The sequence below is a fragment of the Nesoenas mayeri genome (assembly GCF_963082525.1).
Source record: "Nesoenas mayeri genome assembly, chromosome: 1".
NCBI lineage: Eukaryota > Metazoa > Chordata > Aves > Columbiformes > Columbidae > Nesoenas > Nesoenas mayeri.
In genome coordinates, this window is record NC_137541.1 from 194,277,142 (window position 1) to 194,560,262 (window position 283,121).

The 283,121-nt window shown below is 41.1% G+C and overlaps 5 protein-coding genes across 7 annotated transcripts; 3 read left to right on the forward strand and 2 right to left on the reverse strand.

Annotated features, from left to right (window-relative positions):
• Window positions 1-513: 513 nt before the first annotated feature.
• On the forward strand, window positions 514-77,748 carry XPO4 (exportin 4; the record flags this gene model as incomplete). Its single annotated transcript, XM_080349065.1, has 23 exons — window positions 514-591; window positions 23,626-23,731; window positions 27,141-27,282; window positions 27,544-27,682; window positions 38,951-39,067; window positions 39,860-40,026; window positions 48,915-49,020; window positions 51,402-51,559; window positions 51,840-52,014; window positions 56,616-56,792; window positions 58,948-59,090; window positions 59,206-59,351; window positions 60,692-60,869; window positions 62,557-62,716; window positions 64,373-64,542; window positions 65,438-65,612; window positions 66,351-66,644; window positions 68,035-68,215; window positions 69,749-69,867; window positions 70,715-70,845; window positions 71,610-71,727; window positions 72,934-73,026; window positions 77,551-77,748. The coding sequence occupies 23 exons, from the start codon at window positions 514-516 to the stop codon at window positions 77,746-77,748; spliced, it is 3,471 nt and encodes a 1,156-aa protein (XP_080205191.1).
• Window positions 77,749-89,309: 11,561 nt separating this feature from the next.
• On the forward strand, window positions 89,310-100,412 carry EEF1AKMT1 (EEF1A lysine methyltransferase 1). The gene is made up of 5 exons (XM_080345696.1): window positions 89,310-89,340; window positions 96,243-96,399; window positions 97,299-97,381; window positions 97,954-98,234; window positions 99,608-100,412. The coding sequence occupies exons 2-5, from the start codon at window positions 96,247-96,249 to the stop codon at window positions 99,733-99,735; spliced, it is 645 nt and encodes a 214-aa protein (XP_080201822.1). The 5' UTR covers window positions 89,310-89,340; window positions 96,243-96,246; the 3' UTR covers window positions 99,736-100,412.
• Window positions 100,413-107,263: 6,851 nt separating this feature from the next.
• IL17D (interleukin 17D) lies at window positions 107,264-119,241 on the reverse strand (the record flags this gene model as incomplete). The annotated part of the gene is made up of 3 exons (XM_080363308.1): window positions 107,264-107,579; window positions 118,802-119,100; window positions 119,227-119,241. 3 exons carry the CDS (start codon window positions 119,239-119,241, stop codon window positions 107,264-107,266), a joined length of 630 nt encoding a protein of 209 aa, XP_080219434.1.
• Window positions 119,242-132,147: 12,906 nt separating this feature from the next.
• IFT88 (intraflagellar transport 88) lies at window positions 132,148-180,602 on the reverse strand. Of its 3 annotated transcripts, none has more exons than XM_080363331.1 (26): window positions 180,507-180,602; window positions 179,382-179,475; window positions 178,305-178,367; window positions 177,143-177,199; window positions 175,399-175,452; window positions 172,996-173,059; window positions 172,850-172,919; window positions 171,743-171,833; window positions 169,454-169,558; window positions 168,178-168,284; window positions 167,418-167,528; window positions 167,087-167,318; window positions 165,703-165,773; window positions 165,147-165,233; window positions 162,466-162,565; window positions 158,015-158,101; window positions 157,146-157,332; window positions 156,449-156,557; window positions 154,951-155,101; window positions 153,700-153,815; window positions 150,780-150,832; window positions 147,959-148,024; window positions 146,099-146,205; window positions 141,565-141,625; window positions 133,029-133,124; window positions 132,148-132,342 (listed from the first exon to the last, which is right to left on the reverse strand). In XM_080363331.1, the coding sequence occupies exons 2-26, from the start codon at window positions 179,469-179,471 to the stop codon at window positions 132,221-132,223; spliced, it is 2,457 nt and encodes an 818-aa protein (XP_080219457.1). In that variant the 5' UTR covers window positions 179,472-179,475; window positions 180,507-180,602; the 3' UTR covers window positions 132,148-132,220. The 3 variants fall into 3 exon arrangements, with proteins under 3 accessions (XP_080219457.1, XP_080219455.1, XP_080219456.1); XM_080363329.1 differs by lacking the exon at window positions 180,507-180,602 and adding an exon at window positions 179,853-179,951 and having other exon boundaries at window positions 179,382-179,573; XM_080363330.1 differs by lacking the exons at window positions 175,399-175,452; window positions 180,507-180,602 and adding an exon at window positions 179,853-179,951 and having other exon boundaries at window positions 179,382-179,573.
• Window positions 180,603-189,337: 8,735 nt separating this feature from the next.
• On the forward strand, window positions 189,338-242,970 carry CRYL1 (crystallin lambda 1; the record flags this gene model as incomplete). The annotated part of the gene is made up of 8 exons (XM_080359582.1): window positions 189,338-189,520; window positions 192,848-192,955; window positions 202,901-203,027; window positions 214,889-215,050; window positions 219,145-219,339; window positions 228,159-228,264; window positions 240,726-240,832; window positions 242,857-242,970. The coding sequence occupies exons 1-8, from the start codon at window positions 189,489-189,491 to the stop codon at window positions 242,968-242,970; spliced, it is 951 nt and encodes a 316-aa protein (XP_080215708.1). The 5' UTR covers window positions 189,338-189,488.
• Window positions 242,971-283,121: the final 40,151 nt, after the last annotated feature.

The following is a 283,121-nucleotide window of genomic DNA, read 5'->3' on the forward strand; positions in this document are numbered from 1 at the left end:
CCCACTAAAAATCTGCAAGCACCGCTAAGCACACGGAACCGAAGGCAAGTGATGCCCGAGGTCACCGGTGCGCACCGGGAAGCGTGGCCGAACCGGGCAGCACCCAAACACAGCTCATGCTCCGGCCTCACCCGACGCCACCACCCCAGCCAGCTCCCCATGGCCGGCCCGGGAGGCCTCTCCGCATTCGTCCACCCACACCCGGCCCCGGCAGGTGCGGCGGCCTCGAGGCGGCGCCGGGCCCCGCCCCGGGGCTCCGCAGGTCCCGCCGCGTCGCCGTGCCCGCCCCGGAGGCGGGCGGGCAGCGGGAGGGGAGGGGGCAGGGGGCGGGGGGCGGCGCGCAGGGCGGAGGTGTCTCGGCGGGCCCCTGGCTGGCGGCCGGCGGTCACGCTGCGGCGGCGCCGCCGCTTCGCCTCCGCGCCGGGGCCGAGCCGGGTCGCGCCGCGCCCGGGATTGGCTGCGCGGCCGCCTCGTCCCAGAATGCAGCGCATGGCGCGTCATTGAAGAGAGACCATGATGGCGGCGGCCGCGGCGGCGGGGGGGGCCCCCGAGGTGATCGCCCAGCTGGAGAACGCGGCCAAAGTGCTGATGGTGAGGCGGGCAGCGCCGCGCCCGGAGCGGCGCCTCGCGGCGGGAACCCCACGCCGGCCCCTTCCCCTCTCCCGCCGCCCGCGGAGGCTCCCGCCGCCCTCGCCCCTCAGGCGCGGGGCTCGGGGTGCAGCCCGCCGGGGCGCGGCGCCTCCGCCACCCCCTCCCCGCCTCCTCCCGCTCCCCGGCCGGTCTCCTTCTTCGCGGGCGGCCGCCGCCGCGCCGGCTCGTCCCTGTCACCCCGCAGCCGGGGCTGGCCCCGCCGCGCACGCCGCGCCGGTCCTCCATGTGCCGCCCGCTCTCCGCCGCCCCGGGCGGGCTGCCCCGAGCTTCGCGCCCCAACGGGATGTCCCGTCCTATCCCCCCAGGTTCCCAGCCCCCGCGCCGCCATGGTTCGCCGGGGAAACCCGCGCCGAAGTTGCAAGTGAGCAACTCTCCCTCCCGGCGGCGGGGCCGGGCCCGGGGCCCCTCCCGCGGCGGCGGGGCCGGGGCGGGCGGAGGTCGCGCCCCCTCCCCGGCCCGGCGCGGAACCCGGGGCACGGCCGGCAGCGTGGGGGCGACTCAGAGGTGCCGTGAGCGGCGGGCTGAGCGCCGCGGCTTCCAGAGTGTTCCTTCCAGTGGCCGAGCACGGGGCAGCCGGCGGCTCCCGGTGCTGCCGCGCTGAAGCGAAGCGATTAGCGGTGGCCTAAATCGTTTTGTTGTCTGTTACCTGTTCGTGCTGACCGTGAGCATCTTGTGTGCCATCTTCCATGGCTGCGTGGAAAAGGAAGTCCACACGGCAAAGATCAGAACTGCACTGGGGCTGAATACCTGCAGCGACTGTTGGTGTTGAAACATCGTAGTCGTGCATCCTTGTAAAAGTTTTTCATTCCTTTGAACGAAAAGCTTCACGTTGGCCTGTGCCGTTTACAGGTCTTACTTGCAGATCTTCTACAAATGGCTGGCTTAAAGTCTTACCCACAAAATTTATCTTACCAAAATGTGATTCCAACAGAAATAAAGTTTGTAAGTTGTTGATACTGGAGAGATTTCAGAAGAGTCAAACAAATAACAGGAAAGTTTGCCTCATATTGATAACTGATCAACAGCCTGAATCGTTGTGAGTTTACTGCTTAGCTGAAGCAGCCTGACTGTAAAGCGACAGGCAATTAGCTTTACTTGCAGGTATCCTCATCAAAATACTTGTGTGTGAAATCAAAGCCTGAAAAACATTGACTATGTTTCCAAACAGGAATGTAAAGTCAGATAGATTAGCAACACGCACTAATCCTTTTAGAAGATAAATTGGAAGTATGTGAACGGTGATGCATTTTAAGCTTTGAGTTCCTTTTAATTCATTCATGCCCTTGCGAAATAGAACTGTGTTGATTATTGAATATTCTTTCAGTGTCTGTGCATCTCAGTTTTAAAAATAACCCAGTTGCTGTAATTACCAGAAGTGTTTGACTGCGTAGGGGAAATATGTAATAAGTGTTAGTATGAGACAGAACACATGTGTGGAAGGAAGCCAGCGGTTAGGTAGTTTTCAGTATCAAACTGATAGCACACAGTGCAGCATCTCCAAAGTTTTGCATGTGTGCTAGAAAACTTAATGTTACTTTTGTTGGCATAGTTTCCCTAGCCTAGCCCTGCTGCCATCATGAGGGAAATGCAACTTAATGTGGAGTTTAAGTAAATAAAAAAGTTAATATAGTGAAAAGATGCAAGCCTTTTATGGTAATGTTTGTACTTCTGTGAAGAATAGGTAGTAAACTTGCTGGTAAAACTAAGCACGTGGTTGTTAGGATCTCTGTTGAATTTCTAGGTTCTTCTCTCCTTCTGGCCTCTGACAGTGTGAGAGCTGACTACTTGTGGTTATTACCATTTTCTTGTTCTTTTTTTCTTTTCCACAGCTGCTCTTGGAATTCCCATAGACAAAGCTGAACTGACAAGAACTAGTTAGATGGCACTTCCTGAGGAAGCTGCATAAAACAGAGATCTTTACTAAAGCTATTCGTGACACTGAGGACCCAGAAACAGGCTTTGTGCTGGTTTGGCTGTAGAAGAGCTGTGAGAACTGCTTAGGGTTAGTGCTCTGTGTCTTTTCTCAAAACTTATGAGGTTTTTGGCATGACAAAGGAGAGCAGACCGCAGCTCACTGTGTACGCTACTTTACAAAGGTGGATGTGAGACCCCCGAGACTGAAAGGGTTATGCGCTCTGCTCCTCTTCTTTCTCACTAGCAACTGTGGAAAAACAAACTGAATTGTGTGACATGACTGCACCTGCACAGTGATGATCTTAATTTAGCTTAGCCAGAGGACTGCACCGTTTGGTAGAATCTGCTAAAACATCTACTTGGCTGTGAGGGCAAGAAGTAACTGTAAGTGGCAGGAGGTGTGAACTGATCAAGCAAACTGGTGGGGTCACTTAGAAAGGTATTTATGTACAAATCTGAGGACTTGCGAGAGTTTGGTGAACCTGGTGCTGGTAATGGAGGTCATGAGGTTGGCATCTTGCAGTGGAGCGATGGGGAAGGGCAGAGCTGTGAATGGTCTGACAACAGATGGCAGCAAGTTGCAGCTGCGCAGGGAGCACTGGAGGGATTCAGCGAGATTTTCTTGCAGCAGCTGAGACGGTAGCAATCTGCACAAAGTACAGTTGGCCAGGGAGGCATCAAAGGTGCTGCAACTTATCTGAGGATGGAGCTGGGAGTGGTGGTGGTTTCTGTGGTACTTGGTCTTGATTTCAAACTGAAATGCTGAGCCTTAGGGGAGAATAATGGACTAGAGGAATCCAGGCATGCTAATAAAAAAACCTGACTGTGTTTAATTAACTTGCCCTGAGGGTAAGTATAGATTACCATGAGCTCTCTCAATCTTTGGTAAGTATTTTCGTAGGTGTTATTTTTTATTGCTCTGGATTAGTTGAGTTTTAGTTGTTTATATGTCAAATAAGAGATATGTTAGTTCTGATCTCATAAATTGCTGATCTTTATGGACTGGGTAAGCCATGGTACGCAGTGGGTGAAAACTGGAAAGATTCCTTCTCTTCTTTCACCAGGCTCCTCTGCAGCTGTATAGAAATCATTTTCCTTTGTTACCACTAACATCTTTCAACAGATTCTAGTTAGCCCATATTGAAAAGGCTTAGTTTTGAAAATGATTGAAATTTGGTGTAAATTGAAGAGTTGTTATACAAAATGACACCTGAGTTGTCATTAGCTGCCAAATACAGCTTTGAATGCTGGTCCCCTGGCAGTTTTCTTTGGTGTCTGTAAGAGTGTTTGCTATATTAAAAGTATGCGCTTTTTGGGTACTTAATGCCTTTCGAACAAATCTAATACAGTTAACTTGAAGTAAGATCCCTGTAGCGCCTTGTAACTTCAAATGTAAAATTCTGTGCAATCAGACAGTTCCCAAAGTTGATTTACACCTTTGGCCTGGTGAAGACCATACACTAGCATCTGTATGAACTGCTCTTCCCTTTCCAACTGGCATGGCATCCTCTAACTAAATGTATGTGGTTCCTATCTATAATATATATAATGTATTAGAAGGAAGCATGCATAAGACTGTTTAGTTATTGCAGGTTAAAACTGTTGAGCACATGATATTCTGTGACACTTAAATCTAAATTCACAGGTTCTCCCTGTTCACCTCCAAAAAGGGATGCTCTGCTCCTACCTGCAGCTCCACTTTTTCCCTTGTGACCCGGTGATGAACATATTAATATTGCTGAGATGACACAGGAATTAAACAAGGGAATGGATTTCTGTCAAGTCAGCAAGATGGATTGGCTATCTGTGCAGCCGTTTAAGTTGCAGAGCTAGCACAGGGTGGCTGCGATTAGATTGTTGGACGTGTGCTGGTCTGGTCTGCCCCGTTAGCAGTGGTGAGCTGTCAGCTTGGCTCAAGTGTATCATATACCTTCACTGTACAATTTACTTGCTAACTCAGACTGTGTTGTTATTAGAAATGCCAGACTGTTCTCAGAGAACAGTGCACAGTGAAATGACAGGAGGTTGTAAGTTTCAGAATGAGAAATTCCAGCTGGAGTAAAGGCAAAAAAGAAAGCATTGTGTGTGGTTGGTGAAGGCAGTGGAAGAGGCTACCTGGAGAGGCTATGGGATCTCTCATCTTTGGAGGTTCTTAAAACTTGACTGAACAAGGCCCTGAATGACATGATCTAACTTTGAAATGAGTTCTCATTTGGGCAGGGATTGAGTGCAGTGAGGTCCAGAGGTCCCTGTCACCCTAAGGTCTTCTAAACAGAATGGGTCTGGGTAGCATCAACAGTTGAACAGTTGAACAAAGGCTTTTGTGGAAGAATTCCCTTATTTAGAAGTTTGTAAATGTTCTTTTTTCATTGTGGTCTGTTTTGGGGGTGGAGGGGTTTTTACACATTACAATCATCTTGGTGTACTACTTATTTTGTGGCTTATCCTGCCATTCTGAGAGAGATTTCAGGCTAAAGGATAGTTTAACACTGGTCATACAAAATTCTCTTTCAGATATCGAAATAAGGTTATAGAATAAGAGCGTAAGGGAGCATGGTAGTATTCTTAAAATCCAATAACAAATCGTTTATATTGCCTACCCCAACAATTTGTATGGTTGGCTTTTATTTTACCTGCCTTTCTTGAATTTCAGGACCATGAAAACCCTCTCTCCAGGGGGAGGTTCAGTTTCTCATTGCAGGGCGGCTTTTCAGACTGTGAAGCATGACTAATAGTAAGGGTGAAAGGAAGAGATGGACTGACTCTGATTTGGTTATGGCAGGTTACCTGCTGGAAGAAATCAGACAAATGAATCATTCTGGTGCTGAGAAGATTTGTTGAAGTCCTCTAAGTCATCACCCAGCAAATCAAGCTGGATGTCTGTTATATTGTGGCTGGATCAGAGCAAACATCTGCCCAGCTGAGTTCTGTTTTCAGTGGTGGTCTCTAGTTACTGCTTTAGTGAAAGGGTCTAAAAAATAAGGATAATCCTTTCACTAACGTACACTTTACCTTGTTTGAATTAGTAATTTCCTGAGCTCAGGGTAGCATCGTTGTGTTTGATTGCTGATCAACTTTTCTTCCATGAATGTGTCCAGTTGTTTCCAGAATGCCTTTATATTTTAATTTTCTTTCATTTTTATATTATACTTCTCTGATAGTAATGAGTTTCACGGGTGTTTTTGGAAAAGAATTCAATATTATTTGAGAGAAGCCTGCTGTTTGATCATATAATTTGAGAATGAATGAAGAGAAATACCATTGTTCTGACTTTTCTTCTATGGTATCCCTTGTGATTTTTAGGGCTCTCTATCATATTGCATCCTCCAGTCATCTCTTGGCTAAGCTGAAGGGTCTTGTCAGTTTTTCATGTGGGAGGTTCCTCATACATCTAATCATCCCTGTACTCCTCTGTAGCTTTTTAGCTTTATGATACTGTATTTGAGATGGACTGACCAGAACTGCATTCTTTTGTGATGTGGGTACATGAGGATTTTAGGTGGTTGTAAATTCTTTGTATTCGTCTCTATTCTTTCCATAATAGTACTTAACACTCTGCTTTTCTTTATTACTTCAGAAGACCAAAGTGATGTTTTCAGAGGACTATGCCCAAGCACTCCAAATGTTTTTCTGGTGCAGTGCTATGTTACTTAGAGTCTGTAATGTGTATGTAGAGTTTTTATTCCTTTTGCTTGAGAACTGGTGTGGTTGGTGCATTTTACAGGCACACGGTTCACATTACAACTTGGGAGATAAGTACGTGCGGTGCACAGAACGTCAATGAAACTTACCTGGGCGCTGAGAACAAACGTGCATGGAGCATACCTGAAGCACATAGTACTGAGGATGAGGAGCTGGAAATAGGAATGTGATGCTTAGTACAGATTCTGGTATCTTTGAAAAGGGAACATAGCATGTGATTGAATGAAAATCTAGATAAATGAGATTCTTCATGCTTAGGATTTATTTCCCCTGATTGTTTCACAGAGGGAGTATTCATCTTTGAATCAAGATGATGTTTCACACTCATTGACATGTCACCGTTGCATTGGCACATTTCTATATTTTGTTCTGAGTTGTTGATGAAAATACTTTGTGTCTGCTCCTAGATTATTCTGCTGGGGAGCTTCATTAGTCCATAACTCCATCTGGATAATTATTCTTCAGGCACTACCTACTGCTGTCTTCCCTTTAACCTGCTTCCTAAGAGTCTTATCGTTGTTATGCTAATCTGTGTTCATTAGTTAGTTAACAGCTTTCCATATGGAAGGACAGAAGAAATCCTCTTGATTGTTGAGCTGATGCTGTCACAAGCAGTTAAGTAATATATTCCTTTTAATAAAATTCATTTCTAGGTGTGAAAAAGTCTGTCTGCATTAGGTATGCATCAGATCTCCACTTCTGTGTCCTGGTGATGTAGGGGTAGAATTCTGGTTTTTGTGGATCATGTCCTTTTCAGTTTTACCAGGGCAAAATGTGTTCTTCGTATCCATCTCCTTTCCTGCTCTCCAGGTTTCCTTGGCTTCCCCAGCGCAAAAGAAATGTAGAACCGATGCCTGTGTTGGTGCAGTGACCTCGTAAAGGGAATGCGGTAACATCTGGAGCAATTTTGATGCATGGTGGGGTGTATGAGTAGCATGAAACCACTTGTGTGCTGGGAAACACACAGCATAGAAGGGAGTGTGGTAGATCTGAGCTGTAGGAGATATTGATGTGAACTTCAGTTCTTTTTGATCCCTTTAAAGTCTGTCTAAAACCTCCTGATGAATAGGGAGTAGTTGTTTGAATAGGGGTTTGAGAAACGGAGGAGAGATATATTTTTAAAAGTCCTTCTTCTTTCCCTTCCCTGCCTCCCAAAAAAGGAAAACCCCAGACTTGCCTGTTTCTGGGACTTAAGGACAAGTGGCAGCTGTACAGTGCTGCCTTTGGCTCTACCAAAACACAGGGTGGTAGCACACCCACCTGCCTGGCTGTGTGCTGAACTGCATTGGGAAGTGGCTGTAAGAGGGGGAGTTTTTTAAAACTCTGTCAATTTTTACTATGTTGCATTTTAAACGATTTTGCTACCTTGACTGAGATGAAAAAGATTGCCTGTGCTCCTAAAGAGAACTTTGGTCAAATTATGCTGTTAAACCGCTTTGGATAATTTTATCTTCAGATCAAGACTGATTTTTTAGAAATGGAAAATACACTTAAAGTTATTTGGATTCATATGGGAGCAAGTGAATGAAGTTTTATTGCTCTTGCTACTCTAAAATCAGATAAGTTGGATTACTGGTGCCTATCAAATTCAAAATTTACAGAACTATAAAAGTGGGTATGAAGAATGACTAAAGAGATGCCATGGTTTGTGCTGAAATTATGAATTTCAGTATTTATCCTCATGCAGTCCAGCTGTGTTATGTGCAGCTGTGCAAAATGGTAGAGGCACAGCTGCAGTAGTGTTGAAACTAAGCCTTATGCCAGGGTCTCTTGAAGGCTGTGTATAGTTATTTCGTGTCTGTGAAATCAGTAAAGTGCATAAAGGTATTTTGCCGTGGAATTTTACTGTTTATGATGGTGGTCTCTGGGATTTCGAAAGGCTTGGCCGGGGTGACGAACATTGGCAGTCCCAGGCTTGTAAGCGTGATGCAAACATAAGCTGTGTTTTCGCAGAAGCCTAAGCCAGCCTAACAGTGAGTGCCTGAGGAAAACTATTACTTGTCTTTTTGCTGGATTATCTGCTAGTTTAGTGAGCCAGACTGGCTTATGGAAGGACCTACTAGTTGATGAAGCTGGCGTGAGATAATGTTAATATTGTGTCTCTAGAAGTCAAGAGGAGTTAGTGTGGTTGGAAGGAGAGGAGGAAGGTCTCTATCTCTGCATTGCCTCTCCAGGAACCACAGCTGTGGAGTTCTGCAGCCCCTGTTAACTTAGACTAGGATCCCGTTGTGACAAAGGAAAAGAATAATACCAGCATCCTTCACTAATATGTTTCGAAATCGGCTCATGGGAAGAGCTGCAGAAAAGTTACATGATATTTGTCTTTTTGAGTACTGAAGTATTCAGTTTTCCTGGTAAGAGTGGACTGTAATGGTTAGAGTGGTGGTGTTTGGGGGGTTTGCTGCAGTATGCCATTGAGGCTGTACTGGAGTGGGTGGTATATTCCTTGACTTTTTATTTCCAGTTTTTCAGCAATGGGTAACTCGATAGCTTTTAAGACACCAACAGGTGGTTGAACCACTTTCAATCCATTCTTCAGGCTGCTTTGGAAGGACCTTGAATTTGGCTCTTTTCACATTACTAGTAAATATCCTGGCTGTTGACGTCTTTGCTCCAACAATAGGTGAAGGAAGGCAGAGGCAGTTCATAGAATTCACAAACCGGTTTGCAGCATCATTACCACAGAGTCTGAAAATCTCATAGCTGGGTGTACTCCAGGGCACTGTGCCACAGGGTGTCTGTGGCTCTGGAACTGAAGTGTTCCTACAGAGGTCAATTGGATGGTAACCAATACTGAGTTATACGATCCTTTATTATTATAAAACAATATTCCAGCTATTGGTAATTGTGGTATTAGTGGTGATATGCAAACACTATCAAGGTTAGTAACAGAAACAATGGCACAAACGCAAACCACAGTGGCTCGTTCATGCACTCCTTGATGAGTTACTCCAGAAGTGCCACCTTTCTGTCACATGGCAGCAGAAGTCATATCTCCATGCAGGGCTGGGGACAGAGGAGGATTCCCACCCTGGTGAGGTAGGGGCACGTGTCATCAATCTGGGGGGTCCTCTCTGGGCCAGGATCTACATGTGTAGCTTCTCTGTCTTGGGCACGCAGCTAAGGCAGGGTCTTCTTTTTGCTGATTTTGTCTGGCTCTGCAGAGAGGTGGTCTTCAAGGTTTTGGAGTGAACTTCCCCAAACTTGATCTGCCACAGCTTTGGCTTGTATCGGTGGCATCTTTTGGGCCCTTCAGTCAGTTCCTCCTTTGTCTTGCGGTGACTTTACCTGGGCATGGTTGGCGCTGGTGGACCCTGCCTGCCTGCTGTGGGTTTCACCTTACAGCTCAGTTGGTTTCCTCTTAGGTTACATCTCTTGTCATAAAGCTATATTTTAGGCATTTGTCACTGGTAGATTTCATGAGGACTCCTCCACAGCACCTATATGTAAATATATGTATACAATAACTGGAGATGCCCAATTGGGACACTGGATCTGTATCTCTGTTGCAACGGGACTGTAGCCCTAAGGCGAAAAAGAATATGTTCCGCCTTGCAGCTACAGATGCTGGTTTGATATTAGGTGCCTTAAAGCTGAGTTTGTGTGGCTTTAAAGCGGTGATTGAAAAGCATTGCTTTGAAACTTCACCAGTCTTGTGTGCAAACAGAGCTTTGGGTGTTTTCTGCACTGACCATAGTTGTTTTTTTCCGTTAAGCTTAGTTAGTTTTTTTCATTTAGCTGAGCTGTATCATCTCTTTGGTCACTGACTTCTCCTATTTGCTTTGCTACTAATGTTGCCATTCTTTGTGTTTTCTATCAACCATGCTTTTTGGTATCTTCCCAGATGGCTGCAGTCTTGCATCTTTATTGAGAACACATGCAAATAGGTTTACAAAACATGCACACTCCTCTCTGGTGAAGAAAACCATGAATAGCACTTTCCTTACCTGTCAACAACAACAAAAGCCCAACTCCGAACAAGTTTCTTCCTGAGTTAACTAGGGGGCTCAGCTGAAAAACCTTTTTTTTTGGTGAGGTTGGTTTAAGTGGGATTGAGAACAGATGCTGTGTAGCTTCGGGATAATGAATTGTTTAGCAGGGAATATATGAATATTAAATTCTAATATCCAGAGAAAGGGCAATATTGTTTCTGGAGCTGTTCTCCTGTTCATGTTACAATAACATCCCCTCTAACAGCACTAAGAATAAAATACGTAATTATGAACACATTTCTTCACAATTATTTTTCGGTGAGTATGTGGAGCCCTGTTACTGTTCAGAGTTTGAGACTTAGCTAATCTATGCAGGTTCTTAGAGTGAAGTCGGGCACTTTACTTAAAGGGAGTCTTAAAAATTGCCTCTTCTAAACAAAACTCCAAATTACGGGTATGTGGAATAAAAAGAAAAATTCTTAATGAGAGAGATGCTTTTAGGAGAGGATCTCTCAAAATATGTGTTGTGTGTCTGCTCATTTGTATACTGGAGGATGAATACAGAGATTTGACTTCGGTAATGCGGTTCAGGCTGTATCTGCAAGAGCGGAACAGATTAGTGAAACAAGGTAAATGGCACCCTACCTTCTCAAGTATGTATGATTTTAGATATATTTTTGCCATTTCCCACTGCTGGGCAAAATGTTGGGCAAAGGAGCTTTTTCTAGGTGTTCGGTGAAAGTCCAGAATTTTTCCTGGTTTTGAGTGAAAGAACTTATTAACTTCACAAAATATTTTCAGTTTCGCGGCTCATCTTGGCTTCTTTATCCTGCAGGCTGGCTTAGGTGCTGAGCTTCCTCCTCTCGCCTCTATCCCGTTGCTCTTTTTCTACTAAATCTTGATTTCATGTTCCCTGTAGTTACATTTTTGTTTACTTACATGATTCACTTATTGTGTTTCATGTGTATTTTACTTGTATCTGTCTGTAAGTTTCCATTAATGTGCTAACAGGTAAAAGCTCTTCATAAAGGTGGGTGTTTTAGGCCATGCCATTTTGAAAGTACACTCAACCAAAGGAGGTTTCCATGTCAAATGTAGTTAAACTTTCAAAACTTAAAAAAAAAAAAAAAAAAAAAAAAAAAAAAAAAAATCCTTATCTCACTTTTAATCAGCTCCTTCCAAATAACTATGCTGGGACTAAATTGTTTGGAAATTTTAGCAAGATTGATGGAGGAGGAAGTTCTAAAACCTGAAATTTGGCAGGGAAGCTGGCTACCCTGTGTGCCTGCCTTTCTTCATTAGCTTGGTGGGAGCAAACACTTTTGTGATAGGAGGCAAAGCCTAAAACTCAGAAACCAAAATGCACTGTTATCTCAGTTTAAATCTTTCACGGAGTGATGACTGTTGACTTCTGTGTTGGGGGGTGTTTCTGGGAGGGGAATGGGAGGTGATCCTGTTGCCCCTGTGATGTCCTACTCTATCTGCACATGCTTACTGTTGAAGGCTACCTGCAAGTAAAAGTAATGCTACCTCTGTAACAGTGGGTGGCTATAGCTTTAGTTGCAGCAAGTTTATTTTGAAATTGGACAACAGAAAAGAATAGATACTACAAGATACTTCTTCACATTGGGGTAATATTAAAGTTTCTCTTGCAGCAGGAGAGCAGTTGCTGACAATATTTGATGTACAGTGAGCCTGATAAATAGGTTATATATGAGCTACATCTGAAGTTGTGAGCTTTGGAACATGTGTACGGCCATTACCAGCATTATGTGATCTGCTGTCTAGTAAGAAAGGAGTCACAGTGGTTCTTCTTAACTTAAAACTTTGTCTGGAAATTCACTGTCACAGTCCTGGCTAATAGGTACAGAAACTGACAGTACTGAGATCAGCTGCTTGAATCTTGTGATTGAGTTGTGCTTTCAGGGGCTGTGTGAATGGGCTAAGGTCCTGTCTCTTGCTGGAGAACAAGGATCTTTCATGGGGACAGTCTGCCCGGCAGTGCAGGCTGCAGTGCGAGTTGATGCTGAGACTCCTCTCCTTCCCACCCTCTAGAATAACAGACTCAGGACCTGAACTTAAGACCCATTTATCTTCCATGCTGCCTTGCATGGGAAAGAAAGAAGCACCTGTAATTGACAGGAGCTGAAGGAGAAGTTTGGTCCGTTTCCACCAACCCTTTTCCTTGCTGCCAGGTGAGGAGGCCGAGTTCAGTCCAGCTCCAGGAGCGTGGTCAGAGGGAGAACACGGGAGAGCACGACTCGAGGCGAGTGCAGTTGTAGTGAGGCCATTTCATGACTTTTTATATTCCTTTAGTAACATATTTTTAGGGTTCTTGTGCTACTGTGGTAGTGATGTTTCATTCCTGCTGCAGTCAGAGCAACATGATTTATTTCTTAACATTAAATGGCTTAGAAAGTTTTAGAACAAGGAGGTTTTCCATAACTGTTCTTTGTAGTTATGATGTTTTTCTTATCTTTGTCCTTTGCCCTGTATTGAGTTGCACTTTTTCTCTCTTGACTGGGCTCTTTCTCTGGTCTTCACGGGTTGACTTCTTGTTGCTTTATAGGGTCTTACTGACTTCAAGGGACTGTGTGTGGATTTGCCTGTTGCCATCAGCCGAGCATTTTACAGAAATCGCTTTGCTAGACGGAACTGCCTGTCGGACCTTGCTTGTGTTTTGAAACGTTACAACAGTGAATGTCGAGATTAGGAAATAAATAACGTTATTTAAAGGTCTGAACTGTAACCTTGTGCCAGCATTCATCTTCTGGCTGCCCACAGCCAGATTACTGTAAGCTAAATGTCCATTACAGGACATTTCTCAGATTTATCTGTTGTCAGTGTGCTTCACCTGATGTCCTAACTGCAGTTATGGAGGAAACAGTTACAAATAGGTATAAAGTGCACACATAATTTTCTCAAGTGTTTTGTCTTCATTTCTGTGTTATGCTGTATCCTGGTTTTCATTGCCTAAACTTGGAGAGGTGAAAGACTGTTAAAGTTTACACCAAATTTTTGTGAAACCAATTTGGAACATATTATTGACCCAGAGATTATAAAGCAAGCATTAAGATTTAAAAAGAAAACCAGATCTTGACTGTGGTGTCTGTAAGGTCTGTGACAATTGCGTGTGCTGCTATTGCGCTCCCTTTACATGAGGCTCTGTAAGTTGGGTCCAACACTGACAGGTTTAAACTTTTAACTCTTGGGATGTGCAGAGTTTTCCATGCAGAATTTGGTCTTTTTTCTGAATTCTGCTGGAGCAATCATCTATAGGGTGGATGGAGTCTGGGCTGATCCTGTTCCCCTAGTGCTTCTGGAAGGCTGGCATGAGTCAATGTACTTGTTAGTTTAGTTGAATTTGTGGATTTTGTTGTTGAGCAATGTGCACAGTTGTCAGAAAAGAGAAAGTCCTGAATGAATCCTGTAAGGAGACTGATAACTGTCAGAGCTGATAGTGAACGAACAGCTCACATAAATACACAGACCAGCTACAGACATCTGTTTGTCAGTGTCCTACCACAGCTACTTGAGGGCTGTGCCTTCAACATTGTTCTTTTCTCTTCTTCCTCAAAGATTCCACACCACCCTCTTCCCTTTTGCCTGTCAAGTCCTACCCGCTCTTCTTCAAGCAGCAGGTCACAGGTACTTGTTTTGATGCTGAGAAGCAGATGCGGGCAGTGGAAGCCGTGTCCTCATACAGTGAGGATAGTTCATCTGCAGACTGGTTACCATGAGTCATGTATCTGAAGTGTATTGTGCAGGTAAATGAATGGTAATTTCAGTGCAGAACCTGTAGTTGACCGTCTTTGAGGGTCAAGTTGTTAGCAGAGGGGTAAAATCTTGGTAGGGTTTTTTTTTGCTTATTTTGGAGAGGAACTCTTATCTCAGAAGAGAGTTTGATATTGATGGTAATGATTTACTTTGGCTCTCTAGTCAATTAATGTGTATATATATTATGTTATATGAGACCATGTCAAAACTGAGAATACATCTTATCACAAACCACGATATACCTCCTGTTTTATTTGCAAAAACTTAATAAAGTACTTCAGCTCCAAAATACAAAGCAAAAACTCATACAAAGACAAAAAAAATAATCTTTCTTTCCTATTGTTAAGCTTCTTCATGAAAGCAAGACGTGAGTAGGTGTGTAGGAGGTAATTCCTCCAGCAGTCATGCATATGTTCCAAATATATGCTGAAAAATACTGGGCACTCAGGGGTTTAAATAATTCAAATTATAATAACTTTAAGAGAAAGACTTTTTTTTTTTTTTAATCAAATGAAGTACTTGTTCAGAAAGTCTTAAATTTCCACCATGCCGCCTCTTTTACAAGTCTGATCAGAAGCCATTTACTGCATCTTTCCTACCTATTCAAAAATAATCTTGGGTGTCTTTTAAGTTGGGAGATGAGTTACTGCTGTCATTTAAATGGTTATCCCAAAAAGCAAGTGCGAAGGAAGCAGTTGGAACACAGCTCAAGTTGTTTATTGTGCTAGCTGGGTTTTCTGCAGTAACTCAGCTCTCACTCAAGGCTGTGTTGGTCCTGCAATGACAGATCTGAACCGGGCAGCAGAAGCTGCTCCTGGTACCGTCTGGTGCCCGAGGCAGGAATGTCTGATCCCTCGTGGAGCCGTTGCCGAACGCCGTGGGGCTGAGCATCCTTGTGTAGCCTCTGCTGCTGGCCGGTGGCATCTGCTACACGAGCGGGTCAGACACCCCTGTGCCAGGTATCGGTGTCTGACAGGGACTGGGGTGAGCAGCCGAGACCAAAAGTGTGGCTGGTCATCTGGTTCTCTGTGCCTGTCTCTGTGTTTGATCTCTCTGATTAGCCATTAATAAGGCAAGTGATGCTCACTGAATGTGCTGTGGTATGCTGTAGGAAGAAGCTTATTTAAAACACTTGAAGTGTTACTGATAAAACCAGGGTGGAAGCTTCTTATGGCTTTGGCTCCACTGAAGTCATGGTCATACATTCTTGGGGCCTGTTGCTTTATGTGACTTTGCTGGAGTTAAACTTGGAATCTGCTTATTTTGAGATTCTGAATCTTTTATGTGACTTTGCTGGAGTTAAACTTGGAATCTGCTTATTTTGAGATTCTGAATCTTTTGTTACTCACCTGTAGAGCAGAACTGTGCTGGGGAGTAATTATCTTAATGTAATTTTTGTTATTTAAGAAATAGAAGTCTGTTTTTTAGGAGGGGTTGCGCATCCTGGTAGAAGAGCACAGCAAGTTCAGATTTCATGACTTTTGATTATGTAGGTATGTTGTAGCTATAACAATTGCTTACACAGAGTAATATATTTAGCTGTCCTGAATGCAGTAGTTGCACTAGTTAAAAATTATTGCTTGCCATTGTGTTTTGGTTTTGTTTTGTTGTTTTAAATCCCTTTCTCCATCTATTTTTGCCCATACTCCTCATCTGGGTTATCACCGTCACGTGGTGTTCCCCTGCACATGCTTCTCGAGTTCCCTCCTGATCTCTCCTTTGCATATGCCTCACTGTTGCCTGCCTCCCTGCCTGCTGGGAGATGCTGGGAGCCATCTGGGCTGCTTTTGTTCCTCGCTTCTCCGAGCGTGTCTCGCCTGATGGTGGCTGTCAGCAAGGTCCAGACCCAGCAGTGCCATTGCCGTCTGTGGTGGCTTTTGCTTATCCTTGTATATTCATAGAGATCCAGTTTCTTATTCTCGTGTCTGTTGGGCGTCCAGGCTCTCTGCAGCACAGAGTCTAAACACCATTCTGAAGAAAGCTAATGTGTTTAATCGGGTTTTTTGTAAGCCGGTAATGGCCCACAGACTGGAGTTCAGATCAGTTTTATTTTATCTCTTGACTATAGGGAAGGCCAGATTCCCCTACATATTTGGGGAAGCTCAGTTTGAGAGTTTGTGGTGAATTTTACGAAGGTTCTATCCTTGTTGAATTTGTACTTCACTTGGAGACATAAACATTGCCTTTGGCAAGAAAGCTCCTTCTTGGCTCTAGTAGTAGCAGGTACAAGCAATGTGAACTTTTTTTTAAACCCAAGAAAGTTCTCTTAGTAGGTATGTTTGCCTTTCCATAATCCTACTAGTGTTTAGGCTGTACTGTTCATAGGGGACCATTTTTGTAGGTGGGAACACTGTGGGTGTCAGCTTAAAACACTCTGCTGAACTATCTCTGTGTTCTCTTAAGCAGCAAAATCTGAAGGAGTGCGTGACTGTTCTTTGTGACATGCTAATTTGAAGATTTCCCCCAGTGTAATCACAGAAAAATGCTGAATTTGGTCGTATTCAGTGCTGTCTTGCTGTAGCAAAAGTCTGAAAAATCAGAATGCGTCCCTAGCAAACTTTTCTGTCTTCAAGGAATGAATGCTGTTCCTCCTGTCCTTTATTATACACTATCACGGACAGGACTTTTCTTAGCAAAAGTATGATGCAGAGATAATGGTGCAAACTTGGTAACTAAATAAGACTTCAAATGTGGATGTGGTGTTACTGCTTCAGACTGTTATTGGAAAATAGACAGTGACTTCAACTTTAGTCTTATTGCAAAAGCATCTGATATTTGCAGCCTATTTGCCACCTTTCTCATGTCTTTGTTACCTTTGTTGCTGGGCACTCTCCATCCTGATAAGTCATAATTATGTATGCATCTAACTACTTCTATTTAAAACACCCTCCTGCAGCCCCCTTATTTTTATTACATGTACCTTCACTAGATGTTTCTTAGTCATGTGTGTATTTTCCAAATGACAGCTGGTCTAACCCTTCCTCATATCTACTTCTTTCCTGTTCTGAGTGTCACTATGAATTAATATTTTAAATTATTTGTAGTATCTGTTTGTGATAATCAGTTTCTGCCTATGGTAACGTATGTCAAAGTTTTAGCCTTTTTAATTGTTCCCACTTGTGCTGTCCTTTCTTGTAGCATCAGTGAATAATGGGATGTCATTTAAATAGATGGTGTGCCATCAAGGGAGGAGCAGACACCAGAGTTAGAGATGAGAAATTTGTGTTATATGAGGAAGAAATAAAGTTGGGTTATTTTGGAAAGGAAAAAAGTGGCAATATATAAACTTATTGAATTAAAGAGTGCTTCTGTATCAGGTGCTGCTCTTTATTTTCCCATGATACAGAACAATGGTCGCAGGCAGTAAGAATGGGAAAGCTGGTTAAAAACCTACCAGTGCTCTTGTGGCTGTTGAGGAACTTGGGCTGTTTGGAGGGTTTAATATTGTTAATTTGTTGTGTTTGTGATTTCCGCATTTTTTCAGGTCAATGGATTGCTTGTACTAAGATTGCCAGAGGTAAATAGTTAAGACCAACGTTGGCGCACCTCTGGTTTTGTTGGTAGGGAGGGGGTCGATGCAGCTTCTTGCAACATTCTCCTAGTGGTAAGAAGGGGGAGAAGGAGGATTTAAAGTGAGTGCGCTGACCTTGGACTCAGTGAGGAGCAACTTTTATTTCTGATGGAAAGTCTTGTCTTTATGAGGTTCTCCATGGGAAAGAAAATCTTGTATGGAAGTTATGTTTGGATTTTTGTAAAGAGTCTGGTCAAAGAAGGCAAAATGTGATTTGGGATTAATTTTATAAGATAGTTCTGTCCTCCCAAAATAATTGTCTCGTTGCAGTAATACCCATGAAAGCTGAGATAGATTATTTTCTGAGAATGGGCTGATTTTATTGTGGTGTTTGTTTTGATGTACAAAAGGTGAAAAAACAAATGTAGGGTGATTTGTGTGTCTGTGAAAGGAAACCATTAAGAATCTGATCAAGGATATAAGAGCCTAATCCTTCTCTCTTCCTGCCATTGGAGTTCGCTGCCCAACTTTTGAAACATTTGCCTGCATCTGAGATGGAGACTGAGGGATTCACTCTTGGTAGAACTGATCTCTATGTACAGGAGGAGCTATTCCCTGTGCATTTAGTCTTCATAAAGAAAGCTGGAGCATGCTTACACCACACCAGAAAAATGTGTTTGTACGTATGGCTTGGACAGCTTTTCTGCTTGGCTGATCTGTGCCAACACATTCCTTCAAACTGCATCAGTCTGCTTGTATCCCAAGTATAAGAGAGATGCTGACTGCTGAGGACTCAGTCCTGCATTTACAATAATACAGAGAACCTCCATCTCTTTTTTCTTCTTTTTTTCCCCATTCTTCTTTTTGACTGTGGGTTGTAAAGGAGTTTTTTACACTTGATTTCACAGGCTATTTTCTCCTAAAGTTTACAGTTTCTGCTCTTTTCAAAAACATTATTTTTTTCCCACTGGCTGATTTACTGTCAGTGGCTTGAGGAGAATCATCACAATTGTCTGTGTTCTTCCAAGAAGAAGAGTGAGAAGGGAAGCGAAGACCTTGACTTTCCCATGTTCTTTCCTTGAACAGACAAAAACACAGTAAAGGTTTTTCACAACTACACAGAGAAAGTATGGGATTTTTGTAAGCACATGCAGGATTTAGATCTTCTAAGATGCTTATTTGCTTTGTTACAATTTTGTCATCAAATACATTACCTTAATTTTTCTCTTATTTTTTTTGTTTTGTTCAGACTAGTGATAGCAGGACATAATGAAGTAGAACAAACTATGGTTTGTTTTGTTTGTTTGTTTTATGAACTGCTTAAAATGAAAGGGAGGAAGGAGTTACATTACTTTCTTATTAGTTGTCCAGGCTTTCAGTTAAGTTTAGTGGTCCTGAAAGTTTTAGTGCTAGTCTGCCTGAGTGTTTCTAGTCTTTTGTCAGTTTCTCTTTCCCTTGCATGAATAATCGCCATTTGAGTCAGTCGTAGAATCATAGAATGGTTTGGGTTGGAAGGGACCTTCAAAGCTCATCCAGTCCAACCCCCTGCCATGAGCAGGGACATCTTCAACTAGATCAGGTTGCTCAGAGCCCCGTCCAGCCTGGCCTGGAATGTCTCCAGGGATGGGACATGCCTCTCTGGGAAATGTTCCAGTGTTTTGCCAATAGTCCTCATGGATCTGGTTGGTAGGTGCTGCTGTTGCTGTTCCTGTTCTATATCTAGACAGCCTGGGTAGCTGAAAATGATGTAATTTTATTTATAATTTGTGTTATCTAGGAACTCTGTTTTTACAGGGCAGTATCTTGCTGTGCTAAAACCAGATCTTTGTCCTGTAGAACTTTTTATAGGTTTCTCGTAAGACAAAGGAGAAAGCAGGTGGGTGTTGGCAGTACCGTCAGGCAGTGCAGAAAGGAAGGCAGTGTAGCTGGAAATCGTTTCAGCATGCCAAGAGAATCTGACCATTATCACACTGATTTTTAATTCCCTGTAATCTGGGTGACACAGAAGAGTTTGAAGTAGACAATTAGAACGAAAACAGTGGACGTGTGGGTACTTTGGGAGGTTCTTCCAAGTGCAATGGGCACCTAGGGTACATTTCTAACCCTGATGTGCCAAGGGGATGCTGCACGCTGTCTTCAAGGACCTCGGGCTCCCCTAAGCCAGTGTTCTTGTAATTTGAAATTTGTGCACAGAATATGTGTATGCTGGGCTTTCCTCTGAAGCCTTAAATTAGCTGCACTTCAAAATATAGTACTTTCTCTGTAGGGATAACTGCTGTTTGCGTGCAGGAAAGACAGCAGGCTGTGAGCTTTAAGCTCCCTCTGGTGGCTCTATAGCACAGTTGAAAGCTTATTTGTTGCACAGGTCTGTTCTGGACAGTTTTGAGAGTTGAAATGCATAAAAATTATTGTGATTTTAAAAATCCATAGAGAAATATGATGTGCCATATGCCTTTCCAAGGTGTCAAAGGTCTTGCATAATCAGAGTTCAGAAAAGCAGAAGAGTTAAAATAATGTAAAGACAGAGGTCTCTTTTCTGGTTAATGTAAGCACAAGGGGGTATTTCCCTTTAAACCTTAAGTTTCTCTTCTCTTTTAGTGGTGCCATGATTTATGTCCCTGGAAGTGCCCTTAAGTGTTACAAAACAATGTCCTGTAGAGATCATACCAGTTTTTAAACTCAAATATGCTTTGCTAATGCAAAATAGGTTCAAAATCAGGTAGTCTTGATTTGCTCTTCTTGCTCTAAGAATGCGAATATAAATGACCCCAGACTTGCAAGATGTTATGCTTTGTCACTCATACCCAAGGGATTGTTCCTGACGTGGCTGCAGTTAGTGATGCTTCCCGAGACTGCGGAGCTGGGAGCTGCAAGGTCAGCGCTGCGGGAAGGGCAGTGTCACTCCACTCCTTTTCTCCCTGTCCTTGGGCTGGCTCTGGCACTTGTCTGACTTCTTGGTATTTACTGAAGTAACAAAAGAGTGTTTATTACCTTTTTTTTTTTTTTGTGGGCTAGTTGATAGAAGGGCTAAAGCAAGGAGATGACAAGGCCATGCAGGTGAGAGTAAGAAAGGAGTGGGGCCTCTCTTTTTGGTAGCAGAGTTACTAAAATAAGTCACTTGACTCAAGAAATTTTATTCTTAGTTCTCACAAAACTTCATGGACCAAAGCTGTGTGTCACTTGAGACTTGAGAGTATTCCGGTGGCATTGCACAGTACCAGAGGCTGTAGATTAAATGTGCCTTGAATGGTGACTGGTGCTGACAAAAGCAGCGTGTCACCAGCCGTTACATCCTGTGCTGTGCTGGCATAAGCTCCTGTGCAGGCTTGTGGTGAACCAGGTTGGGGGACTGGTCCAGAAGTAAAATACCCTGCCTTAGGTGGGATGCCTTTTGGTGATCACTTCCTCAGTCTGGTTCTCTGTGCATTGGCACAAATGTTTGCCCATGCAGTGGGGGGAAAAAAAAGTGGAGACAGCTTTTTTGTCCTGGTTTATTTGCAATAGGACTGACTGAAGTGTATGTTGGGCTGTGGCTGTATAGGTCATTCCTGTGTTTTTGATAACCTGCTCCAAATATTCTTCTGACATTCAATACAGCTGGCTCTGTTGCAGTTAGAGCCCACACAGAGAACTACCACCCTTGAGACTGCAGAAAGCAGGTTGGCTGGTAACAGTCAAAGAGTTTTTATCACAGAAGTGTCATGTGCCCCAGTTCAGTGAGGCAGCTTCTTTACAGGTTTAAATTTGCTTAAAAAGTTATTAGAAGTTTGTGGTTTTGCATCGGGAGTTCACTGAAGCTCAGTGTCCTGGAAGGGTTTGGGTGATTAGGAGCCTAGAACACTTTTCTTGTGAGGAGAGACTGAGAGAGCTGGGTCTGTTCAGCCTGGAGAAGAGAAGCCTGAGAGGGGATCTCATCAGTGTTTATAAATATCTCAAAGGTGGGTGTCAAGAGGATGGACCAGACTCTCTTCAGTGGTGCCCAGTGATAGGAAGAGGAGCAACGGGCACAGACTGAAGCACAGGAGGTTCCATCTGAATGTGAGGAAAAACTTCTTTGAGGGTGTCAGAGCACTGTCACAGGCTGCCCCAGAGAGGTGGTGGAGTCTCCTTTTCTGGAGACACTGAAGACCTGCCTGGACACATTCCTGTGTGATCTGCTCTGGTGAACCTGCTTTAGCAGGTGGGTTGGACTAGATGTTCTCCAGAGGTCCCTTCCAACCCCATCCATTCTGTGATCCTGTGGGTACCACCACGGAGCTTATTTCTTTGTCAGTTGTTCAGCAGCATGTAATGCCCCAAATGTGCAGAAGCGTTGCTGTGCGTAGGTCTGCATGCAGCCTGCCGGTCCGAGCGCGTGGAAGATGGGCTCACGCTGCCACCTCTGTGTGTGCACAGCCCAGCGTGATCCGCCGCCAGCCCGCAACTGGGCAGGGACAAACCCTCCTTTGTCCCCAGAGCTGGTAGGTTGAGCTGTCCTGTATATGCTCAAATCGCTATCCAGGGAGGGTCTGCCAAGAACTGGCTGTAGCAGAGCAGGTTTGTGAAAGAACAGAGCATTTATTCTGCATCCACGAGGCTTTTTTGCAGCCTTCCTCATCCACTTCTGTTGCTCCCTTCCCAAGGCATTTATGATATCTGCACTGGAAAAGTTGTGAGTGTCAGAAATTTGCTGTGTAAGGAGGAGCAGAGCTGTTTGTTAGGACCCCTTTGATCTGAGGATCAGCAGTCTGCTTTCCCATGCTTCCATTAGTCAGATTATTGAAGAAATGATTGAGGAGCAGCAGCTTTAATCTGTGGTGTTATTAGCTCGTATTTGAATCTTCTGTTGTCTGTGTTTTGTCAAGGGTGAAAGAATTAAATCAGATTTGTTATGTTTTATTTAGTGGAAAATATTTCTCCTAACTTAAAAACCTTGGTCTTCGTGCTAAGGTCTTTGTGCTTTTATTCCTAAAGCAGCAGGTATAAATGAAAACCAAAAGATATGTGGCACATACATTCTCCTTGGATTACCAGGGACAGGAGTTGAATTGGGAAGTTCAATTGCAGTTCAGTAACCTCCTCTATCACCTCGACCAGCTCTGCAGTTTGTAGTCAATCTTTCTACGCGTGCACGTTGCTTTCTCAAAAGCACATCAGTTCAGCTTACGCTGCCTTGTGGTATCAATCCCCTCTAAGAGTATTTCATAATGTGGGCTTGTCCAGATAAATCCCAAATAGCAGAAATTGGAGAATATTAATGGCAAAAGCAGAGATCAGCATGGTGTTGTGAAAGCTGATGTTTTCTGCAGGGTTGTTTTTACCTTGTGGGGCAGCAGGGGTGATCCTGGGGTTGCTCGGTGAGGTGGGGCTGCAATACAGGCGGCAGCTCTTGTCTCTGCTCTGTCAACAATATCACATCTTGCAGTGATCCAGGTTACTGCTTAGTTTTGTGCTTTACCTGTAGGTGATTTTCAGGTAGAAGCCACCACGGAGCTGCCTTTGGGCAGCAGTGGAGCAGTGGGTGCTACCTGGCAGGGTGCCCTTGCTGTAGGGGATGGGTCTGCAAGAGGATGGGTGTAGGCAGCTGGGGGAACCACTGTAGCCATCCCCAAACAAGCTGACCCCTCTCCCAAATTGAAGCACTCACTCAGGCTTTAAGAGATCAACTTCAATGTCAAACACTAGAGGGTAGTATGTTACTACCAATGTTCTGTTTTAGAAGTTATCCATAGTCATGATTTGTACTCCCATGAATTTGTTACACAAATCAGTATTTTTAAACAAAAGTAGAACTAAAGGAAAAATAGTACTTTGTTTCTGTGGCGGTGAGCATGGCATGCAATGATATTTTTGGTTTGAGTAGAAAAAGGATTGGATTGAATGTAGATCTGGCTTTTATCTTTCTTCAGAAACGTCATTAGGAAGACAGTACTTTGAATTATTCACTCTGCCTGATGTCTCAGTTGTGTGACAAAACATAAATACACAGCAGTATATAGGAAGAGACCGTGACTGAGAAAGAACAGGCAGTTTTACCAAGAGATACTTGGTTTTGATGTTTAACAAGGCAAATATTTATAAGTTCATGACATTGTTCGTAAGTATTTACAATTGGGGTGAGGTTTTAATACTCAAATAGCTTTTTTTTTTCTCTTTCAGGCACCACCTTCCATGGTCAATAATGAACAACGCCAACATGCCGAGCACATATTCTTATCATTTAGAAAATCAAAATCACCATTTGCTGTTTGCAAACACATTTTGGGTAAGCTTTAATAAGTGAAGCATATACCTGTTTTTATAACTGGAACTGTGGCGTTCTTCTGCAGCTGGGAATACAAACATCACTTTTGATATTTTTTGTTGGAGCATGAAGCCTATTGCTGCCCTTTGGTTTCGTTTCTGGTATCTTTAAAGCCTGCAATGTGTATCCTCATATAGTAAAATTCCTAAACTGATTTAATAGATCCAAGTTTGCTCTGCTACATGATTATTGTAATACTGTATAATCTGTGGAGCTTGTAGAACTGCCTGTAGTGTGATCGCTTGGCTTCATGCTTCCCATTGAGTCAACCCATGATGCAGTTTTATATATCTCACCTTTTATCAGAAGTTTATTGTTTTTTAACAGAAATGCTCTAAATGTGGTTGCGTTCTAAGCCTTTAAAAAGAAATCTGTTTTTACAGGTGCAATAGACACTTATTAGAGTTTGGCAGCTAAATAATGTGAAAATGGCAGGAGCAGTAAGCGTGTCAGGTCCCGCTCAGCACTGCTGTACCCACCAGGTGTGGGTGCTGGGGGACCAAGGGGCAGTTTCAGTGAAAGCTGACTCTGAAACCTGCTGAGGAAAACCTGTACCTTTGTGGAAAAGAGCACAGGCCAAAACAACAAAAAGCAACTTGTCTTTCAAAGAATTTGCCAGAATGAACAGAGAAATATTAGAGTTATGTTTAAAATATTATTTTCTTGATTGCACAGTAAGTTTTTAAAGTTATTTCTAAATTTACTGCAATTCATGAACGTTGTGATGTTGATGTTGCAGGCCTAGGACTGTGTTATTAAATTACACTGTGATATATAGACCAGGTTGTGGTTCGTTTCCTACACCCAATCCCCAACCAAAATTTTTTCTACAAATGAGTTTCTTCTAGATTTAGTATATTATGTTAGTACTTCATCTGGTCCTGAAGACTGTAAACATACTTTTTGCCTTATGGGTTTGCAAAATTGATACTTTCTATTTTCACATTGATTTTTAGATAATTCTAAGTGGGCTAAAGAACATCCTTAAGTAACTTTTGGTCTCTCATAAGTGATACATTTGTCACTGCTCAGAAGTAAATAACACAAACTTATAAGTAGTTGGTAGTGCTGTAGTGCTAAGGGATACATCACTGCATCTTGTTTTCAAAGAAAGGAATACAATTTAGCATTGATAATGAAATACCACTGCAGACCTTTTTTTTTCCTGAACTGTGGCTGGTTGAAAGGAATATGATCTTGTTTTTAACACCTCTTGGATGTCTAGAAATATTGCATCCTTAAACTGCTCGTGTGCTATCCCCATTGAGAAAGCAGCATGTTTCCACGTGGGGCAGGATTTTCTGGGCAGCGGCAGTTATGATGCTGAGACCTGGAACCAAGAGACTTGCCCTGAAACTTTGTGCTTTGTGAGTAATTGTTTGTGCAGTCTGGGCACAAAGAACAGCTGGTCAACACTTGGGAGGTGAGAAGAGAGAGGCAATGATTATGAAATTGGGAACTGGGCAGAGAAACAAGCTGTTTGTGATGGATAAAAGAGTTAAAGTGCACTAAAGGGATATGTGCAGGTAAGGAAGGGTAGGAGCTCGAGGATCAGAGTAGATGGGTTTAAAAAGAGACAGGGAACAAAAGTGGTCAGGACAGGAATTGGAATGGAGGTGGAGATGACAAGGATGTGGATGGTGTTTGTGGAGAGCAGAGCATACGGACAATGCAGGGAGAGCCATGGAGAGGATGAGCGTAAGTACAATGCGGCTTCTTTAGGAACCTGATGCTGAACCCAGGAAGCATGAGGCCCAACGTTCTTCTGCTGTGAGCTTATAGCCCTTAAATGTACTGGCACAAGTCGTCCTGTGTTTCTTTAGTAACTTCATGTGGAGGATAGTGGCGCTCTGACTAGTTATAAGCTTACACCGAGCGCTGGCCGTGTGTGCTGTTAATGATTGCGGTTGTGCATCTGCAGTACTTGACGCAAAGGAGAAATTCCATCCTCTTTTCTTTTTCTTTTTAATAACATTCTCTTTTTGTGTAAGCTTTGTGCAGTTTGAAAAGCCAAAGACACAGAAAATGCCACAATTAAAATTCCCATACAGGAATGATCTGTGCATGTTAGACATAAACATTCATCTTTTAATTAAGTGCTTACTTAGTTTTTCAAATTAAGCCATGCAGATTTAAAGGTGCTTTATTTTGATTTAAGCATGTTTACCTGTGTAGAGTTTAGATTTGGAGCCTGATGAAATTACCTAAAAACATTTTAGCAAATTGGCCGATATGTTTAATACAGAACTTGCATGTGAAGGAAACATATATTCTGAATTTTTGTGTATATAATCAGGGGAAGAAAGTTTATTTTGTGGTCATTTAAAGCCTGTCATCCCTTGACTGAGGCTTTCTTGAATAAACCCAGTTTTTCTAGTTCTGGCAGGCTGCCCACCGTACCTCAAACCCTGCTTCTTGCTCAGGAATTTTATTGCACCATTTAGTAATTTTATGCTTTTGCCACCCTGTGGCTGCACCTTTTCTGAATGCTCTTTCTGTGTTTCCTACAGAGCTTCGAATGTTTTCAGACTCGCTACTGAGATACTACCTGCTATTTCTAAGTTATTTTTTTTTAATAGCAAAAGAACAAAAAAAAAAAATCTCTGTATCTTTCTGTCATCACATAAATTAAATTCAAATTCCAGTTTTTTTCCATAATTATATTTTTTTAGTAATGCAAACTGTCACCTTTTTCCATAACATCTTTTTCTAGTTTCTTTAGTGCATTTATATAGAAAGCGGTCAGATATTCAGATAATAAGGGCTAGCAATTCCTACACTTTGTTAGAAAGCTGTATTTTGATTATCTCAAATAAATGCAGAAGTTTGAAAATAACGTAGAAAATGTTAAACACACAAAACTTTTGCTGTAGTAATTAAACACAAGTTTTATCTTTATGTGTTACTGGACTTGCTTCTCATTGCCATCCATAAAATACACGTAATTTTATGCCCTGTCGGTTGCAAAGTCAAGCACACGAATGACAGAAGAATCTTCGGTTCTGTCATGCCTGACAGTTTCATCGTATCTTATTGTATTCTGATAAATCTGTCTTTTTTTACTTCATTTTGTTCCACAGTTGCGTTAGCGTTCTTGTTCTTGATTCTTGGCCAGTCTCCTCACACAGCCAACTTTTCTTCCTGAGTCTCTGACTCAAATAACATTGGACAATTTGATAATCGGGTTATTGGTTTCCTCTGTGTTTTGAGGTATAAATTCTTTATCTGATTTCATAACAAAAAAAAAAATCCATTTAATAATAAGTTAACTAATAATAAATTCCATCAACTTTTTTTTTGTTAGAAATATATACAAGCTAAACACATCTATGTCTTCTGATACTCAAATTGCCTTTCTTTTTCCCCACAGAAACTAGTAAAGTGGACTATGTCCTTTTTCAAGCTGCCACAGCGATAATGGAAGCAGTTGTAAGAGAATGGATTCTCTTGGAAAAAACTAGCATTGAGTCACTGCGAACATTCCTTCTAACCTATGTCTTACAAAGGCCTAAGTAAGTATAGAAGAAACACCTCTGAACATGTGGCAATCTGTATAAAGTCCGGGTTACCCCTTTGTTTCCATGGATAGCAGTGGAAGACCATTTCAGCGATAATTTGTCTGCCATTCTTAACACCTAGTTGACTTCTGTGGAGTTGTCAGCTTTCTCTTAGGAATTCACACAAAACGTTTGAAAAATAAATGAGTTTAAAATTTTCTTGAGCACTGATGTTCAACATTATTTGCAAACGTATTTCTGCAATGTTGTTTACAGCCTTCAAAAGTACGTTCGGGAGCAGATTCTCTTAGCAGTAGCGGTGATAGTGAAACGGGGATCATTAGACAAATCGATCGACTGCAAAAGCATTTTTCATGAAGTCAGCCAGCTGATCAGCAGTGGTAACCCCACTGTGGTAAGTATTTTATTTTCTTCTCCAAATTTAAGCAATCTGTATCAGCAGCATGAGCTACATACTTAGTGACTATAAAATCTTGTCTACTTCTTTTATCTAAAAATAAAAATCAATAATAAAGTTGATAGCTATTCAAGCCATCAGTTACTGATGCATTGCATTGCTAATGCAATGGTTTGGGGTTTTGTCTGCTTTTCTAATTAAATAGCGTGATCCAGAATGGATTTTCTGGCAGGTCCTGCACACGCTCCGCTCCCCTCGTGTCTGTGCTCAGCTGTCGGAACCAGCCCCGCCACCGGCACAGGCCTCTGCTGTTCTCGGGGGGACGGGTAGGGGGAGAGAAAGGGGCGCGAGGAAGTGAAACGTGGAATGGAAATACAAAACTTACTCTAAATTTAATGTCACACTACTAGGGGTAAGTGTTACCTTCCATACGGAGCTCAAAGTGGAAACAAGGTGTCCAATATCTATCTGTGCATTTAGTCAAATTCCGTTTGCTATGCCAGGAGATAAGTTTAGAATAGGTCATAATAGAGGCATGTAACTAGAGATTAAAGAGAGGTGATTTTTCTCCTACCAAATGCAAATCGAAGATTATGTAGATTCCATGCTGAAATTTTTAACCAAAGCTTTTCTTGAACAAAAGAAACCTTGAGGGAATGGACTCCTAACATTGCCGAGCATTTAGAGCAGCAGTTGTAGTGGATGTGAGCGGCAAATGTTTAACTCTGAAAATTCGATCAAAGTGTACTAGAAGTAATGCCACTCATGTCATGGTCCTAAAAATAGTGTGTCACCTCTGAGCACAAGTGATATCCCTCCAGGGTATGGAAATTTCAGTTACACTTCGAAACTTTAATTTCACTCTTATTTAGCTTACGGAGAACATTTCAGCCATTTTTGGTTGTGCATAATTGGGGTAGGAACGGGTATTTTTTTAGGAGAATAATGTTAAGTTTATGCTTTTTTTTCCAGGGAACATAGCCTTGTTATTAAAACAGAATTAAAACAGATTTCAATGTTTTTTTGCATGCTGGTGTGCATGCTTATGTAGTTCGTACGATCTTTCTATAAAGACGCAAAAGTGAAGTGACTAGAAACCTGGGTGTTGGCAGGGAAGTCCCCTCTGAACTAACTTTTACAACTGCAGAGGCTGCACTGTGCATTCTGTACGTGCACGCTGCCCCGAGCACAGCGCACAGCGAGCTGGGGCCGCCAGCTGCGAGGCTGTCACCCTGGGCTGCGGCACAGGAGCTCTGCCGGGGAAGGGGCAGCGTTTCGCTCTTTCACTCGCTGCCACCGTACAGAGACCAAGTTTGGCTCAGCTTTTTGTTTCCCTTTATCCACCCCTCTTCACAAGTATTACTTTCTCCATAGTTTTTCCAGAGTATTTGTGTTCAGGTTTTAAATGGCATATTTACAACCTCTTTAGTATATAAAGATATTTTCTATTCCAGTATGCTAATACAATATACTAGCAAAAAATGACACAGAGTGCTGATGGAACATCTTTTCTGTAAGACACAGTATATGTTCATTAGTCTTTGGCAAGCTTGTTTTAGACACATGCTGCCATGTACTTATGAAGTTTTAAATTATGAAATATTTCTCATCCATAGTAATGTTCTTGTAATCTTCTGAGACTTTGCTGCGAGAGAAACTCTGGTACTGGCACAGCTTCATGTGACCCAGGACTTGGCATGTGAAATAATAAGCAGTAATAAAATTGTTTGTTAGCGCAGTACCAGCCTCAGCTGAGCTCTCGGTGGGTTCAGGGCACGCCTCTTGCCTAAATATGTAGTAAGTTTGAGAGGCTGTGTGAAATTATTCACACAATGAGTTATCCACTTCTCAAATATGAGTGGATGTTTTTATTGGTGCCCCTGTAGCATTCAGCCATGCCAATCAGGCTGCCCCACTGCCCGGCAGGGTCTCAGCTGTGGGTGCTCAGGGTACGGTGTGGAGCCAAGGGGTGGCACTGCCATCCAGACCCAACATCCCCTGCCAGGACAGTGTCACAGAGGTGTCTGCACTTCACTGGACAGGTGTTTACATTAGTTATTTATAAAAACATGCCTCCACCCAAGTCAGGGCAATGGGCAATGGGAGATCAGCAGATGTTTTCCAGCACTCTGTGCCTCCCTGGCTTCTTCCACATTTTTTATCAAGTCTTTCCTGTGATGTACTGTGCACTCTTGACTCCAGCGTTGTACTCCCAAGTTTCAGGAGTCCGTCACACCTTTGTGACTCCCAGTTCTCTATTGAGTCCCTTGGTTCCTTTCCATGTCCCTCCCAGACTTCTGCTTTATGTTCTCTTCCCATCTACTGCCCACGTGCTTGTGTTCTCCTACCTGAGGTTCACTCCAGCGGCTGCAGAAGAAACATGTGGCATCAGCAGCAAGTCACTTCTTATTTAAAAATGCTTAAAGCTTTCAACATGACTCTAAGCCATTGGGAATGGGTTTCTATGTGTGTTAGGCTGAGTCAGGCCCATGGGGTAACAGGGAAAGAGTGGATGGAAAACTCTTACAAAAGGAGAATGTATTTTGTCACCACAGTAGGGAAAAGACACTTTTTGGCCCGTTCAGAAAGGGAATGTAAAGAACTGGAGGCTGTATATGATTGAAAGGGCTAGCTTAAGCTGCAGGTTTAGCTGGATAATTTACATAACAGTTTGTAATTGAAAGTAATTTTTTAAAAAGCAAAGTGGTCTCTGTCCTGCTTGGCGTTTGCTTTCTCCTCTCTGCTGGCTCTGAAGCTTCTTGGCCCTCCTTTATCTTACAAGAAGAAAGTAGGTGCTGAATGTTTTCCATTCCCTGCAACCCTACACCCAGTTCCTGTCAAACATCTGTACTGGTTTTGTGTTTGTTACACTAATGATCCATAAAATCTTTGAGACTTTTCAGTTACGTGTTGTGTTAGATAGGTGTAACGAGGAGAACAGTGAATGTAGATAGTACTAAGTCATTTGCATGTGTCCTTTTGCAGGATTTGGTATGCTTGATATCTTGAGTATTAGTTAAAAATACTTCTTGGATATTAGCTTAAAATATCTTTAGAAATGGATTCATTTTGAGGATGGAACTTGAAAGTATGTTGAGTAATGTGCCAAACTGACATGGGAGCGAGACTGGTGGATGAACTGTTGAGAATGAAAAAGCAGAAAGGAGTTTGAAAGGAAGAGAAGGAGAGGAATCATGATGAGAGGAAGAAAACAGAGGTTCTGGTTTTGTTTTTCCTGGCTCCTCCTGTAACATCAATACAAGCCATCTTCCTGCTCATGAAGGAGAGTCTGTGATCTCCCTCCAATAGCAATTTCAGGATCTCTTTTTAAAATCTTTATCTCTGGGGTACAGAGCTTCTGGCAGCAGACACAGTGTCACGGGCCAATCTTAAAACGCTAAATACATGGTTTCTATCACTCATTTCAAGATTTTGGAGAAATGTGTGGGCCAAGTTCTTCTCAGCTATAAATGGCTTGAATTTCTTGGCCTTTTCTTTTTTGTTTAGAATACTCGGCTTTTCATAGCTGAAGGATTTTGCATGTCCTTCATCCCTGCCAGAAGGACAGGAATCCTGGCAGCTAAGGTGACTGATTCCCAGGAGGAGGAACCAATCTGATGGACTTTGTTTAAAACTGGACTGGGATATGGGTCGCACCTAGATTTCTTCCAGAATATGAGTAGGCAGATGCAGAGGGGTCCATCTGCTGTAGTTTTTTAAGAACTACAACACATACAGGGGAATGTATTCTAATATACCATATATATACACCATACTTGAAGCCCAAATTTTCCTGTATGACTTGTCAAGACTTACTGAAAGGGCTCTGGGATCCTAACAGTTCCTTCCCTCTTGAAAATCTGTTGGTCTGTTCCCCAATGTTGATGGTTGGACTAGAGAGGAGAATTCAGATGCTTCAGGTTACTCAAAAATTGCTCAGGGATGTGCCGTGGGTGGATCCATATGAACAGTGGGAAGTTTTAATAAGCATAACTCTAGGCATTCATCTTCATTGAAATTAATCTATCAGTAATAATGGCTGCATAGATAAGTAGCTACATTTATTTAGCCTGTATGGTTTTTATTTCTATCCTTTAAGATGAATTTTACTTCTGCATCCCTGTCCAGCTTTTTCTCTCTCATGTGGTAGAGTAAGAGTTGGAGAGGCTGTCATGGCTTTCTATTTTGACAAAAACATGTATTATTTTCACCCCTCTACCCTCAGCTGTATCTCCTGGTCTAATAAAATTATTACCTTGTCCCATGAACCTTACTGCCCTTGAGACAAGCTGAGTATAAAAACCAGATGGTAAACCAGGATATTTAAGCTGTTTCCTTTATTTTGACAAGTGCTTTATAAACGCTTCAGTTAATGCGTTAAAGATTGGTTTGGGAATTTTAGGGATCCAGAAACTACTCCAAATATGAGGTTAAAACTTGGTAATAGAAATGTAAGAGAACTTTAGAACATAAGTATTTTTAGTAGTTGCATTTAGCCAGGGTGCCTTTTAGAGTTTTCCAATTTCTCTTTTGAATAAGAGCCTACTTTACCAGGGATGCAGTTGATCAAAACCACAACTTAGCTGCTTAATAACGTTCATATTAGAAATTGATAGCTCCCAGTTTCCTCATTTATAATAGAGCTACAGTTTCAAAGACTGAGCTGGGAAGTTAGAAGAGACGATCCAGAAGAGAGATGTGTGTCCCATTTTCTATGTACAGCATCCCGGATTCTTCCTTAATTCTGCTGTCTTGTGAGGTGTGCAGACATGCACACCTGTACACATCAGGGACTCACTGGGAAGAAAGAAATTATGCCTTTTTATGTGTTATAGGTATATTTCTTTTATTACTCTGGTAACACACAAATGAACAGGCTTGAGGGGAAAAGCCTCTTTAAGAAGTGCAGTGGCCATAGCTGCTCATTCTTTAGTGTGTCTTCCTCTCAGAGGTACCGCCCTTCTGAGTAGATAGAATCGGTAATAAACTGGATCTATGTGAGAGTTTACTTGAAAACAATGAGCCTTTTCCCATTTTAACCCTTTCTTTTGGCAGATAAGCTGTGGAGCACAGCCATGGAACGCAGCTCAGTTGGTGTATCTGGCAGGATGGTGGGCAAGAACAACCAGGAGAAGTGGGATAGGGGTCCCCTTGCCCACCAAAGAGCACTCGCCAGGGTGATGTACATTTAGAGCTGGGTGATAACTGATGTTGAGCTGCATGGCTAGTCTTACTATTCATTATTTTGAACTTAATTGAAAGTCTTGGATTTGTTCATGCAATTACTGTAGGAGTGCAGATTCAACTGGTACTTTTCAGACCTAGAGAAAGGATATGTTACCTCTAGATAAATGGTTTTCAGACCTTTTTTTTCTTGAGGTTACTTTTTCTCCTCCTCTTGATTTCTGCTTCACAACTTTCCCTGTCCCCAGAGGAAATAAAAAAAAATAAAAGCATGTTTTGCACCCCAAGCTCCAGCAAACTCTGCCTGGACCTTTTCCACTATTAGTAGACGCTGCTACTTCCCTTCTCCCTTTGGCCAAAGCCTGCATGCTTCACATGCCACAAGATCATCTTCCTGTGGCCCCCCGTGATTCACAGAGGAATTGGTTTTCTCTTTCTCCAGTTGATTTCCCTTGCTTGGTTTGCCTGCTTCTCCCCAAGGAAGGGATCAGGGTCTCCGCGTCGTGCCGCTGTAGCTGCGGTGTGTTAACCTGGTGCTGCTCGTCCGTCTTTGCCCGGTGGCAGAGCGGGAATGGGAGGAAAGGGGTGCGCTGCCAAGCCAGCCCCTTACTGCTGACAGCACAAAACTGCAGCTGTGAGTCCTATTCCTATCATCCTGTCCCTGCTCTACAGCTTTTTTCCATCAGTTGGCTCATTTGGGAAGGATCAAGTGGATAAAATCCAGTGGGTTCTTCCTGCTGCTTGCTTATGTTTCTTCAGAATATATTCTGGTTTTCTTTGGTTGGAAACTACTACTGCAGCTCCTGGGCTCCCTTCCCGCTCCCCCTCCATTGCAATACTCACAAATTGAAAAGCTGGAGTGGTCCCAGTTACTCTGTGTACAGAATGGTATTTCTTTTGGTCCTGCGGCCATCCTGTTAACCTTTCCATTTGGAGTTGCAGCTTACGTTCTGGGGATTTAGATACTCTGAAAATGTAGTAAATACAGCTGTGCTTATTCAAGGAAGAAGTATATTACTGCCTCTAGAAAGGAAGTCTTGCATTAAACAATTTCTTCAGTAAAATTGCTTTTGACACATTCTCACTGGGGAATTTTATCACCTATGAACAGCACAGCGAATTCTGCCTCTGATAGATTTACCCTTTGATTCTTCCTGCTCTTGTGCAAACTAAAATTAGGTAGTTTAGGGATATTATGCTTCTTGTGGTTTCCCGTTGGTTTCAGTAGCAGAGTTGATGTTACATGAATGGAAGCAGAAAGTCATCTAAATGAATACTGAGGCTGGCAGTGATTTAATGTGACAGGGTGGATGTTATTACTTGCCCTGTTTGGGTGAAACCTTTGTTCCTTTAGGTATACTCATATGATTCTGTTTTCTGTAGGTATAAATGATACTTGCAGAAGGTGGGGGGTGGTGCTTGGTGGTTTAGGTTTTGTAAAATGAATGATTTAATCAAGCCTCTGACAACCTGGCTGTATCTCTGCTCTGAATTTCAGAAAGAAGGAAACACTTTTGGTGTTGTAGGTCATTCTGCTTTGTCTGTTGGCTTTTCTGCCTTGGAGCTGGTGAACCACATGTCCATTTTTTCCTAAGCTGTATTTGAACTCTTCTGCCTTTCAGATGCTTTGTAACCCAACTACCCTCAAATGAAACTGTTCACTTATTCCATGGGCAGCCCAGGCACAAGTGTGAAATCCCCTCAAACATTATGGCTTTAACTTTTGTTGTAGGGGACATTCCATTTGGAGGAATAAGTTGCATTTACCTTCTGCGTCTGAGTTTTGTGAATGATATATAAATGTTTACTGTTGAAATGTTGCATGGTCTTTCTGTACTGTCTGTGTTTTATTAGAGTGATTTAAAAAGAAAACCACTAAACCGATGTTAGTACCGGGTGTCTGATTGCCAAGTTAATCTCTTATCACAAGTCCCATTGATCTTCTGTTTGAGCAGCTGAGACTCTATTTTATGTATAGCCATCTTTCATAAAGTTTATTCCTGGTAATAAAGCTAACTGGGGTAAATGCCAAGCTATTCTCAGAGGCAGTCTGCTCTCAACAAGAGAAGTATTTGATTTTGTTAGATGGGGTTATTGTTTGGGTATGTACTTGTGGCAGAACTAGTGAAATTGCTAGCGAGTGAGTCAAACTAGGTTCAGAGGTTTACTCTTACTGGTATGAAGTTAATAGCATTACTGCGTAATAGACACTCAGAGCTGACTTTTAATATGATGCCCAGAACCACATGCATTTTCTACTTATTACTGTATGGTATTATTAAATTGGATTCTTAATCTCTTCTGTGGCATGGTAAAAACTTTTAAAAGAAACACACTACAAAACAAACAAAACTTACACCCTCAAACTTTACCTGTATTAAGTGCTTTCAATTTTTTTTATGTATAAGAGGAAGTAATTTCATTTTGCAGAGCACAACCGTATTGGTTTAAATGAAATTATCTTGTTTTCCAGATTTTTGAAATCTTTGTTCTAATAGCCTGCATTTGTATTGAGGATACATAAAGTGTCTTCATACCAAACATACTTGTAAATTACGAAAGTGTATTTCAAAATATTAGTAGTTAACCTTCAGTAGAGTTACTTTGCATAAAGTAAAATTTTACGTTTATCCAAGTTTACTTAAGCTTTATTCCAGAGTTTCTGACATACTGTTTTTTCAAGAGGTGGCAGGGCACATGTTATTTTATGTTAATTAATTTGTTAATATTCATATGAAAATGGCTTTCTTAGTGCTATGCTCAATAGTCTATATAAATTCCTATAGTCTTATGGCAGTTTTGTGAAGCAGTGGTGGTTTTGTATACAGGTCTACGCAAAGGCTTGAGATTGCAAGGACAAGTTACAGGTCTCGATCTGTTCCTCTGCTCCTGTCTGCGAGCCAGACTCTGGGGGCTGGCACTTGCCTTCTAGGAAACCCGTCTCAAGCAATCTCCTCTCAGCCTGTTGCAGGGAATTCGTTGTTCTCATGCTTTGTTGACCTGGATACACTGGTGCACTTACCCCTCGTGGATGCAGGGGTAAGCGCAGATGAGTGATGGGAGGGCATGGATGCGCACCCTTCTGATGGTGAGGGAATGGGGCAGGATTTGCACCCCAGATATCCAAATACCACAATGAGGGAGCTGGGGGGATGCTGGGAATCCGGTGGGAGGGAGGAGAGTAGAGGGCTGTGCCCCAGTGTTTGCTGTGAGCAGGGTTGCTGGAGGGAATACAGTAAATCTCAAGTAAATTCCTTTCATGCTCAAAGCAGGTACTGATGTCAGAACTACCTCACATAGCTCGTACTGAAATCAAGGGGCCGGCCGCTGCTCACACTGCCTTATCAGGCTCTTAGCAGATTCACTCGGCCTAGCTGCATCCATTGTTCTTTACATCTTTGAAGAGATTTCTTTATAATTAATCATTTAATCCTCCTTTTAAATTTCTGCTTGAAATCAGGAGAAAAGCGCACACACACAAAAAAGCACACGCTTCTGTCATGCAATAGCACATTACTATCCAAACAGAAGGGATAAATTATTATATACCACATAAACAAACTGGAGAAAATGGAAGGAGAAAGTGTCTCTTATTTCAGCTAATATTAACTGTTTGTAACCACAGTGGGAACAAACATTATTTTCCTACTGCTCCTTACCTGTCATTCAAACTTACTGATTTGTTTTCCAGTAATTGGCAACCAGCTGCAAATGATGGTGGACTTCATTGCTGCCCTGCTTGTCCCATGTTGGGCTGGATGGTGGTGTGGTCTGAAGATCTTTGCACGATAAGGCAGAAGCAGTGTAGGTTTAGCCAGGCTATTGTACTGTCGTAGTCATCAATGACGTATGGTGATCATGGGATGTTATAGAGCATCAAACTGTAGGGATTTGTAATTGTAACTGCTGATGTCTTTACATTGTGGCTTCTCCAAGCTGAAAAGTATCCATGTGTCAGTAATTCAGGCATAGAAGCCTGAATTTTGAAGTCTTTAGAGAGCCTTGTGAGAGACCTCTGCATCTCCTGGCACATGATGAAACTGGCCAGTGTTCTGTGGCTACTTTGCGTTATTCCTCTATAAACATGTATGTTTGTCTGAAGCATTGTTCTAGAGTCAAGCTTGGGGGTGAGTGTGCAGAGGAGGGTGTTTGGTTTTGGTTGGATTTGGTGGTGTTTTGTTTTGTTTTTTTGTCTCCAGATTCTTTACATATAGAACTTCTAATGTTGGATTAAAAACTTAGTGTTAGCCTACACTATTGCTTTTTAATATTGGATCAAGTCTGGACTTTCTCTAAATAAAAAATTCTGCTTACACAGAAATTAAAAACAGAAATGTCTGAGCCAATTTGAGATATTTCTAAGTCTAGTATAGAACTGTCAAACTGTTTTTTGTTGAAATAGTTTAAAATGTAATGCCGGTTTTCACCAGCTAAATGTTGCTTTTATCATGTGTGATGTGTGACAGTGGTGACTGTAGATGAAAAATAGTCCACTTGAAGTAAACAGTTATTTCTTTAAAATGGGAAAACTTTGATTTAGCCAACTGATCAGCAATATTCAAGCCCACTGTACAACTTTATTGTACAGTGTAAGAGAAAACCCATCTGTTATCGCAAAGCCACTATGTTTGATCTATCTGGGACTTACTTAGCAAGTAAGAATGTTAATTTAGTGTATAGTGGCGAAGATAACTAGTTGTCTGGAGGGTCAAGGTACTGACTTCAGAGGCATTTCTGAACAAAGATGTTGCAGTTGGTGGGTGGATGGCACTGGTCTCAGCTGTTGTATGAGCTTGCATAAATAGTATCATCTCCACTTTAATCTTTCGGGTGTTCAGAGGTAGTGTGCATATTTCTGTTTAACCCCTGGACACTTGCTGGCATGCATGACCCTTTAACAATTCCTATCCCTCTGTCCATCCCTGGCACCTTGGCTCCAAACAGTCTGGGAGGATAGCCAGTAATTTTGAAGGTTTTCGTTAAGAGCGTCTCTTTAACAAAAAGTGTTTTCGTCTCATCGGTATACAGTTTCTATTGTGCTGGTTGCAGCAGCGTGTGGCACGCTTCTGAAGTACTCCTTGCATCTCCATCATACAATAATTACTCCCCTTTGTGTGTAATGATCAGTTAAAAAATATATTAAAACTGGTGATGATGGTTACTGGACTTTGGCATCAGGAAAAAAAGCGCTTTTTTATTTCAAAAAACAGCAACAAAGGCTGGAGCAGTGTGTTCCATAAAGGAAGGTTGGTTTTGAAGTGGTGTTTTAGGATAAGCATTTGATTTACCTTACCTTCAATTCTGAGAATCAAAGAGATACTTAAAGCTTCAGTCTTCATGGATCTCTTCTTTAAAAATTAACATCCCTTTTTATCACCAATTTTTATATTGCTTCAGAGACGTCATTCTAATAGTGTAGTTGAAAGGTAATTTCTGAGGCTAGTGGATGTTGTCCTTTGAAAGGAATTATCTGAAAGCTTTAAAGCATCAGAGCTTTCTGTGTATTTCTCTCTTCTTTTTTTTTTCACGGGGGTAGAGGGAAAAGATGTAGTAGATGGTGTATTGCAGGTGTTGTTTTTCATCAGCTTTTATTGCTTTCAGTGGTATAAATTTAATCACAATCTGATACCAAGCCGGTAAGTGTAGCAAATGCAAAGAAGGGCCAAAACAAACTTCAGAGTGATCTGAACTATTCGATCAATAGCAATAAGTGGAAACTAAATCTTCCCTGAAATTAATACTTGTAAAGCCTGGTGTACAGGGAGAGGAAGTAAACAGCAAGGCTGGGACATGGATTGCAATAAGTGGGTTTCCATTTTGTAGTGATGATCATACAGCTTCTAGCTTACATGTTGCTCAAATACTTGAATTTCTTTTGTGAGGATGGAGCCTGGATGATTCCAGAGGTGGCTCGCCCAAGGATCTATCCTCCTGAAAGTTCGAGTTGTTCTAGTTTGTGTTAGAAGAAACTGAAGTAACAGTCATAGAAAGATGCCAGTAAAATAATTTAAGGACAATGGAGGTGGTATTGTGTTATTAGACATCTTTTAGTTATGTTATTCCCCCTTATTTTTTTTATAGCAAACTTTGGCCTGTTCCATTTTAACGGCGTTGTTGAGCGAGTTCTCAAGTTCAAGTAAAACCAGCAACATTGGACTAAGCATGGAGTTCCATGGTAACTGTAAACGTATATTTCAGGTAAACTAGTTCTGTATCAATATATGCTACCTGTCTTTTCTAAAATTTAAATATTGAAAGCAGAAGTACTTCCTTGTTCCAGGTGCATTCATTTACAGTATGTATCTAACAGCATTTAATAGCACAAATATTATATTATGAATGCAGATACTGGATATTTCAAGAAAGTTGATAATGTATTTTAAAAAAACCAACCTCATATCAAAAAGGTGCAATCCCTTTTGCCCATTTTATGAATGCGGAGCTACAGATCTTTATGCAGTTGGACTCTTTAATTCCTTGGCTACCAATTGCAAACAAAACTAATACTCTGTGGAACAATGATAGTCTTAAATATAGCTTTGGTTTAAAGCCAAGGAGAGCTATGTATTTAAAAATATTATTGCAGATGGTGTAGTCTGGTTGTCTCAGATGTATTGTTTGGCCAGGCAGAAATGTTTTTGTGAAGGCATTGCTTTAAACTGACTGTTGTGGAACAACTTACCAACTTTTTTTTCATGCCAAAGACCAACCCTCTGCTCCACCAGTTGTTAAAAAACATATTAAGTTTTTCTTTTAATGACTAGCATTTATAAGAAGATTTTTGTTCTTATTCTTTACAAACACAATCTATTAATTTTGGCGAAAGTGTGTGGAGGTTCTGACTGACAGCTTCAGAATATTTTCTATATTTTAATGAAAAGTAGGGTGAAACCAGAAAATTATTTTCTCTTTGGAAAAGTATTTCTTTTTAATCAACATTTTAATTAATGACTGAGAGACTCTAATGTATTGTGTTCATCCTGACTATAGGAGGACAATCTGCGGCAGATCTTCATGCTCACAGTAGAGGTACTTCAGGAATTCAGCAGACGGGAAAACCTCAGTGCTCAGATGTCTTCAGTGTTTCAGCGTTATCTTGCACTAGCCAATCAGGTCTTAAGCTGGAACTTCCTTCCTCCAAATTATATCCTTTTAATGTCAGGCCCTTTATTTCAGCTGACATGGGTCATTTCCCCCAGGTGATAAGTCTTTGTGAGGAGAAAAAATTGTAAAACATACAAGCCTTATATTTAGCCCCTGATTGATGTTTTTTTTTCATTAAAGTTTTAAAGTATTTTATATAAAAGGCAAAACTAGTTCAGCAGACCAGCCCCCAGTTACAGGTTGGTGATCTCTCTGTTTGGTGCAGGGGAGAGGAAAAATGTAATGGTGCAATCATGGAATGGTTTGGGTTGGAAGGGACCTTAAAGATCATCTAGTTCCAACCCCCCTGCCATAGGTAGGAACACCTGTCATGAGGCCAGGTTGCTCAAAGCCCTGTTCAACCTGGCCTTGAACACTTCCAGTGATGGAGCATCCACAGCTTCTCTGGGCAGCCTGTTCTAGTGCCTCACCACCCTCATGGGGAAGAATTTCTTCACTGTGTCTAATCTAAATCTACACTATTTCAGTTTAAAGACTTCAACCCATGCTGCTTTAGTGCAGAACCAAATGGTGAAGAAGTCTAAGCTCTGTTGAATTTTTATGCAGAGGTCTGATCTGTTCTACTTTTACCTTCAGAGAAGAGGAGAGGGCAGGTAAATGCCCCATCATCTAGGAATGTGCCTGCTCAACTGACTCCCCATAAAAGAGCATGGTCATATACTATAACGTGTAATAGGTTCTCCTGGGTCTGAAGAAAAAGTATTTGCTAGCTGAGAGCAGAAATGACATCTACTTTTTTGGCAATACACAGGTACCATTGCTTCCATTTTGACGTCTTTGTGATGTGTGCTGATAATGGAAGTCCAGAGAAAGACAGAGATGGAAAGTGGAGGAGGAAATAAGAATCAGAAAGAGTCTGAGTGAGGGAGAGAAGAAAAAAAGATAAAAATATGCTCAGCCCAAAAAATGGGCTAGAAGAATTTTGTAGAAATAATCACATTCTGTATTTAATAGAGGGTTAAGGCACTAGTTGCAGTAGTACTTTTACTAGCTAGACTGGCTTTAAGATGCTCGGCAAACTTTCCAAGAGCCAAATTTTTAGACTTAAAAACCCCTTTTTTTTCTTTTAAACTTATATAAGCTTTTTTCTTAAAACCTTTTGAAATTGCTACTAAGTTATACATACTGCAAGAATCTGGATGTTGCCCTCAAATCCATTGTAAATTATTCTGTTTGCTTTCCAGAAGGCGATATCTGTTGTCTTTGATTCTGTTCCTTATGCAGTGGGCAGCAAAAGTGAAATTTATTTGAAACTGGATATACACATCTGCAAAGCAGAATGCCAGTTATACTGTCTTTATATAAGGTGCCATGGATTAAAAGTAAATATCTCACTCCTGTTAATCACTGAAATGATTTGGTAGGAGTCCAGAGAGGATTTAGTGCATGTACGTACAGGACTGAGACTGGTGTTAAATTATTCCATCTTATAAAAGTTTTAGTAGTGGACTTGGGATTTGTGAGAAATCAAATAATCTGTGAACACTTTTTTTTTTCCTCAGCTGTAATCTTAACTAGAGAGGAAATGCTCTTGTGGTGTGATGGGTAGAGGTAGTTCCTTCCGAATTTCAGTCTTGCTCTCTGCAAACCTCTGACGTAGTCCCAAATACTTAGGTTGTTACGGCTTGAAAGTGAAGGCTCTAGTTCTTCATGAGCACTTTATCCTAGGCTAAGGTTTGCAGTGGCAGAGTTGGATATATACAAGCAAGATGTGAAGTCTTGGGAGTTCCAGCTTTTGTTTGTAACTGTATAGTAAGTGGTTTAGTCTATAGATGCTAGTAAATAAGTGTTAACTGAAATAGCTACGCAAGCCATACTGCTGCTTAAGGTTATGGGTGGTTTCTGCTATTTGGCCTACTTGAGGTACTACAGCTCTTAAACAAATTCTGGCCCTTCTGGAGATCAGATGCACATTTAGTCTGAACCACCACAAGCGCTCTTACGTGACTATTTCAAATCTTTTCATGACTTCTGCTCCACTTGATACCATCTTTTTGTTTTCTACTGCTGGACATTTATTTTTGCTATAAGAATTATAGCACCAGCTTGGGTCTCTCCCCTCTATAATATTAATAGCAACCAGTTTCCACAGAAGCTGGAATGGCTTTAATCATCCTTATTGAAGTATTGGGGTTTACAGCACCACGTTGATTATATCGTGGCATAAATATCTTCCCTCAGAAGACTGGTTTTAAAGTAACTGTTGATTGCTGGCCCATGAACAGTGGAACTTAACTTGGCTACAGTTTCTAAATAGGTAGCACATTACATGAGAACATAAGAATTGCTGTGTTGATTGATCAGTTGGTGTCCTTTTGGTATCCTCTTTCTAAACCTTGACAGTACATATGCTAAAACAATGGGCATAAATTTAATACTTGAAGCATGGAGTAAAACGATCCATTGTATCCACAGATGTGTGTTTTTTTCCTTTAGTTGGTATTTCCCCTGGCAAGATAGTATTGTTTCTCAGTATTCCCTACAGCATAACAGTAGCTGCAGTATTTGTATATAATGTTTAGCAAGATTCTTCTATCTCCAAAAAAAGGCAGTGGCATAAATGTGCATTAACTCCACAGAGACCATCACCAAGAGGCACACTATTTAAATCACTAAGTTGCAAGAATTACATCAAAACATATAACTTCTCAAGAGTCCTAGTGCTGTTACAGGATATCAGTATATGTTGCATTGTTAAATGAACAGTGCTGGCACCCAGTATAACAGAAGAGTTGTATTAAGTCTCTGCCTATTGCTAGCAAGAAGAGCTGGCATGAAAGATACATTCTGGAATAGTGGTTTCATCGGAGCAACAAAAGAAGAGAGGCTGGGACATATGCACTTTTGGGTTTGAACTCAGTTTTTTAATGTCTTGGGATGTGGTGCCTGCAGTAGGAAGGGCTTCCTTTCAGTCATGTGCAGTTTCTTCCATTTCATTTTCTAACACACAGGCCATGATCTATTGTTATTTTTATCTGTTGCCTCAAGGTATTAGTTCATCTGGTGTTTGCGGATGCTTCAGAGGTTTTTGGCAGAACTGTTGGAAATGACAATAACATAGGATACCTATGGCAGTCTGTTTTGGCATGTTGACTTCTGTTGACTTCTGTAGTTTCTTTTTTCAGTGCTGTTACAGCACTATTAAATATTGTTTACTTGGATGGAACTAGGTTTAACTGAACCTTTTCTTATATTAATGTTTTCACTAATTAAGAAGATGTGGGTGATCAGTATTAAGAGGTACAGTTCTCTCCTTTACAAGAGTGCGGGCAGGGATCTCACTCCTAGTACAGTGTCAGTGTCCAAAGTCTCCAGTTAAGGAGCTGAATGTTGTTGGGCTTTACTGCAGCTTGATATGGACATATATTACATCCTGTGGAGTCAGGATGTAATTATAATTTATATTCTTTTACTTCCAGAGATGTTTCTCACTTCTTCTTGACTTTGGGGTTTATCTGTTCTTGGCAGCCACATTCTAATGGACTTTGAATGAATGTCCTCAGATGCAAAAGTTCTTAAACAGAACACAATATTTTTGTCCAGCTGTCTCCCATCTGCAAAAAGGTGTCTATTATCTGTCATTACGAGCTGTCATTGAACTATTTATCCCTTATTCATTAGTATATAGAGTATCGTATGAGAATAAAGAGGAACTTGAGCTTTAGCTCTTGTTTTGGATTTGGTGCCTCTGCTTGCTTCGAGGCAAGCTGGCAAATGTTCAAGTGAATGTAGCATAGGGAATTGGATTTAAAATACAGGTTACGTAAACCTAACGGGATGCACTCCACGAATGTGCATTGTTGATGTTCCATTGAAATAATGGTATGATGGCAACTCGATGAACTGACTGAAGATTTTGTCTGATCTGAAAACTTTTCTTTTAGGTATGTGTGTTCCTTGGCCACACAGTTAGAGGAACAAGCTCTTCGTATCTGTTTTGAAAATGTCTTTTAAACCTCAAGCCAGAAGGAGACACGTTTCTGGGAGATCCTGTGAACCATATAGGTCAGCAGACTTTCAAGATCTGAACTTGGTCCAGCCCAGATTGGTAGCATCTGTTCTGTGTAGTGGAAGTGCATGAAAAACACACAGAATGCTCCAGAAAACTTGAGGTTTGTTTTGAGGAATGATTTGAGTTGGAGTTGCTGCTGAATAAGCATCCTGCCCTAGCACCTCCCGTAAGCATAATACTGAGCAGGGAATCACCTGGCTGAAAAGTTATAGTTAGTAGGCTGAGGTCCCCAGTTCAGTTTGTTCGCAGCTACAGGAATGATTGAAACTGTACCGAGGAGCAACAACACAGGTTTCCTTCAGCAGCAAGGCTGCTCTCCTTAGGCCCTGTGTTTGTTAGCAGCCTGGGATTATCCTGAATTTACTACAGCAATCTGACCTTATCTGAAAGATGAAGGGTTGAGGTACTATCTTGACAATTTTTAGGATATAAAGAAAAATTCACTGTAACTAAAATAGCTGTATTTAAGAGAGAGCTGCGTTTTACTTGTCACTCTTAGGTGAAAACTAACCTGACTTGGAAATCCCTTATGTTTAGAAATTACTTCTAGGGTGCTGTGTGTTTTCTTGACAATCCTTTCTAGCAACTCTGTTCTTAAAAAGTTGAGCAAAACTCAGATTGACAGAATGAAGATTGATAGAACACCTGAATTTGGTCATAATTGCACTAAAGATATTTGTATTGATATTGAACTTTTTAACAATTAGTGTTTCATCATTCAGGTTTTCCTGAGTGATTTCTGAAATCAGTTTGCAATGTAAGGGCACCTCAAAAGCATTAATATCAGAAGAGGAAAAAAGCCTAGTAGTGACCCTTTTTATGAAGAACTGATGAAATATGTAGGTTTTTTCCTCTTCTGCTCTCTTGCCCCAATGGCTTTTAGTTTCCAGTTTTGCAGTGCTTTGTCATCAGCTTCCCAGATGGCAGCCAGTGTGTAGTGGAAAGGAGGGACTCTTGGGCTGCATCTGCATGGTGGTCTCTTCTGCATAGGTGCTTTAAGTGTAAGTTGGGCTTAAAGCTATTAGCTTGGTGCTTTTAGCTGTAGAACCATGGCAGCCAAATGTAGCAGGAGCTGCAGAACCTACTTGAGTGGTCAACATGAGGCTTGGCACTGGCCTGGCTGCACTGCCGGCGCCTCCGGAACAGGACAGGTTTAAAATTAGGTTGGGTCTTCCTACACTTCCTGTGCCTTTTGCTGCAATCTGAGTCCAGTGTCTCCAACACAAAATAGTTGTTTCATTCTTGTGACAGTTAAGAATACTTGTGTTTCATAATTAAATATTTAAGCTACGTACCTTCTCCTGAAAGCTGGGTATGTTTGCTCAGAGTGTAGGTTATAGAAAGGCTTGTGGAGCATTTCTCCATAGGGGGCAGCAAGCCTCTGCATCAGTTCCAGACAGTTGCTCCTAGATTCATGGCATGTGCTAGGCTGATTTGCTAGCAAGCCACAGGAGGTCTTAAAAATGCAAAAAAAAATCAGTATGTTAGCATTATAACACTGGACGGCAGATTTACAAGCAGTTACTTTTCTAATGCAGTTTGTTGTTAGTAAAATATAAGTCTAAGACTGACACAAAGCTCTCTAGAAATGTTCCAAACAGCAAAGGTAGAGTGGTTAAAATAACTTTTGAGGAAGATATTTGAGCCTCAGCATTCTAGGAGTTTTCCCACCATTTCAGAGTTGTTCTTCGTTCCTGTAGACAAATTTGTGAATGAGGGGCCTGGCAGAAGAAATCTCAGCTTTGATTTTTGAGTTCCTAGTTTACTGCTTTGTGGAAGAGCAAACCTTGCCTTGTAAGAAAAAGACTGTGGGATCTATTCTCAGACACTGGACTTTGTGGGAAGTCCTAAAGTGAAATGTTATAATCCCTTGTGGCTGCCTTAGGATATGAAATATTTTGATACTTATCTTGACCCATCAGTCCCTTCCTGGAACAGAGGCAAAGAGTGGGAGAAAAACTAGACATTTATTTATCTTTTATTTTGTTGGTTTAATATATTCCTCCAAGAAGCATATCTCTCTCTCTCTCTCTATATATATATATATGTATATATATATATTTATTTTTTTTTTTTTTACAAATAACAATTTTAAAATTCCAAATTTATAATTTAAAAAAGATTACTCTTATTTCTCCAGCTCATGAAACAAAACGAAGCATAGAGCTACATATGTAAATTTAGGCAGAGATAAAAGAAAATCTGTCTTAAACATTATGGTATTTTCCTCTTCCTCACCAGGCACTGATTGGTGAATGTATGATCCTTGTCATACATGGAGGCATCTAGTTATATTCTTATGCTTCTCAGCAGAGTTTGGTACATGTTATTGAATAATGTGTTCTGCTTCAAGCAGAAGTTTCTGGTCTGTGTAGGAATCAGTTTCCCAAGTCTTGTGAGCTGGATGAAGTGTTGCTCTGCTTCTGGTAGCTGTTTCCTACCTTGGATTTCTGTGTCATTCAAAGTGAACTGTAATGAGAGTTACTCATTCTTCAGTAAAATTGGAAACAAACAAAAACAAACCCTCCGGGATGTCACAGTGGATGGATCTATGCTTATCAAAGCTCTACATTGTGCTAGTTCAGTTTTGTTCCCCCATAAGTATTGATGAATAAATTAATTTTGATGATGAAGACTGCATTTGTCCTATGTGCACCCATGTCCTAGATAATTTAGTGCCAATTTTTTTTCAGATCTGGCATAACTGGGCTGCTGCTAATAAGGCTGAACCACAGCACAGAATAAGTTGAGGTATTTCATGGCAGCAAGCATCCCCACAGCCAACTTCCACTGAATTTTGCATACATGTAGTATGTGATGGAAAACCGGTGTAGGATCTCCATGATAGGTGCAGGCATAATTTGTATTGTCCAGCTAACAGATATTTTACCCACAAATCTGCTATAGTCAGATGTGTCATCAGTCCATTAGTGTGAGAAAGAGTACTAAAAATAACAGGATAGGGCTGCTAAATACTGAGGCTTGTTAAAATAGTGACAGCAAACTAGCCCTTCTTTCATTCCATGTGAAAAGTGTTATGGAGCTGGTCCCATCTGTAGACTCCACCTAGTGAACAGCAAATGGATTTTCAGAGATTGATAATGTATCTACGATCATCTTTCATACATATTTCCAAGCCAATTGTTTATTGGACAGTTGCAGCAAAGGACACTCTTGTCAATGACAATTTTTACATACCATTTTTTCTAAAACATTCCAAATGAAAAGGAAAAAAAATATAGTTTAATTTGCCAGATAAAGTTAGTTTTTATTTGTAATATTACTCCTGATAAAGTGTTCTTGCATGTGATAATTCCATGCCTGTATTTTTTTTTTTTTTTAATCTAGGAGAACTGAAGGATTTTTGATCATTTAAATGACAACTGTATTTCAGATGGAAGTAAAACGGACAATTCTGTGATTTTTAGTTTTTCCCCATCTGAAATAAAGCACATCTAGTATGGTTCAGCACACATGGATAATTTTGAAAATGGTGAAACTGGTTTTGTTTTGCACTAATGTGAAAATCCCTGGTTGTTCTTATGCATGATAATGTGCTGACACCAGTTCTGGACACATACCACCAGTGAAGGTCCACATGGTACTGTGCTCTGGAAAATGTAGCTTTTTTGGAACGCGGTTCTGCACAGCGGTGTTAGGAATTTCTGGTTTGGGCAGAACTCAGAAGGCAAGTGTAAATAAACTAAAATTGTGTGTTCTGCCTTGTGCCACAATCGTTCTTATTAAGCTAGATATTTGCTTTAGATATTGTTCTCTTAAACAAAACCCATCAGAAGTTAAGGAATCTGCTTTCAAATGATACCATTGTGAAATTTATTTTCTTTAGACATACAAATACTTTGTGACACATGTTTTTTATATGTTTTTTATATGATGACTTACAGTACAACAGTTAATGCAGTTCATTACAAATAAGTCAATTACATGCAGCTGAGCATGCTGTTCCTTATTCTGGTGGTTGGGTTAGAAAGGGATCAAAGAGGATACAAAGGGTTTAAAAGAGACAAATGAAAATGCAAGTGGCTGAGTTAACACAGTTTTACTACTACTACTTGGATTGGGGGGTGTCGTAGAAAGAAGCACATTCAAAAATGTTTGATAAACACTCTTCTGCATGATCAGACTGAAGAAGAATGTAACCTGCCTCTTTAAATGTTTTTGCTCATGTGTCTGTTCTTTCTGTACTAGAGCATTTGCCAAATTTTGTAAATTAAGTTACACCAAAACAAGTGGTAAGAATTGAGCGCAGCAATATCCTGGCTTCATGGTGTGCGCGTTCTTCATGTGCGTCTCTTACGCATGTGTTTAATGTGACGATGCTTTGTGGTGTCTTATGCTTTTGTTCTTCATAGTGCGATTAAAAAATGTAGATTAATGCAGGGATAACATATCTGCATTCTGTGATGCATATCTGGCTATTTAGAAAAATAGGATATAGATTTCAATGAGCTATCTTTAGCTATCGTAAGGCCTTTTTAAAAGCTGCCAGGAAAATTTTTTAGGAAATGATTTCCCATTTTGCATAAATTTTAACACCTGTTAATTGCGGTTGCTTTTTTCCCTTCTCGCTGTGTCACATTAGACACCCTGGTTATCAAAGTGATCGTATCACTATGGTATGTCTCATAATTATGATCAAACTGTTATCTAACATTCCTGGAGCATTCTTTTTTTCAATACTTAATACCTTTTATTCCTTGGCCTCATGCATGAATTATGCTGTGTATGTGAAGAGGCTTAAAGTTTGTTTCCATTACATTCTTTCTGAATGGATCCTGTTGTATCTAGGATTTTTTTAAAGCCAAGTAGGAATGTTATTGTTGACCTTGACACCAGATAACTGGGCAGACATTATATAGCTATGTTTGAATCCTCACAAAATGTGATGCTAAAGCCAACAGAATCCTGGCGCGAGACCCTCCTGGACAGCAGAGTTATGGAGCTTTTCTTTACAGTAAGTTTCTTTCTTCAACTTTCGTAGTCCAGACCACAGGGAAAGCAGCTCCTTCCTGTTCTAAAACTGTGTTGTTGGACTCTTCCTTTGCATCAGGTAGGACTGACTGTTACCTTCAGCTAGCTTATCAAAGCAAACAGAAATATTTTTCCTAGGTTCCTGAATATGTATTTTGCCTATAAATTGCCTCAAATTGATGACCATTAACAAAAGAAGAAAGGTGTATAGTTATCTAAACTTTTATGCATTTAATACTGTTGGACCATGTATTCATCAAATGAAACCGAATGTGGTGAGCAGTAGTAGAATGTCTTTCGGATACGGTGTGATGGCTTTTGAAAAAGATCAAATGAACAGTGTGTGTTTGCTGATCTTAAAGCATTTGCTCAACAGAACAGCTGAAAATAAGTAACGTAATTGCAGTTTTCTAGCCAGTTTCAGCCTAGAGAATCCTGCATTTCTTTTCTCAGCAGAAGGTAAATCCAAACAAGTTAAAATATATGAAGTTAGGAGGGATGGGAAAGAGGTAGAATTGGGTTAGGAGAATAAAATATTCAATTTCTGTAGCTTAAAAACCTCATTATATTAAGTGGATAAAATTAGTATTGTTTTCTTTCTGCCACTGTTGGAGGGAGAAGTCTTTGCTCAGCTAGAAGTTACTGCAGCAACAACATATATTGGCTTGTAAATTTGTTTACTATGCTTATCTTATGTTGCATCTCTTGGGACCTGAAAATTCAGCATTATCAGGCTATTTTCATTTTTGCAAAGCAAAGAGATAATGTGCTCAAAACTTGGATAAAGTCTCTACTAGACCAAGTAAATGTAACTGCAGTGCTGCTTGAGAGTTACCTGATACGTGCTTGGATACATGTCTTTCCTTTATAGGATTTTTTGATACATTAGATTTTTTTTTTTTTTACTGCCAGTTTGTCTGTTCCAGCAGTTTTGAAAAGGTGAAAAAAAATCACTGCCAGAACTCTTAGCAGCTACACACAATCTGAACAGCTGTCTAGACTATCCAGACAGTTGCTACTGTCAGCTGTGAACCTCTACATGCAAATAACTTTTTGGCTTACATATTAACCCTTCCTCGTTTTATAGCATGAAGTTCTCAGAGTCAGATATCTGTTTCTTTAGTTGGTTTATAATTCTTCTTCATTATAAGAATAATGTTTTGAATAACATGCAGAATTATCTTAATACATTTGCATTTTATTTAATAGTAACCAAAACCTGCCTGTGTTGGATTATTTTTGAGTGAGAGCTTGCCAGGGCAGCATACTGTCAGTTTTGGTTTTAGATGCCCGATTTGCAATGGTTGAGGCTTGTAGTATTATTTTACTATTTGAAGTAATGTAAGTGAACGGTAGCAATTTATTTTCATTTATCCGATGTGAGAAATTTTAAGAACCTTGCAGAAGTTGGCAGGACTGCCATGTTAATCTCAGCCTAGTGTGGGACGTCTATTAGGAGGGCCATTTCTGTTGAGGGGTTTGTTTCTTCTGCTAGTTTGATCTTTCAGAGATTAACTGTGCAGCTAATCCAACTAGTTACGAGTTGGGTGAAATTGCACCTGTAACGCCACAGAGAAACGGTCGGTGTTTTGACTGTGTAATAACTTTATAATATTGCTGAAATCATTTAACTAAGTTTGCTTCTGGATGAAAAAGCTACCCTGTATTTATTTATTTGGCAAATATTATGTGAAAAAATAGGAGGCATTAGCATAAGAAAATTCTTTATATCCATACTTGATAAATAAGTATGTGAGAATATGATTCCTGAAATAGTAAGATTTGACTCTAGAAAGTCTCACCAGCAGAAGTAATGACATAGCAGTTCACAGAAATGCAGGAAGATTATTGTTGGCCTTGTATAATGTAAGGTGTTGCCAAGGAAGTGATGCATTCCTTTTTGTATATGCCTTCAGTGTTTACCTCTGCTAAAGAAGCTTCTATATAATCTTGATTGAACTTGTTGACTAACTTTAGCAAGACTCCATAGCCTAGGCATAGTTAGCATAATAGAGATGACTGTCATTATTGCTGTTTTTAGAAGGAGCAGTATGTCTGACTGGCTGGCATCTGTTTCTCTCTTTAAGACATAACGTTCAGTAGACAGTTCAATTTCAACATGTAGGTGAGACTTAACTAAATGTTAGTTTCAGTGAGTTAATTCCAGGCTTGCGACTTCTTGAGCTGAGACACGATCTTGACATTTGCTGTGGTTTAGAGAGTTGTAGAAACCCTTGCGTTTCAGACTGAATGGAAGTTATAGTAAGCTTTTTTTGGTGTGTGCTCTTTTGGATTGAGAGCCATGTGACTGTTGTAAGAACATCCTATTTTCCTTGTATTATTAACTATCTCACGTCCTGAAAGGTACATCGAAAAATCAGAGAAGATACAGATATGGCCCAAGATTCATTACAGTGTCTGGCACAGCTGGCGTCTTTGCACGGGCCAGTCTTTCCTGACGAAGGTTCACAAGTTGATTACCTGGCACACTTCATTGAGGGATTACTGAATACGATCAATGGGTATGTATGCCTGCTCTCTAAATTTAGATGGCATCTTTTAATCTTTCGTTTGGAGTGCAGCGTGTCTGTGTGGAGACCTGGTATGGCTTGCTTATTTCTGGGTATAATTTGTGCTTACTGTTGGATTACTGAAATTAAGAAAAGACAGTTTAAAGTAGTTGCTTCTTCAGTAATATGAAATAGATCTATTGATTGAAAATGTATCAACAAAATCAATAAATCAATTCACTTTTACAGTTTTTCTTAATGGCAAAAAACTAACTGCTATTTCTATCTATAGAATTGAAATAGAAGACTCTGAAGCAGTGGGAATTTCCAGTATTATCAGCAACCTGATAACTGTATTTCCTCGCAATATTTTAACTGCCATTCCAAATGAACTTTTCTCTTCATTTGTTAACTGCCTTGCGCACCTCACGTGTTCTTTTGGAAGAAGTGCTGCCTTGGAAGAAGTGGTAAGTATCCACTTTCAAATAGCAGATAGTCTATTTTTGTTTCTATTTGTGATAAGCATAAGTGATGTGAGATTTTGGCTGTTTTAGTAGTAACTGTTGTGAATTCAGTGGTTTTCTTCTAGATATTTGTGAAATCCCATCTGAGAGGATTTTCTTTTTGTTTCAAGCAGCGTAATGAACATAATTACACCATGTGTATCTTTCAGATTTGTTTTGTTTTAAAGCACCTGTTTCATATTTGCATTTTAAAAAGAACAAATTAATTTTAAAATACTAAAGTCTTTAAATATTGCTGACTTGCTCTTGTAGGACTGCTCTGAAAACTGTTGTAGGTAACGAACGAACTACAGTCCTGAAAGCTTAATGATTATATGAACATATGCACTCACTGAAAATTAATTGCTGTCAGGAGTTCTGAGTCAGGAACTTCTGTTTCAAGTGAATGTCTCTGTTAAGGTCTGGTGTTAACCCCATGCTTCTAAGCTGTTCAAATCATCCCTTCGTTGCTGACACAATTCAAATGGTAATTCTATATACAAATCTAGCACACAAATTCAGTGGATTTTCTTGTGTTTGTTTACTTTTTTCAAATTTTGGTTGTAACATTAAAGAGCAATTGGGATAGTCAGTAAATCTTCTGCTTCTAAATGAAGGACACCTAGTTTAAGGAAAGATGACCATAAGAATTAAGGCAAATAACGTTGCACTTGAGCTATGTATGTGCAGTAGCTATTGGTTTAAAATGATACTATCAAGATATTAGCCAGTATTTCCCCATTATCATTAAAAAGTATGAGATTTTGCCAGTCTTGTTATCTTGACTGGGCTTAATTACCTGAGTTGGAAAATAATTATCAAAGTATTTAGCTAAAAAGTTGATGGATGTGTTTCTTTGAGATCACAAGTATGTTTAATGAGCGTTCATTGCAGAGGATTAGATCATGGCTTTGCAATGTTAAAATGTATTACATTCGGCCCCGTGCTCACTTAAACTTTCAAGTGTGTTCATGTCTTAATCGAGAAATTGATGATTAAATATAGAATCTAAAATACAGCTGCTTTCCAAACCCTATTGGTCAAAACTTGTCCTGCTTTTTAGGTTATTTAGTAGAACATTGAACAGATGTTCTGGTGCTCACCATGACATTTAGGGGAATGCTCCTGAAGCCTTTATAGAAAAGATTCAGCAAAACCATAGATACTTATCATTTAAATTAAAGGGACTAAAGGGATGTTTTTTCCTTGATTAGCTTCTTCTTACTTGAGATCTAGAATATATAACCGTGTTTAATGAAAGCAGTGCTCAACATAACACCATTCAAAACACTTCATCTCTCAGCAAAAGCTTATGGGAGCTTGTACCGCTGTCTGGTACAAAGAAGTTTTTTTGGAAATGACTGGCTAAGTTATGCCTATTAAGCTGTGGCTGCCTATACTTGTATAGTCCCATAGTTTTTGGTGAAGAAAGTCTTTTCAGTATTAAACTTAAATGTTCTCAGATTCAGCAACATCAGAAAGAGTGCAAGATTTTTTTTCTGTTAGGAATTTTCTCACTGTCCTTGTAACTTTAAATCATTCTGTGGAAAGAGAAACATCACACTTTCACCACTTCCATTCTGTCACAGCTCTTACAGATATCTCAACTTCACACTGTTTCCCCAGTTTCCAGAATCATACAGGATTCTGTGGTGGTGGGCATTCAGAAAAAATCTCTTACACCTTGCAAGTGTGTGAGCAGTGAGGCGTGCTGCTGAGACTTCACCTATGGCTGGCAATCCAGATGCCATAAACACACAGTGTGCTGTGCCTGTAGAAATACTACTTTGCATCCCTGAAAACGATCTTTTGGCTTAGCAATGTCCCAGCCATGGATAATGCCTTCCCCAAGCTGCTTGCTTAGACTGGTTGTAGTGACGCCTTCGGGGAGCTCATGTGCTGTCTGTCATTAAGAGGTTTTGATAGAAGAAATACTGTTTGCATTAGACTCGGTGGAGTCCTGAGATAATATTCCTGCATTTCAGAAATCTGAAGTGCAGGAGAACACAGGCAGGCATATTCCATAAGCTTTGCTGGTCGGAAAAGCTGTTTTCCCCCTATTTCTGCCAATTCATATGCCGGCAGAATGACTCATGAACATTGCACAAGGGATCTACTTAGCTGAAGACCTGCTATGGAAACTGTCAAAATCGGGAGGTTCTGAACCATAATACGCAAACCACTTCAAAGCAGCTAATAACGATTTTCAACCAAGGATGGCAATCCCACAATCTAAACATCATGTTCAAACCTGCTTGTTGGGGTTGGGGAGATTGGCTGAAAGAAGTTGGGGCATTTTCCTGAATGGCTGCACTGGTGGAGGGCAGCAAGCTTCAGCAATGCTGGGGGTTAGTTCACGGTGCAAGTTGGACCACTGGTCTCTTCCTTTAATAGCACTGGCTGGGAGAGAAGGTGCTTGTCCAACACTTCTGCAGAAGTAGAAATCAAGTAGTCCATCTGAATTAGTGAAGAGTATGAACAAGGTGTTGGATGAAGAGTCACATAGAAATATATCAATTATATCAAAGTGAATCTTAATGCACTGTTCCTGTTTCATGATATTTTTAAAAAATATGTGATGGGAGAGATGACTGAATTTAGTCCTCTCTGCTGTGCTTCCAGCTCTTACCCGCTTGTTGCTGCTTGCCAGGGTTTCAAAGTGTTCTGTCTTCAGAGGCTCAGCAGACTGTGAAGGAAGAAGTACCAATTTTCTTTTTGTTTCCCATACTAGAGAAATTCAGCATTTTTTCTTTGACTTCACTGGTTGTATTTTGCCTCCCCTGAAGATGTGAGTGCTGAACCGGGCTCTGCTGTTGCTTCTGCTGAAGCCACCAGAACGATTCAGCTCCCCAGTCTGCAGCATGTCACTTTACATGTGTGACATCTTGGGTAGCCCAGCTGTAGCGAATCTGAAATAAGGATTGGGGATTTTTATTAAGGTTCTTTTGTAACCTAATTTGTTCAGGACAAACTCTTTCTACTATTTGGTCACATACTTTATGAGGTACTTATTAATCCTAGCTTCTTTATGAGAATATCATGAAGCATTAAAAACTTTTTTTTTTTCATGGCATTAACTTCTCTATTAGCTCCTCAAATAAATGAATTTGATAGATTTGAGTTCATAAGAACACATCTGTTTATTGGTTTATGCTCTGGATTCCTATCAAAATATTTCAGGATTGAATGACTGTCTATGAATTTGCATGTCCTTTAGCCAAGTTTTAAAAAGACCTTGCGGTGTCCATCCTAGATTTGTGGCTTATGTTAGTGTTGAATACAATTTTCCCTCTCTCCTTGTCATCTTCAGCTTTTGTTTTCACACTTGCATCAGTGTGTCCCATATTTTAGCTTCTGTAAATATGACCACTTTGCAGTTATAAAATGATTCTGTGATGCTATCTTGAAATGCTTCCAATGTGATATCAGTTTTCCCTGTTCATCAGTCATCCAGCCAGTGTTTTCTTTTCCTTGGCTGTTCATCCAGCCGTGTTTGTAACTTCACTGAAAGTCAGGAATTTTTCTGTCTGGAACGTGATTAAGGTCTTAATATCCCTTTATTTCATTAAGGAATCATTTTACTAAGATCTGCTATCTCAAAGTAACTTTTGTGATCAATCCTCTTGGTTAAAACTTGAGAAGGCTTCTTAGAAGAAAGAAATGTCCTGCTTTAGGAGCATGTTTATCCTTCCAGTCACAAAATCATTTGAAGTTCGATATGTTTACTAAAGTTCAATTTTTGCATCAAATCAAAAAGGTGATAGGTGCATTACAATACTTTTAAAAAGAAAGGTCCTCTTTGCTATCTGTGTTCTTTAGTTTGCCTGTAACCCCAGACTTTGTATTTTTTCAGGTCTGTTATTTCCTTTTGCAATGTTAAATGCTGTGTAGAAACACACATGAATAACCAAAACCAGGAAGCATCAGTTAAAATGCACTAAGCAATTGGACGTGCAAGCTTATTCTGTGGAATTCTCCTCAGTTTTTATTTGTTCATAGAATGAGAAGTTGCGTATCATCAGAACTGGCTGCCTGTAATAGGGTTTCTTGAACACGTGCAATCTTACAGTAGTTTCCTCTGGAAGACAGAGTCATCATACTTTCTCTCTTTATTTCAGAAATTGTGGAATACATATAAATCTAATGCATATGTTCTATATTTGTCCTTTTAAAAATAAAAGGCTCAATTCCTTGTGTTACTAATAAGACCTGAGATGCTTGGCACCTTTGCAGTAAAAGCTCAGCAGCTCCTGTATTTAGGTAATTATGCATTAAAGCCTTGATGTAACACTTGTTTTAGTTTTGAACATCACATGAAGAGAAATAACTCAATGCTTTGACTGGTTTTTAAAGCAAACATGAAAGCTGCATTTACGCTTTGGATGCATTGCTTCAGTTCATTCTGGTATTTTCTTGGCTATCCGTACATGGGGTTTGTGACTGATGCTTTTGTTTGTTTTCTTCAACATTAGAAGAACATCTGTTAAATAATAATGAATATAAGTATGCTCTTCTGATTTAGTTTAGGATTAAGATTTTTGTTGTGTTTCTTTTATCTCTTTCAGCTTGACAAAGATGACATGGTATATATGGAAGCATATGATAAGTTGCTGGAATCTTGGCTTACTTTGGTACAAGATGACAAACATTTCCATAAGGGTTTCTTTACCCAACATGCTGTTCAGGTCTTTAATTCCTACATTCAGTGCCATCTAGCTGCTCCTGATGGTACAAGGAATTTGGTAAGCCTTCATTCTGGTAGCTCTTGATGATGATATATAGTAACTAGCCCATGTGTTTTAGGGTGTACTATTTCAGGTAGCTCAAGGGAGCTAGTGTAGAATTACTATTTGTGATTTTGGAAGTGAAAAACTTTCTGAATTTGTTACTTGGATGTCATTTTTCCAGTCTGTTTCTCTTACTCTGAAGAGGAAATAAAATAATACAAAGTTGGAAATCACTTTATTGAAGTAGAAAAAAAAAAAAAGGAAAGGTGTTGCTCAGATCAATGTGCATTTTACTGTTCTTCCCACAGTTGCAGTGACTAAACTTTTATCCATCTTCTCTGATCTAAGGTCCTAGTTAAAATCCCCAATTAAACTGCAAGCCTTTTATATGGTTGCCTCTCATACATTACGTTCAAAATACACTCTCAAAGTACAATTGACATGCATAAATACCTAAAAAATGTAGAATGACTATGCTCAGACTAGAAGAAACTTGCAATAGTATGTGGTATAAAATGATACATGAATTCCCAATTGAATTTTTGAGGTGGCTGTTGTAGAGAAAACCTAAAAGTGCCTCAGATATCTCTTGAACTATTGAGAAAGAAAGCAGTTTAGTCTCTTGCCCGGCAGTGTTGATCTTACTAAAATAGATTCTTATACAGAAAGTCAGATGTAGATGTTGGATGAATTAATTATTACATAGATCCAATTCAATAAATGTATAAAATCTCTATTTAATTTGATGCTGTGCAAAGGTCTCAAAGATACTGCATTATAAAAAGTACCATATAAAACTTAATTCTGCTATCTCAATATGTAACAGATGGTAATAACAGTGCCCAAACAGTGCGAAATATTTCACCAGAGGACTTCGAATTCGTGTCAAGCGGTCTTGACATAACTTGTATACAGAGGTTAATTCATGTCATTCTGTGAGATAAGTCGTTTATCCCATGGGTAACCTTTTAAAAGCCACAGCTGGCATTTTAGAATGCTGCTTGTTCAATATCAAAGCAGTAGCAGGAACTTTCAGTCTCCGCTTTGAGAGCAGAGGCTCACTCCTCAGTAAGCAGCTGCAACTTTGAAGTTGCCAAAAAAGAATGATTTGCTGGGTTACTTAAAGAAAAGATGGGTTAAAAGCACTTTGGATAAGGAATTGTGTGAGGATTCAGTTTTCCAGAGCCTTTATAGAAACAAAGTAGACTGATAGCTTCCTCTGTCACTTGCATTTTACTTTGTTAAGAGATTTTTTTAAAAAACATTTTAACATTGATACTTAGTTTCTACATATGGTTCATCTCTTCAAGGAATAATGTCTGACTACTATTTTAGTTTTATAATGCAGCCAATTGAGAAAGCTTTGAGAAATCAAGCATGGCAACTTCTGCATCAACAGAAAATAAAACTGAGATGATGACAATAATGACTTATATATTAGTGTTCTGTTTTCGTGTGGTTATAACATTGACTTTTTAAAGCTTTTTCCCCATGAACAATGGGTTATGGAAAATCGTTAATGAAAGAGATTATTTTCATTTTACCATGGAAAATACTACTTGTTCTGTGATTTATGTAAGCTGTCAGACAACTGAGAATAGCTTTGACTAATGAATAGGGAAAGCATGGAAGTTCCAGTGTTTAAAATGGTTCTTGGTCTGCTACGTGATTTGCAATGCAAATGTACTTCAGCAATTTTCTGACCACTGGGTTTGCAGCCAGTCTGTGAGCCAGTAATTAGTATCTTGTATTGCACTTCTAGCAGTGGGTGCTCGACAGAGCAGATTTATACCCCCTGTGGTATAAGAAGTTGGTTTGCTATTGTCCAGCCTGTGCTTATCCTACTAATAACAATTATCAGTTTTCATAACTCTTATCCTTGTCCTCTTATCCTTATCCTCTTATCCAGTGAATATTTTTACTTGTTAAATCTACAATTAACTGAATGTGGCATTTTGCTAATGAGTGTGTGAAAGGTTGATTTCTAAACGATACGAAGCCGTGTTTACTCCTGTTTAACTCTTGTGCCTAATTTAGTGTAAGTCTGTTGTTCATTCATGCAAAACAACTTGACAGCAGAAACCAAAATCATGTAGAAAATTATGGTGATGACAATTTAACAAGCATAACCATAACTGATTGCTTCTAATTTTGTTGAAATATAACCAAGACTGCCAATGGTGTGGCCTCTCGGGAAGAAGAAGAAATAAGTGAACTGCAGGAAGATGACAGAGACCAGTTCTGTGACCAGTTGGCCAGCGTAGGCATGCTGGGGAGAATTGCTGCAGAACACTGTATACCTCTTCTTACAAGGTATAAAAACCCCAGTCATTAATGCAAGTCAATAAAGCCATTCAAATATGAAAAGCCTGACTTTGCCAAGACAATTTAAAAACGGTGAAGTTATTTTATTATTATTTGTCCACAGTTTATTAGAAGACCGAGTGACGAGGCTCCATGGGCAGTTGCAAAGACACCAGCAGCAGTTACTCGCCTCACCGGCATCAGGCACAATTGACAATAAAGTGCTTGATGATTTGTATGAGGATATTCATTGGCTTATTTTAGTCACAGGTTAGTGAACAGTTTTAAATGGTGTTTATTGTGTTATTCTTATTGCAGCTGGTACACCTCAGGGAAAAAAAAAAAAATAATCCCTGTATATCAACTACTCTTAATTGACTATAAATTGTATCCTTTATGATGCTTTCATCTTACATACACTATTCGCAAAGTCTTTGTTTTACTTCATCTGCCTTGAGTAACATGAACATTATCTTTAAAAGACTGATGAAACCTTTACATGAGGTTTGTCCTTTGGAAATTCCTGCAACTGATTTTGTTAGAGATTTTTTGAGATGTGTTAGCAGTCAACCTATTCAAGAAATCAGTCTGTTCATGGTATCAGTTGTATTGTCTGGGGGCACATGACTTTATAAGGGAATCAACATGAGATCAGGATAATGGTATTACTCAGAATCAAATAAGTTCCACAGTCTCTCAGTGCTGATGAGATCCATGTTCTGCCATTTTGTTACGTCTCGGGGAACTTGAATTTTGAACCTTTTTGGTTTTGATTTTTAGATAGAACTGTTTTGCATCTGTTTGCAAAACATAATAACAACTAAGACAGTGTCTGTACTTTGTTAGGAGAAATGTATACTTTATGAAATATTTTGTGGGATCTTCTTGAACATCTGAATGTTTTAGTCACTCTCAGATGTTGACATGAATGTGTTTATAATATTTTTGTATCACTGTGGGATGGAGTTTGTATAAGTAGTGCACAGATGGCTGTGAGATCAGACACTGAAGACTGTGACTAAAGCTGGGATTAATATTAATTATCTGGACACCAGAGTATGGTATCAAAACCCATGCTTCACCTGATCTGCAGTTGCTATGCAAGGAAAACTGTATTATAGCACATGTGCTTGGTGTCTGAAAGCCTCTGACAGACGTGAAATGTTAGCAGAGCAGAAGTCCCAAATGAGATGGACTTGGTGGAGAAGCTGTAAAACCAAGGCCTTTTAGTCACATAACAGAAGGAGAAAAAACTGACAAAATGATTGGTTGGTTGGTTTTCCCCTCAATAGTTCAACTGACTGTAGTACTTCTATATGAAGCAAAGCTTATATCTTATTTTATTTTATTTTATTATTTCATTTTATTTAATTTCATTTTATTTCATATTTTTAAATTTGGTGGTTTCTTTTTCAGACTTAGTTTCTTGTCACTTTGGCTTTAAAGATTCTAAAGTTAACTTACATGTATTTAAACAGGCTATACAGGGTTTGTATAAACGTTTGATTCTGGTGTGGTGTCTGCAGTTAAGCCAATCGATTCTCTGATCAAAAAGCCATAAGTTAATATAGGGTAGAAAGTTGTGATCACTCTTTCTTTTTTAATGTAAGGCTACCTCTTGGCTAATGATACTCAGGGAGAGACTCCGCTAATACCTCCAGAAGTAATGGAATACTCCATTAAACATTCAGCTGACGTTGACATCAATACAACACTTCGGATTCTGGGATCTCCAGGAGAAAAGGCCTCTTCCATCCCAGGGTACAACAGAACTGATTCTGTAATTAGGTAAGGATGCATCTCGTGCTACTAAGTGTGTTACATACTTTGTCAGGGAAAAAAAAAGTGAGAACGTGAGTGGACTTCTGTGAATCTGAAAAGTAAATAAGCAATTTGTAAATACTGAACACTGGAAAATCTCTCTCCTAACTAGTATTAAAATAAGGGCAAGTAATTTATAAGAATGGTTTTATAACAGACATATTAAGACAATGCTATAAAAGAGAGATTAAGAAAGGATGAAGTGTTGTGGGTTTGGGGTTTGTTGTTTGGTTCTTTTTTTAGCTTAAAGAAAGGCAGGATAAATACAGATGGTATTTCAAGCCAAGGTGATCCAGGGGAGGACTGAGAAGAAAAATGAGACTAAGGCATCAAAACAGATAAAACTGAGCCAAGATGGGAAGGCTGAAATTAGTAGATTGATGATCTAATAGTCTTAACAGGGGACATGAGCAAAAGTCTTAGAGATAAACAAATGGTATTGTATCTCTACTGAAAACCCATCTTTGATCTTCTTATTACAGAAAGTGCTTAAAATTACTTCAGTTGTAAAATACCAGTATATCAAATTATTTAGATAATATCCTATGCGCTCTATCATTCATTCAGCTCATGTACAGTTTAAGCAAGCGCCTTCCAGAGCATCAATGAGCTTGTCTACTTGGCACATGAGTTACTGCCCCAGCCTGGCAGTAGCAGCTCAATTGATTCTTGGTGCAGGAGGAATTGTTGTCACTTGTGTGCATCTGTCACTCACTATTAGACTATACAAGAAGCAGGAGAGGGGATCTCTGTTCTCATTTTGCAAGAAGGCTGATGCCCACAATACCTCCTCAATTTGAATCCTCATGCTTCAGAAGGTTGAATTGCACTTTTAATTGACATGGAAGATTCTTCACCCAAGATTAGTTGTTCCATACTTACCGTTTTCTTCTTCTGGAAGAGGCTAGAAAAAATGGTTCTTCATTAGCAAAGATGTGCCGGATACTATTGGCAGCTTCAGGCAGTGGCCAACAAACAGGATTTCTTCATGCAGTGTCCCAGTGGTGACAGGAAAAAAATCTAAATAAGGCACGCTGGCAATAGCTCTGAAATGTCTTCAAGAACTAGACTGTCAACTCCTAAATTCCTTGTGCACTATCACGTTCTTACCAAATTGGATTGATATACCACAAACCTAATATTTAATGTAGTGTTATGGACTGATGGTATTAATGGGATCACCTGGTTAGCTGCTGTTTCACGCTGTTTCTCTGCAGTAATGCAAATGAAATAACTGGTCCTTTCTGTATTTGTTGTTTGATGTGCATCACACTGCAAAAGCTGCACCATTAAGCCCCACTTGGTCACCAAGCTTGATGGTGCAAGGAAGGAAGAATCCATTTGTCCTCATTCCCTCAATGTCAGAATGCTTGTGAGGATTCTTTATTGCAGTGATTTTGATGACAGAGATAATCACCTTATCTTTTCATGCATATTCTGACTTTTTAAAATATATTTGCCAGTCTATCCTGTCTCTGTCTCTTTGCATTTAAAGAAACAAGAAATTCAGGTGCTTTTTACTTCCTTAGAGTTGAACTACTCTGTGTTATCCTGTTCTTTCTGTCATATTTCCTGAAAAATTAAAGTGTGTGGTAATTGCATTGCTTCTCCAAAAACCCATTTTCAGTGTCCTCATTGTGTTCTAAATCTGCAGGTTGTTGTCTGCTATTTTAAGAGTGTCAGAAGTAGAATCTAGAGCAATAAGGGCAAATCTCACACACCTCCTGAGCCCCCAGATGGGCAAAGATATTGTATGGTTCCTCAAGCGCTGGGCAAAGACTTACCTCCTAGTAGATGAAAAGCTGTATGATCAGGTAAGGATATAAATTTTATGAATTATTTGGTCTGTTTTAGCAGTAATATTATCCTGTGGATGCAGAAATCAGTGTAGCTATTTTAAAGTGCAATGATAAAGGATTTTTAGGGGTTATGATTTATTTTTTAATTTGTTCAAAAGTTGTTGGTTTTTGCAACTTTTTATTTAGAAATATAAGTTGTTAGGGGACTTTTCTTGCACATTTTGGTGTAAATGTGATCGATGGTTTTTTTTGTGCTTATTGCCAAAGCAGAATAGCATAGTGCACTCTGAGGCTGCGCGTAGTGGGTGAAACTCACTGACTTCAGCAATTTTATAAGCTACTTCTCACCATCCATCAGATCTTACAGCCCATCTCTAATACAGTGGTTGCCCTAGATGGATGATGTAGTGAGTAACCTAGTCATGATTCTGAATTAGATATTTAACACCATCACAAAGTAGTATGCATTAGCTAATGTCACGCTACTTTCTCTCCTCTCCCAGTTCTCATATGTTCTCATTGTATATATCATGATTTCAACAGTGCATTTTTTGTAAACAGCAACTTCTTATTGTGTTTGAACAGCACTAATCATGATTAGACCTCAGTCCTGATTTTGCTTCTAGAACTAACTGTAATCCAGCCAGCTCACAGAGGCCACTCATCCTGAGGAGGTCTGTTGGCTCTAACTTTTGAGAAGGAAGCCTCCTCCTTCCCTTTATTTCCACTACTGAAGCAACTAAGAATACTAACGTTTCAGGAGACCCCTCCTTAACGAAAATAGGTATACCATAGACTTGTAAATATTTGGAATCATATTCAGCTCGTAGTTACAACAAAGCTAAGAATTTGTAAAGGTACTAGTTGGGGAAGAACTGGAGGACATACAAGGAGGAGATCCACATGAAAAAACATGTGAAAAACCAAAATAGAGTATATAGGAAATGCACACATTTAGTTTGTGTTGACATGTGAAAGTGATTGAAACCTCTGTTTAAAGCTCATGCCCAGTCACGTATATATCATGGGTTCCAAAGTTAGAAGTGTTAGTGGTGTGCTGGCAGGAAGTCCCCTGCACAATTATTACAAAATCCTTGGATTTCACTCTTGAGAATTTTTTTTTTAAAGATAGGAGAACAGACAATTTTGAGGAAGCATATTTTATTGTGCCAGGACCAGAATGTGACATCTTTCCTAGAAGATATATAGATTGAACCATTTGCAGAAAGCAGATGCAGAAAAATTGCGATGAAAATAAGTTTTTACAGGTTCAATCTAGACCAACAGCTGGGCTTTATTTCTAGTAACTTATATCACTGAATTTTGAGGAATTTCATTGGAAATTCACAGAAACACTTATGGGAGATGATTTTGGGGTCTTTCTTTTAGTTTTGGAGCTTTCAAATTTTAATTGGTGTTAAAAGCTAGACATACTCAAACCTGATTTCATAATGAGGTCTAAACTTTTGGTTTAGGTATTGTGCTTAAAGTTGCAAGATAAATTTGGCAAAGATTTTTCTATTCCAGGTATTCTCTGCCTTTGATGTAACATTTGTGTATTTTAAGTAGGGAAGAAGTGACACGCTGAAAGGAATTTGCTGACAATGATTACCATACACTTTGGGGTTCTGGCTTCTGTAAAACTCACTCATTTTAATGCTTTTCTTATAGATAAGTCTGCCATTTAGTACAGCATTTGGTGCTGATACAGAGGGTTCCCAGTGGATTGTGGGTTACCTTTTAGAAAAAGTGATCAGTAACCTGGCAGTGTGGAGTTCAGAGCAGGACCTTGCAAATGATACTGTACAACTGCTAGTAACATTAGTGGAAAGGAGAGAGCGGTAAGTTGCTATACCTCTGGAAGTCAAAACATTTCTTTTGCTTCCTTTAAATTTTTTTGGCCAAGGTAATCCAGATATAGGGCACTTCATGTCTCTGTAAGTCAAATTACTTTAACATACTGTAAATGGGAAAAAAAATGTCTGACAAAGTGATGAATGAGACCTATATTTGACAAAACAACCTAATTTTTATTATTGTTTAGAAGTGCACTCTCCTTCCCCTACCTTTGTGCCCCACTCTTAAACAGTGAGAAAGGAAAACTCTCCTGGTCTCCACTCTTATTGCAAGGATTTTTCATTGTTGTTTATTTTTGTTGAACACGTTCTTCCGGATAAAGAGTTCAGATACTGGCTGAGCCAGTATAAAATGTGTTTCGTAAACACTTCTTTTAAATCCAGGATTTGGTGGATTCAGACAAATTTAAAAGTTACCTTTAGTATTACGAACTGTGAAGCAGGAAATTCTTAAATGTTTTACTTTTGTGAATTGACACACTATCATATATGCAGTCATGAATTCAGTCTGCTGAGAGACTTCTGAAGTTCGAGGAGTTAAACGCTTGAGGAGTGGAATAAACTGCTTATTTTATCATGACATAATGAGACTAAGCTTTTAATCCATGCAATATGTCCATTAACTCTGTATGTATGTGTGTAGAACTAAAGCACTTCCCTGCTTTTCTCCCGTATGGACTGAGCTATTTTCAAAGTATAAACTTTAGAAAACTTAGAGGTGGGGCATTAAAAAGGTGAAAATCAAAAGGCAATTTAGCCTTAGAATAAAGGAATTAAAATAATAGCTTAAAAAAAATCTTCTGACAACTGCTAGCAACCTGCTGTGCTCTGTTCAACAGTTTTGCGAAGTCTTTAATTAAACTGTTTTTCCCTCTTCTAGGGCAAATTTAGTTATTCAGTGTGAAAACTGGTGGAATTTAGCTAAACAATTTGCAAGGCGAAGCCCTCCTCTTCACTATTTGTCCAGTTCTGTGCAGAGAACACTAATGAAAGCTTTAGTTTTAGGAGGTTTTGCTCATATGGATACAGAAACAAAGCAACAATACTGGACAGAGGTAAGCTATCTTGATACTTCTATTACCTTCATTTAGCAAGTAGTACAAACAAGTTAGTTTAGGGAATTTTATGGTGACATGAAATCAACCCCTACACAATCTTTTGGTTTTGAACGTCTAATGTTGATAATTTTTTAAATTATTCTCTCTTTGAAAGTCAGTAGTTGTATGGCACCTATAAGCTGCCAAAAATTATATCTAAAACACCACAACCTAAACTCAACCAACCAATAACTACCTGGAGGATTAGTGAAAGAGTTAGTATAGCAGTATGCTTGACAGAGGCTAGTACAAAAGGTTAAGAATTTCCCTTGAAACTGTGTCATTTCTTTCTTTTATTTTAATTTGGTAGTGTTACAAATTATTTAATTATTCACTTAATGACAGTCAGTAAAAAGCTAATGTGGGACATAATGAAGAGCCTTGACCAGCTTTTTATGCCCTGGCTCCATTAAAATTAAGATATTTAATACCAGAAAGGTTGGTGCCAGAAAGTAGCTGAAATGTGATCAAGAAGCACCGCATGAGTTTGTAAAGCATTGGACTTCTGAAAGAAAGTTGGTTTTATTAAAAAAGCTATGAAAATAGCGATTGAAGGTAATACTAGAATGCACTGGAAGTGACTGATTCTTGTACTGCCGTGCCAAAAGCAACCCATGAGCTCGCTAAATTATTTAAACCTCACATCTTGTGTAGTAATATGCTTATCTTAATGTGACTTTTCTAAAAAATTTTAAGGTTCTTCAGCCACTTCAGCAGCGATTCTTGAATGTGATAAACCAGGAAAACTTTCAACAGATCTGTCAGGAGGAGGAAGTGAAACAGGAAATCACGGCTACATTAGAAGCACTCTGTGGCATTGCTGAGGCTACCCAGATCGATAACGTAGCAATTCTCTTCAATTTCCTAATGGACTTCCTTAATAATTGCATTGGATTGATGGAAGTATACAAAAACACACCAGAGACTGTTAATCTCATAATAGAAGTCTTTGTTGAAGTTGCACATAAACAAATTTGCTATCTTGGAGAGGTAAATACAGCCAGAGGGGGAAGAAGAGGAAGAGTATGTGTGTGTGTGTGTGTGCGCATGTACATGTATATACAGGGATATTCCTTAAATAAGTGTAGTGATTTTTAGATTCTATAAAGGAAGAAGTGCTATATGGTCACATCTGTTAAAGGAGTTCCTTTATTTAAAAACATACACTTGCAAAGATTAAAAGCAGGACATCTAGACTATTCTTACACCAATAAACTTAACTACAATTCATCGCTGATCTAGCTCTATGCATGGGTAGCAAAAGAGTGCAAACCACGTTAAGTGGCTGGAGAGCAGTCAGACAGAAAGGGACCTGGGGGTACTAATTGACAGGAAGCTCAACATGAGCCATCAGTGTGCCCAGGTGGCCAAGAAGGCCAATGGTATCCTGTCCTGTATCAAAAACAGCGTGGTCAGCAGGACAAGGGAAGTGATCCTTCCCCTGTACTCTGCATTGGTGAGGCCACACCTGGAGTACTGTGTTCAGTTCTGGGCCCCTCAGTTCAGGAAAGACATTGAAGTGCTGGAGCGGGTCCAGAGAAGAGCCACACGAGTGGTGAAGGGACTTGAGCACAAGACCTATGGGGAGAGGCTGAGGGAGCTGGGGTTGTTTAGTCTGGAGAAGAGGAGGCTTAGAGGTGACCTCATCACTCTCTATAACTACCTGAAGGGAAGTTATAGCCAGGTGGGGATTGGTCTCTTCTCCCAGGCAGTCAGCAATAGGACAAGGAGGCATGGGCTTAAACTCTGCCAGGGGAAATTTAGGCTGGATATTAGAAAGAAAGTCTTTACAGAGAGAGTGGTCAGGCATTGGAACGGCCTGCCCAGGGAGGTGGTGGACTCACCGTCCCTGGAGGTTTTTAAAGTGAGATTGGACATGGCACTTAGTGCCATGATCTAGTAAACAGACTAGAGTTGGACCAAGGGTTGGACTCGATGATCTCTGAGGTCTTTTCCAACCCAGTCGATTCTGTGATTCTGTGAAGTACTTTTTGGAACCATTTCCAGCTTCTCTGAAGGGTAGGCTGGGTTTGCACAGTGTGTTATGGCTGCAAATGTCGATAGCTGAGGCAAGTCCCCAGGGCATTTTCTTGGTAATCTAGTTTGTGTGGTTAGTGAAATGTGTCAGCCTGTCTCAAGCCACTCTTTTCTTTTTTTGCTAAGACTGTTTTAATCAGTACCACATCAATATCTGGCTGTAATTGTTCTTATTGTTTAAGGTGGCTATGTCCTTGATGATTTTGTGTTCAGTTGTTACAGAAAGTGGTTATATAACTGAAATTAAAATCTTGAGGTATCATCAACCAAGTAACACTATCTTAGAGCAAAGTGTCACTTTCAGCATACAGAAGTTTTCTTATTATCTAACATTGTCTTATAGGCCAAAGCCATGAACTTGTACGAGGCCTGCCTCACTCTGCTTCAGGTGTATTCCAAGAATAATCTAGGCCGACAACGGATAGATGTTACAGCAGAAGAAGACCAGTACCAGGATCTCCTTCTTATTATGGAGCTTCTCACTAATCTTCTATCAAAAGAATTCATAGATTTCAGTGATACAGGTAAGAAGAAATTGGTAACTGCTGAGCCATAACTTGTGCTCTAAACTGTAAAAACCATTGTGGGGCATGTGTTCAATACAGGTAAAATGAAAACTGAAGTTTAGGCTTTGATTAGATCAGAAAATAGAAATTGCTATTTAATGTGCCAGTAGCAAAGGAAGGACTTTTCACAGTATTCTAGCATCTGAAATATTGCTCTCGTAAAATAAATAGGGTGTGTATGAAACATATTGAAATATGAATGTTGGAAGACTGAACATGTAGTAGCAGCAGTTTTATAACAAAAAACCCACAGGGAAGTCAGAATAGTAAATTTAACTGCAAGAGGGAAAGTGGATTATCTTCTTAGTACAAGATGCAACTTTTGTGAAATGCTGAGCTCACTAAAATTCCACCAGGTTTGAGGGTTTTCTGTATTCCTCATTCATAGAACATGCTTTATGGTGTGTGGCTGTGGTAAAGGTTCTGTTTTGTATCCCAGCCTGTTACTTTCTTCTGTATATTTGCCACTTCAAATTGCAGTAGTCCTGAATATGATCTGCCATTTCTAGCTTGGCTGTGCCACACTGCTTTTGAATAAGTTGAAAGGCACTTGCATGATTCATGTTTTGCCATGTCCTGTACAGCTGGCACAGAAAACGCTCAGTAACAAACTGAATCTGCCTATGTTTTTGTTCATGGCTTTTCTCAGGTACCTCTTGAAAGAGAGAATTTGTACTCCAAAATTCAGTGCCTCAGTTTATTTTTTTGTCATTCATGCACAACACTAATACAGAATCAGATTTAGATTTTGTCCATTGAATGGACAACTCAATGCCATATTCTGTTTGAGGTCAGGTATTGGAAGTTAGTTGCATGGAAAACAGTGTAAAATACTTCCATGAAACTGAGGAATCTGAGCACAAATGTAATGGCCAGAGATCAAATGTATTGCAAGCTGTGTGGATACTGTCGCTGACTCAATACAGGAATTAGGAAAGTAAAGTTGTGAGTTGATGGGAAATGTAAGTCTTACTGGAACTGGAGAAAACTTGGCAACTTCTAAACTACAGAATTTTCTGCATTAACTCTCCTTTTTTTTTAATTCTCCTTAATTTAAAAATTTAATTCTCCTTAATTTAAAAATATATGAAAATATATCTAAACAGATATATAAAATATTAAAATGCAGTATTAAAATGCACTAATATTTTGTTTACTATCTGTTTATGTGTGCAGGCATGAAGCAGCTATCACTAGAAACAAATGCAATGTTCTGTAATGGAAGGGAGCCCTCAGAGTGTCTGAAGTGTTCTGGTTTAGCGTGCCATCTGGTACACGTGATTGTGAAATGCTTCATCCTAATGAATATAAATATAGAGTGATGTGGCAGCCTCCACTTACTAAGTTTCTATTTTAATGCAGTGCCTCGTGTTTTGGGGGAAAGGGGAATAGCCCTATTTTTAAAAATGTCTTTATTGTAAAGAAATTGGACTCTTGCTTCAAAATGTTTAATCCTCCTTTTATACAAAACATTTTCTGTCTTTTCTACAGATGAAGTATTCAGAGGACATGAGCCTGGACAAGCTACAAATAGATCTGTATCAGCAGCAGATGTTGTCTTGTATGGGGTTAATCTAGTTCTACCTCTGATGTCCCAGGATCTGCTGAAAGTAAGTATATTTTTTGCACATAGTTGCTTGAATACAAAAGCTTTATAGTAATGAAATCCAAGAATTCATTCCTATATGCATTCCATAACTTGAGTTTTCTGGGTTTTTTAAAATGCAAATAACTGTTCTATAGTTCTTGATACTGTTTGAAAAGAAATATTATAAGCTAAGAAAGTATGTAATTGAAGGGCCTAAACAAAACTTTTTTTCTTCTGATAGTGTCAGAAATGTGATAGGAAGCATAAGTAGTGACATTATTAAAAATCTAGGAGCAAGTAGTAACTATTTAACAATTTTCACAATACAGCTGCGTTTCATATCAGAGCAGCTTGTCAGCAGAACATGAAGCAATGAAAGGGCTGTGTTGCATTAAGTTGCACTGTGTTAGTGTTCTACTTCGAATCGGGAGAACACTTCCAAAGTGTATCTTGGTTGTCCTCTCTTAACGTGCTTTGTCACCTGGTATCGCTCGCTGAGCATGAGACCCACATCCATTTCAGATGGTACATCCAAGGATGTACCCTAGGAGCCCTCTGTGTTCCAAGTGCTCATGAGGCCTTTACCCCACCGGACTACACTTGCTTATGTCAGAAGTAGAACTCCTTGAGTTTGTATAGAAGAGATACAAGACTCCCACCATCAACTGTTTGGCTTTAGCAATCTTTTTTTCTTGTACCACGGTGTTTGCCAATGAAGTTGTAGCCATCCTAAAGACGCTGAAGTTGTCTACTAAAAATTGTCTTCTTCAGTGGAAAGTGTCAGTCCTGTCTCTTTGTGCAAATGGAAATTATGTCAGGACAGAGTTATGTGATTAATTCTAAAATTGCCATTTTTTTTCTTTTGACAGTTTCCATCCCTGTGTAATCAATATTACAAATTAATCACTTTCATCTGTGAGATATTCCCTGAGAAAATTCCACAACTTCCAGAGGACCTCTTTAAGAGCTTAATGTACTCACTGGAGTTAGGAATGTCATCGTATCCTTTATAGAGCTTGGGACTGTTTAAAAATCGGAGTTGCTTTTATAAGCATGTGTTCAAAGTCTGATGTTTTTTCTTCACTTTTTTCCCTTTTCTATCGATCTCTGTATCTATAATGATATATCAGTAATGGACTCTTCCTCTCTGCTCTCTGGTGATGGAGAGTTTCACTGTAGTGTCTGCGATTCAAGTATTAGCTGAATTTCCTCTGACTCGTGTTGCTTGAACACAGCCTTTAAGTGGTTTAGTGTGTAAGTTTTTTCTGGCAGCCATTCCTGCCTCCTCCATTACTTCACTTGAGAGTGTGTAACTTCATAGGCCTTCAGCTGGTTTCCCCAAGCCATTCCTGAATTAGTTTCTCAGCTGGTAACACAAACCACCGCTGCTGTTCTACTGGGCCGGTTCCAGAGCATTTCCTGTCAGAGTGCCAATGGGCTCTCCCGCTCCGAGCAGGAGCACCGTTCTCACTAATCTGCGGCACGTGTCAGAAACAGATGAGCTTGACCATAAGGGACTCTTTCTGAAAATGTTATGTCAGAGAGGGTTATGTTACCTTAGAGCATGTAGTTAATAAAAGGAGGCGACGAAGTTGGAATTCTTCTTTTCCTCCGCTTTGCTATTTTAATTTAATTTTTATAAACAGATTTATAACAAAATCTTGGAAAATGCAAGCATTTAAAATACTCTCTAGTGACACCACTGGGAAGTTTTACCACAATTTAATTGAAATCTGACTTTGATTCTTTAATGCCTGTTATCAGAATGAGTTCAGAGGTTTGTCAGCTCTGCCTGGAGGCTGTAACACCGTTAGCAGAACAGTGTGCAAAAGCACAAGAAACAGATTCAACCCTTTTTCTAGCAACAAGGCACTTTCTTAAGGTAAGGCATCAACGTTTTGTGTTACTTTGGGTTTTTGCATACAGGTAGCGTCAAGAGGCCAGCAATCATATCTGACTGGGTTAATCAGGATCACACATACCTGTTCCCTAAAACCCTGCTAGTTTAGGAAGAAAGATAGCATGAAGGACTGGAGACATTGGACTAGAGTACAAAGGAGAATGGAGGCATAGATGGAAGAAATTACTTGTTGCGTATTAACAAAAGACCTGAGCCTCTCAGAACGTAATTTATATTTATCCATGCTCTGCACCCAAGCTCTAGAATGAACCTGATTGACAATTTTATGTTCACTGTAAAAGCTGTGAAATAGAACGCTTCCAGAGTTGTGTGAACCGGAGGCTGGGTAGAATACTGAAACAAGAGGCAGAAAAAAGGTCATTGTTGGAAACTAGAAAGAAAATGCTGTCATTTACTCAATGTATCAAATGAATTATGCCTCTTTGTAATCCAGTATCATATTTAGTACTTCCCTTTTAGGACCATCCTCTCTGTCTCATCAAATTTTGGAGTGGCCTGGTACCAACCAGGTTCCTGCTAACTGGGAACAAAGTAATTGGGGAACTTGTGTGCTTGTCTTCTGATTTTGTAAAGACTTTGGTTTTCCTTAAGACATCTTTTCCTAACAAACTGACATTGAAACTTCTGGGAATTGCTCATTAAAAGCATGTATCAGCCAAGCTGAGAGAATGAGAAACACCTTAAATAATTTTGTCTTGACATTTTTTTCTAAGTTAACATAGCTTTCTGCCTTTTCTCTAAGTTTCCACTTTAAATTATAATAAAATTATTTTAAATCTGTTCCCTATTTCGCTTTCTGTAAGCTGTAAGAGTCCAGAACTTGAGGGGAAAAGTCCCCTGTTTTATTCTGGAAGATCAAAGACTTTTTTTGTTATTTCTCTGGCATATCTGTAGCTTTTGGAGAAAAATACAAGAGATGACATTTCTCTCTGAAGAATACACATAAATCAACAACAGGTTTCAGTACTTTGAGATGTGAATTCGTGCTGCTAAGCCAAGACTCTCCTTCTAAAAGAACTTGGCTTTCCAAAACAAGCAACAAACTTGGATCTTTGTAAATAGATGTTCATTATTATTATTATCAGAAGTGAAGATGAGATTCAGCAGCAAATGTTTGTAAAGTAGAAAGTTTACACTTCTGTAACTACTTCTGTTTTGTGATTTCAGATGGTCTTTGATATGCTGGTACTTCAGAAGCACAACACAGAAATGACAACTGCAGCAGGTGAAGCATTCTACACATTAGTGTGTTTGCATCAGGTATGGCATTTGGACACTTACACCCTGAAAAACAGTCATTTGTGAAAGGAGAGTGGTTAGTTACTGTGCATCTGGCAAATCACAGACTCGTTCAGGTTGGAAGGGACCCTCAGGAGGTCTGTAGTCCAGCCTCTTGCTCAAAGTGAAGTCAACACTGAATTCAGCTCAGATTGCTCAGGACTTTTTCCAACTGTCTTGAAAAATTGCAAGATGGATATTCCAAAGCCTCTCTGAGCAGCCTGTTGAATGCTTTATTATCCTTATAATTCATGTGCTTTCAGCACCTGCCAGTCTTCAAATTCATCAATATCCTTCTTGTATTAAGGAATTCAAGACTGGACACAAGTACTCCACATCTAATCTAACAAGTGCTGTGTAAAGGCATACAATAAATACAGCCCAGTATGCTGCCAGAGTTCACAGTCTTAGTCTGCTGCCCACCAGGACTTTCAGCTCCTTTATTCAGCAGAACTGCTGCTCCCCAGACTGACCAGGTGTCTCTGAATGTCAGTCCTGCCCCTGAATGCACTGGTTGCACTCCCCGGTTTGGTTTCATCCACAGATTTGAGGAAAGTGCATTTCCTCTCCTCCTGCAGTCACTGCCTGAAGTATTTAATGGGACAAGGGCCAGATGAGAGCTCTCAGTGCCACTCGTAACCAGCTTGCAGGTGGAATATGAGCCATTAACCATAATGCTTTAGAGCAGGGGTGTCAAACTCATTTTCCCTGGGGGCCACATCAGCCTTGCGGTTGCTTTCAAGGTGCTGAATGCAATTTTAGGACTGTATAAATGTGGGCTAATGATACAGGTGGGTTTTCACCCATGTAGTATTTCACCCATCTAGACAGTAAAAAACAGCTTGGTTATAAGGATGCTGTGTAAGACTGCTAAAGACTTTCTAACATCAGGCATCACTGCTCTCCCCTCATTTCATCACAGAAGACAGTCAGGTTAGTAAAGCATGAGTTACCCTTGATAAATCCCCAGTGGCTGTTCTCCATCCCTTTTTCTTTCAAGTGCCCAGAGAGTTTCCATGAGTACTTCATGATTTTCTTAGCCGTTCAAAGATGACAGAGGGCAGGCTTGTAATGACATGAACCAAGTTTCTGAACCCTTCAATGGATTCTGTCAAGTCTCATGAGCTTGTAGGCATCAAGATCTCTCAGGAGATCATAGAATCATAGAATAGTTTGGGTTGGAAAGGACCTTCAAAAGTCATCTAGTTCAACCCCCCTGCAATAAGCAGGGACATCTTCAACTAGATCAGGTTGCTCACAGCCCTGTCCAGCCTGGCCTTGAATGTTTTCAGGGAGATCCCTGTGTTGATCTTCTTTATTACTCATAGTTCTTCTCCTCCTTGAACTCAGTCTCTAGTCATAAAGATCTGGGAAAGCCTGTCAGTGAAGATCAAGGCAAAGAAACCACTGAGTATTTCAGCTGTATCTTTTGTCTGTTATCACTAATTCACCTGCTCCATACAGCAGCAGGACGCACATTTTCCCTGCTTCTTCTTTTACTGTTAATGTACTGGTAGAAGCTGCTCTTGTTGTCCTTGATGTCCCTTGCCAAATTCAGCTTTAGCTGGACCTTGCTTTTCTGTCATTGCTGTTGTCCAGACAGTGTTCCTGGTTTCCTCCTTTGTAGCTGTCCCTGCTTCTGTCTCCTGCACGTGTCCTCCTTGCACTGGAGTTCTGTCATGAACTGCCAGCTTAGCTGGGTCAGTGCCCTGATGTGTTCCTATTGTTCTCCTCAGTATCTGGACAGGCCATTCTTGTGCTTTGAAGAGGCTGTCCTTAAAGACCTGTCAGCTCTCCTAAGCTCGTTTTGTCTTCAGAGCTCTCTCCCACAGGATCCTCCGCACCAGTCTCCTGAATAAGCTGAAATCTGCTCTTGTGATGTCCAGGGTCTGTACTCAGCTGCCCTTTTTCCTCACTCTTCTGAGTATCCTGAACTCCACTATTTCATGATCACTGTAATCAAGGCTGCCATTAATTGCTACATCCCTGACAACCTCTTCCTAGTTGTGAGTAGCAGATATGAAGTCTCCCCTGTGTGGCCCATCTGGCATGTAAAGCAAATGTCAGGAAGATAATTCTGTAAAACTGATCTGGAGACTTCCTCAAGTTGCTTAAGATAGCTTCAGTCCACTACTTACTCCATTTTGGTGATTTGTAACAACCTCCCACCACGATGCCATCTTTGCCACCTCCCCTGATCATGACTCATAAGCCCTCAACTAGATTGTTGCCTAGTCCATAGAAAAGCATCTTTAATTTGAGGTGCCCTTTCACATAAATGGCAATTCTCTGCCCTCTTCTTCCCTAAAGAGCTCTGACTCTGCGCAGGGAGCTCCAGCTCCTCCTGTTTCCAAAGCTGAATGCACTTCTGCACAGACATTTGAGGTTTCAATCTCTTTCATCCTTCCTTCATGAGCACTCTTAAGCCCATCATACTTAGTTGTGTTCTTGCTCTTCTCTTGCTCTCTATCTCCTCACTCATCTACAAGCTGTTAACACCATCCCCCAACATGCCCTTCCTGCAGTTTGGCAAGCATTTGGCAAAGATGGACCCAAGCCACTTCATCATATGGATCCTCTCTCTTGTTAGCATCACTCATCCCTCAAAGACTCATGATCATGTAAGACAAAAAGACTCTGTGACACCAGCCAGAGGCGGCAACTTCATGTTATGTCTACCACCACCCAAGTCCTTCACCAGCAGAACTGAGGGGTCTGCCATTCTGGCTCCTGTGTCCCTCATCCTTGCTCCCAGAGCTCAGAAGCCACTCTGCACTTGCTCCAAGTGCACCTTGACAGTGTCATTGGTGGCTGTGTGCCTGAGCAAGTGGTGACAGAGTGAGGGCTGAGGATGACCCTCAGCAATCTGTCTGTAATAACAGCCCAGATCCTGACCTCCAGTAGAGCTTTTAGGTCCCCATCTCATCCATTGTTGCACAAGTGTCCATAGTCTCTGCAAAGTCATAGAATCATAGAATTATTTCAGTTGGCAGAGACCCTCGGGGTCATCAAGTCCAACCATAACCTAACTCTATCACTAAACCATGTCCCTAAGAACCTCATCTGAACACCTTTTAAACACCTCCAGGGATGATGACTTCATCACTTCCCTGGGCAGCCTGTTCCAATGCCTGACAACCCTTTCCGAGAATTTTTTCCTAATATCCAATCTAAACCTCTCCTGGCACAACTTGAGGCCATTTCCTCGTGTCCCATCATTTGCTACTTGGGAGAAGAGACCAACACCCTCCATGCTACAACCTCTTTTCAGGTAGCTGTAGACAGCAATAAGGTCTTCCCTCAGCCTCCTTTTCTCCAGGCTGAACAGCCCCAGTTCCCTCAGCCGCTCCTCATCACACTTGTGCTCCAGACCCCTCACCAGATCCGTTGCCCTTCTCTGAACTCTCTCCAGCACCTCAATGTCTTTTCTGTAGTGAGGGGCCCAAAACTGAACACAGGATTCGAGGTGCAGCCTCACCAGTGCTGAGTACAGGAGAACAGTGTGGTCCTGCTGGCCACACTATTCCTGATACAAGCCAGGATGCTGTTGGCCTTTTTGGCCACCTGGGCACACCGTGGGCTCATGTTCATCCAGCTGTCAATCAGCAGCCCCAGATCCTTTTCCACCAGGCACTTTCCAGCCACTCTTCCCCGAGCCTGTAGCGCTGCCTGGGGTTGTTGTGACCCAAGTGCAGGACCCAGCACTTGGCCTTGTTGAACCTCATACAATTGGCCTCAGCCCAGCGATCCAGCCAGTCCAGGTCCCTCTGTATGGCCTTCCTACTCTCCAGCAGATCAACAGTCCCAGTGGCGCAATCGCTTCTCTAGTGCTGCTGGCCACATTATTCCTGATACAAGCCAGGACGCTGTTGGCCTTTTTGGCCACCCAAGGAGCTGTGCTGCTGTGTACCATTTAGCTGGGTGTTCCCCATAGTGACTGAGCCTGTTACAGTCAGTTTGCTGCTTTTTTCAAAACTCAATGATCCTTTTGGTGTCATGTTTGACGTTTCTTTCTCTTCTGTTTCTGTCTAAGTAAGCAGGAGAGTAAGTGGGAAACCCTTAGAAAGGAATCTAAGCTCTCTGTCCCATGGAGAACCTGTGGGAGGAGACAGTTGGCACAGTATGCTGAACATGGGGCAGGTGTGGAGAAAGAGAAGTGTGGTTTGCAGGAGTAAACCTATGCTAAGGAAGAGCCAGATAACACTTTGAAGGGTGTGCCTTAAACTTTTCTTCTTGCTCTTCCCTGCAGAGCACTGACGTAGCTCTAAGCACTTCTGTAGCCTTACTAAAAACCTGGTCTGATGGACAGGCTTTATCTGGTTTAGAGGTAAAGGCTGCAGGGCCACAGTCATGTCTGGTACCCTGTCAGTGAAACTGGCTGACAGGTGAAGTACTGACAGTTCTCTGTCACAGCCCTGATTCTGGATTTTGTCCTGATGAGAGAAGTTGTATATATTGTATTTTTTAAAATTTATTAAGTTAGTAATATTCTTGTTTATTTAACAGGCTGAATATTCAGAGCTAGTTGAAACATTGCTATCAACTCAACAAGACCCAGTAATTTACCAGCGGTTAGCAGATGCCTTCAACAAGCTTACTGCAAGCAGCACTCCTCCTACACTGGACCGTAAGCAGAAGATGGCCTTCTTAAAGAGTTTAGAAGAATTTATGGCAAATGTTGGTGGACTTCTCTGTGTAAAATAAGCAACAAAACTCTATGCCTAATTTAGACCCTTTCTGCAAAATGCACTGAGAAATGCTGAATGCTGACTAAATCTTGTACCTGTCTCTGGGTTCTTTGCAGCCATCTCAGATTCTAGAGAGCCTGGAAGTTCGAACATAACACAACGGAATAGGAGAGGTCAACTTTGAATCAGCTTCTGCTATTACATGTTAGCTGCAATCTGTCATACTTGTATGTGGGAGAGAATGAACAGAAAATTTGAATTTAATTTTTTTCCATATATGTGCAAACAGATATGGGCACAATGAAAAATAATTTTAGTGCCTTTCCCCCCCGCACTGGTTTAAGATATGAGTGGCCAGATAAGCCTACAGATTTCTACCCAAAATCATGTTAGAGCGTGATGCAGATACATACAAAGCTCTAAACAGTTTAGCTGATTTTAAGCTTTATTTTTCCTCTCTTAAAGTTCGAGTTTGTGTTCCAATGGGGAAGAAAAACCAAATGGTATTTTAACTTGTGTTTAGTTCTGGTTTTCTACATCAACCTGGCATTGCAGATTCAATGCAATGCAGGTTTTTACTTTATGTTCTGCTGCCTAAAGTTCAGAAGAAAAAAAGTGTATATTTTTGTTTACCTAAAATGAACTTTAGGAGCTGTAGCCATTTCATTGCCTTAATTTAAAAGGAAAAAAAAAAAAAGCTCATATACTTTTAGGTAAGAAATTTAAGGCAAGATTTGACTCTGCAGAGTTGGTTTAGGATGTTGGCATTAAGCTGCTGTGTACCTGTTGCAGCCCTTCATGTTGATGTGTCATTTTGGAATGAGTGTCTAATGCAAGGTTCATGTGTAGTTTTACTTTCAGTATCTGCTTTGATTCATACCTGGATTGCATGCAACTGCATTGTGTTTCTACACTGAACTGTTTGCTTAAGCAATAACAACTCAAAAGGTGTATATTACTGGCAAACTTTTAAAAGTTGGGGCATTAGCTATAACAATTATGCTAGAACAGGGGCATCAAACCCTTTTACTTTTCTGACTCCAGTTGTGAAAGGTAATTGGGATGTGCAGTGCTGTGGAGGAATTTGGGTTTGCTGAATCAAGCTCCACTTCTGCAGAGCCCTCCCAGCTGCTCCGCTCTTGCTCAGTTTTTTATATCAGCACTTTAGCTATTAGGACAGCAGAATATAGTGCCCTGAGTATAGCGGACGAACAAGGGAGAGCAGCACACGAATACAAAAGCAAGACTTGCTTTGTCTTTAGTCGTGAGCCAGAGAAAACTGAAGCGAACACAAATGCTGCATGTCTAGTAAAATTGATTTTTGTGGAAATACATGGAGGCAGAAGTAAGCCCTTTTGCTTAAGGCCTCTGCTAGATTATGCTGTTGAATATTTCCCATGTGTTTTGAAAATCTATATAAAATCTACAGTATACACCGTTACATGGCTACGTATAGCATCATGTTTGCAACTCTGTGCCGTTCTTCAGCTATTCATCTCAAAATGAGTCACTATAGGCAGAATTTTACACAATTGTGTAATACTGTGCTGTAAGTGACCTAAGGCTTTTTTATTTTTTTTGTTAAATCCATACCTGTCTCAAGCATGGATCCACAAGGCCAAAAATGCTATCTCTTCATTATACTTTTCTCTTTTAATTTATGTGGAAACTGGGCTAGGACAGATTTAAATGTTAAAAAGTGACCGTGAAACGTGTTAGATAATGTACCTTCCCAGCTAGTATTTTATTTCTAAGATAATTTGCATAGTATTTTAGAACAGGGGTATTGCTCTCAGTTTTTTTCTTGAAACTGCAACACTTTTCTTTAAAAGATTTCTTGGCTGTGCACTTGCACAGAGATAATGATCCTGATCTCTCTGTTTTTAAACTATTCTGATGGCTGATTTTTAAAAAAAAATTGTCTGGGTTTTGCTATGCTTTTGAAACTGCTGCTGGAGTCTCTGAGTTCATACGTTGGATAGGGCAGCAGTTCTGAAACCTCATTTCTTCAGATGAAGGGCATTAAAGCCTGGGAACATAAGCAGCAGTCGGAGCTGCCAGTTTGTCATTATGCGCTCGATGTCAAAAATCTAGGCCAAAGTCTTGAAAGCAATCATAGCAAATACCTTCAATTTTTTTGGATCTGACTGAATAACTGATATTCTCAGTCATAATTTCTTTTATAACTAGCTCTGTCACTATCTGTCACTATCTGGCTCGCTATTTAAAAATATTTATTAACTTTAAAATTTTGAAATCCTCTTGCATGTCGTGATTGATGAGTGGGAGCACAAACTGAGTTAGTATTCAGGACAAAGTAATGTGTGTACCCGTTACTTTTATAATCGGGCCCATTGTGTTGTAACAAGCAGAGACACACAGCATCTTTGGCTCTTAAGACTTGCTGAAGTATGAACACTTACTTTCAAAGACTAGTTTTGAAAGTTGCTTAAAACTTTACCCTTCGTTTAAAATTAATAGTATTTGTTAAAGGGAAACTGTCCTACTAAGGGTTTTTTTTGTAATTTTCCTGCTTGATGTTATTCTAGACAACATTCTTCCCTTCTTGTTTCTTTTTTTTTTCCCATTCTCATATTGAACAAGCTTTTTTCCATGCCATTTTCTTTCTTTTAGAGCAAATGCCAAGATGTCTCTGCTTAGTGACATCCATGAAATTGTTGCAAAAGGTTCTGGCAATAAGTTTTATTAATTCATACTCCTGCTGGCTAGGTGGCTGCTTCTACCTAAACTATTTGGTTTCTATATCCCTTTAAAAAAAAATAAATAAATATCCTTCAGTGATCTTCTACACATCCAGTTGCTGTAAATCTAGATGCAAAAGCTTATTCAATCCATAGGAAAGAATCACAGACCATTTTTAGTGAAAATTAAGAGTTGAGTCCTTATAAGTGTCCTGAAATGTTCATGACATCACTGCATTGGTTTTTCCATTCACTGTGCAAAGTGAATAATGGCTCTAAAAAAGCACCTGTTTATTGACGGGGAAAAAAAGGCAACTCAGACTGAATTATAAACGCTGCATGATATAATTGTCACAAATATATTTCTCTAGACTTTTTTTGCTAAAGCAGATTATTGCTTCAGTGTTTTCTTTCTGAGACTAGAAATCAAGTAGCTTCTTTCCCATTTTGCCAGCTCCTTCCCCATTGTAGCAGCTGGCTCTAATGCTGGCATAATTTTCTGTTGTTCAGCCTATAATTGTTGATGGCGGTCATGAAAATTCAAGACCTTCTTGGAAGCACAGATACACATGGACAGGGAGAAGTTGCCTACTTCCACTTTCACGTGCATTTCTGCCTTAATTATCTTCACTGAATTACTGTCAGAATCTGCTACTTATTGCCCAGAGGTTTGTGTTTCACTGTTTAGTGATAAAGGGCTCACCGTTTTCCTCAGGAACGAGAAACTTGTTTTCTCAGCGTGTCCAAATCCTACTAGTTGAAAGAGAGGGGTTGCAATCAGTCATCTCTTTGATAGTGCATAGCACTCATTGAAGCCCCAGTGTTTACTTGGGTAAATCCCTTTATATCTAAGCCATGTAGTTCTAGAAAATAAGCTTGCTCAGAGCAGTCAGTTGTCCATTTGAAGTCTAATTCTTCAAAAAGGTAAAGCAAATCCTAATCTGTGATCTGTAAAACTATCCAAAAATATAAATTGCAGCATTTCTCTTGTAAAACACTTCAAGTAATTTCAGTTTGGGTTAAATAGTTACATAAGAATGGGTGTGTTTTTTATGGAAGTAGCTTGATGAATATAAGCGCAGGAGTAGGAGCCAGGCTCTAATTTTTGTATCAGTTTTTCCACTGGATCCTCTGTGGCCATTGGCAAGTTGCTAGAACTGTGTTGTTAAAATAGCAGTTATACCTACCTACCTCACAGGAATGTTGTGAGGATTAGCTTATGCCTATAAAATGCATTGAAGATCTGAGATGCTATGTAAATATTAAATATTCTAATTTTAGTTTTGTGAGGTGTAAGTTTTACCATAATGAAAACAGAAGATTTTCGTAATTATAAAGCCCAGTAGAGGCAGCAGTGGTACAGTATTCCCCAAGACTGGTCTACTGCAGAACAGCAATCCTTGGTGTAAATTGTAGTTATTTCAATTACAGCCAATTGAAATGGTGGCTTCTTAAACAAGATTCCCCACCAGTGTGCCTCAGTTCTGGTCTAAATGGTGAGAGGACAGTTGCTTCAGGCTTTGTTGCCTCTACTTGTGACAAGTGCCACTTATGGTGGTAGGGGGTTTGGTTTGGGGTTTTTTACACTTTTCTGCAAGGAGTAAACACCGCTTATTTCTCCCATATCTGCTCTAGTCACTCAGTATAACCAAAGCCTAAGGATATCCATAAAGAGCCACCTCACCTCCCCACCCCCCGTAAATTTGCTTTTAATATGAGCAGATTGTGCCCTCTTTGCAGTAAATGAGATTAATGCTTTCCAGCACTGATCATGAAGCAAATCATGAGGTGTGATTTGCTCTAGAGCCTTAAGCTCTCAGCTGTCTTAAAAAACCCTTTTTTCAACATGAGATTTCTTGGGGCCCTAGCAACTGAGAAATAAGATATCCCTGGCTTTCCCTCCTCAGTAAATTAGAGTAGATTCTGCTTTTCTATTTCTTCCTTTTCCCTATCCTGCTTTTCCTGTCTTTTTAAGCCATTCTTGTAAAAGATTTGGAAGACCCTTCCAACCTCAAGGGAAAGATACTACTCATGTAATTTTTTCCAATCTATTGCAGCTTGATACTTGAAATGGATAAAAACCTTTCTAATAGCATTCCCCAGCACATTTCAGGCTCCCATTGAACCATTCTAGAGTTTATAATTAGGAAAAAAAGGTTATCCTCTTTTATGTGTTCCCTTTGTGCAAAATAAGGAACCTCCATGCAGTGAACATGCAGCTTTAAGGCAATAAATGCTAATACTGCTGTTGGTCAAGTGTGTAAATATTTTAAATGTATAATTCAGTACCATGTTGAGTTTATATATTAAAAATGCAGGGATTGAAGTGCTAGTTGATTTCAAGTATTGTTTTATCTGTACAGTTGAAGAAATGAAGTTGCATAGAACTATTTCACAATTTGTTGCAATAAGACTTGGGAAATGGTTGTGTGATCAAGCCTTATCACAACTGAATTTTCAATTTTGAAATGAACACTTTCTGTATTTTTAAGATCCATAAGCAGGAGGAGGATAAAATTGTTTTCCACTAAAGACTTATTTTGTTTTGGCCATGTGTGATTTGTGTGCATTCTTGTTTAATATTTTTCTAAAGTCTCGCCTGTGTTGAATCTCTGAAATAGCATTTGTTAGACCTCCTTATGGTAGAAACAAAAATAGGAATGTTACAAAACCTCAGGCTACACGTTGTGCTCTTTGGCTACAGTGAATGTGCAGTCATTCAGTTAAAGCTGATTGGGTAACTTTAATTTATATCAGCACTTAAGGCATGAGTTTGTCCATCAACAGGAAAAAAAAATTATTAGGTTGGGACCAGAGTATCTTCCACTGGACTAGAATTACCCGAAGTGACATTTTAGGTTGCTATTATTGGAAGGAGTACTAATTTCTGGGCCTTGAAATTTTTTTTGTAGACTTAATCTAAACAGCTTCTGATGCTATCTGGCATGGAAATGTTCTCCAGGCTTGTAATCTATTCCCACGTAAGCGACATCCAACAGCATGTCACTTCATGTATATCAGAAAAGTTCAGTTAAAGGCAGCAGTTTCTAATATGCTATAACACAATTACATTTGGGTAAACTACAGCTATTTTCTATTGCTCCCGTCTTATTTTCATGCACTCACATCTTTGGGAAAATAAAAAAGGAATAAAAAAAAAAAGCTTCACAAATCATCAAAGTTAAAACTACGCAACAACTATGGTGGTCACAACTTGCTATACATCTTGGCTGTATGTATCACTAGAATTTTACTGGTTTCAGAAGTAAAATTATTGCAATTATATATTTATATTGGCCTGGTTTAGTTCAGTGAGTGTTTTGGTGAGTGACAGAAACATTTAAGGTAATTTTCAGCACATCCCTGAAAGCAGCTGGCAAGATTAACAGCAACAGCATATCCAAGAGCCTTTCATATAGAAAATTGAACTATTCTGCTTTACCTTAAATATGAGGTCTGGAATAAACTTGAATGATTTGGCGACAAAGCCGTTATTCACACTTGTTTGTGTAAGTGTATGCAGAACCCATGGATCTTTACTTTTATGAAACTTATTCTTGCTTCAGTCCCGAGTGGTGGAGTTGGTGGTGGTTTTTCTTCTTCGTTGATTTGCCATGTATTACAAGTAGAAAAGTAGGAAAGCCCAACCTTCCCAAGTGGAATTTGTCTGGCATGTCAGCCATGGAGGAGGTCATACATGAACTGGAAGAGGTGAGGAGGAGGAGAAGAAAGTAAGAAGTTTGCAACCTTATGTGCAGAAAAAAAAAGAAATTGAGCTAATGCACATGAAGAAATCCATAACAAAGGTGTTATCCCATAACTTGGTAACCCATGTCATTCTGACAAGGATTAGTACAAGCCTGCCATTTCATCAACACATTTTTTGGGGAAAATATGATAAAGTGCTATTTGGGAATTGCATGTTGGTGTGAGTTTTGTTATTTAAATAATAAAATCTTCTTTATTTTGGGAAACATTCCAAACAAATTTACGTCTCTGAAGAGAATACTGAAGTTACCCACTGTGACTGACACATAGTTCATTACTAATTTTTCTCCCGTCTATATTTGAATCTCATGGAAGAACTATTTTCACCTTCACATCTATCAGATGGTATCAGATTTGATTTTTCTGACACTGTGTTGCCTTTGCAAGTGCGAGTACAGCAGAGCTTTGGGTGTGATTTCTTCTCTTCTCCTTCCCACTGTCTGGCTACTGTTCTTGGCTGCGAAGGCGTGTATGTTTGATTTGCTTTAAACTTATTGTTTTCAGTGATGCAGTTTGGGTTTGTGTTATATTCAAACCACTTCCAGTCTCTGGTGTTTACTGAATGGAAGTCATTGCTAGACTTCGACACAAGTATTGCTTTGAAAGCCTCATTTGTAACTTGGTTTAATAAGTTTTCACGACATTTGCTTTAATTTTAGAACTGCACTGATACTTCTAATGGTCTTTTGTTCATTCAAATGATGATTGTAACTCAGAAAAACAAAAAACAAAAAACAAAACCAAACCGCACCACCACAGGTGGAGTCTTTAGGAAGATCCCTGATGTCCTCACACAGATCAACACCGCTTTGGGGAAGGCTTAACGTTCTTCTGCCACTTTAAGGAGAGACTGTTCTTCTGAAGTACTTTTTGCCTGCTTTTAGGCTGTTATGCACTTTCATGATTTCTTAACAAGCTACTGTTAAAAATGTACTGTAACGTGGATGTTGATAAGCGCACATGTATTTAAACAATTCACTCAGCCTCAGGAAAGCTGGAAAAATCAGATACCTGTTTTGTATCTTGGTTAAAATGCTTGTTACCTACATCCCTTAAGATGGCCAGATAATGTCTAGATCCTGTAACTATTTAAGACATGAGTATAGTCTGTAAAAGGACAGTGCCATTTTACTCTAGGGACTGAGAAAATGGTGTCTATCTCTTATTTTTCTTAGCAGTATATATAGTCTGAATTGGAGTTCCAAAAGTAAAAAACAATGATAAACCCCATTTATTGTTCAGGAAACAAACAAACAAACAAAACAAAACACCAAAAAAAACCAAACCCGTTTGCTTTCTTTCACTAGCTTATTTCTATTTTCTTCTTCCTCCTTAAAAAGTGTGTGTGAAATAAGTGCAGAGGTGTGTGTAGGAAAAACTGTAAAATCTGCTGCTGTACATAACGTTTGCTACTTGACTGCGTTTTCTGTTTCACTTTAATTTTACTGGTTTTGCTAAATATATTTTATATATTTTCCTTCCTGCTTCTTGTGATGGCAGAGTGATTACGTCTTTGAGGGGAAAAGGCAAAAAAAAACTGTGAGAAGGCTCTGGCCAGAAAACTCCATGAAGTTTGCATGTTAGCATGGATATCTGGGCATTTTTTGAGAAAACGGGCAATATGGCATAGGAAAATCAATGGGGATATTAAAATGTATGAAGGTATAGGTACTGGTAATTCTGGTTTAGGATTTTTTTGTTGTTGTGTTTTGTTGTTTTTTCAGTTTTTTAATTACTTCTCAAATAAAAAACTTTTAAAACAGCAATACCACTAGATGGTATTGACTAATAGTCACTTAAGAAGAGCATTTTTCAATCTAATCTGTAGCCCTTGTTGTGGTCCCTGAATCACTTCCAAGGGATCCACAAAGCCTGGCCAAATACAAACAAGTTGTGGTCATGTATCACCATAATGCTTCTAAGAAGATTTGCATCTCCAACAGAGAGCTGGGAGTCCATAAGCTGTTTGAGGTTGAAAACTTCCTACTGTACTTGAATGCAGAGTGACTGCAAGCTTGTAAAAGGCTGATGCTCTGTCCTACTGCGTGACCCAAGGTCTCGGGAAGCTGTGGTGTGCCTGGCTCATGGGGCTCTAACACACATTTAACCTGCATCTGTAGGAGAACAGCTCGGTATTGAAAGAAAAAGTACAGTAAAGCCTTTCTTAGAAGGATGAGATGTTGCAGGTTGCTCTGCAAGTAGAGTATTTCCACCTCTATTGTTTTCTGTCTTCAGAAGAAGGATTATGTTGACTTTAACTAGAAGCAATCCTGTATGGTTGTAAAGCATCATGTGCTTGGCTGCTTTCCAAATGAAAGGTGCAATTGGTTTGCCAGCCCTAACAATGTTGAGATTTTGTGGGGAAAGAAAGCTGTTAAGAAATTTTTTACACTTAGTGGCAACAGCAGAGATTCTACAATTGGGATTTAACAATCTATTTTCATATTAGTTAAGGTTGTACTTTTTCATATGGCAATGGTTTGTGCTTCAGCAAGAGGACTCAAATAGGCTTTTCATTACAATAGCCTTATGAGTAACAGGATGCTATTACTTACCAGGATAGAACTGTGTTTTTAAAAACTCAGTTTCATGTTCTGTTCCTGATCTGGTCCAACACAGAGTACTAGTAAATGTGTTAGCAAAGTAGCAGTGGTCTATATCATCAGGTTCAAGTTTCAGAGATGTCGGTCTCACTGCTGTGTGACATGGGTCTGTTGGTGAAAAGAAACAGGGGAGATAGCTTAACTAGAAGCACCTTTCTAAAAACAAAACAAACCCAAAACAAAACACCTAAGTACTAAGACATTTCTTGCAGGGAACACTTTAAAGGTGTTCCCATATTTGTGGTTTATTTGTCCTCACATCCTCAAGAAGTTGTATTGCAAGATGTAACCTGTTTTCCTTCCTACAGGGTCACTCCAGCTCCTCCTGAGCTTTCCTTCTAGAACCATCCTGCAATGCGGATTGAAGCAAAGTCTTGAGCTGTGTGTTTGCTGCCAAGTAGGATCTGATATCAAAACCTAGATAATATCACCCTGCCCATCCCCCCAAGCATATGCACAGCCATGTGCCATTAGATGATCTGTGCAACCCTTCTGGTGAGGAGGAATTGCTCATCACGGGTGGACTGTTGCTCCAGAAAATATGGACTGAGAGTATTTGTCAGCCCAGTCTCCTCTGTCCTTTCATTACCAACCCTGTGCGGAACACTTTTCACATAAAATGCTTTACAAACATGTATGAAATAAGAAAATTAATCAAGTACCACTTTTTTGTAGAATCTAAACCAGATTTCGTACTGTACTTACTAATGCAGGTGTCGGATAACTGTCACTTTGCAGCAATGCAAGGAAAAGGGGTTTTTGGTTTGTTTTGAATTGCAGCAGTGGTGCTAGCATCAATGGATATGGGTGCAGTCCACGTAGGACAGTCTTCTGTGCTAGGATGAAGACCTTTATTGACCAGACCTTGCAAAGAAGCCAGAGGAGGTAATGCACTGAATGCTTGATCCAGGCTACTGGGAATTCATTTAAAACCTAAGGAAAGGCCCACAGTTCTCTGCTGTCCTGCAAAACTTTCTTTATAAATGGGAGAGTCAGGTGAAAAGTATGCGCATCTGAAGGAAAAAGCAGCCTACCCCTGTGACCTGCTCTGGCAAGAAAGTTTAGGTTTCTGCTGCCTACATAAGTTATGCTGCAACACTATTTAATCAGAATTTAGTGGGTTTGTCTTCTAAATTAGCTGATTTTACAGTAACAGAAGGAAATAATTCTGTTCTGCCCAGGTGCTGAGCATAGACTTTCCATTCAGACACAATGAGGTCTTGCAGCAGACAGAGATTCTCAACAGGTTGTACATAGAGCAGCAGTTTCATACTCATTGCTGATAGGAACATCTAGCACTGGAGACTGACGAGTCTGCTGTTGTGTTCATTACAAACGATCTCATAGGCCACCTTCTGTGAGTTGGTTTATAAGAAAGTCACTGAACAAATGAAAGACAATGTAATGAAAATTATTTTTACAAATTATCAGAGTAAGATCAGATTTTATAAAGGAATGAAAAAAACACAAAACACAGCTGTGAGGAAGTTCTTAAGATTTTGTTTTGGGGTAATATGAGATGACAAGAAGTAGCAGATGAGCGCATTGTGCCTGCTCAACGTGAGGAACATGGAGTTTGCCTACAGGGAAAGATGCAGTGAATTAACTGAAACAAGGAACGAACTGACAACTTCTTATCTTTTGAAACTCTAGGAAGTGGCTCAACTTCTGTCTGTATGCAAGAAAAGGAGCTTGTTCAAACTTGAAGATGTTCAATGCAAACAGAGACTGGAGAGCCAGACCAGGAAAATCAGCGTGGAGAGCCAGGCTGCTATTGAAGGCAAAAGCTTGTGGCTATTGAACACTTGCCATCTAACGCGAGATATATCTGTGATTTCTGAGTCTACGTTACTACGTTGACTGGCTACACTTGAGGTGTTTCCTGTCTATCGCTAATGTACCTGTGGAAATGGCTGCTTCAGACAGGCGTTCCCCGGCCTGGCCCCGCAGAGCCGCTGGCAGGATGGACCCGCGGCCGCGCTGAGGCAGCTCGGGCGGTGCCTCCCTGCACAGGCCCATGTTTTCACGAAGCTCCCTGTGAAGCTGGGAAGCTCTCTGCAGATCGCTGTCAAGCCGCCAGACCCGCGCAGTGCTGGAGGGCGCAGCGAAGCGGCAGCTCCCCGCCGGCCGCCCCGCGCCCCGCCAGCTTCCTCAGGCGGCTGCGCCTCGGGCAGGCGCCTCCAGGCCTGGGCGGGCACTGGCGGGCACAGGCGGGCACTGGCGGGCAGGGCCGCGAGGGGCAGGGCGGGGACAGCGGGGCGGCCGCTCCGCAGCCCGGCGCACACACACGCGCACGGGCCCCCTCAGCGCGGGCGCCCCGTCAGTGCGTGAGGGACGGGGGAGGAGCAGCGCCTGGTCCCGCCCCGCCCGCGGCCGTTCCAGCCAATGGGAGCGCAGCCACTGGGACCACCGCTCCGCCCGAAGTCCCCGGCAGGGGGCGCGCGCCCCTTGGCTGGCACCGCTGCGCGCGGCGCAGGGGGGGCGGGGCGGGGCGGGGCGGGGGAGGCCCGCGTGCGCGGAGGGATCTGTTTGCCGGTGAGTGAAACGAGCAGGCGGGTTCGCTCTGGGGTTGAGATTTTGGGACGCCGCGTGTCCGTCCGCTCGGCTTTCCTCCCGTGAGGGCGGGGGCGCGGGGCCGGGGACCCCGCAGCGGAGCTGCGCGCGAGTGGCGTTTGCGGGCCGAGGGCCCCTTCTGTCCGCGGGGCGGCCTTTGGCGCCCCGGGCCTTGGGTCAGGCGCAGGGGGTGGCGGCGCTGCCGGCTCGGCAGGGGCTGCTGAGGCGGGGCCGGGGGGTGACCCCGCAGCGCTGGGGCGGCGCGGGGCGGAACCGCCAGCCGGCCGGTGCTTCCCGCTCCCGGCGCTGGAGCGCGGCCCGGGGTCTGCGGTGCGGAGCGCGGTGCGCAGGCCGGAGACCCCGGCGGGAGGGGTTGCGCACAGTGCGGGCTGGGAGCGATTGAGCACAGGGGGGAACAGGAAAAGAGGCGTTCTTGCTCAGAGACTGCCGGTGCTCAGCTGTTCCCATGCAGGAGGGTAGCGGCGGCTCTGAGCCCAGCCAACTCCCTCTCTCTGTACTTATTGAAAAATAGGAGAATTCGGTTCGGAAGATAACACTTTTCTTCTCCTACAAGTAGCCACGTGGTCTCCAGACTTTATTTTTCGTAATCCAAAGCAGTTTCTACGTATTTAGTAATCTGCTGAGAGTTTTTCTTCCACAAACATTTTTGTGTCACTTCGAAGCTCTATCAGGTTTCGTCACTGATGGGGATTCTGCAGCTCAGCAACACCCTGTGTCAGGAAACAGCTCCTTTGGGGCTTTTTCAAACCAGTTTCTTGCAGCGCACACTTGCTGCCTTCTAGTCGTTGCCTTGGAAAGCAGCAGCTGATTTCTGCCTGCGCTGTCCATGCCACTCCTCATTACAGGCTCTGTTACACCCCTTCACAGTTAGTTCCTCCTCCTACTCTTTCCCCTGCAAAAGCTATTATTCTCATCTTTGGATGTCTCACTACTCTTCTTGAAACTTTTCTAGTTTCAATATTTTCTCTGCTTTTTGTTGAGATGATGGGACCAGAACTCCTGTTTAGGTTTGTTCTGTATGTGCTGGTATCTTGCAGCTCTTTGGCAGATCCTTTTAAAATTCCCTGTAAATTCTATTTAATCATGTTCTCATTAGACTTTGAGACTATGATATATGATTCTCCAAAAACATCCTATCGGTGCTTGGTGGTAGCCAAAAAAACACATCAAATGTAGAATTTTCTAGGGAAATAAATAGACTGTAACAGAAAAAAACCACATACAATGACAGCATAAATCAGTATAAATGTGTGATCACCCCTATCTTAGATTTTATGTACAGTTCTAGTCTCCTTATCTCGAAAAAAGGGCATATTAGAAGCATGTAACAAGGATGAACAAATGTATAGAGAGACTTTTGTCAGTGGAGTGGATGAAGACCTTTCAGCCTGGAAAAAAGCCACCTTGGGGAGTGAGGGAAGGGGGGTGACATACAGGTGTCTGAGAAATGATGTTTTGAAAGAACAAATTTCCTTGTCTTCTGACACATGAAATATTTGCATCACGTGAGGCTGAGTTCACAGCAAGAAGTAGGTATTTGTAAAATTTCTTAGTAGCTGACATTATGGATTACAAAACTTCATGTGAATTTAAGTGATACTGGACAAGTGTCTCTAAGAGAACTGCGTTCATAGAATAAATCACTTCGGCTGCAGAAATAGCTCCCTTAGTGGAAAAAGGTTAAAGTTGGGAAGAGTATAGAGTGGGCAGGTATCGCATATACTTGCTTTATCTCACTCCTCTGAGACAGCTGCTTTTGGCCACCTTCAAGATAGAAGAATGACCAGTGTCAACCCTTTGTCTGAACTAGTTCACAGCTTCCTCTTGAACCATTTGCTGTGGCTGTTAACAAAAAGTTCTCCAGGTTTAATCCTGAAACAGAGCCGTTCCCAGATCCATGGCAGGTGAGCTGCTTCTGGCCCACAAACCCTGCCCTGTCCCCCTTCCCCTGCTCCACAAAACCATTAGTACATAAGAAAATGACTTCATGTGCGTGTGCAGATTTGTCAGTTCTGCTTTTCTGACATTCCCTGGCTTGGCCATCCTGTTTCATGGCACCCGGGCCGCAAAAACTTGAACCTTTGAGTTTTTGCAGTTGAGTGCGGGGGAACAAGCTGGCTGCCTGGGTCTGAGGATGACCTCTCAGATGTTTGAGAAGTTTTGATTTGTATTAGAAGACTCTTAAGAAACAGATGTAGGTATGGCATAGTATTTCTCTGTTTCTTCTGGCTAGGCCACACAAGCTAGCAGGAGGATTTTTTTTTCCTAAATTATTTTAGACTTTTGCATTTTATATCCTTTGTCTTGTCAGTCATTCCTGGGAAAGTGCATTGGGTAATACTCCCAGTATCTTGTCAAATAATTGACAATCAACTCCTTGTGGCATTTAAAGACCTGAAAAAATGTTTCTAGTAGGAAAGATCCTTTTCCTGTCTGGACTTTTACTGTGGTTGGGACAGACCCCTACAGCACCTGTGTGTGGGTGTTAGTTTGGCCACCCCTCTGCTGTCTGTCTGGGGATGGGGGATTTGGATCCCTGTACACATTAAGGAGCAGGAGCTTGAGCAGAACGCTGTACCTGCTGGTTTTAAGGTAGTAGGGCATGTGTCCAGCCTTTTCATAACTTTTCAGTCCCTCCAGTCAGGTGGTTGCAGCCCCTTCCAGGTGATTTTCATTATGGTGGCACGACATTGTCCAGCTTTGCTTGATACGTGTTGCAAACACCATATGTGATGAGCTGTTTGTCTCAAATACTGACTGGGAAAGATACAACTATATTTAACTCCATTTCATGCTATCTGTCTTTAGATCCAAGTTACGATAGAATAAAATATTTTCTGAAATTGCACCTGCGCTTCTTGTATTCTTGGAGAAAGATCTAAGGGGTTAACATCATCCTCTTCCTTCCCCTCTTGCAGTGATGAACAGGGTGGCCATCCTGTTATATTCCTATTCTATGGCCTTTCAGTTGTCTTCCCTTTCCCCCTTCAGCTAAGGGACATCTGTTATTAATACAATAAGATTACATCTTTAGGGTACCATAAAAGAACGAGTGTTGGAAACTGGCAGAGCAGCAACGTGTCCTCCTGCCTGTACACTTGCAGTTGGTGTTTCTAAGTGCTGTGGGCATTGGGAAGCCTGACTTACAGAGATGAGTTAGGTCTCTCTTTGGCAGAGACATGGTAGCCAGTCACCTCTGCTGCAAAGTATTGGTAAAAGCTCTGGAGAAGCTGTTGCATGCTTTACAATGAGGGTATTTTTGACATGGCTTTGTAAATGTGGGTCCTACCTCCTGCCTGCCTTACCCCACAGGAGTGGAGCTTCCTCCCAAGTAGTGCTGTGGATATAGAAGGATCTGACCTCTGGAGCAGACTACGTGTTCTGTCTTTATGGGGTGAGCCATGGTGCAGGGGCACACAGGCACTTTCCTCAGCTGACCTGGTGACTGCAGTTTTGCAGACATCTCTGGATAGGGGCACACAGTTACATTTGGGCATAGAAGCTGCACCCTGTCTCTAAGAGTACTGGATTCCAGATTATCATAACTGCATAATTACGGATGGACCAAATGTATTGGGGGACAGAAAGACTGTAGGAATTTTTGAGTTAATTTTTCCATAATATTCCTTCTAACTTGTCGTTTGTTCTCCATTTTAGGACTGAGCTATATGTTCATACATGACAGGTGGAAACTACTTATAAATTGATATTCTTGTGTAGACAAGGCCCCAGAGTATCTTGTGCTACTCTTTTCACTTGATATTATCTCTTTTATTTTTTGTTTTCTTTGGACTACAGAGCTTTCACTCTGTATTGATGAAATTTACCTGAACAGTTCATCAGCTAATGATTAAGCCTGACAGTGTTCCAGAAGAGACTGGACAACACCCTCAGGCACACAGTGTGAACTGTGGGGTTGTCATGTGCAGGGACAGGAGTTGGACTGAATGAACCGTGTGAGTCCCTTCCAACTCAGGACATTCTGTGAGTCTGTAAAGTGATTGAGCTGTGCACGGGGAAGAGGACTAAGGATTCTGCAGGTGCCTCTTCATCCTGCCTGCTCCACTGTGTGGGCTGTAGGCCATATGATGTAGTTGGAGTCATCTTGCTTTGCCTGTTCTGTGGGGAGATTTGGCACTTCAGAGGTCAGTAGCGTCCAAAGTTGCCATTTTACCCTATGAAAACAACCCTGCCTGTTCATGTTCCACTGTATCTGTGGGACCTCACCCCCTTTTTTTGTCCTGCTTTCCTTTAGGTGAACATTGACTTCACCATGACTCCTGTTTTTCGAAACTCTGTTTAAGTGTCCTTGAGGTATTCTTGGAGTTCTGAGGTCTTTATTGTTTTGCTTTTTAATTAGGTGCAAATGCGACATTTCAGCTAAGACTTAATAGTAAAGACTTGTCATTTTGCTAGTTTGAAACCTTGTATTCCTCTTAGTGCAAGGAACTACTGAGGGCAATATGGTTGTATCAGCGCTGTATGTGTTCTGAGCACTCTGAATCCCAGAGCATTCCTAAAATGCAGCCCCGTTCCCCCCAGGTGGCTCCCGTGGAGGGTCTGCATGGGGACCGAGAAGTGGCAGCTCCTGGGGGACCCTGGGCCTGGGCCACGCGTGGGTGGGCCAGCTGGTGCCTCAGGGCCGTGCGGGTTAGTGAGAGTTTCAAGGCACCACAGGTTCCTTTGCTTCCTCCCACCCCAGCCAAAAACTTTCAGGGTTGCTTCTGGACTTGCGAGCGGTGAACTTTCTGGAAGAGGTACAGAGGAGCTTTCAAATGGTAGAACTTTCTGCTCCCTTGAAGCCAAAGGAACTTTAAACTCTTGTTCACACAAACTCACTTTAATAGTTTTCTGATGCATTTTTTTGAGCATGAAAATGTCTTCTTCATATTTACCTTAGTCAGTATATGTAGACAACAGATGTGTGTTCAGAAAAATATCTTGGATTCTTAATAGATGTACATAATATTTCTACCATATGTTCAGCGTTACTCCTCCTTGCAACCTGATAGTTAATTGCTGCTTGGATCCTAAAGCTTCAATTTACAAACCGAAAGGAAGGCTCTAAAAAAATCAACTAAAATAGTATTTATAGGAAAAATATGTCTGTGGCTGTATTTTCATTTACTGAAACAATGGGTGATTGCTTAATCAGCAATTTTATCCGTGAAGGTTTCATTTCATGGATATGGATTTAGTCCTTGCAAATGCCTATATGGGCTCACTGAACAGAGTCAAAATTTCAACTTTTGACTTAAGAACTAAAAGTTTGCATCTGTTTCAGTTTGTGTCAAAACATAGATGTATCCTTGCCTAGGGGATGATAGCAAACCAGATTACTACATGTATGATGCACTTAATAAAAAAGAAAGTTGTGAGATGAGGAGTGATTTCAAACTGCTAACATCTGTCCTAATGAAAAAAGTTCTTGGATAGGGCTTAAAATGGATTGTAGCATTTCATGTTGTTAGAGGATTGTTGCTAGAAACCTAGAAACTGAATGATCTGTGTGAACTTGCAGTCATTCTCATAGTAAATACTTTAAATTTAAATACACAATTTAATAATATAAATAACCTTAAAGCATATAAGTTTTATGCAAAAAAAAAAGCTAGGGACAAAATTAGCTGTTTGATTTTTACAGGTAGCTTGACTCCAGGATTCAGTGAGGCTGATGAACAGGTGGGTCTTCAGGCTCTGAAGGGTTCCCTAGTTGTAATGCAGGGAATGGGGAGAAGAAGAACCGTGAGCAGCTGTACCTGAAATTATAGTGAACTTTGGAAGTTGCACGCAGCTCAGATGGCACGTGGCTCTGCTGGTGTCTGCTGCACAGAGGCGAGCGTGTGCCCGTTTCCAGGTTCTGTTAAAGTTGCTGCTCGTGTACTAGTGCTTACATCAGACACGGAGAAAATGGGTTTCTTGAGAGAACAATCTTTTTGCAGTTTTCTCCAGTACTTGTGACACTCTGGGTTCCTGTTTCTGTCCCCCATCCCAGAAGGTGGCACTTCCCCTGGGGCAGATGCTGCTGGGGTGAGCAGGTCTGAGGACCCCTGCAGCATCACCCACTTCCAGAGTTTTCTGAAAACGGCTGTACTTTTCCAGTAGTACAGACTGTGTTTTTTTGATATGAGAGTTATGTTAATGCTCTTATGCACAAAATATACAGATTTTTGGTCAAGTAGTGTTATCTTAGAAAAACGTCTTGAGCTTCTTGCCTGGTTTTGTGTGTAGGTTTCTGGCATTTAATCTTTTTATGGAGTGGAAGTTAAAGCCAGATAATGCTAATCCTAGAATACTAGTTCACTTCATTCTGAGTCAGAATTGTGTGACTTTTGAACATGGGAGGGAATGACCAGTAGCTATCATTATTTCTAGGAGGAAATGGAAAAATTTCTATAGGATTTGCCAAATCAAAATTTGCCAAATCAAAGTGGTGTGTGTTTGTTGGTTTTGGTTTTGGTTTTGTGTGTGTGTGTTTTGTTTGTTTGATTGATTGATTGTAGTGTTTTGCTTTCGTTTTCTGCAAGGTGGTAGAAAAAAAGGTGTATGGATTTGTGAAATCAAGAACTGCAACAACTGACAACTTCCCTGTAGGAATACAAACCAAATCTCTGTTGCATAGAAAGTGATAAGTGTTGCTGCTGTTCCTGAATTCTCCCTGGAGACGTGTTATTTCCAATCTGCCTCTCACTGGTTTAAGAGCTCCTAAATAGAGGGAATATGTTTTCTCTTCTAAGGAGATTTTCCTAGAGACTAATTCTGCAGTGTTGGTGGGGGTTGCTTTACCTCAGCAGAATATGTCATTATTAAAAGTGTTCACCGTTGAAAAGGGTTAATTTTTTTCCCCTCTGGTTGACATATAGAAAAATGGATGATGATGATGACGATGACATTCCCCAGCTTTCATCCCACGCCTTGGCTGCCCTCCAGGAGTTCTATTTGGAACAGCAGCAGAGAGAGGGCATGAAGACCTCCCAAGGGTTTAATCAATATTCCATTGGCTCAATAGAGGAAGACTGGGTAAGAAACTATAAACTTCAGTGAATGAAGTGCTGTCAGTTGTTACTGACTTTCTTTTGTGGATGGATAATGAAATGAAATTAAAAAGGGGAACATTCAAGATGTTCCTAGAGTAGTAACATCAAACTATTCATGGACAATAATACTGTAGGGATATTTGCTTTAATATTAAATCTGGGTATAGTTGTCTGTTCTACATGTGTAAGGGGTATAAACTGAAATTACATGGAGAGGGAATTAAGTGGCCAACAGAAGCATCTGTCCCTTCTGGAAATTGGAACTCCAGCTTGGCATGTGAAGGTAGTAAAGATTCTTCCCTGAGTTTGAGACAAACACAGTGCAACAAGATCAAGTGATCTTTCCTTTCACATCATATTTCTTTCTGTGTTTTATTTTTTTGGTTTTATGGATGGCTGCTTTGATGCTTTTTTCCTTCTGACAGACTGATTTTTGATTTGACTGTTTGTTTACTCTTCCTTTTTCTAATCTCTTCTGATTTAGTATCTTCCCCCTTTATTTCCTTCTGTCCCATCGCTTTTCAAGTTCCTTTTTGCTCCTCTGCTAAAGTAACCCAATTTCAAAGCACTTACGTATTCTGCATCTGCACAATGGGATTGAACTAACTTCATTTTTGATTTTGCATTACTTGGTTTTCTTGATACTGCAGTAAATGCTTTGGAAACACACGGTGTAACCTACCTGCTGCGTGGTGGTGCTGGGTTGCAAAAGTAAAAAGACTGTCAAGAAAATAGTCAGATTTGTAGCTTTAGAGTTTGTGAACAGAGAAGTTGCTGTGGAATTTGGTTTTCTTTAAGCATGCCTCACCACACCTCACTGTATGTAGCACAGTCAGAAGACGTGATATTGTTTTTAAAATAATTGTGCGCTGTCTTTCCCAGCAACTGAGCCAGTTTTGGTACAGCGATGACACTGCCTCATGCCTGGCTAAGGAAGCAGTTGTGGCAGCTGGAAAAGGTGGCAGGTAGGTTTTAATAATTAAGTTGTAGATTTAACATCTTTTCTGTAAATATTTCGTTTCTACTATGTAGACAGGGCATGCAGTTTAATTCATTACTCGTTATACTTTGTTCCATTGAGATATTGCAGAAACACTTTGCTGTTATCTAATAGTTCATACTGATCTTAGCATTTAGCATTTCATTGAATGTTGTAGGCTCTGTCTTATAAAAGTTTACTATGAACCTTTTTATTTTTTGAGAAGCGTAAATAGCTCCAGAGCATATTAAAGACTTGTAATTCTTTTCTCTGTTTTCATACAAGGTTTCTGTAGAACAGATGGAAAAACTTGGTTTTCTTCCTATTTCTGTAAGAAGTAATGTTTAAGTTTTCGAGTATATTTCCTTGCTGTTCTGACATAAGATTTTCTTTGTAGTTAAGCTTAAGGTCTTCATGCAGCATGGAGGTTGAATAGGTAATGGCTTTAATACTTAAAACTCTGGTATTAAGCTAGTTATTTCTTAGAATGGAGGAAGAATAGTTTACATTTTTGTTTGCCTTTTAAGTTAATATTCTAAGTTATTATCTCTTTTTCAGGATAGCATGTATTAGTGCACCAAGTGTGTACCAGAAACTGAAAGAACAGGATGGTAAAGATTTTTCAGTGTGTATACTGGAGTATGACAGAAGGTTTTCTGTATATGGAGAAGAATTTATCTTCTATGACTACAACCACCCTTTGAACCTGCCCGAAAATCTCCTGCCACACAGTTTTGACATTGTAATAGCAGATCCACCCTATCTGTCGGAGGAATGTCTTCAAAAAACTGCAGAGACCATCAAGTACTTAACAAAAGGAAAGATTCTGCTTTGCACAGGTATAGTTAATAAAAATATTAGGTCGCCATTAAACATCTTTTTCTCTCTCTCAAAAGACAAACCTACTCAAGTGAGAAAAATACTAGCTCAGTAACACTCATCATTAATTCAAGGGGGAATACGTATCCTAAGCTTTTTATTGGAATACTGTAGTTCCACCTTTATTTTGAACTGAAGGCATGTGTTTCTTAATAGTTGAAGTCAGAACCCTTTAGATGTGGCATTATGAATGCTACAAAATTATTGAAGAAGGTCATCCTGCAGAGTTCCAGAAACATTTTTTCCTGTAAAAGGGCCACTCTCTATTATTGCAGTCATTGAAAACTGGATGTGACAGACATTGTTAATGTCTTGTTGAATAACCTTAGAATTTTGCTGAGTAAAGCGGGATGATTTTAGCTAAGTCTTGAAAACAAGAACAAAGTTAACTTTTCTCTTTTTCATATTGCCTGTCCTTACTGGCAAACAGAGAAATTGTAATGTGAATGAATGGATGAGGGAATTCTGCCACTGTGATTCAACTTAGGAAATCTTAGGCACTGAAATGCAGCAGGAAGAATTAAAAACCAGTGATAAAAGCAGTGAAACTGGAAAATTACCAACTGTACTTGCAGTTCCTTCTTCATGAAGATGCACTTGCTGGTTGAAGAAGCAATGAGTATCTGCCTTAGTCATAGTGCTCCTTAAACTGTAATCTTATTACAAGATATCCAAAGACATCCAGGAAACTTTTGCAAACAAACAGTTGACAAAACCCTTCTCTACCTACCATTCGAGGGAATCCAGGCATGCATGCAAAATAAACTGAAATTAAAATAATAGATAGATATAGAAAGTCTGCTTCTTTGTTTAATTACACATGGCAGTCATTCACAGGGATGGTTTTCAGAGCTTTTCTTCCCTAAAATGGATAGGTGGCCCTTCAGCTTACAAAGTTTGGAAATACTGCTCAAAGAAGTGATTTCTCAAGTGCGTAGCTGTAAATACCGCACTATGGTTTATTTAAGTGGAAGAGTATATGTAGTTTGTTTGCATTTCCCATGGCTCCCTACCATGTCATTTCTTTGGCATGTAGCAAGAAGATTGAGTTCAAGTGTCTGTTTTCTCTAAAAGGGGCACTGATCTTACCCTCTCCCTGTTTTTATGAAACTTCTCTGACATTCTTTTTCTTGGGGCATCTTCAGTTCTTTCAGATTTGTTTTAATTTCCCAATAGATTCAGTTGTTAAGGAAGGCTGACAGTGTAGCTACTTTAAGCCTTGCTTCTTTAAAAAAAGCAGGCTCTACATAGATGCGTTTGGGAGGGGCTACTGAAAAAGCCCAAACATTCTGTGACTGTTTTTCTTATTGAATGCTAATTACTTTTGCTGCAGGTGCAATCATGGAGGAACAGGCAGCAAAGCATCTTGGTGTGAAGATATGCAAGTTTATTCCAAAACACTCGCGAAATTTAGCCAATGAATTTCGATGTTACGTGAACTATGCGTCTGGACTGGACTGATTCTCCTTAGAAGATCTATAACTTTTTCAGTCAAGCTCTTTTCTGTTTTTTTTATCAGTGACTTCGTATTTCTCAGTGCTGAAATACTCAGCTCCAAGTACCTTTTTCTGGGCTAGCTTTGATCAACATGGTGCGATAGCCTCTCCCTTTTAAATGCCTAATCATTTGCAATTACTGTGGTTTGTATCTTACCTACCGGGTAAATGGGGACCAAACAACACAGGTGCTGGATAATGGGAAATTCTCTGTTAGAGTTTCATTCTAGCTGGTAGTTTTTACCATTCAAGGACTCTTCAGTGACCGCTCTGAAGTGATTTTAGCTGATTGGCTTATAACAACACATAGGTGCTTGCTTCACAGACATCAGAACCGTCATTGCGTCAGAAGTGATGACGTGGTAGCTATGGAATGGTTGTCAAGAGCATGAATAGTGGTCTCCTTTCAGTCCTGAGAGACGTTTGTTCTGAACATGTCATGTGTTTTCAGCAGACTGCTGTTTTTATTAAAGGTAACCAGAAAACAGGTCTCCTTCTGGGGAGGCCTCTCCAGTTGCTTTTAATCAGAATCAGAACTACCTACCAGTTGCCAAGTAAGATAAGACCCACTGTTGTTGCCAGACTGGTGTTTTTAAAAACTTGTGGTTATTATTTCACCTTTTCTCTAAAATCTTGTCACAAACCCAGACTTTCTGTTTGTAAAGATGAGATCTATTTCGTCATTGTTTACCACCATATAAACTTGTGTATGTATGTATGCTGTACTAGAGAAAAAGTAATTTGTTACGTCTCTTTGCACAAGTATGGTGCATTTATTTTGCAATGTTTATTTGTTAGAGCAACAATAAGTCACGAGCTTTTAAAATCCCACACAGCTAGGCTATTCTATTTACTAGTTAAGCTAATCTCCAGAGGTGGTATAAACCTGATGTTTCCTTGAAAGAAGCACAATAAGGATTTCCCCATTAGCGAGAACTTTACCTTCACGCAAATCCTATATATTAGTGAGGCCAAATCACCTGAAATACAAAGTAATTACTGAATAAAAATGCAACACATCAGCCAGCCCTTGCCTTAGTGCCTCAGACTGTTCATGGGTTCCTCCCTTTGAGTTACTCTTACTCTTGGTTATGGGATACTTGTGTGGTAATGTGACCCATACATGTTGGTCCCTTAAATCTTGATTCATAATGGATCTGATTAAATATAGTGCTTGCTCTTTAACAGATTTTAATATCAAGCTAGAGCTGACTTACAGGTATGTCTATTTTGTGATTACAAGAACAGTCCTTTTTTCCAGTTGCCCAGTTTTATCCTTACCTCCTGTTCCACTGACAGCAGCAGAGCAGTAGAATAGAAGTGTCTTAGGAATCATTGAACTTTACAAGGCCACTGAGGCATAACATAATGTATTGATAAACTCCTACCGTTTCTAATAGATGAATGTTAAATTTTATATACCAAGCTTGGGCTATATTTCAATCAATTTCAATCAAAACAGATGATACATTAGAAAAACTTTTGCTTTGGGGTAGTAGAGATTTTTGTTACTGGGAATTTTTAAAGCTGGTTTTGACCAACCTTTGGCTACACTACTAATGTATTTTTGGGTAAAAGCTCGTTCATAAATTCCAAGGTACTAATCAGTTTCATCAGCTATAAGTACTATACAAAACATAAGTACTTGTATTTATATGCCATATTTATATATTGAGATTTTGTAAAAGGCTAACAGAAATGCTGTGTCTGCAAAATGAAGTATTAAATTTATTTTGCAGTGGGGATAAACCTAATCAAGCTTGTGAGACAAGGCTTTTCATGAGGTAGAGATAATACTCATGTTTATGTGCATTTCTGCTGTTTTGATGCACATCTTGCCATCTGGTAAACACATGAGCTGAAATAATGCCGATGAACTACAATCCTCTCTCAGTGCTCAGAGACTGTGCTTCCTGAGCTGGACACGATGCTGCCTCAGAAATACACACCCAAGCCACTGTTGCTCTCTTCCCCACTTTCCCAGAGATGTGTTCGCTTCCTAAGCCTTTTTACCTGCCTGACATTTTGTATCTGCTGCTTTCTCCTCTGTCTCCCCCCATATCGCGTTCCTGAGTTTCACGGTACCAGTTTTCCCTTCCGCACACCGTGGTTTCTATCAGAGCAGTAACAGGTATTGTGAGAACGAGCACAGCACAGGGGAAGAGCTCATGGGGAGGCTGAGGCTCTCCCGACAGCCTCTGTGAGCCAGCAGCTGCTTCAGTTTTGCCTTTCAAACCAGAAGCCGTCACTGCTGCGGAGCCCAATAAAGCCAGAATCTCCCTGAAAATGGGTGCCCGCAGGTGACACAGAGCTGGGGCTGGCTGTGTTCCCAGAGGCTGCGCCATTACTTTCACATGGTCAGTTTCAAAATAAAGCAAACCAGAATGTTAGATGCACAGGTATCTTCACAGTTGTAAACTGCTTTGTTACCCTAATGTCTTGCACACCAAGCACATGGAGACGATGAAGTGTCTCCTGAAACTTTATTTTTAACTACATGGAGGCTTCATGTGGGATGGGTATGATTGCCAGAAGGGATGATATTCATCCCCCTGCCACCCACCTAAACTAAAACATGCTGTTCAAATACAAGCTTCACCTATGTTGCTGCTTTGCTGAAAATTCCTTCAGATGTCTGCTTGTTTTTGCTTGAATGTGTGCAGTTGGGCTCTCTATGTCAGAAGTCAAAGAAAACTTTGCTAACTTCATCAGAGACCTTTCTTAAAAAAAAGAGGACACCATTCATTTGTACTAAGAAATGCAGTTCACCAAGAAAATAACTGCTACTTCTTGCATGTAGGTCAGACAGCTTTGAAAAGGGGCACTGTGAAGATGCTCAGTTATGAAAATGAGGGTAAATTGTTGTAGATGCACTCAACAGAGCAGCCTGTTGTCCACTGGCTTCACTCTTAAAAGCCAGGGGAGCACAGGCAGCTGCCCAAGCAGAGCCTGACTAGTGGCATTCACAGCCGTCTTTAATGGTAGGAGAGAAACTATTTTTGTCATACTTATTTCTGAGGAAGGAGCTGTGTTTCTGAGAAAGCTGAGAGTCACAAAAATTTGTAGTGAATTCGTACTTTGTGCCATTGCAGTAGCTTTAAGAAATATTATGTGACAGCATTTTTTTTTTTTTTCTGTAATAGGATTATGAAAAAACCCTCAGTGTTGAGTAGCAATTGGCTTTATTGTGGGTGTGTCATGGATTAACTTTCTATTGAACAGACTGTGGTGAGGTGTTACCAGCATGTTGCTTTTCCAGAGGCATTTCAGACTGCAGAGGTGTGTGCACTACAGCCTCTTGGCTGCAGTGACAGGCGCTGTGCAGCAGCAGGACACCGCAGTGCCTGCTCGCAGTATGAATGGGACACTTGGCAGAGGAAACACGGGCTCTTGTGCACAGCCTGACGGCTGTAGGTGGAAGGGAATATACCACAGCTGTCAGCATCTCCTCCCCCAGGATGAGAAATCGAACATTTCTAGACATGCTGTTGCATGAAGTCCAAGGTACTGCTGCCGTTAAAATCTAATCTGTACTTTTCATTAAAAATGGTGTTGCTCTCCGCTCATGTTGCACAGCCCACCCCTTGCTCTACCACACAACTGCCCTCACCCCTCTGCCCGCACCCCTCTGCACCGGAGCAAGAGGGACCATCTTTGGCGGTTGTGTTTGTCGCTCCCCCAGTGTCGGCGCAGCCCCCGTGCTGGGCAGCAATGTGGGAAGCTGGGCAGCAGGATTTGGGTTGCAGAAGCCCCTTGCCAGCCGGTGTCAGTGGTGCTGCTGCTCTGGGTCTCCTCATGTTCTGCAGCCTCCATACATGAGAGTGCAGCGAAAACTGGTGGCAGCTCACGCCACTACCCAGCAAAAAACGTAGGATTTATTAGATCTCCCTCGTGCCCTAGTCCAGGTAGTTATGGCTGTTCCCTAATCCCAGCAAGATTAATGGGTGTTTATAGTTTCAGAGCATATAAGAGCCTTTTTCCCTTGCTGCTCTCATGTTCCCCCATGCGAGTTCACGTTTAGTCATGGCTGCAGACCTGCACCTTCATGGAATGACTGGCTAGTAAATGAAAACTAGTATCTCAGTCTCTTCTCAATCTTCCTGCATGATGTGAATTTTCCAACCTATCTTAAGTGATACTACAGAGAAGAAAATAATCTCTTTACCAGGATATTTTTCTGTGTTTTGTGGCTCCTAATGTATTCCAGGGACAACCTCATTGAAGGAAAAGATTTTCCTGGCACAACAAAAATTTTCTCAAATCAGCTGCAGCTGCCAGATAGCTTCAGCTCGGAATTGTTTGCATTTATTGAGCCTGGACTTGGTTCAAGGAGGCATTTCATGTCTGCCTTGTGTCAACAGTTTGTGAGCCTTGAAGCAACTCCAATGAACCCCCCCTCCCCTCATGCAAATTAAAGGCAAGGCTGCAGCAGCTGCAACCAGAAAGTTAGAAGCTGGAAAATGTCACACCACAGTTGAAGTGAAACTGATATAAATCCATGATGTAATGACCTCTTAAAAAAATCCAAACAAATGCAAACTAGACTTAATACTCAACCTTTTCCACATGAGTAACGTGCAGAGGATATTTTGAACGTTAACAAATGTTTGTGTAGCTAATAGTTCTTGATGTTAAGCATTAACAAACAGTTGTTCACTAACAAATTACTATCAAACAGTTGCTCACACTAAAGCATAAATGCAGCTTTTAAGAGACGCCTGACCGATGATTTGGATCAGGAAGCAAATTGGCTGAGCTAAAAAGTCTGTCACATAAGAGGGTGAGGATTAAAAAAGGAAAATGGGCTTCTGAGTTTAGATACCATGAGGTTGCCTGTAACCACAGGAAGCTTTCTGCACTTGTTCCAGAATGACAAGGAGGCCACCAACATACATAATCTATTGATCCACCGGAGTTTTGCAGTTCTTCATCACTTTCAGTCATCCAATGTATATAAAACTAAGGCATCTGTTGGCGAAAATGACTGCGTTCCATTTACCTGATCTTCGCCTGTGACTCCCAGGAATTGCCAGAACATGCTCTAGTTACTTGAAAACCTCAAACTGACTCCATAATTCATGCCTGCAGGGCAAGAGAGTTGCAACAAAAAGTGAGATATTTTGCTCCACATCATGCAAATAAATTCATGTGCTCTAGTAACTTGTTGCAGTAATTTGTTGCAGACAAATTTGTAGAATAAAAGTGTGTTGGCAGACAGACAAGTTTTGCTGGAGGGCAGTGATTAACCAGCGCTTTAGCTGGTAGGTCTTCTGGGTTTTACTAAATATTAAGGGCTGTGCAGTTTGGGAATTTTTGTTGTTGGGGCTTTTTACTGCCTTTCACCGTGGAGACTTTGCTTTCCATGCTGCAGAGTCTGAAGGTCCAACTTGACCCTGTCTGGTGTGGGGGGGTGTGTGCAGAAAAGAACCACAATTTAGTAGTGAAACCATAAGAGGTTAGATTGCTGCAGCATTATTCTAACGCAGTGTTTCTCCAGTTTTGTGGTCATGCTTCCCTTTAGCCCTTCTGTCTTTGATTAACTATTTCCCTCTTCTCAGAGGGTGTGAAGTTCTTCCACATTAGGAGGAAGGAAAAGTGGATGTAATTGCTGCAACTTACTTACAGTCTCCAGGGAACAGGTAACTGTTTAATTGCTGGCAGCATCTATGCAATTAGCTGTTCTCTGAGCAGTATAAACACTTAATGACCTTTGAAGCCTCCTCTGAGAATCCCCTTGAGATAGAAGCATCACAATTTGAGGAAACACAGATCTGAAGACAAGTAGAATGGTGGAAAAGCATCTGCACAAGAAACACTCCTGTAAACTTAAATCTGACATTGTGATAGGAATTGTTTATTGGTCTCTGGCATTCTTAAGGTTGTTTTAGGCTTTTTAAGAAACTATACAGATTGCACTATAAAAATAGTTATACTAGACTGAGTCATAAGGAGCACAGTCAATAATTATGCACCAAGACAAAGACTTGTCATATGATTTTCATTCTCCATTGACCTTGTTCATTCTGTTTAGCTCAGTCTTTGCATTCTTCATCCAATGACGCTCCAAAGGAGCGTGTCTGTGTAGTGTAGGGACTTTCTCCACTATGAAGTAAGCCCGATTTTGAGATTCTTGATGTAGCAAATACATTGCTGCATATGGCATTTATTTTTTGTAACGATATTGCAGTCATGATCCTTCTGCTATAAACGGCATTCTCTGCTGTGCGTTCAGCGATTTATCAGCTTTGGTGATTGAGGCCCTCTGATGTTTGTGCAAGGTATACCTGGTTATTCCCCATTATCATTCACTCAGCTGAGTCAACTTTCAGTCCCATTTTCTTGAAATGCAAGTTCTTGTGTGTCTAGGGTTTGTTGTGAGGGCTTGCCATCAAGTTCCTGCAAGCTGCAAAGATGGAAGACTGCACTTTTGCAGGTGATTGTTACATAGGGAAAAATGAGTGACACTAATTGTATAGTTGGATATAACACTAGTTAGCTTTAACACGTTTGGATTGGCTGAGACTCACCTCAATGAGCTCTATAGCACCTAGAAGTTAAGACCTACCCTGCTTACTCATCTGCAGTGTACCTGAGATGAACCCTACCCTTCATACTTTTTTTTTTTAAATGAGGAATCTCCTCTACTAACTTGGAAAATATTTTTGTCCTTTCAACTGTACAGAATACAGCTTTGTCACAAGGAACAGTTCAGCAGTTCATGATGAAGGAAATCTAATACAGAATTATTGGAACTCAAAATGTGTTTTTTTTTCAAATTGATATTTTCTGTGCAATTAGACTTAGTCCATATCAGAAAAGCTCAATGCAGTTTTACAATATTCTAGCATGCTGCTTCTCAACACTTTGGTACCCTCAGCAATTTGGCAAGCTTAAAAATAGCAAACTCATAGAAAATTGTTTAATGAAAATCAAACTGAGCAAACGTTTCCTTGCTGTGGTGTATAAATAGCCAAAGATGTAACAGCCAAGCACGCTGCTTGGAGTTGAGATATGCAATATAAAGAAAGGGTCTCCCAGCCTAAGAAAATATCCTTGTAACTAAGTGCTGATTTGGCACATGTACAGCAGCTATGCGATTTTATATGAGTATTTAAAAGTAGAGTATAAGAGACTCCATAAAAATATCTACAACCAGTAGTCTGCTATAGTAATAGCTAACTAGCGTGTCTTAGAATTGCATCATCTTCTAAAATTTACTGTGAATAAGCAAGGATAAAATGTTCTGCTCTAAGAAAAAAAAAAAGATACGCTGGAATTTGCAACAAATACTTACGTGAACTAAAGAAGTTCTTAATATGAATTGTCATCTCTAATGATATGAGAGACTGGACAAAACTTTCCATCTCATAACTGAAATAACTGTAAGTACAGAAAGAGGGTAAGTCAATGTGTTTGCCGCTGTGGTGCAGTTTCCGGAGGCGGTGAAATGATGACGTGAGACCAATACTGTAACACAACTCTTTATATATTCTTCATTCTGATGACGGCTTGTTCTGACTTACCAGCAACTTCATTTCTTGCTTATCTATGCTGGAATTTACACTTTCCGCCTCTTTTTCTTGCTCGGGCACACAAGTGCAGCCCACTGGGATAGTGACGTAATCTTCCGTGTAGACGTAGCGGCCGCCAGCGCAGGAGGAGGTGCGGCGCAGGATGACGGCGGGCATGTACACCGGCGTGCTGCGGAAGTGGAAGTTCTCCTCGCCAAAAATCCCCATGAGGCAGCCTTTGCACAGGCAGTATGCTTCAGGAATGTACTTCGGGTATCTTGTGGGATCATATGAAATTCTACAGGGAAGTAAATAATAAAGATGTGTTAATATATCTAAAAATACAAATATTCATCTGGAAAATATTATTATAATGTGATTTGACCGTAAACATTTATAAAATGTAGGCCCACTGATGAATGGGGTGGGTGCCCTGGTGGCAGAAGATACAGAGAAGGCAGAATTACTGAATGCCTTCTTTGTCTCTGTCTACTCTGCCGGAGGCTGTCCTGGGGAGCCCTGTACCCCTGAGACCCCAGATGAAGCCAGGTCAATGGAGGAGTTTGCTTTAGTCAATGAGGACTGGGTTAGGGAGCAATTAAATAGTCTGGACATCCATAAATCCATGGGTCCAGATGGGATGCATCCGCAGGTGCTGAGGGAGCTGGCTGAGGTCATTGCTGGACCGCTCTCCATCATCTTTGCCAAGTCTTGGGAAACGGGAGAGGTGCCTGAGGATTGGAGGAAAGCAAATGTCACTCCAGTCTTCAAAAAGGGCAAGAAGGAGGACCCGGGTAATTATAGACTGGTCAGCCTCACCTCTGTCCCTGGGAAAGTAATGGAACAGCTTATCCTTGGTGCCATCTCAAGGCATATCAAGGATAAGAGGGTTATTAGGGGCAGTCAGCATGGCTTTACCAAGGGTAAGTCATGCTTGACCAACCTCATAGCCTTTTATGAGAATGTAACAAGGTGGATGGATGATGGCAGAGCGGTGGATGTGGTCTACCTTGACTTCAGTAAAGCCTTTGACACAGTCTGCCACAGCATCCTCACAGCTAAGTTGAGGAGGTGTGGTCTAGACAATAGAGTAGTGAGGTGGGTTGCAAACCAGCTTAAGGAGAGAAGCCAGAGAGTGGTAGTCAATGGTGCGGAGTCTAGTTGGAGACCAGTATCTAGTGGAGTGCCTCAGGGGTCAGTACTGGGGCCAGTATTATTCAATATATTCATTAACGATTTAGATGAGGGAATAGAGTGTACTATCAGCAAGTTTGCTGATGACACTAAGCTGGGAGGAGTGGCTGACACGCCAGAAGGCTGTGCTGCCATCCAGAGACCTGGACAGGCTGGAGAGTTGGGCGGGGAATAACCTGATGAAATTTAACAAGGGAAAAGTGTAGAGTCCTGTGTCTGGGAAGGAACAACCCCAGGTTCCAGTATAGGTTGGGAAATTACATATTAGAGAGCAGTGTAGGGGAAAGGGACCTGGGGGTCCTGGTGGACAGCAGGATGACCATGAGCCAGCACTGTGCCCTTGTGGCCAGGAAGGCCAATGGCATCCTGGGGTGTATTACAAGGGGGGTGGTTAGTAGATCGAGAAAGGTTCTCCTTCCCCTCTACTCTGCCCTGGTGAGACCACATCTGGAATATTGTGTCCAGTTCTGGGCCCCTCAGTTCAAGAAGGACAGGGAACTGCTGGAGAGGGTCCAGCGTAGGGCAACAAAGATGATTAAGGGAGTGGAGCATCTCCCTTATGAGGAAAGGCTGAGGGAGCTGGGTCTCTTTAGTTTGGAGAAGAGGAGACTGAGGGGTGACCTTATTAATGTTTATAAATATATAAAGGGTGAGTGTCACGAGGATGGAGCCAGGCTCTTCTCGGTGGCAAACAATGATAGGACAAGGGGCAATGGGATCAAGCTGGACCACAAGAAGTTCCACTTAAATTTGAGAAGAAGCTTCTTCTCAGTGAGGGTGACAGACACTGGAACAGGCTGCCCAGGGGGGTTGTGGAGTCTGCTTCTCTGGAGACATTCAAAACCTGCCTGGACATGTTCCTGTGCGACCTCACCTAGGCGTTCCTGCTCCAGCAGGGGGATTGGACTGGATGATCTTTTGAGGTCCCTTCCAATCCCAAACATACTGTGATACTGTGATACTGTTTGTTTTCTTTGCCAGTAAAAATAGCTGTAGCTGTTGCTGTCTGGCTTCTTATTTGTAAAGAAAAAACATGAAGAGCTTATAGAACTGATCAGGTCCTACAGTACAAGCTGGAGTATGAAGTGACTGGCTTTCTGAAATGTGAGATTCAGGGGTTTAAGCAGAGTAAATTTTGCTTTTTGAACTGAATGGATAAACAGAGCATTTAAAAGGACACTTGAGTGTTTCCAAACTTTTGATCTGCCTTAAGTTCTTAAAAAAATTGGTATAAATCCTTATTAACATTATTATTGTTAAAGTTATGTCATGATGTTTTAAAAATTTATATTTTAAATAGAATTAATCGTTTATCTGCAATCGTTAATCTGCAATCGTTTTTGCTCCCTAGTATACTTGGGGTTATAAAGGTACCTTCCTCTTGAAAGCAAAACTCTGTTTTGCTTTCTGTAGTTCACCTCCACTGTTTCTTCCCGTAACAAGAGCAGCGTAACATTTCCATTGCCCACACTGAGATAAACTGCAAACAATGTTTTTTCCTGCCTTCTCCTGCTACATTTTGAAGTAAAGGGATGATGATCTGCTTATTAGTCTTCTAGTCTGCCTCATTATTATCTTGCAGTTTATTGTTTGAGCCTTTCTTTTTACTTCTTAATGCCCTGCTTCTGGAAATTCCCGATGAGCAGGAACTGGAAAGCTTGTAACCCAAGTACAGCTTGGACCAACAAAGCCCAAGTTCCAGCGTTCCTCTCTGGCTGCTGGAGGCAGAAACAAAGATGTGATACTGTGGTCTCAAGTCACACAGATCCTGGCTGGCCTATTGCCATTGTTTTTAGCAAAGAGAGTAAAAGCTGATAAAGTCTGGTTTTTGAAATAAAAGACTAATTACACAGCGGAGTACATGTACAGGAGTGTGTAGCCACATTGCTTATTGTGCTGGTGATGTACAGGGTGTTTCAAAAAGATGGACCCAATTTCAAATGGGTAGTGAATTCAAATTGGGTCCATCGTTTTGGAACACCCTGCATTTGTTGCTTAGTTCTTTATGCGCTTTTCCTGCTGATATAGGAAGCAATTGCTAGACAGGGCTGTAACTTGTACATTAATGCAACTGCTTGTCATTATTCTAGAAAAGGTGTTTGCACCTCCAGAAAACGAGGATTTTAAACTATGTTTAACCTCCCATGCCAGCTGTCCTCTTGGTACCTGTAAGGTTACCCCAGACCACGTCCTGCTCTCGCACTGTCACAGAACCAGCCCCGCTCCAGCAGCGGTTGCCCTGCACAGCTGCAACGAGACGACTTCTCAGTCGGGCTGGAGAAGCATTGAGCCCAGCAGCACCGCCCGCCTCTCGGTGCCCCTTGCACAGAGCCCAGCCCCGCTCTGACCCCCAGAATGTTATCAGAGGCACTTCCCCACCTGTCAGCTAACAGAAAATCCTCTTCTGCCCTTTGTCCCTGCTCCTTCTCTCACACAGCAGACAGTCACACCTACACATGGTGCACAGCAGAAGTATCCCACAGGCTGCTGCTGGCACATCAGTGTGAGGATACACAGGTTCCGATCTATTTGCCCGAGCTTGCTCAGCCTGTTCTTAAAAACCTCCAGAGGAGCTCCCCAGCCTGCCGAGAGGCCCTGTATTTCACCACCTCTTCACTTGCTAAGTTTTCCTAACAATGAAGTGCAGCATTTTTTTCTTGCAAACTAAATCCATCATTTCTCAATGTTTGGTCAGGAAATCACAGCAACTGAGGCTAAAAAACTGAGTAACAGCGGAGGACTTAGTATGAGAATGTTCAAGCCTCTAATGTTTACTGTGAAGTGCTGCAAAACCAGTAAAAATTCTTGCACTGAGTTTTAAACCATCCTCTACTTGGGATCAGGATGGGACCATCACACAGTGATGCAATCACATAAGAAAAATAAATAAATACCCGTCATCAATATAATTATTTATGGAGTGATACAAACTGGATATACAATGCCTCCCTTGCCACAGCAGTTTTCAAAGTAACAAATTTTGAAAAATATAATGGACTTAAAGTGTGGACTAAATTGTGTTTCCCAGAACTCCGCCAGAGTTTTCACCACGTCCCTGGATATCAAAGCATTAGCCTTTCGTCTTTCGATGTGGTCTCTGAGATGAGTAGAGGTGGAAGCTCTCATTCCAGCTGTGGAAGAGGCAGTGTCAGTCTGCCTCGAGCTGTGATTATGGAGTTAACTTCTAGTCAACACAAGCTGCACTTGCCAACACAGGCAGCCCAGCTCTCCCCCTCACCTATGCCCCTGGGTTGGTGCTGATGTTCTTCTGGTCACAGGATGGACCAGTGAATTCATCCAACTGAAAAGTAACCTCATCAAAAGCTGAATTTTGGTCCTTCAGCTGTTTTGCCACTTACACACAGAACCCTAGACAAACAAGCCAGAGTGAACAAACGTCAGGGAGGCAGAAGGGACCTGTCCTTACAGAAGTAACACCAGTTTATTATATGAAAACAAATCTGGAATCACAGCTTTAGCCAAACACAAATTTGAGTATCCTGTCACCACAAGGACTTTTGGTTTTTGCAATGGCCATATAATCTGGATTTGTTGTCTGTTTAAGGAATCTGTTTTCCTCACAGAAAAATCTAACCATTTCTCTCACAGGCAGACATGTGTGATGTTACAGATAGTTTCTGCAAAGCTTCTCTGTCCCATTTATACTTGCTTACTTTCCCCAGGAAATACCTTCATGTTACAGGATCTCACACCAATGTGAAATAAAATGTCTGGTAGCCAGCAGAAGGGAAGAAAGTGGAATACAGACTTTTCTCCCATGATACATTTCCATTTCAAACTCAAGTGTGAATAATTTCAGTGGTGGATTGTTAAACACACCATATGTCAAGTCACTGGTATTTCCTCCACTGTATTATCTCTAGCACCTGGGTTACGATGTTACTGGAAAGCATTAACATGCTTCTGAATGCAAACACCAGAATTTTCACTACTAACAAGAGAACACTGTCACTGGAATCGTGAACTACAACAAGCTTTCCCTCCGGATTCCCATGTGGCAAAAAACAAGTATAAATGAGGGGCTTTTTAGAAGCATGGCGTGGTTTTCTACATCCTACAGAAAACTCTCCTGTATTGCTAAGTTTGCTGTAGATACCTCCACTCCATCATGTGATGGATAGAATCAGAGAAGATACAAACCCAAAGACAGATCCAAAATATGGATGTGGTTTTGCATCCAGACCAGAACTTTAAGGCTGAAGACCCTAAGTAATGCCTCCTGAAATTAAACACCCAACTCAAATATCATTAAACTTTGGAGTCATATCCAAGGTTCTGCATCTTCATCTCACCTCTGTTAAGAAGGCCACATAACTAAAGCCTCATTTTCATGTTTCAAGGGAACCCAGCCTGATCTGTGTCTGAAACACTAACAAACACCAGTAACCTAGCTGGATAAATGCAGTTGTGTGACCTGCTTTCTCTGTTTTCATGTACTGAACATCATCACCCTGTGCATGTAATGACAACAGACTCAGCTGCTGTAGTTTGATGCATGCCCATTTCTCTAAGCACTACAGGTCATGTTATTACAACTTCTCCTAGAGCAGGGCAAACGTGTTTTAACTTAACAAAACACATACTCCAAGTTCCCCCCGACTCTTTCCTGTAAGTAATGAAAGAGGCACCTAACAGAAGCGTCTGGGAAGGGTAGTGGAGAACCAGAGAAGTGCAACTTTCCACTGGCACCCAAGTGTCCCCTGCACCCCTGTGACATTTGCTGTGGCCACTGCTGCAAACTAGACAGCCCAGGCGTTTCGAGGAGGGCTGCCCTTGTCCTGTGACCGCGGGACACTGGTACGTCAGGCTAACTCTGCCCAGCCAGCCAGCGCTCCTGGTCTACAAATGGCAGGAGCAGTGAGTGATGCTGGGCTGCGGTGTTTTGATCTGCTGGAACAAGACGCAGGTTTGTACTGAGCTGGAACTGCTCATGAGGTGTGACTGGTTCTAAGCTGCTTTTCTTTACGACCCTATGAGCGCTTTGAGAGCTCACAGTGAAAAACAAACTTCCTGCCGTTTATGTACTAAGGTTGGATACTCAAGAGAAAAGTTTCTGTGAGAAGTAAAACTCTTGCAAAGACTTCCTCTGGCTTGTCCTGTACTGCTACTTTTGTATGTAGTATTTTAAACAATATTATCACTTCATAGTTTCCAAGCTTCTAAACCCAGTGGGTCAGATGCTGTGCTGGGGCAGGCAGATTGAGCTGACTCTTCAGAAAATCACTGTCAGCACTAGGCTAACAGCTGGATGCTATCAGAAGACTAATAAGCAGATCATCATCCCTTTACTTCGCACTCTGAAATACTTACGGGATTAAGAGCTAACAACATTTTTTTTCCCCTCTTGGCAAGGCATTTATTTCTCTATGGCAGATGTTCTTTTGTTCACATTATGCTTGGTTTGTTTTATATACAGGTAGTAAGTACAGTGCTTTCATAAAACAGCCTAGTGCTAACAGCGGTTTTCTGAAGAGTTGTACAAACATGTACTCAAAAAGGATGGCAGTTCTGCGTCCCCGTGTATTCTTTCCCTCTGCTGCATCTTCGGGATACGCTCACTGTGCCACATGATAATGATAAATCCTGGAAAATGTTTTTGATAAGGTACTTGAAAATCATTTGACTATTATTTAAAGGAAAGCCCCTCTTGTATGACTGTCTTTAAAAGCACTGCAGACAGGCTTGGCTTTTACCAGTAAAGACAGACTTGCCTGTAGTACTTTTATTAAGATTTTATGTAGATGAGCACTAAACCAAGGATGCTTATAAACTGAAACTGGTTTTTGAAAAGCAGGAAAAACAAGCTGGGTAATGTCTGAGAAAGGGACTGGCTAACATGGGATTTCATGTTCAGATGAACGCTGGTAATAAAAGTTAAATATCTCTCCTACTAAATGTTGATTCCTAGCAACTCTACAGGAAAAGAGTCTACGAAGGAATTCTATTAATAAAAAGATGCTGAGAAATGTTGCAGATTATTTCTCCATACTGTACAGCAGTAAATAATCTCCCACCAAAATCATTAACTCTATGCAGACTGTATGATGTTCTGGGGGTGTTGATTGACAGCTGGATGAACATGAGCCAGCAGTGTGCCCAGGTGGCCAAAAAGGCCAACAGCATCCTGGCTTGTACCAGGAATAGTGTGGCCAGCAGGACCAGGGCAGTGACTGTGTTACTGTACTTGGCACTGGTGAGGCTGCACCTCGAATCCTGTGTTCAGTTTTGGGTCCTTCAGCACAGGAAAGACATTGAGGTGCTGGAGAGAGTTCAGAGAAGGGCAACGAAGCTGGTGAGGGGTCTGGAGCACAAGTCTGATGAGAAGCAGCTGAGGGAACCAGGGCTGTTCAGCCTGGAGAAAAGGAGGCTGAGGGGAGACCTTATCACTGTCTACAACTACCTGGAAGGAGGTTGTAGCATGGAGGGTGTTGGTCTCTTCTCCCAAGTAGCAAGTGATAGGACACGAGGAAATGGCCTCAAGTTGTGCCAGGGGAGGTTTAGATTGGATACTGGAAAATATTTCTTCACGGAAAGGGTTGTCAGGCATTGGAGCAGGCTGCCCAGGGAAGTGGTGGAGTCACCATCCCTGGAGGTGTTTAAAAGGTGTTTAGATGAGATTCTTAGAGACATGGTTTAGTGATAGAGTTAGGTTACGATTGGACTCGATGACCCTGAGGGTCTCTGCCAACTGAAATGATTCTATGATTCTATTCCAGCCACACTGTGCTGTCGCCAGGGGTCCCTGGGTGGTAAGACAACCCCTAGCACTAATTCTTGTGATGCAACTGTGAGCCATAGCGATGGCCGAGGACCACAGTGACGGTACCTCCTTGTAAGGGCAGGCTTTCTGGCTTTCATTGGCTGTCCATGTAATGCTACTAAAAATGACAAGCAACTCCTGGATCGATGTCACAAGCTGGCACACAGTTGGCCTGATGACTTCACAGCCTGATGACTTCAGAGCTGAGCTTCTGATGGCTCTGTATTTTTTAAACCTGGATAATTCTCAGATCAACTTCCTGAAGTACTGAGCAAATCCAGTACGCTCAAGATTTCACTCAACTGACTCCAGGGAATTTTGCTGTCTCTTTATAGCTCTGTGGCGTGAAGAGCAATTTGGGTGATTAAGCCCTGTGCTCTGAGTTATATACTGATCTCCTGTGGCCATCACGATGGAGTTTCAGTAGCAGGCAGATGACCTAACATTTTTTCCTCTAACTTCTGCCTCCAATACCAACTGCTGGTTGCTTCCAGCATCAGGATTGTGCCGCAGATGGATCTGTGGTGCAATCCACGTGTAACTCCTGTATCTCTAGGTTATAGCAAGCCAAAAATGTTTTAAGTCTTGATTTTTGCATAACCAAACTGACGACCAAGTAATAGAAAATAAATAGTAAGCACAGAACAAAAACGAGGAAAGAAACCACACAAAGATCACCCGTACTTTGAGCAAATCAAACCTAATTCTTCCACACTAAATAGAATTACAAACTTGGATGTACATGATGCAGTAGAGTGAGTGTTATACACACATCCCTAAGTAATACATGTGTTTCTTTCTCACAAATGCTGATATGCAAAAATTTCAGTTGACTTGAACTGAACTGTCGTGTGAGCAGAAGAATTACAAGAAGTGTTAAACAGCTGGGAACAGGTGCCTAGGGAGATGTGCAGGGGAAGGTAAGTAGAGCCAGACTTAATATCATTATTATTAATGCCCTGGAACAGGGAGTATAAACAGCATGTTAATGAAATCTGCAGATGGTAACAACGGGAACTGCTGCAACACCAATGAAGACAGCAAAACAGCACGAGATATCTCAGACATTAAATGCAGGTCCAAAAGAAAAAAGACCCTTTGTGTACAAAGAAGAAGTCAATTGCACTGTCACTCTTTAAGGGCAGAAAATAAGTTGGAGCACAGGATGTCTGTGAGACACACTGAAACAGGGCAGGAATTTTGATGCAAGTTCTAAATAGTCAAACTTGTGCTTTGAGGGGTGTCCCATCAGGGTGGACAAGAGGGAGCTGCCTACAGTGAATTAATTTCTGTGCATTCGCTACTAGAACAATGCTGACGATTCAGGATGCAGTTCAGGAGACAGCAACAAATGAGTGAAAGGGAGCAATTTATGAGAAAACATTAAAATGCAAGTAGGTTTGTCAAGAAAGTTCCGTACTACAGAAGAGAGCTGTGTGTACTTTTTCAGTTTAACACCCCAGCCACAGAGAAGAAATTGTTGGGATCATACCACTGAAATTGGTTAACCATTGACAAGATGTAATGTGCTGTTACTTGCAATCTTTAATGGAGAGACATATGTCCTTTTTAAAGATATGCAGTAGCTTTACTGGGATTTGGGAGCTTGCTTCCAGAGTAACCAGGTGGACATCAGAGATCAGACCAGTCTTCACAATGCTTTTATCTGGCTTCAAAATCTGTGAAGCAGCAGATTGTAATAGCAAATACACACTACTGTTCATAATGTGCATTTTTACATTTTCCACTTTCATTACACATCTTGCAATGTCTGTTGCTGTCTCACTGCACACTAATGATACAGTAAAAATGGGATTGAGAAAAAAGCTGTAAATGAGATCTGTCGACTAGACAGCGTACTCAGGTCTCTGTACCCTAGAGAAACCAAGTTTCCCCTAAATACAATTTTAGATTTTGCTTTTGATGGTGTAATACTTTTTTGCACTATCTTTTAAAATTTCTAGCTTGGAGATGTCATCAAGTTGCTTCTATGTGAATGGTTAGCGGTCTGTTTGAAAACATTTTCATGAAAAGTATAGTGGGTTTATGGTTTCTTAATAAACTTTTTGTAAGACAGGCTCCAAAGAGCAGCTGGTTCTCTGTTAAGAAGCCTATATAGAGCTCCAACTGAAAATAAATACCTGCCCAACAAGATGTGAGCATGGCAGTCAGTGTTTTCAGACCAGAACAATTTTCTGATAGCACTATTACGTGGCAAAACCCACATTAAAAATACCCGAGCCTAATGGTAGGTGTTCCATTCATCATACTTGGTTTTTCTGCACGCTTAGGTAACTTAAAAAAAATCCTCAGTCTGCTTACAGAAAATGTATTACTAAAAATACTAATTCTAAAAATACTTTGTTTATGAAAGGCTTATTGAGCAAATAAACCATTTTTCTCTCAGTAGGATTACTTTTTAAACTAAGAGCGAGCAAAAAAACATGCCACAAAATGAATGTTTATTGGAGATCACTAACAAGGAGATATTTAAGTTTGCCAAATACACAGTAACTGCATCAAGGTATATACGAAGGATAGTGTCCAGAAAGTAAGAGGAAAGTCAGTTCCTTTTAAGTTTGTGCATGTTTTAGCTTCCTGTTGTCTGCAGTGTCTTAATAGAAAGCTGAGAACAGATAACCCAACTCTGTTCAGTCTCATTCAGACAAAACTACCAGAAGTCTTGATGGTGAGAATGTGATCACATGCTGGTTTTAGTGTTCTAGATCTGTGATTTCCAAGCTTTTCCAGAGCTCCCTGCAGAAGTGCAGACGCTTGTTTTGTGTATCAACCAGCCTAACAACAGATTTACTTTACCTAGTTACTTTTATGCCCCGTTAAAACCAGTCTGTCAGCCCGTGTTCTGCCCCAGGGGAGGCAGGTTTGCAAAGCATCAATTGAAAACGCAGATCTGGGAAGCGGCAGCACTCGTTGCTTGCCTACGCTCCTACAGCAGCTTGCCAGCCAGCCGTGAGGAGTGTTGGCAGCGGGTACGTGAAGGCACAGCTCTGTCGGTGTGCACCCAGAACACACGCTGTACTCTGATATATTTTAGAAACCGGCACAGTGTCTGGAATCACATCTCAGGAAAAACATCTGAGCTCCCTTGGGTCAGATACAAAGTCAGGAGAGACTTTCTTGGTGATGTTGATTTGCTGAGGGCCTTCTGAGTGAAGTTCACATGCAACAATTTGCAGAAGTGACTTTTTGAGTTGGGGTCTGTGCCCCGGGCGGGGAGGGTTGTGAGCTCCATCTCACAGCTTTGCTCCGCCGCATTCATTTTTCATGCCTCCTTCTGCTCATTAGACGCACTCCTCACACGAGCTGTTTTTACGTATCTACCTTACATCTGCCAGCCTATCCGCCTGCTCTCACACCTCTCCGCCGGCTGCTGCCCGGGTCCCTCAGGAGCGGCGCCTCCCGCACCGCTCGGGGCACCGCGGGAAAGGCGCGAAACCGCGGGCGGGTACCGCACAGCGGAACCGGCCCCTCATCCCGCCGGGACCTCGGCACCGCTTCCCGTTCCCCCCGCGCCCCGGAGTCACCTGTAAGCCCACGGCGAGGCGCTCCGCAGGTTGACGGGGAGCCGGAACCTCTTGTCGGCGGCCGGCCGAGCCCCCGCCGGGCAGCTGGCGTTGTGCTGCCGGCTCGGCGGCTCGGGCTGCAGGGTGTGGTGGAAGGCGCTGAGCATGCCGGCCGCCAGCCGCCCGTACAGCTGCTCCAGCAGCTCCTCGGGCCGCTCGCCGCAGGTTCGGGTCCGCGCCGGCCGCTTGGGCGCCTTGACGGCCTCCGGGCGGAGCGGGAGCAGCGCCGCGCACAGCAGCGCCGCCAGCGCCGCCCGCACCTGCAACGACGCTGCCGTCAGCGGGGCTGGGACCGGGCGCGCCCCCCCAACCCCGGAGCCCCCCGCCTGGGGATCGAGGTGCTCCCCCCGGGCAGCCCTGTCCGTCCCCGGCCCGCAGCCCCTTACCCTGCCTCGCTGCATGGCGGTCGGGCTGCTCGAGGAAGCCGAGGGGAGCGGCGGGGTGCGGAGCCGCGCCGTGCCACTGGCTCTCTCGGCGGAGGAGCTGTTGGAAAAGTGCCCCGCTCCTCACTGCATCTCCCCTGGCCTCGCATGCCAGGAACATTTTAGGCGCTCACAGAGCAGGCGAGCGCTCAGCGGCGGGATCCGGCCGGTCCCGCAGTCGTACACGGACCCGCCACCCTGCCCCGCCGCCCACGGGGACAGCCCCACAGCACGGGCGGGCTCGGGCAGCCACCAGCCGCCCTCCTGCCCCGGGGACCGGTCGCAGCAATCCCGCGGGTCGCCCCGCACGGTTGTCCCTGCAGCTCGGGGGGGAGCCACGGCCCCTCACGGGCTGCGCGGACCCCATCCCCTCCTCTGCTCTGTGAGGAGCCGGGCGCTCCCTTCCACAGCATCCGTGCCATGGAGATGAGCTGCGCTCTCCTCCAGCCTGCTGGACCTCTGAGCCCTGAGCTGGACCCACCAGGTCAGGGCATGAGATTGAGCCTGAGCCAGGATGGCTTGGGCCCAGTGGGAGCCCAGGTGTCAAGGCTCATTAGAAAAAATGTGGAGTTTTATGGCTGAAAATAGCAAAACTCTGGCCATATAACTGCAGCCGAGGAGGGGATTTCTGCAGTCCAGACCCTTTCAGTCACTTTGGAGCAACTGGCACTATTCCTTGTAGGGATTTGGGATCTCCAACATGCCCAGCTCCAGGTAGCACCTCTGGTTTGCTTCTCCAGAAACAGCCTGGCTGTGTAGATCCTCCAGCAGACACTGAGGTGGTTGAGGTCCCACAGGAGGACCAGGGCTGGCAAACACGAGGCTGCATGGAGCTGTCTGTAGACCTCATCCACTTGTTCCTCCTGCTGAGGTGTGCTACAGCAGACACCCACTACAGTGTCACTCTCCTCTGGCTAAAAAGCCTGCTTCAGAAGGTGAGAAACTTGCATCATACGTTGTCTAAATGAGACTGAGGTGAGTTACCTCTAATGACTTCTCCATCCATTCTGTGCTGGTTTACCGGTACTTTTAACAGACACATAATACAATGTAGTCAGGGTCTCTGGCACAACTCACAAAAATAAGCATCTGTAGTACTCCAGGTCATGAAAGACGAGGTCCGCTGAAATGGTTTCCCTAAAACCAGCCTTTTAGGATTTATCACTTGAATCAAATATTTGCACCACAGACATAAAAAACAGCAGCCTCACAGTCCAGACTGGAATTGAAACAGAATGACCTGGCATTCCTAATGTGATGAAGTGACTTGATTTCATGGTTTCTGAAAAGTGATTGAGTCAAAGTGTGATTTTTAGTGTTGTTGGTACCTTATCTGTCACAGATCAGTTTCACTCATGAGCAGTATCTTAATCTTGAACTGTGTGGGATTTAAATCATGTTTTTACTCTGAGGAAGGACTTAGTTTCAAGTCGAATTCAAAACTCTCCTTTGCAGTTGTTTCAAATTGAATTCAAAACTCTCTTTTGCAGTTTTATTCTCAGGTGACAGATGGGAGCAAGGCAGCTGTCCATTTAGCCCAGTCCAGCCTAACCCCGAGCTCTATGCTCATGTGTTGTGTCACTTCAACACCTTTGAGTGATATGTGTGGCAACATGACTAATATTTATCATGACAGATCTTTTTATATTACTCTTCCTGTATCACACTTTCTGAGTAGTGTGAGGATGTCACACTTTGCTTTGCAAAACGTGACTTTCAGGCACTACCTTGATATACATTGACATTTCTTGGAGAGGTCTGCCTCAAAAAATCAGAGCAGAAGGAGAGCAAACAGCAGCACAAACATTAAATTGCCAGTGAGTTTAAGGCTTTGAGTCTTTTCTAGGCAATATCCCAATTGTGTACATTAGTTTGATTGTATTGCCTGGTTAGCAATCTCACTGATTCAAATAATAAGAATAACAGAAGGGCAGCAAATGGTATTCCACTACATGGGAATTGAAATAGCACTATGCTGGCTCTCATGGCATAGTTTACCCCAGAGACATCTGAATCATTAGAAAATCACTTACTTTGGCAAAACTTAGGTTCTACTGTGACTTTGAGAAGTTACTAAGATATTACTAACGTACCAGTATCATTGTTACTGATTTTGATTTATAATTTTCTGAGAATTTGAGGGGCTATAACATACCTATATAATGAAGTATTGGGAAAAAATCTTTAGTAATATAAAGTCTTTCCTGGATTTGATGCAATGTGTGATAACATTTCAATCAATAAATTCAGAATAGCAGCCATAAGCACATTTATATGAATCTATAGGGAATTCCATGGCTCATGGCTATTTTGTAAAAGTGAGATATCTTCCTTTGATGGCCTCAGGTGAAAATTCACAGTGACTGAGCACAGAACAACCTGCCTGTGCCCTTGACAACAACTGACTCGGTGGTGAAACCTGTATGGAGCCCAGTGGCTGTGTCCTGCCTCATCCCGCTGGCCAAGGGACATGACTCTTGGCTCTTTGTAATGGCACCGAGCAGCCAGATTGGAAAACATGAGCTGCTTGTTTTCATACAGCAATGTGGTTCACTCACAGCCATTTCCTGACACCAGCCACCCCATCCTGACAGCCCAAGAAGGGACTCAGAGTGGGGAGTCCCCTCCTACAACATGCACAGGGGACACAGTGTTGTTTTTAATGCCATTTTATGGCAGGTATTGGCCATTTCTGACAGTGTCATGGCCCACATGCTCTTATCTTGGCCTGTGGCTGGCTGGCAGGTCCAGCCACCCCTTACAGCATTCCCAGCAATACACTACAACAGGAAGCTCTTGCCCACTGTGTACATAGAATCATAGAATGTTCTGAGTTGGAAGGGACCCACAAGGCTCATCGAGCCCAACTCCTGTCCCTGTATATGACAACCCCACAGTTCACACCGTATCTCTGAGGGTGTTGTCCAGTCTCTTCTTCAGCACTGTCAGTCTTGGGCCTGTGACACCTCCCTGGGGAGCCTGTTCCAGTGCTCCACCACCCTCTGGGGGAAGAACCTTTTCCTAATGTCCAACCTAAACCTCCCCTGGGACATCTTCCTGACATTCCCTTGGGTCTGTCTTTGGTCACTAAGAGAAGAGTTCAGTGTCTGCCCCTCCTCCTCTCCTTGTGAGGAAGCTGTAGATCACAATGAGGTCTCCTCTCAGTCTCCTCTTCTCCAGGCTGAACAAACGAAGTGACTTTAGCTGCTCCTCATACGGCTTCCTCTCCAAACCCTTCACCAACTTCGTGTCCCTCTTCTGAACACTCTCCAGTAGCTTTATATCCCTTTCATCCTGTGTCACCCAGCACTGCACACAGTGCTCCAGGTGAGGCTGCACCAGTGCAGAGCAGAGCGGGACAATCCCCTCCCTGCCTGGCTGGCAGTGCTGTGCTGGGTGCACCCAGGACACGGGTGGCCTCTTGGCTGCCAGGACACTGTGATGTCACACCTGCATGTATTTCATACTGTTTCCAACTGTGATCAGACAGTTGTGATGTTTTGAAACCATCATACCGACATGATGTCAGAGCACCCTCTGATTGGCTCCCCACTTCTATTATGTCAGGAAATGTTCCTGTCAAATATACAGATTTATAGAGAAAGTTTTCTGTACATATATATAGAATCATAGATAAGTTTTGGTTGGAAAAGACCTTTAAGGTCATTGAGTCCAACCATTAACCTAACACTGTTAAGTCCACCTCTAAACCATGTCTCAAGAACCTCATCTACCTGTCTTTTAAATATCTCCAGATGTTTGAACACCTCCAGGTGAATCAATCACTTCCAGCCTGTTACAATATCCAATCTAAACCTCCCTGGTGCAACCTGAGGCCATTTCCTCTCGACCTATTGCTTGTTACTTGGGAGAAGAGACCAACACCCTCCGTGCTACACCTTCCTTTCACGTAGTTGTAGACAGCGATAAGGTCTCCCCTCAGCCTCCTTTTCTCCAGGTTGAACAGCCCTGGTTCCCTCAGCTGCTCCTCATCAGACTTGTGCTCCAGACCCCTCACCAGCTTCGCTGCCCTTCTCTGAACTTGCTCTAGCACCTCATTTTCCCCTGGTGCAAACTGAGGCCATTTGCTCTTGTCATATCACTTGCTACTTGGGAAAAGAGATGGACAAGTTTCCCCAAAAAGACCACACAAACAGGAACCAGCCGATAGGCTTATAAATCAGAAAATTTTATTTTGAGAGAAGTTTCACACAGAGAGGATGGGTGATGCAGGGTTCCCCTTGTCCGCGGGTGTGGGAGATTGCAGCTGCCTGTGACTGTGCTGCAGGGCAGACTGCAGCAGTAAAAGGCAGGGTAATATCAACAACCAGAGCAGCCACCCTGCAACACCATGGGGAGCCTCTACTTCTGCCCAGGGCTCCCACAGCCTCAGGCCAAGGCTGCCAGTCCCACATCTCCCAGGCAGACAGGAGACACCCACCACCAGCCCCATGATGACATGGGCCACTGCCACCCTGCTGCCCACCATAGTGTGGCACCATTGGGGTTGGTGCCAGAAGTTGGTGTCATTTTTGATTCCTTATCTTTATGTCAGTGTCCTTGCAGAAAGTAACAAATCTATCTGTCTGACTGGCTGAGGACGGGAGTGTGCCATGGTCTGGTCATGTCCTTGTCTGAGCCTTCAGTTCTAAAAGACAAAAGAGGAAGAGCCACCATCTGTTGTGCTGGGGGCAGCCCCTGCCTGGGCCCAGGCCTCCCCTCCCTGCCCTCTCGCCTCAGCCCTCTCTCATCCGCCTGCCTCCAGCCTGGACCCCCTCACCATGCAGCTCTTCTTATACCTGTCTTGGGGGCCATGTCACCAATCCTCTGTGACATGGCCACCACCAGTGTTCTGCTTGCTGTGACACAGCCACTGCATCACCAGGGGTTCCAGGGCTCATGGACAGCCCAGCTCTTGGGGGCCCAGGGAAGAAGGGCCGTTGTTCTTCTGCCTTGTTCAAACACAGTGGGATGGACAAACCCCATAACTCAGGCCCATGGGGGGAGCAGCCAAGGCAGAGCTGTTTTCCCCATGGATCAGATATTTATCTGTTAGGAACTGAACACTCTCTGCACAGAATAATTCAAGTGCTTAAAGCTGGGTCTATAGTGCATTTCAGATACCTTAGAGTATCTATCCCAGTCCGCAGGGGCCACTTCAGGGACGCCCCATAGATCGTATGTCATACATGGCAGCTTCATGTGAATGTCCTGGCCAGTCTGAGATATGGCTCTACATAAATATGTTTGGGCATTTTCAATGCATTCCAACATATAGAGTTCTAAATTTGTAAACGATGCATTGCTGACAGATACCATGAGAGACCTGAGTCTGTGCTCGGGTGATTGTGATCATCTGAACTGTTTCAGAACTCTGTCAGAGTGGAGGAACCCACCCCTAGGAATGCTTCTTTTCTTCTCTGCTTTACCACTAGAAATGACCCTTTATTTTGCTAAATAGAGCATTTTATCTCACATGTTATAATTATATGAATGGATGTTGAATAGTTTATTGTAGAATTCCTATCTTTTAGTAAATCCTGAAAACATAATGACCGCAGAAATACATGTTACAGCACTAAAGCGACAACATAGCTCCATGTGGTATCTCATAGTAAGGAAATACTAATTTATGTTAAAACACAACTGATTCCAGCCCCTAACACACTGTTGTCCATACAAGCACCAAGATGCATGTAGGCAGTCAACCAAGCAGTCTGGCACTGACACCTGTATCCAGGGAGTCTGCCCAGGATGGCTTGCAGTGACATGGAGGACAAGGAGTACCAGTTTACGGGCCTATTCCCTGGACTTACTGAGTTCTTTTTAGGAGGGTGCCGTTTTTGGATGCCCCTCATTGTACATCAGGAACTGACAGTGATTAATCTCTTGATCCTGACCCACTTCTGTGAGTCATCAGGAGTTAGTCAATGCCTCTGTTTCAGATCTGGTTGTCCTGAGGTGCTAGGATCTCGATGTCCACAGGTAGATGTGTGCTAGGATCTTGATGACCTGCTGCTGTGGATGTCAGCAGCTAATGCTGTTCTTATAGCCCTCCTCCTGCATGTATTTTGCACCCATGTGTTCACGTTTCCTTACCATTCACACCAATAAAAACATTTTTATTACAATATTCTACATCCTTAGAAGATTCCTGGACTTCTGTTCTCTGGTACATTGTAGGCACTTCTGTACTTGCTGGCAAAAGATGACAGCTATTTTTTATTATTTGAAAGTGTTCTTATCAACCAAACCCAAGCTTCTGGTGTTCCCCTTTAGTGTTTTAACAATATATTATTGTAAATTTTCCACTTTCCTGGCCCAAAATTACAAATGAAGATAACACTTCACCTCCTTCTATGCAATCATTTCATATATGAATTGTAATATGATCCAATCTTCATGTTGTTTTTAACTGGATTCTGGTGAGCTTCATGGTGTGCCTTACCATTTCTTATCCTCCCTTATTCACATTACATTATCCCTTTTTAGCAAAAACAAGCAGGAAAAGTTTGAGAAAAAGGCGAAGAGAAACTTGCTGCTGATAGGACAGACAGAAGAAAGTCCACCGAGTAATGGAAAAAGTCTTTATTTCACTTTTACATAAGATTTTAACTGCTCCTTGTGGGGGTTGTCGTGCAGCATTTATACCTGGGAGTGGCAGCTGCCTCTTCCTGAGATTATCGCTATAGTGATCAATGCCAGATAGTTAATAGGAAGCTCAGTTCCACAAACCCCTGCTCTGAGAAAGTCAGGATGTTCAAAAGAAAACTGAGCTGTGCAAGAATAAGGCAGACAATTTTAGTGAGTTCATATTCATAAGAAAAAGCATTTTCTGCACAATTCCATCAGGGAGCATGGTTCATGCGATGTTAAACACTGACATGTACAAAAAACACACAAGGTTTCTATCTTCAGTCTTACATTGCTACGAACAGCTGGAGAAAAAAGATGTCATAGGAGGAGAAGAAAAATCCTATTCAAGAATTTTATCATCAGATGATTAGGATAATTTGGAAAGTTGCTTCAGAACTATTAGAACGATCATGAAAACCTGCCAGAAAGTATAAGAATGTAGCCCTTCCCAGACACATCAAATCAGCAACGAGCAACTTCATCAGGAGTTTCTCTTGGTTGGGATCATTGTCTTCCACAGCAGCTGGTTCCATATACTATGGTTGACACATAAATTAAGCACATTATTGTAACAAGCATTATTAATGATGCTGTAGCAATGTGCTTGTCACAGCAATGATACAATCGCCCTAAACTGACATTTTCCAAAAGCTCATCCCCATCCTGCTGCAGCAGGATGTACATTAACGAGATCCCATCTCTACCTGAAATAATGATCTGAAAAACATTTTGAAAAATCATCATGTAGACCTTCAAGTTGAACAACTCATATTGTTGTATACAACAAACATTCAGCTGGCATCACCAGCAGGTATAAATCTTCATACAGAGAAATAAGTTACTCCCCAAAGATGTTCTTCTCCTTTACATTCTCTTTGCAGATACCTGTCACCCAGACTGCTGATTCTGTTCCTGTTCCTTCTTCACTGCATTTGTAACCATTATCACACCACTTTGCAGCTTCCATGGCCTAACATCTTCTACAGCAGGACCTCAGTGTATTTTACAGTTGTTAGGCGAGTTAGCTTTGCAAAACTGAATTCTTGCAAAGTGGAGAATCCTTAATGGCCTTCATTCTGAGGAGCAAACAGGTTAAAAATAGCCCTTCTATTGAAAAGCTGAGAAACTGTGCCTTTGAAATCAGGAACAATCAAAGCTTAGCAAATGAGATCAATTTCTTATGGTCTCATACTACTCTTGCAAAGGAACCAAGAAGAGAAACAGCTTTTCATCATAAGACTCGCACAACTGTTAAAAGTAATAAGTTAGGCAATCTGTAGTGAAGGATGTTCAGGGCAAAACATTACATATGTGAATAAGAATACATTGATATTGTGGAGTTAGGCTTGTTTAGGGAAAAAAAAACCAACAAACAATTATTACCTGGATAGTATTTTAATTTGGCTGTTTATACTGCCAAGATGCTCATCACCAAGGTAACCAACTAGTGTCCACAGCCTTTACTCTAAGAGCTATTCTCAAATGATTTTTTCCTCCGGCCACTTTTGAAGCAGTAATAGATATAGGAGACTCTCGAGACAATCAAGGAGGAAAATTCAGAGGATAGAACTGCTGTGATTAATTCCTGCCTTTATCCCTTTATCCAAGGAAACTGAATTTCTGTATGTTTTGTAAACTGTCAGTGATTCATAGGGTCATTACCAGAGTGCCTACTGTACAAAGAGACATTTTTCATACCTGTAAAGAGAAAGGTAACTTGTATCTAACTGAATCCAGCACATCCTGAATACAACTTAAAGAGTATCTCACGCCCAAGAAGTACACTGAGAATTGTTTAATATTGTGACCAATGCCTTTCTCGTGATAATACAAGCTAAAATAGCGCATGAGTCAGTTCTTCCAGAGGATTAACATTTTCCTAGGCTTAGTACTGCTGCCTTCCAATGATTAAAAACGTAAATAAACTAATATAACAGCAGCGCTATCACATTTATCAAAACTTTATTCAGGAATTTTAAATGATCTGATAATTCTAAAATGATAAACACAAAATCAGGGCTTAAATGGTGCTGGAAGCACGTAGCTGCAGTGTGGCTTGTGGAGATGGAGTCTGGTTTGCACAACTGAACCTGACTAAATGCTTTTCCTTGAATTTCTGGGATCAAGGTAGAATTATTTAGCTCATGCAGTGTTTCCACTCCTGCAGTTTCTGAGACCTACCGCAGGACTGAGGGCAGCCTACATGGCAGCAGGGAACTCAGCTCGCTGTACCTGAGATTAATGCTAACCGGCGAGCTCCGGGACAGGGGCAGAGTCATCACATCAAGGTAGCACAATAATCACATCTAACCCAGGCAATTAATTCAGATGCAGCACCCCACTAGCATGGCCACACTTCCTTCAAGACAAGGAACTCATGTGGGATGTCACATCTTCTGTTCCCTCACACAGAATATCTCACCCAGCAGAAGGAGGCGGCTGCACCTAAGCTGCTAATGGAGAATGGTTCCTGGCCCAGGCCAACCTTGGGGTCATGCAAGGGCATTGTCTGGGAGGCTGCTAATAGTCACAGTACTGGGGAATGTGCTGCTGGTCTTGCAACATGGAAGGTTCTACATGAGCTCCTCTGCTTTGGGCCTGCCCTGGCAGTGCTGCAGTTCTGGTAGAGAGGTAGGCAGCCATCCTTGACATGGTTTTGAAGGAAATGAACCTGGGCTAAATCATTTTGACTGTGAGCAGGACTTGTTATTCCAGTGTTGGAGCTGCATCACATGGCTTTCTGTCAGTTCAGAGCAAGCTAAACAGTGCTTGCAAAATAACATGCAAATACATCATAACGCAGAGTATTATATAATCAGATCGTCACACTATAGGAAATAACATGTTCCGGAAGTTCCTGGAAGTTTTTGCGGGGGCAGAACAAAAGTAAAATTCTGTTTGTAAAACACAGAATAGAATTAGAATAGACTATTTCAGGTGGAACCTACAATGATTATCTAGTTCAGCTGCCTCTTAAACACTGACAGGCTTGGGACATCAACCACCTCTCTAGGAAGCCTGTTCCAGTGTTTGACCAACTTCTTGGTAAAGAAATGCTTCCTAATGTCCTGTCTAAACCTCCCCTGGTGCAGCTTTGCACCATTCCCATGTGTCCTGTCACTGGGTCCCAGGCAGAAGAGCTCAGCACCTCCCTCTCCACTTGCCCTCCTCAGGACACTGTAGAGAGCAATGAGGTGGCTCCTCAGCCTCCTGTTGTCCAGACTAGACAAGCCCAAAGTCCTCAGCTGCTCCTCACAGGACATTCCTTCCAACCCTGTCACCAGCTTTGTTGCCCTCTTTGGAGTGCACCATAGACCACACTGAATGTGCTTTGCTTATAGCACCAAGGGGAAGCTGGTGTGCTCCTAGACCAAGTGCTACAGCACTTGGGAAACATGTTACATACAAAGTAGTTTGTTAACTACCATAAACCTCACAAGATCACATTCCTACAACTGTGCCATTAAAGAAGTATTTCTGACCACATCAAAGATGGACTTGGGGGCCCTGTAGCCCTGGGCTAGAAAACCAGGCTGCAAGAACAATAAACTCCCAATCAATCTGGAACTTGTACAGGATTTGCTACTCCAGCTAGATCCCTATGTCGATGGGGCCTAATGGGATCGATCCTAGGATGCTTAAAGAGCTGATTGACGTCAAGCGAGACCTCTCTCTCTAATTTTTCAATGCTCCTGGGAACCTTGAGAGGTCCCGGAAGGCTACAAGAAGGGCAACAGGGATGATCCTGGCAACAACAGGCCTGTCAGCCTCACTCCTGTGCCTGGCAAAATCATGTGGAAGACTGTTCTGGGAGTTATTGAGAAACATCTGAATGACAACGCAATCACTGGTCCCAGCCAGCACAGGTTCATGAGGGGAAAGTCCTGCTTAACACACTTGATTTCTTTCTATGACAAGATTACTCACCTAGTTGACCAAGGGAAGCCTGTTGATCTTTTTGTATTTCAACAAAGCCTTTGATACTGTGTCTCACAGTATCCTCCTGGACAAGACGTCCAGCACACAGCTGGGTAAACACATAATACAGTAGGTGAGCAATTGGCTGATACGTCGGGCTCAAAGGGTTCTTGTAAATGGGGTTATGTTGGGCTGGTGACCAGTCACTAGTGGGTTCCACAGGGATCCATCTTAGGGCCAGTGCTCTTTAATGTCTTCATAAATGATTTAGACTTGGGACTTGAGGGAGTACTAAGTTTGCCCATGACACAAAACTGGGAGGAGCTGTTGACACTCTGAAGGGCAGAGAGGCCCTGCAGAGAGATATGGACAAACTGCAGAACTGGGCAATCACCAGCCACATGAAGTTCAACAAGAGTGAGTGCCGGGACATGGCAACTCTGGCTGTACACACAGACTGGGGGACAAGATACTGGAGAGGAGCTCTGTGGAGATCTGGGGGTTCTGGTCAAGGGCAAGTTGAACATGATAACCTCATCTAGGTGTTGAACCTGTAACCTCATCTAAGTGTTCCTGCTCCAGCAGGGGGATTGGACTAGATGATCTTTCGAGGTCCCTTCTAATCCCTAACATTCTGTGATTCTGTGATTCTGTGATTCTATGATCCAACAGTGTGTCCTGGCAGCCAAGAGGCCACCCGTGTCCTGGGTGCATCCAGCACAGCATTGCCAGCCGGGCAGGGAGGGGATTGTCCCACTCTGCTCTGCACTGGTGCAGCCTCACCTGGAGCACTGTGTGCAGTGCTGGGTGACACAGGATGAAAAGGATATAAAGCTACTGGAGAGTGTCCAGAAGAGGGACACGAAGTTGGTGAAGGGTTTGGACAGGAAGCCATATGAGGAGCAGCTAAAGTCACTTGGTTTGTTCAGCCTGGAGAAGAGGAGACTGAGAGGAGACCTCATCATGGTCTACAGCTTCCTCACAAGGGGAGGAGGAGGGGCAGGCACCAATGACAGAACCCAAGGAAATGGCAGGAAGATGTGCCAGGGGAGGTTTATGTTGGACATTAGGAAAAGGTTCTTCCCCCAGAGGGTGGTGGAGCACTGGAACAGGCTCCCCAGGGAGGTGTCACGGCCCCAAGCCTGACAATGTTCAAGAAGAGACTGGACAACACCCTCAGACACATGGTGTGAACTGTGGGGTTGTCATGTGCGGGGACAGGAGTTGGACTCGATGAGCCTTGTGGGTCCCTTCCAACTCAAGACATTCTATCATTCTCTGACTTGCAGAGGTATCTTATGAGACTGGGCAGATGTTTTTAAAACCTGAAAAGAACGTTTCCTGAAGATATGAAGAAAACTTTCCAGTGGCACTTGTCAGGAAGCAGTTAAACACCAACACTGGGAAACAGCATTGGAAACTTTAGAAGACTGAATCCTTGCATTTCAAAGTGTAATAACTAAAGTCTAACTGTTACACCAAACTCACACCAGTGTTTCAAAAACAAGTCCCTGCCACCCCACTGTAGTAGTTTTGTAAGTATTTATTAGGAAATTCTGAATATCTAATATTTTTACCTTCAAAAAGTCATAGAAATTAGGAACCCCATGTTCCTATTTAACATGCCTCAGTGATTCTGGATCAAACTCGTTCTGTTCATAAGCCAAATGATGATTTCTGTAACAACTTTGCACATACTCAACCAAGGCTGTAGAAAGCTACCTCTGTGTAGGCAGTGCCACAGTCCCCAACATGAGATTCAAAAGCTGAAATCTCATTAGCAATTCTGAACAAACTAGATTGAAATCCTGCCCGCTCTGACCATTCAAAATAAAACTCCCTCATCTTTTTGATTGCAAAAATACATAGGAGATTGCCAAGAGACTGCAAAATGGCCCTAGCTCAGCTAAGCGTACACTAAAATGAAGATGCCTTCTTCAGTTGATACTGAAGGGCTTTGCTGAATTTGGGCCTTAAAGACATTTTCAGATAGTCAGTTCACAGGCTTTAAGTAAGTTCTGGCTTTGGATGAGGGATATGGGACTTTCAACCTCATAATATTGCTTTGAGGTATTTTGCACTGAAAGGTGAAATTTAAGAGACTGCTATGTTTCCTATTATAATCAGACATACCTCTGAAAACAAAAGCTTTACGCATTTGATATGGTTTGCAATGAGTTTGAATGCCTGTGTAGTTTTTATGCATGAGTAAAATAATCTCAGCATTTAAAAAAAAATCAATTATAAAAGACACTGCAATTTCAAATCCATGTTTTTAATATAAGATACCATATATCCAAAGTATTTCACAAGTATTTTATCAAAATCCACTACAAAAAATCCTGCATTAATGTTGTCCTGCTCAAGCTTTTAAAAGGAGAAAAGGTCATGAGTGGACCATATGCTACTCTGGAAGCAAATCCTCTCCTAGTTCTTCATCAGCAAAGTCATCTTCCTCAGCTCTTTTTCTTGCTGCAGTTCTTGGTCTTTCTGCTTGTGGGCCAAGTGGGTCTATGTAAGAGGCATCTAGGGTTTAATAAATACATTTCAAATGGTTAGTTGCAAGTAATTTTAGCTTTGTTTCAAACATATAAAATCAAACACAAGAATAGGTTTTAGCATGACACGTTTGTAAGGCGTCTTCGAAATGCAGACCAGACAGAGCATGTGAACGCTGAAGGAGAACAAAGTACCATGTTTGGGAAGTAAGGCATGGCACAGGACCAAAGTACCTGAGCGCTAGAAGCATGTTTTTCCTCTCTTTTTTAAAAAAATAAATTTCTCTTTATTTTATTACAATCATTAAGTGAGAAAAAGACCTCAGAAAGTGCATGGAACTTGAAGACAGATGAGCTGGTTAAAGAAGGCAGTTTAGGAAGTACCACATTTCACATGGATTTGGGATTTAACCCTCTATGAAAATTCAGTCTTGGTGAAGCACTTACGACTGCAGAACCACAAGAAGTGACTAAAGGATGTAACAGACAGATAGCAAAAATAATAAGTATTTCCATGGGCCACATTTCTTAATATTTACAATTACTTTATAGTGAGTTCTGAACAATGAAACCAAAGCCACTCTTCACATTTATTTCATGGGGAACATGTTTTCCCAATTGTCTAATTATACATGCTCTTCCAATAATTTATCTTTTCCATCTCCTCTCTCTTTGAGGGCCAGGAAAGTAAGAAGGTAGAAGATGCCCACTTGCCTATTTCTTTACTGCTGGTACTTTCATAGGGTTCCCTTGTTCCAGGCAAAGCTTTCAGTTTGGCACTCAGTCTTTCCCCTTTGGTACCACTGCTATCTAGGGGGGGAAAAAAAAAGTTGAAGACAAATAACATGCTGCTATGTGATACAAGAACAACATAAATTCAGCTGCTATCTGTCAAACAAGATTTGGATGAAACCATCTTTTCATGATGGATACAGTTCTCAGTTGTAATAGCAGTCATTAAAACACAACGGACACTGTGTCCACATGTGTGTGGTTATTTTTTTTTATTTTTAAATATATACAGCCTTACTTTCTTTGGAGTAAACACATTAAAATATTTTTGCTTCAAACGCTGACATTTCGGTTGCTTATACACTGCAGTCACCTTTCGGAGCTAAAATAAGCATGATAAATATAAACACTGTCACGATGTATACGGACATTTCATATGTCTGTGTGCTTACTAACACATTAGTATGATCCACCTGTTGAATGCCATCAAGGTTAAATACAACACTAACTTTGCTTTTAATTAGGACAGTATAATTTGGCACGTGCTGCCTGTGTGGCGGGCAGGCACGGACCGTGTACACGGGCCATCCTGGCCCCGCGTCTCGCTGCAAACCCCGCGCTGGCAGCTCAGTTTGCAGTGGGGCCCCAAGGAATGTGTCGGCTCCGACCGCTGCCTCGTGCCCAGACAAGGTCAGATTAACATTCTCTTGCCACAGCAGTATTCCAGACACTCTAAATATTCTGTTCACCTCTGAATCTCTTTTTCACATTCATGGCAAGTTTTCAGTCTTGTCTGCTGCAACAAATTTTTATGCAATCTTTTTCTCCTAGGAGAAAACGTTCCGTGTTTGGCTTGGTATATTTACAAGGCAGGACATGCCAAGCAGCCAAATACAAACATGCTCATTTACAACATGAAACAATGCTGGTATTAAAAGTCTTCCATCTGTAAGGAGGAAAAATGGGTTTCATTCAGCAAACATTAATTACAAAGTCTGGACTTGGCGACACATTTCCATTGTCTTATTTACTGTAAATGTTCTTTTCGTAAATATTGTTACTATTTAAAAAAAAAAATCTTCCACAAAGATGACAAATCTTTATTTCTCTATAAATACTACTATAGACTTCAGTTTATTCAGCCTTGAATTGGAAGACTGTCTCCGCTCCAAGAAAGATCTAATACATACAGTCACATGTCAAACAGTTAATATGTTTACAAGACACAGATTACTGTTGAAACTTCAAAGCAAGGAAAATGTATTTCAATGTCCATCAACCTCCCTTGGATCAACTCTCACTGACAGGTCCCATGGAAGAAGTGAATACTTAATGAAGGATTTGAAGAAATTGAAAGAAATCAATGAGTTTGACTCAATCAAACCCATCAATGTGGGGTCTCAACCAAAGGGCTGTGTAATTACAAAAGAGCCACCTCTTGATCCCAGGGGGCTTTGGACAGGCCTGCGCAGCAAGGAGGTGAGTGGCGAGCTTCAAAAATGGTGTGGATGAAAACATGTTGAGGACAGTTTGGAGGAGAATACAGAATATTTAACAAGCAAAGAAAAGTTATATAGGAGTAGGCACAGACTCCTGTACAAGGGAAAACAATTTCTAAAATAAGGAATAAAGTTGGAAGAAGTGGTAAAGAGATGCAAAGATAGGAATGATACAGCAGAAATCATGCCAGGAGACAGCTGAACTAGTCAGAGAAACTCCAGAGGTTTAACGGGCTGGTTCCAGGAAGGAAGAATTTAGTGTAGCAACAATAAAAGAGGAAGAATATGGCATATCAAATATTTTCAACTGTGAATGAGGGAAACACATGTGTTTTATTGATACAACCAGATGAAGCCGAGGGATTTGATATTAACCAAAAGAAGAAAAATAAAGATGGCTGACAAACCAAGATGTCTGAGATAAACATATTGCCCCCAGGTTACCTGTACATCATACTGCTCCAAAACAAACAGCTGAAAGCAGAAGCTTTCTTGGACATCCGATGACCTTTACGCTTTATGAGGGTTACATCCAAAAAGATAAAGCAGTAAGTCCAAAACTTGAAGCCAATTTTTCCCCTCTTTTCTCTCTCTTCTCTAGTGGATATAGAATCATAGAATTATATGCAACCCTTGAAGTGCTTAAACCTCACCAGCTTCCCCTTGCACAGCTTTGAACTGGTGTGACTGACTTCCCCAGAATGGCCATCTGAGCAGCAAGATGCCTGCAGGGTGTTCAGCATTCAGCCCGTGAGCCTGAGCTCCCCTTTCAGTATATGAGCCAATAGAGTCAACGGAAATGTTGGTGCTGTTAAGCTTTTCCCACAAATGCAGCCTTTTTGGCTTCAGATTTGATTCAGCTGTCCAAACGCATTATTTATTGTCAGTTTAATAAACTGAACCAGCTCACCAAAAGGCTAGATTAATGCCAGCAACAGTGCAAGGGAAGCAGCAAGAATAAATGACCAGGAATGGGAATGAAAAGAAGAGCTGAGGTGGGGTGTGGGCTGTTCCTTCTAGAAGCAGCAAGTTATTAGATCAGTACATACCACCTTGACATAGTGTCCTCAATACTTACTAGATAAGGTTGCATACCTGTCAAAACTGAACAACAAGACACTTAGGGATAAGCATCAAAAGTAGAGTGAGCACATACAGTAGCTCTCGGAGAATTATTTCCTAGCCTCCAACAATTTGTAAGTCAAGCTTATATTTGGGGGAAGGGGGCAAATCTTCATATTGAATAGTGTTTTTTTTTCTCCAAGAACATGTAGATGTCAGGAAGCGAGAGGTCTGGATTCAATGCCTTCCCTCACGCGAGGGACTCCAAACACCCAGCTCCAGCTTTCAGGAGGAACGTCCTAGTTGTTGAGTCATTTGGGGTAAAGGCTTATTCTTGACGCTCCGCCATGGGATCCAGGATTTGGCTGCCAATATGGCAGCTATTAAAAATTCTGCTGACCATATAACTTTAGTAACTGTACAAAAACACACTCCCAATTAGATGAAATTTATGAATACTTGAAGATTAGTGCTGAATTAAATTGCTCCCTGTGTCCAAGAAAACCTTCACTGCAATTAATACATGCTTATTATTTACTTATTGTACTTTTATTTAAAAGGTCTGTTATTATTGTAGCTCGCGTGGAAACCACTCCCAGTGTACTCACTCTGGGTTGATAATGTACACACATACACATAAATGTAAACTGACTGCAGGAACACAGCTCCAGATTTCAGTTGAAAAATCAACAGGAACTGATTAGAGCAGAGCTGGTCACTACATTTTCAAAATCTGATTTATAAACTTATTTAGTCTGTAAAATGATTATACCTGAGACATGGGTTGTCATGCTGACATGATCTTCCCCTCAGTCTGTGTGCAACAGCATTAATTGGGAGCTATGCATATAAATGCATTTAAAAATATACTCTACATACTGGTATCTGTTAAAGTGCATTCCTTCCTCATCTACTTTAAAGTCATGCCCATAATGTTAAATTTAAGATATTTAATTAGTGTATTACAATATGTTCTGTCCATTCAGATTTCTTCAACTCCCATTAAAAAATCTAACTTGAACTAAATCCTCCACATAAAATTTAAAAAGAGAATCAAAGTATAAAACTTATTTTAATTTTAATTTTATATTGTAGAATAATGAATAATACAACAGTCAGCAAAATTAATTCTATTTTGGAATAATCCTATTTTAAGCAGTGATAGAAAACTAAATCTTTGAGTTTCTGTACTTCCTGCTTAGCAAGACACCTGATTGTATGTCACTTCAACCCACAAAATCCATGATTTTACGTTTATTTTCTAAAGGACTCTCACTAGCGGCACTTACAGTGATGAGACTATCGCCTCTGAAATTCCTTCAGTATCATGAAGGTACTAAATTAGAATTTTTAGTGCCACTTTACTCATCAGGAAAAAGATATGAAAGTGGAGGGTGGTTTGGTAATCTCCCTCTTCTGTAAAATGTTTACGTAACAAAGTGCACAGAGGGCTAACGCTTTTAAAGACTGCAGATGCTTCACTAAATCTGGAATGGGATTCAACGCAGTTCTGTGCATCTTTTGTATGTGGGATGAAGACATCATCTTTGGAGAAGAGAGGGCTTTGGTTTGGTTCGACTGAAGGGAACAGTGAGTTCAGCATAGCAGGCAGAATATTATATTAAAACTGAGAAATGGCATGGGCAGCAGATGCAATTTTGAACTCCACTGCAGTTCAATTTGATTTGAAACTCCATTGAATGAAAATTGTTTCTGGTGTGTCAGTTAAGCTAACACCTTAGGCAAGTTCAGATACAGAAAAGAGATTAAGATGTTCTTTTCACTCCAGTATTTTCCCTGTCCATAAAAACAAAGCTTTGGGGTCTTTTTGTACACACAACCAATGGAACCACTCCACAACAATTTGTAATTAATGAAGCATCAACAGGCACAGAAAATGTAAAAAAAATCAGTAATCATGAAGTCCTGGCTGCAGGATAACAGGAGAATCTCTTGCTTCAGTCACAGTGAAGATTATTACAATGCTTATTGCCCTAACATCTATAATGTGCTTGCGTATTATATGAGGAGATCCCAAGGTGCTGGTAAAGGGTGTTTGAATATGGGATGTTTCTTTGGGATGGACAAACCCATTTTGCCACTGACACCACCACAGGTGGAATGAAAAAGGGAAAAGATACCTAAATTATTCTTGTTTCCTTCCCAAGCTCATCTGGCCAGGCTTGGGTAACAAGGAGAATACAAAGTGCTCAGCCTTTCATCTTTGGAATTCAACATGCTTCCTTGGGCTCCTGTCCGAGACTGCGCGGCTCCTCTACCCCGGCACACAGTTCCCCTCTCATCCAGTACAAAACTCCCCATTCAGAGAGCAGAGCAAATGCAGAGACCAAGTAAACACCGCTATGGTAATGTATTCCTCAAGGTCAGATTCTCCTTTATCTACGAAAGGCTTTATGCTACTGAACAGTAAAAATCTCTTAGGGCAGTAAAAACCACAATGTCCTAACTTCCAAATTCTGGATGTTAGTATCACATCTCTGCAAAACACAAAAAAGTGAGTATGAAAACAAGAAAAAGTTACTGAAAATTAAACCTTTGAGAACTGAGATGTACTGTTAGCTCGCTTCAAGTTTTTAGTGAGTTTGTTTGTTTGGTTTGGTTTTTTCTCTCCTTTTTTTTTTTTTAAATGAAAAAGAATTTTAAGGGAGTGTACCAATGTAATCTGCTTCCAATGTAAATCAAAAAGACTGAAAAAAATAAATCTGATATTCATGGGGAGAAGAAAATTTCACTTCTTATAATAAGAGTTAACAAACATGTTCAATTCTGGGTAGGGATTTCAGATTTAATGCATGTCCTTCTCACAAGACAAGAAGAGACTCCAGCTGACACTGATATAGATCTCAGTTTTCTTGGTCTCCCTTTTCCAATCTGTCTACTATCCATGCATATACTACTATGCTGAAAATTATGTGCTGGTGCATTAGTTTTAATTTATATTGACAAAGCAGTAGGGATCCTATTAAATATAAACCCTGCTGACTTAATTCTCTTTCCTCTTTAAAACTAATTTCAGATCATATTTCCTAAAACAAGGAAGTCTGAGTTATTAATACTCCGAATATAAATAACTATGTAGGGACAAAATACTTGGAAAAAGAAATTCTCTTAGGAATACCAGCAAGTATAGGGACAGTGAGCTGGTAAGATGAAAGAAATAAAACATGCATTACACCTAGAGTATTTGGAATGCATACATCCTTCATTTAGCTACTAAGTACTTTAATTTAGCTAGTAAGAACTCAATTAAGCAGGATTCAATGCTTCACCAGGTTCAGCAGTGATGGCAAATCCCTCACACACTGTAGCAAATTGATTCCTTTTGTTCTTGGCAACACCATTGGAAAAGATTAATCTTAAAATATATACAAAATTTCTTTTTTTCTTTTTTAAGCCATTAATTTATTAAAAATGTACTAAGATTCTGAAATAAAACAACTCATGTTTGTATTCCATGTGTGTCTTCACACAGGCCATGTACAGAAGTTTCTTACACTGCAAAACACAGACTCATACCCCAGGCAAATAATGCCAAACACTGGACAAAATAGTTTTTGGGTTTTCAGGTTTCTCTGAGTCATTCTCAGTACAAGGTAAACTCACTACAACATAGTCCTTACCATCCATTGCTATGAGTGTGCAGCTTCTTCATTGATAAGGTTCCCGAGAGTCAACACCACTAGTTAAAAATGTTTAATGCCTTTGACTTCTAAAAATACCTCTTAGTACATCTCACCACAACTTTAACTGGGAATCCCAGCAGAAAGTTACCTCCAGGCTCAGGACAGGACCTTCTTTATACCTCTGCTTGTTTGATCAGCCATTTCCAGAAAGGCTGGATCTTTGGCACTGAATTTGTACAGCAGAGACTTCTCAAACATGCTTTTATACAGACTTGTTCCCAAACTCTGGTTTTATACATTCTTTCAGGAATTTGACACAATATCTTGAGCAACAATCTAAGAATTAACAATTCTTTGACAGGACAAACTCTAGGTCAATTCTGACCCTGCTTACCCTCTTGTCCTTTTTATGTTATCCTAAATGTCCACATTTGCTCTTCCCCATCTCACTGGTTACAAGGGGAAAGAATAATAACTTGGAATTACTAGAGCTTGCAGTCACAGTTCCTCACACATTCAATTTTGCAAGGGGAGGAAAGGGATTTCTTTTATTTTTAAATTTTTTTTTAAATGACAACTTTCCATAGATATTTCTGTCTTCAAAATAAGTGTCAACAAACTTGTAGTTTGGGGGAGTAACGTTGTCTTAGCATGTTTACAGCTTTGTCGCTCTTTATATCCTCTTTTGCTAAACTACTGACTCTTTCCTGATAACATACCCCTTTTTTTACTAATGACGGTAGTCTTATCACTGTAAGAAAAAGAGATTCTTTGTGCCGTTCGCCTGTATGCCTGATGCAATGTTTTGCACAGTTGTAAATACCCTTCCCCGCTACTGATGCCGCTCTTCATTTCTATTTATTATAAGCCAAAGTGGGTCTCAATTTTCTGGCAGATAACAGGTCCCGATGGTGTCTCAAGCTGCTGTTCTGCTGGCATCTCTAGATGGCTGCCTGATCAGAGGGTTCATATAACAAAGAAGAGTCCAGAAACATTTCCATCCCTCTCTGTTATCAAAATAAGGAATTTGACCCCAAGAATTACTTTGGCCTGAGGCCCAGAACAGGTGAAATTCAATCCTACAAGAATGGTGTTTTTTCTACATACCAAAAATGATTTAAAAGCTTCTCTAGTGCAACTACTGAGCTGAGAAAGGAACGAGATCCCTCTTAAGCATCCAACATTCATTATGAACCCTTGAAGAACCCAGGAGATCAGTCTTTATAAATGTAGTAAAGCCTCTACTATTTAGGTGGAGAAATAAAATTACCAAATAGGAAAAAAAAATCCATAAATTATGTCTCTGTAAAAGGAAGGGAAGAGAGGCAAGAATTTATAGGGGATGCCTTTTTATGAGACCTGCTGATATTAAGATAAACCAAAAGCAGAATACAAAGAAACCATTTCCTGTTTGGGTCAAAATAGGGATCTTTTTCCCAGGCAGCTGAAGTAGCCTGAAGTTTGGTGGTTTCCTTAGCGCAGCAGCAGGGAACAGTTAGGTTTAAAATTACTAACATTTCATGGATTTAATCATGGGAAGGAAAAATCATTACCTCTGCAATATGCAGACTACCTAGTGCAAAAGTGACAAAGCAGGCCAGTCTCCAGACTTACACTGCTGGAGTTTCACATTTATGAAAGTCAGCATTGTAAATCTGTAGGAGCAGAGAGACTTCATAGTCAGAGAGGAAGCTTTCCTCTATGGAAGGCTGTAGTACTTCAGCTCTGCTATATGGGGAAAAAGGGAAGAAGGAGCTCAAAGATAGTACTGGTGCTTCTCCTTATGACAAAGCTGGTTGCACAAAATAGCCTCTTGACCTTGTAATGAACACCTAAGGTAACAGACTAGATAGTGGGCACGAAGTTCGCTTTTCTCTGTGTTAAATAAAGATACAGTGAATTCCTGTTTTTCATGGCCTACATGTTCTGTTTTTATTACAATAAATGATTCCTTGTAGTAAATATTCCAAAGTTAATGCAATAAAAATGTTCAAGTTCCAAGTTAATGGGACAAAAATGTTCCAGTCCACAGTATTGAAAACAAGTGGAAATTTAGCTTTAGGAATACACTGAGATCCATTTATAAAGCACAAATCTTACACCAAATCAATACTACTATACTGGTTGAGGTTTCATACAGCAATGAGACAATCAAAAAGTATGAAATAAAATTTGTGAAGTACTTGGATATTACTCAATGCATATTTGTGTGCATTTCAGAATGTAAGAAGGTTTTAGAAACACTTTAAGAAAAACTACTTTCTTTAGGATCCTGACAAATCTGATATTCAAGCAGAGGCATTAAGTACTTACCACCAGCAGCATTTCCTTCTCTGCGGCTGCGTGCGCTGCCATCTCTGCCAGATTTAATGCGCTGCACAACAGAGAAAAAAGGTTGAAAAGAACACAACAAAACCCACATTTACGAATATACAGTAGAGATAATTATTGAAAACTCAGCTTATTAATAAAACAATAGAACAACATTAAACTAGGCTTACTATACTGTAACTAATAAATCTTGTTTTTAATGCACAAAATTGTCATTGAAATCAGTGTTAAATCCAATGTTTACATTAAACAAGAGTTCTATGAAATTCAAAGAGAATATCTCAACAAATTATTTTTCTTCAGATAAAATTTATACAAGGAATGTGCATAAAACTAATTCAAATGTAGCTTTCTAAAGTACAGCTGAAAAAACAGGCAACATAGCCCTCCATGCATGAGTTCAAAGTAGCCTCTGCCTATTAACGTCTTGTAAATCCCACAAGCGTTTTATTATTGTAAAGATTCAAGTGGGGGAAGTAGGGAGAGCTATAAAAAGAACTATTCACCTCATAGATCTTAAATTTTGAATACTTGGCACAGCACTGTACTTTACAGCAAAACTTAATTTGCTGTTGAGTGTTAAATGCAAGATAAAGGTGAAGGTAAATATTTTAAAAGTTGTGTTTAAAAAGTCAGTTCTCTTGCACTGAGGAAGGCACCATAAACATCTTCCAGCTGTGTTTTTGTTAGTGTTATTTGAAAACTTCAACAGTTTATCACAGCAAAACCTCTGTATCACATGGCAGACTTTGCTTCTCCTGGCAAAACATCAACTTTCTCATGCACGTATCGCCTCAATTACAAGAAGGTGCATCTCAGTGAGGGACTTTTTGATGGGTAGGTACAAAAACTTGGTGTATAAAGCACTCAGCTGTTAATAAAGCAATTTCTCTATATTATTTCAAAATACGTGTTCAGGATCTGATTAAAACACATGAGCACACTACCTAACCGTATCTTCAAGTGAATTACTGTAGCAGCTTCACTCATTTTTCAGCAGAAAAACATCATGGAGTTTGGCAAAGTTGAAATGACACAGAAGTGAAAGAACTTTCAAGATTTGCGGCAACAGAAAAAGGACGAACCCTTAAATCAAAACTCACAGGAGTCAGACAGGAAAGCAGTGAGCCCAGCGTGAAACCAGGAACGGTCTTGGAATGATCCAGTCTGGGACCAGAATTTCTCATACTTTTTATTTATTTTGGGAAATCTTCAAGTCTGAAATATGTTCTCTGAATTCTAGATTGAATATCCCATTGGCAGCCCAGTGAAGGAGCATGTTTCAGTCCTTCAGGAAGCATGTTCAGGCTCCCCAAATGTTGTAAGCCTGACAGCACGGCTGCCAGGGGAAGCTCAGCCTCTGCCTGCCAGAGGAAAGCGGTCCCTGTCCCATCGTGCCCTCATGGCGTTGGCACAACAGGACTTTCCTCCCCAAAATATGATAGAAGCACTACAACTTAATCATATGAGTAATTCCTGTGAAGTTCCAAGTGAGTATCTTGTAAGTCATCCCATACTGAAAGCAGACATTTAAAACATGTCCAATGATTTCCACCCTAAAAATGCCTATTTCACTCCCATGACTGTAAAAGAAATTTAGGATGATTAGTCCAGATGTAGACGCCTGGAGGTAAAGGCATCAAGTTCCCCCAGTGTTTGCCCCTATCATCACTGCATCACACCACACCAAATCAGTCCCTCATTTTCAGTCATTAAGCACATTTAACGGAAATAAATACTAAAGCGTGTATACATCAGTGCCAAGAAGGTTGTGTGAGCTTTTTACATGATTACCTGTCTTTTTTTACACTGAAAACGATTTACAATGAAAACAATTAATGCAGTCTAAAAAAGCAAACAAACAAAAACCAAAAAAACCACTCCAACATATGAAGGTTACAGTAAAAAAAACAATGCTGTGAGAGGCAGGGAGAAAATCTTCTACAGGGAATGAACCCCACAGATGTTCCCAGATTCTTGGCTGGAAATATTTAACAACTTGTCCATATTTAAGAACTGAGTGAAATAAGTATTTCAGAGTATTTATTTTGGTATAAACTCCATGTGGATATACTTATTCTGGAAAAACAATGCCAGTATAGCAAACTTTGATAAATTTCTACGGGAAGACAAAGTCTGTGTGCGGACTTTGAAATGTATGTACATAACCCTAGCATTGATCTGTTTTCTCTTTACTGAGTACAATCAAGAAATCACAAGTAAGTCTGAAACTGGGAGCATGAACTGAACTATATCTGGTATTGCTAACTGAAACCAGTGTTCCTATTGGAAACTTGGTGGTGAAATATTAAAATTTCATAATTTTAGAACTTGAAAATACAGTTTATGACTACAGGCTCATGGATGACAGAAGGAATTTCTTAGGACAAAAATACCTAGAGATTTCCAAATCCAGATGGTGGATGTAAGGCTAAAAAAAACCAGACACACGCAAACCAACGAAGCAAACAAAAAAAAATCCTCAGCCCCAAAACCAGGGGAAGCGAACCCAATACCAACAGCAACAAGAAACTGCAGGGCTCTTGTTTGCGAGACAGCACTGATGTTGAGATTCTGTCACGGGAAAACACTCAACTTCTAATAAAGGGCAGCAGCTCACTAAGTGGCAGGGAGCTCTGTAAGATCTTTCTTAGAGTCTTTGTTCCTTTACATCTTCAGTGGTTGTTTATTTTTAAGAAAACTGGGTCAGTGGGTTCCTTGGCAGACAGAAAAGTTATTCCTTTCCTTGAGGAGACACTGAACTTGGGAGATTTCAGAGTGTGGCTGACAAGAGGGAGATGGGAGCATGTCCCTCCATGACAACGAGCTGCATGAAGGAGCAGAAAGCAACCGATCAGGCTTCAGAGGTTCCAAAGAGAATGTACTATGAACCCCTGGGGCAGAATTTAAACATAAATTATGTTACTAAAATCTCAAATAACTTACATGATTTAGTCTTTTAAATATTTTACTGGTAGGTTCTGCCCCAACAGAAAGCACAGAAATGTGTTCAGGGAAGCTCCTGCTGCCAACATGAAATAAACTGGAATAGATGGGACAATTTTATTTTTTTCACTATTCAAACATTCACTTTCTTAAAGGAAAAAACCCTTTTCTTAGAATCCTCAAAATTTGCAGATCTATAGTACCAAATGAATACCTTGAGTGTAAAAAATGCTAGAACTATATGGAAGGAAATAGATAACACTCTCCATCTCCAAGGACCCATCTCTCTCTTACAAACTATAAACTAATCCAGTTTTAACTGGTTTCATCTCTGAGCTTTCCTGAGTAAAGCACTGAGATACTGGAAGTTATTGCAAAGAACTATGTGTATCACTGACATTGAACTGATATTCCCTAGAAACCAGGCAAAGCCTGTTTAACACACTTCAGAGAGATCTCTTAATTATGAGTTTTGTGGAATAGGAACATTATATCTGATGATCTGCTTCACTTACTGATACCATCATGGGGGAGACACTGCAGAATATTAGCCCTACTACATTTGTGAACGGCTTTCGTCTGTCCATTTCCCAAGTGCTTTAAATTTGGCATTTACTGAAAATCCAAACCAATATACTTGTAGCATGAATTTGGAATCCTTTTATCAGTGTTTCCCTTTGTGACTTTCATTTTTAAAATGTCCTAGTGTACATGTACATACTTACTCTCTGGAACTGAAGTAAAAGTGAAATAACTAAGGGTGCATTTACACATTACCTGACACCAAAAAGGAGCCAGCAAGTGTTAGTAGGAGCAGAATACCTTAGGTAAGACTTAATGTCTCCTAACGTGACTATGTAGCTTTGAGGCAATTCACTGGATAGGAAGAGCAAGCTTGAACGCTTTGTGGCTCAGCAGCAGGGATAATGCTTTCTAAACAAGAAGCTGATTTTAATTTTAAAATCTTACTTTATCACAATTATAGCAAGAAAATGATGCACATGCACACATACACACACACTCACTCCTCTGAACAGAGCACAAGTTATGACCTCATACCTTTCACAGCCTGTAGCTTTTCCATGGATTTTTTTTCAGTTTAAAAACTGGCACTAACGTGATTAATTTACTTTTACCTATGTAATCTGTCAATGTTGCAGCTTTGTACATAGCAAAAAGGAGTTCTACAACATGGACAAATTCTTAGGCTCCTCTTCTCTCCCTACTTGGCTCAGAAATATACTTTATAGAGTCTGGCAAATAAGTAGGAAAGATGACATTCCAGAGACATGGGATTATGCAGGTGGCTCCAGCATTCCCATCAGATCCACATAAACTATCTTTCACTAGTACTTAAAACAATCACAGAAAAGCTGCGGCTCAAAGACCATTCAGACAGATATCACGCTGATCCGTAATTTAAAACTAAAACCCCAAATAATACAAAACACAAGTCTCTCTAAACCAGGAAGTTAATACACATTTTGTCTTGAAGTATCATAAACGCTCTTCTAGCTCCATCTATATACATAGTGATCCTGTATAATCACAGGAAAAAAACCAAGCTTACCTGCTCTCTTATTTCTTTTAATTTTTCCACTTTCTCAAGCTTCGTTTTATATTCCTGGACTTCTTTCAGCCCCATATCTGTGCAGAGACGAACTAAAAATCGGAGGCCTAATTGAAAAGCAAGACATTGTTAAGCTTCTGGTACTCTAAAAGAACTGGACATAAAGAATGGCAAACAATGCAAATAACTGTGAATACAAGGTGACTCCAGTATCATATGAAAGTTGTGATTTTTTAAAATAATTCAACATTTTCTGTGATGCAGTGTCTATATCCATGAACAGTACAAACAGTATGCATATATGTGGAAGGTACAAGACATAATAATTCATATGGCTCTGAACTCTTGACATTCACAAAATATTTTGGAAACTGGAAAGCATAATAACAATACTAAGTTATTACTGAGGAGCCACATCAATAGCATTTTGTTGAAAACAATTTTAGAAATGCCCAGTGAATCAGAATGGTTTGTTTTTTCTGTTGCTGTGGTTGATTTTTTTAAAGATTAGTATTTATAGAATTAAAACAGCAACAACAAACCAGGCATGAAGATCAACTATAACTGTATGATGGAACCAAAAGAAGTCCTAAAAACAGTCTCTTGAGACACTACACCACACTTCGAAAACATTGTTGCTATTCCTATGTTTCTATCAACATCTCTGTGAAAAGAGCTGCCACTGAAGCAGCAACAACTATGAAATGAGCCATTACTCTCCTCACTGCTTTCAAAAATGTTATTTCCTTGTTGTGCTGAGTTAGTTTTCTGCTGGTTTAGGGAGCTGAACTTGTCACTGAGGGATCAGATAAGCGTCACCATGAGCATCAGTAAGATGGTTGGAAGCACACGGCCAGGGAGGGATGAGCGAGGAACCATTGTTTCAGTAGCAGAAAACTTTTAAATCAGTCAAACTGTCTTGTCTAACTCCTGCCTCCATTTCGTAATTTGTAGAAACTACATTCAGAAAAACATCAGCATTCTAAAAGGTTTGCTAAATACTCTGTCCCTCTGAAATATGTGCAACCAATACGAACGTGACATTTTGCTTGTAACTTTGACAAGTCATGGTACTGAATTTCTCTTGTACAACAGAGATGTATGATATCTCTTTAAAAAGCAGTACCTCTGTTAAAGCAGAACAATACAATTTTATTTTAAAATACAGTGGTTCTTCCCACATAGCATTTAAAAAGCGTAGGCTTGTTGGTGAGAACCTTGTATTTTGAAATTAGTGAAGCACAGTGTGGCACGTCAGAGGATGTTTTCACAACCAGTGACAACCCCTATTTTCTGTGGCACTTTTTCATTCAGAGTACAAGTGCGACTGATTCTGCAAAATGTCTTACGCTTCAGAGTTATGTTTCCTGTAGTTTAGTTTGAAATTCTCTACGGATTTTCCAGAAACTGGTTGATCAACTCTACTGAAAAACCCAACAACAAAATCTCACCCTCTGCACTCTTTCGGACGGTCTGGCTTTGGTGAAACTTCATAGTAAGACTTCCTCACATCTAGAAACTTAAAGCAGGAGTTTCAACTAGCAAAGGCTATAAGTAAAAATATGTATCTTTTATCACAAGAAAGATAAAGTAAGTAATGGAGGTGTCAAATTTAGGAAGTATGTATGAGAAACAACTCAACCAATTTGTTTATTTTCATCTCTCTTCTTCAGCATGACTCCGATATTTCTCAAATCATGCTTTAGTGTTGTCACAGAAAACGTGCAGCATTAGCATGAATAAAAATGATAGTTCATGAAAATATTTTTACATGAAATATTACTTAGATGGTTACTAACACACATATTCAGTATAACAAAGTTTCCTTTGATAGCTGTACCACTCAATGAAACAACTTACATTCGACATTCTCTGGGAATTGTCTGTGAATGACTTTGTATTTCTCTAGAGCTTTCTGGTAGTTACCTGCAAACAAAACAAACTTCTATCCACATTTCCAAACATAAAAAAAGAATATCTGATGAGAAATTGATACAGTTTAACATCACCTCATATTTTTAGTTTGAGTATATAACATTATAAAACCAAATGTGACAAAATCAAACTTAACATTCTTTAATTACTGATAATAAAAATTAAGAGCATCTGAAAACAGTCCAAACTACTCAGTAAATGACAGAATTAATGAAGAAGAGTTTCCTGATTTTTGCCCTTTTTTGATCTTCTTCTAGGATCCCACTGTTGAATGACACAAAACAAGATGCATCAGTCATACCAGGGCTTATCTGAGGCTGCAGATGTATGGACTGGTCAGATGGAAATGTGTAACGGTGGAGTTCTGCCTGCCCTTCCTTCCATCACAATCCTGTCTGAGTGCCTCTCCTTTGCCCGGATCTGGTAGCAAAGTAATTGTTCTTTAAGACTTTTGCCTTCAATTTTGTCTCAGCTTGATTATTATGGAAAGGACTGACAGACTCTGCAAATTTAAAATCTTGTATCCATAAAATATCTGACTAAAAAAGTTTATTGAGATATCGCTATTTTTACTTTCTTAGTGCAAGGTACCAATCAAACTGACTTGCTGTGTGTTAACACAATGAGCTGGGAATTTTGCCAGTGAGTCATAAATGATCTAAAAAGCAGCCAAAGCCATTAACTGTTTTCCCAGCAAAGAAACACAATCTGTCTAGTTTTGCCTGGTGCTGACTGTTCTTAACTCACTGACTTCCCACCGTCCTGCTCCTTTTCTCACTGTTGTACTAGGTAATTGAGCAGAGTGAGAAAATGCACTTATTTATTAAGGAAGCCTGTTCTGCAAAGTTCTAAGGAAACATAAACAAGAATGACACAATCGGACAGCATGAAAGAAGAAAATCACTTAATCATCAAGTGTCTTGAATGCCTTTTAGGTGATGAAAAAAACCCAGAATGATTAGTCTCTCTTCATTTTGCTTACTGGCATATAATATTCCCAGTAAGCAAACACAGCACAAAAAGGCTGTCCTTTGTGTGTATAATGCAAATACTACTTTAATACTGAAAAATTATACCTGCTGTTCAAAATGAATGGGAATTATGCAACTTTAAAATTTAATTGCTTATGTTGGATCAGATGGTATTATAATTCCATTAAATAAAATCCCTATCTTCTTTGTTTCACTTATTTAAATGCACAAGGAGTGTTTCATGCATAAGTCAGTGTAGGCACGCTTCCTGTACTTAAAAGAAAAGTCATGTTTTTTTACATAACACAGAAAATTCGTAACAAAATAACACGTAAGATAAGTTTCAAACAAACTTTAGGACCAGTATTCACATCACGCAGAAATGATCAAAAGAAAAAAAATCAAAACATCCGTGAAAACAAAAGAAATCACAGAAATGTAGAATGGTTTGGGATGGAAAAGACTTTTGAAGATTGTAGAATTGTTAGGTTGAAAAAAACCTTTAAGATCAAGTCTAACCATTAACCTAACACTGCCAAGTCCACCACTAAACCATGTCCCTAAGCATCACATCTACACGCCTTTTAAACCCTTCCAGGGATGGTGACTCCATCACTTCCCTGGGCAGCCTGTTCCAATGCCTGACAACCCTTTCCGTGAAGAAGTGTTCACTAATATCCAATCTGAACCTCCTCTGGTGCAACTTGAGGCCATTTCCTCTTGTCCTATCACTTGTTACTTGGAAGAAGAGACCAACACCCTCCATGCTACACCCTCCTTTCAGGTAGTTGTAGAGAGCAATAAGGTCTCTCCTCAGCCTCTTTTTCTCCAGGCTAAAAAGCTCCAGTTCTCTCAACCACTCCTCATCACCTCATCAGACTTGTGCTCCAGACGCCTCACCAGCTTCGTTGCCCTTCTCTGAACTCTCTCCAGCACCTCAATGTCTTTCCTGTGCTGAGGGACCCAAAACTGAACACAGGATTCGAGGTGCAGCCTCACCAGTGCTGAGTACAAGGGGATGATCACTGCCCTGGTCCTGCTGGCCACACTATTGCTGATACAAGCCAGGATGCTGTTGGCCTTCTTGGCCACCTGGGCACACTGCTGGTTCATGTTCATCCAGCTGTCAATCAACAGCCGCAGATCCTTTTCCACCAGGCACTTTCCAGCCACTCTTCCCTGAGCCTGTAGCGCTGCCTGGGTTGTTGTGACCCAAGTGCAGGACCCAGCACTTGGCCTTGTTGAACCTCATACAATTGGCCTCAGTCCAATGATCCAGCTGGTCCAGATCCTTCTGTATGGCCTTCCTACCCTCCAGCAGATCAACACTCCCACCCAACTTAGTGTCATCTGCAAACTTACTGAGGGTGCACTCAATCCCCTTGTCCACATCATTAAGAAAACATTAAACACAATAGATCATCTAGTTTCACTCTTCCTGCCATGGGCAGGGACATCTTTCACTGTATCAGGTTCAAAGCCACGTCTAACCTGACCTTGAACACTTCCAGTGATGCGGCATCCACAGCTTCTCTGGGCAACCTTTTCCAGTCTCACTGCCCCAATCATAAAAAATTTCCTTATGTCCAACATAAGTCTACTCCCTTTCTGTTTAAAACCATTTTCCCTTGTCCTGTCACTACAGGCCTTGGTAAAAAGTCTCTCTCCATCTTTCTCATAAGCCCTCTTCACATATCCTCCAAGCTGAACCCCAACTAATTACAAAAAAACATTAACAACATCCAAACAATTATGAAAAAAGTTACAAAACTTACCACTTCTCCTGTAGCAACTGGCAACCATCAGCTGCCATTTCTCTTGTGCTGGTCTGCATATAAATAAAATAAAATTAGGCACACTGCCAAATAACAAATAAGCAAAATCTGTGAGGCATTGGTAAAGACCTACTACTAAACCAGTCTTAAAATTTTATACCTAGCTTATTGCCTTCCTAGGAAGAATTCAGCCTGCTCAGTTCACACAGAGCTGCATCATGCTCCTGTGTGCAGGCCTTGATGTTGCTCATTTGTAGTCCCATATTGTTGTCTTTCTCCTGCTCATGATTCTGTGCATCAGACACAATTAGACCTGACACATGAGCTGCTGATCTTTGTCTGAGGTACAGAACCATTCAATGGGGGAGAACAACATGCTAACTGTATTTGGAGGGAGTTCTACCAGCAGGGTCCCACGCACATCCAAGGGATCCCTGTCCGAAGCACACTCCCCACTTACAGCTCCCAACACCGGCTTCGCCTCTGTCACCACGTCGATGCCCTAGCTGCTCCCTGCCCTTCTCTTTTTAGCACATAATGGGGACAGATACAGTTAGAGAAAATATTATTTGAGATGTTGAGCAAGTACAACAAAACTGTTGGACTCTCTCCTCATTCTTCCCAAGATAATGTGAAAATTAGGAAATTTCATGTCAGCAGTGTAAGGATGCTCTGTAAGCTGAAGCACTATTCACATACGGCTTACAACTCTTCAGTAGCATATCCCCATGGCACTGTATGCTAACATTTCCAGAAGAATTTTCTACTTTTCCTCTGCAGTTTTTCCCCCCCGGTCACAGCACAGGCCATTTTTAACTCTCAAGAATCTGTTTGCCTGGTAGTTGCCAAACTAGCTTATGAAGGACAGCTGCTTCACGTTTTTTAGTCTTGGTTGAATATGTCTCCTGCAAACAATAAAGGCAGCCAAGCAGACACCATAATAAAGTTTATTACGCAGTTTAGTATGAAAATTCTAGAGAGAATAAATTGTCAGCAGCCTGCACATGAGCTGCACAACTCCTTTAATTAATGATAGATTTGTGCATGCTGGTAAATGTAAAATACTGAAAAACTGTTTCTCATTTCATTGTTTAACGTTTTAGAATGCAATTTAAAATATAATTATTGTGATTAAAGCACTGAACACAGTAAACAATAAACTAAAAAATGCTGGTGGCGCTTAGAATAAAGTTGTAATTTAAAAATGTAACTGTATTTACAATTTGTAGCGATTTATAACCCAACATTCATATTTATCAATTAGCATATCTGGACTCTATTTTTAATGCCAAATAAACACCAAAACATCTGTGTTCTGTTACTGTCATTAACAATCTCATCCCACAGAGAAAAAAAATTGTCTGTATTACACATAGATTACAAATACAAATATTAATGAAGATTTTCATATGCCAATTATTTTTAAGTACTTTACAAGCCACATATTTCATGTTTCATGCATGGACTGAGTGCAACATGAAGCATAAAATATTCAGATCTTTGCCAAAACAAGTTATGAAATAATTCTTTTTAGTTTCAGCTGTTTCTTTCCAAAGTGTCTAAGAAGGCCGTGCACGTCAGCATATGTGATCTCACAGCTTGGCTAAAATGTAACTTAAGGTGGTCAGTATTTATGGCAAACCTGTGAACTGTGATTTCTGTAAACTATCTCCTGTGTATTTTCATCTAATCTACACCTCGAATTCTTTATACCACAATTTGGGTGAGGTTTATATTTTTCTATTTATTTTTGTTTTGATTTTTAATCCTTATTTAAAACTCAGATTTTTCTCTTTTATAATGAATATCTACTTTAACTCAAGCCCTTTCAAAACCAGAATTATTATTTTTTACTGAACCTCTAACAACCTGTCCACAGTATAACCTTGCCTTAAATTATGTTGTACATATTTTTGTTCATACGTGGTCTTATTCAGATTCACAGAACAAAAAGAATGTCAAATTTTAGATAACCACAAGATAAGCCATAACTGAGTTTTGCTTAGCCTGATTTTCGATAGGTTTCCCAAAACACAAAATAGAGAAATTCACACCTGTTTGAGTGAATTTGGTTGCATGAATTTTAGTTGGTGTAATATCACAAAATTCTTCATGAACATATAGACAAATACTTGTTTCCACATATAAAGACCATATGCATGTCTTTTTAAAATTCTTTTTGAACTCTGGATTGCAAATTTAAATTTGACCAAATTTTTGTTTATTAACCATTTGTCTGGTAAGCTCACTTTCTGATCTAAAATAAAATATATGGCCTATATACTTTCTTCAGTGTGTCATATTCTGCTAAAGGACAATTTCAGCAATTCAGCTGCTGAACCAAACTCAGTGTATTTCTAAAATATAAAGATCAACTTGATCTGTCAACTTCTTATTATTTTCACCGACCACTAGTAATTCTGCACTGCACATTTTTGCCTACTCTTACACCTCATTTGTAATGTCGTTTTTAAGGAAGTAGAAATTATGTAAAATTGCAAACGTAGCAAGAACTGCTAAAAAATGCATTTTCGTAAACCATCACATCCTTACCACACAATAAAATAACGGAAAGGAAATATTTCACAGAAAGCCAGAGACAGAGGGTCATGGTGGCTTAGGAGAGCTGCTCCTCACTTCATAGTTGTGTTTAATGGCAGAAGATAGAGAAAAGATATTCTAATACCTACAACTATCTTGGGCCCAACAGAGGATCCTACATAACACAGAAATCGCACAGTAAGAGCAAAAACACACGGCAAACAAACAGTAAATTGAGAAAATTAAATAATATCCCAAATATTCTTAACTTTAATACTATAGGAAAATACCAGAGTTATCTAACTTATTTATCTCTAGGTATACTTACGGATGTCTATTCGCAAAATATTTGAGTAGGCCGAAAATAATAATTACTTACAGGATAAATGCTGCTCTTTCAAAGTACTCAATGGCTTTTTCACAAAACTGGGTGTCAATGTAATAGGCTCCAAGCCATTCAATGACCTCAATGTTTGAAGGGAAATACCGGTATGACTGACAAAATAGGAAAGGTGAAAGAAACACAATTTTAGTGATAAACAACATCTTTATGTTACTTCTGGAATATCTTACTCAAGTGTTTAATTCTCCAGATGCCAAAAACGTGTAATATATGAATAGAAGTAGTGTGCTGTAGTAAGTATTCCTGAAAAAAAAAAGGCACAGCAAGTTTTCTAATTACAGAATGCTTTTTAGAACCTACCTGAGATGAGTTTGTCACATTTTCCATCTCGCCTTATTTGAAAAATTATTTTAAATAGTTTGCAATGACAAAAATGTTTACTTAGATCATGTCTACACGTGAGTAAGTTACCTAAAAAATTACATGGTGCTAACTAACGTGTACAATTCCACACTCAAATCAGTCTGCTGGAAAACTCACCTAAAAACATTCTTTGCTATGAAACGCATACGTAAGTAACATTTTCAGCTTTTTAGAAACTCCCACTGAAATAGGCAGCAAAATTATCACCAAGTACAAGCCCATGAGTAGTCAGATTGCAAAACAGCCTTTGGAGATCCTCACTTTACGTGGATAAAGTAACTCTCAGATTGCAGCAAATCAGCTTCCAGTCTGGAAGAATCTCTACAAACTAGACAGTACTGCAGCTGGCTTCAAATGACAGAGGATGCTGAGCTTCAGGCAACTGTGTATACATAATGTGTATACTGTTATATATAGATACCATTTTTTTAATATATATATATATATACACACACACACCATTATATATACCATTAATATATATATTAACCTACATACAAATACAAACACCTTTTATATATACATACATCTCCATATTCATTATATAAAGCTTCCAGTCAACGTAGTCATGCTACATACCTTTAAAATCGTATTTATTATATCATTTTTAAAATTTCATCTCAGACTATATTTTAAATTAAAATTGTTAGGGGTTAGTGTAAATAACCACCATAGGAAAATGAGTCTATGTGTTTCCTTATGATCTGACTACAAAAATTAGATTTTGTCAACTCTGCCTCCAAATTTTTTTGGATGACATTTTAAGAAGTTTAAATGAATGAACTGTTTGATATAGGAACCAATGGAAATTTTTTTTTTTAATTATGACAAAGTGCATTAGAAAAAGCAATAAAGAGCAAGTACCTCATAGTAATAATGAAAAGCTTGGGATTTATCACCTTCATTATCATATAATTTCCCTAGCTTTGAAAGTACATGTGGATCAGTTGGTACTACACTGATCAACTGCAAGAGCCACTCAGTAGCTTGATTGGGATCTTCCATGATCTCATATCTGAGTTTTCTTAAGTCAAGGACTGATGCTGATGATATTTTGATTCACTGAAAAAATTCTTACTACTTTACATAATGTAATCCATATGCTGTAAAGAAAAGCCATCACACTGCAGGCTCAACAGAGCTTTGGCCTTGGTTGTTCTCTCCCTCACTGATTTTACTTTGACTTCCTCATTTCTAAGTATGAAGTGTGAGAACCAGGTGATTTATTTGTAGCCTTTACAACTTGATTAGTTTTTTGTCATGTATCATTTTGTCTTGAAGCAAGTGGTTAGATAAAAGTGCTGTCCTCAGAATAGGTTTTTGCCTGCAGCGAGATTTTCTGCTGTGTGTGTCCCAGCAGCACAGCACAGTGTGCGATTCTGGTCCCGAGAAGAGCAGCAGCTTTATCTGTGATGAGCCCTGCAGTGAGCTCAGCCACCGCTGCGCAGCACAAGAGCTCTGACCTGCGCAGCAACGCCCAAGGGTTTTTTTCAGTTTCTGCTGCACCCTGCCCTTCCTGGAAAAAGCTTGAGTAGTGATGGAAAGCAGTTTTACACAGCAGTGGAACACAGAAATTCTCCCCTAGATGGGAACTGGGAAGTGTAGGAACATTTATGCTGTTGTAAAGGGGCTATGTGAGGAATAGAGATCATAACCTTTTGTATCTTTGGAGTTCACTTATTTTTTACTGAGTAAAATACATTTTTATTACTTTTACTATTCTTAAAATTGTAGTACAGTAACTGGAATCTGTTCTGCCCTGTGGAGGATTTTATTATGGTTTGCACATCCTCAGAAGCATTGTTAAAGAAATTCATAGGGTAGAATATCACCGGCAATGTGCAAAGCCAACCCCTCCCCTCCTCAGCTTTTCAATCTGCTGAGCTTTTGCAGGGCTGGAAGACAGTTATTTTCTTACACATACACTAACCAATGTGAAAACAGCTTTTGGAACAGAATTTCACTTTCATTAACTTTTTTTTTTTTTTTTTTTTAAGTTTTACTCAATTATGTTTACATCTGTCACATTATTTTCATAATAAAATGTGCAGCATTTTAAATATTTCAGGACACAGTTTAATACAGAGTGTAAATGTATTCCCTGTAATGTGAACAGTCTTAAAGTATTTCTTCACTTGCTTCACTGGAAATGTCCAAGAATGTCTTAAGCTCTGTTCTCATTTTTACCAACATCAGAAAATGAATCTATACATGATAACCCTAATGATAATGGACACTATAGTAAAATTCAAAGTCATTGTGTCATGATTCAGATATTCACATATTCACAGATATTCACATATTTCAGATTAAATGAGTTTACTGAAACCACCATCCTTTATCATAATTCAGAAAAAGATACATGTTTGCTATCTGGTGAAGGACTTGGGCACTATTTCGAAGGATTGCATGGAGTTTCAGAAAACAATCCAAAGCTTCATTCATTCTGTTTAACTTCTTGTATGTTAAACCTAAGAAAATAAAGATTACAGTATTAATGCAATGAGAAAAAGTTTACTTCAGCCTATTAACTGACAAAATAACCAAGAAAAATGAAATACGAATACAGTACTCAGAAGCAGTTTAACTGCCTTGACACTGACGTACTCTATTCCTGAGAGCCATGCTCATAATTCTTACCAGCTAGTATGACTTACCAGACTGATAAATGCAAGGAAGACAAATGTAATTAAAGACCAAGAACATATGTAATCTCACCTTTCGAACATGAATGAGGGAGAGGGACAGCTTTTAGAGGGGAATCACTCCGATGGTTTAATAATGCTAAAACTGGTATATTTTTAGTAGATAGTAAAAATTTTTATCTTCAAAGTGACTTAATCATCTCAAATTACTAGATGATATGGTTAACACTGGTATTTTTTTTTTCAGAACAGACAGGAAGTATCAATTAATACCTTGCTATACCACAGATGACTGAATAGAGTAATAATAATTAGTATCTATTTCTATACAAGAAAATTCTGAAAGCCAGATTCTCAGAAACATTAGTTTTACCTTTAGACAAAAGCTAAACCACAAAAGCACCTTTGGCTTACCAAGATTGTAAAGTGCTTCAGTGCATGAAGAATCGTTCCTGAGAGCTTCCTTATAAAACTCAGCTGCTTTTTCATAGTCTCCATTTGCAAAAACAGTATTTCCTTTGTTAGTTAGAGCTGCTGGATTGTACCTATCAGAATTTACAGCTAAATCTGCATAGTTAGTTGCTTGTGCCAATTCATTCTCCTATATGAACAAAACAAACATTGTATTAGTCATTTGTCAGTCAATTTTCTTGCAGCTGTGGCTTCTTACAGTTAATATAGTAAAATTTCAAAAATTGAGAATGAAAAAAACCCACAACATTCTTCAGTCCTAAAATATTCCTTATGGATTTGCATACAGCAGATAAGCTCTTTCAAGTTTCAGAGAACTTAACCCTTGAGATGTGTTTTAGGACCCTTCAGTCTGGACGTTCTCTTTGCTGCGACAAAATAGTATCTCTTTAAAAAACAAAAATAAATCCCCTAACCTACAAACTTCGTACAGAAACACACCTGCCTAAGCTACATACTTCACATGTTTCTTGAGTTCAGCCAGGCTCTCCAGGACCCAGGTTTTAAATGCAGCTGCTGAATTTTTGCACAAATCACACTGAATAGAACATCTGGGGCCTGGGGCTCCACCTCACCCTCCCTCCCAGCAACAGGACACAGAGGACACGCTCCAAATCCCAGCTACAGCCAACAAACCCCGGCTACAGCCAAGAGAACCCAGCTGCTGCCAACAAGGGCTGTTCAGAGTAACTTCGACAACATGGAGTTTCTTGCTGCTTACAGAGATTATTTAGACACAAAAATCACTACAAAGATTACACAAGTTGCAACATAAACTGTTCTTAACTGGTTTTGTTGAAGCAAACACTTACCAGATAATAAAGGAAGGAAAGGTTTGTTGCAGCTGCGCTCTTCAGTCTGCTATCCTTTTTTTCAAACATTTTTAAAGTCTCCAGTGCCTAAAAGTAATTTGGAAACAACTCATTTCCCACTGAAGCAAATGTATACCAAAATTATTGCAGAAAGCACTGATAAACTTCACAGTAACAAACAGCCAAAATTATCAACTCATACTCACATACATGATAATTACTAGAGCTTGTAACACACACTTGTAAACATGTACACACAGAATTATATATTATACATAATATTAATCTTGGTCACAAAATTTCAATAGCATTGGCTATTACTTCTTCAAAATTTAGATGAGAAATGGCTACCTTGAAGTACACAGATATGACAATTCTATACATACAAACCACAAATTTATATTATTTGCTTTTAATCTCTTCAACTAATGAAAATTCTCATACCTATCTTTCTTCAAGTGAACACAAAAGGACTGACATTAGAACTCTTATTAAAAAAAGCTAAAAAAGTACATACTATATATATATTTAAAAAATGCAAGACAATATAGGACTGGATTTCAACTTGCAGTTGTTTTGTGCAGTAAGGAGCTGATGCCTGTCTAAGTTTAGGAAGTATTCAAATGTGAAGACTGAGGCTATCAGAATTTTTTAACTTTTACAAGAAAACTGAATTTCATAAACTTCAAAATTAAGAAGTTTATGGACAAAAAGTAAGCAATTTCATAGCTAATAAATTATCAAAAAACTTTGAAATAAAAGGGAGTGGTTTTGTTTCATGGACTATGAGATTACATTCATAACTGCAGACTAAATTATTAAGAAAATCTGTTTTCTTTACACTAAATATTTATATTAACTACACAAACTGTTAGAATATCACAGTGAGCCCAGTTCCATCATCTATTACAACATAGATGTGGTCACCTCAATTTAGCCATTAACACTGGGAATTCAAAAGTTTCTTTCTTCCTTTGTATGAAACCTACAGCTGCTGTTTACATGTCAAAGTGAATGCATGATACTGTATGTGGAATGCCAAAACAAACATAAAGGAAACAAGTTTTAAGTGACCGTCATACATATTTTACACTTACTTTACACAAAACCATGACTACTAATGATGTGTAAAATGACAAAGTATATACAACTAGATGCAGTTCATTGATTTAGTCGACTACATTCCACCCAAGAACCATGAACTACTAAAGAAAATAATATTTTTCCTAATAATAGAAAATTCTCTAAAGAAATACACGGATTTCAATCAAGGAAAGCATTTCAAAAGTTAGGCTCTAGATTTTGTGATCTCTGAAATGGAAGACTTCCACTATGATAATTTTAAACTTCTATATACATCTGTGACTTTCTCCAAAAAGGAAATGGTCCCAAATGTTTACAGATGTAACACTACTGTATCTGAGGTACTCTATTCCTAAGCAAATACTTGCTTCTTCGTGGAATTTATTTTTAGTGAACTTCGAGCTATAATTCGAAGTCATTTTCTGAAAAGCCATTTCTCATTGTAGCTGATTTGTTTACCTTTGCTTTTACTGCTCAATGGCACCTTTGAAGATAAACGTTGGCATGGAAGTAATCTCTTTCTCATGTATAATGAAAAATTCATATGACTCTGAACTCTGTTCAGTTACTGGTAAATTACATTACAGGTCTCTTGAACCATTTCAGCAACTATGAGCCCTTGGATGAAAATCTATAGCAATTCTCCTTTCGTCCTTGCAAAATAAAAATGGTCTCACTGTATTATCAGCTAAATGTATATATTTCTAAATAACTTCTAACTTTTTAACAATAACAATTACTTAGATTCAACAATCAAAACACAGACTATCCAAACTATTCTTTGTAGCATGTTTCCCACGTACCTAAGTTATTTGCTTACAGAAGTTAAGCTTCAAAGCAGCTTGCCTGCCCCAAGCTGGGCCTGCCAAAGATGTTATGGAGTTGCACGGCTAACTACAGAATTTTGGTTTTAAATTAGTTTTCAAAGTTTTTCTTTGAAATTAAGAAAATATTCAAAATATCTAATACACAAGATCCCTTATTAATAAATTACAATCTAGACATATTAGGGTAATTTGTACCCTGGGTTTTTGTTGTTGTTTTGGTTTGGTTTTTTTGGCTAGGATTGTTTTATAATAATATATTCATTACAATGAGCACATAGTTAAGCCCATTATAGGTACAGCAGAAATCTATTTTAGTTCTTTTTTTTGCAAAACAATAAAACTTTCAGCCTTGTAACTGAATATTTCAAAAAGTTTCCATTCTTGTTCTTCAGCCAAAGGTGTGTTGAACAGGTGGCGAGTTGATAAGTATATGAACAACAGACAGGATAGATCTAAGTGGCAGCTGCAGTTTTATTGGAACAACAACAACAAGACTCTCTACAATCACCATTCTGCAGTCCAACTCTGCTACTAAGTAGTTGCAGAGCAGGTTAAAGGTCTTCTATCACATAATCAAACTAAAAAGGGCATCTTCTCCCCTTACTCCTAACTGCCAGCACCCTCCCCTGTCCCCCCATTGGAGTACTCCACAGAAACATCACCAACAATCTCTGTATCTCATTTTACCTCAGAATTATTTTTTTTACCCATACTGGATGCTAACTGGAAATCACAAAAAAATACCACCAAAATAGTAAACTCTTCAGATCGTACGACTGTTTACCTACCTGTAATACTCTGATTTTTCAAAAGCTATCATCAATAAAGCTACTAGATATGCCCCAAATTTTCCAAACTCTCCAACACAAAGTGCAATAAAGGATAACTCCCTTGCTGTATCTACAGGGAAGGAGAAGAAGATAGGAGAAGCAAGAGCTGCTCAGGAAACCAGAAGAGCTTAAATATGAGAATGAAAAGTGTGCTGGAGTTAAGCACATGGCCCTGTGTGCCTCCCTCCAGGGAGGTGAAGAACCTTACGAGACAACAAAGGTATTCAGCTTCAGCTGTCATTTTGCTACATATGATCCCTCATACTTCTTGCCACATGTGCAAACCCGGGGGCTGCTATGTTCCTTATTTATTCAGCATTGAATGCACCGAACGGTGCATGTTAGAAGGAAATTCAGCAAATCTTGTCATGTACCCAAGTTTCCTTTTGTTCAGATAAAGCTCTTTTCCAACTGCTCACAGTTCAAACCACACCTTTTTTCACAGGCAAAGACCACATGACAATTTTGACAAAAATCTGGAACTGTAAATTGTCCCACAACCTACAAAACCTACAAAAATTTGATTAAAGGCAAAAAAAATCTGTACATCCTAAAACACTATAAGAAAGCTGCACATTCACTTAGATAATATAAAAAACTTAAACATGGTAAGTTTTGGTATGAATTTATACACCTGCATTGGCAATTTATATGCATAGAAAAGGAAAGCTACAATTAACAACCTGCTGTACTTATTAGCAAGAGACTGGTGATAATTTTTAACATGAAGGCAGTTCAGGATAAAATTCATTGGCAGAAATTTGTCTAACTTGTGCTTGTATGGCTGGTTGCAGAAAGAAATCTAACCTACATAAACTTACTTAAATAATTTCAACATAGTCAAAAGTTACTTCACATATATATATTTAAAAGTATAACAAACCAATTAAAATGGAACAAAATAATATGCATGATAAAAACTGTAAAAATCACAAAGATTTCGGTAGATCTGTCGTCTGAACTTCTGCCAGTTGAATTTTGAGCAATAAGCTCAAAACTTGGAAGTAATGATACTGCATCTTTTCTATGACCTTTCTCATTTTTTAGTACACATTATTGCTTAGAACTGCTGTAACATCTTTTCAGCAATGGTGATTCATGCTGGCCCTCTGTGCCCGCAAGGGAGACAATCTTTTATAAGAGATGCAGAACTGTCCAATCTCCTCACCAGATGCTTAATTTAATTCCAGTTTTTATTTCAATGGCTGAGGTCAGATTATAGTATTTTAGGGAATGCCATAACACACAGGGAACAGTGAGAATACCATAATATAAAGAACAATTATGAATATAAAGTGCATCTGCATAAGTTTTGGTACTATAGTCAACCTGATTGAGAGAAAGATTCAGCTCATACTAATGAAAACAGCTCCACATTGATTAGCAACATGCTTCTCAGGCTCTATAGACTGTACTGACTACAGTTCCAATAACTACAGTTAGTGACAGCTTGGACACCCAGCAGAGATAACTAAATTTAGGTGCCTTAATTTTGAAGTGAACTGCATTCACTGTAACTTCTGTGGTAGAAATTTCATTTATATTAAACCCATCTCTTGCCAGTGTTTTTATGAAGTTATTTTACTGAGCAGCATCAATGTAATTATGTTTGCATAAATCATTATTTTCCTTGCTGAAAAATATGCTGTGGCTAAGAAAGATATCTTTGCCAATACAGTATTAAAAATAGTATTTTGAAAAGTTACTATACCTGGTTAAAATCCTGCTGCCTCAAGTAAGTAGTAGCTTTATTTATTTCCAGGTCATTGGCTAACTCTACATAGTGGGAAGCTTTAACTACTTCAACACACCTGCAACAGAAAGCAAGCCATAAAGATAAATAAAATGCATCTGTGCAAATGCCACTTTAAGTTACTTTTGCAGCCAACTCACTTTTCAAAATGAGTTGTTCTTAGTTATGCTTTCTTTACAGAGGCAAAGAGCACTTTGATTAAAAATATTTGAAAAAACATTTTATTCCCATAACCTACCTTAACAATGCTATCTGATCTCATTTTTTTCAGTCAGCTACCCAAATATTATGTTATTGTCCATCAATCAGTGATGCTTGATGTCAGATACTAAGATCATTTTTCAAACCATTTTTTTTAATATATTCCACCAGATGATTTTTCTAACCTGATGTCCTGTTGCATATACTACCAAACCCATAAAGCAGCTTAGTGAACAAAGCCAGAAACTGCAGATCGTGTCCCTGAGCTACATAATAATATTAATGTCATAATAATAAACTTCTTTCTGGTCATCCCCCAGTTGCCTTAGGGTCTTCTGCAAAATAAGGGCAGAACAGAACACAGCAGAGAGTTCAGATGTTCATTCACACGCACCATTTTCCAGGGTCTGAAGTGCTATATTAAAATTAGCTGATCATCTGAAGCAAGACCTTTATTTATCGTATGCATATACTGTTCTCTCGAAGTGTTTGGAACTAAGCCCACTAAATGAACAACTTTGCAGGATGCTTCTTCAATCCCTTCCATTTCTTTTTTAAGTGGTGGAAAGCCTTTTTCTTTTCTTCTAATAATAGTTGGCTAATTTGCCAACAAAAGTTTAATTTAACAAGCTGCCTGCTGCTATAATTGGTTTGGCACATAGACAGTCTCTCTACAAATTATACAAGTGCCTTTTGATGTTGGAGGAAAAATTATATTCAAAAAAATAGCAACTTCTGCAAAGACATCTGTAATAAAAATCAGAAACTAGTTTTCAAGTGTTACTGTTAACATCTTTTAATCATAAAATGCAATGAAATCTAACTATCCAACCGTTCCTCGTGGAACATGATGGAATAATCCCAAGATTATGTCACATTTTAAGTATGAAGTTATGAAATCCGAAGATTATTTTTCCTGACTTTATTTCTGTAAATAAAATTAATCTGATTAAAAGCATATTTAGCACTCAGAGGGCTCATAACAAAGCACAGTATTTGGAAAACAAAGCTCAAACTGCTGGTTAAACTTCTAGGCTGAGGAATTCAAGCTCCGTGAAGAACAGTGTAAATCTGTCCCGATATACACCAAGAATCCCACACATCTCACCAGAAAGTGATTAATTAGCCAGAACAGATATGAGGGTTTTACTTCACGACAAGGATTTTCTGGACAGCACTAAGGAAACGGAATATGTGACAACCTTTTCCAGTTTTCTTGAACAAAAAAGAAGATACAGAGCAAATAAATCTGACTTACTTATGCTAACATGTTCTGAAGCAGCAAGCTAATTTTCACAATAAATACTGTTTAAGCTCTGGTAAGTAAGAATGGTGGAAGTAGGGAAATTATAAGATTATAATGATTATTAAAGCATCAAACACCACCTTGTGGACTCTAGCAGACTAAACATGTCTGTGTGAGATTATTTTGTGTTCGTATAAACAGTTTTATCAGTAAATTATAATTAGAGGACCTGCAAAATTTGACAATAATCCTAACTGGCCAAAAAAACCCCACAAAACACAAAGCAAAACAAAAGAGGTAAAGGAACGTTCTCTTTTCCCATCAAACTTCCTTCACTTCCCAAACACGGAACATATCTGCTAGTAATGTTGTGGCTGCAGATGCAGACTCATTTGCATACATGTTGTTTTCCAGTAACATTATAAAAATACTAAAAATATCCAAGTAAGTCCTTGTAATAGCAAACTAAAAACTGCATCTTGAAAAGTTATGCTAATAATTTTTAGACTGTCCTTAAAGGAAATGTGTGTCTTATTTTGTTTTAAAGCAAAGAGTATTCTGCTGTAGAAAATACCACAGAAAGCAAAAGCTAAACTGTAAATTAAAAAAATAAAGTGGACATTAAATCAAAATGGTAAACTGTATCAGCAGTCTACCACTGTATACACTTCTAAAAATGTTTAAGAAACAGTAAATTAAGTTTACAAATAAACCTAAAAAATATTTAGATTCACATGTTTTAAATAATGACTCCATGGAGTAATGCAAACTTCTTAGGCACCCCAAGTCTTCCTTATGCTATCTTCAAACTAACAGTAAAGAGTAGCAACCACTGCCTTCTGTACAGCATTTGTCTATCAAGAGCTTTAAAAGTTTGTCAGTTTTCAAACTGAGCTTTCAAACTCAATTGAACTTTAAGGAGCTCTTATTGTGCTAACACAGAACAGATCAAAATGTATAATTAACAGTTGAGTTTCAATGATAAATGAAATTAATTTTTAACACAGAAGAGAGTCTAATGCTTTGTTTTGTTCTCCACGGCATTTTGGAGGCAAACTGAAAATTGCCTGGACACTTGTGTTTGAGATGTGTAAACGGTTGTCCAGACTGTTTGTTTGTGAATCTGGTTTCACAACCAGCATGAGAGAATGGTATATAGTTCAGACAAAAAAAAGCCCCCCTTGACTCTTACCAGTCATAGCCGACTGCAAAAGATGTCTCAATTACTGGTGCAATGAGTTTAGCAGCTGTCATGATGTATTCCTCTGCCATGGATTTCCTAAGGAAAAGAAAACAAAAATTAAACCCCAACACACAAACACATCACCATTTCAAAAACATATCTGTAGGAAAAAAAAAAAAAAAAAAAATCTCATTCTTGCTTCTTCCTGCACTCTGGACAATCTTAGAATCAATCTAACTAGTCCTCTGCTACCACTACTACCTTCTATCTTGATGAAGTTCTAAGTTTTTTCTGTTTTCCTTTCACCGCACAGGGTAGTTGTATTTCAAAGAAAACCCAATGCTGCAAGTTTTAAGCAGTGTAACCTACAGCACTTGGGGTAGATATTTTACTTCAACGCAGTACACTAAACTGAGTGATCCAACCAGTTCTTCCAAGCATGTTCTTGCCTAAGAATTGAGGCCACTTTATAACAAGAGCTGTGGGCACGTGAGAAGACTGATAATACTTTCAGAAACTAAAGTCCATGGAATCAAATTCAAGAAAGAATATACTCCACCATTACCTCTCAAGTTCTATTTGTCTTAAGCTGTCATTTTTAATTGCTTCAATCAGCAGATTTGTATGTGGATCATCCTGGAGGGGGACAAAACAACTGCAAATTATGCCAGTGTACATGCAGTTTAACTATTTATAGACAATTACTGTAAACATAAATTGATGCAAATAACATAGTCTATAACGCCAGTTATTTACTTTCCACATTTCAAAAAGCTAGCTCCAGTTTAAAGTAGTTTTCTAAGCACAAAAACTGAAATTTGGCATTATAACTACTTTAATTCCAATTTTCTGCTCATGTCTATGGTCATAGCTCACATTAGGATTGTTAACAGGTGTAGTTAATATTGTGTGTCAGAATGGGAAGGCTGCAAATCACAGTGAGAATACTCACATCCTTAAAAATAAGAGCACGCTTAAGAATCTGCTGAACTGCAGTGCTATTCAGCAGCTGAGGACTTGTGCTACCTTCTTATTACCACAACTCACATGGTCACCTTGTAGTTTCCATCACACATTTCTGTTGGATCTAAAAGAACTAATGCAGCTATGCTGCGTAGCCACCGCTTTCTCATTTATTGGGAACAGATCATAGATCTATACAAAATAAAGACCAGAAGGACACTTTGTGATCTTTCCTCTGACCCCTTCATAACAAAATTCAGAACTTGGAATGTCTGTTAAAACTGTAACCTGCCTATCCTTAGAAAGGACTTCTACAGTCTAAAGCTTTTCTTCCAATTAATTATGTTACATAATCTACAATTAATTCACATGTTTAATGACCCTTACTGTTCCATAATTTCTAACACAACTATACACGTATCAATTATGCATAAAAAGATATATAAGAAATTATATACATATTTATCGATACATAAAAATAAATACATATGCTTCATATATTAAATACTATTTGCTTATGCTAGGACAATAGGAAGCAACAGCTACTCTTAAGCTGCAAACAGTTTGAAGACTAATTATATCTTTGATCTTCAGGACCAAAAGTGGAAGCCTTGCATCATTGAAAAAAGACTGTAAACAGAATATAAAGGGCTTGCCTTGATCTTTTTACATAGGACTTTTCTGAGATGGACCCCAAACCTATTAATTACTTTTTCCTGCCTTTAGCGTCATAAGCTGCTGGTTTCATGGTACAAAGAAAGTCCAGTTCCCAACAATGTCTAATAAACTAAAATAAGCATTTGCAAACTAGGATTTTCTGGTTAAAAAAAAATAAAAATAATAATAATAATAAAAAAATATATATATATTTTAGATACATAAACAGATGTGGATTTATATATTCAGTATAGTTCAAGCATTCAATGTCTCTAACCCTTTCTCCGGATTTATCATATAAAGACACGGTTTATTTTGTTCAAACTTACGTTTGGTGAAATGTATTTGTCATCATAATCCACTTCTGAGGGAACTGCAATCAGTTTTTGAAAGGCTTTTTTCATTTGCTCACCATTTCCAATAGCATAGTAACATAGGATCAAGTTGAAGCCTGCCTTCAGGTTTGGAGACATGCTCATTATATGTTCAAATGAAGAAATGGCATCAATGTATTGGCCAGTTTTAATAAATGCAACTCCAATATTTTCCATTATTTTAATCCTAAGTAAAGAAATCAGGATTAGGTTATATTTTTAATTATCAAATCACACTGTAGCCAAAACTTGTATTTCAAAACCATGCCTACTGGTAGAAACTCACCTCATCTCTTTGTGGGCACTAGGAATCTGGTCTAGAGCCATACGGTAGAATTTGATAGCTTTGGAATAGTTCCGTTGTTTTAAATATATATTTCCCATATTCACCTTCAGTCTACCTGTCAGAAGAAGTCAATGAGTTACAGACTTTAGAAGCATAGTTATAGTTACGGCGTTTTTAAATTGTTTCAGAGTGACAGAGTAGAACAACTTCTTAATAAATTTGTCTTCATTATGGGGTACCACTGGCCCTTTAAAGAAGTGCTGCACAGAACAGCCCTTTGTGAATTTTCACTCAGAAAATGAAGTAGTAATGAAACCTAGAAAAGAACTATCGATGGACGATGTATTCTGATTTTGATTGTGAATTGAGGGATTATTTATAGTGCTCTCCAGGAAGACAGCTGCAAAAAGGCATCTCTGAGAAAAGTGCACTATAGGAATCTCAAAGATGTGCAAAGTACTAAAAGAAGCTTTCGGAAGTGGAAAGCTGAGTTGAAAGAGAAAAAATTAGTATCAGAGCAGAGAATATAGTGCTGCATGAGAAAATGATATTTAGCTTTACATGTAGCTTAGCCTATGGAAAGAAAGCCTACGGAAAGGAAAGAGCTCATTAAGTTATACTCACTCAGAGATTATGAGTATCTCTCAGCCACTGTGACTGGCACACATGAAGGCTGAGATCTCTGCGAGTCAACATCATGCAGATGAAGTCCCTATTTTGAATGCCTGACTACCAATTTTAATCCACTTTGGAATGTAACCTACCTCCATTGCTGAACATCTTATTCTTCACTATAACTTGGTAAGTATTCAGTGCTTCAGCATACATTTCATTAGCAGCATACTGACTGGCAAGATTGAAAAGAACCTACAGAAAAATTGAATTATAGGTACAATAAAATAATGTTGTTCTCTCAAGAGTAATAAACGTGAATTCAAAATGGATAATTTGAAGTTAATTTACCTTGGAAGTATTGCTTTTACCAGTTTTAAGCGTCCCATGCTCCTTTGTTCTTGCACATCGACATAGAGAAAACAAGTTTCAAATCTATTTATTCTAGGTAATTCTTTTATTTTTGTACTTAAATAGCTACCAATAAAGGTCACGCTTAGCAGACCTTAAACATGTGTAAACACAATTTTATAATTCACAGGTATGAAAAAACATCCATACAAGATAATTCTCAGAAAATGTAATTTATTACTCCAATTTATGACCTGTGGAAAACAGTCCTACTACCTGCAGTCACTTAGTTTATGAAGAGAGAATTTTTCCAAACTGCTGTTTCAAAACAGTTCTGTTGGTGTCAGATAAAATATCTTTACATTTTTCCCTCAGCTTTACTCTGACCTTCACCATGAAGTAAATTACTAGGTCTGCCTAACTCAATGTATTCATTGTTAATAATTTTCTCTACAGAACTACCTGGAGCACAACTTCAAATTCCCTCTAAGTATATTTATGTCTATTGTATCGTTTAAGAAAAAAAAAAAAAAAAAGTCTACTATTAATTTGAAAACCAGAACGTAAATCTATATACCTGCTTTAAGATTCAGGATTTAGGAATACTAATATATCTTATTTCATGCAATACATTCTCTGTCACTTTATGCTTCAAGGTAAAGGCAGTGTCTGATCTGTTTTCTTCTCTTGGCAGGTTACATTTTCTAGACTATTTTTAAAGTACAGGGTTTACATCTGTTATATTTTGATAAGCATTTTTTTGTAGCTGGAGTAGATGCTCATGGGCATTGTTCTTCACTTAATGTTGACTATGTCATTTCTCTGGTACTTGAGATTACAAGGGAAGAGACTCAATTACAAAAATGGATTGTTACAATCTAATGTTAAGTTTTAACTTCAAGAAGTCATTCACTTCATCTTCATAAACTTCCCCTGTTCCCAAATGTAGATCATAACTGACCTGGTACACCGCTAGGAGCATTACAACACACACACACTCAGCAAACACTGAAATGTCTCTAGGATGTTTGCTACCAATGCCTTTCACTCATCGAAGATTTCTAAGCACTTACTGAGTAAGTGAGGTCTAGGTTGATGTCTTCTGGAGTAGCAATTTGTTCACGTTGTCTCACCAATACTCTTTCCTTTCTTCCAGCCTCTTTTGCTTTTTCCAGAGCCTTAAACAAAATAATAGAATTTAGCAATGCCTTGAATCTTACTTACCCAAGATGGCAAAATACATTCCAAACTAGTACAAAAAAGATATACTTATGTCCATTTTCTTTAGATGCACAGACTGTACCAAATGCCTGAAAAGCAGCAATATAACCCACAGAAAGATGTTAATTAGCAACAAGCAGACATTCAGTTAGTCTAAGTCTGCTTAGGTATATAATTTTAGAGAAGTGCAGTCACACAAATACACACGTCACAATCACTTAACCCTGGAAGATTTTTCTACTTGCATTTATCATAGAAAGTGCACATAAATGTGCATGTGCACATTGCACACATGCAAATAAAGGATAACTACTAAAGAAATCTGCCAAGTATAGATAAGACTGTAAGGATAACATATGTACTCTGATAAGATGCACCACACAGGCACACAATATCACCCTGCATAACAGAGCTAAGTAGATCATCAGTGTGTGTGGAGAGCACTGGACAATATATAATCCATTCAAGATAAGAGAGCCCTCATGGTCACTACGTCTAGCATGGCTCCTGAGAGCTGAATCAATTGTAGACCTCAATGCAAAGACAAAGACTTCTGAACAAAGATGATCTATCAAAATATAGACTGCATTCTTCTTAACAGATCCAAACTGCAGCTGAGGTAAGATTAAATGATGCTTTACCCACCATGTTTCACAAGACCTAAAGAGATACTTGAAATTGTCTGAATCAGAGTGCAGACAGAAAAAATATTCCTTTGTGTCAGACAAAGAGACATTTATTACAAGTGCTAACTTGTCCAAACAGCTTGAACTCACTCATTACATCTATACTAGATGTAAATCAACTGGGATAGAACCTGTTATTTAGCCACTACTAACTGGCACGACACCACTCTAGTAACCTCTACAACAGATCAAATACATTCAAACTGCCTATTGGAAATGGTTCCTTATCTCTAGTTACTGTCAACCATATCTAGGAACTGTTTAGAAAAATGCTAGTTAGCCTGGGCCAAAACTGTGCTAAACTACACTAAAAAAATTTACAAACCTACTGCTTGATTCACAAATATAGACATTGTGTACAGTGGACAAACACCATTGTCATTTTCCGGATTTGTAGCAAGGCTTGGACCATTACAGACCACTTGCAAGCTTTGTAAGGAATTTTGGCCGTCTAGCCTAGGATCTGTATCGGATAGCATTAAGCAGTTCAGGAGAGATGCTTCACCCATTCTTGTCCTCTAACAATACCTCATCAGAATACACTCCTAGAATAAAAAATTTTGCAGCTCAGATGACTGAGCAAGAAGCACCGTCTCTTACAGCTCTAATTAATTTTTCCCCTTATAGATCAGATGCAATCAACTTGAGAGGGCAATGAAGGTGCACAAAGGAAGTCTACATTCCTCAGAACCAAACATATCTCATTATTTCTGACTGCTGAGCCTGCTCTGCCTCCAGGAGTTTAGGAGCTAGAACCAGCCAGTCCAAAGCATATGGCATAAAACATAAGTCCAGTCTCAAGAAGGAAGAGTTGGAGGCTATTTTGATACACTGGAACCCAAGGCTGATGTGTTTTATTGCCATCTTCCTATAAAGGATACTGGCATTTGCACTTTAGGGTTTGTTTAGCTTGGAAGGTGTCCTTGTATGAAGGAGTGAAAGAAGATGAAATAGTTCATATTGATGCTGACCCCTTATGTTGCAACAAAAGCAGTACAGTGTCTACCATACTTTATAGGGCCCAAGCAACGTCAACAAAATGGAATGTCACTCAGACAAGATCCTCACATATCTGAGGATCAAATGCTGCAAAGATACCCATTACAAGCCTGGTACTGAAGAAGGGTCTCCCCCTCCCACAGAGTCGATAGGTTAAACTGGGCAATCTGTGCCAGTATGACTAATTCATCAGACCCACTTGAAGAGGCCAATGGAGATATGTGGAAAGGAGCTTTTGTAACACGGAAATCTTAACAAATATATACACAGAGCTCCTACCTTTGGGGTTTTTTGGGCAATACAAGGTATCACTGGATTGGAAGAGTCATAGGAAAGTTAGAATTAAGATGATTTTAAGAATTTGAAATGTTTGAACCCAAGTCAGTTTGAAATGTCTATCTATATCGATTGTTTTTCACATAATAGCAAAAGTGAAGTGAAATCCAGAAAAATTACCAATTTCAAGTCTCCACAGCTGTTGGCAATGCAACTTTCTTCAACCAGTTCGTTCACTTTTTTTTCCAACTGCCTAATCTTCTCTTCTGAACTAAAATGAAAATAACAATAAAAGGATTAACACTAGTAACATAACTGCAAACACTAAGCTTTTACACAGCATATTCTCAATAAAATACCACAGTGATGTATCACATATCACAACTAACTGGTTTTCCCCTTAGAGAAAATAAAATGTGAAACTATGCCCAGAGAAGGTCCCCCAAAGATACCATGCTCACACTTTTAATTTGAGAACAGAGACATAAGAAAACAAATCCTCTTAAAAGAACAAGACAGACATGCACGTTTCATGGACTCAATTTGTTCAGAAGTAATGACAGAACAAACAGATGGGCTAGTAAACCTTTAAAATCCAACACCTAGCGAAATGAAATATTGGATGAAGAGCAATTAATTGAACCTTTATTTGCACAGATAACTTCAAAGTATAGCTTGCAAATGCAGATTTTAATACATAGTTTTTATTAATCTCGATTCTTTCCTCAGTTAAATAACCAAACATTTCAGCAGGATTCCCTATTCCTTTATAGCTACATTTGAGGAATACAACTTTTGTATTGAAAAGCTCAATGACTTGTTCTCAGTGAAATCCGCAACATTCACACCACCCTGCAAAACCTTCTACCTCAGTTTTACCTCAAGTACCACAAGGTCTGACCACAAGGTCAGAGTGAACAAAGAAAAACAGCAGGCAAAATTCCCCCAAGTTCTTCCCAGAGAGCTGGTGTTCCTTGCCTGCCACACACTCTTCCATAATCCTCCACAATTCTATGTAACAGGATTTGTGTGGCAACAGCTACATTGAGGTTGCTGAGCTACAGTCAGAACCAGAAATCACTGAAATAAGACATTCTTGAAAGTCAGTGCAACTGTTCTGGTGAGTCAGCTAACTACTCACATGTATGTTTGTGGCATTATTCCAAAGTTGAGAGTTTGGCCCTTCCAGGTTTCCTAACTCCCTGGCTGTTTTTAAACTCTTACTACGGTTGTGTTTTTTTGGTGCTGTTAGTGCTTTGAAATAATTGAATACAAAACTGAACAAACCTGTCTGGATTCTGCATTTCCAGAGGTGGAGCGGGACCTCTTGCTTGGCCAAGAGGATCAAATGAAGAACCTGCAAAATTAACAAAGTACTGCAAATTGTAAAATAACATCTCCCTCTGGCAGCTGGCGATTTCTACAAACCATACCTCTCATAGCTGCCTTAGTGTAACCTGCCGCATGGACTGCTGTCATTGGTCGAGCAACCCCATCCTTAAATAAAAAGGAAGATGTATTAAAATAGAATCTTCCTAAATTAATTAAAATCTTCCTAAAACACATATTGTAGACAGTACAGATATCAGTTATGTACTACAAAAACCTTTAAACACACACACACACAAAAACAGTGTTACCACCTCTGTAAACTGAATGTTTAAGAAAATGTTTGTATTTCTCAAATATTATACATCATATAATACGGGTTTGTTTAGCCTTGAGAAAAGAAGGCTTAGGAATGACCTTATCACCATGTTCCAGTATTTAAAGGGTGGCTACAAAGAAGATGAAGACTCCCGTTTTATAAGGATTCACATGGAAAAGATGAGGGGTAATGGGTGCAAGTTATTCCCAGGGACATTCCAACTGGACACAGGAGAAAGATTTTACACAATGAGAACAATGAGCCATTGGAATAATCTCCCCCAGGAATGGGTGGATTCCCCAACACTTTATACTTTTAAGATTCAGCTAGACAGGGTGCTGGGCCATCTTGTCTAGACTGTGCTTTTGCCAAGAAAGGTTGGACCAGATGATCCTTGAGGTCCCTTCTGACCTGGTATTCCGTGATAACTGTCTACAAAGTAGAGGTGCAATCACTATAAGGTAGCTGTAACTGAAACAAACCAACACCTATTACCTTGTGTAACTTTTATATGTATTCTGGATACTTAATTTCAAATATATTTCGTTTTTAGAAAATTCTTACTAATTGTTGGTCTTCAGATCCGTAATGTACCTTAGCTCACTGGCACAGTGTTTGAGAAGTCAGTTGCTTTTTAAATTTTTATTGACAATAAACAGAATCCTATGAGAGCATGGATCAGAATGTTTTGCTTTATCAAAACAAGAAGAGGCATAAACAAACCACAATTTTTTTCTATTTGTAACTTATTACCAGACAATGCCTCCCCACATAAGAATGTCCCACCTCCGCCCCATGCCAGCTTATTCAATTTTCCTGTCAAGACATGGAGTGCACTAAGAAACCTTAATAGAATCATTAAATCATTTTGGCTTGAAGAGACCCTGAAGATCATTGAGTCCAACTGTTAACCTAATTCTGGCACTAAATCATGTCCCTAAGAACCTCGTCTATGTGTTTTTTAAACACCTCCATGGATAGTGACTCAACCACTTCCCAGGGCAGCCTGCTCCAATGCCTGACAACCTTTCCCATGAAGAACTTTTTCCTAATATCCAATCTAAAGCTCCCCTGGCCCAACTTGAGGCCATTTCCTCGTGTCCTATCACTTGCTACTTGGGAGAAGAGCCCTTCACCCTCCATGCTACAACGTCCTTTCAGGTATTTGTAGAGAGTAAGAAGGTCTCAGTTTCCTTTTCTCCAGGCTGAACAGCCCCAGCTCCCTCAGCTGCTCCTCATCAGACTTAATGGCCCTGACCAGACTCACCTGGGGCCTCCAGCAACATACACCCTATCCATGGCTCCAGGAGCTTTAAACTCAATCTTAGGCCCTCAGACCCTGCCTGAGCTTTGTTGGGGGACTACTGGTTTCCACGTCAGCCACAGCTATGCCTGGCCAGAGTCCCTTGATCCACGTTTCATTCAACCTGTGGACTGACCTCCTGGATTGATCTTAGCCTTGCCTTGTCACTATGTTCCTGGCCAGTGATCATCAGTCCTAATCCTGGCCTACGCATCGGCCTTTTGTCTTGACGTTGGATCTGCCTCATCACCACGATATTGCCTTATGTTCTGGGCTTTTGGTTGGACCTGGCCACAGTTTCTGGGTGTATCTTGCATACCTTGCTGAAGTATTGTGGGACTGAGTCCTGGCTGGTGAGGCCCCTGCACCACTGGCCATACGACTTCCCTCTAGGCTCCTGGCTTGCCTTCCCTTCAGGAGAAGCCCTACTCTTGGTGCTCCCTAATAATTCCTGGGCTGACACAAAAGAATAGAGGGGCTATGGATATATTTAACATTAAGTCAATCTACTTATGGGTGGTGGTGGGAAAGACATTGGTAAATTACAGCAGATTCTTATTAGAGTACAAGTACATAAGAAAAACATTAAAACCAGAATCCACCTCACTCCTATTTCAATGAAAAGTTACTCACTGCATGTCAATAAGTGCTACAAAGTACTACACTGGTATTGCTTCCAACCTTATGCTCAAATAACACACTCATCACAACCCTCATGCTTTCCAACAACAGTATTTTCAAAAAAAAAAAAAAAGACAAATTAAAACAGTGTAACAACTTGGTATTGTTTCAACAAACTTTTAAGTGTTCAGGATTGATACCAGTATTTATCAGAAAACTTCACCATTCTAAATCAATCTAAAATGTAAATATTGAAACTTTTACCTGTATAGCTCCTGTCATTGGTCTTCCCATAGATGAATTTAAAGTTGCCTTTGACTACAAAAATAAGTAAATTGTTTGAAACTGGCATTCACAAAGCATTAGAAGACTGTAAAGGCTTTGCAAAGTCTTCTCGATATTGAGTTTTAAGAGCTGATCTAATTCTCACATAAGCTCATAGCAAAATTCTCATCTATGTTATTCATGTGCAATATACTGCCGGTGCCTGACAGACTTGAAGATGTTCAACACTTCAGTTAGCACAATTTCACAATATTGGTTTTTATGTGGATACTTCCGTCAGACCTTTTAAAAAAATATTTCATAGAAATTTATCTCAGGCAGCAGTACCTTCCATTATTAAATTACTGAAATTACTACCTTTAAATTGAACAAATAATTTACATTAAATAGTTCAGTAAGGTTCTCAGTACAGCTGCTAAGAGATTAATATAGGGGCAGATTTTCAGTCATACTTTCTTGAATATTTTACAATAAATATAAACTCTGAAACTGCCAAGGGGTATCTTTTCCATTAGCTGACATGCCGCATATTGTCCTTCTGTAGTAGTGTTAAGAATGTAAAGAAATAAATGTGAAATATTTAGTAGTAAGTGCTAAACATTGCTGCAAATATACAGTACAAACAGATAAACGAACAGATAAATGGTTTCAGGCCATGAAAAAGTATTCCCTAATTCCCACTCAGAGGCCTATGTTTTACTATTTTACCCACTGTCCATCACACATCATGACTGTTTTTCGTTTTTTCTGTTAAGGCTGAATCTACATTAACAAGGACTGTAGTGCACGAGAAGCAAATGTGCAGAGTGAAACAGGTAGTACTGTGGACTGGACAATGCTTTGGAGGATTCTAGCTCAATTAATTCAGGTAAACACCTCAGGATTTATTATCCTTAGCAAATGCCTCTTTGCACTCTCCTTTAACAAGATAGCTTTTCCTGTCACAGCACAGTACTACACTAAACATCTGCAAATAAAACTGCTAAGAAAAAGCAGTCTCAAAAGGAATCTATCCAAAGCAGGTAACAGAAGGTTTAGAGTAAAGTTGTATTTCAATGACTTATAATAGAACTTTAGTGTTCTTGAAATTTTTACCCAGCTAACATGCATTAGAGATCTATAGCAATGTGATCTCCCATCTTTATTTGTCATAAAACTTACAGTAACTTAATATCCAAGAGCACTGTCTTTTCAAATTTGGTCAAGACAGGCTAACAGGTTGGAAATTTATTGGGATAAGGGGACAGTGGATATATCACTAGTGCGTAACTTCTGTTCCCATAGCAAAACAGGTTAAAGTGTTAGTTATTTGAGGGATACAATAGCTTAAGCATACCAAAGAATATAACCAACCTTTTCTCATTAAACTGCAAGTGATTCGAATGCCCATATTTTCTAAGACTTAATTTCACCTTAACTTTCAGAAAACTTTCCCAAGCCCATATAACAAGCCATCCAGTTCCTTCTGCAAGAAAACCAAGTTAATACCTTGGAATCTACTGCCTTATGCAGTACAGAAGTTCATTTGCAGTATGGTTTGGGAGAAAAAACAAAACAAAACAAATCAGTAACATGCCTTGATCAAATGGAGTTGTGAATGAATTAAAATTAATGAATACATGTAGTATATATAGAGCTCACTTTGTGCAAGGAATTAAATGGTAAATTTATTTTTTGGTAAACACCTAATTTTCCTTAAGAATACAACACAACAGAAACCTACCCCAAATCCAGTAGCTAAAGGTCTTGAAGATGACGTCCCAGGAATTTTGCCTGTCACCTGGGTGAAAAAACAAAACAAAACAAAAAATCAATTAACAACTATTTGTGTTAATTACTAGTCTTTCTATAGAGTTTCTGTAGAGAATTCATGGAAATTATGCTTCAATTGTTAGAAAATGCATTCTCTTTGTAGAACCAGATTATTCTAGCAAAAAAATAACATCAATCAGACACTTCCAGCTCTTCTATAGATGTACAGAACATACTTTTAAAGTGCAGGTACCAACTTTATATTTAGTTTTGAAAACTGATATAAGATTAAGTCATAGCTAAATGAAAGTAAGAAAATAAACATAAGTTACATGTATATGTAGGAAGAAATGATCAGAACAATAACACTTGGTTTTCTAAATCCCACTGTCTAGTCTGTATGTCAACTTCATAATTGTATGTCAGAACCAGTAATTCTATTAACAGAACATTAAACAAGTTATTTCAGAATATATAATTTTGCTCTTTAATAGGGTTTTATCTAATTTTATCAAACAAGAATACATACTTCCAAAGTTCCTTGTTTGTTCCAGCTTAGCTCCAGAACTTAATGGGACTTGTGCTTTGCTTATTTTTTATTTATTATTTATTTTTCATACAAATAACTGAAGTCTGTATCTTCATGTGTGGTGGGTTGACCTTGGCTAGACATCAGGTGCCCACCAAATCTGCTCTATCACACCCCTCCTCAGCTGGACAGGGGAGAGAAAATGTAACTAAAGGCTTGTGGGTCGAGACAAGGACAAGGAGAGATCACCCACCAGTTACTGTCACAGGAAAAACAGACACAACTTGGGGAAAATTAATTTATTACCAATCAAAATCAGATTAGGATAATGAGAAATAAAACCAAAACACCTTCCGCCCATCCCTCCCTTCTTCCCAGGCTCAACTTCACACACGGATATAGGGGAAGCTTCTAGTAGCTTCTCACAGAAGCCACCCCCCTGGCTACAAAAACCTTGCCATGCAAACTCAATACATCATGTTAATACTAGAGAAAAAAGATAGGAGATTCCCAAGGTAAGTTTTGTGTTAGTGGCAAAATTAGGGTTAGGACACTAGAGAAAGTCCACACTATTGCAATGTATAATATTTTAAAAGGTACTTACAGAGGGTCTTCTACCATGACTTGTTCTTGCTGCTTGTTGAAAAGCTACATCATTTTCTAAGTCCTGGAAAAGATAAAATAAAAATATGAAATCTTTTAAAAACCACAACACCCAAAGCCACAAATCCAGAACCTTACGACTAGTGAAAGCAGATAGGTAGAAAAACAATTACTCAAAAAATACCTGACTTGAAGATAACCAAATGACGGGTTTTACTGACAATAATGATTATATTATTTGGTCTATCCTTTTTGGTATTTTAGATTAGGAAATGTAAAAAATCATTATTTTCTGCAAAATAAAAACACACTGAGGAAGTAGAGTTTAAGTGATACAATATAACATGAAATTTTATTTCCCTTCAAAAGCTTACTGTTACCACTATTTCTAAACTTTCTCATTAACGCCTGTCATATCAATACATGAAGATTTCTCATGTCTCTGAGGTCCCATGAATTTGGCACTGGGATTTCACACAAGATGCCAAGCCTTGCAACACCAGCCCTGCTTTGAGCAGGGTAGTGCGTTTGGAAAAAAGGATCCCCTGTTGTTCCAATTCCACTACAGGAACAGTTACCAGAAAGTGGTCTGCAGGGTTACTATAAGTCATTCCACATGCTCTACCAATTGCACAGAGACATGCAGGACTCTCCTCTACTGTCACCTCCTTCAGCTGCAGCACAGTAAGAGATCAATGACCTATTGACTAATAAATAGCCTCTTTTGTCAGAAAACTTGCTGCTCTATGCTGTCTGGGAAGTACCACACTGCATATGCCTCAATATGAATATGGCCTTCAAATAACTAGGATTTTATACTTCATAAATTCTAACCATTACAGCATATTAGATCTGCTATGAGATGGAGAGAAGTATTTGGTTGGAAGAGAAAACTATCAAAGAAATAACTATTTAAAGAGATCCTGGTGGAACTTCATATATTTCTTGCTAAATAAACAAAATTTAACTTCAAAGCAGCAGTAGACTTGTGCACTACTGTACTCACATGTTCTTATCTCGTACTTAGAAAGTTAAAATCCTATGTATAGGAAAGGTGGGAAACAGCAAATATTTTTACCTCTGTGTCAAATGCAGGATTATAATCATTGTAGCCAGAATAAAGATCATCTTCATCAGTCTCAGGAGCCAGATGTACATTTTGCATCATTTTTCTGGTTTTATATATATTTTAAAATGTAAAATATAAATAGTAATAAGGTCTACAAGTTCAAAAGAGTTCCAATTTCATTTCAGTTTTTAATTGCAACCTCTGAAATTAAAGATAAGCTATGATTAGTCATAAAATCTAGGGTTCGCTTATAAACAATATTAAACGGCACCATTTAACAGAATTAGATTTTGTTAGGTATTTACACCACTGTCATGAAATTGTTTTATCATTAAAACTAAATGATCATAACAAGTAGCTATACTACTTTTAAAATGGTATCTTTACATTCTCAGATAATTCAGATTTACACTAATTCTCTCATAAACTTTGCTTGTTATTATTGGATCAAACAATAGTTGCCAGTCTAACAAAAGATACCTCCTCCAGCTTCAAAACTTCCTTCCTTCACCTGTGTCCTTGTATCAACACAGCCACAGCTATTCTCTATACGCAACGTTCTTCATATAATTTTGCCATTTCAGTTCAAGTGGTCTTTAACAACCAGAACTGAAGAAGCCCGGGTTCCAACGTCTTTCTTCACAAACACGTTAGTGTCTAACACAGCTGCATTCACCTCGTGGTCTTTCCTTCACTGAGGACACCAGGGAGGTCTCCCTTTACCTGGCTACCTATTTTCATTAAAATCTTAAGAAGATAACACTTGATTTCATGTATAACGTGAAATACATGCACTTTATCAAGTGAGCCCTGGCAGGACGAAGCACCGCACACCCCCCGAGGGCCGGTTCCCTCTGGCAGCTGGACACCCCCCTCCCCGCTTCCCCCTTGGCTGGGCCTCCTCTGAGCCGTGCGCGGCGGCACCACGGCCCGAAGCTGAACTGCCCCTTGTTCCGGGATTCCTCGGGCAGCGCCCGGAGCGGGGCAGCGGGAAGGCCCCGCCGCACCGAGCGCACGGCGGAGGGAACCGCGCTACCGGGCAGGGCGCGGCAGAAGGCTCGGGGAGCCAACGCGACGGTGCCAACGCCCCCCCACCCCGACAGGGCGCGCCCAGCCTGCTCTCCAGTCGCCCACCTCCAGCTGCGGGCAGCGCCGCGGCCCGTTCCCCCCGGCCCCAGCGCAGCGGAGACCGCGGGGCCCAGGCCGCGCCGCGTTGCTAAGGGGACGGCAGCGACGCACTCCCATAATGCACCACGCGCAGTTGGGCAGAGACGAGAGCAGCGCATGCGCAGAGCAGCTGCCGAAGCCTTTGCCCCCGTGTGGGCGTCGCCTGCGCTGAGGGGACGTTCCCGCGGGAAATGGCGGCGCAAGAGCGGGGGTGGGCTGGAGGACTCGGGCGGGTTGTGCAGTTCGTGTAATTCAGCCCTCTTCATGCAAAAAGTGTAACTGCAGGGAGGAACCCACACAAAACTTAAAAATCTTCATAGCCATCTTTTAGATGGGAAGACACTGCTCTGAACTTTTGTGGACGGGTTTTTCAAGTGGGTTAGTGTTGATCACTGAGCTAAAGCTAAATGTGACGTAAATGTGTCTTTTTTTCTTTTTCTACGTCTTGCTGTGAATGGATCCTGCAAACATATAAACAAGGACTTAATTTCCTGAGTTAGGTTATGCGTATTCCCGAAAAGGGAGCCTGTGTGCTAAGGACTAAGAGTTGTGTTTAGTCTAAAATTTTGTTTACCTCTGTGCTTTCCTCAACTTCTTGAGAAGAAACACAAAACTACTGCAAAGAATGGTGGACTTGTCAGGCTGCCTGCCTTTAGTCCACAGGATAAGGAAAACAAATGTCTGCTAGACATTAAATAAATAAAAGTCTGCAAATAAAATTATGTGAATATTGCAAATGAAATGGCAAATAAAAGTCTGTGACATGGATAATATTTACTGACTTTAAAGGGAAGATTATTAGGATAAATTAGTTAGTGCTTCTGAAACAATAAATAGAGAGCAATTAAAATTCAGAATGGGGGAAAAATTCTAGACTTCTCCCTAATGGGGAATTCAGGATTACAGAACCAGAATAATTCAGGCTGGAAGGGACCGCAGGATATCTCTCCCATCCTTATACCTAGTTCAAATTTCTTTGTATCTCTTCCCAAGAGTAAAGCCAACCTGCTGTGATTTTATGGTGAAAACTGGTGTTTTATGCTTTAGATTTGCTATCATGAGAGAAAAGCAAATCTACAATGGTAGAGTGAACAGCTTCTTGGATAGCTTCTCAAAGCTTGCGCTGGAGCACACGGCCCATACCACAGAGTACTAATCACAGCACATGTGTTGATCGCGTACTGCTCACGTTTGTGGTGCTCTCTGGAGCACGGCAGGTCTTTATGGGCAGGTGTTAATCTCGGGCAGCAGCCAGCACTTCTGGGCAGAGACCTCATCACAGCCACCCCTCACTCTCAGGGTGCTCAGCCACACCATTTCATCCAGCGAGCTGAGAAATCTGCTCTCAAAACTGAAAGGATCAATTTAAAAAGTGACTAAAGCTTCCCATCTGACATAGTCTCTCAGAATAAACAAAAAAATCAAAGGTTGTAATGTCTTAGATGGTTCCTACTACAATTTTTACTACTTCCTACGCCTAAATGGGAAATAGAATAGAGCAGGGATCTCTGAACATGTCTACAGTATTTTTGAGAGAGAAAATATTGTACGAGGCCAATTGTAACCTACTCCTACTGCTTTATGCTAATGGCATAAGAAGACTGCAAAGACGGTGTACAGGAGTGCACGGGCGGTCAGAACACCCCTTTCACGGTCAGGGTTTGTGAGCGTTATGCCATGTCAGGGCTTTCTGCTGTTCGCCACCTTTCAGCTTCAAAGTCCTTCCTGAAGAGACAAGGCATGGAGGATATGAGTGAAAGGTCTTTCTGCTCTGGCTCCCAATGAAAGAAACCAAGATAACATAAAGCATATTAAGACATTATCACTTCTTGCATTAACCTGTTCACATTCCACGCATAAACCACTTTCACAAAGCAACTTCAGACTTGAGACCTTTAGACATGAGAAAGAAACTTTATATCCGAAGTTTCTGGAATACAAGTATTTTGCCAAATAACAGACTTAAGGTGGGCAAAGAAATCAGGCGAGTTACTTACCACAAGTTATGAACTTCAGCACCAGAAATATATAATGTGTTTCCAGCCCCTTGCCCCTTTTCTGCCTGTGACTCCTCTTTTCTGCCTGTGACTCCTCATATAAAATTGAGCCTATGGTCTTCGGATTTTTTGATTAGCCCCAGACACGTTCATATGTACCTGAGCAGCAGGTACATACTGTGGCAAGAGCACCAGCTCTGCTACCCAGCTTCTCCCTATCAGGGACCTGGGCACATTTCTGATGTTTCAACCCAATTACCTAGGGCAGCGGAGAGAAGAGACTGTGATAAGCAGGCAGTGCATCTATCTTGTAAATGAAGCAGTGCCAGGGAATCTGGCCATATTCATATTATGAAACTTTCTTACCCTCCAAAATACGGTGTACACATTCAAACCAGCAATTGGAAGCGATCCCTGGCTGGTATTAGGTCCTTGGCCATAATAGGAATTGTCTGGGGGAAGGGTAACTAGCTAACACTGTAACGGGCTATTTTAATGCCGGAGTCACTCAGTTTCAGTGCCTGGTCCACCCCTGACAATGCTGCACATGCCCACACCCTGGACCGTGCACCAAGGGCCTGGAGCTTGGGAATGCCCCCTGGCCCAGCTCTGTGGGTCCCTGAGTCCAGATATTACTTCTGAAGTCCTCACAACAACATAGGAGTCTCAACAGACTTCATTTAGGCTTCTGAAAGCTGTGCCAATCTACACATTTTTTTTTGCACTATGAAGTATAAATATACCTCAGTGCATGAAGATTTAACGCAAATCCCCAAAAATCTCAGTTGCAACCTGGGGCCTTTCTCATGTGATATAAGACATCCTCTAACAAGATCATGCTACAGGGAGAAATCCATATGAGGTACTTGGCTTTAGTGGTTTTGGCTAAATCCTGAGGGGAACCTAGAATGTGAAGCTGCTGAAAAAGAAAAAAAGTAGCAAACAGCCCAAGCAATGTGGTATGCTGTGAATTCCTGATCATTTTAAGTTGGATTAAGTTAGCCCTGTCACTAAATGAAGTTGTCCCACTCTTTTTCCACCATCTGATTTTCATTCCTGCCCCAGATCTGTCCTCTGACTTGCATCAAGTTAGATGCTTGTACAGCTGAAGCAAGTGCAGATCTAATCAGGTTTTTGTTCAGTTATGTTTCGAGATACCAAGTACCTGATACCATTCATTCAGTGAAAATTTATGGCAGATTAAGGAGACAGTCAAACTATACTCTTAAACAGTACAAATTTGTTTGTCTTTCAGCACACGCTGTATCTGCCTTTCTGCAGTAACATTGCAAATAAGGACTCAGGCAAACTGTTCCAGGACCTGCTAGTTGGGTTCAGGGGTTACTGGCCACCGTCTGCCTGTTATAATTCCTGTTAGCATGTACCTTACCCTTGGTCTGGCAGTTTCACTGTTTGTCTGATCAGCCACTAATCGGTGTTTTTAGAAAATGGTCTGAATTGAAAAAGTAATTCTCCCATTATAATCTTCAAAAAGCAATTTTCTAGCATTGAATTCTGGACTGACCAGGTGTTCAGAAGTTTTCTGCTGTCACACGGAGACCCTTCAGCAAGCTTGGCTGCCACAAAGAGTGAAGGTGCATTTAATGACTCTGGAAACTGATGGATATTGTCAGCATGCCTCTAAAAACTACTGAAGGGAAAGAAAATACGGAATGTGTTTAAAATTAAAGCTTTTCTAATACTTAACCTTTCAAGTTTTATTTTTTTATTTATTTTTTTTTTAGTTGAAAGTAAGAGTTGAATGGTAACTGAATTTAATGGTAACTAAATTTATTTTAAAGATCAAGCTCTTCCTATACTTGAAAATTCAAACTTCAACTGCTTAGCATTTTGCTGACTGGTCTGTGTTACAGCCTTGATACTCTGGGTTCATTTATCTCATCAACAGATACATATTTCATGTTAGTTTCCTCTGAATCAAGTATATGAACAGTGTGGGTGTTAGAATCTTCATATATTAGCTCATTATTTCTATGCTGTTAATAAAACACCTCTGTAGCACTTTTTAACATAAAGTTCTTCCAGTTCATGTTTCCTAACATAGAAACAATAAGTTTTTGTCTCTTGTAGGAGATTTAAACATCTATTTTGTATTTGTGCTCTCTGAGTCGATGTGCATAAACATATATAAATTACATTTAGAGAATTCAAGTTAGAAAGTAGAGTTTACAGAGCTACTCTTGGCACAATGGTAAATACAAGGATCAGAATGTTTTCAGGGTTCTCAATGAGGAATTAATTAGTTAAAAATATTTTATAGAGTTATATTGAAAGTTTTTAAAAAAGCTTTTTCAGAACAGTTCTAAAGGCAAAAAATATTCAATATAGTTCTGCTCTAAACTTCAATTTACTATATATAATCTGTGTTTAGTAAAGTAAGTAAATAGATCCATTTATTTACAATTTGAAAACAAAATGAATGGAAGAACCTAATTATAAATAGTACATGTTTTGAGTAATGTACACATTGTAGTTTGTGTTTAAAAACATTTGCAATGGGAAAATTATATTGTTAATTGGTATTTTTACTGTTAAATGATATAATTCAATCTAGTTTTGCTCAATAATTTTTTGCAATATCAATTTTACTATTTACTTTCTGATTCCTGCAGATAGCTTATTTAAGAATCCATGTTTTAGCAGTATTGGTAGTATTTCCATCAGACCGTTTTCACAGTGAAAGACCACCTAAATTAACCACATTAACTATAGCAATAATTCAAATAATAGCTTTAATTGTAGCATAATTTTAATATAATCACTGGTTATAATTATGGCATGCAAACCATTACTTAGAACTCCACAGAATAGGAATAAAGTTATTATGTTTTTTGAATGTTAAACCATGGCACTGAACCATTAGGATCATAGAAGCAACATACCATGGTCCATTACAAAGGAAATGTACTCTCTGGTTGCTCTAGTGAGCAAGTAATGTATTAAACCAATCTAATACTTAACAAACATGAACTCTGCCTGTTTTCATTCCACACCAAAAGCTCAGGCTAGGACACTCTGTATTTCACAAGCATGTGATTCCTTAATGTTCTGCAAGCGGAAACTCACATTCACATCTCCCTCACATCCCACCCACTGTAGCTCACAGTAAATGCTAGAACATGTTTATTGCACAACTCTTTTACACCGTCCTGCCCCTCCCCTGCAGTAAACCTACCTCCTCTCCGCAGCCAGTAGCAGATTCAGCTGCTCACGTGGTGCAGCAGAGGAGCATGCGCAGTAGAAATAGAGACTGAAAACATGGAGGTATCAACTTTGCAGCCTCCCAACATGACAAGTCAAGACTTGCTCCTACTTGGACTTAGAAGAAAGAATATATACGCTGGTGAGTGCATATTTGCTCCACTTGGGCCTCTCCTGCTGCCAGTACAAGCCTTACTTCTCATTCCATAATGGAGCCCAGCACCTTTCACCATATTGTTGGTCATAAGTTTTTGATGTTTCTGGGCTTAGAGAGAGCTGACCTTCCCATGTGAATTGCAGAAGAGGGAGGAGAATCACTGTCCTTTATTTATGGAGGCTGCAAGTACTGGGCCTAAAAATTCTTATGCTGTTACAAAAAAATGAAGGTTTTCTGGTTTTTGTTTTATTTATTTTTTTTTTTAAGATAACATTTTCTTCCCTTGGCTTGCACTTCTGAGAATTTATTTTTTTATATTTTCCTTCCTTCTTGCAAACTTCTTTCTCTACTTTTGGTCTGTTCAGCCTGGACTCATCGATGTCACCACAAACAATGGGGAATATGGCTGCTGTCATACCCTAATCAAATAACTAATGCAGAGCTGTGTGGCTTTGTCATTAATATATGGATGATAATATAGTTCAGATCTTACTGTTGCAGACCTCTTGTTTTGTTCACCAACAGAACTTAAAGGCTGTGTAATTGCTGTTATCATAACTGTGGTTAGCTTTCATACCCTTGTAATAACATTTCCTGAACAGTTTAATTAAGCTTTTAATTCCACTGAATCCATTTGTCTATCCATAATGGCTTTTGTGTCTAGTAGTCTATTACTTAAGACAGCTCAAGGTATATACATCTCAGGTCAAATAATAATAAAATAATTGATTAAGTACTTTCAAATGGGAGCAATGATGAACTTGTTCTGCAAACCATGTTTCGAAAGCCCAGCAGACATGAGTTTTATGTTCTAGGAACTACTTTTTTTATATCAAAGTAAAAATTTGAGTACATAAAGTAAGTACACACTGAATGCTTCAGTTATGCTTTAGCTAGACAAAAGTCCTTGTGTTTGTAAAACGTGCAAAGTCATGCCATTTTGAATTTGTGTTCAAAGGAGCAAAATCAGTACTCGATTAAAATCGTAAAACAAGACTTTCTACACCAGCCTGTGCAGGCTGTGAGCAGCAGAACTGGCATGGCCAAGGGTCCTCCATACTCCTGTCCCACTTCTTTTAATCTTCCTGTGGCCCAGGTATGGCCAGTTAGCTCCACCTGCGTTTCCTAGCTACTGGTAGGTCTCAGGTTACGTGGGTGGTGTTAAGGTTGGGAAGTGAAGGACTTGCTAGTTTGATTTTTCCACCTGCTGTCCATTGAGTGGTCTTCATGAAACCTTCAGGAATTTATACTTTTGAGAACTCTGTGTCTTTGTTGAATGTGGTTGGAATTAGCAAAGTGCTAGAGAGGGGGAGGAAAATACAAAGTGATTATGTAGGTCTTCTAGTTTTCTCTTGGAAACTAGAGGAAGTATTTCTCAACTATATTAAGAGTACAGTAATATGATCTTTGATAACAAGTAAGCATTTAAAATGTTAACTTTTGTTTCTTTTCAGGAATATCCAGCATGATTACAGAGCAATATGCAGATAAGTAGGAACTACACAGAAATAGTAAAAATGAGTAATGCAGCATACTAACCAGAACAGCAGATATTGTAGAGCAGATTAAAGAATTATGTTGACATTGTAGTGTCATATCTTTGCACAATTTTAAAGTTTTTATATGGAAGCCAAGGGCAGCAAAAATATTTTTTAAATTCAGAATTCAAGAAAGTATTTTTAATAATAATGCCATGCTTAATGTGAAAAAGTTATGGAGTTAGTTTCAAATTTGAACTTTGCTTTGGAATTCACTTGTGTGCTTGTCAAAAAATAGAGAGCAATGGGGTTTGATGTATTCTGGTATTCAAAGAATCATTTCAGTTGGAAGAGACCTTCAGGATCATCGAGTCCAACCATAACCTAACTTAAATTTAGCACTAAACCATGTCCCTAAGAACCTTGTCTAAACGTCTTTTGAACACCTCCAGGGATGGTGACTCCACCATTTCCCTGGGCAGCCTGTTCCAATGCCTGACAACCCTTTCCATGAAGAATTTTTTCCTATTATCCAATTTAAACCTCCCCTGGTGCAACTTGAGGCCATTTGCTCTTGTCCTGTCACTTGCTACTTTGGAGAAAAGGCCAACGTTGTCTCTGGCCAAAGCATGATAGGGTCTTTGTGGCCTCACAGGCGTCTGTGAGTCCCAAGGCCCATACTCTCACTCCGGTTTCATTGGGAGTTCACCTGGGGACACCTGAACACCTCTGATGATGTTGGGGAATGACCTGTTAGAGAGCAGTGTAGGGGAAAGGGACCTGGGGGTCCTAGTGGACAGCAGGATGACCATGAGCCAGCACTGTGCCCTTGTGGCCAGGAAGGCCAATGGCATCCTGGGGTGTATTAGAAGTGGGGTGGTTAGTAGGTCGAGAGAGGTTCTTCTGCCCCTCTACTCTGCCCTGGTGAGACCACACCTGGAATATTGTGTCCAGTTCTGGGCCCCTCAGTTCCAGAAGGACAGGGAACTGCTGGAGAGAGTCCAGCGTAGGGCAATGAAGATGATTAAGGGAGTGGAGCACCTCCCTTATGAGGAAAGGCTGAGGGAGCTGGGTCTCTTTAGCTTGGAGGAGGCTGAGGGGTGACCTCATTAATGTTTATAAATATGTAAAGGTTGAGTGTCACGAGGATGGAGCCAGGCTCTTCTCTGTGACAACCAACGATAAGACAACTGGCAATAGGTACAGACTGGAACACAGGAGGTTCCACTTAAATATGAGAAGAAACTTCTTCTCAGTGAGGGTGACAGACACTGGAACAGGCTGCCCAGGGGGGTTGTGGAGTCTCCTTCTCTGGAGACATTCAAAACCCGCCTGGACACCTTCCTGTGTCACCTCATCTGGGTGTTCCTGCTCTGGCAGGGGGATTGGACTGGATGATCTTTTGAGGTCCCTTCCAATCCCTGACACTCTGTGCTTCTGTGACTGTAGGGGTCTGCCCTTTTTAACATCAGGGTAAAACTGTGTCCTGTACCCAAACCTTGGCCTCGTCCCCCGCCAAAGTGGGTGTGACAGGCTGACCTCCCACCTTCGTCCTGCAGGTGACCACCCTTCCGCTACCTCCTGATGCAGCCTGAGGGTGAACGTGTCTCCCCACGGGACCAGCGCAGTGCTGCCCGCACATCCCGTTCGTGTGGAAGACTTCGCTGATCCTGTCAGAGATGCCATGCCCGTGCCCCTCGCCGCCTCTGGAGGATGGGGAGGGGAAGGAAAGGAGCTGGGACTCGGCCCAGGTGAGAGCGGCCGGTGAGTGGGCGGGGCGGGAGGCCTCTCGGTGCCCGGCCGGGTGTGGGGGTGGCGAGTGGGCGACGGCAGCGGCTCCCGCGCCGCCTCTGGGCGGGCTCTTGCGCGTCGGGGAAGCCAAGGCCGCAGGGCGGCTTGAGGGGCGCGGTGCGGAGCCAATCGGAGTGCTCGTAGCATGAGCCAATGGGGGCGGCCGTTACATGGCGGGACCGTGGGCGTGGGGCGGGCGTGCATTAGGGCAGAGGTGGCACTGGCGGCCCTGTCCCGTTCCCTGCGCCCGCACTGCCCGGTACCGGCCCCTCCGCCCACACCGCCCGGCAGCGGCCCCGCAGGCATGGAGCCCTCGCAGGTTGCCATCATCGGCAGGTAAAGCCTCTCCCGCGGGTGGGCGCAGCGTCCCGGGGAGGAGGTGCTAGCTCGCCTCGGCCCCCGGGGGCTCTGGGAGCGGGTGGCCGGGGAGGCGTGAAGGGGCTCGGGCGCCGTCCCGGCGAGGTCCCGCCTGAGGGGCGGCGGGTGAGGCGCTGCTGGGTCTGTCCCGGCCGCTGCCGGCGTCGGGTGCCTTAGCGAGGTGCGAACTCGGGGTGGGCAGTGGGTTTGGGCGTGTGGAGCCTGCGCTGGGACAGCGCGGGCAGGCCCGGCCGGCCGTGGGGTCGCGCTGGAGCTTGGGACCCGGGTTCAGTGCACCTGTCTGGCTCGTTAGAAACAGGGTCTTTGCTTCAGTCCCTGACACCTTTGTGCTACTTAAAAAAACAAAAAACAACCCAAAACAAGGAATGAACAAACATTCACCGCATCTCTACTCAAAGCAAGTCATCCTTTAGGTGTGAAAGACTGCGACCCTTTCTCAGGGCTGTGTTTTGCGTGTATGTAAGTGCTAGAGGAGTGGGGAAACCTGAGCACGCCTCTAAGATCCAGTTTGTCAACTGTGTCAAGAGACTCCTGAGTTTCTCACAGGCGCTTCTGGAATAGTAGTTTCTTGCCACAAGATACAGCAGGATTTCTGACTTGTGTGGGAATGCGTTGTTTCATCCACTGCTTCAGCTAAAACTGAAGTTCTCTATTTGAACAATAATCTGGTGGGGAGAGAAAAAACCTTCCAGACAGCAACAGCCCCCTACTCAGTGCTGTAACTTGGTGCTAAAAGCGTGGACTGCAGCAGACTGTATTAGTGAGACTGCTTGAGGTCTCGGGACACGTGTCTTGGTGCCGTCATGTGACGGTGACAAAGCTGCTCTCATCGATGGCACTCCGGGAACTCTTGGTTGCTGTAGGTGTGCGAAGAGTAGGGAGAGTCCGACTTATTTTGTATGCTCCTTAGTTCAAAAGGAAAACAAACCCTGCAATCCTAAAAGCCTGTACTGAAATAAAAGAAAAATATATTTTTTGGTCAAACACTGATTTAAGGAAACTTCATTTAAAACTGCAATTTGAGAGAGATTATGCTGATTTATAAAGATACTAGTAGCTCAGATATGCTTAAGTGATTAAAATGCTTTTATTTTAGAAATACTTGTTACCCAGGAGGCTACAGTAGCTAACAAACCCTGACCCCTACGTCACCTTTTCCATAAGCATGCTTGTGCTGTAGTTTGCTTGGGAACTTCTGAGGTCTGGGTGTACTACAGTGAAGTTGTGTGGTTTTTTTGTTTTGAGTGAGAACTTAGTGTCTGCTGAACCACGCTGAATGCAAAGTTTCCTTTTTCTTTTTGTCCCAGTTATTTCCACTGGTTCCTGTTGTTTCCTGAAACTTCCTGGTTTGTTCTTTTTTTTATGTATATATTTAAACCAAAGGCTGAACATGTTCCTGTTTTCTCTTCCTTATTTTTTATCTGACTTGTTGCTTTATCTCTGATTCTACTCCCCTTTTAATTCTTTATTGATGCCCTAGTGGCCTTGTGTTCTCTAATTGCCAGAGGTTGCTTAATACCATGAATACAGTGATCTCAGAAATGGCAGGAAATCCAGGTAATTATCAACACCCCCTACTGTAACAGTCATGGGTATACAATTCTGCTTTTGTCTCTGTTATGGAGGGTGGGTTTTTTTTCTGATCTCAGGTTATTTAAACTTAACTAAACTCTTTCTTGTTGCTTCCATTTGAAGAGGCTGGTGCCTGCTATAGATCTAATGAAGTTAAAACCTGCCTTGCTCTAAGATGTTGGTTATTGCAAGTTTGCATTATGTGTTTCTCAGTAATGTGGCTTCAACAAAAGATGTGGACAGACTGTTCCTGCATGCCTCCAGCATGGTAGGGTGCTTTGTCTAAAAATAATGGTAATGCTACAGATTGGTAGGTAGAAAAGCAGTATTGAACTCATGTAGTGGTGGTGGTGGTGGTTGTTGTTTTGGTTTTGCTTTTCACATGCTGATGGTGCTTCCTGAATTGTAGAGAGCCTGTAACTTAGGTAGTGGGGTCTTGGGTTTTCTGATCATCTCTGAAACAGGATCCTGAACTGTTGGATTGATGGGCTGGTGTCTGTCTTTAGGCTATAAACTGAACAGATGAGTTTTAAAATTAAAAAAAAAATCTTTTTAGTGTAATTCCATGTAGTTACATGAACAGGCTAGAGATTTGGGCAGAGAGGAGAGGAACCTAATGAAGTTCAACAAAGGCAAGTGTAGGGTCCTGCACCTGCCGAGGAATAACCCCAGGCACCAGTACAGGTTAGGGGCTGACCTGCTGGAAAGCAGCATTGTGGAGAAGGACTTGGGAGTCCTGGTTGACAACAAGTAGACCACAAGCCAGCAATGTTCCCTTGTGGCCAAGAAGGCCAATGGTACCTGGGGTGCATTAGGAAGAGTGTGACCAGCAGGTCAAGGCAGGTTCTTCTCCCCTTTTACTTTGCCCTGGTGAGGCTGCATCTGGAGTACTACGTCCAGTTCTGGGTTCCCCAGTTCAAGAAAAACAAGGAACTACTTGAGAGAGTCCAGCAGAGAGCTACAAAGATGGTTAGGGGACATCTTTCTTATGAGGTGAGACTGAAAGAGCTGGGGCTGTTCAGCCTGGAGAAGAGAAGACTGAGAGGGGATCTTATCAATGCTTATAAATATCTCAAAGGTGGGTGTAAAGAGGATGGACCAGACTCCTTTCAGTGGTGCCCAACAATAGGATGAGGGGCAACAGGCACAGACTGAAGCACAGGAGATTCTGTCTGGATATGAGGAGAAACTTTACTTTGAGGGTGCCAGAGCACTGGAACAGGCTGCTCAGAGAGGTTGTGGAGTCTCCTTTTCTGGAGACATTCAAAATGTGCCTGGCCACATTCCTGTGCGATCTCTGGTAAACCTGCTTTAGCAGGTGGATTAGACTGGTTATCTCCAGATGTACCTTCCAACTCCAATGCTTCTGTGATTGCATGAACCAACTCCAGGTTAAGATGGCAGCTGCCAAAATTGTTGATACTTGAGTCCAGTATCCCACAGTACTGGTTCCTACTGTTTTGAATTCTGCTGTCTCTTCCTGTTTTATCTTTTTCTTCCTCATTATCTTTCTCCCAGCTCTCAGAGAAGCTCCTACACAGCTAGCAAAGGATGTTTCTCTGTTAGAGAGTTGTTTCTTATCAGTATTAGCCAGTCTCTTCATCAAATATTGAAGAGTCCAAGCTCCATTTTCTTTCTTGTGATGCTTGTCAGGCCCCCTTCTCCAAAATAAATGCTGCTTTATTAATTGGCTGATATTTATTTTCTTTTCAGTGGACTCATTGGTCGCAGCTGGGCCATGGTGTTTGCTGCTGGAGGCTTCAAAGTGAAACTTTATGATATTGCACAACAACAGCTAACAAGTGCACTGGAATACATTCGGTAGGTACCTGACTTGAAGTAACTGGGGTTGTAATGGAACTGTGGGATCTCTGTAATTATGAATGAAAAGCCACATGTTGTTATTTAAGGGAAGATAGATTTTAATCTTGGAAGAAGGCTTAAACTTAGGAATACAGACACTGTTAAGATCAGAAGAACTCAAACTCAAAGCTCTCGATGACACTTCTGAAGAGCACTTTAATTCTTAAGTAATTATTTAAGAGCTTAAGCTTAGATCCAAATTCTTGAAACAATGTTTACCATGATTAATCTATAGGCTGAGCCTAAAATACATGAACATAAGAGTTTTTGCATATAAAGACAACAGAGAGGAAATAGTTTAATATGGATTACTGAGGAGTGCTGCTACAATTATTAGTATTTTATAACTAGTATTTTTTTAAATTCTTAAACTAGTATTTTTCAGGTCCTAGAAGAACAGATTACTAGTTCCACTAAAGATGCAACTACTGATCAGTTATAGTAGAGGCTGGGAAGCATCTTTAGAAGGAGCAAATTTGAGGGTGTGAACACATGAGCAATCACACCTATTTAGAACAACAATCCTCCAGCCCTTTACCGTGTTCACTGTGCCACGGCGGCTAAAGCTGTGTGGTTTTGTTACCCGACAGCTACAAGTTCAAGTCCTGCCTGTCTGCTCCCTTCCCCCAACCTTCAGTGCCTAGAAGCTGCTTGTGTATTCAGTAACTCTTAACTAGATTTCTTCCAACTATTTATCTAACTTTCCCTTGAACCTGTGTACATCCTTTTGTGGCCTCCTTGCCAAAGGACTTTGTGTTCTGCAGGTTTACTGCTCATTGTGTCAAGAGCTGTTCCCCTTTGTTTGTTTTCAACCTGGCTTCTCACTTGCTTGGTTTGGCTCCTTGTTCTTATGTTAGAATGGACAGTGGCTGGTTCATCCTCTTCTTGCTGGTCCTGAAATCCAGCTTTGATATTCCTTTCAGAGAGAGTGCATTTGCAGAGAGGTTCTAAACACAATTTTTTGTTACTGTGTCAGCATTTAATTCTCAGGTTCAGGTTTCTCCATGATCAGCATCAGCCTGAATGTATTAGCCCCCTTTCATGATGCCTTGGAGTGAAATATGTCAGCTGGTATGGGGAGTAAGTTGCACCTAAAAAAGGGTTGTAAAGTGTGGCATCCTGATTGCTTTTTGTAATGAGGCTTACAGCAAGGAAGAGAAGGAAGAGTGACTTCAGTTGAGGAAGTTTGAAAGTTAAATGGTATGGGATGCCTAGTGTGATTTGGTAAAAAAGGCTTAATAATGAAAGAGGAGGAAACTTTTTTTCTTTCCCCAAACCTTTTCTTTCCAGGTAGGTGTTAGTCAGACTTAACATCTCTGTTAGGTTCTCTTTGGGGTGTTTTGTTTTTGTTTTTTTTTTTTTGGAGGGGGGAGGGGGCTGGGGGGGAGGGTGTTGTGTTTGGTTTGGGGTTTTTTTGTTGTTTATTTTTATCTCCAGAATGGCTGTTACAGCAGTAGCCATGATGAGATTCTGAATTATTGCAGGAGGGAGTTTTGCGGTCTACGCAAGTAAAGATAGCACTCATGCCTAACTTTCTTTGTTGGGAAAATGAGGATGTTAGCCTTCCAAGGTTTTCAGCTTGGAAAAATGGGGCATAAAATGTCACATGTGTAATAGGGTAGAGTGTTAATTCTGTGTGTCTGTGCTGTCCTGTGCCTGGATGTGCTGCTTCATAGGAGTTCAAGGCAGGTCTTGCCTTTTACGTAAGGTATTCTTAACTCACCTTATAATTAACTCGTGTATCTTGGCTGTTGTAACATCCTAGTTAAAAAGCCTGGTTTCAGGACAGTGTAGTTTTTCTGACAAGACCACAAGCTATGCAGTTTCTTCAACTAGTATTTTAGTTGTCTACCAAAATATGGTCAATCTTGAACTTCTACACTAATTTCATAGCACACAACCTGCAGTAAATCCCTTTGGGTTACTGATATAATGCTCATGTAAGAGCTGGAGCTTGAGTATAGGTAACAAGGGCTTTCAGGAAAGTGCAGCAGGGGAACAGCTGTTGGAGCTGCCTCACAAAGCCAGCTGGTGACTACTTGCTTTCCTTTGTCTCTCCAAATTGCCAGTACTTTTTGGGAAGTTCTTAGCCTTAGGATTTTTGTGGTGTTGTGTTTTCTATTTGGTAGTGTGTTTTTTCAGAATCGAAAAGTATTTGTTCCGTTCTGCAGTCCATGAACTTTTAGTGTATGAAGCTCCTCTACATATTAAGGAGAAACTGGAGTGTGCAGAGGACTGTAGTTTTCCTTTTCTAAACAGAGGCAAACTGGGATTTGAGCAGTAAACAACAGTCACTTTACCTAAAAAAGTAGAAATTATACTGAAGTGTTAACTATTATCTGCTTGACTTTTAGTATATTAACTAGTAACTTCTTGTTCTGTTTTTATATAAGCTGTGTTTCAAAAGGGTATCTCAGAGTCATTAACCTAATGAATTCAACTCTCACAGAGCAGTAGGTGGGTAGTGAGTGCACGTGGTCCTGCAAGAGGACTGGAATGAATCTGGGATAGATCTGCAATGATCATGAGTTTGCATCTATCTCTGTGGAGAATCTGAAATGTACTCTCTGAAATTATTCAAAACACTTGGTTATGGGTACAAAAATAAGATTGAAGTGTGGAATTTGGATCTGTTGAAACAAGTAGAAATATGTATCAGGTTGCCACAATATCAGTAGGTCAGATACCGAAAAAGAGTGTGTTTACTAAGGCCTGATGTGGTGCGATGGATTTACTACCCACATACCTGTTGACAGATGTGGCAGTCAGTGCCTTGACACACAAAACAACCGCACGTTGGATTGAACTGAGTGTACCAGTGGCATTATTAACCAGTGTCTGCTCTAATGGAACAACTTTTTGTTCTGTTGAAGGAACAAACTAATGAACAGCCACACTTGACCTACCCAATACGCACTGTAGTAACCTGCCTTGGAAAATGTAACTTTTCATATCCAATATGCTTTCTTCTGAGTCAAGGTGATTCTCATTTAAATGCAAGAGTACTAAACTTTAAAATAAGGGGAATTAGAAAAACAAGTAGTGTCCTATTCCTGGAAGTAATCCTAAAAAGCATAATGCAGAAATGCTGTAGTGCATGCCCCCCAGAAAACCTTTATGATTCTTGTAACATGTAAACTTTTTTCACATAGTCACTGTGACACTGTTCTAAACATAATTATGATGCTGATAAAGATTAATTATTACAGTGGAAATGCCGTATTTTTTCCCCCTATGTAACCAGTTCATGTTTTATTTAGAGCAGTGTTTGCATGTACAGTGAAAGACTATTGCAAGGGGAAAAATTTAGTTGACTCTGAAGAGAACATTGAAGCTTAGATATCTGTATATGCATTCTGTAATTTCTTTCTAGAAGCAGATGCTGGTTAAATGTTTTATTTACTCTGATATAAAACTGTTATCTCCTCCAGGATGCAGGAGCAGGTAACTGTTTTTAATATATAAAAAACCAAACATGTATGTGTAAAGGCTATACCTAGCTTTAGAAAAATTATAGATCTCAGGAGGTAGTCTGTGCTAAAATATAAAACCAAGATTATTTTAGAAACTACATTAATATATTCAACTGCACTAGATATTAAATTTATACTAGAGGCTCTTTTCTGTCTTCTCATTATTCCTTTCTTTTCTCAGCCCCAGTAGAAAAATTTTCTGGAGCAAGTTGGAACTGACTTTGTGAAGTGGTAGTTGTGTCTAGGGATATGGGCATGTAAAATTACTGTTGCTACTTTTATTACATGGATACAAATGAAACGCAATAGTAGTATCCGAATGTGGAAATACTTAGTTGGAAGGGAAGCAACTTTGACTGTGTCTTTATTCAATAACAGGAGCTCTCTCCCTTAAGTTTAAATGAATTCTGTTCTCCCAGAATGGACTTCTACAGAACTCTGCCTTCTGAGAACTGATAAATGGTGCTAAGGTTGTGTGCTACTGAATCTAAACTTAAAAGTGAGGATGTTTAGTGAGAATTTCGTATATGTCAGCCTTATCTGACTATAGGTTGCTCTTCTGTGTGGTTCAAAGGTGTCAGCCATTAGAAAGAATTGGAGCCAAGCAGTCTTGAGATCAGAATATCACACTTCCTCTCTTCATTAAGTATTAATTTAACTATAAATTTTATTTGACTTGATATATAGTAAGGTGCAGTATTGCACTAAGCAACTTTAACTTTTCCATGCTGTAATAAGAGCACAATTGCTATGAAAAATGAAGAAGATGCAGAAGCTAGGAGGAAGTAGCATCTCTCCACCTTATCCCTGGCAAAGTGGAGAGAAGTACTTCAGATGTTCTGTACTCTTGTGAATGGGGATTTGGAACCTGTAATGAAGTGCCTGATGAATGGGAGGTCACAGGGCCAAGGAAACAAACCATATCTGTGCCTATGACTTTTTTATAACCAGAATTTTGAAAGACTTTTCCCCTGTACCTCAGGTTTGTCATCTTTCTTCTTCTAGGAAGAGACCATAGTCTCTAGGAAAGACATTTGAACGTACGTTACTTCTTGCTGTTTGGTGCCTTCTTATGCTTTGCATGTATAAAAAGGGGAACCGCCTACTGGGTTGTTTTTGTAGCATGAGGAGTGCACTGATGCAGGCTTTGCTCTCTTGTCCTAGCTCATGCCATGTTCCATGGCTGTGTGGTTAGATGCTTTCCTAACCTGTCTTCCTTTTCCGGTATCTGTTCTGTATTGCTGTATCAATACTGTATTTGTATCAAGGGAAAAATGCAGCTTGGCCTAGGTCTTCCTTGGTAGTTTTATATATGTCCTCTGAGGGGACAACTTCTAACTAGACTGTTCTTTCCAAAGTATATTTTGATGTTGAGTGCCTGACACTGGCTCATCAAGCTTGTGTGAATTCATCGGTTTGATTCTACTTCTTATTTTTCTCTCTCCCCCTGCATTCCCCCCTGAAAAGTGCAATGATCTATCAGAGCTAGGGAAAATAGTTTCATCTGCAGAACTAATCAGAGAACATGTTAATGGGCTTTGGAAGGGGATAGGTTCCATTTTTCCAAAGGTTCTGCCTGACCATTTTGTAGCTGAAAACACCTCCAGAGGGAGATGTCTTTTCACCTCATTGGCTCTTGTGTACCATCAGGCTTTTATGCTGTGTCCCAGCCCCTCTGCGGTCCTTTCAAAACTGTCAAAGACCGGTGTGTGACTGTCCCTCTTTAATACGCTGGCATTGCTATGGATGAAGTGCATTTGACGCTCTGGATCTGTCTTGTCTGGACAGAAACATACATGCGTTTGTGGTCCACCTTGTGATGCTATAATAGCCTTTCCGTGATGGTGTGTTGTGTGGTTGCTAATGCTTTCAGTTGGCCAGTTGCAACTCAATAGAGGCAGCTTACTATTTGGCCGTTTTATGGAACGTCCTGAGTTAGGAGTGATGCACAAGGATCATTGAGTCCAGCTCCTGTCCCTGCATGTGAGTGTGGACAGTGAGCTGGTTCCAGTGTGGCCAGCTTTCAGTAGCCAGGTTTTTGGTTTTATTTTTACTTTCCCCCCCATCCCAAACCCCCATGCCAACTACACTATCATTTATCAGACAGCACTAGAGAGCAGCCTGATGCCATGACTGGTTAATGACTCTAGTCTTTGATAATGGCGGCTGGCTGAACTTGTGAAGAATAATATTTGTGGTGTCTTCTTCCCTCCTTTCTCCTTGTTGGTTTGGGTGGTAAGTTTGTTATTCAGTGATCTTTAGTCTTGCAAGTATTTGCTTGCTGCAGCCATGTGTACTGAGTACCCTGACTACCCAATAGTAGCTGTGTCTAAAAGTGAGGCAATAGGGTGTGAACAAGATGGGTTAGGTATTAGCATCACTTTCAAGGTCCTTCTGTAAAGACTTTAGGGTTTGTAACCATGAGTATCCTGGGAGGTTTATGTAGTCAGGAGTGTTATTTTAGGTTAGGTGCCTTATCTTGATACTGGCTGAGTTCCCAGAGTAGTGTTGACATGGGCAGTCAGGTACAACAGTAAAACTCTGCAGGTAGACAAAGAGCAAGCTCTCAAAGGAAATAGTATTTTCTTATGGATGTGAATCCTTCATTCTTCAAGGACCTTACAGGTATTAGTTAACCTGCTCAAACTGTGCAAATGATACAATTGCAGAGCAAAGCCCCGTTGTGCATGCTGTGGACATGTCTGCAGTGACCTAAGTCTGTGGTCATCCTCAGGGATGATCACCCTGAAGTCTCAGCTACCTCAAATAAGAAATCACCCAGCAGAGGTCAGTGGTGCACTGCTGTATGTACAGACCAGTCTAGTTTGTGCCTTAAAGTATGACAAGTATCAGAGAAAGCTCCCTTCCTTTGCCACAAAAGTGGGAGTGATATAATACCCCAGGAGAGTATAAAGAGGGCTTAGGATTTGGAAGACTTAAAATTAGTTTGTGGAACAAAACATCCAAAGTATTAATCAATATGTGGAAGGAGGGAAAAAAAAAATCCTGGGAGGGAAGGCCAAAATTCAAGTAATGCACAAGTTGTATTTCCTATTTGATGCTTTAAGTAGCTACACTAATTTAAATAAAAGGCTAGTATGAAGATTGGTGATGTTAATGGAAAGATTGTTGTTTAGTAGGAAAAATCAGTCCAGCCTTAAGTTCCAAAGTATGAAGGTGGTGGTTTTGCAGGTTAATTAAGAAATGGTGTTCTTGGTGTGCAGGGTAATGGCTTATGACGGAGAAGCAGAAATGATAGGATGGTTGTCAGTAGCAGAGAAGGAAAGGTATGGAACAGGAGACAGGTGATACCAACTTCTGTGAAAACTTGTGGGAAAAAAAATTAAAAGCCAGATCTCTCCCTCAGTTACCAATCATGGAGAGGAGTTTGAGATACAGGGAGGATGAAAACTAGTGTCATATTGCACATAAACAAGAACTTCACCCTCTTCAAAGAAAGAAAGAATTCTATTGTGGTCTCTTAAAACTTAAATTTTGGTTTTGTTTTTTAAAACCCATATAGAGCCTGTGAGCAAGAGCAGGATGCTGGATTTAGGCAACTGCACCTGGGAAGTGAATTTCTGATGAATGGATAGTTAAGACCTTTTGAATTGGAGGAAACAGCCTCAGGTTCTGCCAGGAGAAGTTTAGATTGGGTATTAGGAAAAATTTCTTTAGCAAAAGGGCTGTTGAGCATTGGAACAGGCTGCCCAGTGGAATGGTTGAGTCACCATCCCTGGAGGTGTTTAAAAAAACATGTACATGTGGCACTTAAGGATGTGGTTTAGTGGTGGACTTGGCAGTGTTAGGCTAACGGTTGAACCTGATGATCTTAAAGGTCTTTTCCAACCTAAATGATTCTATGATTGATTCCTGATCATCTCACCTCACAAGGTGTGAAGGAGTCAGAGGTTTGGATACTCCAGTTTTGGGGCACCTGTTTCTTTACAGATGAAGCACTGGCCCCTTTAGCGTGCTGGAAGCCTTAAGTCTAGGATGGATCTCCTGCCTAGCAAGCTGTGCTGTTCTGTGGCAGCTTGGAAAATGGAGCTGAAGCTTCCTGTTTTCTATTCCTTGCCATGCAGATTTTTCAAAGGCAGAAGTCTGTGCATTCCAGCCATCCATTTGCTGCGTTATTAAGAAACCAAATGGGGAACTCATCCAGAAACTTGATGGATGTCCTGCTTATTTCTGTGGTGCTGCCTGGAGGGGAGTGTGTTTTAGCACTTTTTTTTTTTTTTTTTTTTTTTTATTTTTCTATTTCTTGAAGTGCTTTTAAACAAAACTTAGCAGAAAAGAATTGCTGACTAGTTTAGCTTTGGATAGGAAAGGTCTGGGTTTTTGAGCCTAAATCCATATTTGAGAAAAAAGGCAAAAAGCTATTAGTGGAACTCTTTTCATCAGTTTTGGACTATGTAAACTGGTAAGGATACTAATTTTGGCACCAAGTCTAAGGGGCTCCAACAAAGCAAGCAGGACAGACCTGAGCAGTGTCTAAAAAAATGTATGACTCTTGGCTTTGTTTTCCAGCTAAGAATGAATTGAACCTTTTCAAAACTCTTGTCCAATACAAACAGAATGCAGTGCCTGGCTATTTACCCGGGCTTGCTCTGATTGAGAGTCAAAAATGTTGTCCATGATCAGCTCTGTCAAAAATAAAGAGGAAGAATTAGAACTTGCATTACAGAAATGATTATCTGGAGTTAATTGCTGAATCAGTTCATTGAAGAGGAGAAAGTTAATGCTTGTAGGAGTTGGTACTCTGTGTACACGTGCATGTGGATTTTTGTTGTTATTGGTTTTGTTCTTCCCAGTTTGAAATATGGGAGCATATTCTGGTTTAGAAGATGCACTATCACCTTTACCAGCCTCAAACAGAGCTTCCGTTAACATATTATCTGCTCCCAAGTTATTGGAAATACTTTCATTAATCGTACAAAGTCCATGGTGATCTGAGGGTATTTGTTTCTTCTGACTGTTGTGCTGAACCAGGTGCAAAACAGCTCTATGTGTTTTATGGCTGCTGCTAAGTGGCTGAGTGCTACTGACATTGGTTTTTAGTGGGGGTGCTGCTAGGATGAAGTATGGCTGCTCTGAGTTTGTGTCAGAAAGATATATTAGAGGATGGTTTTGTTTGCTGGGAAACAAATGTTCTTTTCCACTACTTTGAGTGGAAGAAAGGATGTCAAAGCACCTTGCAGAGCAGCAGATGTTTATGACTTCTTAGTAAATCCATTACAGAGGTGGTAGAGCCTATATTTGCTGGACTTTCTTTGAAACAACTACATGGATGCTAAAGTAAAATTCTGATTCTTTGGAAGTTAATGGTAGATTTATTGAGCCAGTTCAAGCTGAAGATCTGGGGGCCCAGTGAATCTCTGAGGTTTGACTGGTATAGTTAAGTAGGAGCTGGATTGTCTTTAAATAAATCCCTGCAAACTTTCATGTTTGACTTTAGCATACTGTGCTATTTTCTCTTGGGGGGAAATAGATACTTCTATTATAAGAAAAGATGGATTGCATCTTGCAAAACAAGATGGGTGCCTAAAAAAAGATCAGACAAACACACCTGAAACATTTAGTTCTCCCTTCTCTAACAGAGAGCTGAAGATGATGTCTCAGATGTGCATGTTGACAGGGTAGGTGAGATGAATCCCACTCATTTTGTTTAGGAAATCTGGAGGAGGAAGCTTAATATTTATATTTGATCTGTGGACTCAATACTTGTTGACAAGAAAGAGCTCTAGATAGAAGAGTGGTTTGACACATTGCTCAGCAGGTGACTTGTAACAGTTTTGAAAATGGCTTGCTTGCTCTGGGCTCTTGAGGGTTTCAAACTGTAGAGACTTTTTCTGAGAAGGTGGCGTGTCTGGCACCAGCAGTGGTGTGCACTCAAACATTCGTTTCAAGCTCTGGCCTCTCAATTCAGTATCTACTCGCATTTTCTGACATGTGCTCTGTAGTCATTACCTGTGTAGGGTATGGATTTTCTAGGAAGGGCTCCTGGCTGTATGGAATGTATTTATTTATTTCTATACATTTAACCAGTGTTCCTGCAGTGAGGCTTCATAACAGAAGAGCTGGTTTTTGTAAACTAGATGAAGTGTATTAAAGGGACCCCTCTTCCTAGTAAACATAAGTAGAAAAACTCTTGCTGATAATGCACCAGAGAAAACAGGTTTGAGGTGGTGACAGGCTTGTGTCTAGGAGTAGTTCTTAGAGCTGTCCGTGCTTGAAGAGAAGAAAAATGCTCTGAGACTGAGGTAGCAAGGAGAGACTACTGAAACTAACCTTTCTGTGTTTGGGGAATAAATATATGCAGTGGTGTGGCAAATAGCATAATACTACTGAGTTGTTAAGAAGCTTCTTAAAAAAATAACGGTGGCTTAACAATGGTGAAGTACTTAATTGCACATGTTGTTTCTGTCAGCAAGCAAATGAAAGAGCTGGAGGAGTCGCAATCCTTGAAAGGCGCTTTGAGTGCGGAGCAGCAGTTGGCTCTCATTAGCACCTGTACAGACCTGAAGGCAGCAGTAGAGGGTGCTACTTTCGTTCAGGTAAGCAAAGATTTCACAACTCCTAGCAAACAGTTTAGAAAGGTGGTTAAGAGCTGTGCTGAGCAGTCAATGGGCAATAGAGAGTTCAACAACCTGACTAGATAAGGGTAATTGTGCTTGTTAAAAGTAAAGTTCGTTCTTTCCTAGTATCTTGACATGGGAGATGATACCTCTCTGCAGGATTTCCCTACTTAAACCAAAAGAAACTTGCAAGGACTCTTATGTTGGAAGAGGCTGGTGGCTGACTAAGCCAAGAGAGACTTGCTGACCTCCATCAGTAACAAAGACTGTACCTCTTAGAAAGATGAATGGGGGGGCATGAGAGGTAGGAGATTCCTGGGTTATCTCCTAGGAAACACCACATATTCTAGTGCTGGGACTAAATCATGTTTCTTCCTCTCCAGGTACCTTGGGAAGGCAGGAAGTCTGGATATGCCCAGGGGTGACTTCTCTTCTGACTTGGAGGGGAGCACTGTAGCCAAAAGCAGCAATCTGACAGTGTTAGAGTATTGAAAACAGGGTTGGTATATAGGGCTGCAATCTGTGCTGCTAAGTAAAATTGGCATGGGTAACAAGCTATATTACTGAACAAGATAGTCTGTGGCTACTTAAATATTAGTACACTCACTGGCATGAGCACAGTTTGGGGAACAGGTGAATCGGGGACCAGTTCTAGGATAGAATATGAATGAGTTTGCGTTGGGTTTGGCATCTTCTGTGTTACACAGTTCCCTGGTGTTATTCCAGTGTTGTACCATTAACTGTCCCTGTGTGTATGTGTGCTGCACCCAAGAGTTTGCAATTTATACTGTTTTGGGCTGTAAATCCCACAGTCTACTTAGCTGCAACACATCCCTAACAACAAATTGAATTAAAAGGGTACAGATTTCCAGACCTTTTCTTCATCCCAAGTTGGTGAGGTGGAGACGATGGGAGCCAGGGCAAAGCCTCACACAGGAGTCAAGGTGTGAATGCACTATAGATTTTTACAGTGGTATACTAATTTTTGCTCACTTTTTCTCTGGATCATGAAACTGTATTTGGGCACCCCAATATCTTACTCCTTCATCAGTGATGAACTCAGAGCTTGTCAGTTCATATTACTTTGTTTACATATGTATCACCTACCTCTTCTGAGTTTAATCTGCAAATTTATTGTCTAGTCACTCAGTCCTGTGAAGCCCTTCCACAAATATTTGCACTTGTAACGATGATGACCAGCTTAATTTTATGAGCTAACTTTCAGGTCATTTATGAATGGGTATAACAAAGGCACAGATATCTGTGAAACAGCATTGGTCAGTGTCTTCTACTGAGTAATAACTGACTGTTGTTCCTACTTTCCGCTTACTATCTCTTTACCAATTACTGTCCATGAAAGGACCTTTTATCTCACATGTGGCCAGGTAACTTCATTGAAAGCTTTATTATTTTTGTTGCAAGACTTCTGGGCATTCACACCAGCTACATCAGCTCCATGACTCTGTGCCTGTGCTTGCTGCTTCCTTTAGAGAATTCTGCCAGGTCTGTGAATCAGGACTTCCCTCTGAAAAGTTGCTTTGATTCTTTCCCATTTATGTAACAATGATTCAGTGCAACCCTTTTCTCTTAACTTGCTTGATAGAGATACAAGGCTTACAGGCTCATTGTTGGGATTTTCCTGTAGCTCCCTTAAAAGCTGCATACTGCTTGCCACTCTTCTGCTCTTTGGCACCAGAACAGTGTATTAATACATTCAGTTTTGATTAAGCAAGCAGTTGTATATCACTATGTTGGATATTCAAACCATATCAAAACATGTCCCAGTACCTTGGTTCTGGTTCCTTTCTCCTTTGTTCTATGACTTGAGGCAGACCCTGGGAGTCCCCAAGACTAAGGCTTCAGTTTTCTGCAAGAATTAGAAGGCAAAACAGAGCAGTTGCAAAGAAGTCACTGTTCCATTTGTGTTTTCCAGATGATCGTCCTTCTGTACTCTGATAATCTCTTGATTCTATGCATTCTTTTTCATGCATTTTGAAGAAAAAAAGCCTTTGTTTTTTAATTATTCCTCTGGTAAATTGTTGGGAGGGGTCCTGCTTTGTTTTGACTTATTTTGACAAATTAACAGTCCTACATGGCCATGTTCGTTTGGATACTGCCTCACCTTTGTGAAGGCTGCCTTTTGTTTGTAGTAGACTCTCCTAGTTCTGCCTGTTTTCTTTTGCACTTTCAAGTGTTTTTTACTATCTGTTATGTCCATATGGTGTCTTTACTTTCTATGTATGCTACCTGTAAGGATCTGCTACTTCTTACTGCCAACTTTGTATCTCTTTAGTATCCTCAATTTTATTTTAGTATCTTCTTTTGAAGCTAAGTGCAGCTGTGATGGAGTTCTTGGCTCTTGTTGCTGCTAGAGAGATGTTGAATCTTGGTGCGCTATTGTTCCTGTTAGAGGGGCTCTTCAGCAGTAGGATTTTTGAACAAGGTCCTATATGCTACTTCAGATTAAGTCAGGGGCTGCATCATCCATCCTTCCCACCATCAGCTATTCAGTGAAACAGGCATTGGGCAAATGTTGCAGAATCAAAGTAATTTTGAGTTGGAAGGGGCCTGTGGAAGTCATCTGGTCCAACCTGCTACAAGAACAACTTATATCAGCTTGCTCAGGGTTTGTGCAGTTGAATTTTGAATGTCTGTAAGGATAGTCTGCTCTCTTTGGGTAACTTGTTACAGCATTTGATTACCCTCATTGGTAAACTTCTTTCCTAATACCTAATTGGAATTTCCTGTCTTGCACCTTCTGTCTCTTGTCCTTTGTCTTACCACCGTGGACCTCTGAAAAGAATTTGGCTTCTTTGTGTGTTCCCTTCAGGTGGCTGAAGGCAGTGGTGTTGTGTTGATAGTCTCCGAATAGCAACAATCTACCTGGGGTAACTCAAGCTTTCTGGTACTATTTTATGTTCCCTTAACCCTTTTGATGTCTCTTAACAAGTAGTCATTAAGCATGTAAATAAAAAATAAAAAGTAGTTGCAGTATGCTTGTGAGTAACAAATAGTATATGTGAAATACTCTAGGTACTCTATCAATTCATAAGTTTCAAACCATACCATCAAATTTCGGTTTGATATAAAGTATTAACAAATACACAATATAAGTAGGCAAATTATTTGAACCAGTCTTTAATTTGTTCTTGGAAAAGGGGTAGAATAGGTATAAGAGAATCATAATTCTAGGCTCACAGCCTTATTTCTGCAATGAATAGACTAGTTTTTGACTGAAACATATCAGAAACATTGTCTAGTGCAGCTTTAAACCTGGAAGGACAAAATGAACTAATTGTAACTTACAAGTGCAATTGTTCTGACTTTTGGTTACTTAAAAAAATAAAACATAAGTTGGAATAATATTAGTTGAATATAGAGGACTCTATTTTCTTGCTTAATGATATAGCCTACTGATTAACTTGTTAGAAGTCTTCCATGAAAACTGCATTTCTTTACCCTAGATTTCAGTTGGTTAAATCTTAACTTCTTTTCAGATTTGGCCTTTGTAGAGCAAGTCCCATTCAAGTTTTTAAAAAATCCCTTAATGTTTGCAGTCCTTGAACAAATTCTGAAGACAGTTGCCTCTATGTTGTTTTCATGGGACGTTACTACTTCATCCAATTTATTTTCAGTTAAAAGTGGAACTTCTTAAATGACATGAGGGAAGACACAAAAGTAAAAAAGATACAAGGTGTAATTAGAAGGACTGAGTAAGAAGAAAATTCGTAACAGTAGTGTCATGAGCCTTTAAAGACAAGGTATGCCTTGATGCATATTTTATATATGCCCTGTTATGAGCATTTCTGTGAAGTAAATTGTCTTGATTGGTGTGTTTTGCATCAATTTCAGAAGGAAATCGGTCTGTGTTTTGCTCTAAAACTGAATATTCACCCAATTTCACTTCTTGAGCTATTCTGTGCTACTTAGATTAAGTTAATAACCCATATCATTTAGGTGAGTATGTACTGCAAGCTTCTTGCATCACTAGAAGCTTTAATTGTGAAACAATTTTTCTGTTAGCTGAAAATTCAATGCAGACAAATTAGTGAATACACATGTACTATAATGTGACTGTCATGGGTAACTTTTTGTAATATTTTTCTTAATATTGTGCTTTTAACTTTCCTGCATAAATATTTGATTACTTTTGTCTTTTGTCCTTACATGACTGTTGGCTACTGAATTTATTAGTATTCCTTTCACTGTTAAAAGCATATTTGAGTGGATGTGTGTCTAGTTCCTAAATAATATAAACTGGATAGAAATCAGCATAGCACTTTTATGATCTCTTACCACAATAGTAGTAAAATGACAACAAGCCTTTTTCAGTGCTTTGCTTTGAAACAATTTACTAACACAGCAGTAAAGTTTACTAGCTCTCAGAGAAGGATAAGATTAATAACTATTGGTAAGATCTTATTCTTGACACTTGAGCTGCTGTTTATGCTGGTGAGTTATGAGGTCTGGCTGGGCTGGTTGAAGCTGGACGTGGAGGGTGGCTGAGAGGTGATCTCCAAACCTGTCAGTTGTGCTGTGGCGTGGGACAAAGCAGACTGGCAAGGGGATGAAATTAAGCTTGTAACTTATACCTTATGGTCTGAAATATTTATCCTTTTTCCTTTTAAAGGAACTCTGCCTAAAAGCCTTAGAACAGTATTTTTTTTTTCCTCTTTAGAAAGAGAGGGTGTATTCCATCCACCCACCCCTTACACCTGCAAACTCTTTGAACTGGTGATAGCATCCCTAAGAGATCTTCAGCCTGATTGTTTTTAGATCTCGCTGTCTCTTTTATCTCTCCCAGTTAGACATATTTAGAAAAACAGTGTTAACAGCTTTCAGAAAGTCTAATGGTATCTCAGAATGGGAAACCAGCATTGACTTGGAAGCCTTGACAGCAGGTGTTTCATGTTTCCTGTCATAAAAAAATTGTTTTTAATTGTCTGGTACCAGTTCCTACCACTGGCTTTTGTTTTAGTTTCCTGATGTCTTTGAAGAACCATTTTACTTCTGGGGATGAAGGAATATCTGCAGACAGCAATGGCTGAAGATGTCTTCAGCTGCCCTGAGCTCATAGGGTAGAAGACCATGCTGGTCTCGAAGTTGATGATGTACATCTGTAAATACAAGGCTGCTGGAAGGCAGAGTGCGCAAGCATCGCAGTAACATGGCTTCTTCTGGACTGCTCACTGACCAGCTCTGAGTGCTGGATGGACAAACATGGGTCTGTTTGTTTTCAGCTGAGTAAATATAACCTTAGGCCTCATTTTACCCTACTTATCTTAAACACTGACCTGAGGCAGTAGAAGTTAGTTTTGGCTTCTGAGGGAGCTGGTTTTAAGCGTTTGACCCGACTCACCATCTTTGTAGAGGTTTTGAGAAAACTCTTTTTGTGATTTTTAGGGTTTGAAACAGTGTTATCTCACAGGCTTGCTGTACAATACTTTATCGAGTCAGTGTTCAAATTTAACTGAAATATGGTGTTTGCAGTGCCACTGCTGTGGTGCTGCTGCTGGATGGACTTCTGTACTTCCAAACTTTCTGACATTCACTCCCTGTCCTGTGCATCTGTCCTGTGCATATAACAGCTGATGTCGTCTACTGTTACAGACTTGAGTATGGTTTTGGTCCCCATTACAGGAGGTCATAATTGCTGTAACTGTCAGCCTGCCCAGCAGTCAGTCTTGCTCCTCAGGTTCTCTTTTGGTACTCCCTGGTCTCCGTTTTAGAGCTGTATTGTATTTCTGTTGCCTTTCCTAGATCACCTCCTCTGTTTTTCAGGGTGGATGGGATCACAGCAGAAGAAAACAGAGAAGATCTGATTCTACATCACTTAGACATGCACAAATCTATGGGGCCCGATGGGGTCAACCTCGGGGTACTGAGGGAGCTGGCAGAGGTGCTCGCCAAGCTACTTCCCATCATTTACCAGTGGTCCTGGCTGACTGGGCAGGTCCTAGTCACCTGGAGGTTGGCAAATGTGATGCCCATCTACAAGGGCTGGAAGGAGGATGCGGGGAACCACAGACCTGTCAGTCTGACCTCAGTGCCATGACAAGTTATGGAACAGATCATTTCAAGAGCCATCACGCAGCACATACAGGACAACTAGGCAATTGGGCCTAGTCAGTGTGGTTTTATGAAAGGCAGGTCCTGCCTGACTAACTTGATCTACTTCTATGACAAGATCACCTGTTTAGTGGATGAGAGAAAAGCTGTGGGTGTTGTTTACCTGGACTTCAGTAAAGCCTTTGACACTGTCCCACAGCATTCTCCTGGAGCAACTGGCAGCTCATGGCTTGGACAGGTGTATTCTTTACTGGGTAAAGAACTGGCTGGATGGCCAGGTCCAAAGGGTTGTGGTGAATGGAGTCAAATCCAGTTGGTGGCTGGTCATGAGTGGTGTTCCCCGGGGATCAGTATTTGGGCCAGTTCTGTTTAATCTGTTTATTAGTGACCTGGACAAGGGGATCAAGTACACCCTCAGTAAGTTTGCAGATGACACCAAGTTGGGTGGGAGTGTTGGTCTGCTGGAAGGTAGGAAGGCCATACAAAGGGATCTGGACTGGCTGGATCATTGGGCTGAGGTCAATTGTATGAGGTTCAACAAGGCCAAGAGCCAGGTCCTGCACTTGGGTCACAACAACCCCAGGCAGCGCTACAGGCTCGGGGAAGAGTGGCTGGAAAGTGCCTGGTGGAAAAGGACTTGGGGCTGTTGATTGACAGCTGGATGAACTTGAGCCAGCAGTGTGCCCAGGTGGCCAAGAAGGCCAACAGCATCCTGGCTTGTATCAGGAATAATGTGGCCAGCAGGACCAGAGAAGTGATTATTCACGCTGTACTCAGCATGGATGAAGGCACACCTTGAATCCTGTGTTCAGTTTTGGGCCCCTCACTACAGGAAAGACATTGAGGTGCTGGAGAGAGTTTAGAGAAGGGCAGTGAAGCTGGTGAGGGGTCTGGAGCACAAGTGTGATGAGGAGCAGCTGAGGGAACTGGGGCTGTTCAGCCTGGAGAAAAGGAGGCTGAGGGGAGACCTTATCACTGTCTACAACTCCCTGACAGGAGGATATAGTGTGGAGGGTGTTGGTCTCTTCTCCCAAGCAACAAATGATAGGATGAGAGGAAATGGCCTCAAGTTATGCCAGGGGAGGTTTACCTTTCTTCACAGAAACGGTTGTCAGGCATTGGAACAGGCTGCCCAGGGAAGTGGTTGAGTCACCATCCCTGGAGGTTTTTAAAGGATGTATAGATGAGGTTCTTGGAGACATGGATTAGAGGTGGACTTGGCAGTGTTAGGTTAATGGTTGGGCTTGATGATCTTAAAGGTTGTTTCCAACCAAAACGATTTTGTGATTCTATGGTGTCAATCAACCTGTTTGTGATCTTCTTGCCTTTCTCTAAGGGAACAAAAAGGGTTTTCATCTCTTCTGTACCAGCCTGATCAGCTGTTTCTCCTTTTGAAAGTTTTGTAGGCCATGTGAATATCATGGAAAAATATGGGTCTCTTCATGGCATGATACTGACACTAGATGAAGCAAAACTTGCTTTCATTTGTTCTGTGTTCTAAACCAAACTAAACAAAAAAAGCCTACTCAATTCCCCCATGCACTCACAAATCTGCAAGTTTGATTTTTAGAAAATGTAGTTCTGAAAACCAGTACTTCCTCAAATCCTGTTTTTTATTTTATACCAGAGGTTGAACAGGTACTTGTAATTCAGTCATTTATTCTGAACAGTATAAAATGGCAGTAACTTGATATTTTTATTGCTCCGGTTCCTTAACAGGGTATGTTTCTGAACTGTAGGAAAGTACAAAATGTTTCCATCTAAATGCTGGGTTTCACCTCACCAAAGTGGTATTTATTTGTACAGTATCATGTGGTAGACAGTCTTTCATGTCACTCAAGAGGTAGTAATTTAAGAAGCATCAGATTTCACACTGGTATGAACTCATAATCTCAAGACAACTGAGAAGTTATCATTTCTTTAGATTTGAAGTGAGTTATAACTCTATTTTTTAAAATTTATTTTAGATTAGATTAGCCTTAGAGTGCTGGTGTTTTAACTGACACTTTTACAACTTCTCTGTAATAAGCTTACTCATCTACTGTCCTTTAGTTGACAGTGTTGAATTCAATTAAAACTTTTCTGAATATGAACTTAACACTGTTCCAAAAGCCAGGCACTTGTAGACTTGCTGTAAGATACTTTTATAACTGTATTTTGAATATAAATTTAAACAAATTCTGACCCTATGAATTGGAGTTAAGCTCTTATAGGGGGTTGTTCCCCTCCCCAGTCCTCTGCTCCTCAGCAGAACAGCAAATGAGAAGACTCTACCTTTATCAGGAGATTCACCTTTCTGGTTGCTGCCCTACCAACTACAGAGTTATTCAAAACTGGGCTGGAAGGGCTGTCAGAGGTTACTTAGTCCGAGTTCTGCCCCAAGGCAGGATCAGTCATACCTAGACAACTGTCTGTCAAAAGTGAGGTCACATGAGGATTTTAAGAACAGGTTATGTGATTCCTTCTCCTTCCCTGCGTTAAGCATTTTACTTCAGTGCACGCTTACCCTGAAGCCCTAGGATGTGAGCATATGTCACCATATCTTTCTGTTTTATTTGTATCTTTTAATAATTGTGTCGAAAGGTGATAATGTAGCCTCATCATTATTTACAAATTTCCAGTCTGCTTTTCAGTTACATGAGCTGCTGTCCTTATCCTGCTTCCTTACCCTTGGCTTATGAAAAACCAACTCTTGTTGAGGTTCTAAGTAAAGTCTTGGTTACCAAGGTTGCCGGGCTTGTTTTGGGCTAACTAGAGTTGGTTTATGTCTAAGAAGTCTTTTGTTGCCAAACATTTTTGTTAATTATCTGATATTTGGAGATGTGCTTTTTTCTTGATCATGTTTTGAATATGCAGCAGCTAGAATCTAGTCAGGAGGTGGGAACTCATCATTGTGCAGCTGTGGCTTTCAAACCTTCAGCAATTCCCTGTGCTCAGTGATTACCATCAGACTCTGTACCTGCTATTGAGAAGGCTCAATGCTGCTCCAGCTGACAGCATCTCCAGATGCCATTATAGAAAGTGTGTTGTGTGTTGCTAAATGGGTGCTAATCTTTGACCTTCTCCATGCCAGTTTAAATCTTTGGCTTTCATTATATACTGCTGTGCTTGTATAGGACAATACCACTTACTTTAGGACCATACCACAGTGTTGCAGTGCTTTACTTCAGGACAGATGTTTTTTCCTTCACCTGCCAGTGCTAATAAATCCACGGCCTTGGCAGTGATTCCCATTGCTAATGTAAGGAGAAGGTGTTTTGCAAGATGGTGTTTTGGGGAGTGTTTTCTGAGAAGGTGGTACAGGTGAGTTGCTACCTTGGCATATCTAAGAATGGATAGGAAGAACCTGGGTAGATGCCAGCATTTAAATATAGGTAAATGAAGTTGTGTGCTTAGATGAGCATGGATGTGTGTGGGAGCACAGACAGCAGATAGTGTGGTGGGAAAGGCCTGTACAAAACACACAGGGCCGCAGGATTTAAGCAGATAAACATCCCTAGTTTTCCATGTACTGGCATTCAAGATGTTTTGTCATGAGTGCAACTTTTTAATGAAGGGCAACTAGACCTAGGTCGCTTTGTATCAGTGTTGTCTGCTGGGGTGAGAGTCTAGTGCATGCTTATGTTTGTGTAGTTCTTTAGGAGTTCGTAGGCTGGTCAAGTACCTGTTAAGTATTCTCTGAACATGTGTTTGAATAGTGTAATGCCTATTACTTTTAAGCTTTTAGTTCAACACAACTCTTCCAGGAGGTGGGTTTTAAACATTAACAGCTGTCATGTTCTCATCGAACTGTTAAGAAAGATGTCTAATAAAGTCTGAATTGGAAGTCAGATTAGTAGCAACCTTGTTCAGGTCGCTCAGGCCTTTGAATAAAGGTGTACTGTTCACTGCAAACGAGAAGTGTGATCTTCTCTACAAAAGGGGCACAGAAATATACAGTGTCACTTAAAATGCGTAGAGGTGTATGCTAACCTTTTTGTACTGATTCTTTGAGAGTGTGGTAGCTTTAAAACCATATCTTATCTGCTTACTGTTTGATCTTCTCTTTCTCAGGGTAAACAGAATAGCTTCAGACCTCTCCAGGCTCTGTAAGTGAGAGCAAGTGAGGTTCCTGTTTAATGGATTGTTCAGAGCTTAATTTTCCCCCCTGTTCTTCAGGGAATTGGTGTCTCTGAGAAAATAATTGTATGCTTGATGAGGACAGAAACTTTATTGCAGTGGTCCAACAACCTGAATACAATTGTGACACTATATGAGAAACTTCAAGCGAATGGCCCATTCAGAAACCTTACGTAACGGTGGCAGGTTTTAGTTTCCAGCAGATTTGAGTTTGCCTTTTTGATTATCATCTGATGTGAGAGGAGGCTTAGAGTTTCAAGTTCACAATAAACCTATTCAGAGCAACTCTTTTATTAGCTTGAACAGTATCTGCAGAATTCTCTTCATCTTTGGCTTTGCTAAAAGAAACTATTTAAACTTAACCAACAAGCAGGGGTCCTGGAATTATAAGCAGAGTATAATTTTGTTTTGATAAGGCTGTCTATTACTTTGGACTCTATCTGGAGTTCTTAAATGACCCTGTTTATCTCCTCTGCATCATGAAACTTTTAGTACTGTTCCCTGCCACTTGCTTATTTTTTAAGACTTCAAATTACTTTTAACCCATTTACTGGGTTAAGAACTCTGACCGTGGGCATTCCTGCCACAGTCTGTCTGAAGCTGCGGGTAGTACATGTACATTTTAGATTATATTAAATGTAATAGCCCTTTTCCCTACCCTAATGTACAGTTCAGCATGACAGGAATGACAGAATGGAGTGCTGACAGGTGGGAGAAGGTTAGCATTGGAAAAGAACAGGAATTTTTGTGTGTTTTAAGGGGAAAGCTGAGGTTTTACAAGTTTGGGATCCTGTTTGGATTTTTTTAAAACTCTTTCAAAACCCCCAGAAAACAAGCTGCCTCAGTTCCTCTGTTTTCTTCTCATGGACATAAGTCTTTCCTGTTGATTGTGGGATCCACTGTAGTTATTCTTCTATGTCCTCATAGCTCTCAGCCTGGTGAACTTCTGCATGCTCTCCTTCAGGCAGCTCCTAGGGAAAATTTTGAAATTCTAGTGACTGTAGGTTTTGGCTCTTGGCTCGTACATGTGAGATTTCACATAATATTGCAGAGCTGAACATGCTCAATAGCTTTGGGTGAGGTTCTGATAGTGTGCATTCTACTTCCGAAATCTTTCTCTGAGTTTGAGTAGAGATATTTAGGCTAAGTGTGAGTGTCACTAAGAGCTGTTTTGGTGGAGGCTGCAGAACTATGCCTCAGAATATCTTATCATAATTCTGCATATTCTAAGTTTGTCTTCTTTTGTGATACACCTATTCATTTCCATCTTGTCTGAGAGAGAATACTGAGTTCTATCACATGAGGTTCTCTTTAAAAAATTGAGACCAGGTCTTATTCCTCCTTACTGTATTATCTCTATGTGTAAGTAAAAGTTTGTATTTTAGGCAAAGCAGAATCATTTGGTTTGGTTTAAATCTCATGTGGTGTGTGTTGGTCCATTTTCTGCTATAGAGAAACTCTGTTGAGCTTTCAATTTCTTTATATATGGGCAAGTATTTTTGTGTTACAACTCACTGGTATACATGGGCGATTAAGATAGATGGTTTGTATTGTGTTCCTAGGTGTCAAGGTAGATCAATTAAGTCTAAAATATATAGATAAATACTATTGAACTAGAAGACTTCTAACACTAATTTTTGGTTTTGTTCCAGGAATGTACCCCGGAGAACTTGGAACTGAAAAGGAAGATTTTTGGTCAGTTAGATCTTATTGCTGATGACAATGTTATCTTGAGCAGCTCGACCTCTTGTCTCTTACCCAGTAAAGTGTTCACTGGCCTTAAGCACGTTAAGCAGTGTATTGTGTCACATCCTGTAAGTATGATGGTATGTTTTGTTTTTGTAGTAGTAGTAGTTCAGGTGTTTAAACTGCATCCCGAACGCTTCCCTGCAGACTGAGATATGTAGAAGGATATTTGGAATGCTTGTGTGCCATTATTAGGGTGGAGGGGCCTGACTTCTTCTGAAAAGCTCTAGTTTGGTCATTGAGCAGCAACATCTACTAAATTGAGCAGTTGTATGCATGGTTTATACTGTTGACTCAAGATACACTCTGTGTAAACTGTAGTGCTCATGTTGTTGTGTGTTACTCAAACTACTGACTCTCAAAATGTAGGAATTCTGTGTTCTGAAAACAAACATATACAATTCCCTGCTTTCTTCTTGTGGCATTGTTAGTTTTTTCTGGCATCTCTTTTCAGCTGCTGTTGGGTAACAGTAAAGATCCAAACAGTGAGCTGTATGTGCTTGACAGTTATGTTGATGAAAAGTGGAAGGTTTTGACTATTGCTTCTTCAGACTTCTGGTGCAGAAGCATTATACCTGAAGAGGGAAATCAGGTGGATGAAATAGAACAAATGGTACTTGGAGCTGCGTTTGCATGCTTTGTGACCAGCTGGGACAGGACAGTGATGTGGAAATGGCATGACTAGCACTGGCAGCAAAATCTCCTGATGCTGAAGGGCACCTGTGAACCTCTCTAGATGTCTATGTGAGTCTGCCAGACAGTAGTTTATCACATCTCTCCTCAGCATGGAAAAGCATTTTGTCTTGATCACCGGGATTCCTAATGCTTCTGTTTTCTGCTACACAGCAGCTAATGAATTTGTTAGCCTAATGTTATTCTGGTGTTCAACAGATCAGTTAAGAGGAATGTTCTTAACGAAGGTTTGCGGTATCTGGAGAAAGGTAGTGGTCTGCTGTCTGCAATTTGGTAACTACATGGTGTGTCTCCAGGGCACCCCTCAGGGTGTAAAGTAAATGTCAGTTCCCTGGGCATGCTCAAGAGTGGCAGTGTGAACACAAATTCAGCACTACTTTACTGTAATGTCTCTACAGCTACTTGGAGCCTCATGCTGCAGTGTCAGAGAGTTTGGTCAGCCCTGTTCTGGCCCCCTGTGCACCACCGCGATTTGCCTTGGGTTCACTGGGGAGCAAAAGGAACAAAAGGATTGGTTTATTTCTGTGTAATTAATTTTCATCCCTTTTTAATTGAAAAAAAAAAAAAAGTCAAACTTCAAAGTATGTATCTGTGCCTAGGTATAGTCTTTCCCCAGTCTAAAATTCGGTAGTTCCTTATCTCATATTTCCAGGGCTGTAACTTTCTGTAGTGCAAGAGAAGAGAGAATGTTTCTTCTAAGCTTCTGCATTAAGAAACTATGATTTGGGCTTTGTTTTTTTTTTTTTACCACTTCCTGGGCTTCTGCCAGTTCCCCTTTTTTCAGAGAATTTGATTTTCCATTAGCCTTTCTTACTGTTTTCCAAAGTTGTTGTGTACCAGTTGACTTGTTTAGTCTCAGCTGCAGTCTTTATAGGAGCCACTTCTGAAACCAGGTTTTATCAGATCTGGAAAGGTAGGTAGTCCCTGCATAAACATTTTCTAGGTTGCTGTTGTAAGGATGTGTGTATTTTCCAAAGTAAATACAGTGGAATGCCTTAAAATGTCTAATTGTTCTGAAAAGACTTTGCAATCTGACTGAGATTATTTTCTTAGTAATCTCAGCTTCACTCAAAGGGGAGTGTACCACAGAAGCTGTGGGTCAGCGTACTCTTCCAGGGGCCTTTCCGCATCTGTTTTATCAGGAAACATGTTTGCTTTGTAGCTGTTGGCTTTTGGTGTTCTTTGTTTTAACCATGGCCATGCTAATGTCTTGAACATGACAACAGGACACAGAGAACGGTGGCTGTGGGAAGCAACCAGCTCTGGAAGACACTCTGAAAACAAGAAGTGTGGAATTTGGTATACCAGGGAAATTAAAAGCTGAAGTTGTAAAGCCTCTAGCACAGCTGACTGTGTTGAAGAGAAATGAAATTAAATGCCCGAAGGGCAGAAGGAGCTCATCCCTTTGTTTAATACAGCAGTTGGTTCAGTAATTAGAAAAAATAAATGAAATCCCATAGCACGGCTGTATGATAGACATGCATGCAATACTTGCAGCAGGTACAGCTGCTCTCTGCAGCACTTTCAGGCAGTGGATCAGTGGAGATCTTCTGCAGAGCAGTCCACTTCTCGTGTACTGTATAAACATGTGAGGTCTCACAGCTGGAATTATGGTGCTGGAGGAGACTCTGTACCACTGAGTGAAGTCACTGGCTGTACAGGAAACCATGGAGTCAAATCACCTTTAAAAGATGTCTGTTAGGTGGGGTTTTTTAACTATTACTCCTGTTGGAAATTGTTTCTGTCTTCTAATTTTTGTTCCAATTTTATTAATGGTCCATTTAAAATTAATTTGATGTTTGTCGGCAGCTTTTGTGTAGCATTGTTCTTTCTCTGTGTTTATTTTGTCATATCCTTTCCTTGCTTTCATTGTGTTTGGCTGAGTAAGGTAAGCTCTTCTGCTCCCTGAAGAAAGGCTTTGCATTCCCCTTCTTAGTTTTAGAAACCTTCCCCCGCCCCCAGTTCACCCACATTTTACCACCGTTAGTTTTTACCAACTTCTATTGTCTCACTCCTAATTAATTGTCTTCCTAAGTCTCCTCAGTGTGCTTATGAACACACCCATACACTTCCCATGCCAAGTTCATGAAACAGAATATATCAGTAAGATGACTGTCAACGCTAATCTTGGAAGAAATTAATAATAGCCCCAGTCTCTCCTAACAGTCAACTTGCCCCTTCCTGATTGGAACCTGTGATATGCTTGAGGGTTAGAAAAAACCTTCAGAGAACGTCTTGGTGCTTATATTGGTTTGGGTCTTGCTGAATTGCCTGGCAGCACACCTGCGATGGTGCCCATCACACTGATCTCAGCGTTAGTGGTGGCACCACCAAAGAGACTGATGTGGGAAAGGTTCTGTTGGAACACAAGGTCCTTTAAAGGGGATGAAGTAAGCATGTTACACTAGAAGTTAGAGCAGACATATCTACCACAGGTTATGTGTTGGTTAGACCCTGTAGTAAAAGGAACCATACTGAAAAGAAAAACATATGGAAAGGAAAGACTGCTTGCACATCACTGTGACTAAATCCTGTACTGGCATTTACCTGAGCACAGTGAAGAGCAGTTGACTATAAGGGAGGATGGCAAGAGAATTGGTACATAATTACCATCCTTTAAATGTCGGTGTTATTTCTGGTGCTAATTTCTGATATGTTAACTTCTTGTATTGCTAGAAAACTAGACCGAGAGCTGAGTTTAACACCTTAAGAGTATGGCTGAAGAACTACTGCTTTTGGAAAGAGCATGCAGGCAGTGTTACTGCCTGTAAAACTATGACGTGAAGAACTTTTAGCTGTTTATAGGATGTTCTTTAAAAGTTTATTACTTCAAAAATAAACTCTCATCAAGACATTTTTATAACTTACACTTGGGAAGAGTCAGGGAGAGGTAATTTTTGTAAGTAGGCATAGTGTTTGAAGGTAACCCGTTCTGCAACTTTTTGGAAGTATGTTTCACGTGATATCTGTTACTGTATTTAGGATATATTTACAGGCTTGGGCCAGTAGCAGCTATCTATTAAGTGTTGCATCTTACAGGTGGTGTTTAGCAATAATTTTGTTATAAAGTTCCTGAACGTCTAAAAGGAAATGCTATGCTTTATTTGGAAAGGCAGGTGGTGGCCGTATATCTTACGAAAACAAACAGCCTGACTATTGAGAAAACATTGGTTACTCAAGTCAGTATGAAGTCTTCTAATACTGTTTGAGTGCTGTGATCTTTAGTGTTGCTCCATTAACTTTTTTGAGGTTAAACAAGGTTGTGTTTAATGTAAAATTAATTATTTTGTAATTTGAATTAATATACCAGCTTTTATTGGATTGGTAAAGTATTTCAAGGTCTGAAGATCAGGTTTACTGCAGTCACTGGAAAATATCCACGCTAATAACAAGCTATAAAGATGCTTATATTAACTTGTTCTATTAATCTGTTGATAGCTGACATGTTTCTTTTGTGTTTCTTCTTAAGGTAAATCCACCTTACTTTGTGCCATTGGTTGAAATTGTCCCTCATCCGGAAACAGATCCTTCTACTACAGAGAGAACATATGCCCTGATGAAGCAGATTGGTCAATCTCCTGTCAAACTAAACAGAGAAATTGAGGGGTTTGTTCTGAATCGGCTCCAGTATGCATTGATAAGTGAAGCCTGGAGACTTGTGGGTGTATGTATCTGTTTTGTTGTGTTGTGTTTTGTTTTCAGTTTCTACATACACGCTGCTAGTTTTGTAGATGTGAAAAGTGAGATTCCTATAAATTTGTGTCATCTTGGTTAAATTGGGCCTTATGAACATGAAATATATATATTAACGTAAAAATTAAAAACATAAGTGATGTCAGTTTTAAATAGCAAAGACCGATTTTAAAAAAAGGTGGTATGATCATTACATTATGATCACTATGCCTTATCCTGCTTTTTTTTTTTGAGAATCCTGTCACTTTCAGGGCAATCAAAAGAACAATCCTAAAAGCACAGAGTTCAAAACACTGATTTTTCTTTTTTCTAGGTTCTCATAGCTTCCTGTTATTTTCTGAATGTTACTGGCCTACTGTACAGTGGTTATGAAATATTTTAAATAGTTTTCTCTTTGGCCTTTCAGGAGTTGTACTCATAAGTTCAACAGTTATTTGATACTTGTAGGTAAAGACAGATTTCTCCTCCTCCTGCCCATTCAGACTTCTAGCTGAGAATCATTTATTTGTGCACCTTCAGCTATTCCCACAGTTACCTGTTCTATGTTCCAAAGTCTGATCTTTCATCAGGAAGAGCTGAATTATGAATCTGCTCTTCTGTTGAGAAGAGATTCTCTTGGGCTTGAGTGGGGCTTACCTCCTTGTCACAGAGAGTGTTTTGATTTTTCAAGCTGTTTAAAACCACACACACAAATCCAGGTGAAGATCTTAGAACTAAGGTAATATTAACATATGGTAAACAAAGCAACTCCTTTTTCCAATGCATTATCTAAACATAGTTGCTGAACTGTTTTGCTTACTTGTAGTTAGCTTCTACTAGCAACACGATACAACAATATAAGGGAGATGGTGAATAATAATAAGTAAAACAAGGTTGTTAGGAAAGAACTGATCTTTTGCTGGACATATTTCTTTAACTTAAAGTTTCTGTTATTAAAGTCTGAATATAAGAAAAACACCTTCAGAAAGCTGTAGTCACGTTGAAAGACACCAAATAGAAAGGATGGTAACCTCTCAATTATTTTTGAAACTGTAATAACACTGGTGGAGAAAAAAAAGAGAGAATAAAAATGTAAAAATGGCTAGTAGAAAACATGGACAAGGTAGGTAAGTTCATGGGGGAAAAAAGCTAGCTGAACTGCCATGTTCACTGTTAAGGAGATCCTCACTGTAACCTTTCCTTGAAAGGAAGGGTTCTGGCATAGAAGTAGAACAAATCATGCTAAGAACAAGATTTTCGGAGGAGAAAAGAGTAAACGAGTGTCGAGGTTTGATTGTGGGGTGACAATAAAACCGTGGCAGATGTATTGTTAACCTCCTCTCCCCCCACTTCCCCCTTTAGCCACTTCTTCTCCCTCCTTCCCACTAAGGACAGACCATCAGGAGGGAAAAAAGGACAGTGAAGAGAGCTGGAAAAATTAAAAATATTTTACTAATGCTACTGATAAAGTAATACAAAATATACAAAACAAATCTTGAAAGTCCCAGCAACTGCAGAGCCGGCACCCAAAGTCCTGGACTGGACTCTACAGCCAGCCAGAGCTGGATTCAGTCTGTCACTAGGCCTCAGTTCACAGGGACAACTAGCAAGGTCCTCTCCTAATGTCAGCCATAAGGAAAAGGGACGAGATCCTCGTGATCTCCCACTTTTATATGGAGTATCATGTGAATGGAATGTTATACTCCGTCAGTTTTTGGTTGCCCGTTTCTCATTGCTCCTCTCATGAGATGTGCATCCATTCTTATCAATGCCTTGCATTCTATTGCTATGTTTATCAAAACATGTATCTGGCTATCCAGGAGAGTGCAGCTAATAAGAAGGCTTTAGCTGACAGGCAAATTCACTAAAAGAGAAACTTGTTTTTAACAAAACCAGGACATTGAGTCATGGCAGATTATGAAGGAGAAATGGAACTTATCTAAGAATCCAAAACTCAGATATGAAGTAGAAGGAACACTGATTTAAGCTCTTTTTTACATACTAACTAGTGTAATACTGCAGAAATGGAAGTTAGTACTTATCCCTTAGGTTTTTTTTAAAGAATTCAAAGCATCGTTGGGAAACTGTGGAGCTGTAAGTCTGATAATGTGCAGGCACCTTGATACAATACCCTTGGTCAGGACAAGTATCCAGGGAAGTAAAGCCTCAAATGTTGTAAGATCCTTTCATGTCTCTGAGAAGCATAAACTGAACTGTGGAAGCCACTGCCATAGAAACCTAGGATGCTAAAAATATGAATAGGTTCAGGGAACATTTACAGACTCATGTTAGAGGAAGACTGTGCAGGAGAGACCTCCGGCTGTCGAAGTCTCAAAGACTGGACTGCTGGGAGCTGCGGCAGCGTGTGTCGTCAAGAGTGTCACTCTGTATGTGGTCTTTGGTTATGGAAGGAGTATAAGAACGCTTCTTGGGCTGCTAGTGGAAAAGAGGTATTGATTTGTGGTGAACCTTTAGTATCAGCCTGTGGGAGGTGGTGTGTGAATAGTAATTAAATGGTGCTTGAAGCACTGACAGGTAATCAAAGTTGCTTTTGTTGCCTCATCAAAGTTTCGAAGTTGTTGGTTTTGTATAATTTTGTTGCATTTCAGGCAAATACACACTTAAACTGTAACAACTTTGGCTATATTGCCATTCCAAAAGCCTGGACAAATACCGGCTGTCCCCGGTGTGTAGTTTCAGCTGTGTGACTTGAGGCTACACGCTGCCTTTGATGGGAGGAGAATCACTGCACATAGGTGGGAGCTGCAGGCCTGGGGCAGCTTCTGTTTCTACTGTTGTGCTGCCAACTTAATCACTTTTATTGCAAGTCCTGTTCTTTTGGTGTTTCTACTTTGAAAGTGGGGAAAAATACTTCTTGCTTCTGATTTAGTCACTTCTCAGTCCTTATTGTTGGGAATATCAGCCTCCCCGACTCATAGTCTTGGAGAGGCTCCTAAAAATTAAGTTTTACTCACATTGATTCTTTCTGGTAACAGAAGTTTTCCTGACCCTAAGAAGCACTGGGGGTGCAAGATAAAATACAAATATTAGCAGGAGAGACGTATTAATAAAGCATTCCTGTCCGAAATGACCACACTATTAGTCCTTTTCTGGTTAGATATGTAAATTGTAATGAGATAATCCAAGTCAGCTTGAATGCAGAACACAGACATTCTTACAAAATCACTTATGGACACTGTGGTATTTTGATGCTAATAATTGTATATTCCTTTTGACTACTGTAAAAGAACAATGAGAGGGAACCATAAAACATAATTTCAAACTTAACTGTTTTATTGGTTTTAAAGGTCTGAAGAAATATCTTTGTATGCCTACAGTTACATGTCATAAACTGATCAGTGCTCCTATTCCTGTTACAAGTGTTCTTGAATTTTAACATGGTGATTGCTTGAGAGAAATCTGTGATGTTGCTGGGAGACTGTTGTATTTGCATTGCAGTGTGTCAGTTCTTTGTCACTTAACAAGGACATAAGTATTCCAGATACAAATGCTGTGTGCGAACCGGGAAAGAAGCATAACAGCAGTCCCAAGTGTTTTGAAGCCACTTGAAACAACCTTAAGTCCGCCCCTTTGTGTGAGCAACTGTCTGATTTTTTGAGGACTTTGCTGAGATTTGAACTTGGAGGTTGTCATCTGCATCCTCACCTTAAAAATATTTATAGTAGTGACAGGGGAGTGATCTTTATACATGCACACGTGTGCACATATACTTAGATAAAAGTCCAAGTTTGGATGCCTTTGCATAGAGAGTCTTTTTTTTTTTTCTGTCGGTTGAGCTTATTTCATTCAAGAAACTAGTGGAGGCTTCTCTGGTAGAAGTATTAATGTACTGTAAAAAAAAAAAAAAAAAGACTGGTGGTTTGACGGCATTTATCTGGAAAACTTTTATCACAAATGGACAGAGCTCCTTGCAGGGTACGTTTTAGTTCCCAAATGTAGCTCAGCAACTGATGACCTGCCAGTACCTCTTTTTTCTGTAGCAGTGCTATGTTGAGATGAGTGAGGCGTGGGACAGGGATCATGCAGTGGGAGAAGGTTTGTGATACAGAGCATAAACATGGGGCTGTGTAGAAAGCAGTGCAGTAAATATAGCTGCTTATTGGATGATGCATGGAGCTCCCCAACTTCTGCCATGTGGACCCAAGAGCAGGAGAGGCGGTAACACAGTCAGAGGGCTAAGGAAAGGCCCAGCTGGTTGGGTTCAGGCTCAGATTCCATTTGGTGCTCAAATTGCAGGTGACATGGATGCTGGAGCAGAGAGAAGCATAGTTCAGGGCAAAGTGATTAAAGTAGCAACAAACTCAGGCATTGGGATACAGTTTGTCCTTACCAAAGGTTCTGAGGTCTCCAGGGACATGCACAGGGAGGCTGCAGTTTTGAAACTGGGCACAACATGGGTGCTGGTGATGCAGGACTGGGCCAAATGTGGGAATGTGAGGGAGGTCATGGAACGCAGCAGCAGAGATAGTGAGGAGAACATGGCACTTTTTCAACCCTGATCTGATTTAGGACTTCCAGCTGCATTTAAGAACCAACTAAAACTACTTTGCATGATGGATTATATGATAAGTGTCTTAAGAGTCTGTATTTTCCTCTGTATAAGCTTTTGATACTGTCTTAATATATTTTTTTTTTAAAAAGTGGGTTTTCTTTTAGGTTATAGTCATTGCAAAAGACAAGAAGAATGGGGATCCCTGCCATTTTTGTTAATCTTTTGGAAAATAAGCAGTCATGGTTTGGCTGTGTGTCCATTTTAGTTTTCACAGCAATCAGGTGCATTGGCTTCAGTCCCTAATTTGTGTACCTCTCCCTTCCCAGGTGACTAGCTTGGCAGTCTTTTAATGCTGGCAAAACTTTTCTAATTCCAGATTCCTTATTATTAATAATTGTATTATAGTGTTATCCAGAGGATCTTTCCAAAAGATCAAAGATAAAGGTAGAGGGTTAACCGTCTAGTTACAGTGCCCCATAACAGGGGGGAATATCATAAAAGGAAGTTGAAAGGGTCAGGGAGAAGAAGTGTTCATACCAAGTGTTTCTTGCAGGATGAGGTGAGTGAGGGTGCCATGGAAGAAGGAAGATAAAGGCCAGCAAAGTAGGGGGGCGTGAAGTGTGTAGGACAAGAAGTTTCTCAAACATGATGAAATGAAAAGAGATGGAGCTGGTAGAGGATCTAGTAGAAAAGTCATATGCTCAAAATGACAGGACTGGAAACAGATCTCATCAGAGTGTGGATGGAAGGGGCTTGATTGATGTGATAGTGAAGAGAAGGGTGTAACAAGTGCTGCTGTGAGAGAATGCATATATTAGTGACAATCAGAAAAAAAAACAAAACCAAAACTGGATTTGGGAGGTACAGAGGATGAAGTGGCAAATTTGGAGACAGAAAGTATGTGGTCCAGGAGGGAGTGGGGTCCAAAATAGCTCTGTAGACAGACTGGAGTGAGTAGGAGAACATGATGAATTGGAAGTAAGAAAGAAAAAAAAAAAGTGTTTTTTTGGCCATGTCACACTTAATATGATTACAAACCGAGTCGGTGACAGAAGTTGCGATGTGACTGTGACTCACAGATGTAAAGACTGTTCATTAAAACCAAACAGGTTGGGTCAGGGCCTAAAGGTGGAGACTGCAGAACTGCCACAGGTTTTTGGAAAGGAGAAAAGAGTTTCTGCATAGCAAGAAGGACTAATGAATACTGAAGGAGCATTAGGACAATACTGTGGCATCACAGCAGATGAAATCTCTAGGAAGATGAGATTGTGGTATATAAATGGTGTCATAAGAAGTGTGGAGGTTTCTGAGCTAGTCTAAATGTAGAATTTTGGCCACTGGGGTCACTGAGGATTTTGATGGAATTTATATCAAATTAAGATCTTAATTCTGTAACTGTGAAAGCTTCTGGTGAACTCTTAACATGTTACCTCTGACAAGTGGTCGAGAGGAAGGCTTACAAGGAGAGTTACCCAGGATGAAGAGAATGAAACATCCCCTTTTGAAGATTGTTTCACACCTCAACTTAATGAAACTGGGCTGGAACTCTTTCTTGTTTACTTCTTAGCATAAACACCGATCCTTGTGGAAGACACCTTCCTTACCTTGCACCCACCCTGCTGAATCCTTCCACCACCTTCTGATCTTCTTAACATAAGTGGGAGTAGGGCTTTTCCCTAGAGGAAGATCATTTGACTTGTTTCATATTGATGTGGTTTTAATTTCTGAAGGGAAAAAGTAAAAGGCTTTTCTTTAAGAGGATCTATGCGACAAGGAGAAGCTGAGCTCACATGTGTAGAATCCCTCAACTGGAGGGATTTGTCATGTTTTTCTTCTGGTAGCAGCAGTTTTTGCCTTTTAATAGCTGTAACCATAAAATTATAGCTATGGTCAAAAGGCTAAAAACAAAGCACTTGTCTCTTGGCTTTGAGGGCACCTGGTATTCAAATGTCAGTACCAAAGCTGAGGAGTATGGTGTCAAAAGAAATAAATCAGTTTTTAATTTGAAAAATAATTTACAATGAGGTGTTCCAAGAACCTGTTAACTCTTTAATGTTATGTTTACAGTTTTTAACTGCTGCTGTAGTTTGAATGCTTGTCCAGAACTTGTGGTTCATCTTTTGTTCACAAATCCATGGCAACCAGGGGAAAAAAAAATAATCACCCATCAAGCACAGCTCTACCAGCATAACCCATTGTTTGGATGAAGCACTCCCAACAGAAGAGCTCTTTTGTTGACTTTGCTGATGTGGTTCAGAGAAGTTGTGTTGCCATGTCAGGGGAAAAAACTTTCACAGCATGTATGGTGCCTGTGTTAGTTACTCTGATGCTGGTCTGTAATCTGAACATGGAGGTTTTAGTTTAGTCCTGTCTTTATTCAGATTTTCTTGTCTGCCTCTAGATGACTTATGTTACTATGTCTATGCCTTACCTTTAAGTTGAAGAAAATAATGCTTCCTTATTCCTGACATTTTATGTCTAAAGTTTCTAACACAGCTGTGTTCCATATGGTGAGTAGATCTTAGTAATTACATTATTGTTTCCTTTTCAAGTTAGAGTTCAAAAGCCACCTGCAACAGGTATTCAGCCTGACTTATTTTTGATAGGAGCAATGCCTACCAACAGATAGAGACATGAGGTTTAATCTTATAAAAGGCCCTGTTTAAGCCTGAGGTGATGAAACTTGATGTCTGTGGCCAGCTGTAGAAGTTCTGTTGGTCCTTGGTTTATGAGTTTCTTTTAAAGTAACAGCAGAGGATGTAGTTGATTAACATGAGAAGACACTGTGGGTGGGATTTCTACAACACAGACATTGACATCCAAACTCCTTGCTCATCTGGCAGTCAGTGAGGAGAATTAGGCCCTTTTAACACAACTCATTTCACCTGTTCTAGATACCTGCTTTAGGATGCTGATTTCCTTTTTCTCCCTAGTGATTATAAAGAGAGTCAAGATGTCTGGCTCAGATGTCCATGTCTACAACAAGTCAGGAGAGCTGTCCTGCATGCCCGTAACTCTAGCTGATCATTGTGTGATACGAAGGAGCATTCAGACAGGGCCCTGAGAAAGGGAAGTTTAACCATAAAAGAAGTGTCTTTGGCCAAGCAGATGACTATACCTGCTTGTATTCTGCAGCTGAAAGGGGCTTGTGGAGAAAGGGGCACTGAGTGGGGAGGTCACCTCAAGGTAGGGTAAGAGGACAAATTCAGCATCTCTTCTTCCGCCTTCTTAGCCAGAAGGAAATGTTTTTATGTCTCTGGGAATAAAGAGGACAAGTTCTTGAAACCAAGCCTTATCTGATGGAAGTGGTTAGAACAGGTCTTAGTTAATTCCTATCTTCCTAGTAGGTGGAAAACAACCTCATATAATAAATATTATTCTTCTAAAGTAAATCTTTTAAGGTAATGAACTGTAACTGATATTTTTACAAGCCTTCCTGTGCTTGCCATAACCTGATGGGGGTGTTGGCTTTCTTGTGAGTGCCACCAGGTGGGTGGAACGGCAGTGCTCCTCTCTTAACAGGAGAAATGCTTCATTTTGCATGTTCTGTGTCCTGCCAGCTGCAAAATGTGAGGCTGGCAATGAACTGGAGAACCTGGGCAGGTTGAGGCTGGGTTGATCGAATGTTCACTGAGCTTTGTGGAAGGGAGTGGCAGCTGCGTTGCCTGCGTGTTTGGTCCCAGCCTTTTTTTGCAGGTGGCTTCAGGAGTAGTACCCACTGCTGCACCCTGTTCTGCCGGTTGTGACTCTGCCCAAAAATCCAGAACTAAGAGAATATGGAGGGAGGTGTAAGATTTAGCCAAAATTCCTGTATTTAAAAGAGTTGGTATAATACTTGGATTTGATATAAACTCTTTTTGTCATGTGCTATGAGTGTCACGTCTGCTCTGTGTTCTTGGATTCTCAGTTTCTCAGAAAGAAGTGTTGGTTAACATGAACGGCTCAATTTAGTTTTAGTACGAGTTATCGTAAGTAATAAGTATCAGGCAAACTAGTGTGTACAAATAATACATATTGTATGAAAACACTTATAAATTAATAAGTTTAAAAACAAGATACTGACAAAATGTGTTTCGATTATGAAGTACAGCAATCTTAGAGATGTGAATGAGCGTTTATACTAAACTGTAGGAAGGCTTGCATAATAGATGGACTTTTCTGGCAAACAGTGTTTCTGCTATTTCTAGCCTTAGTTTTTATTACTTCTTTAATTTTTAATTGTATACAAAAAGCAGGCAATTTTGCATTAAAACCAAGCATTCATAAATCTTCCTTCCTGCTCTATTTTTGCTACTTAGGATGGAGTAATCTCTCCTACTGATCTGGACCTTGTGATGTCTGATGGACTGGGAATGCGATACGCATTTATTGGACCTCTGGAAACCATGCATCTTAATGCAGAAGGTATGTAGTTTAAAATGATCTGAATATGAAGGGAAGGCATATGTTGCACAAGGCACTGGAAATGTGTGACAAACCAGGTTTGGATTGCTACAGCTATGACTCGTCTCTCTACTGTAGTGATAAGAAGAAGAAAAATTATCTAAAACTTGAGGTCAGATAGAACGAAATGGATATCGAATATCCTATTCTAAGTAATCAGGTGAAAGATGACATCTAATTGGAACACTAGCTTCATTTTTCCCAAGATTTGTTCTAGTGCTTTGCAAGTGTTGTTGTACCCCTAGTTCAGGACTCTCTGAGCATCAGGAAAAGAAAGTATTGGGAAAGTTCATCTGATAATCCAGTGTCAGCAGAAACTCACTTTCTGTAGGTGAGTGCTGTATTTTTGCAGAATTCACAGCAAGGCTCAGTGTAAATATGGCTGGAGCTGACTTGCTTTAAGCTGGTTTGGACCCTGAGTGAAGTGAAGTTGCTTCTGTCTGCAAAATACTGTGCATATAAAGTTGACTTGACTTGACAAAACAGTCATGAAACAGTTCAACATCTGTCTTGCATAATCGAGACAGATTTTTAGGTGTTTTTGGAACGGTATATATGAATCCCAGGTAAATAAAAAGCAAATTGCTGAAAATTAAATCAAAATTACAGATGAGGGTTACAAAGGTGTGAGCAGTGAATGAATGAACAAAACATTAAAACTTCAAGAAGTGAAGAACACCTAAATAAATTTTTAACTCTTCCTGTTATGAGCTGTGTCTTCATTCTGGCTTTGTATAATCCTTGCCGTGGTGGGCTTGTTCTTAGTTACTGGATCTTTTAGGCACAGTGCCTAATAATGCAATAATAAAAATGAGAAACCAGGATAATAAAATATCAGCATACAATTAGAAGCATTCTTTTCTGTCTACTTGTTGGTTATTTACTTGGCAGAAACTTAGGTTTCTTAACGCTGACTAAGCAATTTTGACATGAATGTGCAATTGTGGATCCACTACCAGAGTCTTTCAGCTTGTCAGTTTGGTTGTATTTCCAATAAATTAAAAGTCATAAAGTATTTGCTTCTGTGCATTGTTAGGGAAGGAATATCCATCCTCTAGATAGAGGCATCTTCCTAAAAGTTTGCCTCTTGATCAATTAGTATCTTTCAGTTTTCCAGTCCTTTCTAGTGATTTTAGACTTACTCAATATAAAACATATACATTCTTTACACAGAACAGAACTGATGCTTGTAGTACTGGCCTTAAGCACAGCAGTCCACTGGGAGTCTTGCAGGCTAGGGCTGTGCAGTCCTGCCCATGTGTCCCCTGTCTCTGTCAGAGTAACTTGCTGAACTTCCTCTGCTGAAACATAAAACCTAATCAAAATGCTTGTTAAGTAAACAGGTAAACAAACAAAACCCACAAAATCATATTTAGGAATAATTTCTTAGTCAATATTTTAGACTCCTTAGTTCTAAAATGATGTTTACTTGAGGTGAATGGAATTGTATAAGTCATCTGGGTTGGGTTTTATGTTCTTCCTGGAGTGCCCTTTGGCATTTGATGTTCCATCATGATCCAGCTTAGCTTCCTTCCTCCCATCAGGAAGTAGTCATTATTACAACAGCATTTCTGAAATTTCCCATCTCAAACTAGTTTTAGGTAACACATGCAGCTGGTAGGTTGCTTATTGCTGGTAGAGACTATCCAGCTTCTGGATTAATGCTGCCTTTTGTTAGGAATGTTAGTGTTCCAGATCAGAGGAAGAAAAATTACGAAATGTAACCCAAGACACTGATAAACCAAAAGAGTAGGCTTGCAAAATACAAAACCAAAATATACCTGTTCAAGTTATTTTAACATTTATATAATATACTCAATTAAAAATAACTCTAAAATAACATGGTTAATTCACTTGAGGACTGGGCTATTTGCTGACAAGGTGTTTTTGTGTTTGTTTAGTGACTTAGATCATGAGCAGTGTTGCCTTGTCTCTGAGTCCAGAGCTGCTCCTGTTTATGTGCTGACTCAGGCTGTTGCTCTCATCAGAGACAGTTTTACATAAAAATTGCTGGTGTCAGGGCACACAATGGCTTATGGTCACAGTTCCACACCTGTGCCACCTGGTTGTCTAGTATTGTTTCCCATACTATGGAATGGTAGGGACCTCTCCTGATTGCCCAGCACAACCTGCTCTGACGTGTTGTAGTAATAGTGTCAGGGTTTGATCTGTGGAAGGAAATGGAGGTGGCTGGGAAACAGCCTCTATCCTGCTTTTGAGCCTGTTCAGCAGCCTCACAGCAGCCGCCCTTCTTTTCAGCTGTAAGTTATTAATTACCCACAATCATAAACTCTCTATTAATCGGTGAAGAAGGATGGTAGGGATGCAGGAAGTATGTGAGAGGAAAAGTGTTATTTATGGGAGATTCTGGAAGCTGGAGAAGTTGTTTGGTTTTTTGTGGTTTTTTTTTTTTGTTTAAGGGTGGGGTGATATTTTTGCTTAGTTTTGAATAAAGAATACTATTTCAAATCCTTTTTCTGAGATCAGTGTTATTTATTTCCATGGGGGATATGTACATCAGGATCTTCCCATGAACTTCCTATGTGCTAATGCCATATTTCCCCCATGTTAGTTCTTATGTCCTTTCTTCCATATTCATAAGTGGTCTTATCAAAAGTTGTTGTCGAAGCCATTTCAGATTACCAGTTAATCCATGCATGAATATTAGGAATTTTGAATATATGGCAGCAAGCCAACAGCCTTGAACATGAAATAAAAAACCAGCGTCAGGTTACTAAAAGGAGAATCAGCAACAGCAATTTGGCAACTGGGTGGCAACAGGAAGGAGGGAAACCCCTTTGAGGAGAGGAAAAAACACATCCAAATTGCATAATACTGTAATGGTGATTGTTTGTTTCATTAAAGGAAAAATAACATTGATTTCAGTTTCAGTAAACTCTGTCTTATGAGCCTGTCATCTTATGATATCAGATGGCATTAAGTCTTTTACAAGGACCTAGAGCCATTTTACCTGTTTACTTATTGTGGGATTATGCTAGCAGACACAGGGTTCCTCCTGTATATATACCTGGCTCTCTATGAATATACCGAAGATGATCCAGTCTCTCTTAAGATTCTATCTCCTGAATCTCTGGTTTCTTGAACTATCAGCTCCTTTTTAGCCATTGCAGAAAAATCATCTGTAACACCAGCAGCTAGACTATCATATATACTGATTTTTACATGTTTGCAGCAAAAGCTCTTCATGTATATTTCAGAGTTGGCTGTGGGTTATTTAGTGAGCTGTAACTGGAATTTAATCTTTATCTAAATCTGCTACTACCAGCAGAAGAGGTGGATAGAGGGAGGTTGAAGGATCTTTGTTGCTATTTTTTCTCCTGCATTTATAAAAACCCCATTCCAGGATCATGTTTTGCTTATTACTCACTTTGGTGTTTGTACATGTGTCTACAGGAGTTGTGTGGAAATTGAGGCTGATGCATAGTCCCTATAATGTAAGAGCAAATATCCAGTAAGCTAGGAATATCTCCTCATGGGGAAAACTGTGTTTCCCTTACTGGAAGTGGGAATGTGTGCTCATCTTAGAACCACCTGCCAGAATTGGTTTTGAAATGGTTTTGGATGACAGGAGTAGAATGATTGGGCTGTATGCAAAGCACAAAACGTCAAAAGGGAAGAGGGAGGAATCATAAGCCATAGTTCAAAGCCAGGAGCTTTTTCTTTTCTGGCTAGGTGGAGCCTAGCCAAGCATGATTTTTAACCATTACTATAGCCATGCGTGCTGGCTGGTTCAAAAGCAGTGATTATTCCTATGGCTGCTGCTTTAATGCTGCTATATACCACAAGCTGGTAATCAAAAGATGTGAGAATCCACAAGTTAAGGCAGTAAAATTTAAGAAAAGTTTCCCTTCATTTCTGTCCAACCCACATGTTATGTTTTAGGATAGTAAAATACCACAATTCAGGAATACTTGTAAGAGAGTACTACTGAGATGAAATATCACAGTGGTGCATAATCCTATGAAAACCTCTTATTTCATGAACCCACCACTTATTTCATACGTGTTTACACTTATTCAGTTCACTTCCCAATAGACTGAAGAAAGCCATTTATAGTCCTAGAATGACTGTTTGCCTCTATGCAACTGTGGGGCATTTTTGAATGAAAAAGTTTGCATGCAGTAAGCAAAGGTGAATTTTTCAGCATAGTGGTTGTTGTGCACCAGTTTCTTTCTATGGACTCTTAGGTGTAAAGTGGTTCCTTCCACCTGCTGAAACGAGGACATGACCTTGCACAGGAATTCTTAATGCTTTATTACTCAAGTCATTATAGCTGTGTCTCAAAGAACACATCTTGGTGCATCCTTCTCCCTCACGTTAATGACAGGAAGTATATGGTCACCAGGTGGCTCAGGCTGAAGAATTCACCCCAGACTTGAAACTGATCTAACAAAAAAAAATTATTCATATTAACTCAGTTTAATTCCTTGAACCAGCTCCCAGCAGTCCTGGACAAATATTTGTGCATTGCTGTTGAGATGGTAACACAGGGACAGTGAGAATAAAACTTTTTTTGTGCTACTACTGTCTCAGAGTATTTGCAAGTATTCATGCAGCTACAGTCTAAGTGAATTCCTGTGGGAATTACTGTAGAGTACCAGGCGTCCTGTGAATTCACACCCTACCTAAGAGTGTCCACCTGTGCTCGGACACACCCTGGATGAAGACAGGATTACATTTAAGAAGTATTCCTTGGAGTTGGAATGTCTAGAAATGTGATCCCTCTATCAGCAAAACAGAAGGCTGGCATTTTTTTTTTCTCTGAACATAACCCAAATGTGACAGATTCCTCCGTGGTATTCCTGAAATATGCCACTTCTTTTCTGTCCTCATCCATACTCATCTTCGGTCTTACCAAGTACAGCCTCTTCTTGGATTTTACCTGCTAAAATCAACCCCACCTCAATCTTTGCACATTGTTAGTGCTATTACACCAGTGGCTTGCTTGACCATCTCGCCTACTCAATTTTTGAGTCATTATGGTATCTAATTATGCTGATCATCAGGTTCAAAGTCATCAAGTTAATACTCAGTATTGTGAGGCACCCTCTGACTTTGGCGTCTTCCCTGTCCTTGTCAGTAACACTTGTTCCTCTCATTTTCTCTCACAAATATCTCACTGTCTTCCTTGTTTTGCCCTGTATGTAGTGTCCTTGCCAGACTGGTTTACCAGGTTTCTTTGCTTGCATCCTTCAGTCTTCATGCCTGTTGTCCTTCTTATGAAGACGAAGGGATAAGACTTAGCAGACAAGAAGCTAAGATACTTGAAGATGCTTACATACTATAATGCATGAACATACCATGTTTCATACTGTCATGTTTTACCTTCTTTTTCCTGCTGCTCCCATCACATTTATATTTATGGGCCTCCCTTGTGAAGAGGTCTTCTCAGGCTAGTGAAGCATTTTACGTGTGCTTCTAAGCTAAATATTTGTCCTGAGTTCCTTTTCCTTCATCAATGCCCTGTTCATCCTGATGATGCAACTAGAGGTGTTTCACTGATACCCATGTTTGTACCACACTAGTGCAAGTCCGTCAGGTAAGGACCTGCAAACCTGAAGTATAGTTTTGTGAACAAATTCTTGTGGAACAGTTCATTAGCTGTTTTGGAAACTGCCTGGAATCTCACCCAAGTTAAATAAGCAGCAGCTTATTCTTCCTTTGATGGTATGAAGAGTCTTGTACTTCCTAGGTAGAAATGGTCTGCTTAAGATCCTTGGATCAGTGCCCTTGTCTAGCTTGTGATAGCATGTTCCTGTAACTCTACTGTAAAAGTCAGAAGTGCTGGGTGGGTGTGGGACTTCCATGAAAGACAGTCTATTCCCCTTTTCATCTCTATAATCCTGTATTCACCTCTTCCTTAAGAACATTTTGTTACTCATTCCATCTCTTCCACTGTCTGCCATAGTTCTAAGTGTGGTGGAAAGAAGATTCAGGGAACTTTTACCTTCCCTGGAGGTGTTTCTGTTCTGGTTCATGTTTCTCAGGTGTCTGTTGCAATATCTGCCTTCTCCCAGGGCCCCTTCCCTCCAGCACTCACTGTCACTTCTTCTCCAGCTGGAGGTAGTGGGGCACAGTGCGGGCACAGCAACTGGGTGCAAGGAGAAGCATTGATTTTTTTTTTTAATAGCCCAATTTGCCATCTTTTTCCTGTTTTTCCAGCTCCCTCTTTGTCTCACACTGTTTACAGATGCTAATGCTTCCAGCTTAAGGTGCTCCCTGGGCAGTTTTAACAAGGATTAAAGGAATTCTGTCATATTTGTTTTCCACCTTGTCCCTATGCTCCAGTCAAGTGCTCTTCTCATCCACCTTTGCAATAGCCCTGACCTTTGAACCAAAGACTCCTAAGTCTAAAGGCCTGGAGTCAAATATTTGCCAGTTTTGAGTTTGCAGTTGAAAAGCAAAGTGATTTTTCCAGCAATATGCTCCATTGCTCAAGTGCCTTCTTGAAGCTGGCAGCATAGGGTTGATCTTGATTGCTTAAACCAAGTTAAAGATTGCCGTAGTCTCCACTGCCAGTTCACACTGGGAGTGCGGTCTTAAGTTAGCTATTTTGAAATTATTATTTTCTTAATCTTTGAGTGAGTCCATGTGTATCTTCTGACTTTTGCTTTATTTCCTTCACTTGGGACTCAAAGGATTTTGCAGTGTCCACCCGCTGCTTGGCACGGAGCATGCGTGCCTGCGTGTTGCCGTTTCAGCCACAGTGTTGAGATCAACTATACTAATGCTGCTGCTCTTCTCTAGACCTGTAACTTTTTTTTCTTTTTTACCCTTTCCTATTTTGCTGACTTTGCATGAGGCTTCTTTTCATTCATACATTGCATGCAGCGAGTGAATTGTATTACCCAACCTGCATTTGTCATGTCTCTGTTGCATTGGTGAGCTGTACCCACCCAGAAATTGTTGTGATTCATTCAAGCTGTAGGTGAGCTGCCAGTAGGAGCTACGTTTCCAGGACTAGCTGGCTGAGTGAGCTCTGAAACCCAGCTCCAGCTCAGGACTTCACATTCACCAGGTAGATGGATTAGCCATGTCCAAGCGTTCAGCTTTCCCAAGATAGTAATGTTATCTCTTCAGATTGTGGCCTATGAAAAAGATTTCTGACACACAGTCTTCTCTTCTACCTTCTTCTGACTGTACCAGAACCAAAACTACTCAGACTAATGGGATTATTCTATAAGCTTACCAGGTGGTTGAGAGGTTCCCCATGACTTTTGGAAAAGTACCAAACCCAAACTATTCAGCACTGGTCTAGGTGTCATAGACCTGTCAGCTGGATAAGCACCAGAATAACTGGTAGCTGACACTCCTCTGTTTACCATTCCTTCTGTCACCAGTTGCTCATGTAGATTTGCTTGAATTGCCGTATTTGACTGAATTTCTGTATTTGACTGAATGGCCATTTTTGATTTTGTGATTGTCCAGCTGGCAACAGCTGCTGCCAGCAGCTGTGCATTAGCAAGCTGTACCCAGGTGCACATAGTTCCACACTCTTCAGCCTCAGTCATTTCTGCTTCTACATCTGGGAACCTTCTGTGATGTTGCACGATGCAGGAGCACACATTTTGCTTAGACTCCTCACTTTTAGAAGAAAAATCTCACGTGAGAAAGGTGAAATGTAAATGTTATTATTTATATTTTTTATATTATTGTTAATATAATCATCTTGTGGCTGGTGCATGAGTCTCATCCAAAATTGTCTTAGGTTCCAATATTGCTCATGTAGATGGCATATCCCCTGTAGGCTGATCCTGGTTGGCTTCACATACCAAAATCTGTGAGCCCAGCTGTTCAGATGTAACAGACAAGTGCTTATGCTAATGACAGGGTATGATGGTCAGTAAACCCCGATAACCAGTGGTCCTTTCCAGAGTGTTTATGGGAGAGGACGGTCTCTGCTTATTCCCTCAGTGAAAAGGTATTGTAGAATTCTATCACAGCCTATTCCACACCCCACAGCCATGCTTCTCTTGCTGTCAGTGTTGTTTTGGAGCCCACTAGGCAATGTGAAGATTTTTGGCTGTGTGTCAATCAAGAAAATTGAGCAAAATACTAAATTTCCATATAAGTAGAGCACCGATATACATGTATGACCAGCTGACCTCCCTTTTTGTGTGGAAGAGGCCAGAACGTGCCAGAGCGTGTTCTAGGAGCACATATGCTCTGTGGACAGGTACCACAAGGAAACAGGCTGACTAAATGCTGATTGGCATGCTCTTGGCACCAAATGGAGGTTCAAGCTACTTAACAGGGCTGCTGTTTTTCTCAGAGCCTCCTTCCTTCTGATACTGGAGAACGTTTTTAGTCCGTTTTTTAGGAGAACTGAATACTCTCAAATCTTTCCACATTTCTGTCACGCAATAGACATGTTCTCCCATTCTGTCCTTTCCATTGTTTATCTGATGGTCATCATGACTTAAGAGTGCAAATTTCTTACAGGAAATGTAATACTTCCTTGAGCATCTGCCCGCTGAAAGTTCTTCTGACTTTGATCCAGAAACAAGAGTGTTCTCCGTACTCTTACTGACCTCACAGGCCTTTTGGAAAACCTGTACTTCAGCAATTCCAGGCATGTTGAGCAGTAGAAGTGTTGTAGTTTATGATTAAGAGTTGCCGGTAGTCAGAGGTTTCCGTTCTTCATCCACCTTTCAACCTCAACCATTAAGGGTTAGGCAGGTGTGACTTCTAGGGTATTGATATCACACAGTATTGCATTCCAAGGAACTGTCTACAAGCTGTTCAAGAAAGAGACTGCTTAATGACTCTTGACCTGAGCTGCATTCTTCTGTGCGGTAGTCAGGCCACCCCGCTTACATTTCCTGCATTTTGTGGTTGGATAAGACCACGAGCAGTTCAGGTTCATGCCTCTCAGTCTGTACAGTCTCTTGAGTCTTCATGAGAGAGTTGGTGACTGTAACCGCTTGCCTTTGTGTCCTGCAGCTTCCCCCTCCTTGCTTTGATAATTAACTAATAAAAAGAGAGTTAAGAATGCAAATTCTTCAGTCTGTGTGGTTCTCAGAAAAGGGAGACTGTCACAAGCTTGTAGTGGATATCCAGAACTTCGCTGCTCAGATCTAGGGTGTTCAGCAGGATAATCACATTTTTACTCACGTCAGCTTGCTTACTGCCAGACAAGCATTGCTCATTTACTCTTGTGGTACAGCTAATCACTTCTTGATTGATGTACAGTGGGAACGGCTGCCTTGTCCGTTCTTGGTTATGTGGTGGTTAATAGCACTAAAAAATCTGCTAGATGTGTGTGTCTGGCTAAATGACTGATTTCTTATCTTTTTGGTGCATTTATCATTCCAGTTCCTCTCTAGTGCCTCAACAGCTGTTGGTTTGGGGTTTTTTTTTTTGAGATTCCTACTGGAGCTGATGGAAGCTGGACCTTTCCTTAATTCAGCCGAGGTCTACTTGACTGCCATTTTACCCATTAATACCAGTTAGCCTGTGCTCAGGTTCTGTAACCACATGCTTTCAAAGATGTTCACAGCAGGGTCAGCTCTCAGGTCAGACCAAGCTGTGCGGGGTTTTATCCAGTCTTGAAAACCACCAGAGATGGAGACGGCACAACCTCTGTGGGCAACCTGTGCCAGTGCTTAAGTATCCAGTCTGAACCTGTTGTTTCAAGTTGTGCCCATTGTTTATTGTCCTCCTGCCATGCAACCACTGGCACAAGCCCAGCTCCAGTGGCCACCCCATAGGCACTGGGAAGCAGCTGTTAGATCCCTCCAAAGCCATCTCTGCTCCAGGCTGAACAAGCCCAGCTCCACCAGCCTCTCCTCACGGGGCAAGTGCTCCAGCCCTCACCTTTTTGGTGGCCTCTGCTGAAGGTGCTCCAGTTTGTCAATGTCTTTGTTGTACTGGGGGATCCCCAGCTGAATGCAGTGTTCTGGATGCAGTCTAGTGAGTGCCAAGTAAAGGGGAGTAATCACTCCCTTCAGTCTGCTGGCTGTGCTGGTAACACATCCCAGGACGCTGCTGGCCATCTGTGCTCTATGTGCCCTGGTGGCTCACGTTCAGCTTGCTGCCTGTCACAACCAGGAGTTCTTGGGGTTCACAAGCCTGTGTTTTTGCAAGGAGCTCTTTCTTCTGAGGTGCAGAATCTTGTCCTTGTTAAATTTTTTAAGGTTCTGTATTGTCTCATTCTTCTAGCCTGTCTAAGGGCAGCTCTGCCCTCCAATGTATCAGCTGATCCATCCCCCACTACCTCCCACTCCCGCCCAATTTAGTATCATTCACAAACTTTGTGAACAAGTGCCGTTCAGCGGTCCAGGTCTCAGGATAGATTCTTGCAATACTCCACTTCTGCTGACCTCCAGATACAGTACAACCCATTCACCACTACCTCTGAGCCTCAGTATCCAACCCATTTTTTTTCCATCTAGTTGTCCAAGCATGCAGACCTTAATGTCACAGAAGGCAACAAGATAAATCAGACATAATTTACACTGTAGTGTACCCATTGGTGACAACATGCTGACTGTCACAATCACTTTATTCTCATTCTTGTGCCCAGGAATTTGTTTCTAGAGGACTTGGTCCCTGTTTTTCTCAGGGACAGAAGTGAGATTGATTGGCCTGTAGTGCCTCAGATTGTTCTTTTGACCTTTTCTGAAGATGGGTGCAATATTTGCCTTCAGTCCTCTGGGGATCTCAGATGATGACATTGATGCAGTAACTGGCATAGTTTTTAAAATGCGATAGCAGCCTTGCAAGGGCATGGGCCATTTCTCTCATATCCGTGGATATAGTCTGTCTCGTCCCATGGTCTCAAGTGGGGCTGAGTTCTTGCAGGTGGTCACTGACTGGATTGTCATCTACTGCTGTTAACTCTTCTCCTCCTCCTTGAAGCTTGCCTCTAAATGCAGAGGCATAGGAGACCTTGTCAATGAAGACTGAAGCAAAGAAAGCAATGAGTAACTCCGCTTTATATGTTTCTTCTGTCACTAAATCATTCACCCATTCAGCAACAGGCCCACGCTTTCCTTGTTCAGCCTTCTATTACTAATGTAACAGTAGAAATCCTTCTTGTTGCCGTTGACATCCTTGCAAGTCTCAACTGGAGCTGAGCTTTGGCTTTCCTGACACCAACCCTGCATGCCTAGGCAGTGTTTTAAAATTTCTCCTTCACAGCCTGTCCTTGCTTCTACCTCCAGTATGCTGCCTTTTTGCACTGGAGCGCATCCAAGCCAATCCTGATACATTTACTTGTCTTCCTGAATATCAGGATGGACTGTTTTTGCCCTTGAAGAATGTTGTTCCTTACTGGTCCTTTACTGGCATCTCCACTGATGCTGACCCACAGGCTCCCACCCATCCCATAGAACAGCTCCATACATCTGAGCTGCTCCTTTACAGAGACAGCACACCCCCTCCTTGTCTTTCCTGCTTGTCCTTCCTGAAGTGTGTGTCTGTCCACCGCAGCACTCCGGGTGCGTGAGCCATCCCACCACACCTCAGCTGGTCCAACAACCTTGTAGTTGTGTGACCACACGTGGAGATCTTATTTCCCCTGCTTGTATCCCAGGCTGTACACATTTGTGCACAAACACTGGAATGGGCTCTTTCTGCATTTTTTATACTGTCCTGAGGTTTCTCTTTTACCTGTTACCCTGCACTCTTTTTTTTCCACCCCAGTACACCCCATCCTCACTTGATTACAGGTTGTAATCTCACTTTTCCAGTGTTCCTAATAAAAAGCTTTTCTCACCATGTTGGCCACATTTTGGCAAAGATGATGCTTCTCCAGTTTTGTCAGGTGGATCCCAGCTGCCCCTAGCAGTGCTCGACTATCAGAGAGGGTACTGTGGTCAGAAAAGCCGAATCCTTGTTGTTAACTCCAGTTGGAATAAAAGATACTAATCTGCAAGATCCATCTGTTCCTTGTTCTCTGGAGGCCACCTGGCTCTCCATGCCCTTGACCCTTTCCCCCTGAGCCATGTTGCTCTTGATACACTCTGGACCAATAAATAAAAGGAATAAAAAGAATGCTTCGACTGGTATGACCCACACTGAACAGGAGGAGAGGAGATGTGAGGTGAGGGCACTCTCCTTGTGGACACAGGCTGGGGAAGCTTCCTTGCCTCAAGTAACAAAGCCCGAGTATATCCATGGTTGTGTACTGCACCCCTCACATGGCATCGTCTGCCAGTAGGTATCATTAATGGGGTTTGCAGTGAAGGCATGTCCTAAACAATTTTCTATGAACTTTAATGGAAACGTGCTGGACAGAATCCATTTTCCTTGATGACAATTAGGTGTCTTAAGCATAAGAGCACACCTTTTTTTTGTTGTTTTTACTCTGATTTAAGAAAGTGCCTAAGCACAGGCAGCCTTACTGAATTTAAGTAGGAATTTCTGTTGAAATGAGATTTTTTCACTCTTATTTTCAGGTATTTCAAGTTATTGCGAAAGATACCGTGAAGGTATGAAACTTGTTTTGAACACCTTTGGACCAGTTCCAGAATTTTCAGGGGAAATTGAGGAGAAAATCCATCAGGTAAATATGGAGTTGATAAATGCAGTGACATTCAGAACAAAGAATGTTAGCTCTTATTTTAACATCTGTACTATTTCAGTTTACTGTATTTCTTGTGTGAATGTGTAGTTTGAATTAAAAGATCAGTACAGAATGCATGTAAGTCCCTTTTCAAAGCACTTTGACATACATCAAAGGAAAGTGATCTAGCAGCTGGGTAACATTATTACTAGACAGAGGAGTCAACTGCTGACAACCATGGGTTATTGACATTAAATCCTCCATGTTATTTCTTACTACTTCTGTCCTGTGTCCTCTGCCATAACGTGCACAGCTTCACGCTTCCTTTCCTACAGGACTTTTCTCTCTGTATCTTCCTCCTATTCCATCATCCTGCATAAACCTTATGGCTTTTTTCTTCTGAATGTACTTTTTCTTGGTTTTGTACACTTTACAAAGTAGAGCTCCAGTCTGTAAAGTGTGCAAATACATGTTTAAGTTAAGCATGTGAGCAGTCCGGTGGAATTACATGCATGTTTAAACGTAAGGTGTATTTAAGCACTGTGCCGGATTGGGACCCCGTTTGTCTATTAACATTTCTTAGCCCACAGTTTGTTTATACTCACTGTATAGGCTATTTGATCATAGGAATTAACTGAAATATAGTTATTTCCTAACTGCCATAATTGCCTATTTTAATGCTTCAGTAAAGAACACGTGTATGTATTGAATAGTTCTTGGTTAGCTGTCAGATTAATTCCATATATGAAAGCTCTCTGTCCGGAAGACAGCATTTTTGTTCCTGTTTTTTTGTTCCTATTTACACAATTTCAACATCAGTTATGTTAAAAAGGAAAAAGATTATTTTATGCTTAAACAACATAGACTGTTTATAATAACAACCAATAATAATTATGGAGTTATTAACAATGAGAAGCTTTTTATTAGTATGAAAAAGCTTGAGCTGCATTATGAAAAGCTGGATTCCACTTCACCATGTATTTCTTTGTCTCTTTATCTTTGGTCTTCAATGCCAAATCTAGGTTTGCAAGAATCCTCTCAAGAGTGAAACATTAAACATGTCTTACCCCTCAGCCCCTCCCCCAGACTTTTCTGTGGAGTGACTGCAACTTGCTGGACATTGGTAGCAGGTCCAGCTTTTACCCAGTTTCTCAACACTTGCCTTTTAATCCTAAGACCTCAGGTGCTGTTTTGGCAAAGATGACCTTGTTATCTCTACCTGCACTCCCCAAACAGCTTGTTTTCTTTGCAAGAAAAGCTGTTAAAATGTACTATCTGGCCAGAGCTTACTGCCTCTTGTTCTCCTTTCAGCGATACATTTAACTGGCACTTGTAAGACAACTTTGATTATGCACTCAGAAAAACTTTTTTTTCCCCCATTTTGTTTTAAATATAATTTTTGTGTGCTAACCCGTTCAGACTTCTCCCTTTGTGTCCTCAAATAGTGCTGCACTTTCTCTCCTCCATATTCTAATATACAGCAAAAATCATAACTCTGAGTTTCTTATGTGTCTTCCCCTGTCATTTTGATTATAACTGGCACTCCTAAGAGAAAATGTTTTTAATAAACATGGTATCCCTCATTACATTTATTAGGAGCCAGAGGGAGATCACAGCTTTAAACACACACACACAGAGGAATTTGGTTTCAAGCATAGTTTTAGCCACATAAATGGCCAGGTTGCCTCCTTCCTATTTAATAAAATGTTATTATCAAAGAGACTAGACAGTGGCTGTGTGCGGTAGATTGAGAGAAGAGGCTGATGCTTTGATGTTTCTGTAGGCACCTTCATTGCCACATCCAAGCCAACCTTCTCCAAGTGGGAGCACTTTTCTAATTGTACAGGTTAGCTCATTTCCAGTCACCCATGTAAAGAATTAGTGGTGTATTGCTTGCGATAGACTAAATTACAGTTTGTGTGGATGGTTACTTGCTCTGACACAGGGAAAGCAGGAAGACAACACTGGTGAAGAACGTTTTACTTAGAACACGAGATTTAATAATCTTAAATTTTCTGTTCCAGGCAATATCTGAAAAAATTCCAGTTGTTCCAGAAGTCCTGGGTGCCAGGAGAAATTGGAGAGATGAATGTCTCACTAGTCTTGCCAAGATGAAAAAACAAATGAAATCTGATTGAGGTGCACCTTGTCTAACAGGAGAGACCAATTGAAGAGCAGATCTTCATAACATGTGGAAATTTTTGGCTGTGCAGAAGAGGAGACTGAATGTGCAACTAATGATATGCACGAAGATAGAGACCAATGAAACGTTTGGTCCAAATTTGTCATGTAATTCATGGATAACTGGAAACAGTTATCCAAAAGTTCAGTTAAAATTTATCAAATTTTATATAAATGCGTTAGATGTGCAAGCATTAAGTAGCTTTAGCAATATTAATATTGTGCAATGCTGGAACACAATGAGGTTTTAAATAATGCATTTTTCAGTTTGCTTAGGAATTCAGCGCTTGAACAATATTTGCTTATGCAGGGATCTGAAGTGGGCAAACATCAGCTGTTTGTCACTGGAGTAAATAAGCCCTCAGCACCAATCCCTGTGACAGCCAGGTTAATTTTAAAGCACTGCCTGTAGATAGGAGAAGGTTGTGTTGAGCAAAGAGTGGATTCACTGGCTGCTGAGCTGGGACCTCAGCAGCACTAAGGGTCGCTTCAGCTTAGCTCTGTAACTGTCCCACAATGTAGGGGAAAGAGTCACTCCTCTTTTCCCTCCCTTTGGCGCTTCTGTACCTGTATGATGATCTAAGTGTGAGTAAATAGAGCAGAATTCCCACCTCATCCCTTAACTCTGGTTCTGTAAGACTTACCAGACACTAACTCGGTCTTTAAGACCATGCACTTGATACTCATGGTTTTGCCCCCCAGCTTAAGTCAGATGTTTGATGCTGGCCATTGGCATTGCCCTGTTTGAAGACTTGTCTGTGAGAAACAGGATATTTTGATTTAATAGCTAGTTTGGGAGACAATATAGTGTAGTGGGTTGGTCTGGACCCTCTCCCAGCCATCTCCATGACTCTCTGAGTGATCTTGGGGAGCTAGTTCACCTCTCTGTTGCCATGTGTATTCTGTACATTACCTGAAGCAAGGGCTACCTCTTTAGGACTCAGCTGTAGTGAATGTGACAGCTATAGCTGAAGGGACCCCAGGTATCTGCTATTTTGCTCCTCTACAGAGGGAAAGATGCTGTGGCCTAGATGCAGCTTTACTGCTGCCCTTCTACAGGAGACATGACGTCTCAATCAGATACAAGGATGCAGGATGCACCTGGAAGTAGTAACATCCTCAGTTGCTGCAGTGGCGTGTTTTGGTCCACAGCAAAGTGTTGTTAGGAATGGATGTACCCTGTGATATAGTTGGACTTGGATCTTAGCTGGAACCTTGGGGCATTATTGTTATGCAGATAGTAAGTCGAACCGGTGCATTGCACCCACCCTGCTGGAGTTAAGCATTTCTGAATTTGTGCTAACTGGTCATGTAACCACAGCACAGATGCAGAAGTTGTAAACTGTCATTTAAGCTAATGCTCTTGTTTTTACAGAGGGTGCAGCACACAAACAGGTTGCTGAAACTTAATTAGTTACCATTTTGAGCTGAACAGCAGAAATGCCTGTATGAACATACCAATACCACTTGTTTCTGCTTAGAGCGTGGTAGAAGAGAGCTAAGATAAATTGTATTGCTTGACACAAGCGGTGAGCCAAGAACACATTTCTGGATGTGAAACACGGGTTGGGATGCAAAGTGCGGAGGTTGTCCTATGCTCCTTTATAATCAGTGGAGGAAAAGGAAGATTTGTAAGCTCAATTTATTTTATGCCAATATAGACCTCAAATTGTCAGTTTATTCTGTTGCTTTTTGTTGCCACAGTGACTGGCTCAACCTGCGTTTGGACATCTGAAGTCAGGGAGGTCAGTCGTCAATCCTGATGCATTATTAAGCAATAGTAACTTAATTATGGGGCTGATTTCCTCATTTTATGGTTTGGTTTTTTTTAATTTCAGACAAGGCTATAGAAAGTTCCATATACTTTCAGGATTAGACCTGCTTTGCTATGAGCATATGATATTGTCATAGCTCACCTTGCTTCTGTGTATTCTGAGATTTTTAAAACTTGATCTTGTCATCAAATATTTGCCTCCACCTTTATTATTTGCTTATGAATAAAATATTTTAATGAGAAAGATATTAACTTCTGTGCTCTGGTGTGATACTCTGGTGGTAGCACTTCATGACATCTCTTTAGAAACCAGTGCCCTCGTAGAATAATTTGTGGAAGTCAGTGGGAGTAAATAGACAAGAAATAATGTGGACTCACCTACAGTTCATGTGTTGGTGACCAGTTGCTGGTGTCACGGGACCCTGCTGTGAGGGAATGGCGTTTTAGGGGGGGAAGAAGCTCTCTGGATTGTGCCCAAGCATTTCTGTGCGGTGAGCGGCTCCTCCGCGGGGTCTGGGAGCACCAGCTCCCACCCAGGTCCACAGCCACAAGTTGTGCTTGTAGTTGAAGATGTCCCTGCTCATTGCGGGGGGGTTGAACTAGGTGACCTTTGAAGAGCCCTTCCAACCCAATCTATTCTGAGTCTATTAATATGTATAAGATAAGGAAGAAAGGGCAGGTGCAGGGAAATACCCGCTTCTACTGATGGAAGTCCAGTATCTCTGTTTCCTGAGTCTCTGAATGTAATGGAAGTAGTTTGCAGCTTGCAAAGCAGCTGTGTGAATTTAATTAGTGTATTCTGTAGCTATTCTTCAGTTATGATAAGAGTTTGAAAGATAAAATGTATTTTCCAATTGCCATATTATCTAATTGGAATGGTATTAAGAAATTCCCTTATCCTATCTATCCCATCTTCTAGGCAAGCAACTGTGCTTCATAAGGGAAGCAGGATAGTGCTTGTGGTGCTTGTTATAAAAACAGACAAATAATTTTGAGAGAAAATGATGTCATTGTCAGTCTCAGTTTCTCACAAGAAAGATGAGATACACTGCCAGTGCCTGTCTAGTTACATGTCAGGATTGCATTGCCATACTATGCAGTTACAAAAAGGTCTTTGAGAACATGCAAGTGCGGTGCCCATGCAGAGATGGAGATACAGAGGATGGGAGCCCTCCATGAGAAGAGGAGCCTGGCAGATGAGAACGTAGCAATTAGTGTGTCAGTAGGAAAAACAAATGGTCTTCTGCTTTCAACAGCCTACCAGGCCCATAGGGAATGTTTCACAAATTAATTTGGCTCTAGTTAGAGTAAACAAGTGTAAATGAAAAAGTTTGCTACCTTTCCCTCGAGCTCCAGCTATGCTGGCAGGGTAGCTGTCTGCTTGCCCTGCGCCTTCTGTTTTGTGTCTGTGTGTGCACGTGCTATTGCAAATCCATCAAAGTGAGTGGAAAGACAAAAACAGACCCCAGGAGCAAACTCACATATCGTTTGGTCAGGCTTTGTATCAAGCCAGTGGCCAAGGATTTTTTTCCATTCTTTTCTGTGATTTCAGAAGGAGAAAGGAACTCCTGCAATGTGTTACTCATCCAGTGGTGATGCAGCTCAGAGCCCACCGCATCACCTGGTGGGATGGTTAATTTTTCAGGTAGAACTTTCCTCTGCCCTCCGAGGTTTTTCTTTTATTGTTCAACTTTAATTTGGAAGACTGATTTGACCATAGAATATAAGCTAATATTCATATATGAATAATGATAAATACTGATTTTTATAATAAGCAATAGCAGAGAGTTTAAATCTGATGTATTCATTTGAATGTGTACATTTAATCATACAAGAGCAATATTCAAAGGGCAAGATGTAGCTGCGTATCTTAATACTCCCAAAGGCTTCATTATTACTTCCAGCATGTGCTGGGAGCACACCAGTAGCAAAGGTTGATTCCTTAGGACTAAAGGTGAGGAGATTCAGGCTAGACATGAGGAAGAAATTTTTTACAATGAGAGTGGTGAAACACTGTCCCAGGTTGCCCAGAGAGGTGGCAGATGCCCCGTCCCTGGAGACATTCAAGGCCGGGCTGGACGGGGCTCTGAGCAACCTGATCGAGTTGAAGATGTCCCTGCTCATTGCAGGGGGTTGGACTAGATGAGCTTTGAAGGTCCCTTCCAACCCAAACCATTCTATGATTCATCGGGAAGAGTGAGTACCTGCATCCTCCGCTGCCGTGTGTGATGCCGTAAAGCCCAGAGCCATGTCTACACAGACCTCTCGCTGCTGTTACAAACAGGAGGTCATAAAAGAAACTAGCTATTTAAATAGCAAATGCTGTCATATCAATAGTTTCATAAGAACTGGGCAAAATGCTAGAGTGCCCTTTTGAGGCCAGACAGGGCAACCTTGACTGTTTGACCCCCAGAATTTGCTCTAAAGCTCGTTTTCACATGTTGCTGCGTGGTTGTGGAGCAGTCCGAGGGTGGTTTCAGCTGGCTGCGGCTGCCAGTGGAGCCACGAGCAAATGCGGCTGGAGTGGCAGCTTTTTGTATACAGCTCATCACAAACTGGTCCAGTGTCCCCGTGGCTGTGAGGAAAAGCCTGCATCCCTCCTCTGGGAGCAGAGTGAACTTCAGGGAGAGCTGCTGGTAAGCACAACGTTTCCACAGAATTCAGTGAACTTTTGAAATACATCAAACCACTTTGTTTTTTAGTTTGCTAGAAAGCAGCATGACTTATTTTCTTAAAGTACATTCAAAGACGTGCTCCATGGAGCTGCACATCCCTCAGCCATTTTCCCTGCTCTCTGTGATGGTTTTTGTTCCTTCAGCCAGGACGGATTGCCCTTCAAACACTGAAAGGGACGCTTGGATTAAAATGGTACTTAGCATGCATGAGATTTCTTCTTGAACCTGAGTGCGAAATGGAGATTTTAATGTGTGGCTTTGTAGGTTTCTTCCAGCTACTTGTATTTCAGACCTGTATTTGCAAGAAGTGGAGACGTGGAAGATATAGAATCATCCAGAAACTTGTTTTCCTTTATCTATGAGTAAAATGCAGTCTAACATGGAAATGTCAAGAGCCCATACTTGCATGTGAATATAAGAAAGCTTTGTGCAGTAGCAGAGCTTACTTTTTAAAGATTCTATTAAAATAGAGCTGTACGTTTTCCCCAAATTGGATGTTTGCTCTGTTGAGCTTAAACCCAGACAACACAAACTATTCTATGATCCTAAGACAACTGCTGGTATAGTGCTGCCCAAGGCCTCCATAAGGGTCTGGCACGTCCGTGTTGGCACAACAAATGGAGATGTTTTCCAACAGAAAACATCAAAAAGCCTCTGTAATTTAAAACATGGTGAAAGCCTTCCTTTGTATTTGTGATGTGCTTAAACTTTAACGTCAGGTCTTGCAATAATTTTTCCAATATTGTAACAGTACATACTTTCCCTGTGAAGCCACAGTTGCTTGTTCTTGGTCAGCTTTATCAGATAATACACCTAAGGAATACAATGGAGGCATTTTTGCAGCCCAGGGATAATGTGATGAGGCTGGAAAATTATTGGTGTCACTCTGGTATTACTGAAGAAATGAGGCTGTCATTTAGCCAGGAGCTCCTTGTCTTGCTCAATTTATACATAAATCAATTTACCATAGTTAAATCAATGTATACATAGATTAAAGCTGGCACCACTAGTGGGAATGGTTTGCCATTGCCTCGTGCTTCACTCCAGCAGCTGCCTCGGCGCCCCGGCCTGTGCCTGATCCATATCGTACAGAAGCTTATGGAGTAGCATGAAGTAGCCTTGTGCAATTCTGTAATCCAGAAACACGTCTTGCATTTGCTTTTGATTTTCCTTTTTTTACAAAAAAAAAGTTAATTACAAACATAATCTTCCCCTATCAAAATCTGTGTGCATAGTAAAAGGGTGATTACAGAAGTCTGATACATTTTTAAAGTCTGAATATAGCTACAGCTGAAAGAGACAACATCATACTTCTCTAGCCTGTAGTTAACAAAACTGTTAAAGATATGACAGCATGAAAAATGTAAAATATAAATTTTATATCAAGATGCAGCTATTGTTTATATTACTACAAATTAAAAACATATTTAATTAAGTAATAGCCTAAGCTTATGTTTTAATCTGATCTTAGTATCTGAATAGTTTATTATAAGGAAAACCATTAGATAGGGATTAAGGCAATCTTATTTAATCATCAGTAAAAGTGAAGTATGTGTTTGTTAGTGTTGTCTCAGTACACTGTATGAACAGCACCTCCTGTTTTTGCCTCTCGCTTTTGATTTCAAGTCTCTTATACAAATGCCAGTCCTGACTGCCCTGCTTGGGAAGAGCGCTGCCCTGCCAGCTCACCGCACTTGCTGCCATGAAACCTGTCACCTGTTGCTGACTGTGTCCTCGGGTAATTACTGCCACATCCACCCTGTTCACAGCCCTGTCCCCACACGTATGCAGAGCAAAAGAAAGTGTCATTTCCAGCTGCCATCTCTCCTGGGACCTGATGATGAGTTTGGTGAACGGACCTTCCTCTGACACCCAGCTCCTGGCTCTGCTGGTGCGCTTCAGGGAACGGGCAATGGGGTGGCTGTGCCCGCAGTCCTGGGTTTTGATCCATTTCTTACACCTGGTGGGTCTGTGTCAGCATCCTGCCTGGCTTGCTGCCCTCTTTCTGTAGCCATGGAGGTTTGGTTGTAATGTTCAAATAGGCCAGTCTGCCAGTCCAGCTCGCAGCAAGCCCCACCACAGCCTGTTGCTCAGCTAGAAGTGGATGTTAATAGTTCATCCTCATTCACCTGTCTTCCAGGCTAACAAGCTTGGACCACTCACCTGTAAAATCACTTCTTTCCTTCCAAGATAATTCACTTGCAAAAGCTGAGTGAGGTCTCTGCCCTAGCACTGTGCCAGCTACATGATCCCTGCTGCAGCTTTTCTGATTTTCCCTGCTAGCCAGTAGGCACCAGCTGGCACCCATCTGATGGCATTATTTCAGTGTGAGGAAAGCTTGAGAACCTGCCATGAAACAAATATTCATCTTATCAGCAACACGTGGCTCTTTTGCCGAGATGTGTGTAGTTGTAGGAATTTCTTCAGGTGGTCAAATCAAAGGCTCAGAAACGTATATTATCATAATTAAAAGGCAGAGGTGATCACCACTGGATGACAGAGCTGACAAGAAGGGCTTGCATATGATCATGGTCATGATTTATAAGTAAGATGGCATAAACAACAGGATAATTTGGAGGCTGCCTAATTAAGGCAGTGTTGAGAGACTTCTAGACCAGAACTGAATATAGCTCGGCTGCCATGGGAAGACTGGTTTGTTTTTCGTGAAGTCCATAGCTGTCTCTTACTTCTGGTAACACTCAGTTTATTTTCAAGGGTGACACTGCAACTGTGTTGCTCTGGTTGCTTCTCATAACTCCGTTTTGGGTACATTTCCTCAAGAAGTTCCTCTGAGGGAAGCAAGACCTTGTCTCTTCCAGCTCTTTTAAAATATATGACCCTTTGCATGATTTCCTAGCTCATGTAGTGGTATGATTCTATATTGCACTTTGTTATATTTCTTCTTTTTCCTTTTTTTTTTAAAAACCTTCCTTTGAATTGTCCATTCACCATTTACCATCCACCTCTGTTGCCACATTACTCTCTTCTGATGACCATTTTCTTTATTACTGATGCTTCTTAGCTGCTCAGAGGATCATCTTTAATTTCAAAACTACAAATGTGGATTCATTGCTACGCAGATGTTGTACCAACCTCCCACTCCAGCCTCTACAGACCAGATGAGTTCGTGGCAACCACGGATTTTTTTCGCTCAGTAGATGGGATCCAAACACCCGCCTCTGGCTGTCTGGACCCAGCTTGATCGCGGTTGACGTCTCAAGGGCTCGTTTTGGTCATTCCCCAGCAGCACATCGCGGTTCCCAGGCACAGCCGCTCCTCTGACCCACGTTCCTCCTGGGAGAGAGCCGTGTGCTGCTGGCCACGGAGAGCCGCATGCAGCCTTTTCCTAATCCTCTCTGTTGACAGGGATGCTTGGCTTCTCCAATTTAATCTCATGATACGTCCCAAGATGAAGCTGCACCCTGTTTTATGGCTGACGCAGTATTTTTCTGTTGCCTCGGTACCTGCTGAGATCATTGGTATCAATTTATTAATGTTTATAAATATATCAAGGGTGAGTGCCACGAGGATGGAGCCAGGCTCTTCTCAGTGGCAAACAATGATAGGACAAGGGGTAATGGGATCAAGCTGGAACACAAGAGGTTCCACTTAAATTTGAGAAAAAACTTCTTCTCAGTGAGGGTGACAGACACTGGAACAGGCTGCCCAGGGGGGTTGTGGAGTCTCCTTCTCTGGAGACATTCAAAACCCGCCTGGACACCTTCCTGTGCGACCTCACCTGGGCGTTCCTGCTCCAGCAGGGGGATTGGACTAGATGATCTTTTGAGGTCCCTTCCAATCCCAGACATACTGTGATACTGTGAACTGCTCTGTGAGCCTTAAAGTTATTGGCAGAAGGCCTTTTTATATTTGGAGCTACAAGGCATAGGGTGGAAGAAGCAGGACCCTGGTGGTCCCTGTAATGGGGGACATTATGTCTCCTCTTTAGGCTCCCAGGGCAGCTCTTCCAGCCCCTGGCTCCTGTTTGTCACCTTCTCTAACTGCTGTGTCCTCCCGGAGCGGCACAGCCCTCGCTGCAGGGACACACGTGGTGGCTGCACCGGGCTGCAGCCGCTGCCCTCGCTCTATCACAGCTGGTGCTGCAGCTGCCCAGAGCCAGCTGCCGCCAGCTCTCACTTTATATTCTCCAGCCATGAGGTATATTTTTGCTGGTTTCCAGGCCTGTTCTGCAAATACCACCCTTCCAAACATGTGTTTCTCAGGGAGTCCTTACTCTTTTTGTTACTTGAACTATTTTCATATGTTTTTTGTGTTATATCCTACAGTTTCCCCTGGAGAAAACTATTTTTAGCAAATCTGTGACACCTGTTCCTCTCTTATATTCCTTTTGTGGGGAAATTATGAAATGCTTAATATGTCTTCTCCTTTTGTGACTCTTTTTCTTAGTCTGGATATGGGACCAGTTATGGTCACACAAACTTGGCAGTATCCTCCATCCTTGGTCAAAATCCCCAGCTTGCACTCCTGGGAAAACCACAGTAGCTGGGTGGAGAAAGTGTAGTCTCCACAACTAAATTACAAGCTGACTTAATTAAGGCAGACTTAATAGGGAGAATTTTTAAGGCAGATTTATTAGGGAGGTTTACATCAGTGTTTTCACCTTTGGCGACAGGCAGCAGAGGAGCCAGCACAGGGCTCATTAACACCCCGAGCACAGCCTGGCACAGAGGAAAGCTGCCCTTGGTCATCCTCAGGTCTGTGCCAGCATCTCCCATCACTGCTCAGGGAGATGGGCAGTGGTCCTGGGCCCCTCATTGTATCTCTCTACCATTTACTTATACACAGCGTGCTTTTTTCTAACAGCCCTTTTTTTTTCCGTATGTGGTGTCATCTAGTTCCTTAATACCCCATCTTTTTTGTATGTTTGTTCTTCTACATCTAAGCCTGTGTGGGGATCCTCACTGTTTACCCTTTCAGACCCCGCTCACTGCCCACCCTTGCGTTGCTGCTTCCCCCGGTGCAGCAGCCCTTGGTGGGTCAGGCCATCGCGGGTCACCCGCCCTCCCCGGGCTGGGCCGGTGTGGAGAACGGCTGCCAGGAGCCTGGTCTGGGGGTGACTCCTCGGCAGAGGTTGTTCACTGGATCCGCATTCTCAGCCCTGAGCATGGCAAGGTAGGAAAGCCTGACTGGGGACAGAACCCGTCACTCTAAGACAGTGATAAACCCAGGAGATTTATCATCTGCTGCTCATATTTCCACATCTCCTTCTAATGCCCAGGATTTTGGCTGACTTATTTTAACCGTCCACTTGGTCATGAGCTTTGTTTCTTTTTAGGAGCATAGAGACCGTCTCACATATTTATCTACACTCTTGGGCTCACTGCTTATAAAATAGATTAAAAAATATTTTTCAAGCTTTTACACAATCGTATGAAGTTCATCCTAGGTGAAAATACAGGCATCAAAAGAGTTTGATCCACAACTTTAAAAACAACGCTTCCTAAGTGCAAGTTAAGCAACTGAACAAGCTATTTAGAACAGTTGCAAAGGTCTCTGAGTTCTTTTAGGGAAGGTTAGATTGACATCTCTTGGAGATGATGCAGATAGAGTTAGTACAAATCAGAAATCCTTCATCCCTACAAACATGCAAATTAAAAACAATTAAAATATACAACATTGCCTAATGCTTAATGTAAGCATACACCCAATGATCATGCAGCCAACAATTAGTTTATCTGACAAAAGAGACCAAGATGAAGACCAAGGAAAAGGTGGGGTGACACCTGGTCACAGTAAGTAAAGGCTGGATCTGAGAAGGTGGTTTCCAAAGAGAGATTTTGAGAGCATTTTGGGTGATTAAAAGGAAAAAAAAAGAAATAAAAAAGCTCACTGTAAAACACGGGATAAATATTCAAAGAAGTGATCCGAGATAGTATGGTACTGGGCATCCCGTAAAGATGTAAGCAAATGTGGTAAAGCTATGCAAGCAATACAATAAAATAATTCACAGAAAGGTATGAACAAGCCCGGGCTGTGAGACACGGCCATTGCACAAAGTAATGAAGAAATCTCCAGGAGTGGATACTCACACCTTTTAGAAAGGGGAAGTCATGAAGGAAATGGGAAATCAAGTCAAGATACAGGAATGTAGGCCAAGAACAGCAGTCGTAGGGGAACAAATGCTGTGAAGGTGCAGGAAGTGCGGAAGGAGCACTCAAGTGAAGGATTGAACCATAGAGTCCATCCCAGCGTAAGCACTGGTGTGTTGAAATAACCAGGGAACCTATGGGGAGGGATCGGTGCCAACACTGAGGCTGTGACAGATGGGGGAGCAGGAGAAGGAAACAGCCCCAGAGCAGGACAGGTAGTACAACTAACAGGAAAAGGCCACTAAACATCAGAGAAGATCTCCAGAACAAGGCAAAGTGCGAAGAGGCACCGACTGGCAGGTTTTACCACACTACCTTAGTTTTGTGGAGGGTCACCTCGGTGCTCCCTTAGGGATAGGATGGGAGTCAGTACTGAAAGAAGCCTTGGTGAAAGCAGCTGTCAGGGGATTCACATCAGCTGAAAGGCAGCGGTGAGCAAGGGAGAGCCGGTCACCCCCAGGAGCCAGGCAGGGAGCTGGGGATGCCATGGGCTGGTCGTGCTCCTTCCTTGCAGGAGGCATCTACTTCGGGAGGCAGCACCTTACACAGAAAGCAATAAAGCATTCTGACACTCAAATGGCAACACCGTCATAAAAACAGGATGTGATTGCAGTTTTCCAGGAACTGGCAAAGCTTTAAGCCACTGTTTGAAGTCCAGCGCTGATGGCAGCCAAGGAGTTGTGGAGCTCCTGTGCTTTTTACTGTTTCTGTGAGCAAAGATCTGGCCTTTTGAGCTGGAAGAGGTATTGCCATGGAAGATATGAGTGCTGTTCCTTGGTCACTGCAGGTAACACAGCATAAATAGCAGTCACATTTAAAATAGCGACAACACTCTTCATTGCCTTGCAAACATATTTTTTGCCAGCTGGGATTTACAACCTCCCATCTCCAAGGTCTTCATCTATGGCAGAAGGCAAAATGTTGCCATACAGCGGCAGGCATCAGTAAAGAACAGGCAGATGCCATGTTTGCAGGAGCTGGATTGTGCACCACTCATTCCCTACTGCATGATGGCAAATGGAGATGTGGCTCAGCCACCCACATTGAATAGACAGTGGTACACGGAACCATTCTTTGAAACCTTTATTTGGTGTCAAACGTGTCCAATCCTGCGTGTGAGGGGTCTGTAGGTGGTATTGCACAGACTGAGGGTGACAGCAGCAGGCGGAAGGATAGGTAAATTAGAGATGAAAGTCTGAAAAAGCCCTGCAGATTAAAAATATTGGTTGTAAGACAAAGAGAGTATGCTGTGAGATAAAGGTACATAATGGGCTACACCTGAAAAGATTAGAGAGGTGATACGTGAAGAATGTCCTGAATTAATCACTTCCTTTGTGTAGGTATTTATGTTTTGTGAATCATTATCGCTTAGCAACCTATGCTGTCCCTTTTAATTTTTTACAAACTTAAACTGTTTCCTGGGGGTATTATCTCTGTCTGGCTCAGCAAAATTAAAACAATATCGCATTTAACGTTGTCTGTAAGTAGATGGAAATAGTTGGCTCGAGATGTGTTATGAATTGTGCTTACAGAATTAAAGTGGTTTAGATCACAGAAAGTGAGGCATACTTGGTGTTCAACACTTTCTTATAGAGCAGTAATCCTTGTTTAGCTTTATGGATTTTATCAAGTGCTCGTTCAAGCCAAGTTACAGCTCTTGCCAAGAATATTTAACGTTGTGTTTCAGGCAATGACATGTAAACCAGGAAGGGCCCTGGTGGGATCACTGAGTCTCCTGTCGCGGTTGAGACGGACAAGCGACATGGACCAAATTCTTTCAAGATGAAAGTAATAGATGCCATTTATTGCTACAAGTGCATTTATATACAATTCTGCCAGTTCATGTGTCTTTTCACTATTGGTTACAAGTTACAGCACTAACATCTCATTGGTTAACTTTTCTGTCATCCATGTTATTCTTCTATCCCCTTCTCTCTCACGGGTACATCTCTCCTCTCTCTGGATACTCCTTTACTCCCATCCTCCTCAAGGGTAAATCTTAATATCTCAAGGCTGATCTCTACTCTCATATTTTCTGTCAAGGATTCCACAGACCCACTGCAGTTTCCCACAGTCTCCCCTCTGAACCACCCCCGGCCAGCCAGAGAACCTGCAGGGAAACATCACCGAGAGTTTTGGGCTCCTGGAAAAGCTCTCTGGACAGGGATTCTCCAGCCTCTCCCCACACTCCACGCCTTGTATGTCTTGGAAATGTTCCCTAGTAGCCAGTCAAAACACCCTTTGTTGCAGAAGGAAAACTGATTTCTTCATGTCTTTGCGAATAATAAAAAATTATCATCTCCTCAGGAAGGTTTTTGTTTAGGATTGTTTCCATCTTTGCTCCTAATATTATTTTCCTGAACTAAATGAGCCAAAATCCCCAGTTTTTCCTTTTAAATCCCTTGGTCTATATCTCTCCCGACTCTTGTGCTCCTTGAATGCTCCTCACTTTGTCCAGGTCTGCAAGCACCGTGTCCGGACCAGGATCCAGCACTCCAGTAAAGTCATTCAAAGATATCAGCCTACAGTAAATCTCACCAAATCGATGCTCACTTCTGTGTTAGAGGAACAAAGGCAACACCAGTCCTTCTCAGACTGATTTTCTGCCATGCCAGGGTGATCCCAGCCGACCTCTTGCCAGGCTGCCTGCACCCATTGCCCTTGCTCTTGCATGCTGTTATTTTCAACCCTGTCTAAATGAGCAGTGAGTGAATAGGTGGAGGGAAGGGAGTGGATAGTGGATAGACTTTGTCCTCCTCCTCCTCCCTGAAAACTCCTGCCTGGCACTTGTGCCTGGCACAGAAGGAGCCCAGTCTGGGCTGGGAGTCACCATCTGCTCCCGCTCCCTCCATCCCTGCCAGCTGCAAGCTATGGCCAAGGCCTCGGCCCCAAGCTTGTGGGGAAAATATCTTCCCTCTCTGCGCATACCCACTGCTGTTGCACAAACACGGCCCCATTTGGAGCAATGCTCCCTTCCCATTTTTCTGGCAGAGGAGCCCTGTGCTCCTCCGTGTCACCGCTGTCAGCAGACACCTCCAGCCGCCCCGCTGCACGGCCCAAGCAATGGCCTCGCTGTGAAGAATTTCAGCATTAAAAATGAGTCATAAAGTCTGAAAAAAAACAGCAAGCATCTCATGACGTTGTAATACCTGATGAAGAGCTGAGATAGTATAGGTCTGTGGTGCGGGCACTTAAAAACGTGCAGAAAGCTACTGTTCCTGTCCTGATTAATAGCAAGGAAAACTTAAACATGCTGTGACATTTTACTGACAGCTGCATTAATGCCAGAGGTACAGATCTCAAGGCAGAGGTGAAGTGAGGAACTGAGCATTAGATAGCTTTTAAGTGTTAAAAATAATATGTCTGTGGCCACAGCATTCCACTGGGAGCTCCCTTTAATGCCTGAGCCTCTCAGACCCACTCACCACCCACTGAGAGATGCTCTCCACTGGTGTCTGTCCACACTCCAGCGGTGTGTGGGGCAGGACGGACCCTGCCTGGGCTGCGCTGGAGCAGCTGTGTGATGGGAAGGTGGTGCACACACCCTGGCACCGCTCCGGTACTGCCAGCTCAGGGACAACACCATCACACCACCAGGAGCCTGCCATAGAAACCATAGGAGCTTTTATTGTCAATAACACTTTTTTATAGTTGTTATTAGGTTAGGGTGGATTTTTTTAATTAGTTCTTTTTATTAGAGCACTTGGCTACTTTAAGACAGCTTTTAAATTCTTCTGTCCACACTGCAGGATTATAAATGTACTGTTGGAGATGGTTTTGATTTGACATTTTCTGATAGCAGATGGTGTTTGCAGAGATTTTCACATACTCCATGTGACCCTATCAGCCCCTGGCTTTTCAAAAATGGAATTTATCATCAGCCAACCCTTGTAAAATCCTGCAAATCCATGAACAGCATTGCAGAGTCGTGCCTTGGCCTTTGCTTGGCATTTGTAAATAATTTGAGATGGTTCTGTTGAAGGTGCTGGGCAAGAAGTGTCAGTTCTTGTGCTGCAGCGGTATTTACCGGTTGCGTCTTTCCTGTGCAAAACCTAAGTCCCCCCCATGTGTGAAGCGGAGGGCAGACTCCTGCCCAGTGTCTCTGACAGAAATGTCCTCTGCTCCAGCAAGAAGTGGCCGCCTCTCCCGTGCACGAGCGCTGCGGGGACCCACCAGTGTGGCATGTAGTGAAGCCTCCCTGGTGCTAACTGGGCCAGTCTGGAACCATTAGTCATCTGCTCTCCCGTGCCTCATTGCAGTGAACACATGTGTCTGACTGCCTTCATGTAAACCCCCCAAAAAGGGCTGGCTGGTGCTGGGGGGCAGCCACACTGCCCACCACTGCCCACCACTGCCCACCGCCCCAGCACCCATCAGCTTTGACTGACTTGGAAGCCTGCCAAGAAAAGACAGAGGTGCCCATGGGTGAGGTGCAGGAGGACCTGCTGGAATGGTGCCAGTCCTGAGCCAAAAAGCCCACCTGGAGCAAAAGGCCCCATCCTGGCTGGTAGGGCTGACCCTCTCCTCCTGCCCTCCCCACTGGGGCTGCACCGTTGGGATAGAGGCTCACCAGCAGTTTTGGTGTTGGAAGAGGTTGGTGCGGGGCTCAGCCCGCTCCTGGGCCCCCAGTCCACAAGCTCTGCCCCATCTCAAGCCAAAAGTCCTGGTGTTTTTTTAACAACTGTGAAGGATTTGGTTTGGTCTAATCACCTGTGCAGCCAGCAAGCCAATTGTTACCTTGACTTAACCTACAGGTAGAACGACTCTGGACATACTGCCAGCATATTTCATGGGTTTATGTCCACACCCCTGTGGCATATGTGCCTCCAGTATCCCTCAGGTAGTCTTTCATCATCAGTTACACTTCATCCTCTGCAATCAGATATGGTTATCTGAGCAACGGGAGAAATATTTACCAAAAATAAATTTAGAGGGGAAAATGGGGAAGAAAGAAAAAGGGAGGAGAAAATAACTGAAAATAGAAACTCAATGTTATTTGAAATATGCACTGATGTTTGTTAGAAAATTAATTTATTTCTCTTTTGCACATTGGCAGTTCTATACATGAAGTTTTATCTCGTGCAATATATTCTTTGCCTTCTGTTTTCCATGGTAATTTGATTTTTAAGATATTTGTTTCTTGCCTCTCCCACATGTTTAGCTCCTGGTGAGGGAGGTTGTTGGAATGTGACAAGCCAGGGATTTTGGAATTCCGGTTCTGGATAACATTTCTACATTTTTTCTCTTCTTCAGTAAACATACAGAGTTTCTTCTCATGGGATGTCACCTTGGCTATGATCCACAAAGGATGGCTGAGATCTGCGTACAGATTGCTGAGCACTGAGACAACCCTATGTGCAGGTGACCAGCCCCAAATAACATTCACCTGCAGACGCAGCCTGTTAGGCTGAGCAACAGCCCCTCCTTGGGACCCTTCAGTCAGGACCCTTAACTCCTTATATGAGAAAACAAGACCTTGGCTACTGCTGTGGCCAGGACTTTGGTCTGAGCAGCTCAGTGACCTTGTGTTCTTCTACCAGCTTTTTGGGAGTGGCTGATGACATCATCTATCCATGTGGTGTCCTGGTGGGAGCTAGGTGAGACAATGGAGAAGGTTCTATAACCAACAGCTTAGTAGACCATCACCACCTATCTATCACCATCTCTGTGTGCGAGCAGGCTGCTGTGAGGAAAGCTGCTCCTGGGGGCTGGCAGATGCTTTGTCTTTGCCTTTCCCTCCGCCTGGTCCCCTCCACACCCTGCAACATCGCTTCCCCATGCCTGGTTTTCAGGAGGTGTTGTGTTGTACCTGGTAGTTGGATGGGATAAACCCCACTGGGGTCTTCAGCAACCACACAGCGTAGGGTCGGACAGACAGTGACAGAATTCATCATCACATTTTTCTCGTAGCTAGAGAACAAAGAAAAGAGTGACAAAGCCTGAATGGTCTGGTGGAAATGACCATAGGACACACGTTTGCGGGTCACAGGCCTGTCTCCTGGTCTTGTGTTGACAGCTGCTTGACGTTAAGGCACTCAGGTTGCCTTCTCCATGCTCTGGTGTTCCTTACCTCTAAAATGGAAATTTCCGTTTCCCTGATGGCAGATTCAGCTGGTTAACCGCTGTTGCCTACTCTGAGCTATGGAGATGGAAAGATGTACCCAAGCTCGGTGTTATTGCTGCTAGTACTGTCCGCAGCCCTGCGGGATTCAAATGGGATTTCTGCTCTCTGCAAAAGTTGTTCATCTGGCTCTTCTGGACGCACCCTGCCTTGTGACTGCCATCTCAGCGCTTAATGAAGGGGTTAATGGACATCTCTTCCTCCTCCCTGCTCAGCACAGTGGCAATGGCAGCCACGGCCCTTCAGGGAGGAAGAGCACGAATGGATCTCATCAGGGATCTCCTTTACAACAGTAAAACACATTCCTGAAATCACGCTGTTGCCTTGCAAATATCTGATGTGGCACAGGTTACAGAGGCATCTTTGTGCACATGGAAAGTGTTAAAAAGTACCTACTTATTGTGTTGCAAAGGCCACGCATTGCAAACTTGGGAAAGTATGTTAGGCAGCATGAATTTCACCCTTAAGCAATAAGTAATATGTCAATTGCTTCTCAAAATTATTATCCCATGCTTGTTAGGATTTGTTTTTTCATTAAGTTCCTTTGCTACCTCCTCAGCCTGTGTACATCTGACATGTGTTATTATTCTTTCAATTATTGCACATTTTCTACCAGGCCCACAGGGATCAGGATCCTCTCTACAAGGGTTTTTTTGCTCTGGGAGATTGCGATCTGGAGGACAAGGGCTCCCAAAGAGAACTGTGAGCACTCTGGAGCAGCCCAAAAGCAAGTAGCAGCTGCACCACCAGCCCCCAGTCCACCAATCCCAAGGTGAAAGCATCACCCTGACTTTGCAAAGGGGGAAGAGGCTGAATCAAGGCGAGACTTAAGTAGTTTATGTAGTTTTCCTTCTTAAGACTTCTGCCTCATGCCAGAGGGCACCTCAAGGAAAAGCCCCAGAGAACACTTGTCCTCAGGCTAGGAAACTGAGCGGGGAAGCCAAGTGCATGCATGGTTTCCCAAAAGGCTTTGAAAGACCTTCTACACATTCACAATGGTGCCGACAAGTGGGAGGCAATATGCGTCATGACAAAGCCACAGAGGTATGCAAAATGCAGGCTGGTCTGATCCCTGCTCCTCCATGAGCTTTCCTATATGCTGATAAGGTGGACTCCGAGGCACAGAGTGGGCCTGAGAGCCCCCAGAGATGGGGGAGATTCTCACAGTACAGAGTGTGGGCTTTATTTGGATTGTATCTGCTACAGAAAGGCTGTTCTCAGGACAAATTTTTATAAAAATTAGAAGAAAAAGAAAATAGAATAGGGTCCTTGAGGGAACAGCAGAAGTGGAAGGGTAGGTCTTGGACACCATTTGACAGAGCAAGACTCCAGGTAGCAAAGCAGCAAGACAAGAAAATACTTTCCACCCCTGCTCATCTTGTGACATGGAGTAGCAGTTGCACAGGCTTTGGAGACACCAGTGTCCATCCTGTCACTGACGCAGCAATTGCCCATGTAAGCCATGGTTCTGTGTCCCAGGAGAAGCCAGAGTCTCTCCTGGAGGTGAGACCCTCAAGCAGTCACAGCAGCCCAGGTCTTGGGCAGCTGGATAAGGCTGGTCCTGGGAGGGTTATGGGCTGTGCTGGGAAACATCACAGAAGCACCTGGACAAACTGAAACCCCCTGGACACCCGTGCCTCATGGCTCTCCTTCCTGCTGGCACTTGGGATGCAGATTTTTTGCACCGGGCTCATCTCTCATAAAGGCAGGAAAGAACAGTTATTTACCTCTGTCTTGTTCTCTGCTTTTGTTAACTTACTATATAATTTTGTTTTACGGATAGGCAGTGACTTTTATTTTCTTGTTGGTGCAGTTATTTTACAGTTGAAGAAAGGGCAGAGCTGTACATGAAATACTAGGTAAAGAAGGAGTGCCTGACACTCAAGGCCCTGGCAATGGAAAACATACTGGAATAGAGAGAACTTCTTTACTCACATAAAACACAGGAGGCTTTAACAAAAAAGTCTCAGGTTTCCCTTTTTAAAAGTCAGAATTTACTAGAGTCTCTTGAAGTGAGAAAAATGCATCTATGGGAAAGGAGTGCCAGTAATAACAGGCCTGCACTCACAGCCAGTGGTAAAGAGAAACAAGCAGCAGTTTCCCCTGAGGGAAGGAGGATTCTAGAAGTTAAACAGAAAAATGTTTGTGGTTGTGGAGAGTTACGAGGCTTCCGAGGCACCTTGGCTTCCCTCTCCTGCCCTGAGCACCTTGGGCTGATGCATCAGCCCTGTGGCCCAGGGAAACAGCCTGTCAAAGAGCTTGATTTCTGCTGCTCCATCTTCTGCAGGGAGACCGAGGAAACACCCAACTGTGGACAGATTCTGCCCTTCAAAATTCCTACTGATGACTATTTACATGTTCTTTCTGTGCAGGAGACCACTGGTATCTCAAGAGTGGAAGATCTGTTTTGTTAAATTTCAGGCAACTCACACAAAAATGTGTGAGTTAAATGTGAGTCATCCTTTACACACTGATCAACACTCCCATTCTCATTTCTGCATTTGAATTATTTTGTTAAACTTGCATTTAAGACCTTTCTGTAATGTGACTTTTGGCTTGGTATCAAATATACCTAATTATCCTGCTCTAACAACATCTATATTCTATAAGCACTCCTCCTGCAAATGTGCCATTTAATCTACACATGCATCAAAATCTGAGTCATTTCTTCTACACATTAAGTGTCCATTTTGGCTAAGGCAGCAATGGTTGCCAATCCCATTTCATACTAGTCCTTCCTTTTTTTCTAATCTTTCTCTCCTCCTGGAAGAGGACTGCATAGGTGACCAGAGCACAATCTGATATGTCTTTGTGTCTGCCTCTCACTTGGCTTTCATATGGATTTCATCTCATGTCTTATGTCAGGAATGCTCCGGTGGCCCCACTCAGTTGCCCCTCTCACCCATCTCTCCAGTTCCAGCTGAGATGAATGGCTGAAAATCTTGTGCAGAGAAGCTGAAGTCAATAGTTCAAAACAAATTTCCTGGCTCTCTTTTAACTGGGTGGAGAAAAATATACAACCAAAGCAAATCTGGTTTCGTGGCTAAGAGGCAAATCTTTCCTCCCCTGCAGCCACGGGAGACCCTTAACGTTGTGGAAAGAAAACAGTTTTGCTACACAGAGTAAGGGAAGAGCAGGGGGCAGCTTCCAAAGGGCCACCTCACTTTGTTGCTCTACACAGCAAGGCATGAAGACCTTGTGCTGAGAGGACACCCAGGAGGCTGGAGGTTTGCAAACACAGGAGATGGTGGCCAGGCCCTGTTATCTCTAAATCATACGAACTGCTGAGTGCCAGAATTGCAGAGATGTCAGCCAGTGCATGCTACAAAGGCGATGACTGACAGGACAAAGAAAGCAGGAGCCCATTAATTGCTGAGCTGAAGACTGGCAGAAATGGGAAGAGTCCTTCCTTGGGAGACAAACCAGTTTGCTGGATGGCAAAGAGAGAGGTTCTCCTGCAACCTAAATGTGTCTCGCATATACTGAATGTAGACCTTTAAGTGTTGTGAGACAACAATGCTTCCTATAACCTGAGTCAGCTCTCTAATCCCCACACTGCAGGTTACCACACAGACATGCACCCAAAGCAGGAGAAGAAACAGGAGATTGCGTCCCTCAGGAGCCATGGGAGCTCCACAGGCCTTCCTGCTGCTCCAGAAAATAACATCATCATGCAAAACCAGGGTGTGACTGTGCTGCATTGCCCAACCTCTGCCCACTCAGCTGGTGTCTGCTTGGCCATGCTGGTGGAGAAGAGAGAAGGCAAGAGGGCTGGCTGGGCACTGGGACAGGGGGAGCATGTTGGTATGTTAGTCTGTGGTTAGTTAGGAGCAGCTGTGGCCTGGGGTAGTTTCTGATGGGGTGGGCTGTCCCCAGGTGTAATCCTGACTGCAATGTCTGGCTAAGAAGAGACCATCCCATTCTACTGAGAAGGTGCTAGATGAGAGGTAATCACTGGCCACTATTGGTTGAATCAAAACTATTCCATAATAATAATGGGCTTAGTGGATGGAGCAGAATAGTCACTGGCTGATCTCAGCACCCTCTCTCTGACAGTAGCCCACGTGCTTCAGCAGATGGAGGACACCCCATGTGATTGCTGCAACAACCTCCTACATGACAAGGGGTATATTTCTTACCTCTTCAGGTAGAATCTCACACAGGCCATGAAGTATGAGTTGTACCTGACCAAGTTAAAGGGAGGCTATGATTTTAACTGGGACTGTTCTGACAAGACTGGCTCAACTACCCTGGCCCATCCACCTCAGGATCCTGACACTGAAGAAGATATTATCTCAGTGACTTTGATCAATGGGGACTGAGGATCATCACAGAGGGATGATAGAATCACAAAGGAAGACAGAATCATAGAATCATTTGGGTTGGAAGGGACCTTCAAAGCTCATGTAGTCCAACCCTGATGCAATGAGCAGGGACATCTTCAACTAGATCAGGTTGTTCAGAGCCCTGTCCAGCCCAGCCTGGAATGCCTCCAGGAATGGGACATCTACCACCTCTCTGGCCAACCTGTTACAGTGGTTTAGTACCCTCATTGTAAAAAATTTCCTCATGTCTAGCCTGGATCTACCTTCTTTTAGTTCAAAACCATTACCCCTTGTCATATCACTGCAGGCCCTGCTAAAAAGGGGTAAAAAGACCACTTCCTCCTTTCTTCTCCTGCCGGGCCTGTCAGACCAACTTAGTCATTCTCTTCTGAGAAGAAGAGGGGAGGTCTGTCAAGACCTTAATTAGTCACCCCATCTGCATAACTCCAGTCTCTCTAGATTTAGGCAAGTGTTGGGCCTGGGGACAACAGTGGTTGAGCTGGAAAATGCCGCTGGCTTTCTGCTCAGCCTGCACCGCTCTTGCAGACTCCACTTTACTCAGCTTGTGTAAGGAGTGTTTTCTTTCGAGACGCTTCTGTAAGCATGTGCTGGGAATGGCTCCTGTTCAGATCCTGTAGCTGACATAGCAAAATCTTGCACTCGATTGTTGCAAATCTTAATTCAAAGTCACAATCCATTTGGAGTAACTCATGGAAACCCATTATTATTTTGCCACTGCTCGTTGAGTTGCTTAGATAATCAAAATGCTTGTAAGAACACGCAAAAACTCTTGCTGTTGGCCTAAAAGGTGGAGAGAGCAGTGACATGTCCCAAGCAAGAAGCAGCAAGATGTGCGGGAGGAAGGAAAGGATGGAGGAGGGTAAGAGCCATGAGAGCCCCTGGAGCCTCAGTGACACGAACTTCCCTGTGGTTAAACCAAACACTTTCTTGAAAAGCTCTTACCTGCTCTCTTATTTCATTGATAAGGTGTAAGTAAGGTAAGGGAGAAACATAATGCGATTTTTTTTTTTTTAATAGCTAGTAAGTCAAAAGCCCTTGCTGTGGTTTGGAAGCCCAGCACTCCCTGAGACAGAGACAACTCACTAGGCCTGGCCCAGCTGCCTGGGGAGAGCTGGGGAGCTCCAGGAGAGCCTGCTCATTTTTCAGTCTGGAAGTCTGGGAACAGACAACAAATTAGTGGGGATTTTTTCCCTTAAGTCATGAGGAAAAATGTTAATTACTGTTGAGGTTTCCCTTCTGCACCGGTAGGGAGTCATTGTTTCACTCTTTGGACAAAGATGTTAAGGAGTATTTGGCATATGAGGACAGCAGTGACTTTGTGCATTTCTATCACATTGGCTTGAGATAGACACCATTACTTATTTAGGGTTTGATTCTGCAAGCATGTAAGTAGGTCTTATGCAAATGGTGCCTTTGAATTATTTTGTAGATGTATGAAAACATGCATGTCATACCCTTGGGTCCCCAAAGGTAGCAGGGAAAACGCCCAGCTGGAGCTCTGAAGATTGACAGCAGTTTTGTTATTTCCAATAGGAAGCTAAATAATGACATTTCTTAGATATAATCATTTACAAAGTAAAAATATCAATGTTACAGGTTATATTTGAAACTATTTTCGTATGACCGATTATACATCTGGAAGTGAATATGCAGCTGCAGTTACCAACTGGGGCAAAGTCAAAGTCCCATAAATATACTCTAACCATAATAATATTTTTTGACAACAGAAAGCATAGTCTTTCAGACCTGAAACATATATAACAGTATAAAATATATATGTAAGCAGTGACACTGTGTAATTATGCAGCTTCTATACAAAGCCATGGAAAAAGAGGGAAAAGCATTTGAAGGACCTTAGTAATTCACGAACTTTGCTGCTAATTCATTGCAGCTCTTTGGATTTCATAAGCTCCTGCACACATTGTGTCTCTAAGGCTAAATTCAGTGGACTCTTATCAGTTTACATCTAAGGTTTAATTTATAGAGTCTCTGTCCTGCTCAATGTGTTTCATTGCTCTTTGCACAGCTCCATAAAACACTGTAAACATTTAATAGCAAATGGAGGTTAAAAATAGGCAAATCTTCAGAGGAAGACCGGGTTTTTGTGGTATGCCTAGATTGAAACAAAGGAATAAACTTAACAGCAGAGTCAACTATACTGTTAAGCAGGCATTCTTTATTTTATCAGCACTGGGGATCTTCCGCCATAAGTGTTCAAATGACTGGATGCTCTTGCATTGCTTATATTCACACAAATATTTCATATTCATTACAATTTTTGTAAAAGTTGACATACAATACATCTATACTAAAAAATAGTTGGTGATGTTAGTTATAACTGTTTAGTTTCTTACCTATAAAACATCTATTAATTACTAGTTAAATATGAGCTAAACACTCTGCTTCTAAACAATGTATTACTTAACCTGCTCTCTCTCTTGTCATGCAGAAGGATCTAAAACTTGAAAAATATCACCTCGTTTTGCAGGTGGTCAGAAAGCATTTATCATGTCAACTGGTTAATAATGGCTATGTCTTTTGTAACTTAATCACAGTATACATTAATTTAGCAGCTTCTCTTCAGGATGTTGTGAAAGTAGAGGGTTATACATAATTACTCTGACTGAGCCAGTAAGGAAAATGGGCAGTTTGTGTATTTATATATTATTTCCCAAATTGCTGTCTCTGACTGCCTGTCAAATGGAGCAGATACAAATGGTTAAATCCCTTTGCCCAAACTTTGCTGTTAATCTATATCCAGCAGTGTTCACTCACTTCTTCCAGACATACACTGCATGTGGCTTCTTGGCTTTTGCTATGAGGGTATGTGTGTGTATGTGTAAGGAACATGAGATGAAACTAATTTAAATTTCTACGACCTACATAGAACCCCCTGACTCAACCTCTGAAATACTGTCTCTACGAAATTCCCCAAGAAGGCCCCTTTGGCTCCTTGGAAGTTGGCCTTCTTTCAGAAGAGTCTAACAATACCTCCCAAATTAGGGGTATTCAACCACCCTCGCCCAGAGTCAGAGAAGATAATTATCAGCATGATTTAACTGGAAAAGTTTCAACTCTTTAACATACAGTGGTGACATTTGCAGATGGTATTGTTAGTATGTATGGGAGGGACGGGGCATTTTGTTAATACTTATATCTAAGGTATATGTGTGTAGGATTTGGCCTTTTCAGATCGCTGTAATAACGTTAACTAAAGGTTGGTGCCTTAATAGGTGTCCTGTGTTTATAAAAATCATCTGGTTACTAAGGAAAGACAGGAGGACGATGAGGTGGAAAATGAAGTTTCTGGTGAAAATTGCTGCTGCTGCTGCTGAGAATGAGGGGAGACAGCTCTGGAGACATGGGGTGATGCCACACACCCACCCAGTGATCCCGACTCCCATCAGGGCAATCCACACATGATAATTACATCAGTGGTGCCACTGAAAACCTCTGATAACCCTGCAGTGAAGTGACTTGCACAGATTTAGCTTCATTTGCAACTTCTGAAAGGAGTGCAGAGTTCTTGATATCAGTGTTTTCCCAAACTGCAAAAGTCTTTGAAGTGCAGGGTGAAGCTGAAAAATTGAACAAATTTAGGCTGTCGTTAACATTTTGGAAAAGGACAAAATACTTCACACCAATAAAGGTAAAAGGCCATAAATACTTTCTTTATGTTAACCATCTATGCAGCTATTGTTCTTGACACAGGGCTGCTTCACAAATACAAATTGAAAGGCTGGTTCTACATTGAAGGGCAGTTGTCCCCATTTCTCTCCTTCTTAATATGTGCTCCACACTATTAAAAGCCTCAAGCATCCGTATTTTGCGTGTATTAGCTCAGTGAATGGAACCACTAACAGAAAGATGCCTTATCAAATGCAGAAGATGGAAGATGTCAAGAGAGCCCGACACTCGCTAATTCTAGAGATAACTTTAATATTATTTTAATTACCATCATGGAAAATGCAATGAAGAGTCTATGGCCCAGTCCTATTCTCATGACATTTTATGAGAGGTTTGGCACCAGCTTTCATGAAAACAGGGCTGGGTGTCATACCTTTATATACTGGTAATGTTAGAGGAATTGCCAGTATCTCTATAATCTGCAAAGTCAGATTGCCTTTGTAAATCCAGCATATGAACCGAAGGCAACAATAGGAGGACCTGCAAGTATGAACTCAAAGGGGGTCACATATAGGAGAGAGAATGGATGTTAGAGCAGCAGGAATATGACACTGTTGCATTAACTAGGGTATACAGAAGCTGTGTGTAGCACAGGTAGAGCTGATTTCACCTGTATGCACTGAACTGAGGTGGGCAAGGAGAAGCCTGGGCTCATGCTGATCATTAATATAAATGCAGACTTACAACTTGACACACCTCCTTTGAAAAACAGTAATTCTGTGCTTGCAGAAGTGTGTGTCTACTCCTAGCATTGACATCAGATGGACAGTGGGCCAGAACAGCAGAGAAAAGAGGGCAAGATATACCTATACTTCATTTTTTCTGCTGAATGAAGACAAAGGGACACACAGAGGGATAAGTCAAGGAGATCTGGGGAGAGTAGGAAATGAACTGAGAGCCAAAGAGTGGAGGGCCAGTGAGAAGACTGAACCATCATTAGAACATTTGAGGTGAAAACAAAAGGCTAGAGTATAAGCTAAGGAGCAATCCGAGAATCTTTATAGTGGACATGGAAATCTCAAAGGAATTGAACAGATCCAGGGAAGGAAGAAAAAAGAGCTAAGAACCTAGGTGATGCGAGGTAACATGCAACAAGGGGAGAGGCTTCTGGATGTTACCTTAAAGGAAAACTGGGTACAGGCAAGTAGTGGAGATGAAGAAAAAAGGAGAGAACCAAACAAGTGTTGCCGCCTGTGCAGGATTGCTACGTAGAATAGGACAAAACAAAAATCCCACTACAGGAAGTGCAATCTGGGACACATGAAATAAGTGAAATGCAAAGCGTTTGGGGAGCTCAGGAGCAGCTTTAGAGGAGTTGCAGCAGGGTGGGTTACTGTGGGATGCAGTGCTCAGAGCTCTGCAAGGAAAACTGGAGGCAGGTCCAGGGCTAAAGCCAGGGAGAAGCACAGAAAAAGGAAGAGGAGGATTAGAGAGGATGAGCAAGAGAAGCTCCTTGGGCTGGGGAAGAGCTGCAGGAACAGAATGGAGAAGGAGAACAGGAACAGAGGATATGGCTAAACAAGATCAGTTCCCAGGAGAAGAGCAGGCTGGTAGAGGAAAAGGGGCAGCCAGCATGGGTTGAGAGCCATGAGCTGTGCTGGCAGCCAGCTGCAGGAGCCTGCTTATTCAGCAAGTCAGGCAGCAATTAATTAAATCAAGCCAGGCTGCAATCAGTCAGTTAAATCGGGTAACAATAACCCAATTAAGCTGAACTGGGGAACAATGAACTTATTACATCAAACCAGGGAACGACAAATTAATTAAATCAGCTGGAAGCCTCCACGGCTCCATCCATAGCCTGGGCTAGGTGCCACTGGAGCTGGGGACTCTTGCTGCAGCTGCCTGCTCCAGGAGAAACATCACAACAGCAACTGCACATCACTGCTGACAGCCTTTCTGGTCCCCCTTTGCCCAGAGCGAAGAAGGACACGGCAGACTACAGCTGGTCAGACGAAATATTTGTAATAAACCAAAGGGGTGGGGAGATGTAAACTGTCAGCTTCCAAATTAGCAATAGTGTTGCAGAAATTACTGGGCTGCCTAAGGAAGGAGAAAGATCTACCTCTCAAATCAAGCTGATGCTGGATATCCAGAGCTGTCAGCTTAAGAAATTAACTGGCAGTGATTTAGTCTATCCTTCCTAGCATGCAGAAGAGGTACACTTTTCAATGGCATCCTGGAAGACCATGTGCTAAAACAGCTGCTTATATCCATTTTGAGGTAATAAGTGTAAACTATCTGAATTGGTGTGAGCCAGCCTGCTCATGTACTGGCAGTGCTAGAAACCATTTTCATCCCCTTTTGTTGGTCCCCCATGTCATTTGGGGTTGGGGTGGTTTTTTTGTCTCTCTCCTGTTTCTCCTTCTATCTCCACAAGCAGGGAACATCACTGAGCTTGCCAAGTTACCTCAGGAGGAAAGCAGCCAGTAGGTTTCACTTGGGATATTTAACAGATATCAGTTAACTGAAAATAAAAAAGGAAAGGTCTCACTGATGAGGATGCCCTGAGGTCAAAAAGATAAGGGAGACAGCCACCTGCGCTGTTATTCAAGGAAAGTGCAATCTTAATTGTTTCTTGGGAGCACATGTAAGGCCTGTACAGGTGGGAAAAAGTACTGCTTGTCACAACAGTACTAATGCTTAAGGAGCTGTAATGGTTAATAAATAGCAATATTACTTGAGCAACCTTTACGATACTGCATGTTATCATTAAAGTAATTATATTGCAAAGGAAGTGACTCTTTGGGTGTCATTTCTGGCTAGATGAGGTCCTGGGATTTGCCGAGAGTGTGTAAATCAAGGCCAGCACAATCCCTGTAGGAATGCTGGCCAGTAAATTAAGCTGAAAAGAAAAACCGAGGAAGAGCAGTTTCCTAAGCAGCATACAGCAAGAATGAAGCTTGATCAGGGACTTTGTATATAGCACCAGTACCACATGCTTGCCTGTTGTCCCCTAATAAATGTGCCACAGGAGAGTGTGCACTTGGATACACCCCTGCACAACAGCTTCACGCAGAAGTACTGCGCTTAATTTTCTTTTTCCCCTCTGAACTGCTAAACAGGCAGAAGAGTGCCAAGAGTCTAACTGGAGGTGTGAAGGTTTGGAAAGGAGCCAGAAATTTTGGGGAAGAAAAACCTCCCACTTCCAGTCTTCGCCACAATGTCTGAGCAATGGTCTGCCATAGGAAAATGGGAAACTTCCTAGTGGTTTTATTTGTTTGTTTTCCTCCTTTTTTATCCCTTCTGAAAAATCAGAAGACTGAGAAGTTTGATTTGTTTTGTACAAATCTTCAGTCTAATGAAACATGTGAAAAATCAGGTTGAAATGTCAGTCAAAAGTTCTAGTCATATCAGACTCTGGCTTGATTAGACTGGTCAAGAGGAAAACTTGGACTACACCAGTATTTTTAAAAGGGTCTTCATGATTTAAACACACTTACAGGACATCAGCCTTGCTGTGATTATGACCTTATAGATGATGATCTGCATTACTGAAGAGGCTTGTCTTAAGCTAAAGTTAAGCTTTGTACCAAAAGCTACTCTCAGTTCTCAATATTATGTTGTGACAACTATCTCTATTTTCCAAAAAATGTATTTACAAAGATGTTTACTCTGTATCTGCATTATCATGGGAGTCATCTAGTAATACAGAATTCCTGAACCCTATAACTTTAATTTTCCTCTTTGTTCATATGTTGGTAATACATGGTTTCTATGTTTATCCAACCATTTCTTCTCCCTGTTTACTTAAAAATTATGTCAACAAACAAAATATAATAATGCACATTATAGTGCATAGCTGTGGCTGTTACAGGAGGAGGGGATGTCATCATTCAAAAGTAATCAGTTTACATGTATTTATTTCACAGGTTTATTGAACAGTACTTCTTATATGCTGGCTAAGTAATATACAAAGTATTCCTCATTTGTAAAGGAATAATTACTATTTAGCTCTGATTACTAAGTAGTCAATTACTAAAGAGGTTTCATTTTTTTCCCCACATAATTAAAGAGAAAACCCTGTGATTAAAACTAGGAAACCCTTTTTACTGTTCCTTAAATTTCCAGCATTGACACATCTCATTCTTTCTATCTAGTGTCGCTTGCATCATCACTTGCAATCAAAGAGCATGCTGACGTTACCAGGTCAGAGAAGTAGCATTCAACAGACAAAAAACAGCCAGCAGAGGAGAACCTGTCCCATTGCTCCCCACCACCTGGTGCTCCCCACTGTGGTTCCAGCTAAAGAACAGCTTGTTCGATATTGTCTCAATTTTGAAACACAGAACTTCACTAAAACGTTTTTCATTCCTGCCAGAACTGGGTGTTTCTGCCTCGGGATAAGTTGTTGGTTTCCAGCCATAACACCCTTGCAAGGCACTGCAGTGAAGACCTGAAGCAAGGCAGCTCAGAGAGGTTCACGTTGTACCCCTCCCACAGCTTATCTCCTTTAGGTAATTTCACAGCAAGAACCAGAGGGGCTTGTCTCCATTAGTTTTTCAAAATACTTTTCTTACTGCAAAAAGCCCACTTTTTGGTGGTAAACACAGCCTTGAAATGCTGGGCAAAACTTTAAATCTTCTGCTGCAGCTAAATATACCCAACATTTAAAGTATTTTGATCTTGGAATGACAGAGATGGGATATGTTTTACTTTTTCAAGGTCGCTGAATCAAGCTGGAAAGTGAGTGGAGAGGGAACAACACGTGTTCCAGATGTCTGTTCTGAAGCTTTTCTTATATTGGGAGATGGGCTTCCATTTCCCAAACTGAAGATGTGGCCAGGTCCACAGCCACCTCCCTTCCTCATACACACCGTACACATGAACCTTGAACATCACCTGAGCACACAACTTCACTAGAAGTCAGCAAACACAGGAAGACTCAGGCCTCAGGTATTTACGACTTGTCTACCTCAGTGTAGCATCACATACCCTGGGCCTTGTCCTGCAGTTGCCACAGTGACCTGACTCCAGTCGCAGAAAGTGCTGTGTTCCCCATGGATGGGGTAAAGCTACTGAATGGTTCGAGAGATGAGCTTGACCAGCAGGTTCAACTAGAGGCCTCCTGAGATCCCTTCTGTCATGAATTTTCCAACTCATGGCAGTCTTTTTCAAGTGTAAGATTGAGTTGCTCATGCTAGAAATTTCTACTTCTTTTTGCTGAGCATAAGATCAATCAAACCATTGACTTTTGCAAAAGATTTTCCCTGGTATTATTTTTTTTTCTAGAAAGTGGAGATAAAGGGCAGAAGAATTTAGCTGGAAATCATTTACGTTTGAGCCCTTATACTCTAAACAATCATGAACACACACATTTATTTTTCACTCAAAGCCCAAGTGAAAGCACAAAGCACAACTGTTGTTGTGCTGTATGTTTTTACATTTTCTTTGGAAATTTAGTTAAGAGAATTAGAAACCATTTATTTAGTTTGATGTGCGTGCGTGCAAGATGGAGAATTCTGTTTCGGGCAGGGATTTTTGAACCCAAAGTAAATTGTTTCCTCAGCAACTCTATTCCTTAGAAACAAAAAAACTTTCCAAAATAGGTCTTTGCGCTGACAAATATCTGCAGCTCTGTGAAAGCCTGCGGGTTTGCAGGGCACTGCCCTAGCATTTCAATCACACTTGAAAATTAACCTCAAAAAGCCAGAAACTACTAGCTCTTCCTTCTGTCTCCGGCCAGTGATTCCTCAACAGTTTTCGGGAGAAAAAGACGTGATTGGGGGTTTGGTTTTTTTAATCTCCCAAAGACCTTTTGAATACCTGGGTTTGACATGACGGGAATACGACCCTCTTATCCTAAATAGATATTAATTTCCTCTGAAAAAAACACATATCTGCACTTATCCCCTTCCCCTCGCGCTCTCCCCCTGCAACTTCCAATGTGGGGGGTGGGAGGCGTGCCCGCCCCCGGCGCTTCCCGCCGCCCCAGCAGGGACCGCAGCCGCAGGTCACGGCGCTGGGATGAGCACCCGGCCCCGCCCCGGGTGCGCCGCGTCCTCCCCAGGCGGCCCGAGCAGCCCGGCGCGGGCGGAGGCGGGCGAGGGGCGGGTTAAAAGCGGCGGCAGGTGAACGGGGAGGGACCTTAAAGCGCTGGGGCGGCAAAGCTGGGACCGGCCGCTCCTCGGAGGCACCGCCGGAGCCGTATCGAGCCCCGCCAGCCCGCCCGCGGTGCCTGGCCCCGGGAGCTCCCGGCGGGGCTGACCTGAGCTCTCCCCGCGGCACTGCGGAGCAGGTGAGCGGCGCGGCGGGACGGGGGGAGCCGCTGGGGGAAGCCGTTCCTGTGCGTCCTCGGTGAGGAGCGGGCCTGGTGGCGGTGGAAGGGGTGGGGGACTCAGCCCGGCCCGTTGTCTCCCCTGCGGTCGCTGCCGCTGCACTTGTTGCACCCCAGCGTGGGGCTGGGGCCTCGGGCGGCGGAGCCGGGCGCTCTGGCGGCGCTGCCCGCCACTGGGAGTGAGTGGGGCCGCCCGCGGGGACCGGCCGGGACCGTGTGCGCTGCCCCCTTGTGCCCCAGACGATTTACCCGTGAGCTCTCGGTTTCGCTTCCTGAGCTTAAGCATGAGGGGGAACGCTCGAACCCCGCGATCAGTTTTAAAAGGGAACGCTCTTGTTTCTCTTACCTATGCAGTTAACTTCTAGCAACCTCTTATTTTTTTTTTAAATTCACCTTCTCCCGGCAGCTCTTTGTAGGCACGTTATGTGAAGTACCCGACCGGCTAAAACACCAAGCAAAATCAAGGCCTCCGCAATTACAGGTAATTTGCGACACGCCTATAACTGTGAAGAGAGCAGCAGGAAGGTAAACAGCTTGCATCAGTAAAACTGACAGGTCCTGTGAGCGTCCGATCACACACTGGAAACATTCCTCAGATTTACGGGGAGAATAGGAAATGCGAGGTGTGAGTCAGAAATAAATGTGTTTTTGAGTGTCGGTGCTGGATAAGATTGCACAAGGAATTGAGTACTCGGGCCCTGGAATGAAACACGGGTTACAAGCTGGAGTAAGGGCAGGAGGGTTTGCTGAGCTCCTGCGGTAGCTGGTATTTGATTGTTCTGTGGCCTGCTGGCCGTGGCTGGTTTTGCTGTCATTGGGCCTTCCTAGATTGTCTGTTACTTCTTCAATCTTTTGAGTTGAAGAATATTTTTTATTTCTTTCCCCCAATAGAATAATTAATTTCTCTGTATTGTGCTCTGTGAGTTTTCACTGTGTAGCCTGGAAATAATCTTAAGAGAACAGGCAAAGGGTTGGAAGAAGGAAGTGGCTTTTTGTCTTAAGAATGCTCTTTTAAACCCAGTTTTTCTGACTTTGATCACTAAAGACATTTTATTGGCTGTGGCCTGTGTGAAATGATATGAGGGTCTGGGCCCAAATTCTGTTTGGGATTACTGCAGTGTATGCATGTGCACTGAGTTGAGAGTATGTGTATTTTTATCCTTGATATTGTTAAAGAAGTTAGATGTGGTTTCTAGTATCTCTTGCTCTGTGCTGTTCAGCCTGGAAACTGTGCTTGCCAGATACTTGCCTTGAAGAGCCCTAGAGGAAAGGCAGCAGGCAGAAGCATGTCTATGTGGTTCTGTTAGGTTTAACTTAGGAGACATGGCAATGGAGGGACAAGTCTCAGTCTGGAAGGAGACACCTCCATGTGTCAAATAGGCATTCAATATAACTTTCCAGGTGGGACTTCCGACATGTCTACTGAGCTGTGAGGCTTTGCATTTGTCGGGGTTTCTGGGAGATTTCTGTGCCCAGAACTTTCAGTCTCGTAATTGGTAGACGGACTACATATCACAGAGCTTAAAAATGGAACAATAAAAAGCCATGAATTAAAATATTCCTCTGGAGGAATTAAGTTTGTCATGACAGGGCTAATTTTCTCAACTTGCAGAGGCTTGTGCCTCTGACTGTGTTGCTAGTTTGCATCCCTTGAAGCATAACCCAGGTAGATTACTTGAGCGGCCCCATTTATGTTGTGCAAAAAGTAATTGCACAGTGAAAAAGGTATAGCAGACTATCTTGGTCGCTGGAAAAATAGCAACAGTTTGAGATGAACATATAAGTTCTTAATAACAGCCATTCCATAAGCTCAGGTGGTACCTATGAGTAAAGAGAATGCTTTAAAAGTTGGTTATTTGTGTTATTCATGTCAACAGTTCCAATGAAATCAGTGATCTCAAGCTGCATGAAACAGGAGCATGGGATGCATCTTTGTATTTTCTTTTGATGTTTTTCCTTGTTCTGTTCCTCACTGTTTTCAGTTGCTGTTTAATGATGACTGATGAGTTATCTGAAAGGAGAACTGTGACTCCTGCCTGGCTAAACACCAGTTTGTAAGGAAAAGCCTGACGTGATGATATGTGAGGAAAGATAAAGTGCTTTCAAAACAGAAGGAATGTGGAAAAAGAGAAACACATCTCCTCTTGGTTGATAAAAGAAAGTTGGAAACTAATTCTATTCTTTATCTTGTACAAATGTTTCTTCCTGTAATAGTTTTTTTTTTTTAAAGAGAAAAAAGTTGCTGTTGTCTTTACTTTTGGTGAGAGAAATGATAGCAAAAAAAACACTCAAGGAAAAGCTGCACTGCTGTGTAAAGTCTTCCTGTTTATAAATTTAATTAGAATTTCCAAAAGGGTGCAAGTTCTGTCTGTGAGTGAGTGACTTGCCAGTTTTGTAAGAAATGTTACAATGAAGTGGGAGGGGGCAGATCGGAAGAGGGGATGTAGACATTTGCCGAGGTCTAGGGGGAAGCAAATAAGAAATAATGGGGTAAAACAAAAAACACGAATAAAAACAACTCCAAAACATAAAAATGTCATAACTAGGAAGTTGCTGTTTTAATGACTGGGAGCAGGGCACAGTGTGTATGAAACTTTCTTTAAAAATATGGGAAATGGGACACTTGCATCAGTGAAGACGTAGTCTTCAGGAATGTGGCTTTCTTTCAAAGTGAGAAAATTAAGCACATTTTGAATGAAAGGTTTACAGGGGAGAATGGCTGAGAGGGGCCACATTCTAACAGGACTTGTGCTGCCTTGTCAGGCCTTCAAGTGTGACTGGCACTTCTGATTTCCTCTTTTCCACAAGTGGAGTGAATTTTGTGCAGGGGTGTTTTGGATGATGGTAATAATCCATTTACTGTTGTAGCCTAGTAAAATGGCCATGTATATTTCCAGATGTGCTCAGAAAATGACTTAACTCATGTAGGGGCATGAATATGGGACAGTCACGGGGGGGTCACCATTGGTAGAACTGAATCCTTAATGCTGTTGATAGTTAACTAGCATACTTTTTTTTTTTTACAATTAACTACATGCATATTGGATTCTAAGGTGTGATGTTGTGTTAAAGGCTATCTTTGAGTTTCACACTAGGTTTAATTAGGGCAAAGAATGCCTCCTGTTTTCATAAACTTGAGTAGAAGGAGAGTACAATGCTTGCAGTGTTCAGACCTGCAACTCTCAGAGGTTTCCTGTTCCTGATTAGTCTTTGCCTGTTCTTGTGTCAAATCAGATATACTGTAAATCCTCTGTCATGCCTCTTCTGTATCTGGTTTCCCCTGATCTGGAGATAGGTGTTCACAACAAAGTTTAGGAGCTGCTAGAGAGAATTGCGCAGGCTTCTGTGATTGTGAGACTGCTCTTTTGATCTTTATTCAACTTTTTAGGAAAGTAGATATTTCAAAGTGTTCAACTACATGTTCCTCAAAGTTCGCAATATACTGCTCTAAAATTAGAATGACTGGAAGCTGCCTATAATAGTGAAATTAAATGATTTTGCTTGCTAATGTCTGACTTCAAAGCTGTACCTTTTTACATTTTGAACTCTGCTTTAAAGCTATAGCAATGTAGGGAGCTGTATTTTTTCAGGTAGCAGGAATATCCTGGATGATTGAATTCAATCTCTGTACTTCCAACTTCAAACTGGTACTTTTCTGTTTTGGTCTACTGATAACTGTGTGTGAGTCTGTGAAGCCTGATTGTAGTTCAGCATTTTGGAACAGCCCTGTGAGATGGTGAGATTTGTTATCCCCTGTTTAGTGTCTGGGAAACTGAGCCATGGGGTGGGCTGGCAAATTAGGTAGGAAGTCTGAGAGAGTCAGCAAGTAATTGCTGTAGCCTGTATGCCAGCCTTTCTTGGTGAAATAAAAGGATGCTTTCTTTGGAAGACGTTAATCTGTATTTATTAGTAGCTTCCTTGGTTGGGTTCTGGCAATGCAGTGTTCTTGTGATACAGCACCAAAACTAACTCCGCAATAGAAATGTCAAAATCTACACACTAGGCATTAAGGGCTTGATATTTTGTTTAGCAGTAAGTTAGAGCTCAGGTTGACAGGGTGATGGTATGCGGATTCAAAACTGCTGAAATACAGATTTGTGTCTTCTTCAAATCTGGATATGAAATGGCGTATACAGGTCTAAGGCACCTTGATGCTGGTTATCAGCCCCTATATGAGTTGGTGTTCCCAGCATAGGCTGTTTAGATCAAGACCTGAAGGGAAAGTTGTATCAGCAGCATCTTTGAATCCATGCTGGACCTCAACATTCATCAATATTTATTGGGTGATAAAATAATTTGGGTAATGATCTTGGTCTGATGCAGTTTGGATGTTATAAAGCTTTTCTATGGCAAAAATTTGGCATTAGAACTGCCAGTCTCAGAGATCAGAGTTATTTTTGTCCCCAGCTTGGGGGTGAGGAGGGACACTTGGGGACCAGTGCTTTTTTTTTTTTTGCTTAAAGATTATCTTGGTTAACACATTCCCATAAGGGATAAAGTGACTTTTGTCTTGGCAGACTGCTGATCTTGTGTCAGTATCTGGAGGCGCTGCTGAAAGTGGTGGAGTGTCACACTGGACTGGTAACTCTTGGTACACCCTACACTAGAATTCTGATAGGAGTGGGGGTGTTGTGAACACAGTCTACATTTCTGTGTAGTTTCAGAAGAATAAGTAATTTGGTATCCAGTTTGTAGCTGTGGGGTGAAGGGTATAATCTTACTCTGAATTAATGTATAAATTAGCATACTGTGGACCCCCTGTTTACTGGGACTCCTGGATGATCCTATAGTCTAATCAAATATTGTAACACTTCTTAACAACTACATTTTTTGCTTGGTAATACCTTATAGCAGCAAGTGCCATGCTGTATATGTGAGAGGAATGTATCTTTTGTTTTTTTTCCTTCACTGTATCATAGTTGTGGTTTGCTGAAGTGTTGGATTTAACCATTGACTAATGATTTCCCAGTATAACAGTCTTTAACAGAATCAAAAAAAGCATCTGTTAATGAGCTGTACTCAAATACAGGAGCTCGATGCTAATTGTCCACAGTGTGGTGAGTTGCAGAGTTTATCACTGGGTGAAACCGCTTTGATTGTGGTTTAGTGTCGGCTTACAGGAGCCAGCTTTGAAGCAGAAGGCAGTCTGGCCAGGGCAGCACAGAGTTGAAAACAATGCTGCTTGGAAGATGAGAGCTACAGAAATAGAGACGCTGTAGTTCTTTTCTTGCTGCTGTCCAGCCTACTAGCAAAAAAACCTTGACACTTCTGTTCTTCCCACCTTTCTGCTTTACTTGTCCCACCCCCAAGTTTACTTAAGCTTTCATGTTTTTAACTTATTATTGTGCTGTGCTGTACTTCTAAGACCAGGAAAGCATGTAAGTCCCTGACTGCCTATATACTATTATTTCTGTAGGCATTAACCCAGATTTGCTCACATAGAAAATACTATCTGGACTGGCTCTATGAAAATTAAGAGCTGCCACCCATTAAAGGAATTGGCTTTCCATCTTTCTTCTCCTTTGGTCAGCAAGACAGTTAATATTTTACTTGCTAGTAAGAAAGGTCTTAAAAGCAAGTATCTGGAAGAAAGATACCCTATGATTGGGAGTCAACATACCAGGGTTTGAGTAAGTTAGGAGTAAATGAGCCATTGCATAAGTACAGATAGCCCAAACTTGATACTTAGCTGACGTGACCTGCACCGATGCCCAAGTAGTGTGAAGGGCCATACTTGGTTAACTTGAGTTCTGCTTGGGTTGCTGTGTCTGTTTATTGGAGAGAGGTGGGCACTTCAGCAATTTCAGAATTGCCTTCATTAGATCCTCTAAATTGTATTGATGAGAACTGTTTGAAGGCAGCTAGTAGGAAACACTGGGGCCAAAGTATTTGCATGGCATTTAGGCTGCTTGAATATGGCCCTACAATCTTAACTGTGTCACCCTTCAGGGAGAAGATAGTGAGACCTCCCTGGTCTGGTCTGTGCCTGTATCAGTCTCCAGAAGTCATATGACTTTCCACCAGCATAAAAACAAGGTGGAGAGGGCATGAGGGTACAGCAAAAAGGTGCAAAGGTTGACAACTAGCTCAGCAAGCAGCAGGAAGAATAGGGAATCGTTGCAGGAGGAGCCGAAGAGATAGTTGGAGAATTTGGAAAGGTTGGTGGGAATGGTGAAGGGGGAGGGTTTGGGCAGATATGAAGGACAAAGGCTTTTTTGGGAAGGAGAGGAAATGTCATGAGGAGACTCAAGGTGAAAGGCTACCTCTCCCAAGTGTGTTGGCTTTTTCTGCTCTGATACAGGTACAGCCATGCTTTTGTTAGAATGGAAGCACCCATGTTTTGGCTTAGCAAGCTCAATACACTCTCAAAGGAGGTGGAGCAAGTCAGATGGAGAGTATACTTTCATGATGTTGTCCTCAGCAATAAAGCTTTGCCAGCTTATTTTGTCCACTGACTGCTCATTCTTACCCATGCTTTGCAGTTTGCAGCCTGACTTTTAAATAAAGATGTGCTTTTCAGATGCTTTGGTCTATGCTGTAAGAACAGATAAGGTTAAAAACACAATGCACATACTGGTACTGGGAATAACTTTTGAACAAGCCACCTAGTTTATAATGTACCCCCACAAAGTTGCAGGAGATGGAGAACTGCAAGGTGACCTCAGGAACAAATGGTGGTGGGTGAGCATCTTGAGCTAACTTTGCCACTGAAGACAAGCTGCCCTTTACCTATACCCTGAAGCACTCATATTTAGATTCCCTTTCTTCATGTGAGTTGGGAAGCAGTAATTGCTTGTGGAAGCAAATCCTTGTGGAGTTGTGGTAGCAGGCAGCAGTACTGTGTACAGTGAGAGTTGATGTGTAAGAAATAGCACTTATGGGGATGAGGTGCACAGGTGCCTCTTCTCAGCTTTTCACGCTGTAAGGAATGGCTGACAGGCAGGGAGAGAAACAACGGCTGAGAGAAGAAATGCAAGGAGTCTGAAATTAAAGCATGGGTGAATTATGTAATATTGCAGTTTACATGGTGCCAGTCTTCCTCAGGTTTTATATTCAGGTGTGCATAAGTATTTCTAGTCATAAAACTTAGTTGTAATGTCATTTTACAGCTATTGTAATTGCAATATGTACGTAATAGTAACAGAGTGCTAGTAAAAACACTAATAAAGTTGTAACTGTTCCTCTGTTTAACATGCAAGGATCTCCAAAGCAAATCCTGAAAGAAGGGCTGGTCTGATGAAAAATCAGATGGTAAAAAAAAAGGGGTGGAAACAAAGATTTAAAAATCTGGCTGGTATGTTTTGTAAATATTTCTGGTATTGGGGGTCTTTCCTGTGCCCTCAAAGTTGTTAACCTACCGAGACTTTCTCTGTATTTGTATACTAATGAAAAATAAACATTCTTCTTAAAAAACAACCTAGCAGGATAGGAAGGTAATGCTGCTTCCAGGACTGTTTTCAGACAGATACAGAGGTAATAGTCCAGATATATTTTGTGTTCTGAAGGAGACTCAGGAAAAGTTCCCTCCAATCTGAAGAAAATCTTGGGTCCTCCCTTGGTTTTCACCTGCTGAAGTACAACCCCAGAGTCAACCAGCATGGTCTGGTGGAAATGTAGTTCAGGGAACCAGTGAAAGGAGATTACGCTTATGTTCCAGTACATCAAAGAAAAACAACAACAAAAATCACACACACAAAAAACCCACAACCGAACAAAAAACTCCCTTGCATTCATACAATGTGTCCTTGTTTTCCCTGAGCTGTTCTGTGCTTTTGACTGATGCTCTGTATTATTGCATGTGACTTGCTGATTGTATGTAATTCTACTGTAAAGCAGAATAGTTGTTGACATTACTCAGAATGGGAGTGTGGTGCAGAAGGCAACAGCAGGGGAGTATCTTGATTTTCTTCATCATGCAATGTGACCCAGCTCAGAGTTAGGAAAGTCTTAATTTTGGTCTGTAGTGGGTATGATGGCCTTTGCCCCAGTGACTGCTCTTCTCTGGAAACCTTGAAAATGTGATTTTGCATATTGGTGCCCTGTGCTGTTAAATGGCAAAAAAGATGGTCTCTGAAATGCAGGTGAATAAAAAGTTGAGGAATTTCAGAGGAAAGAGGTCTGTGAGCACTTTTAAAGCGACCTGGCTTATAGGCATGAGAAATGCTGGTTTCCTGAATTCAGAGTAGCTTGCAAATTATCTTTCTGTCAATCTGCTTGAAGTGAAAGGGTGAGGGATGGACTGAAATGCCTCAATGCTGTCTGTGAAGAGCAGCTGTTTGCAGAACCCGAGCAAACTAGACAATTGTCTTCCTTGTGAAGTATGTGGGAGACAAAGGTGAAATCCTTTAGTTAGGATTAAAGTCATTGTACTTTGAAACTTACCTTCTGGAAATGATATACTTTTGTTGAAAAGTCTCTGAACTACTTCTGGCCTGTCTGCACTCTTCAAATATCAACTTCAGCTCTCCCAGCCTCTGAAGTGTCTCCTGTATTCTGGGAGTAATGCAGTCTGTATTACAGTGGGGAAAAAAATCACCTAACAGGCATTGACAATGAAGGAGTCTTTGTCTAGTTACTCTAGGCTCTCTTTGTAGTTAGTGGAGAGAAATGCCATTTTGGGATGAATCTTTAAGCAGTGATTTTAAACATACAACTTGAGATGGACAGTGACCAAGATTTCACCTTCATTGCCTCAAGCTATTGTGGAATTTGCTTCAGCTAACAATATATAGAGCCCTACAGTCACATTCTTTTAACATTTGTGAATGCATGTTATCCAGACCTGCTCATGGAAGGTGCAGAACATCAGCAACAGTTCCTCAAGGTCTGTCTTTGCTGGAATGTACTCATGAAAATGTTGTTTACACTCAAAAGTTAAGAATGGGCCAACTTGGCTTAATTTATATAGGAGTTCTAGCTAACACTTTTTTTTTTAAACAACCTGACTTTTGGCTGATGTCATCTTCTATTTTGTTGCTGTTATCAAACTACTAGAAGTTGTAGCTTCAATTTAAGGCTGTTTTCATCAATTTCCCTGTCTGCTTTTCCTGCTTCATGTGGCTCATAGCTGTTTTCAGTTGGCAAACACACATAGAAGTTGAATGAGTGTGATAACCATGTG

Bases quoted from the DNA above. Each gene is read 5' to 3' on its own strand.
- EEF1AKMT1 (XM_080345696.1), top strand. From the start codon at position 96,247: ATGGATGATGATGATGACGATGACATTCCCCAGCTTTCATCCCACGCC. The intron at 97,382-97,953 runs GTAGGTTTTAAT...TCTCTTTTTCAG, and splicing joins GCAGCTGGAAAAGGTGGCAG to GATAGCATGTATTAGTGCAC. The intron at 98,235-99,607 runs GTATAGTTAATA...CTTTTGCTGCAG, and splicing joins AAAGATTCTGCTTTGCACAG to GTGCAATCATGGAGGAACAG.
- IFT88 (XM_080363331.1), bottom strand. From the start codon at position 179,471: ATGATGCAAAATGTACATCTGGCTCCTGAGACTGATGAAGATGATCTT. The intron at 167,529-168,177 runs GTTACATTCCAA...TCTGACAGGTAG, and splicing joins ATGTTCAGCAATGGAGGTAG to ACTGAAGGTGAATATGGGAA. The intron at 132,343-133,028 runs GCAAGTGGGCAT...ATTAAACCCTAG, and splicing joins TACCAGCAGTAAAGAAATAG to ATGCCTCTTACATAGACCCA.